The sequence below is a fragment of the Onychomys torridus genome, chromosome 21 (genome assembly GCF_903995425.1).
Source record: "Onychomys torridus chromosome 21, mOncTor1.1, whole genome shotgun sequence".
NCBI lineage: Eukaryota > Metazoa > Chordata > Mammalia > Rodentia > Cricetidae > Onychomys > Onychomys torridus.
In genome coordinates, this window is record NC_050463.1 from 34,774,429 (window position 1) to 35,059,515 (window position 285,087).

Sequence of the window (285,087 nt, forward strand, 5' to 3'; positions counted from 1 at the left end):
TCCTATGTAGCTCTGGCTGGCCTGGAACACACTGTGTAGACCGAGCTTGCCTCAGTCTTGCTCAAAGTAATCCTCCTGCCTCAGCTTCCTGAGTGCTGGGATTACAGACATGTGCTACTGTGGCACCCTGCCTTAACAGTTTTGGGTACCTCCTATGTGCCAGGAATCATCTAGGCCCTAGGAAGCAACAAGACTAAGCATCTGTCTTCTGTGTAGGGTATGGACAGTAAAGTAAGCGACTGCAGGTTGTGAAGAGGCAAAAGGTGTTTGGGAAGCATGTGGTCTCTACGCTAGTGTACAGTAACCAGCTGCTTTTTCAGACGAACAAAGAAAACACACTTGCCAGACGGTGGTGGCGCACACTTTTAGTCCCAGCACTCGGGAGGCAGAGGCAGGTGGATCTCTGTGAGTTCAAGGCCAGCCTGGGCTACAGAGCAAGTCTCAGAACTGTCAGGGTTACACAGAGAAACCCTGTCTTGAAAAACAAAAGAAAACAAAAAAACGGAAAAAAAGAAAACACACACTCTTCCTTGGCAGGATTGTCTGATCCACCTCTAAGTTCAGGACACTGTGTGACCATCCCATCATTCCCCTCCCTGGTGGCCCACAGGGAGAGCCCTCCGGGCCCCATGTCCTTCCTTCATCTTGTTTCTGTCCCTTCCCTGGATCTGGCCACCGACTTTTGCTGACTGGAGCTTTGGTGGTTGGAAGTTTGGGCTTTCCCATCCTACACAGACACATTCTCCAGTGACAAAGGTTTTCAGTCCCCATCACCTCTAACTCCCAGCTGGCTTTCTATCTGGAACAAGAAAAAGATACCCTGGGAAGTTATACCTTCCAGACTTACCTCCTCTGCAACCCGACACAGGCAAGTATTGCCCCCAGCTGTCCAGAGCACCCCAAGATGGGCCTCTTCTCCATCTGTGCCTCTGAGCCCACTGTCCCCAATGCAGACCCCCGGATCATCTACACCCGGCCTGTGCCCCAGAGCAGGGGCTGTGTCTATGCAGTGGAACCCGACATCTCCCAGGCATCAGCCACACCCATTCTCCCACAGTTATGCGTCTCAGACATGCCTCTGAGAGCCCTACCTCCTCTGGGCCAGGCAGGGCCAGATGTGCATCAATCAGGAGACTCCAGTCAATGTCCATCACATCACCAGCGAGTGGACGCTTAACCATCTGCTGTGAAAAAGCACCCGTGAGTACACCTGCCCTGGCTCAGTCCGCACGGTCAGGGGCTGAGAGAAGGATGGGAAGGGGAAGGTGTGGGACCCCCCCCCAACCCCCCAAACCTGAGCTGCCTTATAAATAAACCAACAAGCCAGGCATGATGGCTCCTCCCTGTCATCTCAGCACCGAGGAGCCTGAGGCAGGAGGATTGCCTGTCTCCAAAATAAATAAAAATAAATATTACAGGAAAATAAACCAACAATACATCTCTTTTAAGTAGGTCCCGCCGGGGATTTTCCTCATATGTCAGTCTGTGGGGTGTTTATAAATGTATGACAAATGGGAGACTTGGTTAATTATAGTCTTTACCAATTGCCTTTACTAAAAATAAAAAAAATCATAAAATTGGCATTGTCCCCGAGGAGCGAACACACCACAAACGTTCTCTTCACAGCAAGGAAGCCAGCTCCTCCCTCTGACCGTGTCCCCACCACCACCACCACAGACAGGCCCTCTGGGACTGTCACCTCACTAGCCTGAGCCCAGCCAATCAGAAGTCAGCCTTTCCGATGTCCCGCCTCCTCGGTGACTGGCAGATGCATGCTCCGCCCCGCCCACCAGCGCCACCTGGAGGCCGAGGAGCGCAGGTGCGGCGTCTGCGCAGAAGGTGCTGGGCCAGGTCCTAGGTGGATCCCTGCTGGTCCGCTATGTGGGGTGCTGCGGGGTTCTTCTGGCGGGGCCTCCAGGAACTGCCACCAGCGCCTTTAGCCTCAGTGCTCAGGTAATTGTGTTGTAAAATATATCCCCTCTCGGTTTTTCCCCCTTTTAAAAAACGGTTTGCTAAGGGAAAATTGGCTCAGAAAAGCCAATTGACCAGAGAGCATTGTCTATTTTTTTTTTTTTCTTGGCCAATTACTCACTGTGCAAAACAGGTTGGTCTCTAACTTGCAGTAATCCTCCTGCCTCTGCTTCCCAAATGCTGGGACTGCAAGCATGTGCCACCACACCTGGCCTCAGGAGCTATTTTAAATGCTCCATCACTCCCATCCATGCCGGGGATGGCTGGGGGGTGGGGTGGCGCCCTTTTCCTGGTCTTCACTCAGCTCCTCCCATCCCACCTACCTAGAGGGATGCAGTAGTGTGCCCAGGCCTCCAGGTGGGACAGCCAAGACATCTTCAGCTCCTTCCCTGAGGTAACAACTGGAGGCCCTCGTGCTAGACCAGGCACAGAACTGAAGCAACCATGGTTCACTGGGCTACCCGTTCTTAGTCTAAACACAGGTCCCAGGGATGTGAATGCTTGCTTGCTTCCTTTGAGTAACTCGGTGATCCTTAGGAGGGCAAGCTGTCACTCAGACCACGCCACCCCGGCTTTGGGCAGCCCAGATGTGAGGGGGTGCACCTCAGTATGATGGGAGAGTGTGGGAAGAGGTGTTCTTTATTGAGCATCTACAAGGAGCGACAAGCCCTAGGATTCTGATTGGGCTAGCAGCCTCCCCACAACCCGGAGAGGTCTGTTTTAGCTGTGGAATAGTGTGCATCAGTTTTACACAAAGGAAAATACCCAAGCGACAGAGGGAGAGAGGGAGAGAGAGAGACAGAGAGACAGAGACAGAGACAGAGACAGAGACAGAGAGACAGAGACAGAGAGACAGACAGAGACAGAGAGAGAGGAGAGGAGAGGAGAGGAAGAAGGAGGGAGTCCATGGAACAGGAGAGAAAGGCAGAGGCCTGCCACCTGAGCAGTGGGAGGAGGTCTGCCATGGTTAGCCAAGGTTTGGGGAAGAACTCCTAAGACAGGCCGCTCCCTGTGGGTGAGGAACCTGCTTTGGGAACTTCAAGGTCACCTGCCCGGCCAAGGGAGAAAGCCACAGTCCCTGCTTAGGGCTGCCTTCAGAGAGGGAGCATGTCAGCCATGGCTCCAAGAGATCCACTGAATAGGGGAACAGGAGACTGAGGCCAGCCACACCCCAAGGCTACGGGGAGTAGTCCTGGGGTCCACAGAGGCCTCACCCCTGGAGTACTCAAGTTAGCCCTGATAGAACCAGCAGAAACCCCAGGATCCAAGACGTCCCAACCCCATCCCATCCAGACTCCGAACCCCCAAGGCCTGTGCTGTGGGGTCCACTGAAGCAGGCACTGGGAAGTGCTGGAGGCTATGAATTCCTGGTCTGGTGTTGCCTAGCAACCAGCCTTGGTTTCCCTCCAGTTTTCCCTCCAGAGTGTGTCACCTCTCCTCTCTTCCTGGTTACTCTGTCCCCAGGGCTCCAGGGCCTTAGATCTTGGTTCCTGGTCAGGTGAGGCCCCAGGGCCTGCAGCAGGCAGCGTTTCCAGGTGCTGCTTGGATTCAAAGTCTCTGGAACACCAAGGAGGAGGACACAGCAAGGAGAGGCTGGCTTAGACCTGCCCAGGGAGGAACAGAGCTGTGAGCGCCAGGCCATCTGGAGGACTTTGGGAATCCCCTGTAGGCATGGGATGCGGCTGCATGCTCAGGTCTGGTTCTGGCTCTGTCACTGACTAATAGTAGCCACATTCCTAAAAGGGACATCACAGTTGCTAGCCCGCCCACCCACCCTGCCTGCCCTCATGACAAGGATGTAGCCAGAGCTCCTCATCCCTCTGGCCTCCTATGAGATGGGGCAGGAAGAACAAGGGTTGCTATGAATCATGGTAGTGTTGGTAGCATATGCTGAGGGCTGGTTACATGTCAGGCACTCTCACTAACACTAACAGCCCTAAGGAGGCAAGGCCATCACTCCCGATGGCAATATTAGCAAGATCACTGAAGCCAGTGAAGCCCTCAGGAAAACACACAGCCGCCTAAAGCAGTGGTTCTCAACCTGTGGGTTGTGACCCTCCGTAGGTCGCATCTCAGATATGTATTATGGTTCATAACAGTAGCAAAATTACAGTTCTGAGCTGGGCGGTGATGGCACAGATTTTTAATGCCAGCACTCAGCAGGCAGAGATGGGCAGATCTCGGTGAGTTTGAGGCCAGCCTGGTCTACAGAGTGAGTTCTAGGACAGCCAGGGCTACACAGAGAAACCCTGTCTCAGAAAACAAAACAAAATGAATGAACAAAAATTACAGTTATGAAGTAGCAATGAAGTAATTTTATAGTTGGGGGTCACCACACCATGAATAATTGTATTATAGGGTCACAGCATTAGGAAGGTTGAAAACCACTGGCCTAAGGCAAAGGCACCACCCTGGGACAAAATTCCCCTGAAGGAGAACTCTGAAGGGGGGGGGGGGCGACTTTCTAGAAGTCCAGTCTGAGTTTATTACTCCGTCCAGCTTCTGTGGGTCGGGGAAATTTGGTTAACATCTCTGGGCCTTCGTGCCCACCGTACTTAACGACAGTGGTTCCGGTTCCTTCCTTCAAAGCCAACTGCTGAGGGTCTCGCAGCCCCACTCTCTCCTCTTCTGTGCCGAGGACCCCGTGACGGCAGACATCCGAGGCTCCCCTCCCCGCCCCAAGGTATGTGGATCCGCAGTCTCTGTCCTCAACCCCAAGGCAAGCACAGTGGTTTATGCCAGCAGTCCAGGGGCTGGGTGGTATTATTGCCACAAATTCAAGGTTAACCTGAGAAATCTAGAGAGTTCTAAGACCAAGCTGGGCTATAGAATGAGACTCTGTCTCAAAACAAAACAATGACCTCAGCGTCAACCCCCGGCAGGTGACCCAACAGCTTCACAATTTTCAGCAATTAGGAACACCATTCTGCCTCCTCTGTGCCTTTGTGTTATGGATTATTGCATGGGGAACCCCCCATGTTATCCTGTGCGTGCAGGGACACATGCTGGGCAGATGCATGCCATGCAGGCTAGGCAGATGCATGCCGTGCAGGCATGGCGGCAGTAGCAACGGCCAGTAATTCACAACCCAGATACTGCATCCACATGGAGAGTTTATTATAATAGAGTGATAAAGGAAAGAGAGAGGAGAGAAAGGAGAGAGAGAGAGAGAGGGAGAGAGGGAGAGAGAGAGAGAGAGGGAGAGAGAGAGAGAGGGAGCACCTCGTGGGAGGAAAAGCAGAAGAGAACAGGGAAAGAGGAAGGGAGGAGTCTTTCCTTAGAATGAGCCTTTTACTAATGGGGACTTCGGGGCTCCAGCCCCTCCATAGTCCCCTCCCAGGGTCTGGGAAGAATCCACAACCAGCTGATAATTAATCTTTGATGAAAAGAAATGAATCTATGTACACGAAACTCCTTAGTCCACACACTTCATTCTTCTGAGTCTGTTCTCTCTCTGTTCTGCTCTCATGCCTAGCTCCTTTCTTGCCTGATTTCTCTCTACATTTACCTGCTGTCCCCTCCAGGTTCTGTCTTAATTCCTTCATCTTGGTTCTGCCCCTTCTAGGTTCTCATCCATCTAGTTCTTTCCCATCTCAGCTCCTCTCCCATCTCCTTCTCTCTCATCTTGTTCTTCCCCATCTGGCTCTTCCTCATCTTCCATCTCGTTCCTCTAGTACTCTCTTCCAGCCCTTCAATCTAGTTCTTCCCCATCTCAGTTTGTTCCTCTCCAGTTCTTACCCATCTAGTTCTTCCATTCTCTTTTCTCTTCTCCGTCCTCCTGTGCCCTGGGAGTCCTGCTGTATATACACTTACAAGCAGTATTCCCTTCACAGTGTAAAGCCAGGCTTCCAGGGTCAAATGGAGGGGTGATAAGAATCACATAGAGAAGTAGTAATTGTTAATTATCGTTTGCAACCCCAAAGGGAAGTGACCAATGGGGAAATGAATTAACTAAAGGTTAAATTCGGGTAATATCTTAAGAAGAGGGATCTTATGTGCTCCACTATAGTCTTAAACGTGATTGGTAGAAAATGTTAAGAATCACCCCCTCCCCAATGGAACACTCCTGTTTGTACCTCAACAGATGCAAATTTCCCCTCGTTTTCCCTACGCCCCTTTGGTACACTTGGAAGTTTTTCTTTCTCATCAATGGTATTGTTCTTAGTGTTTTCAGTTGGAACATATCTCGTCTCGCAGAGCTTTAAATTAAGTCTCTCCCAGATGAAGCGCCCTCGTCTAATCTTCGTGGACTTGTGCTACTGCTGTGTCTACACCAGATGTACCGTCCTCTTTCCCTTCAGCCTTGTCTTGGAATCTGCTTATCTTCTCACCTGAAAGTGTCTGAATGCTTACACAAATAAATTTTATAACTAAAAGAAAAAAAATGTTAAGAATCTATAAGTTGCTAGGTCAATGGGAGAAAATAACCCCACCACCCCACCCCACCCCCGCTCCTATCTGTCCAGATAGTCGCTAGGCAACCTGTATACAGCTAGATGCCTCTGGTAATAATTAAAGGGAGATCTGGATTAGAGGTAAGATTTGGGAAAGGAGGAAGTTAAGCTTAATTGGCACATCCGGCAGGTCTTCTCAAACAGGTAGTGTGGACGCTTGAGTCTGTTCTTAGGGTACAGAGGTGTCTCTGATAAGGTACTTTCCTCCATCTGGGGATGGACCTGGCCGGATGCTGCCAATGACGATAATTACAGGGAGGCTTGAACTGGGGTTCTGGCTGAGCATAGCTGTCAGTGCAGAAGGTTATCTAAATATTCCTAGAAGTGGTTAGGTAAGGAGTTCAAGGTCTATAAAGTTAGTAGGGCTGTAAGAAAGGAGGGTCCAAGCTAAATTGTGTAAAGCTATTACTTAACGTCCACCTGACGTAGGTAGTGTCTCCTTGTGAAATTTACCTTAATTCAGAAGACTTGTTATTACTGTTAGTCCTTGAGAGTGGCTAAGAGAGATATCTGATTCCAGAGGAAGCCTTTCCTGAGGCTGTTCTCCAAATACCTTGAATGTGTATGTCCAGAGAGTGATCAGTCCACACTGTTAGCCCTTTTTAGGGAAAAGTCAATTGGGAAAACTATGAAGGCACACATGATTTTCATAACAGAAGACAGCTGATATATAACAAGCCAAATAACATCAAAAGCTCCTTGGGATTTGGCTTCCTCTGAAGGAATTCCCTGATCCCTCCAGGTAGTGACTTTGCTATAACCAGCTGAGTTCTTATGATATATTCCTGCGGCCCGCAGCAGCATTTTACATCAGGACTCAGGGTGGCACCAAAGGGTTTTAAGGGGCAGATCAGAATATTAACATTCCTCCGTTTTGATTATTATAGAAAGAGATGAGTTATGGGAGCAAGTGAGGGAACAAGGGCACTGAATTCTCAAGGCTACTTCAAGCTGACCAGGGGTGAAGTGGGGAGGGGGGACCCGGGAGTGATACCAGGCAGAAGATCTCAGGAACATTCCTTGAGGGAGCTGAGGAGGCAGGTTGCAGCAGTGGTGTTCCAGGAGCTTGGGGGGTGGGGCGGATGGCACGCTAAATCAGGAGTGTAGAAGCCATGGCATCTGCTGTTTCTCTGGAGGTCAGGCAAGAACAATGAATCTGCAAAATATGCTCGAAAAGTGGGTGGGGTCAGAAATGGGCTCTGGAGGCTGTTAGTTTTCAGCAGACCAGATTTCTTGATGCAGTAGCAAAACTTTCCCCAGGAGCCTGCAGGTATCTGTAAGACAGCTGGAATGGATTCACATCATGGCAAAAGGGTTAAAAATCCATTTAGGGACTCTTAGAAACTCTTTGTAGTCAGTGTTCTATCAGTTTATCAAGGCTGCATTTATCAGTATTAAAACTTTGAACCTCTGGAGTTATATCTGAAACTGGTCTATCCTGTACCATGAAGTCTGTGAATGAGGCATAGCTGTCTGTAATTGGAGAGCACAAATCATGGTATATATAATCTTGGGATTGAGGCTGTTAAGCTGATATCCTAGTCATCAAACATCGTCAGATCTGAAAAGGATACATTTAAGAAGTGAGACACCTTTCCAGTTACCTAGGTAGCAATCCCAAATTTCAACATGGTCTTTGGGGGGTGGGGGCAGAAGCCCCAAGGGGCAGCACTTGTTCAGCTGATAGGCCCAGAAGATCTGACAGATTTTGTGTTTGTGTGTGAAATAGAAATTTGGGGAGACTGACCCACCTTGAATTTGCAGTATGGGGCAATCAGTCCTCCATTGTTCCACTTATTCACGGTCTGGACAGGATCTCAGCATTTGGCTGCATGGCCAGCCTTCCCATGAGCTTCTGGGTAGAAGTTCTTCTATGGCCATCTTCTTCTTGGAGGAGATACAGGATGCTGCCAGGAGCCGACATGTCTCTTTATCATAAAAAGGCTTTTATATTATATTAAATGCCATATCCTCAGATCTCTACAGGTGTTTGAGGACTGGGGGAACAAAATCTGTTAGATGTATTTATAACTTTGAGAGCGTATGTATGACTTAAATCTGAATACACAGGTTTCCCAGTTAGTTACAGCTTAATGAAGTTAGTAAGGACATGAAGACTCATATTCCTAAGCCTGAATAGACCTTGAGTAAGGAGAGACGTTCTTTAAGCTGTTGGCAGTGATATCTGAATCTATTACACTTTAAGGCCCTGTATCTGTAGTTCTGATCTTTGAGTACTGCCAGAGTATTACAATGAATGACTTATATAGAAATAATTATTTCTTAAGCTGTCTCCTGAGAAGGCACAGAAGATCGACAGAGGAAAGATCCCAAGGCTGATGAGCACAGGAGAAAAGGGGCTTGTGAGTCAGGGTCCAGCCCAACTCTGAGAAAAGGAAAAGGACCCTCTTGGTGGACTCTGTGCCAGGGTTTCCATCCCTAACCTAGCTCTCCAGCCTGTCCTGGGAACAGGGAGCCTAGGATGACGTATTCTCCATAGCTGCTTCAAGCTGAGACAGGGTGCAGGTGGTCAGGTCTCTGGCTAGTTAAAGGTAAGGAGGGAATCCAGGCATGTGGTCATCTGACCCGGCTGTAGAGGCAGGGAACAATTACGTTCGGCTGGGCTGGTCCTCATCACACAGACAAGAATCTCTGCTGACATTTATAGGCAGGAAAGCACTGCAGGTTGTGGTCCACACTACTGCTTTGATGTTTCTGCCAGCCTGCTGAAATATAGACTAGAGACGGGAGTTAAAAATGTATGAATTTATCTGGAGCCTTTTGGCCCATGGTCTTAGTAATTGGGAAGAGCAGGAGTCCCAAGAGAGAGAAAAAAATACCATCCTTAGGAATAGACAAATGAGGGGAAAAAAAGTTTAAGATAAATTAGTATTATCAATCAGTACTAAGATCCAAATCATAGAAAAGCAGGTGATGAGTAACCAAGGGATATTTAAAATTCTTTTAAAAATTCTGAGCTTGTGACCCCAAGTGTATCAGAATTGTATTAATGTTAAAATCTGAATTTAAAATCTTAATATAATGATACCATCCGCATGTGGTTTCACTGATGCCCCAGAGAGGAGTGCATACCTCTCCAGGGCCTGCCCACATGAGTGGCTGCCCAGAAAGGAACCCCAGCCCATGACTGTACCTCGGCCCCACCCAGATGGCTGGAGCCTAAGAGATACAGCAGGGGAATGCCAGGCCAGGACGGGAGGATTTTTTGTCAGCCTGTAAAACAATGGTGAAACAATGCTTGGTGGGAGGAGGTGATTCCCTATCCTCCCTCCATACAGATGGTCTGAGCACCAGGTGCCCCGCCCATACTACCCTTTGTAAAGATGGTGGTGAGGTCATATGACCTGCCTGTTTTGACATTAGCCAAGATGGCAGCTAGACCATGTGATTACCCTTATTCAAGATGGCGCCTTGATCATGTGATTGTCCTTATTTAAGATGGTGCCACCTGATCACATGATCGCCCCTGTCAAATATGGAGCTTGACCACGTATTCATGTGAGTTGTTTTCATTTTCCCAAAATAAACTGAGCAGATAAGGAACAGATAAGATGAAGCATTTAAAAGTCAGCCAGGCCTCAGTCAGAGCTGGGAGGTGGTGGCGCATGCCTGTAATCCCAGCACTTGGGAGGCAGAGGCAGGTGGAACTCTGTGAGTTCGAGGCCAGCCTGGGCTACCAAGTGAGTTCCAGGAAAGGTGCAAAGCTACAAGAGAAACCCTGTCTCAAAAAACAAACAAACAAACAAACAAACAAAAAGTCAGTCAGAAAGAAATATAGATGGCCAAACCAATCATGCATTTTTATTAGTGTGTAGGAGATAGACTTTGTGAAGGAGAGACGGAGAAGTAGCTGTGCAGCCAGGTGGAAGAGAGAGACCTAAAGAGGAAGCTTGAAAGTAAGATCATTTCACCTGTGGGATCATTGGCAGAAGCTGCAAAGGTCCTGCAAAATACCAGGATGTGGAGTGGCGGTAAGCAGCCATTTTGATTGTTACATGGGACCAGGTCTGACTGTAAAGGCAGATAAATTAAGCCCTTATGGAGGTAGGCACAATTTTCCACGAGTAAGGTAGAGAAGGCCCAAGGGCTAGAATCTCTAGCATCCCAGAAATTCAGCGAGGACCGACGAGAAGACACAAGGTCTTCAGTGGACCATCGTCGAAAAAGTAGGGGCCAATGGGCTAGGAGCCCAAGTGAGACACAAGCAGCCTCCATATGCCGTCACATAGGTATGGGGCTGAAAGGGCTTAGAGCCCAAAAGACACATGGTACCAGTGAGCAAAAACGAGATGAAGCTGACCTCCAGTGTCCCAGCGGGTCAGTGAGGCAAGAACAGCACAAGATAGCCAATGGGGGCTGGAGAGATGGCTCAGTGGTTAAGAGCACTGACTGCTCTTCCAGAGGTCCTCAGTTCAATTCCCAGCACCCACATGGTGGCTCACAGCCATCTGTAATGAGATCTGGTGCCATCTTCTGGCCTGCAGGGACACATGCAGGCAGAACACTGTATACATAATAAATAAATAAACATTTAAAAAAAAAAAAAAAAAGATAGTACCAGAACCAGAAGTGAGATGAATCCTCACTTGTGGGAAAATGGCCAGAAGGGAAGGGAGGAATCTTACCAATCCCATAGAGCAAAGAGTCCCTGGCAGTGCCGCAGTCAGAAAAATGGTGGGTGGTACAGGGTCCCAGAGCTCCTCAGACTGCCAAGAAAGCAGTGGGGTTGCCTGGCGACATTGGGCACCGATGTTATGAATTATTGCATGGGGGACCCCTGAGGATATCCTGCGCATGCAGGGAAACATGCTGGGCACAGGCAGATGCACACCATGCAGGCATGTCGGCAGTGGTAATCCACATGGAGAGTTTATTATAAAAGAGAGATGAAGGAAAGAGACCATAGGAAAGAGAGAGAGAAGAAGAGAGAGAGAGGTTGAGGGTGCATGCCTCCTGGGAGGAAAAGTAGAAGAGAGAGAGAGGGGAAGGGGAGTTTTTCCTTAGAATGAGGCTTTTATGTCAGGACTCAGGGCGGAGCCAGGGGGGGGGTGTGGGATTTCAAGGGGCCAGTCAGAATATTAACACCTTTCCCAAACTGCTACATTTCTTACTGTGTGTGAATTAAGCTTTGTCCTTACAATCACCTGGGTGTCTCCCCCAAAGTCCATGTCCAGCCCCTCAGTCCGGCCTCTGAACACTCAGCGGGGGTACCAACTCTTGATGGGAAGCCCTTGGTGCCATCTTCTTAGCCCCTCCCTATCTCTCTCTGTCGCACCCATGACCTCTATGCTGGACAGGCCTGTGGCTTGGCAAGCACTCTGTCCTGAGCCACACCCTCAGCCCTGCAGTGTTTATTATTGCTTTTATTCCTGGCTCTACAGGTTGGGGGGTGGGAAGGGGTGGGAGAAGGACTTGGGCGATGAAATCGGGGTCCTCTGGAGACCCTGAGTGTGCTTGTGACTCTCTGAGGTGCTGGGACAGCTGAGCATTACTGCTCGGCCCCTCCACTCTGTCTTCCGCCACTGATTCTCTCCAGAGACGTCGCGTCCCCCCCCAGTTGCTCTGGGTAGTCGGAGATCAAATGCAGACACAGGTCTCTTCTCCCGGCAGCGGGCAGCTCACAAGATGGCTCTCTCACAGATTTCCCAAACACTGAAACTGTAAAAAGAGAAATGCGCAAGCCTCTGTGATCAGGCCAGCTTGCTAGGCAGCACTAGATGACAGACAGACAGACAGACAGACACACAGACAGACAGACACACACACACACACACACACACACACACACACACACACACACACACACACACGGCCTTCTCCACCTCCTGCCTTGCTGATGGGGAGGTCTCCAGTCCTTGCCCTTCATTCACTCATTTGTTCCTCCTCTTGCCAACTGAGCCTCTGTTTTCTGCTGCCAGCCATCTCTCCCTTCCCCCAAACTGTGATCTCTCCAGCGTCCCCGTTCTCCACATTCTCCTGAGCGTTGCCCACTCATGGCCGTGGATGTTCCCCACGAAGATTCCCCGTCTCTCACCACTGCACTCTGGCTCCTGAATGCATATTTTATCTGGATATTACTCTAGCAACCCAAAGCAGACTCGTTGTTGCCTTCCATCATCTGGCTATCTGCTTTCCATCCGTGACAGAGGTTTTCCTAGGAATGAGGTTGAGTCCTGAGGGTTGTAGGTCCTTCCTTCAGCCCTTAGAGGAGCTGTGGGAAGGAGCAGGGAACTCAAAAAGAGGAAGAGAAGAATGGGGTAGGGAAGGTCTCCAAGACAGGGTGTCCAAGCTTAGGGACTGAGTGACCACAGAGAGGAAATCAAAGAGAGTGACCTCTGTCCTGTGGCCATGTCCTGCTCTGCCTTCTCCTTGATGTTCTCTGCACCCAGGCCTTTGGTGTGTGTTGTGAGTGCAGGTGTTGTGTGTGCGCCTGTGTGGTATGTGTATTTTGTGGTGTGTGTGTGTGTGTGTGTGTGTGTGTATTTTGTGGTGTGTGTGTGTGTGTGTGTGTATTTTGTGGTGTGTGTGTGTGTCTGTGTCTGTGTGTGTGTGTGTATGTGTCTGTCTGTGGAAACCCAACACATCTTCAGTCCCAACCAGAGACGCTTTCACCTAGCCAGGGTCACATCTTGCTTCAACACCACAATTCAGCCCTAGAAAGAAATGACTCAGCTTCTGGGTGGCGTCTACATTTGCAGACTAACGACCATCTTTCCAGGTCCTCTGGCAGGATGTTAGGCCCAGACACAAAGGTGCAGGGGTCCCTGTCAGAGACTGGGGTGTGCTTCAGGGGTAGAGGCTTGCTCAGCCTACTTGAGAACTTGAGGTCATCCCTAACACCAAAGATGTTTTGTTGTTTTATATGAAAATCAAGGGACAGCAGCCAGGCAGGGTGACGCACGACAGTATCCCAGTACTCAGGAGATAAAGCAGAAGTGTCTAGGGTTCAAGGTTCTCAGCTACATAGAGAGCTTGAGGCCAGCCTGTGCTGTATGAGACCCTGTCCCCAAACCTCATCAGCTGTGTGTGGTGGCACATGCCTTTAAGCCCAGGAGGGAGAGACAGGTGGGTCTCTACAAGTTTGAGGCCAGCCTGCTCTGTATAGTGAATTCTGGGCCAGCCAAGGCTACAGAGTGAGAGTTAACTCCCACCTGCTGTGAAGTTACTCTCGCCTCCGCCTCCCCAGTGCTGGGATGACAGATGTAAGTCACTGCTACAAAGCACGAAGACCCAAACGAAGCCTTTCGTTTTCATGCGTCTCGTCCCCTTCAATATGGTAGAGTCAATTTTCCCCCTTTTTTGTATTGCTGGTGAGCAAACCAAAGGCCTCCTACATGCTAGGCAAGCACTCTACCACCAAACTCTATTCTCAGCCCCTCAGTCTTTCCTGAACATCCATGGTCTATCACGGTCTTGAAAAATGCAAGGCAGTTAGTTAATGTGTGGGGCAGACCTCATTTAGGGTTTGTCTGGTGTCAGATCTGATTTGGGGCCCGGAATAGTGGCACACACCCACCTGTAACCCCCAAGTACTTGTGAAATAGAAGCAGAAGGATCAGGAATTCAAGGCTAGCCTCAGCAATATAGTAAGTTCAAGGACAGCGTGGGCTACAGGAAACGATGCTCTGTCCTCTCCACAGCTTATTAGGTATAGAGCCACGGGGTTGGAATGGTTCTGCTCAGGTGGCCTCACGGAAGAGGGTGACGGTAGAAAAAAAAAAGAGGCTCAGGGTGGGGGACGCTTACTAAAAGAGGTGGGGTGTTGTGTCCTGGAGACAGTGGGAGAGTCCAGGAAGCTCTATTGGGAAAATTCAAAGCCAAGACGGGTATGCCTTTCAAAGCTGGGTGGAGTTTGCTGAAAGGAGGTCTGCCGGTGCATGCCTGTAATCCCAGTACTGAGGAGACAGAGGCAGGAGGATCAGCCTCAGCCACAGAGTGGCCCTGTTTCAAATCCCCCCGCCCCCCAAAAGAAGTGTAGGAGGGAAAGATGGACGACCACGTAGTGGAAAGAAGCCGACATGATGGCGGAAAGAGGGGGCATTCCCACCCTGAGCTGCATTTGAAGCCTGGAGTTACCTGTCCCCGGGTCCCCACCCTCGGGCCTCCCAGGTCCCTGTGTTTCACTGGGCTGGGATGTCATCTCTGGCAATGGAGAGCTGGGGCCAGCACAGCCACCCTCCCTGTAAGGCAGGTGGAAGCGTGACCATTTGGTGCAGATTGAGGAGCCGGCATCCACTGTGGTCCAAGATGGCCTTCTCCTGGCTGGTGTGACTTGAGGACAACTGGAATGGTGAGTCCTTGGGGGCTTGGAGTGGGGCTGACATCACCAAGTAGGGAGGCTGGTGAACAGAGTCTGGAGGCCAGGGAGGCGAGTGGGGCGGCATGGGATATTGGAGGAGATGATGGAGAGGACAGACACGGAGCTAGCTGACAGTGTGGGCATGATGGGGTTGCCCTACTGCTGTATCTCTCTCACAGTCAATAGATGAGGGCTGAGTTTTCAGTTATGGTCCCTGTGTAGAGAATGTGAGGGGATCTTGTTGCCAGTGAGAGGGTCCAAAAAGCCCCCACAAGGATCTCTGTGGCTAATTATGCAAAACAAACAAACAAGGTTTCATACAGCTCAGGCTGGTCTCAAACTTCTGATGACTTTGAACTAATAACCCTGCTGTTTCTACTAGAATTACAGGTGTGTGTCACCACACCAGTTTCTGTGGTGCTGGGGATGGAGGTCAGGGTCTTGTGCTTGCTACAAGAGCACTCTGCTGACTGAGTGACATCCTCAGCCTAATGCGTCTGGTCTTTGGGGCCTTCTATAGCTTGATACCCAGATCTCCACTTGAACGGAACTGAATGTCTAGTTTTACCCATCAAGTGACATGCCCATCGACTGGGTGACATCCCCCAGTGCTTCCTCTTAGATGGTGGCTCTTTCTGTCCATCAGAGGCCCTGGATATTGCATGGTCACAGCCCCCAATCCCACCCTGCATACCCACAAAGGACACATGACACCTGTAATAACTTTAGACTCTACTTGCTTTATTGCAGTCACATACATATAACACAAACATCACTGTTTTTAAGTGTATCGGTGCATCCCACACCACCTGTCTCAGGAAGGCTTTCGTATTTCAGGATGAAGCCCCAGCAATGAAACTCTCGCTTGCCATTCTCCCCACCCAGGCCCAGGTAGCCTGGACCCTGCTTTGCCTGCACAGAGTAGGCTATTCTAGGTACCTCATGTAAGCAGGACCATGCAGCATGTGTGTCTGTGACTGGCTTATTTCACTCATCGTGATGTCCTCAAGGTTCGCCCATGTTGAAGCACAGTCAGAATTTCCTCTTCAGGTATATACAACATGATTATCCATTCATCTTATTTGCGGGCAGACAGGTTTGGGGATTCAGGTTGCTCCCATTTGGTGGCTACCACAAATAGTCATGAACACTGGTACACAAACACCACACGCCTCTGCTTTCAATCCTGTTTGTTTGAGACAGGTCTGCCTATGTAGCTCTGGCTACCCTGGAACTCACTATGTAGATCAGGTTAACTTCAAATTGTCAGCCACCTTCCTGCCTCTGCTTCTAGAGTATTGGGATTAGGGACATGTGCCACCACACCTGGCTTGCTTTCAATTCTTTTGGATATACACCCAACAGTGGGATTTTGGAGTCGCATGGTTACACTGCATTTAACTTTTTGAGGAGTCACCAAACTGTCATGGAACTTGGTGGTTTTAAGTCACAGAGATTTGGGGCTGTCTGGTATTATAGGGATAACCTTTTCTATTGGAAGCAGTGCTGTATCTCAGCTCAGAATGTCCAGGACCAAAGTGATGGGGTGTAGGGGCCTGTGTTCACTGCTTTTCTGTTGTGCCGAATACCTCACAGAAACATCCTCAAGGAGGAAAGCTGGACTTTGGCTCACAGTTTCTGAGGGTTCAGTCTGTGCATGTGGGCCAACTGTGGGCTGAACACTATGGTGTCAGGTGCAGGTGGTAGAGGAGGCTGCCTGCCTCAAAACAGCCGGGTCACAAGGCCAGAGCCAGATTGCAGCCAGGGCAAGATGTAATTTCCAAGGACATGCCCTCAGTGACCTACTTCCTGCAGCCAGGCCTCATGTCCTGCAGGTTCCAGAACCTCTCAAAACAGCGCCACCAAGCTGGGTGTGGTGGAGCACGCCTTTGGTTCCAGCACTCAGGAGGCAGAAGCAGGTGGATCTCTGTGAGTTTGAGGCCAGCCTGGTCTACATAGGGAGCTCCAGGTTAGTCAGAGTTGCATAATATGTCTCAAACATAACCAAACAAACAAACGAGAAAAAAAAAAACCAACACCACCTGCAGAGAACTAACCCTTTAATGTACAAGCCTTTATGGAGGGATACTTCATATTCAAACTATAACAGAACCTAAAGGCTACACCTATTTGAGCTGAACCTAGTTATAGCGTGAAGAGGGTCATCCAGCATTGATGTGCTACCTCTCTGAACCAAAGATATCAGCGCTGGCATCTAGAATCAACAGCGGAGTTCCATGACTGCTTCTCACTGGTCACAACTCCCCTACCATGGTTCCTGTGGGCCTCAGGACACTAGCAACACAAGCATCCAAGGCCACATGCTTTTAAGGCTCCCAGTGACATCACCATCAGTACTGAACGCAGACTTCCCATTTGGCCCTCTTGGTCAATTTTGGCTTCTTGGGGGCAACTGTGCTGGGCCAACCTGAGTCAAATGAACCCGACCTTAACTCTTACTCTGCTGATTCCCCAATCTGACAGGCTTAAAAAAATTATGTGTATGGATGCCTTACCTGTACCTACGTCTGTGAACCATGTGGCATGCAGCGCCATCAGAAGCAAGGTGTTGAATATCCCCTGGAATCGGAGTTAATAAACAGTTGTGGACGGCCATGTGGGTGCTGGGAATTGAACCCAGATCCTCTGGAAGAGCAACCAGTGCTCTTAACTGTTGAACTGTCTCTCTAGCCTCAGGATGGGTTTTTTGCTTGTAGTACTGAAGACTGAACCTAAGACCTGGCGACTACCAGGCAAATTCTCTACCACCAAGTTCCACCCCGAGTCCAGGCATGGGCTTCTTTCTTCACTGGGAAGTAGGGACAATACAAACCACTTGACAGGGTGGCATGGACAAGGGAGAGGTGTCGTGTCTGCTGGCTGCTCTTTGGAGGTAGTGACATATAACTCTTGAGGAAGTTGAGGCCTTTCTCTAAAACAGCCTTGTCCTTAGTGAAGCCATAAGCACCATTTGGAGGGGCTGTGGATTTGGATTTGGATGCAGGGGGCCTGCAGTTCATACTGCCATTCAACCAACATTTATGAGGACATAGCATGTGCAGGTGCTAGGCCAATGACAAATGGTGTCCTTGTCGTCACAGGACATGGTGAGTCTTAGAACCCGCCAGGTGAAAGACCATGTGTAGCAGAAAGGAGCACCAGTAGCTGGGGGGGGGGGGGGGGAGCTGGCAAGAGGTAGGGTGACATTAGGAAAGGTTAGGACAGTTGCCTGGGTGTGGAGAAGACTGAAGAGAAGGTGCCTTGCAATAGGAAAGGTGGTTCTGCGTTCCAAGGAATTAGGCAACTATCCCCGTGACCCTGAGTGGGGCGTGTGGTATGGGGACCTGCTTCAGCATTGAGGGTCTGCAAATAAGTGTGATGCTAAGTGTGGGAGACGCAGCCCAGGACACTGGGGCACAGCTGAAGGTCTGGATGGATGGGGCTGTCCAGTGGCAGGAGGGAGGAGCCAGACGAGGAGGCTGGGAGTCAGGGGATCCAGCGCCAAGCTCCAGTGATGGTAGCTGGAGGAGATGTAAGCACTACAGACCCGGAGCCCCGAGAGCACCCCCACCTTGAGGGATCCAGGTCTCGGGCAGGTCTGCGGAGAATCTGGCCGCTGGAAGAGGTCTTCAATGTCATTTAGTTCAACCTCCCACCTCTTCAGATCTTTCCAGAGCCCACCTGAGGGCATCCAACTCTTCTTGGGCACATCAAGGTACGGGAAGCTCACTCCCTTCTAGGCAGCCCACCCCACAGCGGTGCTCGAGCCCCTAGGGTGGCCTCGAGGCGCCAGGCGCACCGACCTTGGCCGTGCGCAGCCGTCTGGCCACCGCGGCACCTGGCTGGGGGTGGCGACGCGGCTGGGCAGGCGCTGCTGTCCCCAGCCCCAGTGCTGAGGCGCGCAGAGCGCAGTGGGCTCTGGTGGAGGTCGGGAGAACTGCAGGGCGAAGGCCGCCGGGGGCTCCGCGGGCGGCAGGGGGGGAGGCACTTGACACCGGCCCGGGAGAGGAGGGGCCGCTGTCCCTGCGGCCAGTGCTGGATGCGGGGACCCAGCGCAGAGGCTGCGCCAGGTAGAGGGGCGTCGCGCGGTGGGGAGGCTGAGGCCAGGCGGCGACTCGAGGGGCCTCGGGCAACCCGGAGCTCAGCCCCGGCGGGGTGCCTGGCCCGGAGCGCTGCGGCCGGGGCGCGGCGGGGTCCCGAACCCGTTCCACCCGCCGGGGGCGCTAGGACCGCCCGCCGCCCAGGCCGCTCCCGCCGCGGCGCCCCGGGGCCCCCGGTGCTGCCTCCCGGGCGGCTCTGCAGCGCCGGGGCCGGAGCCAGCGCGGCCACGGGGGGCGAGCGGCGGGCGGAGGCCTGGGCGGCGGGCGGCCGGAGGGAGGGAAGGAGGAAGGCGGAGAGAAGGGGCGGGCGGGGGGGACCCGGCGGAGGAGGCGGAGAGAGGGAGCGCGACAGCGACGGAGGGAGGGAGCGCGGCAGGCAGCGGGCGGGCCGGGAGGCGGCGCGGGCGGCGGCGCGAGCAGAGGACGAGCCGGGACGCGGCGCCGCGGCAGCAGGGCGAGCCGGGCCGCCCGACCCGCCGGGCCACACGGTAACCAGCGCAGCCCGCCGCCCCGGAGCTGGGAGGGCGAGCGGGCGGGTGGGCGCAGCGGGGCGGTGGGGAGCGCGGCTCGGACCCTGCAACTCGGTGCGCGGCGCGCGGGGCCGGCGCTGCGGGCGCGGACGCGGACGGCCCGGGCCGAGGGTTTGTTTATGTCCCCCTCGGCTCGCCCGCCGCCCCTCTCCTGCGCGCCGCCTCCACCGCGGACGCCCCTCGGCGCCCCCGCCCGGCCCGGGCTCAAGTTCAAGTCCGTACAATGCCACGGGGGGCCTCCGCCGGCCTGCGCGCTGCCGCAGGGCCCCGCCGCCTCCGCCTTCCGGGCTCTGCCCCCGCCCCGGGGCCCTGGCAGGGCCTGGGGGGGGCCGTGCGCTGCGGGGCGCGGACCCGATCCGGAATCGGGGGGCGGGCGGCGGGGGGAGGAGGCGCGGGCGGGCGGCCGGGCGGGCGGCCGGGGAGCGCCGTGGCCACGGCAGAAAATGGCAGCCTGGCACGACCCGGGCCCCGCGCCCCGCCCCGCCCCTCCCCCGGGCCTGGAGGCCCCGCGCGGCGGGGGGGACCCTGGAGGCCCCCGGCAGGGCCGAGGGGACGGTCGGGGCCCGCGCCGGGGAGCGCGGCGTCGCGATCTTCCCGCGGCCACCTGTGGCTTGGGGGTGCGGGGCGCCGGCGGGCCTGGGAGGGGCGCGCGCGCGTGGGGGAGCGTGCCCGTGCGGGGGGCGCACGCTCCCGCGGAGGCCAGGCGGAACGGCGTGGGGGGGCGTCGAGCCCGGCTCCTCCCTGCCCCCGCTGCGGGCCGTGGGAGCGGGGCGGCGGTGGCGGCGGCGGCGGCGGCGGCGCCGCAGTGTGGGGGCGGGGCGGGAGTGGGCGAGGATCCCCGGGCCCGGGGCCGCGGAGGACTGGAAGGTGCGGGGGCGGGAGCGGCAAGGCTGGAATTGACTCCGGTGGGGATGCCGGGGTCGCCCCCCTGCAGCAGACTCCCCCTGCACACACTCACACGCACCCCCGCCGGGCCGGTGTAGACGTGTCCTTGAAAGCTTCGCGTCTGCACAGTGAAGGACGAGGCCTCGCCGAGGCTGCGGATCGGGGGTCTCGGTCCCCACGTTGCCCACACCTCGGGAGACCCCCGAGCCTCAGAGCGGCGCCGGCCGCGGTCCGTGTCCCGCCCTCACCCGGGCTCCCCACTCCAGGCCGTCATGCCCTCCCTCCTCGTTGGCGCGGACCGAGCTGGCGTGCGTCCAGGGCCCGCCCCCGGCCTCCCCCCAGCCCCTCTTCGCGGGGCCCGCGGCCCTATGGCTGCCAAACTTCATTTTGCTTTCCTGGAGCCTGTCTTCTTGGGGGCACCCTCTCCCTTCGCTCCCCCTCCTCGGTTGCTTCCCCCAATCTCTGCAACCCCTCCTCTCCTATCCTGCAAAGCCAGCTGAGTAGGTGTGGGCGCCCTGGGTGGGAGTAGGTTCCCACTGGGTCTTAGGGCTCCCTTCCCGGGGCTCCCCAAGGGGAGCCCTCTGTGGCTGCACCTTGACCCAAGATGGCGTCTTGCACCCAGCTGGGCAGTTCTGGCCTTGGTAGGGCTGGGGAGGAAGGGCGGGCTGGGGACCTCACAACGGCACCCTCTCCAACTAGAGGGGACAGGAGCCTTCGGGGAGGAGTATCCTCAGCCGGGTGACCCAGCTTGCCCCGCGATGCCGTGCCCAGAGACTGCCATCAGCATCCCCTGGGGACAGTTCGGTCTTCATGTTTCACCCGGGGCTGCCAGCGGCTGAACCTCCTCCTGGGCAGGCAGGCGGGCAAGCTGCGCAGGGATTCTGGGATCAGGTGCTGCCCCGCTGTGCCTCCTCCCTCCCAGGCAGATGTGACAGCTGCAGCCTGAGGAGTGTTCTTGCGTGGCTGGGGTGTTAGGACTGGCCTGTGGGATTGGGGAAGCCCAGCTGCCAGGCAGACCCTCTTTGCACTGTCCCCTAGGTTGGTGGGGGCCATTTGCAGGTCGGTAGGGCAGTTGCTTGCCTTTGGATGGTTGGGTTGTGGAAGTTCCTGTGGGCTTTTGGGGGTGGGGGGGCAAGCTGACTAGTCTCCTCTGCCTCTGGGGTCCATTAAAGGCCCTGGTGGAGCTGTTGACAGGTAATCCTGTCGAAGTGTGCGTTTGGGGGGGGGGCAGGGGTAGGTAGAGGCCCCAGGCCAGATCTTGTCATAGGTCTGGCACCTGCCTGCTTACCTTCTTGCAGCCCCCTTCTCCTCCAGGCCCTGGTGCCTTCATCTTCTGCTCCCCTCCCCCATCAGATCTGCAGCTCCAGATTCCAGGGCTCAGGATGGCCCAAGCTTCTCCTAGTTACCTGGCCCAGGCTCTCTCGTTCTTGCCTGGAGCCTAACCTGAGGGAAGGTGACTCCCCTTCAGGAATGAACACCCCAAACACAAGGGCTGCCTTCCGCACTAGAGGAGACTAGAGAGGCGCCAGTGGCCATCTGTCAGTGTGTCTGCAGGCGGGATTCCTCTGTGGCTGGGGTTTGATGAAGCCTGAAGGCCCAATCCAACTTTGAAATTCTACGGCTCCGGTTTTCCTGGTGGAATTTCAGACCTAGACTAGGGATAGGGTGTTCTGTTTGTTCCTCCACACTGGTGGAGATGGAGAAGGTGGGAGAGAGTAAAGGCCTGCCAGGGGGTGGGCCTTGGCAGAGAGGGGAGGGATGGTGTGCTGGGTGTAAAACACAGCTTCCATGCAGCCCTCGCACTTGCGGCTCTCCTGAAGGTGTGTGTGTGTAAATCTGTGTGTGGATAATTTGCTAGGGTCTTTCTTTCCCGGGCCTATCTGTTACAAGTCCCCCAGGCCTTAAGGATGTCACTATCGTTTTTTTTTAAACCATCAAGGGACAAGATGAGCCCAAGGCTCCTTGCCCAGCATCTCTGGGTGGGAGGAATTGAGGGTGATCTGCCCTCTGGGGAATTCTGGGTGTTCTGTTGGACATTTAGTGGGGCTCCCATGAGGGTAGCTTGATCAGGTTCCCCACTCTCTCCCAGGATGTTACTCTCTGTCTTAGCCCACGGCCATTACCTGATTAAACCTGGAGAGGTTACATCTCACAAGTTCTTTCCCAGATCCCCCCAGGACTCCTGTTTTGGGGAGCCAGCTAGAAAGGGGAGTCTCAGCACAGCCTTGCCTGTCAGATGTGTGGACCCCCTTCTAAGATGTTGCCATTAAGGCTCCAGCCCTCCGGATTGTGGCTGGGAAGAGAGAGCTGAGGGTACCTAAGAGCTGGGGTGTGGGGGCTATGTGGGAGAGGCCAAGCCCAGGTCCTCACATGCTTGGCTCTGCTACCCCCAGGCCTGAGGCAGAAGGGCCCCTGAGACTGGCCTGGGGTCTCCTTCACCACCTCCTTCCCACTGATGGCGGCTGAGTGTGTCTGGCTTGTATAAGTGTGAGCTAGAGTGTGGTCCTTGGGAGAGTTCTTTCTACCTCCATTTTAGTATCTGGTGGGTACCAGAAACCATCAGCTTTCTCAGCAAGGCTGGGTTCCCACAAGGGCTTTGAGGCTCTGGACCAGGGATCTAAATAGTAAATTAAAGGTGCCACGATCCTTTCCATCCTCTCCCCCACCATGAGATCAGATCTTGTCTAGGTGGTCAAGGCTGGCCTGGAATTGATCTTCCAGCCTTTGCCTCCCAAGTGTTGGTATTCTAAGGAGGTTACTTTGTAAACTTTAAGGGCTTGTTTTGGGTCATTTGTCTTGTTTGTTTTATTTTTGAAATCACTCTTAACCCATACTGGTCCTAAGTCCTGCCCTCAGCCCCCCCCCCCCCCCTTGTATCTGGGTTGACGTGTATCTGGCTTCATTTGTCTTGTTGTTTATAGTATTTTTCCCTAAGGCATGAAGTTGAGTTCCAAAAAATGCAGCTCTTTTCCTGAGTTCTGTGTTGTGTCCGAGCTGCCTCCATTTGGCTAATTGTGTGGGTAAGATGGGGTCCGCCGTGCCGGTGTGTCTGCATATTTGTGCAGTTGTGTATGGACTGACGGCTCGCTTTAAGTGAGCCAGTTTCTGCACAGTGTTAGCAAGGGTCTTGGAGTTAGGAGGAGGGATCTGTTGACTCAGCCTAGCTGCAGGACTCCCGGGAGGTGTGGAAGAGTCACCACCTTAGTGCGGGTTGCCTTGCCGTCTCTGCCCTCTGCACGTGGGTCTTGGGGGGGGGGGGCATGCATTTTGAGAAGCCCCACCCACTTTCCTGCCTCTTTTACAAAACCTCGGTTGGGTGAGGACAGTGCTTGAAAATCTTGGCAGGCGGGTCCCCAAGTCTCACAAATGACTTTGCCAGCAGGTTGTACAACCACCTCCAGTCCCTCGAGTTAGTACCAGCATCTTATTTATTTATTTATTTATTTATTTATTTATTTATTTATTTAAAAGGGCCAGTAGTGTTTTTTATTTTCCCTCTGTGTTGGCTTCCTCTTGTCGGAGACTTTATTTGCAGGGCATTTCCTGTGAGCAGGGCCCTGTGCCCACTTTGAGGGGAAGCTGTATTGTGGAGTACCCAACTAATTAAAGCTGCAGGGTGCTGGAGAGGGAGGCCACTGCCAACTGAGGGGTCAGGCTTCCAGGAGGAAGGGGCAGTACCGAGTGGCCCCAGAGCCCAGGAGTGGTGCTCGAGGGGCTGGGGAGGGGAGCGGGGGGGGGGGCGGTGCTGATCATCTGGAGCAGCTGCAATGTGGTGGACCCGGCCTGGGAGGTGCTGGAATCTTGGCTAAGGCTTCCCAGTAGTTTGGAGACAGGGTCCCTGCACTTGGTAACTTGGTGAAATGCCCTAAACCTCCTGCAGGGGGGTTAGAGGGGGAAGCAGGCCGGGCCAGCTGAGCCCAGGTGGTGCAGGATCCTGATTCTACTGTCTGTAGACTGGGGGCTTAAGAGCTCAGACTTGGGACCAGAAAACAAGAGTTCAGGTTGCATAGCCCCAGGGGGTCTTGGCAACAAAGGGAAGGCCAAGCCAAGGTCCCCCAATGCTGCCACTGATGGCCGCAGCCTTGTGGATTGCAGCTAGAAGTCCTTGTTCTGGTACCCCAGAGGTCTCCACATCCCCTGTTGCCCATGCTCCAGGCAGAGACGACCCTCCAGCAGGTTTTAACTCTACAATTCTGCCTTGTGTTTTTCTCCCTTCCCTATACCAGGGGATGTCTAGACAGCTAACCCAGCGCCCACAGGTGCTGCTCCTCAGTCAGTGGGGTCACGGCCCCTCCCAGCCCGGAAGCAGCCTGACTGGAAGACAGGGGAGGAAGTGTGGATACTGGGGCTTTCCTAGCTGAATTGACTATTGTGTGATCATTTTTCAATAGTGGCTGTTGCTCTGTACTGCCCTCTGTCCTTCTGTGGTCCTCTCTGACCCCCTAAGGCTTCCCAACCTTATTCAGATACTGGACCAGTTTCCCATTTTCTCTTGCCTGTGATCATCCCTATTGATCCCGCCTCTATGTTTCAAGCGTCAAGGTCATTTTTAATTCTGAGCCTGTTAACTGGCCTGTCTGGGTACCCAGATGGGATGAACAGGTGGCCCTCTTACAGCCAGTGATGGGACTGCGGTTGGGGGCTCCTGAATCTTAACCCGGTGTTCCCTTTTGGCTTGGTTTGGGTGTTTGAGGCAATGTCTCACTGTATCCAAGGCTAGCACCATACTCATGACAATCTTCCCACTGTAGCCCGTAGAGTGTTGGGATTGCAGATGTGAACCTCTGGACACAGCCCCAGTGCTCTCCTTACCCTGGATGGGGAGGCTGGTGCCAAAGACAGTTCAGACCTGACAGGTCAGTGAGTTCCACTAACCATTCTGAAAAATGACATGAGGTACTTAGGAGGCTGACAGAGGGATCGAGGGGTCAGGCTTGTGGGCTGAGCTGTTGGCTGGATGTGGACTGCATCATTGAGACTGTCTGTGGGTGGCCATGACCTTGAAGCATGCCTTCTCTGTTTCCCAAAGGACTCTGGGAGGTGCTAGTGTGCCCTGCCCATGCCAGGCGGAGGCATCCTCTAACATTCCAGCAGGCAGAGCTTGGAGAGCAGGCTTGCTGATGGCATGGGCCTGTGTGGTTAATAGAGCGTCTGAAAGGATAAACTTACAAATACAGAGATCCTCGGAGCCCTGTGAGCACGTGAAGGTGTCTGTTCTGATTGGTTGAGTGTCCATGAGGCGCTGTTGGGTTACCCAAAACCGCAGTGTGCTTAGTGTCATCTCTTGCCTTTTGTAGGCCAAGCTAACCTGGAACTCTCCATCCTTCTCGGCTTTCCAAGGGCTAGACGTATAACTCACTTTTTAAAACTCTAACATTTTATTTTATTAGGTTTGGTGTGTGTGTGGTAGACACACGCCTGACAAGCATGTGGGGGTCAAAGGTCAACTCTGGGAGTCTTCCTTCTACCATGTGGGTCCAGTTTAGTAAAGAAAAGAGAGGTCGGTTGGGGATTTAGCTCAGTGGTAGATCGCTTGCCTTGCAAGTGCAAGGCCCTGGGTTCGATCCTCAGCTCAAAAGAAAAAAGAAAAGAGAAGTCGTAGTTGTGCACACCTTTAATCCCAGCATTCAAGGGTCAGAGGCAGGCAGATCTCTTGTGAGTTCCAGGCCAGCCAGGACTATAGTGACACCATGTCTCAAAGCAAAAAAAAAAAAAAATTAATTATTCACATTTATAGGTTAGTGGATGCATAGAGAAGATTGCCCTCTAAGGATACACACCAGCCTGTGGAGAATATGTTTTTTTCATATTTCATATTCATGTTTTTATTGTTTGAAAACATGTCAATGAATTGGTTTGTAATGACAACAAGAAGAAAATAAACTCAGACCTTAAAGGGGGTGGGGTAGGAAAGAGTCTGCAATATAGAGGACTTTGTCTTCCGTAAGCTGGGACCGACGGGAATCCAGGCTGGGGGCGAGGGGTAAAAAAATAACTAACAGAAGCCAAGCATCGTGGCTCAAGCCAGTGACCTCGGCGCTCATGAGGCTAAGCAGGAAAGCGGCCGAGAGCCTAAGGCCAGCCTGGGCTCCAGAGTGAGACCCCATCTCCAAACAAAACCAAAAGCTGGACTTTGGAGTGCACACATTTGGGGGGGTAGAGGCAGGAGGATCGGGAGTTCAAGGGCATCCTCTTCTACATAATGAATTTGAGGGCAGCCTGGGCTATGTGATACTGTTGAAAGGCAGGTCCCTGAAAGGAACCCTCAGGCACAGGGCTTTTGCAGAGCAGGTTTAATAGGAGTCCCATTGAAGGCAGGCCAGGAGCATTGGATGAGATTTTGAGAGGTCTGCTAACAAAGGGAAATTATACTTGAAAACCTGTGGATAGAATATGGAGCGTGGTGGTTGGTGGTACACACCTTTAATCCCAGCACTCGGGAGGCAGAGGCAGATGGATCTCTGAGTTTGAGGACAGTCTGGTCTACAGAGTGAGTTCCAGGATAGCCAGGGCTACATAGAGAAACTGTCTCAAAAAACAAACAAATAATATGGAAACAACAATAACAAAATAAAAGCCAGAGAGAAAGCCAGGTGGTGGCGCACACTTTTGATCTCAGCACTTGGGAGGCAGAGTTAGGTGGATCTCTGTGAGTTCCAGGCCAGCCTGGGCTACAGAGTAAGTTCCAGGAAAGACTCCAAAGCTACGCAGAGAAACTCTGTCTTGGGCCGGGGTGGGGTGGGGTGGGGAGCCAGAGAGAGAGAGAGAGAGAGCTCAGTGGGTAAACGTGTGTAAGACAAGCCTGACAATCAGGGTTTAATCCCCAGGAACCCACATGGTGTGTGTGTGCGCCTTTAATCCCAGCCCTTGGGAAACAGAGACAGGAAGATCTGTATGAGTTCGAGTCCAGCCAAGTCTACATAAACGGTTTCAAATAAACAAAACAAAATTACAAATTAAGAAATGGCTTAAAGACTGGGAGCCAGGTGACTCAGTGTGCAGGAAGAAGCCCAGATCAGGAAGGGTTGGGTGCAGGGGAGCTGCTGATACTCCGATTCCAGGGACAGTGGACAGGCTAGCTTTATAGGATTATGACTGGACCAGGTTGTGGTGGGGAGGGGGTCGTTGAAAATGCCCTGAAAGGCATCACTACAATGGACTACTGTCACCCAAATTGCCCCCTGGGAGTTGAAGACATAACAGAGCACCTGGGGAGGCCACACTCAAGCCAGAGACAGTGGGCTTTCAGAAGGTCTTGCCATAGAATTCGCCTGGTATGTGGGCTTAAGCTGTGCCCAGCTCTGGTCCAGGAACTCCTGAGAAGCTAGGTGACAGTCAGCTGGGTGACCACAGAGAAAGAAAGGGGTAAGGAAAGGAAAATAAAAATCCCTCTTCCAGGGGTTGGAGATTTAGCTCAGTGGTAGAGCGCTTGCCTAGCAAGTGCAAGGCCCTGGGTTCGGTCCTCAGCTCTGAGAAAGAAAAAAAAAAATTCCTCTTCCTGGTCACCTTGCTGCCCTGGGAGGCTCAGGGCCAGCTGTTCAGCAATGGTACTGTACCCCCCTTGCCTTCCTCAGCCCCTTCCCCAGCACTGGCCATGGGTGCCTCTTGGATCCATGTCCCTTTTGGAGACACGGTTGGAATAGATGAGACAGGGGGAAAAAAAAAGAACCCAGCATGGAGATAAGCCCAGGGCCTGTCCACCTGCTGGTCAGACCCTTAGTTCCAGGCTCTTGGTGACAGATGTGCAGGATAGAAAGGGAGCTGGGGAGGGGGAGTCAGGCAGCCCCACTACAGGAGGGGGTGTTAGCATCTCAGCTGCTAAGACTCATTGGCTGCCTGGCCGCCAGCAGCTTTGAATTGCAGGCTTTCTCTGTAAACTGTATAAGGACAGAGTCCTTATCTTACAACTGCACATAGTGGGTACCCAGAAAGGATGTGCCCCTTTTTTGAAAGCAGGGGTTATTATACAATGGTCCATGGATAAGGAGGGCACTCCATGAATATGAAGGCCTTGTGGTGTGAGAGCCTACAAAATGCCTGTCTCATCACCCTGAGGATGAAGGGGAAAGGGTCACTTTGGTCATTATATATCTGGATGGATGGATGGATGGATGGATGGATGGATGGATGGATGGTGGGTGGATGGGTGGGTGGATGGATGGATGGGTGGGTGGGTGGATGGATGGATGGATAGGTGGGTGGATAGGTGGGTGGATGGATGGATGGATGGATGGTGGGTGGGTGGATGGATGGATGGATAGGTGGGTGGATAGGTGGGTGGATGGATGGATGGGTGGATGGATGGATAGGTGGATGGATGGATGGGTGGGTGGATGGATAGGTGAATGGATGGATGGGTGGGTGGATGGGTGGATGGGTGGGTGGGTGGATGGGTGGATGGATGGATGGATGGATGGGTGGATGGATGGATGGATGGGTGGATGGGTGGGTGGATGGGTGGGTGGATGGGTGGATGGATGGATGGATGGGTGGATGGGTGGATGGGTGGATGGATGGAGGCAGACACGTGTGGAGGTCAGGAGAACCTGTGAGGTATCTATTCTCTCCTTCCCCCATGTGGGTCCTGGACATCAAACTCCAGTTACTGGGTTTGGCAGCAGACACCTCCATTTCCTGAGCTACCCCAATGGCCTCTGTTACTCCCACAGCAAAGCCAGGAATTGGCTGTAGAGACTCCCGCCCAAGTGGTATGGCCTGAGGCCTGTCCCTGAGCTCCCTCCCTGCCCCCTGGTCTCCTGTGCGTTCTGGTCTTGCTGGCACTCCTGGCTCTGCCCATAGCCTAGAGCATGGGAGGGTCCAGACCATAAGCAGCTTGGCAACCAGGCATGGCAATGGCTTGTAATGGTTTTATTGCCAGCAACCGTGTGGCTGGCGCCTGTTGCCATCCAGAGGCCTGTGGTTCCCAGCCTGGCTGGTGGTAGTGGCCTGAGGGCCCTGCCTGCTCCTGGAAACTCATCTAAAAGCCCAGTGGGGCTGGGCAATGCCTCTGCGTTTTCTCCGTCAACAGCCTTCCAGTAGCCTGGCATCTGAAACTCGGGCCCCAAGGTGGCAGGTCTAGCAGCCTTTTGGCTTCTCTGGAGGTCCCTTGCTCCAGATGCATAGTGTCCCTATTCATCTCTGAAAAGCCTCCAGGGTGTCACGTGTTGGTTACACAGATGAGACCCAAGGACCCTGCAGCTTCAGGTGGAGCTGGGTAACGAATTGCCCGATGTGGGCAGCTGCAAAAACAAGAACAACAAAAACCAAGAAGGGGCTCGTGTCTTTGCTGGGGTTAGATAAGGGAAGCCTGGTCACAGAGGGAATGTCCTGAAGGGATTTCTGCCGGATGTGATGTGATGCCTAAGCTGAGTGGAAGGGTTAGCTAGGTCGTCAAGGGCATTTTCAACTCAATGGAGCCAGAGGGCTGGGCCTGGCCAGGCAGTGGAGAGCTGTGATGTTATCCCCAGATGAGGATGAGTGTTAGTTAGACTCGGAGTCCGAGGCCCCCAGTGACATCCAAGAAAGGTCATTCTGGGGCACCAAAGAAGATAGAAAGCTACTGTAGAAATGTAGGGGACAGCCGTGCAGCAGAGGACAGTCTGTACCAAGGGCTGTGTGCTGAAGGGAGCGAGAGGCGGCAGTGGTGACCCTCTCCTTTCTACATGCGCAGGAGAGCCCCGAGGGTTATGGAGTGTTGCTTCCTGGGAGGCACTGGAGCTGTGGTTCACGTTGATTTCCTTGGGAGAGCCTGGGCCTGGGCCAGGCTCGCAGAAGGCGGCCTGCGTCAGAAGGCCTGAAGGGGGCGTCCGTGGGATGGGTGAAAAAGCATGGCCCGTCGCTTTCATCAGTGCTAGGCGGCCCTGCAGATGTGTGAGGGAGTTAGTGACTTCACCAGGCTTGCGCCACAGGCATCCGGGGTGCTGGGGTTTGGGATTTGAACTGGGATGTCTGCTTCTGGGTAACCCTCCCCTACCCGCCCCAGAGATGAGCTGCCAGGCCTAGCCCTCCACTCCCAGGCTGCTCCGTTTGGGTAAGTATCATTGAGAATGTCCTTGGACTTGAGTGAAGCCTCTCCTGTCCGCTGCCCAAGCAGGAGGGAGCAAGCCGGGGCCCGGCCTTTTTGGTAAGAGAACAGAAAAGGGACAAGACCCAAACCATCAGACAGAAAGGAGTCTTCAGTGTTTCACGAGGTAGGCTCAGAAGGCTGTCCCCAAAGACTTCTGGGATAAGGACATGAACCCTGTTGGTCTTGCTGAACTCAGGCAGAGGCGGTGTGGCAGCACGCCAAGGCCACCAGACTTGGCACCGGGCAGATGGGGGTTTGACCTTGGCTCTGCTGCTTCCTTGGCGTGTGCCCTTGAGCCGATCACCCGGGCCGCTGTGCACCTTGGTGTTACCGTCTGCAGAGTGGATATATACTGTCAGGCTCTCTCTCACACTCTGTTTGTTTGTTTGTCTGCCATGTGTGTGCCTCTTGCTCCAAACCCTGGCTAATTCTCTTTCACTCATCTTTTCAAAGACTCCTTAGGCAGTTGGCTTCACAGGTGTTGGAGGATTTAAATCCAGCCATGTGTGTTCTTGGTTTGGCAGAGGGAAAGCGCGTCCGCACATGCCTGCTTCCCCTTCCGTCTTGCGAGCTGAGCAGCCGGCTCGGCACCTCCTGCTCTTTGTAGCTGTGAAGGTCTCTATCAGGTGCCGGAGACTTCCTTCTGTTTACGTCTTTGCCACCAGCCTGGGTCACCCCGGTACACTAGAGAGGCTACTGAGTGTGGGAACTGAGGGGATCAGAGAGGGAGAGCAGAGATGAGACAGTCATGGGGTTACCGTGAGCTTGGGGGTGATGAGGTCTGGACCTGGGTGGGCTGTCCTTCTGGCAGAGCCAGAGCTCTGGAGACAAGTGGGTCCAGGTTCCCATGGGGGCATTTGACTGTGTTGGGAGCCTGTGACCCTCGCCTATGGCTGCTGGTAGACATTTGAAGCTCCTTTTGTATCCCTTTGGCTTTGGCCACAGATGGCTTCTTCTCATCAGGGAGGTATGCTGATGGTGTTGGCCAGAAGGGCCAGGCAAGCCTTAGGCTGTCCCTGGCCAGCAGCAGTAAGACTGGGTGTGGCTTGCTATGGATCTGCTCCGGAACCTTGCAAGGAAGGGCCTTGACCCTGGCCTGGCCCTGGGGAGGCTGGGCCTCTGTGAACTCAGGGTGTGGAGGTGTAATCACATGAAACATACAGCATAATTAATCCTGTATGCTCTTAATGATATGCATAATTGTGCTGCATGTAATTAGGTGTAAATGGTAAGCAGTTCACATAAATGTTTTTGTAATTGGTATTAATTTTGCCGAGGCAAACCAAGTTTATGTGGGTTTCTCTTCCCCCTTCTTGCTCGTCAGTTTTCTGGTACAGACAATTCCCAGCTTTTGGAGGGTTCTATTGCAAATGTTTGTTTCTAGGGCAATGGTTTATATTTTCTTGCAGAACAATGTTGTGAATGGTTATGAGATTCCCAAGCTGGTTTCCAAATGCCTCTTTGGCCCACACAGTAGGTGAAATGTGCAAACTCCCATCTGTGTGGGGGTGGCTTCGGGTCCCCTGTTCCAGGTGTCCCCGGGGTCTACAGCTCCTGGAGGGCCCATGCCTGTGGATCACCATTAGAGCTTTCCTGTAAGTGTTCCTGTGTCTGGTCCTGCGTGCTCATCTGTGATTGTTTATGTGACTCTGGGCATACATATGGGTGTCTCTGTGTGCGTGTGTCTGTATCTTTCATGTTTGTGTCATTATCTCTGTGTGTGCCTCTGTGTTAGCAGGTATGTGTTTGTGAGTCTGTGTGTGAATCTGCGTGTATACATCCATGTCTGTATGTGGCTCTGTGCATGCTTGTGATGGTGTCTGTGTATTTGTGTTTTGTGTTTCTCTCTCTGTGTGTGTGTGTGTGTGTGTGTGTGTGTGTGTGTGTGTGTGTTTGGTCTTTGTGTGTGCATTTGTTGGTGTGTATACCTCTGGGCCTTGTGACTAACAGATATTTCTAAGGCCACCCTGGAAGGAAGAAAGTTGTGACCCTGAATCAGGCTGCAGCAGACACCTAGGAGTGTGGGCTAGTGCTTCTGAGTGGCACTCGGCACACAGTCGAGGTGACCTGGCCCTTTATCCCGAGTCACAGAATAGTTTTTAAAATGACCATCTGCTGAGCTCTCCCATATACGCCAGGCACTGCGCTAAACATCTGACTCAGATGTTCTCGTAGCTCGAGATACAAGCTGGGGGGGGGGGTGTCTCATTCATCCCTCTTGACAGATTAGGGAGCTGTGCCCCACACCTCTATGGGGTCTGAGATATGGTCTGGTGAGCCACTATAGCTGGGCTTCTGTGGAGGGGCTGGGGCTTCTGGGATGTGGGCTTCCTCCTGCTCTCCTCAGCCCTTTCCACCAATGCAGAGGGTGCAGAGACAGAGCAGATGCACCAGGTGCTAGAACTGCCCCTTCCTGCCTTGTGGTCTGAGGAGAAGTTGACTCCACCCATACCTCCCAGGTCCTGGAGACCCTAGGAGACGTCCCAGTTCTGACCTAGGAGTGGTCAGCTCCGTAGTTATTGGCATGCTTGGTGCAGAAAGAGGCAGGTAGAGTAGGCCTGGGGGAAGCTTGGCTGTGGACACTGTAGTCAAGTGTAGTTGAAGGTAGCCAGTTTCCAAGGGTCCCAAGGGGTGGGAGGCCTGCCCCTTTCTGGGTTCCTTGTGATCCCCTCACCTGGGCATCAGGGACAGGAAGACCTGCAGAAGCCATGGAAGGTGTCTATCACTTTTGGCCTATGGATGGTGGGCTAGAGCCTCAGCCCATGTGACTTTTCTTTCTTTCTTTCTTTCTTTCTTCCTTCCTTCCTTCCTTCCTTCCTTCCTTCCTTCCTTCCTTCCTTCCTTCCTTTCTTTCTTTCTTTCTTTCTTTTTTAAGATTTATTTATTTATTATGTATACAGAAGAGGGTGCCAGATCTCAGATGGTTGTGAGCCACCATGTGGTTGCTGGGAATTGAACTCAGGACCTCTGGAAGAGCAGTCAGTGCTCTTAACCTCTGAGCCATCTCTCCAGCCCTCCATGTGACCTTTCCATGTCTTCCAAGTGACCCCTAGATTGTGGGGGGTCACTAGGCACTGTTGCACTGTGCTGGGGATGCTGCAGCTGCCTGGGAGCGACTTCCCACAGTCCTCTCTACTCAAGGGTCACCTAGAACAGGGCAGAGGCCAGCCCCAACTGTGGGCTGTGGGGCCCAGATGGGAAAGAACAAGACGTGAACCTTGACCTCATCTGTTTGGGGAAACTAGACACATCTATATACATGTGCAGTGTTCCGTGACCACCCACAGACACTGTTAAAGCCCCTGGGTAGGAGGTCAGGGGAGGATGAAAGAAGGAGATATGTCAGCCTGAAGGATGGGGTGTGGGGATGTCAGGGGGCTTGGGAGGGGCTCCCCTTTCAGAGGAGATTGGTGTGGACAGACTGTGGAGACAGAGTATTAGCTGAGGACATGACCGGGCATGGAGTGATGGGGGTCAGCTGGGAGAGGGGAGGGGAGGAGGTCAGAGTAGGCACCGCAGTGGTGTGTAGCCAGCTGTCAGGGGGACATCAGATCAGTGAGGTTTTATCATGTGTGAAAGCCATGGGCACCTCACAGCTGGGGGCGTCCGCTTTAGCAAGACAGAATTGGCATTCTGTACAATCCACCCTTGGAAAGTGTACATTGGGATCGTCTCAAATAACCCCCAGGACTGCGTCCATCGCCACGGTCGTAAACTTCTCATAGGCATCAGGTTTGGCTCGAGGGAAGCCTGTGCGGACATTCTGCCGAGAAGCTAGGAAGTCGGGCCCGCTCTAGGGGCCCGGTTCTCGGGAGCAGAATTTCCCCCCTGTGCATCCAGGTGGGCAGGCAGAGCAAGCAAGGACAGCCAGCCTTGCAGGGGTGGTGTTCCATATGCGACGGTGGAGGAAGGGTGCTGGGGCCAAGGAGTGGCTAGCTGGCAGGGTTGCTAATAAGCTCAAAGACCTGAGGAAGGACGAAGCCCTTGAGGACGAGGGGCCCTGTCAGACCGGGTCCATCAGGAGGCAGAAGCCACATGGTGTTTTGAACAAGGAACATTGACTGTAAAGAACTATGAACTGTAACGGGGGATTGGGATAATAGGGCTGGTCAGCCAGGAAAAAAAGAACTCCAGCGAACATAAGAAGTAGCTGCTGTGAGAACAGCTAATGCCCCTGTAGTTGCCAGAGTACCAGGGAAGAAGGTCGTCCCAAGGCTGAGAGCCAGCCTTGATGGAGAGGGTGTGGCCATGGCTCCCTTGATGGCAGAGGAGTCACCAGTGCCGTGTGGATGACTCTTAGCAGAAATCTGCATCCTGGACTATCTGGGTCTAAAGGAGGCAGAGGTTCCTCGAGGTTCGCTGCTCAGCTCCCCAGGGGAATGCTGGGAAGCTGCTGACTGCTGCCCTCTTGCCCTGCTGGAGCCCGAGAAGCTGTAACAGGAGAACTGAGTGCTGGGAAGTCCGGGCTCCTGTGAGAGCTTGATGCTAGCTAGAAAGCATCCAGTCTGAGAGCCGGATGCTGAAGAAGTTCTGTGTGATAAAGGAACCTTCGAGACAGCACCGTGGTCCAGGAAGGTCAGCTTCCCCCTTGAGTGTCTCTCCAGCCGCTTCCTCCTCCCCTATGGTCTTTTGAGACAGGGTTTCTCGGTGTAGCGCTGGCTGTCCTAGAACTCGCTCTGTAGACCAGGCTGGCCTCGAACTCAGAGATCCACCCTGCTTCCTGAGTGCTGGGATTAAGGGCTGCCTGGCTCGCCAGTGCCTTCTCCTAAGTTTTACATTGTGCCAGCCAGCAAAGGAGAAATAAAGTACTTTCTGTACTTTCACAGAAGGCAGCAATGAAGGGCGCTAGCTAGCACCTGGTACAGCTTAGTCCTTTGGTTACATGGCTTCCGTGTGAGCCTATCCTACCCATCTGACCTCCCACGCAGCAGCAGAATAACTGGGCACCTGCCTACCTGTCCAGACTTATCCTTGCAAAGTTCTAATCCTGGCTAATCATGGTGGCACAGATCTGTAACCTCAGCATTTGAGAGGTAGAGAGGCTAGAGATCAAGAATTCAAGGTCAGGGGCCAGAGAGATGGCTCAGCAGTGGAGAGCACTTGCTGTTCTTCCAGAAGACCTGAGTTTGGTTCTTAGCACCCACATCAGCTGGCTCACAATTGCCTGTAACCCAAGTTATGGAAAACCCACAAAAGTCCTGGTTTCTGCGTTTGTTCACAGGCCACAGTTTTGATCTGGTTTCCTCTTGTTAACCAGTTCTGTTTTAACCCTGCTCACAGCCCGGAGAGCCTCTGCAGGTCCTGCTTCACTAGTGACCCAAGCCTTCATTGTTCCTCAAGGAGCCAAATCCTCCACTGCCCTCACTTGGGAGCATGGAAATTCTAGGGTTCCCCTGGAGGGATATCCCTCCCTTCTAGTCTGGTCTTCCTGGGGTCCTGCACACCAGCAGTGCTTACTAATAGGACCAGTCATTCCGACATTGTAGTAACTGTTTGCAGACAGTTGAGTCAAAGGCCCCGGGGGCCCAGAAAAGCCAGGCAGATGTCTCACCTTCTTACAGACCCATTGGAGGTCTGCTGGTGAAAGCTTTCTCTGGGGGATTAAGTGTGTCTCCAGTGAGTTGAAAGGTATGTGTGGGGAGGGGAGCAGGAGCCAGATGAAGAGAAAGGACTAAAGAGGCTTTGCAGTTGGCAAGTGTGGCCCGTTCTTGAGAGAAATACCCAGCTCTGGTTCAGGGGCCACCTCCTGAAGAGGGTAGGAGCTGCCACAGAACTCGTCAGGGACCTTGGTCACCCCATAGTCCTTACGCAGACCATGGCAAGCCCATTTTGGCTGCCACAACACACAGCCTGAGGAGATGGTCTTTTGTGCCCCCACACTCCGCCACAGGAGCTCCTTTATGGGAGTCTGTGGTGGCTCCTGTTGACTCCTGAGAACAATCCCAGCTCTTTTCACGGCATCTATTTTGGGCATAGACCTTTTATTCTCTCTGCTTTAGGGGCTGTGTCATGGTAACCATTAGCGCAAGCAAAGGAGTCTATGATTCAGACTCATCCCCTCCCCTGTGGCTGCCATGGTGGCGGGCGGTGTAGCATGCTCGTGGATGCTTCTGATGGTGGAGCTATGGTTTCTGGGAGTCTGAGATCCTTTCATGGTGACTCCTGAGTCAGCTGGGCCCGGAAGTGAGGACGGGATGGTAGGACTGTTGGTCTTCTGTGGGCAGCTGGTGGGCTGGGTGATAGTGATGCTTCAGAAGGTGGGAGCAAACGGGATGATGATGATGTCACCTTACCCAAAAGTGGAACCAAGACCTCCTCCGCCAGTCCCTTCCACCCAGCCTCAGCCTTTTGACCCAGAGAGGCTTTGGTAGGAGGTGGGGGAACCCCTGATGTCCCACTCAGCTTTCTGCTTGGACCACTTCTATGGATGATGGGGTGATGTGGGTGGGGGGACAGGCCCACCATCCACAGGAGTCACCCCTACCTCTTTCCCACCTCAGATAGGAAACTCAGCCATGTGGCCATTGTGCAGGAGCTAGGGTCCCCCGGGTCACTGGGGTCTAGGCTTAGCATGCCCTGCTGGGTGCCTCCCTGTTTCCAGGGCTGTGGAGTGGGCTGGACCTGGATCCATGATCCTGCATCAGACTGTCACAGCTCCTTAGGATCCTCCGTTCTTCCAAAACATGGAGAGCAACCGAACCTGCTTAGGTTTGTTAGAAGGACTGAGTGCAGCAGTTTACACACCCTCAAGCCCAGTGCTTGTCATGTGACAGGCGCTCAGCAAAGAGCTGAATGAATAAGTGAACTCCTCCATTGGGCAAAGCACTACAGTAGAAGATTTGTGGTGTGTCCCACCTCCACCAGCTCCCAAACTGAACCAGGCGTTAAGAGGGGCTGGAAACTGTTTCCTGACCTATCTGTGCCCTACGTGAATATAGTTGCACAAGTCCTGAGCTAATTGCAAGAGATGGTGATGGACAGGATGACCTTTGAGCCTTGGTCCTCTGACTATGACCTTGGGGCAGTTTGGGAACCTTCCCAGACTTCATTTTCCTCATCTGGGAAATGGGGATAAAAATAGTACTCACTCCAGATGGTGGGGTGCTGTGTGAGAGTTAATGAGATGTTGACATCGTAAAGCTCTATTCACAAGCGTGGCATGGCATGGCGTAGCAGCTTACTACACATGGCTTCTGGTTGAGTGACGTCCACTTGTGGGCACTTCAGGGATTTTGAGAAAGGAGAGAATCTGTGGGTGGATGAGTCAGACTAATAATTGTGAAGATTTATCGATGTTTTTCTCAGTGCCAGGCACTCTAGGAAACATTTTTAATTCATTACTTTTTCAGTCCCTCCATGGGTTGTGTGAGGCAAGTTCTGTTACTCCCTCTATTTACAGCTGAGGGACCCGGGGCCAACCTGATTCAAAGGAAAAAGGTCAAGGTTTGGACCAGCCTGGCTTCCTGGAGGGCTTCCCAGAGCTGGAGACCAACTCCTGAGTCAGGCTGCCTCCTATCAGGCTCCTCAGACTCACTCACACAGTACAGGAAGTTCCCTCACCTCAGGTGGGCCAGTGCCCTGGCCAGACGACTGTTATCGTTGATTCCTTCTCTACATCCATTGGCTCTTTGTTCTGGGCCTTACTCATCCCAATGTGGCCCCAAGACAGTGGCTGGCAACCCCTCCTGACTTACTTTCGGCTTTTCTCATCTTTCTGTGGTATCAGTTAAAAAGAAAGAAAAAAAAAAAGGTCCAGGTAATGCCTCTGATTGGCTCTGTCTGGTCACATGGTCACGCTGCACCAGGGAGGGTCTTGGGGGGGGCGGTGCAGAACGCAAGCACAATCCAAACCTCAGAAGTCTGGAGGTGAGGTGGGAGGGACTTTGGGGCTCTGACATTGGGACTGTCTGGGTAGAACAAGGATTCAGGTCTGTGGGTGCTGATGGGATTATTTTGGAAAGTGGGAGCACAGGAGGAGCTGAGACCTAAGGCATCCTTCTGAGCTGTTGAGGAGGTTGAGCCTGGACAGGAAGGTGGAGATGGGGTTGGGGACAGTGGGTGGGACCCACCTTGAGGCCCCAGAAGGAGGCTGGATTGTGGCGCTTTGATCTGACTGTGTGGCTGTGATTGGGATGTATTCAGCATTGACACACACACCCCTCCCCAGTTTGGGAGTGACGGACATGAGGTGATATCATGGGCTGGAGGGCTGGATACTTCTTGAAGGACAGGGTGCATGCTGGGAGGGAGGGAGGTAGCTGGAACTGTGTAGGTGTGACAAGCTGAGGTTGGTTGCTCTGTGGGATGTGATGATTTCACCGAACAGCAGAAGGGGCATGGCTATAGCTCCTCTCCTGTTTCTGGAGGGGAGACCGAGGCCACATACCATCAGTAGCCAGTGGTGGAGTTGAAGGCCTTTTCCCCAGGCCAGGTCCCTCCTGGTAAATCATCTCTCCTAACAGTAGCACATACAGAGGGTCTAGGAAGCAGAATACCAACGATGAGGCAGATGGCCTTTGCCTGTTCCTCAGAGGCAGTAACTATCGATCCTTTGAGATGTGTCCGCCAGCAATCTTTATTTACTTCTGCACATAATAATCCCTCTATATAGATATTTTCCATTGATTTTCTGTTCAATAGATTCTCTTGAAACATTATTCCTTCTTATTTGTGTGTGTGTTGAGGGGGTGCACACACCCTGGCTGGTGTGTAGAAGTCATCTTGCAGTTGTCACTCCCCCCCCTCAATGGTATTAAACTCAGGTCATCAGGCTTGATGGCAAGCACCTTTATACCCTGAATAGTTTTTTTTTTTTTTTTTTTTTAGATTTATTTATTAATTTTATGTATAGTATTCTGCCTGCATGTGTCCCTGCAGGCCAGAAGAGGGTGCCAGATCTCATTGCAGATGGTTGTGAGCCACCATGTGGTTGCTGGGAATTGAATTCAGGACCGTTGGAAGAGCAGCCAGTGCTCTTAACCTCTGAGCCATCTCTCCAGCCCCTAAATAGTTTTTGTAGTAGGCTTACTATTAACAGTACCCTTCCAATATTCATTCAGATATGTCTATGCTTATTATGTTCATTTATGTAGATGTCTACTTCTAACAGGAATAATAAAAATGGCCATGTTCTAATTCCCTGAACCTATGGATATGTTACCTCACATGATCAAAGGGACTTGGCAGATGTGATTAAAGATCTTGAAATGGAGAGATTTGGATTATCTGAATCCATCATTGTAACCACAGGGGCCCTTAGAAATGAATCATGAAGGCAGGGGCAGAGTGTCATAACATGATGAGAGGGACCGATGACCATAGGTAGCTTTGGGGATGGAAGGGGCTGTGAGCCCAGGAAAGGAGGAAAGGAGTCAACCTCTAGAAGCTGGACAAGTAGGGAAGCAGATTCTCCCTAGAATCTGTGGGAAAGAATGTAGCTCTGCCAGCACCTTGACCTTAGCTTTAGGGGGGAACCTCTGTGACTTCTAATGTGCGGGGTTGCCAGGTAAGAAATCTGTTCTTGTAGGCCACTAATTTTGTGTAACATAAAATGTTTGTGCCATGTGTGTAGGTGTGTGTCGATGTGTGTGTGTGTGTGTGAGCACCTTTGTTAAACCAACATAATATTTGCATTATTGTGTCAATGTAACTTATTCACAGCTGAGCCTAGTAAGTTCCCTTTTTATTTTCCGTGTAGTTAGTGGTTACCTTGTGTTTCACTTGTCTTGTCTTCTTTCTTTCCTCTCTCTCTCTCTCTCTCTCTCTCTCTCTCTCTCTCTCTCTCTCTCTCCCCCTCCCTCCCTCCCTCCCTCCCTCTCTCTCTCTCTGGTTTTAAGAGACAGGGTTTCTCTGTGTAGCTTTGGAGGCGGTCCTGAAACTCACTTGGTAGACCAGGCTGGCCTTGAACTCACAGAGATCCGCCTGCCTCTGCCTCCCGGTGCTGGGATTAAAGGAGTGCACCACCACCACCCAGCTTGCCTTGTTTTCTTCGTGCCTGTTGCTAATTCCTTCTACTCTCCTGATAACCTTCAGAATGGCTTTGCATCAGGCCAGTAACAGTGGGTTGAAAATATCTCTGGGGGCTGGAGAGATGGCTCAGAGGTTCAGAGCACCGACCGCTCTTCCAGAGGTCCTGAGTTCAGTTCCCAGCACCCACATGGTGGCTCACAACCATCTGTAGTGAGATTTGGTGCCCCCTTCTGTGTACATAATAAATAAATAAATCTTATAAAAAAAAAAAAAAAAAAAAGGTAAATGGGTTAAAAAAAAAATCTCTGTCCACTTTTTGGGGTCTGTACTCACTCACTCTGGGTCCACTAGGCGTGTGGCTGTGGTGATTGACATTCCAGATGTTCCTTTGTAGTAAACCTTGGAACTCTGTCTCTCTACCTGTGGGTTGTGACTGCTTTTGTACCCTCCTCTTGCTTGGTTCACCCTCCTGGTTGGAGCATGTTCCCTAGGACAGGTGACCAAGTATCCAAATCCAGGCAGCCCCTGGGTTCTGGTTGTACACTAGGACTAGAAGATGTCCCCACCACTTGTCAAGTCCAGCAGCAGATGGCAGGGCCTGGCAGGCCTGTACCATGAGTCAGGGTGTCACTGCACAGTCGCTTTTCAGCTTCACAACAAAGATCCCTTTCCCTCATCTCATGTGCTGTATTATAGATATTAGAATAGATTAGAGATGTGCTGTACCATAGGTATTTTCCCCAGCTTCCTTCCAGTAGAGTGTGAGACCTTGTGTGGCCGAAAGTGTCTTTATTCTAGTCTCACATTTAAATGACGACGTGACAGGGTAAAAGTGAAGTCTGTTTCCTTCTGTCCCCAGGCAGTATCTTACCACATAGTCTTGACTGACCCGAAATTTGCTGTATAGACCAGGCTGCTCTTAAATTCATAGCAAGCCTCCTGTCTCAGCCTCCCAAGTGGCTAGGATGACAGTCTTATGCACAATCATGTCCATCTGTTTTTTTCTTTTTAATGAACCACTTCTATTAAATGACACATATTAATTTTTCTACTGGATGCAGGTTTTGGTGCACATTGTCAGATATTTTCGCAAGTGGATGCATGGGTGTGTGTGTGTGTGTGTGTGTGTGTGTGTGTGTGTGTGTATGTTTGAGTGTGGAACACTATTTTGGCTAGCAGGCTTCTCGTGGTTCTCTGGTCCCTGTTTGCATCTTCTGGGATGTGAGTGTGCTGAGATTACAGACTTTTGTACTCCTGCACCTGCCCAGCTTTTTTGTGGATTCTTGGGATCCTGTTGTGCCTGTTCAACATGTTGTCCCCCCTCCCCACACATACACAGAGCCCCTCTCCTGCCTGCACTTTGGGGAACCCTAACTCAAATGTCAATCACTTCTTTGTGTTAGGAACAAACTCTTCCTAGTTGTTCTCCTGGGCTGCAGAGCATGAAAATTACTCCTTCAGGAAGTTGGGAAGATGTCTCAGCAGTTGCAGAGGGCCTAAGTTCTGTTCCCGGCACCCATAGGTGCCCTGGGATCCATTTCCTGGGGATGCAGCGCCCCCCTCTGGCCTCTGAGGGACCACACACATCTGACATACACAGTCATGCATATACAATACACATTAAAAAAAGAACTTTTGGTTGGGGATTTAGCTCAGTGGTAGAGCGCTTGTGGGTTCGGTTCTGAGCTCAAAAGAAAAAGAATAACTTTTTAAGAAAGTTATTACTTGTACCTAGCTGTACCCCTGTACCCATTAACCATCTTTTCTCACTCTCTCACATATCTTCCCTTCCTCTGGTAACTGCCAGTCTGTACTTTTTTTGTGAGACCAACATGTAAAACAGCTTTCTTGGGGCTGGAAAGATGGCTCAGAGGTTAAGAGCACCGACTGCTCTTCCAGAGGTCCTGAGTTCAATTCCCAGCACCCACATGGTGGCTCACAACCATCTGTAATGAGATCTGGCGCCCTCTTCTGTGTCCATAATAAATAAATAAATCTTAAAAACAAAAAACAAAAACAAAACAAAACAAAACAGCTTTCTCCTCCTCCTCTTCCCTGAGGCAGGGTCTCACTCTGTAGCTCTGGCAGGCTTGGAACTTGCTCCATAGACCAGACTGTCCTTAAACTCACAGATCTGTCTGTCTCTGCCTCCCAAATGCTGGGATAAAAGACGTGCACCACCATACCTGGCCAAACTTTTACATGTAAATAAACTCATGTGATATTTTGTCTTCCCATGCATGCCTGCTTTCTTTCTTTGGTTTTTGTTTGCTTTTGATGGTCCTGAGTTCAATTCCCAGCAACCACATGGTGGTTCACAACCATCTGTAATGAGATCTGGCGCCCTCTTCTGGTGTGCAGGGACACATGCAGATAGGACACTGTCTATATAATAAATAGATTTAAGAAGAAGAAAAGAAACCAATGAGAGCAACAAATATTCACAGTGTACAAAAAGGTTGTTCCGCAGCATGCTGGGAGCTGGAGTCTGTCCTTAAGAGCGGTGTGCACTCTTAACAGCTGTGCGTCTCCCCAGCCCCTGGAGGTTCTTTCCTGTTCTCTAACTTTTCTTTTTCAGTAGCATCTTCTCTGTATCTAACGTTTGTTTCACCAAGTTCCTGTTACCATCTTTGTGTTTTGTTCCAGTTGGTTTCATGTTATTTATTCTGGTCCCTATCTTCCAAGTCAGACACTTTCCTATAAAACATCTATTGTCCCTTGGTTGACCTTTCTAGATTAAGAACGGGATTGCAGGAGTCAGAAGCAGGCAGAGCTCTGTGAATTATAAGCCAGCCTAGTCTATGTAGCAAGTTCCAGGCCAGCCAGGGCTACGTAGTGAGATCCTTTCTCTAAATACATAAATAAGCAATGAATGGGGGACTGGCCAGGTGTGATGGTTCATGCCTGAAATCACCGCTCACGTGGTAGAAGCAGGAAAATCTTTAGTTTGAGGCCATCCTAGGCTACCCAGAAAGTTCCAGGCCATCCTGGGCGCTATAATAAGATCCAGTCTCAGAAAATAAAACCAACAAAAAACCAAAACAAACAACTGAAACCAACCAGCCCAGAGAAGTTGTTTGGAAACTCTGGACCTGAAGGCTCGTCAACTCTCAGATCCACACTGGTGGACCATACAGGCAGTCCTGGCCCATTGTGGTGCAGATGTGAGCACTGCATCCTTAGGCCTTTGCTTTAGAGGAGCTCTGGGCCTGCTACCTCTGTTTCCCAACCCCATCGGGGAAGAGCCTAAGAACTGACATCAGCACTTACAGGGACTGCCTGGCTGGGCTGTGGCACCTCTCCCTCAGCCATCTTGCCCTCCAGAGAACCCGAAGTTGTGACGTGAGGAGAAGCAGGTGTAGGGAGGGTTCTCGAGCCAGCCTCTTTATCCTCACACGTGTGTCCTCTTCAGTCTAGTCCCACAGGTGCCTGGCGCCATGGAGACAAGTATCTGTTAAGGGTGGTGCGTTGAAATCAGCTTTTCTATGCCGTCTCTGATTTGGCTGTTAAGTTGCTTTCCCAATCTTGAAATGTTGTTGGTAATGTTTTTTCCCTTGTTCAGCCCATCCTTGTCACTTCGCATCTTCTTTAAAAAAAAAAAAAAAAAAAAAATCTGGGGGCTGGAGAGATGGCTCAAAAGTTAAGAGCACCAGCTGCTCTTCCAGAGGTCCTGAGTTCAATTCCAGCAACCACATGGTGGCTCATAACCATCTATAATGAGATCTGCCGCCCTCTTCTGTGTACATAATAAGTAAATAAATTTTTTAAAAAGTCTGTCTGGAGGGTGAAGGTGGTATACAATGTGGAGACTAGTTGGTATTGCAGCTCTCACGAGGCATGGTGGTGGCACAGGCCTGTAAGCTCAGCTCGTGGAAGGTGGAGGCAGGAGGGTCAGGAGTTCAAGTTCTCAGCTGTATAGCAAGTGTGTGGGCAGCCTGGTCTGTGAGACCCTCTCAGGAAACAAAAGTCAACAAAAGTGGCTGTCGGGATAGTTCAGTTAGTGGGGTTCTTGGCATGCACAAGGCCCTGGGCTTCATCCCTAGCACCACAGAGGTCAGGCATGGTGGACATGCTGATAAATCCCAGCCGGTGGAAGGCAGAGGCAGAAGGATCAGGAGTTCAAGGATGAGCATTACCCCCCTAAAGACTGACTTTTATTTGTGTGTGTGTGTGTGTGTGTGTGTGTGTGTGTGTGAGAGTGTGTGTGAGTGTATGTGTGTGAGCATGTACCATGTGTGTACCAGTGCAGGCCAGAAGAGGATGTCAAATCTGGAGCTAGAGTTGAAGGCTGTTTTGAGGTGCCTCGTGTGGTGGGTAGGAGCCAGGGTCCTCTGGAAGAGCAGCAAGCACTCTTAACCACTGAGCCATCTCTCCAGCCCTAAGGATGAACTCTGTTTTTGTTTGTTTGTTTTCGAGACAGGGTTTCTCTGTGTAGCTTTGGGCCTTTTCCTGTAACTCGCTCTGTAGACCAGGCTGGCCTCGAACTCACAGAGATCCGCCTGCCTCTGCTTCCTGAGTGCTGGGATTAAAGACTTGCGCCACCACGGCCCAGCTCAAGGATGAACATTTTTATGCTGTTCTTATGCACATTATTCGGGGTCACTGTGGACATGAAGAATTATTGAGAAGATAAAAAAAACATGGCTGGGCTCATGGTGAAGATTCCTGTTAGGCAACCTTGGCCTGGGTGAGGAGGATGCTGTAGGTGCTAGGGTCTGCTGGACCCTGAGGTGGGCTCTGTGCCTGCTGCTAGCTTGGGACAGCGCTCCGGGAGCTCACTGCCCCCTGTAGCCAGGGTAGCTTGAGAGAAGAATGTGGCTCTCGGGAGCAGGTGGGCAGTGCTACGTCCAGGCGTGGGACCTTGGCCACTGAGTGGAACCTTGTTTGGTCACATACTGATGATTCCAGGTAATGCTGAGCAGTTTTGAGGTCTCTGGACAAACACAAAGGGACCTAGGTTTGACCCAGGACCGCTGTTTTCTGTGACGACCTTTCATGAATCAGCTCACGTGTCAGAGACGTGGGTGGCCCGAGACACATTCCTTCATTTCCATTTCCTGGGTGCCCTCTGCCGTCCTGATTTTCCTGCCCACTCAGGTCAGAGGCTCCTCTCCCAGAACCCCAATACAGGTTCCCCTGGGTCCCTCTCAGATGAATTCCCATTGCTTGCTCTGTGCCTGGTCTGTGTCTGTCCGATGACACTTGAAGGTACCTCTCTAGCCTGCTGGCCGCCCCTCCTGTTGCCTGTGAGACCCCAACTGTGGGGCAGGTGGAGCCGGGTGACATCCTGGGAATCAGCTGACCCAGTCAGGACCTTATCTGTTGGCTCTGGGTCCAACATTTTTTTTTTCCTACCAGCTGCACCTCTGTGCTATGGCCCACTTTTCAATTTTTGATGTGGGGTGATTGGAAACGCCTGTGGTCACAAAGGGAGAGCTGGGATGTGGGAGGAATCATCAGCCATGGCAGCCGGGAAGCCTCTTGGAGGACTGGGTTGTATCAGTTTTCCTCTTGTGCTGTGGAGAGCAGTTTCTGTGGGCTTGGGGATACGGAGGACTTAGCTTCCAAGAGCACTCGGCCCCTCAGAGTTCAGTCATGAGATCTGGCTCACACCTCAGACATGTCCCAACTGTGTGAGCCCTAGCCTTAACAGTAAGCTAAGAACGTGTTTGAGCTTTCCAGACGAGGTGTGGTGTCCCTGTGTGGAGCCACTCTCTCAGGTATTTGGGCGGCCAGCCTTCACAGAACCCAGTACCTAGCCAAGCTTGGTGCTGTAGGGAGTAAGGTGCCTCCTATCTGGAGTGTAGGGAGAAAGGGTGCCATGTCGGGCAGAGCCTCTTCAGCAGGCCCTGTCTCTCCTGACTCAGCTATAGCCCCTTCCAGCTCCAGCTTCCTACCCCCCAACTGCCAGTGCAGACCCCAAACTGGGGCACCCACCTCCCTGGGGAAGGAACGGGGCCCATGGGCAACCCAAGCTAGGCAGTCTCCCGCTCCTGGTTTTGCAGGGAGCCCTGGCAGAGGGGGCTGGGAGGAAAAGCCCAACCGGGGAGGGGAGCTGGGAAGCCGAACAGGGAACTGGAAGGGGAAGGGTGTGGGTGGGCTCCGATCCAGCCTACCTCCTACTCGCCCTCTGCTGCCAATCCCCTCCTCGGCAGGCACACACTCCAGGCAGGGGCTTGGCGCTGTCTCTGGGTGGGGGGAGCAGGGACCGCTGTGTGTCTCTCTCTTTCTCGGGGAGCGAAGGGGGTTGATCGGTAGAAGTAACACACCCACCCTGAGCTGTGGCCTGAGGCTCAGGCTTTTGTTATTTCACTGGCTTGCGGCCCACACCTGGAGGAGGAAGAAAAGCCCCTAGACTACAGCTGTGTGTGTGTGTGCGCGCGTTCGGAAGAAGGGCTCAAGCCCACCGGTTCTGACGGCAAATAGGGCCAGGAGAGGGGCTTGCAGAGAGCGCCTTGCATGCCTTGGCCCTCACCCCTGGTACCCAGAGAGTCCGGCACCCCCGCATCCCAGCACAGCCTGGGTTAGGGCCTCAGCGTTGTTAGTGAGGTGCTGGTCCTGGGCAGGCGGAGCAAAGTGACATTCATTTCACTACATCCTGCGGCTGCTGCTCACTTCCTCCTCCACTGGAGGAGCGGTGTGGGGGTGGGGGGTCGGGCGAGGACAGATTAGAAGGAAAATGTAGCTGTGCTGGGGGCCTCTGGTGGTGGCTGGGGTTTCCCAGGGACTGGCTGGGGTGGGAGGGAGGGAAAGCAGAGGAGGGAGGAGCAGGGGGCCCTTGGAAGTCCCAAAAGTGGTGCACACTACACTACACCTTTGAGTTCCTGAAAGGGATTGTGGCAGCCTCCCGGCTCTCAGAGGAGGCTGCCTCAGTTTCTCCCACTCTGGTGTGCTGGCGAGACCAGGAGGAGAGAGGTCAGAGGCCAGGCTGGCCCTGGGCTGGAGACTAGTCCTGGGAGAGAGTGGATTGTGCCCTGCTGACCAACTTCTCTTCCCCACAGGCAGAGCCACCCCAGGGCCAGCGCCGAGGCTGCACTCTTCCGAGGGCTTGACATCAAGACCTATGTTTAAGTTTTAACTCTTGCTCACAAAGACCACAGTAACTCAGTCTCTGAAGGCCAGCAGCCCCACAGAGCCCTCGAAGCCCCAGCCTGCCTCCTACTGCCCAGCTGCCAGCTATGCCCTCCAGCGGCCCCGGGGACACCAGCAGCTCCGCTCTGGAGCGGGAGGATGATCGGAAGGTAAGCAGCCCGCTTGGCTCTTTAGGAGACCCTATGGCTGGTGTGCAGGGAGTGAGAGGGGCCTGTCGCCACCAGAGGTTCGATTCTGAAGTGACACGGGACTCTGAACCCAGGTAGTCTGGTTCCAGGACCTTAGTTCTAACCTCTGGTCTTCGAGCATAGGCTCACAGTCTAGGCCCTGTAGCTTTGAAGGGTCCTCCTTGCAGGGGAGTCCCCAAAACCTGGGTTTCTTCTGGGCTCTGTCCTGTACTGTCAGTGAGACGTTGGGTGAGCCGCTGTACCATCTGTTGGAACTACCTCTGCTTCTCCCTTGAGTTCAGTAGCTTTCTGGAGCACTCTAGACATTCACACACGTGGCTGTGGTCAGATGTTGAGGAGCAAGTGACATCGCCTTTGGAGATAATGATGTCACCACCCACCCAGGCTCTAAAGTGAGTGTCACTGGGTAACTTTTGATGTGGCTCTAGGCCATGGAACCAGTGAGTGCTGTGTTTTCAGAGTCCCGTGAAAGGTGACACCCCCCCTTTTACTGAACTCCAAGTCCGGATTAAGTTAGTAAAAGGGGATTTCATCAGATGGTTGGGAGTCCCAAAAGTCACCTTGGAGTTGTGGCCACACACGCCAATGCTGGCCACTGTGTCCACACTGTTGGTATGTGAACGTCACTGTCCTGCCTTTCTCAACCACTGGGAGAGGTGTGAAGTCTGTTCTTCTGACAAGGGATGGCCACGTGGCTCAGGTGTGGGGCCCTTGAGCCCGCTGGGCAAGGGCAGCAGCTGGGAGCCCTCTTCACCCACACTTCATGCCTCATCCATCCTTAATGTGCGTTTCTGTGTACTCAGTGTGTTCCGACCATTGTGCCTTTTGTCCCGGTGACAACCCTTGAAACACGAAAGGCAGGTGGCCCCGGTTTACAGAAGGGGATCCTGAGCTCGGTGGTAAGCCCAGATCAGGGGTCTGGTCTCTTGCCTCCTGGATCTTACCTTCCCATAACCACCCACAGTCTTGATGTAGACAAGGGTCCCACCCCCAGTATATACACATACACATAGGTGTGCATACAGAAAGTCCAGGGGGTCCAGCCTGCCACCCTGCACAGTGGTGTGTGTGTGTGTGTGTGTGTGTGTGTGTGTGTGTGTGTGTGTGGTCATATGTACTGACAAGGTGGGAGTCATGTGTACCCCTGGGCTGGGTTCTTAAGCTCTCAGTTCATCCCCTTCCCCTTTTGGATATGGTCTCATGTAGCCCAGGCTGGCCTTAAATGCCCTATGTAGCAAAGGATAACCTTGCACTTCTGATCCTTCCACCTCCACCTCCTGAGTGCTGGCCCCGACTGGCTTATGCAGTGTTCAAACCCAGCCTAGTGTGTGCTAGGCAAACACTGCTCACTGGACTACATCCCGGCCCTCCACCCTCTCTCTCCCTTCTGATCCCATGGGAAATGACTGGACAGTTCCCTGTAGGCCTTCTGAATTCTCTTGCTCTGAACTCCAGCAGCGCACAGACCCTGGCCGTAGTGCTGAGGTTGCGTACAGTCTCCTGAATTCTGCCCAGACAGCTGTGCTACAGCTAATGCCCCCCTTTCCCTGGGCCTGGCTCTGTTTCTCTGCTAGATCGGGTGACCCTGAGCTTCCTCTGCCCTGGCTCCATGCTCTGACGGAAGCTGACACTCCTTCACATACACGTCACCCCCCCACCCCCCCACAGGCGGGGCAGGCTCCTGTTGTCGGCCTGTGTACCCCATCCTGCACGGCAGGTGATCTGTGTATCGTGCTAGTTCCGTAGGGAGCAGAGGAAGAAATGCTGTACAAGGAGTCAGAAGTCCCAGGCCCCAGACCTGGGGCTGCCACTTATGGGAGATGTGACTTCAGGCCATCGGGGCTTGGGTTTGCTCAGCTGGAAAATGGGGATAGTGACTCTAGCCATGCCTGCCTATTACAGGGCGCCGGTGGAAGTCAGATGAGGTCACGGGCAGGGAAGTGCCCTGCAGACAGCAAAGTCTGGTCCAATTATGAGGGATTACGATTGCTATTATTATCTACCCATAGTAACTACGCTGGCTCCGGTGGCAACAGACACACCCAGCCCTAGATCCCGGGACTGATAGAGTGAGCATACTCACATGCTGGCAGGGGCCATTATACCAAAAGATGACAGCAATCTGGATAGACAAAGGCTGGGGCCTGGCCGGGCCTCCTTTCTAACCACCTACCCCCACAGCACACAGGCTGGCTCACCTGGCACCCCTCCCTAGCGCCCATGGACTGGCTCCAGCAGCACCCCAGAGCCACCTGGTAAAGGCAGGTAGAGACACTGACAGTTGCCATAATGGTCCTTAAAAGCCAGCCTGGGGCACAGACATTGTGGACCTGCCTAGGAGGGACGTGGATTTTGCTCTCTAGTCGAAGAGCCTGCAGAGGTGCCCCAGACACCTGGCACAATGGAGCCATCTGCTGAGCCTGAGGGAAGGGGTGGGTGAGGCTCCTGCTGGCCCCTTTCATCCACCAGCCCCACCTGCCTGTCTAGCCTTATCCTTGCCGCCTCCAGATTGAGCCCTGCCTGGGTTTAGTTAGGCCTTGTTTTGGCCTCCCCTGTCCTGCTGGCTACGTTCTTGATCACCCTCCACTCTGGGAAAGCCCTCGGCTGCACGCTCGTGGGTTCCAGTGTGCAGGAGACCAGTGTGACTCGGCTGTCACTCCCCAGCCAACAATATCAGCATTCCCCTGCCAACGTGTGGGAACTGCAAGGTGCAAGCCCCTGCCTGACCCGCAGAGTTAAGAGCTCTGGGGAAGGGACCCTGGGGGTCCGTCACCCACAGCCCAGGAGGGTGGAGTCTATAACCCCTCTCTTGCACATACTTCCCCGGGGTCTGCAGTGGCATGAAGTAAGAAGAATGCCATGGAGAGGTGCCAAAAGGCATCAAACTCCACCAGGGAGCCCGGGGGCCAGGCAGGTGTGGCGTGCAGAGTTAGAACTCTCAAAAGGGGCTGTGCTCACCTCTGAGAGTACACAGAGGCGTCTATGGAACCCCTGAGCCCCATTCTTGCGTCCCCATCCACGAGCTGGGTTGCTGCTTGGGGAGGCTGAACGCAGATGGCTGGTGGGGGGGATTAGGGACGGTGCTTTGTGTAAGTGTAAGTGAGGCTACAGCCCCAGGTTGAGGCTCAGAGAGACAAGGAACTCAGGGGACATGTAAGTGCGTGCCATCCCTATGGAGGGGAAGGAACCAGGAACATTCAGGGGCTTCCTCAGACCCCCACATACAATTTGGAGCCAGCCAGAGTCTGGGCCCCAGGCTATGTCCATGACCTCCATGCCGTCCATTTCTCTGGCTCCAGATGCTTTGTGGCCAAGATGCGTGGATTGACTGCTTGCTAGACACTCTACAATGCATTATTTTATTTCTTATAGTTGTCCCAAAGGCACTGATATTCTTATGATGCTCTCTTATTGGGGACTAAATTGAAGCTTGGAGATGCTAAGTCACTGGTCTGAAGTCTCCCAGGGTGTTGTTCGGGTCCTCCCAGGTGAAGGGGGTGGGGTGAACAGTGGCTTCCAGCCGCCCAGGGTTTCTCCTGCTGCAGATTCAAGGGTTGTTTATTTAGAATGGAAGTGGAGGTTTGTGGCGCTCTTCCCTTGTGGATATCGAAGGCACTTGTGTGTGTGTGTGTGTGTGTGTGTGTGTGTGTGTGTGTGTGTGTGTGTGTGTGTATGTATGTATGTATGTATGTATGTGTATGCATGCACACACAGAGTCAAATCTTCCTCATTGAAGACACTACTGTGGGCATCTCACTTCTCTCCACCCCTCACTCTTTGGATGCATTGTTCTTTGTTTTGTTTTGTTTTGTTTTTACGTGTAGACACTAGTATTACTATTACTTTTTTTTTTTTTTTCAGAGCTGAGGATCGAACCCAGGGCCTTGCACTTGCTAGGCAAGCGCTCTACCACTGAGCTAAATCCCCAAGCCTAACACTGTTCTTTTTCTAACCCTGTCTTTCTCCAGACTTCCCCACCTTTCTGGGGGGGAGGGGCTCTCACACAGCTCAGTCCCACAGTCTGCAGGATGAGCCAAATGGTCCTGAAGGGCTCAGGTAGAAGGACATGAAGATGCTAAGGCCGTGCCATGTCGGTCGGGCTGGTCCTCGGGCAGCTAACCCCTCCTGCCCTTCCCGTTGTCGGGTGGAGGAGACTGCAGTAGTGGAGATTTGTGCAGGAGAGCTCAAAAGTATGTGTGCACGCGCGCGCGCGCGCGCGCGCGCGCGCGTGTGTGTGTGTGTGTGTGTGTGTGTGTGTGTGCATGTATGTATGTGCGCGCGTGTGTGTGTGCGTGTGTGTGTGTGTGTGTGTGTGTGTGTGCACGCGCGCGCTCGCGAGTATTTGTAGACTAAGATTGGGGCTCTTTCCTTTCCTCCCTCCTTCAGGTCCTGCCCAGAAGCCTGGCAAATAAAGGTCTCCCTTGGCACTGAGCTCTTCCCCAGTGTGGCACACAGTTCAAGGGCATCCTTGGGTGAAGCCCTGCCAGCCTCAAGTCCTGGAGCTTTGTTAAGAACCACAGGTCTGCAGGGGCACAGAGACTTCTGGGGTCTCTGCTTTTATCGTATTCAGATTACTCTCCATACTCACTTAGGGCTGGCAGGTCATTAGGGGCTCCTCTGAAGAACATCCCCAGAGGACTTTATTTATTTATTTTGGTGTTTTGCTTGCATGGATGCCTGTGTGAGAGCATTGGATCCCTTGGAACTGGAGTTACAGACAGTTGTGAGCTGCCATGTGGGTGCTGGGAATTGAACCCAAATCCTCTGGGAGAGCAGCCAGTGTTCTTAACTGCTGAGCTATCTCTCCAGCCCCATTTATTTAAATTTTTTTTAAATCACTTATTTTAAACCTGTGTGTGTGTGTGTGTGTGTGTGTGTGTGTGTGTGTGTGTGTGTAGAGGTGTCTGTGGAGGCTAGAGGTGCCAGGTCCTCTGGAGCTGTAGTTATAGCTGGGCGAGAGTTACCCGATGTGGGTGCTGGGAATAAAACTCAGGCCCTCTGACAAAGCAATGTACACTTAACCACTGGGCCATCTCTCTCCAGCCCCTCACCCCCATCTCTACAGGATTTTTAAATAGAGAAAAGCTGGGGTTTTTTTCCTTTCCACATGGTAATGACGTACATTTCTACTTAGCGGAGTAATTGAATACTTGGTGGGCGCTTGCGGCTGGCTTCTGATGTACATGGCCCACTAGAGCTGACCAGGACCCAGGCTTTGGCTTATGTTGTCTAAAATTCTTTAAAGTTAGATGCTGTGAACCGTCAAGTTTAGCCATGCTGTCAGAATGGCTTTGGGTGGGGTCAACCAGGCCCTAGAGACAGACCTGGATTTGCCTCAGGGCTTCTCTGCACGGCTCAGAGGCAGAGCCAGCACCCTGTCTGTCTGGGATGCTTCGGTGGAATGGTGCCTGTGAGTGATTGATTAACTTGGGGACCTGCTACATAATAAGCTAGCCTAATTATTCTAGATTTTGTTTTGTTTTCTGAGACAGGGTTTCTTTGTGTAACAATCCTAACTGTCCTGGAACTCACTCTGTAGACCAGGCTGGCCTCGAACTCACAGAGATCCACTTGCTTCTGCCTCCCAAGTGCTGGGAGTCAAAGGCGTGCACCACCGCCGCTCAGCTTAATCTAGATTTTGGGTAACTATCACTTATCCCTCTGCTTATTTGCCTGCTTGCCTCCCATACCTACCAGTCTGCCTGCCCCTCTCTGGGGATGGGCCACTAGGGGCTATGAGGGAAGGGAGCCAGGATGGGGTGTGTTGAGCCCTCTCTGAGCCAGGCCTGTGAAGAGAAGCTCTTCTCCAAGTCTGCAGGCCCAAAAGGCCGGAGGTCCCTGTATCCAGGGGACAGAAGGGAAACCAAGTCAGGTGGCAGTGAGATCTACTGCCTGCTGTGGCTAGCTCCAGGAGCCTGTGCAGGGCCTAAAGCCAAGACTATGGGCTGCTTGGGTCCTTCCTGCTGTAAATGATAAGGTGAGGATTAGAGCTCCGCCCTGTTAGGAAAGCAGGTTCCCTAGTTAGGCTAAGTGTAGGGAAGACTGGACTCAACAATGTAGGGGGGACATGGAGCTAAGCTTAGCAAGCGTCCCAGGACAGGAAATGACCCCTCTCTGGCCTGGGCCCAGGAGACCTGGTTGTGCCTGTGACTGACTGACTACCTTTGCAGAACCACAGGACAGTTAAGGTGTCAGCCATAGGCTGTATTGTGTGGCAAGTTATTTGGGCATCTCTCTATGCACAGTTGTTCCTAGTAACCTGGGAGATGCCTGCTCCCTTCATCCCCATTCCACAGGTGGAGACCAGAGGAGGCTAGGGATCTTGGCAAAGGTCAGGTGGCTGCAAAGTAGTTTCATCTAGCCTCACTCCTTCTGTAAATCAGGGGAAGTCCAGAGCCATGGTGGGCTGCTGAAGGAGCAGCGTGAGCAGGTGGGCTTGGTGCCCACGGGGTTGGCTGCCAGCAGAGCACTGGGAACATTCCACTCTGGCCCTGAGTAGCATCAGCCACGGGCTTGTTTCTATGTCGTCTGTCACTCAAGACTGAGTTCTATTAGTGTCCTGTACACAGTAGGTACCCAGTGGATATTTTCATCATGTCCCTGTTGCCTGGCCTGCTGGTGGGGGGTGAGGTCCAGACCAGTATACAGTAGGGACCCAGTGGATATTTTCATCATGTCCCTGTTGCCTGGCCTGTTGGTGGGGGGTGAGATCCCTTGTTCCAGAAGTAGGTGAGGCAGGCAACTTGTGGAGGTATCATGGAAGTCCTGGCAGGCAAAACTGTTTCTAAGCCTTCAACATGTGTGAAGCACCTACTGTGTACAAATACCATGATCTGCAGGGGACCCCAAAGGGACACAAAGACATGGCCCCTGTCTCCAGGGATGTGGCCTTTGGCTAAGAGGGATGATTTCCATCAGTAATTACCCAATGAAGCCACCAAATGTTTGCCCCCTACTGTTGAATTACTGAAATGAAGGGCTGATGAGCTTTCAGAGGTGACTGTGGAAGTATCCCCAGCAATTCTTGGTCCTCAGCCTTTGTCCCTTGCTGTGTGGCAAGAACTACCTCTGTAGGGGATGAGGCATGTTTTGTACAGGTCTGTGATGCCCTGTGATAGGGTGCTCTGACAGCCTAGGGCAAGGCTGCTTCTTCTGCAGAGGACAATTCTTTCATCAAATTCCCCGGCTACAGACAGCCCCTGGGAGACCAGCCAGCTGGCAAAGGCTGTACATGCATATTGTCCTAGGAGGCCCGGGCAGGTAGTTGGCTAGATCTGGCAAGTTCATCCCCTTGACTCAAACACCAACTTGAGGCATCTGATCAGCAGATTCCGGGTCAGTGGCTTCTGGTCTAAGCACTGACAGGAACATGGATGTCTTTCTGTTTTGAGAAAGGGCTTCAGGCAAAGTATCTCTTTATGGGGGCAAGGATGCCTACATCTAGGAATGGAGAGGCAAGTGTGAATAAGTGTGTATGTGTGCCAGTGAATGTCAGGTGTGCTCTCAGTGTGCATTGCTTGTGTTCTTACTGTGTGTGCTTGCATACATGTGTGTAGAACATGGCATGGGGGGGCTATAGAGGCAGCTGCATTGGAAAGACCCACAGGCTGGGAATGAGAAGGTGGAGCTGTTTTTGAAGACCTCCTCCCCTGCCTCTGCCTTCCAAGAATTTCATAGTCTCTTTGAACATCAGTTTGCTCCCTGTGTCATGGGAAAACATGACGCTCACTGTGGCTTCTGTAAATCAGAAGACGAAAATGAAATAGAGCCTGACATGGTAGTGCAGACCTATAATCCCAGCGCTCAGGAAGTAGAGGATAGAGGATCAGAAGTTCAAGGCCAGCCTCGGTACTTGAGAGTCTGTTTCAAAACCCAACCACCTGGGTTGGGGATTTAGTTCATTGATAGAGCGCTTGCCTAGCAAGCCCAAGGCCCTGGGTTAGGTCCTCAGCTCAGGAGGGGTGGGGGATGTGAGGGTGGGGGTGGGACACTCAACCATCAAAAAGAGTATATGGAAATGCTTTGTTGATTCTGCTGTGCTGTACAAATGCGAGCGGTTATTGTTGGCATAGCCAAGCTTGTCAGAAGGCAACGTTGTGTGTGGCTTAAAATAATCCATCCAGTGAGCTGTGCTAAAATGTAGGTCAACTCATAGCCTCCGAAGTTTAGGCTAAAACCATCATACTCCTGTTTGTGGCTATGGAGACATAATGATCTGTGTGACTCTGGATCCTGTGCATTGTGTATTTGCACAGGTTTGTAGGTGTGTCTCATTTGTGTGTGTGGCCTCTGTTCTTTACTGAGTGTCCACTGTGTGATAGACACTCATCTAAGGATTTTCTGGTGTCTGTCTTGTGCTGGTACATCAGTCCAGGCTTTTATTCTTTTTTGTTTTCGGGCTTTGAAGGCCCTTAAGTATTCTAAGCTACCCTAGAACTTCTTATCCCCCTGCCTCCACCTCCCCAAGATGTCCCAAGTACATGTCTGTAATCCTAGCATTGGGAGGCTGAGGCAGGAGGATTGCCAGTTTGAGACCATCCTAAAATTCATAGAGAGGCTCTGCCTCCAAAACCAAAAATAAACAACAGCCCTGGTCACTTCCTTCAGGGAGGTTATAGCCTAGTCAGCATGGTGCCCAAGGTTGGACTCCTGGGTAGCAGGCATCACAGGGGAGGGTGTCTATCAGGATCTACCCATTCAGTCTAGGTAGAAGACAAGAAAACGAGGAGCTGGGAAGCAAGCCTAGGACTCCAGGCTGGGAAGCCTTCAGGAGAGGTGGGTTAGGCAGAGGAATGGCTGTGTCTAGATGCCTGGGAAACAGCTGCTCCTGCACCTGCTGCCTATGTCGGGGCCCTGGGATGCCAAGGAGACACAGGCATTCCAGCAAGAGCCCAGGGAACCTTTGCATGGACCAGGAGCTGGGTTGGATCCTGCAGGCCCCTGGGGTTCCCCTCAGATTAGGTTAAAGCTCTGTAGAATGACATAATCCACCTGGCTATTTGGAAAAGTCGGGGAGCCCCAGCATCCGCATAGCTCACCATAGCAACGGCAGTGGCAGCAGCCAGATGTTGGGATCTGTCTGCTTGTGAGTGATGGCTGCACATGGAAGGGAGAGAGCAGGAGGGGTGGGGGTGGGGTGCTGGGGACGCTGGCCTGTGTAAAACATTCTAGTCAAGCTGTGTGGAGGCAGGAGGAAGTGAGCAGTTCCCCAGTGACTGTCACATGCCAGTGTTCATCTGTCCCCTTACTCATTTCTCATGCTGTCACTGTGAAGTAAGCATGATCCCCATGTTATGGATGAGGGAAGCAAGCTGCAGAGAAGATGCAGTAAGTTGGAAGTGACTAGTAAGTACAGAGCACAGCGGAAGTCCGTGTTCACCCCAGCCCTGCTCTTTCCAAACTCCCCATCTATAATGTCTGCCCCCCACAGATTTTTTTTTTTTCCAAACATAAAAACAGGTTATAATTCCAAAGTCCAGAGTTATTTGAAACTGGAAAATATTTTCTCTGTAGAAAATAGTAAAAATGAAGAAAGGAAGGAAGGAAGGAAGGAAGGAAGGAAGGAAGGAAGGAAGGAAGAAAATTGTAAAAATGATAACATTTCCCAGTAAGCCCTTTTAAGCCAAATAATAGCTGAATTATACATAAAATAATGATAATGATTAGATTCTGGGATACAGAAGAAACCTGTCTTCATCTGTTCAGAGAGCTATGTTTCACTTAAGTTGTGTAAGTGAGATTCCTATTCACCTTCCCCTTCACTGTTTGATTTACAGCAGACATTTTTCTATAAACCAATCTATAATCTAAAAAGATTTTAGCCTCCCCTCCTGTAAGTACAGCCAGTACATCCTTTCCTCAGCTTGATACGGTACACATTCTTATCCTAACAGTGAAATGTTTTACTAAAGCTTGCCCAGTGATTGGGCAAAACCAAAACTTACTATAAGCCACAGTCATCCTAGGGTCCCCCCTGCTAGGCAGCCTCCCTGGATCCACCCCACAGCTCTTGAAGGGACTGACTGAGTCTCCTAACTTGACAGATGAAGAGGCCAGCCTGACTCTAATCTGTTCCCATTAAATGTGTTGCTGTTTCCACATGCTCAGGTCACTGCAGCTCAGGTCCTTGCATTTCAGTATTCGAGATGACCTGTCATTCAGTGCTGCTTACAGATTTGAGAAGCATAGCCCACATTCCTTTGCATAACCCATCAGCACAGACCCAGTAAAACAGGCCCCTGACAGATGCAAGAATAAGCCACTTGATACACTTCCCTGGAGTCACTGAGGGCATGGCCCAGGCCATCTGTTCACTCGACTCAGTGTATCAGCCCCCTGCCTGGCAGCATGAACCACGGGCAGGTTCAGAGCGGAATGCCTGCCCTCCATTTTAGAATGGTATGTTGATAACTTGCTTTTCACAAAGCTGTCCTTCTGAGCCACATGGGAAGGACCTTGCTTCATGCTGGGCATAGGGTTTGGGTCTGGCACTTAACTGCCTGCCTGGTACTCTCCAGGTTCTGGAGAGGTGGTCCCTTCTTCCTGGGCTGGGTCACCTTGATTTGAATCCAGCAGGGACAGAAGTGTGTTGGGGGTATGTGCATGCCTGGACAGCTTGTATGGGGGTAAAGCAAGGGACCACAACCATATGGCATAGTGTTTATGGTCAGAGATTCTTTCCCATGGGATTTATGAGAACGGGGGACGGGGGAGGGGGGGGGGGGAGCCAGGGCTTGTCTGTACCGAAAGGCCAAGTGTCTTTCCTTTTCTGTTTTGGTCGAGGCCTCGGGTGGTTTTGAACCCTCCATTTAGTCATGAATAACCTTAAACTTAAGATCTTCCATTTCTGCCCCCCGAGTGCCGGGATTATGGGCCACCATGCCTGGTTTGTGCTGTGCTGGGGGTCTAGTGCAGTTTCAAGCACACTAGGCGAGCCTTCTAATCTAGCACAAGAGGCTTTGTTTTTCTGTCGTTGATATGTGGTGACCGTCTTTTCTTCTTCCTGATTAAAGACCAGATTGGCTTTCACCCTTTGATTTTTCCAAATAAAATCTAGAAGGTCAAACCCCAAACAAGTAACTAGTAAATATAGTTTGCTAAAGAAATAGTTCAAATCCCAGGTAGTGTAGTTCTTACAAGATCCACCCTAGGCTCTGAGGTAGAAACAGCAAACAAAACAGACCACAGACCTGCCATTTGTTTACTTTAGAAACCAGAAAGGCTCCAGGTGGTAGTGGCACACACCTTTAATCCCGGCACTCACGGAGGCAGGTAGGTCTCTGGGAGTTCAAGGCCAGCCTGGTCTACATAGTGAGTTCCAGGATAGCCAGGGCTGTTACACAGAGAAACTCTGTCTCAACTACCCCCTCCCACAAAGAAACCCGAGAGGCAGGCGGAATGGCCACGTTCTTACCTCATCTTGTGAATGAAGGAACCTGAGGCTCAGAGGAGGCTCCCATGATGAGAAACAGGAGCTCTGGGTGTGCTTTTGTTGACTACGGGTCCTGTGCCGTCTCTACGACCTCTTCATAGTTTTGTGACTGTGGTAGAATCAAGTCAGCAGCAATACCTCACTCCCAGAGTTGCTATCCTATAACAACCTTCACACTCTGAGCTGCGTGTGTCAGATTTGGTCTGTGTGTGCCCAGTAGTCCTTTCTTGTGGGGGCATCCTTAGAGCCTTGGGAGACGGCTCTGAGCCAACAGCCTGGCTCCCTTGGGCATGTGTCCTTGGGCTACCCATGGCAGGCCCTTTGAGGTCCCCCCCATCCCCCTTCTGATGCCTGTCTCCCCAGAGTCTTCTATCACCCCTTCTTCGTCAGCCTCCCCTAAAAGGAGCCCCCAGAGAACAGTGGTCAGAGCCATTCTCTCCCTCCACACCGGAGCCTCATCTGCTCGGTGGCTCCCCCAGAGAACCTTTACTAAGGCTGGGCTCCTTACATGGTCCTCTCCAGCCCTTCTCCAGCCCCTTGTCCTCAGGCCATTGTGCATTGCCCTTGGCTCTGATGACCCCAAGCCAAGTCTCCTTGACCTCACTGCATCTGCTCTCTTGCCTAGCAACAGTCCTTCCTTCATCCTGCAATGCACTGGAGACCTCGTCCGTACCTCTGTCTATTCTGTCTCCTTTGCAAGCTGGACTGTCCCCACCTGTGGGTGTCACCTACACTCATGTCTCTCCAGAGGCCTGTTAGAACTGGAGCTGTGATTGTCTGCTTCCCAGACATGCCAGAGTAGATGGATGGATGGGCAGACCGACAAAAAGGTCAAGGATGCTCTTACTGTCTGTCAGATGTCTGTGATTGGCCACAGAAGGTCTTCATTGCATGCCCTACCAGTACCTGAAAATTAATGTGGTGAACCACAAACTATTTTGAAATCACAGAAAATGAAAGCTGAGTGGGATGTGGGGGACCATCTCAAATCTCCAGGAAACCTGAGCACCCTCGCCTTCTCTGTCCATGGTACCGGGTGTCTCTGCAGCTTGGCTCCTCCAGTGAGATCTGCAAAGCCAATTTCAGCTACCAAGATCATGTGGGGCTTGGGGAGCAGCGTGCCACCCTTCAGCTGGGTCCAGGGCACTTTCCCCTTCTCCAACATTGTTTCTGCCACTGGTTAGTCATGATGAAGTCTGCTGAGTCAAAAGAGACTTGTGGGTGGTTTGTGGCCAGGCTGGAGCAGTGAGGCAGGACTTTCTAGGCATGCGACTCTGTCCCAGGAGTAAAGCCCAGAGGTCTCAGCCCTGAGCGGGTTTTGATGAACAGGAACAAAGCAAACAGAACTTTGGGAGTGAGAAGGATCTAGGGGTGCCATGGTCCCCAAGACACTTCCAGGGCCACATGGTAGAGGTGTTTACAGCCTGAATGAAATCCCTGCTTTCTGCACAGAGGCCTGCATTTCAAATATGACATGCATTTTAAGCAACGTCACTAACTGACCATTTCTTTTCATGTTATTTTGTTGTCAATAAAGATTCATAAAATAGCCGGGCGGTGGTGGCGCACACCTTTAATCCCAGCACTCGGGAGGCAGAGCCAGGCGGATCTCTGTGAGTTCGAGGCCAGCCTGGGCTACCAAGAGAGTTTCAGGAAAAGGCGCAAAGCTACACAGAGAAACCCTGTCTCGAAAAACCAAAAAAAAAAAAGAAAAAAAGAAAAAAAGAAAGAAAGAAAAAAGAAAAAAAAAGATTCATTAAATAGCTTATTTCTTGAATGCTTGTTTCTGTATAGATTTTTTTTTTCTTCATATAAATAAAACTTACTGTGGTCTGGGATTACGGCTTGGTGGTGGAGCATGTCCACAGCAGGTGGGAAACCCTGGGTTCAGGACCTAACACCCAAACCGAAGAGACTCAGAAAGAAATCCGTTCCCAGAGCCTTGTGTTGCGGTCTTGTAGTTAGGAAAATATGGGGCTGGAGAGACGGCGGTGGGTAAGGTTTTTGCTATACAAGCATGAGCACCCAAGGTCAGATTCACCAGCACCCACGTAACTGCTGGGTGAGGGGGTGCATCTCTGGAACCCCAGTGCTGGGTGACATAGGAAGACCCTGGGACTTGCCAGCCACTTTAGCTAAGTCATCGAGTTCAGTGAGAAGACCCTGTCTCAGAAGGTAAGGTTCAGGGTTGGCGATACGTAGGGTTCAGTGGATAAAGTCACTTGGCCCAAAGCCTGACCACCTGAGTTCAACTCCCAAGACCCACATGGTAGAGAGAATTGACGGAAAGGTCTCTGACCTTTTTGTGCATACTGTGGTACATGTGTGTGCACGAACACACACACAAATAATATATGTAATAACTTTTGGGTTTTTTTTTTTGTTGTTGTTGTTATTGTTGTTTGTTTTTCGAGACAGGGTTTCTCTGTGTAGCTTTGCCCCTTTCCTGGATCTCGCTCTATAGACCAGGCTGGCCTCGAACTCACAGAGATCCTCCTGCCTTTGCCTCCTGAGTGCTGGGATTAAAGGCGAGCGCCACCACTGCCCAGCTATGTCATAACTTTTTGTTTTTGGTTTTTCAAGACAGGGTTTCTCTGTGTAGTCCTGGCTGTCCTGGAACTCATTCTGTAGACCAGACTGGCCTTGAACTCAAAGAGATCCACCTACTTCTGCCTCCCAAACTCTGGGATTAAAAGCATGTACCACCACCGCCTGGCCCTATATGTAATAACTCTTTAATTATTTTTTAAAAGGTGGAGAGCAATTGAAGAAAACACTCAAGGTCTCCACACGTGTGCACATACATGTACACATGCACCCATACACACAGAAAGAAAAAGAGTGTAGTTAAAGCCAAGTATGGTGGCTCATGCCCAGCACCCAGAGTTGGAGGTAGTAGTTCAAGATCATCCTTGGCTACATTGGGAGTTTGAGCCTACTCTGAGCTAAATGAGATCTTATCTTAAAAATCAAAAGAGAAGCCAGGTGGTAATGGCACACGCTTTTAATCCTAGCTCTTGGGAAGCACAGGGATGATGGTCTCTGCATTTTGAGGGGCCAGCCTGGTCTACAGAGTAAGTTCAGGCCAGCCAGGGCTATACAGAGAAACCCTGTTGAAGGAAAAAAAAAAATCAAAAAGAAGCTGAGCGTGGGGCAAGCACCTTTAATCCTGGCACTCAGGAGGCAGAAGTAGATGGTTCCTTTTGAGGCTCGGTCTACATAGCAAGTTCAAGGTCATCTAGGGTTATATAGTGAGACCTATCTAAAAATAAATAATTAAAACGCACACTCAATGCAGTCATCAGAGGGAGTGATAGCTGCTGGAGAAGTGGGGTTCCTGCTGGAGAAGTGGGGTTCCTGCTGGAGAAGTGGGGTCCCTGCTGGAGAAGTGGGGTCCCTCCTGGAGAAGTGGGGTCCCTGCTGTGGGAGTGGGGTCCCTGCTGGAGGAGTGGGGTCCCTGCTGGGGGAGTGGGGTCCCTGCTGGAGAAGTGGGGTCCCTCCTGGAGAAGTGGGGTCCCTCCTGGAGAAATGGGGTCCCTGCTAGGGGAGTGGGGTCCCTGAAGGCCCTCTAGGACTTAGGTAACCAACTTTTTTATTTGGTCAATGCTGGGGGTTGAACCTAGGGTCTTGTGCCTGCCAGGCAAATGCTGTCACTGAAGCTGTACCCCAGCCCTCCGGATGTATTTAGATGGGGCTCAGTTTTGCCATACTGGAAGGGCGGGGACAGCATGGCAAGGCCCTGGCCGAGTGACTTGTGGAAGTAGGGCAGGAGGAGGCCAATGCCAGTCCAGCTAGCCTGGAACACAGTGAGTGCCTCTTGGGTCAGCTCTGGCTTACAGGGTGTGTCTGTGCCCACAGGAAGGAGAGGAACAGGAGGAGAATCGTGGCAAGGAGGAGCGCCAGGAGCCCAGCACCACGGCCAGGAAGGTGGGGAGGCCTGGCCGGAAGCGCAAGCACCCACCGGTGAGTGTCCTCTCTCACATGACCCGTGCCTGTGCCCGGGGACAGCAGCCATGTGTGTCTAAGGCCTTGGGGGTATTAAGGCCAGCTGCGAGACATTGCTAGATTCTCCATTCTTTGAGCTCCCGAGTCCCTGCCCTTTCCCTGTTCGATCCAGTTTTGAACTAGAGGCCAGGGAACTTGGCTGGTGGGTGTGGGAGCTGAGATTTCAACCAGGCTCTGACCCCTGGCTTCCCTCCGGAAGGGCCTGCCAGACTCTCCAGCTGGACTGAGAACCTCTGGGTCTGGCCATGCAGGGCCCTGCCACTGAGTCCTACACTAGCCATGGTCCTCTGCTCCCAGGAGGAGAACTTTCAGGAAAGTACCTGAGGCCAGAGCCTGATTCCAGAGAAAGGAAGACATGCCGAGCTTCTGCAAAGAGAGGTGCAGGTCCTGCTGATGGCCTGCGAGGTGGAGGCGGGGCAGCTGGCCCACAGGCTCCTTCCTTCTCCTGGGAGCCATGCTGCTGAGGTCTTGGGGAGCTCTGGGTCTACTCAAGATGGAGAGAGCTGGGGGTGTGGCGAAGCTGTGGGCTGGAAGAGCCTGCCTGCCTCCCTCCTGCCTAACCTCAGGGCGGCGGATAATTATTTCCCAGCAGAGGGCCAGCTGGTTCCTTTCTCTTAGCCCTTCCAGAAGAGAAGGGTAAACTTGGAGCAGGAGCTCTGGATTGGTAACTCAGACGTGCCTGGCAGCTGGGCAGCTTTTGCACAGCCGGGGTAGGGAGGTGGGTCCAGAGAGGCCTGGGAACCTGGTGGGAGCTAACCCGTGTCCAATTTGCTTGCTGTAGAGGGAGGAGCGGAAGTTAGCTAACTAACTGGTAAGTCGTAGAGTACATTTTCTTTCTTTCTTTTTCCTTTTTTTTTTTTTCCTGGAGCTGAGGACCGAACCCAGGGCCTTGCACTTGCTAGGCAAGCACTCTACCACTGAGCTAAATCCCCTACCCCGTACATTTTAATAATAAAGCACACATGGATATTTCATGGCCTGTAATGAAAAATTCACTTGACAATGGAGGGATGTGAAATAAGGGTCCAGAAGCATTTCCGCTTTGGAGCGGCCTGCACTGGCAGATTCCCTTGGAGGCTTCTGCTCCACGTTCACCTAAGAGCACCTTGAGGGGTGAAGGTGTGTGAAGGGGCAGCTGGCCCCATTTACCTGCAGCATATCCCTGCCCCCTGAGGCGCCTCAGCCTGTAATCTGCAGAGCAAATTTCTCCACTCCAGTTGCTAAGGACTCAGAGTCACCACCTGTAACAAATAAAGAGTCAGTGACCCTTTGACTCCAATTTGTCGGTCTGAAATCAAAAGGAAGGCAGAGCTCTGTGAAAGGGTGAAAGTCTGGGGTCAGAGGGTATAAGGAAACAACCTGCGGAATGGGGACTGGGAGGGAGTCGGTCAGCCCTTGCCTGGATCCCACTTGGGTGCAGAAAGAAAAATACTGTCTTTGGAGTCCAGCAGACCTGGGTTCAAATACCAGCTTCACAATTCACCACCTTTCTGAGCTTGAACAAGTCACTGACAGCCACAGCTTCCTTCCAGAGTGCTGTGACAGGGTGGATCCGGTCTCTACCGGCTGGTGCTGAGCAAGCATGCCACGGCAGTCATAGTTTGGCAGGAGAAAATTCCTGTGTTTGATGCTCCTGAGCTGTGTGACTGCGTGCAGTTATTTAGCCCCGTGAATACCTGTCCTGTATGACTCCTGGGGTGCTTGCAAACAGCAGAGGGGAGCCCAGATGGGCAGTGCTGGCCAGATTATAAACTTGCATAATTTCAGTGGCCAGTGGCCGCAGACCGGAGTGCAGGCCTTTGGGGTGGGGTCCAACCCTGACCTCTGAGCAGCCCCCCTGGGAGGCAGTGGACGGCATGCAAAGAGCATCATGTGGATATGGTCCAGCTGTGTCCTGGGTGACATTACAGCCGCCTGGACGCAGAGGAGGGACCTTTGGAGAGCTGGCGCTGACTGAGGAGTCTGGGGGGTGAGGTGTTAGAAGGAAGCCTTGTGGTCCGGGAATGTGGTTTGGTTGGTAGAGTACTTGGCTAGCATGCATGACTCCCTGGGTTTGATCCCAGTACCATATAATACTGAGCATGGCAGCACAATTCTGTATTCTTAGCACTTGAGTGTGGAAGCAGGGGGATTAGAAGCTCAAGGTCATCCTCAGCTAAATAGTGAGTTCGAAGCCAGCCAGTGAGACCCTGTCTAAAACATTAAGTTAAAAACATTTTATTTTCATTTATTTATATGTTTGTTTGTTTATTGGGGGGAGGGGCTACAGAGTTGGCTTAGCAGTTTGGAGAACTTGTTGCTCCTGCAGAGGGCCTGGGGTTTGACTCCCAGTACCCACCTGATGGCTCACAACCATACATAACTCCAGTTCCAGTTCCAGGAAATCTGATGCTCTCTTTTTGACCTCCAAGGGCACCAGGCATAAATGTGGAACACAGACACACAAGCAGGTGAAACACTCATACATTTAAAAAAAAAAAAAAAGTTGTTTTTTTTTTTTAAAGGGACACCTTATGCATTGGAGGAAATAGAGAAAAATCAGCTCAGAAAATGCAGTTTTTACTGGGAGACCACCTGGGGATGCTTCCGGTTGTTACTGCCGGGCAGCCGGCAGCCTCAGGCTAGGTTCCATGCTCTTGTGGGGCAGGTGTGGGCCTGGCTTCCTCTTCTCTCCTGGGGTCTCTATCTCCTTCTCAGCAGGAGCTCAGCAGGCTTCTCTGGGATCTGCCTTGGGCCTGGGGCTAGATTCCCTAGGAGCATTAGAGACCCAGTTTGTCTCCAGGTAAGCTTGGAGAGAGCGGGGAGGGAGAGGAGAGGAGGCCGGGGACTTCCTTCAGGATGGCCTTCCTCTGCACAGAGGTTCAGATACCCCAAGTGTTTCTCCTCAGCCCCGTGGCTTCCTCCTCAGTCTGTCCCCAAGCCTGTCCTGCTTTGTCAGCCTCAGATATCTGTCCTTGGGTGCTGCTGTGTTAGCCCGCCAGCCAGGGATGCCCAGGCTAGCTCACTTTGCAGACAACCCCCCTCCCCCCCATTCCCTCTGGCCCTTCACGTGGGAAGAAGCCTTTTATCTTCCAATCTCGTATACTGTAGAGGAGAGGCATAAGTCACAGTGATACACTGCTTGGCAGGTCTCTGTTCTTGAGACTGTTAGGGCAGAGGTTCCCCACCTTCCTCCTGCTTCGCTTCGACCTTTTCATACAGTTCCCCATGCTGTGGTGACACCCCCACCCCCCACCCCACACACACACCATAAAATTGTTTTTATTGCCACTTCATAATTGTAATTTTGCTACTGTTGTGGATCTTCATGTAAATATCTGTGTTTTCCAGTGGTCGTAGGAAGTCCCTGTGAAGCGGTCAGTCAACCCCCAAAGGGGCCGCAACCCCCAGGGTGAGAACCACTGCTCCAGGGACTCACTTTCTCCCTCCCACCCTTTCTTCCACAGGGCCTCACTCTGTAGCCCTGGCTGACCTGGAACTCTCTATATAAAGCAGGCTGGCCTTCTGGAGTCCTGGGATTAAAGGTGTGTGGGGTGTGCCACCGAGCCCAGCAGGGTGTGAGCTGCTGTATGGATTCTGGGAATCTGGGACCTGGGTCCTCTGGAAGAGCAGCAAATGCTCTTAATGGTTGAAGCATCTCTGCAGCCCTAGGACTCCATTTTTTTCTTTCTTTTCTTCTTCTTTTCTTTTTTTTTTTTTTGTGGAGCTGAGGATCGAACCCAGGGCCTTGTGATTGCTAGGCAAGCGCTCTACCACTGAGCTAAATCCCCAACTCCAGGACTCCAGTTCTTATAAGACAAGATCCAGAACATTGTATCTGACATTCCAGCATATGTCCCCCACCCCCACCTCCCACTTACCCCTGTCGGACAGAACAACCGCCTATCCCTGCTGCTCCACAGATCACCCTGGGCTCACTCTCCACTTGTGCTCTCTCAAAGCCCTACTGGCCTGCTCCCTTGGAGCCACACCCCATCAAGCCTTGCTTGAAAATGAAGCCTAGGGCCAGGGAGGCGGTTCAGCAATCGAAGAGAGGTACTTGAACTCACTGCACATAGCTAGCAGCCTACGCTCAGTCCCCAGACCCCGTGACAAAGGATGATAAAGAGAACCGGCCCTATGACATTGTCCTGGGACCTCTACACCCACGCTGTGGCGTGTGCACTCCCCCATGTAAAACACACACACACACACACACACACACACACACACACACACACACGCGCGCGCGCAACAGAGTTACATTTTAACTAAAAGTTAAAATAAGTAAAAGAAAATTAAAAAGCCCAGTTTGACCCCTCTAGATAGTAAGTCCCTTCTTGACCTGGTTGTAAAACCAATCCTGGTGAAGAGTTAAGAAACCAGACGAAGCCGGGCGGCGGCGGTGGTGGTGGTGGTGGTGCACGCCTGTAATCCCAGCACTCAGGAGGCAGAGGCAGGCGGATCTCTGTGAGTTCGAGGCCAGCCTGGTCTCCAGAGCTAGTCCAGGACAGGCTCCAAAGCTACAGAGAGAAACCCTGTTTCGAAAAACAAACAACAACAACAACAACAACAAAAAAGAAACCAGACAGGGTGGCGGTGGGGACACACGCCTTTAATCTCAGGAGGCAGAGCCAGGTGGCTCTGTGAGTTTGTGGCCAGTCTGGTCTACAGAGCGAGATCCAGGACAGGCACCAAAAGCTACACAGAGAAACCCTGTCTCGAAAAGAGAAAAAAAAAAAAATAGAGAGAGAAACCAGATGAACTGCTGGCCTCACTTCCAGAAACATGGTTGCTGCTTGTCCTCAGAGAGCTCCAGAATCAGTATCTAGGAGCTTGAGGTTTTTGAAACTTCAATTTAATTTATTTACTTATTTACATACTCACTCAGGGATACTTAAACCTAGTTTATACATCTTCTGCAAGAGCTCAGCCCTGGCCTGAGCCACGCCCCCAGCCCTGGCCTGAGCCACGCCCCCAGCCCTGGCCTGAGCCACGCCCCCAGCCCTGGCCTGAGCCACGCCCCCAGCCCTGGGAACATCCATCCATCCTCCTCCTCCTCCCTCCCCCCTCCTCCACCTCTTCTTTAATTCAGTTATATTATCGCGCCCAGGTGCCTGTTTTTGTTTTTATAATGATACGGTTTCTTAGCAAATAGAGAACTTAAAATCCAGCCCCATCTCAGCGCCCCTCAATCCACACCCCAAATCTTGGATGGGCCTGTCCCTCCAGTGGTTTAGTTTTGGTTTAGGGGGCTGGGGGGTTTTGTGTGGTTGTGGTGGTAGGGAACTTGCTAAGCATCTGAGGCAGACCTCAGTCCACTGATTCTCCCGCCTCCACCATGTCTCAGGTACTGGGATGACAGGTGTGGACTCCCACCACACCTCGCTGGTTTTGGGGTGTGCATTGACTGGTTGTTTTTGGAAACAGTCTCACTTTGTAGCCCTGGCTGTCCTTGAACTTGCCACAATCCCCCTGCCTCTTGACTCTGTTAGTTTGGCCCTTGGTACCATCTCCTTTGCATGACTTCCAAGTGGAGCTCATTTCATTTCCCACCACCAAGGACTGAGACCAAGGGTAACAACCAGTAGCACAGGCTTGGTTGCCTACAAAGGCCCCTTTAAAGGCTTACCTCAGGCTAGGGAGATGGCGTAGGTAAAAGCCTGAAGAATCCATGGGGAATGGAAACAACCAGCTCCCCAGAGTTGTCCTCTGACCTTGACAAGAGTGCCATGAACACACACACACACACACACACACACACACACACACACACACCACATTGCGCGTGCGCGCACCCCAATAACCGCAATTAACTAGAAGCTTTGCCACTTGGATTCCCCCACCCCCTCCTGTGAAGCCCTGTGTTTCCCTTTTCACTAATGTATACTAGGCCTGGGAGCCTGGGTCCCCAAAGGCTCTTGTTTAAGTTAATATATGAATGCAGGGCTATTGGAAAACATGCACAAACTGTTTCAGAAAACATAGGAAGGAAACTGAGGTCTGGGGGTGTGGTTCAGTGGGCAGAGTGCCTGCCGTGCATGCGCCAGCACTGGGTTTGATGCTCAGCACTGCATAAACATGCCTGTTATGGCAGCGCTTGGGATATGGAGGATCGGAAGTTCAAGGTCATCCTTAGCTAGCCTGGGCCGTATGAGACCCTGTCTCAAAAAAAATAATAAAAACTAAAAAGAAAGAAAGGAACTATATATAGTTGAGGGAGGGGTTTGACGCAGGACTCGGAATTGTAGGTATCACTGCGGGCGCTGGAGTGGTCCACCGACTGGGAAGCGAGCCCGCTTCCGAGTAAGCATTGGCCTGCTTCGCTGGCAGCCAAGAGCGTGCCAGCAACAGGAAACAGGAAGCCAGCTGCGGGGCTGGGAGGGGCTTAGGAAGGGAGCTGGCACCTGGGCCAGGGCCTGTGGGCTGGCCAGTGCCCATGCAGGGGAGGAGACCAGCATGGGGAATCAGGCCTGTGTGTGTATCCCGGGAGGGATAGAAGAGGCCATTTCCCTGTCCACCAGCCCCTGAAGACATTGCAGTGTGACCAGTGGGGCTGTGGAAGAAGGCTGGTTCCTGCCTGGTCACAAGCCCAGACCGTTCTGCAAAGGTCTTTGTTCTTTGTGGGTGGTTCCAGCTGGGGCATCAGAGGGACAGTTTCTGCCGCGGCCCACCAGACCCTGGGGTTGGGGTGAGGGGATGGCGACCTGTCCTGCTAGGTTCTACACCCGTGTGCTAGTAGCTGCATCTCAGTGGGGATTTATACCCACCGACTTCCTCCGGGGTTATTTTTGCTTGGAGGGAGCATTCTGAGGTCACTCTTGCTAAGAATAACCCAGCAAAGGCGGGAGGAATGGGTGGGTGGGAGTTGGCGCTGAACTCAGCCGAGCCGGGCTGGGCTCCTTACTCCAGAGCGGCCTCCGGCACAGCCAGGAGGGAGTGGGTTCCAGAGGGCACCACTACAGGACAGAAGGGCAGAGGCTAGGGGAAGCCAGGGAGCTTCGGGGCTGAGCCTCAGCAGGCTGGGCAGTTTTGCTCAGCTCCGAGGGCTTTGTAGTGTTGATTCTCCTCCAACAGAATGCCCTCCTTGTCTCCGGACCAGAACCGCCCTCTGCTAGCTCTTTAACCCCCAGCCAGCAGTGGGCTTCCAGCAAGCATGAGGAAGATAGAGCTGTGACAGGGGATGCTCAGCTCCAGGCATTTAACTCTTCCCTGAAGATTCGCCCTCCTGAGCACTCATGTAAACTCTGAGGGAGTCCACTGTGGAGGGGCCTGGTCAGTAGCAGGGACCTCGAGGGTCATGGAAGCCAGGGCAAACTTGCTGGGACATGTGGGTCTTGCCTGGCCCTTAAAGGGGGGAGGGGAACAGCCGAGGGAAAGTGGCAGGCCCTGCTGAGGCCTTGTGAGCAGGTGTGTTGTGTAGAGACTAAGAGGCAGGTCCTGAACCTGCCAGCCTGTCTGTGGACTAAGGTTCCATTAAAAACGGGTCTTGCCTTAGCTGGAAAGATAGTGTGCAGGTGGCCTGAGAATTTTTATTCTTTATTTTAGTTTTGAGACAGGATATCCTGAAATTCACTCTGTAGACCAGGCTAGCCCCAAACTCACAAAGATCTGCCTGCCTCTGCCTCCCAAGTATAGGGATTAAAAGCATGCGCCACCACACCCAGCTGCTGCTTCTTCTTCTTCTTCTTCTTCTTCTTTTTTTTTTTTTTTTTTTTTTTGAGACAGGGTCATATTGTACATCCCAGCCTTGTCTCCAACTGGCAGTCCTCCTGCCTCAGCCTCCAAAGTGCTGGGTTTCTAGGCATGCACAATCAAAGCTGGTGTTTTCGCTCTGTATCCTTCGAGACATGGGGAGAGAGGCAACATGGGGCAAGAAGCAAGTCCAGAGCCTGGTGAGAACGGGCAAAAAGAGTGCTGGCCCTGAACAGATGAAGGGGCCGAAGGAGATGCCACAGGCCCCGCAATGGTACAGCAGGCACAGTGTCAGGAGATGCCACAGGCCCTCACAATGGTACAGCAGGACAGTGTCAGGAGATGCCACAGGCCCCACAATGGTACAGCGGGCACAGTGTCAGGAGATGCCACAGGCCCCACAGTGGTACAGCGGGACAGTGTCAGGAGATGCCACAGGTCCCCACAGTGGTACAGTGGGCACAGTGTCAGGAGATGCCACAGGCCCCACAATGGTACAGCAGGCACAGTGTCAGGAGATGCCACAGGCCTCACAATGGTACAGCGGGACAGTGTCAGGAGATGCCACAGGTCCCCACAATGGTACAGCGGGACAGTGTCAGGAGATGCCACATGCCCCGCAATGGTACAGCTGGACAGTGTCAGGAGATGCCACAGGTCCCCACAGTGGTACAGTGGGCACAGTGTCAGGAGATGCCACAGGCCCCACAATGGTACAGCAGGCACAGTGTCAGGAGATGCCACAGGCCTCACAATGGTACAGCAGGGACAATGTCTGTTGTCGGAGACCAGGGCTTCTGAAATAGAGTCAGTAGAGATTGCAATCATAGCTGGTCATAGCTTTGGGGGTGTAGTTCAGTGGTAAGCACCTGTCAAGCATCCTGGGTTCCACACCAACATTGGGGGACATTTTAAAAAATGGTGGGAGGCTAACCAGTATTATTGGGGGACTTTCCAATGAATTTAAAAGAATAACAAAAACCCACCTCCCTTTGTGCCCCGTCTTGACTCCTCCCCAGAATCACACATTTTTAGGGGCCACTTCCAGTAAGCATCTCATTCACATGCATTGGTCATGCCAGCCTCTCTCCCACCATGCTGCAATGGCCAGCGCATGGACCCTGGGGGAGCTGTAGACCTGTTTCCTTTCCTCCACCTCACCGGGAGTGCTGTGTGCATGTGATGCCTCACATTGGCTGCCAACTTGACGAGATTGAGACTCACCCAAGAGACACGCCTCTGGGTACGTCTGTAGGGAGAGGCGCTGGTTTGGTTCCAGTGACTGGGAAGCCCCATCCAGAATGTGGAAGGAGGTGCAATTCCATGGGCTGAGATCCTGACCTGGATGAAAAGGAGAAAGCCAGCTGAGCAGCAGGGTTCATCTGCTTCTGGACTGTGACGCAGTGTGAGCGGCTGCCTGCCCCCCCCCCCCCATGATGGATGGCATCCTGGAACGAAACTTTTCTTCCTTAAGTTGGCTCTGTCGGGTATTTTTTTTTTAGTAATAAAAGCAACAGATGGCAGGTCTTTCCACCCCAGGAAAGACATCAGCAAGCTGGGACGCCTGGGAAGGGCAGTGAATGATCAGGGGAGGTGATGGCATGATTTCTCAGTGTTATTTATTTTAGGTGTATGGGTGTTTTGCCTGCATGTGTGTTGGCATCACGTGTGTTCCTGGTGCCTTTGGATGCCAGGAGAGAGTGTCAGATCCCCTTGGACTGGAGTTAAGATGGTTGTGAACCACCATGTGAGTCTGGGAATTGAACTGGGTCCTTTGGAAGAACAATAATGTTCTTAACTGCTGAGCCATCTTTCCATCCCTCAGAAGTGGCTTTAAGGGGACTTCCTTTCTTATGCGGCTGTCCTATATACAATGCTTCTTTCAAAGGAACTTTCAGTTCCCCTGGAACCTTTTTATAAATTTGCCTATAGTCAAGCGGCAGTGGCGCACGCCTTTAATCGCAGCAGTTGGGAGGCAGAGGCAGGAGGATCTCTGTGAGTTCAAGGTCTGGTCTACAGAGTGAGTTCCAAGATAGCCATGACTGTTACACAGAGAAACCCTGTCTTGGGGGTGGGGGGAGGTTTGATGTGTGTGTGTGTGTGTGTGTGTGTGTGTGTGTGTGTGTGTGTGTGTGTGTTTTGCCTGCATATATGTCTGTGCACCACATGTGTGCCTACTGCTCAGAAGTACCAGAAAAGGGCATTGGATACCCTGGGTCTGGAGTTATGGTTGTGAGCCCCACCATATGGGAACTGAACCTGGGTCCTTTGCAAGAGCAACAAGTGCTCTTAACCACTTCGCCACGTCTCCAGCCCTATCCAAAACCCTTTGCAGCTGTCTTTGAAGAGCCCAGCTAGGCCCTCATGCAGGTGGACAGGTATCCCTGCTGGACTTGTATGTCGCTGGATTGGCCAATCACTGGACATGCCTGTCCTCAGACCCCGTTGGCATGGAGCCTACTAGTTACTTCTTGGCTGAGTCCACCACGAGGAAAGGTCTCTGGGGAATCGGCAGAGTTGGGCAGAAGTCATGAGGAGAACCTGGAAGGCCTTGAGGCGGGCAGTAGCCAGGCCTGGGCCAGGGATTCTAGAATAACCCTCCTTGTTCACTGTCCTGCCAGCCCTGTCCACACCACTGACTCTTTTAGCTATTCTACTGGGTAGGAGACAGTCGGAGAAGTCACCTAGGTTCTAAAGCCATGGCATGTGACTGTTCCAGGAAGGCTGAGCAAGGGAGCCTCTTATGGAAGAGGCTGACCTTCGGGTGTCTCTCTTGTGCTAGAGCCAACCTGGGAGCTTTGCTGAGGAATAGGAGAGGTGTGTGCGAGCCGGGGCCAGCCTTGGAACCGGCTTCCTCAGACAAGCTTGAACTCCACATATTGCCCCAGGATCCCCGGGATAAATAAGTTTATTGGTTTTATAAGTGAATGGATGCCAGGTCCTTTTGCTGGGTGCTCGGGAGCTGGGGTAGAGAGAAGGGAAAAGATCACTAAAGCACAGTCCAGTAGGGAGGCATACAATAAACAAGCCAGCCATTAAGCCCAGCATGGGGAATACTGTAATGAGAGAGTGAGATCTCTGTAAACAGTGTGGCCTGCCATGAGATGGAGGAGGGAAGGGCACAGTGGACTCCACTGCTCCTCGGGGTGAGGCTGGGCCCAGCAGCTGTCCACATCTGCCATCTATGTGGGGAGGACTGTGGGGGCTGTGCATAGGCTGAGGGTTCTGAAGAGCACAGATCACGGCCTATCCCAAGACCTCCCGGGGTATCTGCATTGTTCCTTACATGATGGGAAGTTGAACAATGATTATTGGGCAGAGTGAGTTTCTGTTTCAGGGGTACAGAGCTTCTGTGGGGATGATGGTGATGGTCACAGAATATGAACGTAGCTGATGTATACTTGAAAATGGTTAAAATGGCAGATTTTGTATATACTTTATCATTGGGTCGGTATAGCCCAGACCAGCCTTGAATGTGTATCAATCCTCTTGTGTCCATTTTTTAAGTGTTGGGATTACAGGGTATATGGATCACCATAGCCCCAGCTACCACGGAATTGTTGTTGTTGTTGTTGTTGTTTTTTAATGTATTCCTTAAGGCCATACGTGGTTGATGGTGGGGTGTGCAGCAGCATGCTTGACCTGTATCCACTAGCTGCCAGCATGTGACGACATGTGACACCAAAATGATCTCCAGCCACATTGCCAGATGTCCTGAGGGGGAGCAGTAGTGTTTCCCCAGCCAGAAACCACTGGTGAACTCTGCTCAGAATGTGTTGCCCCAAGCAGAGGCTGAGGCGGGTGCTGGGTGTCGAGGAAGCAGGGGAAAGTTGAGACAGGGATAGATCAGGTCTTGTCTGGCAGGGGGACAAAGGCCAGCAAACTCTAAGAACTTCTAGAGGTGAATGTCGTCCTCAGCAGGTTGGGCCCAGCAGCTGCCCACATCTGCCATCTCTGTGACAAGGGTTTTGGGAGTTGCACCTAGGCTGTGGGCGGGGCTTACAGACCCAGAATGGGGCATGCTGGGTAGAAGAGACAGGCAACGGCAAAGGGACCCAGTTTGACTGAAATCTGGGATCTCAGTGTCACAATTTCCAGAGTGCCCCCCGACCCCCAGTTCTGCAGGGAAAGAGAAGGGGTACTCAATGCTGCTGTTGACTCTCTGATGCTGGGATGGCCGGCAGTGACCAGTGGAATGTCTGTTTCAGGGCTGTGCTGTCTTCCTCAAAACAAGCCAACAGGAACAGCTGGTGTGACATTTGCATCTGACATGGCAGCCTGGGGGCCAGAGCTCCCTCTGGGCTCTCCAGGAGCTGCATGTTTGCCCTTTTAACCTAGTCTTTTGCCATTCATGGAGTGATTGGGAATATTTATGGAGCGCTGGTGGGGTCCTGCTCTGTGTCCAACTGGCTCTGGCTCAAACCAAGTCCCTGGGTCCCAGGAGTCCCAAGAGTCCAGGAGCTGATTGGGGCAGAGGAAGAGAGGAAACAAAGGCTAGATGAGCAGGTCTGCCTCTTTTTTTTTTTTTTTTTTAAGATTTATTTATTTATTTATTTATTTATTTATTTGTTTGTTTGTTTATTATGCAGTGTTCTGCCTACATGCATGCTTGCAGGCCAGAAGAGGGCACCAGATCTCATTACAGATGGTTGTGAGCCACCATGTGGTTGCTGGGAATTGAACTCAGGACCTCTGGAAGAACAGCCAGTGCTCTTAACCGCTGAGCCATCTCTCCAGCCCAAGTCTGGCTCTTAAAATGCCCCTTTTAGTGAGCCCCTAGCTCCTCCCAGAAACTGGAACCCTACTCAGTTCACTGACTGTAGGCCTGATTCCTTCCTCTGGGTAGTTCCTGTAGGTGGATTTCCCTGCCCAGTTACCCAGGCCCCAAGAGCCCTTGGGAGCGGCCATGCTTGGCCCAGGGTTCTATTGAGTAAGGAGAAGCAGGGGTTTACTACGGTGTGTGGGAGTCATGAGTTCACTTGAATCCAGGTCAGTGGCTGAGTGATCACTTATCAGAACCAGAAAAGGAAAAGAAGTGTTCTGGGGACATCATAGCTCAGTGGGTAGAGCGCTTGCCTAGCATGCCCGGAGCCCGGGTCCCACCTCAGCGTTGTATAAACTAAGCACACTTGTAATCTCACACTAAATAGGGTTGGTGGCGGGGAGGTAAGGATCAGGAGTTCAAAACTAGTCTGGACTAGATGAAACCAATCTAAAATAACAAGGTAGGAACCAAAGATAGAGCAGAGTGGTTAGGAAGAGAGCATAGGGGCGGGAATGGTGCTGGAGATAGGGCTCATTGGAAGCATTTGCCTAATACATGCAAGGAAGGCTCTGGGTTTAATCCCCGGCGCCAAAAGGGGGTGGAGGGGTGTGGACCAATAGGAAGGAGTAGACCCTTCAGCCACTGAGCTGATCCTAGGCTTGCAGCTGCGTGGTCGGTTCCCGCTTCTGAGTATATCTGATACTACTGCTGAAGAGGATCCTTAGGGCAGGGCTGGTGGAGAAGTACCTACGTGGTGTGATTGAAAGATTGTGTGTCCAGGCAGAGAACCCTTGGGCTAGGTTGGGTCCCAGAGCTAGCCCTCCTGCCTTCCTGGGCTGTGGAGCTGGCAGCAACAGGAAGTGAGTCCTTGGCGGAGGAGGCCACGTGGTCCCCAGGCAGGAAGTAAGCCTCTGTGGGATGATCTCACACAGCTCTGTAGGGCAGGCAGCAAGGAGCTAAAAGAGAGAGCAACCGTGAGAGACTGGCTCTATTCAAGTGTGCCCTGTGCCTACCTCCCTACAGCGCGTGTTGGCCTTGTGGTACCCAGCACCGCTGGTTCCTAGAAAGTGTCTATGGGGGCAGTGAGGCATGGCCTTCTCTCATGCATGACTCAGACTTGCAGGGGCCAGACTGACACAAGAAGGTGCAAGGTGCAGTCTCAGCCCCGGGGAGGGTTGGACACATGACATGGGCGCTTAAGTAAGTGGGTGGTCATCTGTTTGCTCGCTCCCCTTTCCTTCACATAGCTGCCCAGCAGCTGCAGCAGCCTGGCAAGGCCAGTGGAGGCCTTCTCCTTCTGACCAGGCACTTCCTCTTCCATGCAGCAGCCTTCCGGAACCCCCAGCTGCTGAGGCAGGCAATAATGAAGCTCCTCGACACTTTCTCTTTCCCAGATGAAGAGCCAGCTGTGTAGCCTGGGAGGCCAGGGGGAAAGCCAGGAGGCCAGCGGCTGGGCTCCTCAGGGGGTGGCATAGTCGAGGGACACTGGGTTTGCTATTCTCTCCCAGGGCTTTGGTCCCTGTTGTCACCTCGGGGTCCCTCACCAGGTAGCAATGGAGTCACAGTTCCCATCCTCAACCCAAAATGGAGGCCGCGAGGTAAGGGGCTAGCAGTCTGTGCCTCTCGGGCTATATGCTGGCCCTGTAGGCTTTTTGAAGGGAGTTTGGCATTTCTCTCTACACTTAGCCCAGCCTGTCCTCCAGGGACTGCCCTGCAGATAGGCTTGGCTATGGAGAACTGGAGCTCACTACAGCAGGAAACGGATCAGCCCGGGTACCGACGGCTGGCGTGAGTCACAGAGCATCCGCCAGGCAGGAGGCAGAGCCATGTGCACGGCTGTGGAGAGATGCCACTGTACTTATCAGGGGAGAAGTGAGCTGTGGAACATTGTATGGGTAGCATGATAAAACACGGTCTTGGATCTCGTTAGGCGTAGGACTGTGTGGATAAATGCGTAACTTACGTGTGACTGCGAAAAGTCTAAAAGGGAAGTCCAGCCCTTTGGCACATGCCTGTAATCCCAGCATTTGGCATGTGAAAGCAAGAAGATCGGGAGTTGACGGGCAGTGATGCACGCCTTTAATCCCAGCACTCGGGAGGCAGAGCCAGGCGGATCTCTGTGAGTTCAAGGCCAGCCTGGTCTACCAAGTGAGTTCCAGGAAAGGCGCAAAGCTACACAGGGAAACCCTGTCTTGAAAAACCAAAAAAAAAAAAAAAAAAAAGATCAGGAGTTCAAGACCAGCCTCAGATACATAGTTTGTTTGAAGCCAGCCTAGGCTATATGAAACTTTGTTATATTTAATTCTTGAAATCATTTTATATATATGAGTGCTTTGCTGGTCTGTGTGTATGATCACTATGTACATGCCTGGTGCTTGTGGATACCAGAAGAGAGACTAGACCCCCTGGGACTGGAGTTACAGTTGTAAGCCACCATGTGGTTGTTAGCAATAGAACCTAAGTCCTCTGCAAGAACCATTAGCCACTGAGCCATCTCTCCAGTCTGTGAATGAAACAGAAAACCTAAAAAGGCCGAGCAGGCTCCCATACACGACACCTAGCACTCAGGAGGTGAAGGCACATGGATCTCTGAATTCCAGGTCATCCAGAGCTCCATGGTGAGACCCTGTTTTTCTGGAGGGTGGGGATGAGGACTGAAAGGGATATCTGTCAAGCTGCTAATAATGATTCTCAGGGAGGAAGTAACTTGGGGTGTTAATATAGAAGATTCTCACTATGTTGTCCTGGCCTAGCACTCAAGAAATCTGCCTGCAGCTGGGTGGTGGTGGCGCACGCCTTTAATCCCAGCACTTGGGAGGCAGAGGCAGGCGGATCTCTGTGAGTTTGAGGCCAGCCTGGTCTACAGAGTGAGTTCTAGGAAAGGCTCCAAAGCTACACAGAGAAACCCTGTCTCAAAAAACAAACAAACAAGTCTGCTTGCCTCTACCTCTGTGCCAACATGCCTGACCCATTACTTTTATAATAGAAAAAAAAAATCCAGGCAAGGTGATGCATACCACACAGGAGGCAAAGACAGCAGGGTCAGGAGTGCAGGGCCATTTTTACCTATATAAGGAGTTCAAGGCCGGCCTGGACCACGTGAAGCCAAGAACAGCAAAGCCTCGGGTGAAGCATTCATTGATCATGTGTAGTCACCTTACCTGACAGGAGGGGAGGGAGCCTACTTTGGGTGTGATTGCTTTGGATTTTTGAGACTGAGTCTCCAGCACTGACGCTGGCCTTAGCTAAGGGTGACCTCGAACTCCTGATCCTTTTGTCTCTACCTTCCAGATGCTGGGTTTCCTGGCATGGCCACCATGCTTGGCTCAGGTCTCACCTGGGGCTTACTGTGCCAGTTCTGTTCCTGCTCTGCACGTCCTGGCCCTGAGCATTTTCTAACTGCGGGGCTGCTGAGCACACGTTAGTGCCTATGAAGGTAGCAGTGTCTGCCTGAGGCAGGGACCCTGAGCCAAGCACCTCCAGTCTGCCAAGATCTCCTGACCACTTGCCTCCTGATGAGCAAGAACAGAGAGCACGTGAACACACACACACACACACACACACACACACACACACACACACACACCCCTTGTACAGGGACATGTGAGGACAGCCTGAGTGAGTGAATCCTGATTTGATTTCCACCAATTGGCGCCTTAGCAGGTTCTGACCTCAAGCCCCAGGGGATGAAGCAGTCTGTTGTCTTTCCAGGCAGACTTATGCCCAGGGCAGTTGCAGCTCAGCCTGGAGACTGCTTAGGGCCTTGGTGAGCCTGGGTCTGAGACCCTATGGAGGCCTGATTTGGGCACAGAGTGCTGTGAGGCTAGCTCAGGTCCAGAGAATGCTTCTTAGTGGGGACTTCTTTGACACCCCTGCCCCTCCCCCACCACGAGCGCATGGGAGGAAGTCTGTGAGAGCTGAAGCCAGGCCAGCCTCCAGGCCTCTGAAGTTGATCTGGTGGAATTCATTGGAATTTTCCGAGGAAGGGTCCAGTTTCAATGATGGAGCATGAGGAAAATTTTTGTCTTGTTTTTGTTTCTTCTATATTTTTAAATTTTATTTTATGTACATTGGTGTTTTGGCTGCATATATGTGTGTATGAGGATGTCAGATCCCCTGGAACTGGAGTTACAGACAGTAGTGAGCTGCCATATGGGTGCTGGGAATTGAACCCTGGTCCTCTAGAAGAGCAGCCAGTGCTTTTAATGACTGAGCCATCTCTCCAGCCCTCTTGTTATATTTTTGATTATTATGTTCATCTGTGTAGGGCACGCGCGCGCACACACACACACACACACACACACACACACACACACAGTGTGTGTGGAGGTCAGAGGACAACTTTGCAAAGTAGGTTCTCTCTACTATGGGAATTGAACTCAGGTAACCAGGCTTGCATAACGGAGCCATCTTGCCAGCTTTTAGTCTTAAGGCAAAGTCTCATGTAGCCCTGGCTGCTCTCAAACCTAGTAATGTAGCTGAGGATGGTCTCCCTGCCATCACCTGCTGAGAGCTGGGATTACAGGTGTGCACCGCTCTGTCTGGTTTACACAGTGCTGGGTATCGAACCCAGGGCTTCATGCATCCTAGACAAGCACTTTATCAGCTGGGTTACATCCCGAGCTGCAGGATCGTTGGTTTAGAAGTGGGAAGCCAGAGGAGTCTTAGTGAGTTGGGCTGCAGTGTGGTATCTCTGGGGTGGTGGGACCAGACCCACCTGCTTAATTTCCACAGTTCCCTGAAGCCTCTGATGGTGCCAGCAAACCTGTGACTCCATCTGCTGGCGTGGAGACATGTAACCTCACGGCACACTTGCCTGTCATTAGAAACTCAGGATCTAACCCTTACATTTGTCTGTTTTCACCTGTCCAGGTGGAAAGCAGTGACACCCCCAAGGACCCCGCAGTGACCAGCAAGTCTCAGCCCATGGCCCAGGACTCTGGCTCCTCAGATCTGTTACCCAATGGAGACTTGGAAAAACGGAGTGAACCCCAACCTGAGGAGGGGAGCCCAGCTGCAGGGCAGAAGGGTGGGGCCCCAGCAGAAGGAGAGGGAACTGAGACCCCACCGGAATCCTCCCGAGCTGTGGAGAATGGCTGTTGTACCACCAAGGAAGGCCGTGGAGCCTCTGCGGAGGAGGGTGAGTCCCAGCCTGAGGGAAACCTCTTCTGGGCCCTCTGAGCCCCTGAGAGTCACAGACTCGGGTCCGTGGCAGGTTTCAGGAAGATGGGCAAAGGTGGGAGCTGACCTTGCCCATCTGCTTGCCAAGGCAATGGTCTAGAAGCTAATACAGCCCATGTCCATGTTCACTTGGCCCACCCAGTGTGCTAAACAGTTAAACATTAGTTGCCAGTCTTAAAAAAAAAAAAAAATCAAGAAATTCCACATGAAAATCTGGAGTTTTGGCTCTTTGTGGGGAGGAAGAAAGCTGGCTCTTGCCCCGGGCAACAGTGGGTTTGCATAATGCCAAGGGATGCTAAGCTGGGGTAATAAGTGCCCCCCTACTTTCTATGCTGGTTGTGTGCCTCAGTTTCCCTCCACTGCCAGCTGGCCTGCTGGCTTACTCTTAGACATGACCTGCCTAGGCTCATGAGGACCACACAGACCATGTTTCCCTGTCCCCAGTGCAGAGAGCCTGCCTGGCACACTGTAGTTTGGTTGACTCCATGGTAAACTGCCACCATGTCAGTTGTGGCAGCGGATACGGAGGGAAGAGCGGCAGGAGGCTGCCTGCGCACTGCCCTGCTCAGACCTCTCCATCTGGGGACTTGGTGGCCTGGGCCCTGGAATTTTGGAAAGTTGCCCACTTTTCTCTTTCAGGTTAAGCCAGAGATTTCAGGGCCAAGCAAGCTGTAAACAAGTGAGTAATGAGGACAGCTAGCATTTGTACAGGGCTTCACAGTTTACACAGCGCCTCCTCCTCCATTATCACATTGATACTCAGGGGCCCTGCCAGGGTGTTTTGCATATGTGCATTTTAATTTCAAAAAGCCTTCCTTCCAAGTGTGTATGATGGAATGAGTAAATTGATTAATTGGCATAACTTATTTTGCATGACTCCAAACCTAATATTTATGCAGAAGAGGGAATATTTCCAGAAAAAGAGGTTTCCAAACTTATTTTGAAATTTCTTTCATTCATTATTCAGCAAATATTTGTGATGCTCCACCATGTGCAAAGCACGCTCTACATTTGTTCTGTTTGCTCTTCCAAATGGTCTTGTTCAAGAGGTGTTACAACCCCGTCCTAAGTCCAGGGAGAAAGTACAGCTTAGAAAGTGACCCTTGTTCATGCCTCCAAACCTGGCCTCTGGCCTCTGGTACTTATTATTATTATTATTATTTTCTTTCAAAGAGTCTCACTATATATCGCTGGCTGGCCTAGAACTCACTATGTAGACCGGACTGGTCTCCAACTCAGATATTCCCTCCCTCTGCTTCCCGAGTGCTGGGGTTAAAGGCGTGGGCCATCACTGTCTGGCCCCAACCTTGAACTTGATCCTGCTTCCTATACCTCCTGAGTTCTGGGATCATATAACCATATACCCCATGCCTATTTTAATTAATTACGCGTGTGTGTGTGTGTGTGTGTGTGTGTGTGTGTGTGTGTGTGTGTGAGAGAGAGAGAGAGAGAGAGAGAGAGAGAGAGAGAGAGAGAGAAGACAGAGACTTGAGCGTGCCATAGCATACATATGGAGGTCAGAGGACACCTTGATTCTGTTCTCTCCTTCCAGCATGTAAATCCCTGGGATGGAGCTCAAACTGAGATTGTTAGATTTAACCACAGGCACCTTTATCTGATGAGCCATCTTGGCTGCCCATGCCTGTTTTTATGTAGTTCTGGGGATTAGGCCCAGGGCACTGGATGTCACACATGCTGGCCAAGCATTGTACCAACTGAACTAACCCTCCAACTCAGGCCTGGTAAATGTTTGCTCCTGAGCTTCTGCTCTGCTCTGGTGCCCTGAACTGTGTGGCTCTGGAGCTATCCCGGCTCTCAGAGGAGTGTTGGGAGAGCTGGAAAGGAGAAAGGAGGAGAGCCCCACCCCCTGCAGTTCACAATGGCAGGTATGCATGAGCGCTCAGCCAGACAGTGTGCTCCTGTGACTCACCTCCACAGTGCTGGATCACACCAAGGCAGGTGCCTGGAGCCAGGGCCAGGGCAGTCCCTCCTGCTAGGCAGGATGGAGCCAGAGTTCCAAGGCTGCTTGCTCTTTGACCCTGAGGGTTTGTTTAAGGCTTTCCCTGTCTATATTCTGGTTCTTAGGCACACACTCAGCCAACAAGTGTTCACTAAGCATGTCTGGCGTGTGCCAGGTCCTGTGCCGGCCTGTGGAGACCATCCTGAACTTGACCTGGCTCTTGTCCTCAAGGACCTTGCAGTTGGTAGAGACTCTGCCCTTTCAGATGTGTTATTAGAACTAGACATGTAGCCCTGGGCTTAATTCCCAGCACTACACTAACTGGTACAGTGTCCAAATCTCAGGATTTGGGAAAAGGATGGGAAGTCAGGAGTTTAAGGTCATTCTCTGCCCATCAATTTTTAGGCCGGCCTCACCTCTCAAAAACAAAGCAAATTAATAACAAAATCAAATGTGCAGTTGTGTACAGAGGACAGTGCTCCTAGGGTAAGGGAATACAGGGCCGTGAGGAGCTAGGACATCAGGACCTAAGCTGGCCCCAGTTTTTCTGTCTTAATGGACGGATGTACTGGAGCCTGTCACGTGAGGGCTGTGGGGAGGAAATAGTGAGAACAGACTGATTCCAAGGTGAGAGAATGGGGCATGGGGACCTGGCAGAAGCCACCAGGAGGAAGGATGTGGGCAGGGAGTGGGTGGCAGGTGGCCAAACCAGTCTTTCCTAGCTGCCTTCTCGGGACCGACCTGACAGACTGTGATTGGAAAAGATGACTTTCCATGTAGATTCCCCAACGGTTCAAAGGGGCTGGGAAGTGGAGTGAGAAGTCAGGGGGCTGCTGCAGGTGTGGGGAGGGAGCAGTCTGCCCTGAGAAGCAAAATGGATCCACAGAGATGGAGGGAGGTGGCCACAGAGATGGAGGGAGGTGAGCAAGAAATGGCGGAGTTGATAAGCTGGGTTGGGAACTTTCAGACAAGTCCAAGCATGATAGGCACAAACACCCCGAGTCTCAACTTCCATTTGACCTTGGGGGCACTCCTGAGTGACCCTAGATATCCAAGAGAGGTGTGCAGCAGCCTCCTCCTGGCCGCTCTGGCCTGGGTGCTGGTGTGTGGAGGCTGATCCCTGCTCCAGCAGTGGGCTGACAGTGCATGCCCAGCCAAGGATTTCAAATGAGAAAGGAAGAAAGTCAGCCACAGCCTCCCGCCTTCCAAGACTCTTTTCAGAGAGTGGTAGATGGATTTGTCTTTGGACCTCTAGCTCACAAAAAATAAATGACACAGAGACTTATTATTAATTATGAATACTCGGCCTGCAGCTTAGGCTTGTTTCTAACTAGCTCTTATAACTTAAATTAACCCTTTCTATTCCTCTACATGCTGCCACATGGCTTGTGGCTTTTACCTCCCGTCCTGCGTGTCTTGCTCCCTCTGAGTCCGGCTGGCGACTCTGCCTTTCTTCTTCCCAGAGCTCTCTCTGTCCAGAAGTCTTGCCTATACCTCCTGCCTAGCTGTTGGCCATTTCGTCTTCTATTAAACCAATCACAGTGACATATCTTTATAGCGTGTAATCAGATATCTCACAACAGAGTTCCATCTATCCTTCCTGGAAACCCATCTTGCCTGCCTAAACCGCACGACGTGCTGTACCCTCACTGCCCAGTGGTCCATGGGCTAGCTGTGTCAGTAGTACCTGGGGAGCCAAGTGCAGGCTCTGTAGGTCCTCATGCTGTCTGAGAATCCACCCACTTCAGTCTTGTGCCATGTGAGGAAGACCTTATTGTCTCTGCTTTTCTTACAGGGAAGAGAGTAGGGAAGCCAGGTAGGTGTAGTCTCAGAACTTGGTAGGTGGACGCAAACAGATCAGAAGTTCAAGGTTCTCCTCAGCTACTTAAAGCACTGGCGGCCAGGCTGGGATACAGGAATCCTGGTAGCAGACAGAGGAATGGCTGAGGGTCAGCGTAAGGCTGCTCTGCTCAGGCTGAGCATGGGGACGAATATGGTCTTGTAGCAGTGCGTATATTAAGTCTAACATCTGTCCTACCACTGTGATATTGTCTCATTGTGAAGAGAACTTGGGGATGGGCCTTGCTGGATATACTTGAGGCCCCTGACCTCTCCTGTCCCCGGGACCTGAGGTGTCTTGGGGCCATGTCCCTATCCTCCAGGGCCACTTTGGAAGGCACACCTGGCCATGGGACCCTGGGTCTGCAGAGGGAGCCCTCAGAGCAGAGAGCCAGTGACCGCCCAGCGTTCTGTGACAGCCAGTCCGATGTGCTGGCCAGGCTGGAGAGAGGAAGAGAGTGCATGTGTGCGTGTGTGCGTCTGAGAATGATCAATCGCTCACATGGGCATGCGCGGTCTGTTGGGGAGAAAATTCCAGAAAGGAGCCAGTTGGAAACTGTTGCAGGAAATTTCCATTTGGGAGACCGTGCAGGCTGGAGACCTGGCAAAGAAAACATGGAGTAGTGTTGGTAGCGCACTTGGGAGTCAGGAGTCCCAAAATCGGATTACAGCTCTGCTCACCCGGCCTCAGTTTCCTCGTGTGAAACATTCAGCAAACAACCACATCTTCTCTTCGGCTCAGCTTTTCTTGTATTCTAATAAACAAATCACTCCTGGTAAACGTAATCCAAAGCCACTGGGTCGGGTTTGGGGCGCGCGCGGGGGGGGGGCGTGTTATTCAGGAAACTCCAAGGTCCAGGAGACACTCCAAAATCGCGTGAGCGGGCCTGCTTGGGGGCCTCACTCGCCACCCTCACCTTGCTGCTTGGCTGCTGCAAGTATTGCAGCAGGAGCATGGAATGCGAGCCTGGGCGGGCGCCCCCTCCTGGCAGCCTGGGTCCTGTGCCCAGCACGGAGGGGTGAGGGAGGGGCCCGTCCCAGAGGTGGGAGGCCCCGGGCAGGCGTGAGGGGGAACCCCGTGGAAAGTGGGGAGCTGACTGCGGTGGAGGAGGGGGGGGGCAGAGAGGCCGTGGAGGAAGAGATGGAGATGTGTGTGACGGCTGAGACATGCCTTCAAAGGCCAACCACAGACCCTGTGCTGGCAGGGGCGCACGCCACCACGCTCCTCCCACGCACCGCCCCCACGGGGCCCAGCAGCGACACGCCTCCCACCCACAGGGTCCACAGCCCACGGGGTGTCCCGCAGGGGCTCTGCTCGCCCTGCCTCCTCCCCACCCGTGTGGATGGGGAGCAAGGCGCACGTGGCTGTGCGCGCTGTGGGGCGCTCTGGGCAGGTGCAGAGAGGAACCCCAGGTCGTGTCTGGTAACAAGAGGGAAACGTCCAGGCTAAAAATTCAGAGCCGTAAATGCTGCGGGTGGTTTCCGCTCCTGAGCTAGGCGATGCAGCAGGGGCTGTTTTTTCCGTTTGGGGCTCTTTGTCTCCCTCCCGTACCTCACCTCCCCTTACACACCAAAGCGACCTGAGTGAGCCACCCTTAGTGACCTTCCTGCTCGGGGGGGGGGGGGGGGGGCAAGCCCTGTATTTTCTCAGCCTCAGAAAAAGGCATTCAGGCACCCAGATGAAAGGTGGCCGAAGCCGCCCCACTTGCTAGGAGAAGCCATCCACAGCTGGCTGCAGCCGGGCTGGCTGGGAGAGGAGCTGGGCAGTCAGGCCGAAGCGGAAAGGAAGATTGTAGCTGCCCGCATGTCGGGCCTAGAGAAGCCCAGATGAGTCCTTCCTAAAGATGGCGCTGTGGGGACTGCTGCTCCCAGCCCAGATGTCCCTCCCTGGAACTGGAAACAGCGCCCAGTCCAGGAACTTTGAGAAAAGCCAGAAAACAAGGAAGGAGTTCCTTTGGGGCGGAGGCATGCTGACACATATCGAGCGCCTACTGTATGCCAGGCCCTGCTCCATGCACCCGTTGCTCACACCAATCTTTAGACCATGTTTCACTGTATTGGTGAGGAAACAGCAGAGGTTAGGGAGGTCATACCAGGGCAGTTAGAATCCAGACTGATCTTGATGACCTGAGAGTGGGCCAGGAATGGAGGACAGTTTACATGTTAGTAATAGGGCCGTACTATTTAGAACTGTTTATAGTGAAGAGATACTCTGAAAGATGAAGATGCTTCACTTGGGTCTGGGCCAACTGGCCCATTGCCCATTGTCGGGCACCTTTTTCTGCCTCACACAAAGAAGTGAACAGTCTGGCTTCTTCAGTCCAACCCCTGCTCTTCCCCTCCACCCTCCCGCTCCTTGCTTTGAAGGAGGGCCTGCGGCCAGCAGGGGATGGTTGCTGCTCGCCGAAGTCCCTTTTTATGTACTTGGGACCAGGGTCCGTGGGCCAGAAACCAGGCCCCCGACTTTTTTCTTATTACTGTGTTCTTGGGCCTGGAACCTGGGCCAGGACCTCTCTGCTCCAGACATCATTCTGGGTCCTTGGAGCCAGCCTGGCACCTGGTAGGCCAGCATGGACCACACATGCTAGGGTCGACAGCCTCCCTGTGCTTCCCTTTCCACAGGCAAAGAACAGAAGCAGACCAACATCGAATCCATGAAAATGGAGGCAAGTGTTTTCCTCACCCCCAGGGGCTCTGGATCCTGATTCTAGAAGAAAGCCACCTCTCTGACGGACTGTGGCGAGTGTGTGTGAGGGGGGCCCGAGGGTGGGTCCCTGCCCCTTCTTTGGTGTCCCTTTGTGAGAAGGAGAGGAAGTGGGGGTGGAGGTTGGAAGTTCCCTAGCCAGGCAGCCAGCTCATCCCCCTCCGGAGATCAAGCACTTCCCCTCTCTGCCTGGTTCATGTGGTGTCGCTACCAACTTCGAATCCCTCCTCAGTATCCTGGGGTCAACCCCCTCTGGCCAGGAGCCAGAATTTCTGTATTCTGTTTGGGATGAGTGACCCTCTCCGACCCCCCTCTAGGAGGGGCAAACCCTGCAGGGGTACCTGCGCCCACCTTAACGTCTGTCTGTCTGTCTTCTGTCCTAGGGATCCCGGGGACGGCTGCGGGGTGGTCTAGGCTGGGAATCCAGCCTCCGTCAGCGGCCCATGCCAAGACTCACCTTCCAGGCGGGGGACCCCTACTACATCAGCAAACGGAAACGGGACGAGTGGCTGGCACGTTGGAAAAGGGAGGTGAGAGGCCTTCTATCCCCGGTGCCGGGTGCGAGAGCGGCAAACCAGAATTCGGTTCTAGCCGCTCCAGTCAGGCTGGAGCTGAGGCTGTCAACCCCTAGAATTCCCCAGAAACCTGTGTGTGCGGGGGCTTCATTTGACCTCTTGTGTTTTGGGGTTGCTAGCTGTGGATGAGGTAGTGTGTGCCTATGGCAGCGCTCCTGCCCATCAATGCTCTGATGGGCGAGGAGGACAGAACTGGAGGGGGTTGAAGGCCCGGTGAGACCCAGGTGGCTTCTCCATTCTCAGTGTCCAGATGTGGACAGTGTCCACAGAGAGAAATGACCCCGGTGTAGGGGGCAGCGGTGGAGACAGGGCAGCTTTGGCTGCGTTTTGGTGACAGGGTCGAGGGCGTGTTGACGGGAAGGCCGGAGAACTTGCAGTGGCAAGGACACGGTCAGGTGTGGCCTGGACACAAGGTGATGACTGTGTTTGCTCTGGTGGGAGGACTAGTTGTTGGGACCAAGAGCTCAATGCCAAGGAGCTGGGAGCTGGACGTCATCGGGCTGCAGGTGCCAAGGTGCAAACAAAACAAAGTCTGCAGAGCCTGTTCAGTAGAGGGCAGAGAAGCAGAGTCTCAGAATTTCCTGTGCAGAAATGGCGAGTAAAGAGCTGCAGTTGGGGGCCTGAAGGGAGCCACCAGAGACCTGGAGAGCTGGTTTCTCTAGACAGTCGCTGCACTGGGTGGGGGCGTGCCCCACACTGGGCAAGCCTGAGGGAGCTGGTACTTTTCCTGAGGAACCTCTGTGGGATCTAGGAGAGAGCTGAAAGCAGCCCAGGGCTGCCAAGGGAAAGGAGGTGGGAAGTCAGATAAAGACCTAGGCAGCCATCAGTCCTCTAAGATCAGCTGTGGGAAGGAGGGTTGTGGGTACCACTTCCACAGGGAGGGAGGAGGAAGCAGGGTCTTGACCTCAGGCTATATGACAGTGTGTGCCGGAGGCCCCAGAGAAAGTTCCACACAAGTGGGAGAGGACATGGTTCTGGCTGCTTTGTTGTTTTCTAGTTCCTTTGGGATCCAGGAAGGCAGAAATCCTCCCCCTGAAAGAGTGGAGAAAGGGCTGCCTGGCCAGGGTCTGAAAGGGGCGCCTTTAGCCCTGAGTGCTGAGACCAGGGTGCGCCTTCAGGAAGTGAGCTGTTTTCTCTTCTCCTGGGGCCCTGGGACTCAGGCTCTGTGTGCCATGCTCCTGAGCCGTGAGTCAGAGGTGCTGAGATGGTGACCTGGGTCTGGTCACATGGAGGTCACAGGAAGAAGGGTTTTCCCCACTCCTAGAAAATGAAGGTTGTTTTGTTTTTGTTTTTGTTTTGTTTTTTTTAATCAATTTTAAGTTTCAGCTAAAATTTTTACAAGATCTGAGTGGTCAAGTTGGGCCCAACCAGTAAGGGAACTTGTCACTTGAGTTTATTCTCCAGGACTCACACAGAAAAGAACCAGCTCCTCCATCCTCCACACAGGTGCTGTGTACACACACACACACACACACACACACACACACATAAATGTAGGTAAGAGTTTTAAATTTTAACCTCAGAGCATGGAAGATAGGTGTGACGGCATACACCTATAATGCCTATAATTTCAGTAATTGAGAGACTGAGCCAGATGGTGGTGGCGCACGCCTTTAATCCCAGCACTCGGGAGGCAGAGCCAGGCGGATCTCTGTGAGTTCGAGGCCAGCCTGGGCTACCACGTGAGTTCCAGGAAAAGGCCCAAAGCTATACAGAGAAACCCTGTCTCGAAAAACCAAAGAGAGAGAGAGAGAGAGAGAGAGAGAGAGAGAGAGAGAGAGAGAGATTGAGATTGAAGAAGGAAGATACAAGTTTGAAGCCAGCTTGGTCTGTATGTCACCATATAGTTCAAGCACCACCACCCCCCAACACACACACACACACACACACACACACACACACACACACACACACAGGAAGCCCCATCCCCACCAAAAAACAAAAATAGTAGTAAGTTAGAAGCCAGGCGGTGGTGACTCACGCTTTTAATCCCAGCACTTGGGAGGCAGAGGCACAGGCAGAGCTCTGTGAGTTGGAGGCCAGCCTGGTCTATAGAGCGAGATCCAGGACAGCCAGGGCTTTTACACAGTGAAACCCTTGTAGTTGTTGGTATTTTATCCTTTGGCTCTTTGCTCTCTGCTCTTTTGGGGGTCCCACCACTCAACTCCCAAATAAATCACACATGGAGGCTTATTCTTAATTATAAATGCCCAGCCTTACCTTGGCTTGTTTCTTGCCAGTTTTTCTTTATTTATCCCTTCTACCTTTTGCCTCTGGGCTTGTATCTTTCTCCTGTGTACCTTTCTTTACTTCTTACTCCGGGGTTGCTGTGTAGCTGGATGGCTGGCCCCTGGAGTCCTCCACCTTCTCTTGCTCCTCAATCCTCTTTCCCCAGATCTCTCCTTCGGTTTATTCTCTCTGCCTGCCAGCCCCGCCTCTCCTTTCTCCGCCTCGCTATTGGTCATTCAGCTCTTTATTAGATGTCTCCGCCTCGCTATTGGTCATTCAGCTCTTTATTAGATGAATCAGGTGTTTTAGACAGGCACAGTAACACAGCTTCACAGAGTTAAACAAATGCAACATAAAAGAAGGCGACACGTTGTTGCATCATTAAACAGATATTCCACAGCCTAAACAAATGTAACACATCCCAAACTAATATTCCGCAACAAACCCTGTCTTGAAAAAAGAACAAAACAAAACATAACAAAAGTTAGGAACTTTGGCCAAGTGTGGCGTCTCATGCTTTTAATCCAGTAATCAAGAGGCAGAGTACAGTGGGTTTCTCTGAGTTCAAGGCCAGCCTTATCTACCTAGGGTGTTCCAGGCCAGCCAGAGCTACGCAGTGAGACTCTGTCTCAGAAAAAAAAAAAAGAAAGAAAGAAAGAAAGAAAGAAATTAGGAACATTTGAGAATATACACAAAAGTAGAATGAGAAATTATTATATGATATATGCATATATCTATACATACATGTATATATTTACACCTATCTATATCAGTATCTCTCTATATACATGTATCTCTCACCTGCTTCAGCAATTATCAAAACTTTCCCAGTGAGTCTGCTGCATCTGGGGGCATTTGCTTTCCAATCCCAACCAACACAGGCACCATTAGTCTCTAAGTGTTAACAGAAAAATGGAAAACATGGATTCAGTTTGAACTGTTGGAGGTGCCCATGACCTCAGAACAAAATAGCAATAAAATGAACCCTGTGACTTCTAGTGCTGCTAGGTACACAGGTATTTTTGTTTTTTCGAGACAAGGTTTTCCTATGCACCTTTCCTGGAACTCACTTGGTAGCCCAGGCTGGCCTTGAACTCACAGAGATCTGCCTGGCTCTGCCTCCCGAGTGCTGGGATTAAAGGCGTACGCTACCACCACCCGGCCTCACGGATCTTTTTAAGTTGTAACTACATATCCCTCAATCCTTGACTGGCCACAAACCCCAGGACAGGTGGGGAATGGGGCCAGAATGCAATTAGAGTTTGGGTTTCTTAAAGAGTTTACCTTTAAATGCCACACCCCGACATGGGACAGGGTAGGATTAACTGCTGGGAAAACACAGTTGCTTTCCAGATTGTGGAGCAGAATCTGATGCAATTGGGCCCGATTTCCTTTTCCTTCTTTCCTTTTCTTTTCTTGTATATTTATGTGTATGACTGTTTTGCCTACATACATGTCTATGTATCATATGTGTACCTGGTGCCCACAGAGGTCAGAGGAGGGTGTGGGATCCCCTAGAACTAGAGTTATGGACAGTTGTAAGAGTTATAAACCACCGGGTGGTGGTGGTGGTGGTGGTGATGCACGCCTTTAATCCCAGCACTCCAGAGGCAGAGCCAGGCGGATCTCTGTGAGTTCGAGGCCAGCCTGGTCTACAGAGCGAGATCCAGGAAAGGCGCAAAGCTACACAGAGAAACCCTGTCTGGGGGTGGGGGGAGTTATAAACCACCATGTGGTGCTGGGAACCGAACCTGGGCCTTCAGAACAAGTTCTCATGACTGCTAAGCTAGCTCTCCAGCAGCACCACCACCCCAAAACACACACACCTTCTAAGGCTCACCTTAGCTCCTTAGCCTTTGACCTTTGCTTCTGATATTGTTTCCCTAGGCCTTCCTGGTGCCCCTGAATTTTATACTTCCTCCATTTCTCAGCAGCATATTTTGTCCCCCTTGACTCGGGTATCCTCGGGTTCCCTCTTCTTGATCTACTTACCTGCATTTCTTGGTGTGGGGTGTTGGTTGGGGGGGTGTTACTTGTTTGTTTTTGTTCTTTGCTATGTAAGTAAAGCTGACATTGAACTCCCGATCTTCCCGAATCCACCTCCAGAGTACAGGGATCACATTTGTGCCTCTGAACCCACCTTCATTTCCTTAATATAGCAGATTGACTAGAAAAGCTTTAATAGATCTAACTCTCCACTCCTAACCGCACCTCCTCACCCCCACCCTCCATGCCTCTCCTGCCACAAGGGCACCTGCAGCCCAGGCAATGCCATCAGCTGGCATTTTCTACATGGATGGGATGTAACAGTCACCCATGCTTTGAAACTTCCTGCAGGCACGTTTTGAGCCCTCTGCCAGGAGCCCTGTGAGCTCAGTGACCCACAGAAAGTACACACGGCTCTGAACAGGCCTCAGACTAAATTCATCAGCAAGAGGCCGCGTTGGACTTTTAGAGGATGAACTGGAATTTTGGGAGGGGAGAGGGAAGCATTTCGAAAGAGATGACTTTATCTGTGAAGTTCCCAGGATTTTTCAGGAATGGAAGTGTGTGGCTCAAGCCTGAAGGGTTTGTGTGGCCTGCTGGAAGCTTCCATTGGCTCCCCACCCTGCATCTGCCCCACCTAGGAGGCTCCCCACCCTAAAAGTCCCTTTCCTGGGGCTAGGGGTGTAGCCCAGTGGGAGAGCGCTTGCCTTGGCTTAAGTCCCAGTGCCACACACAAATAAGAAGCTCCCTTCCCCGCCTAGATGCCCCTCTCCACCTTCATCAATCACATCTCAGCTCCTGCGTAAGACCCATACGTTTCACCTGCCCAACATTAACTCCGGAAGGTGGCCTGTGCCTTTAATCCCAGCATTCAGGAGGTCAAGGCTTGTGGGTCTCTGAATTCAAAGGCCAGCCCTGGTCTACATAGCAAGTGAGACCTGTCTTTTAAAAAGATAAATAACTTAAATTGTACAAATGAAATAAACTTCAAATAGGTGATGAGGAAAACCGGCCATTTCCTTCATCTCTGAATGGGACTTCCTGCTGGAAAGGGGAAGGCTGTTGTCTCCTGTGAGCCAGCCCTGCTGTATATAATAAATGACCGAGTTCTGCTACAGAACCCATGGCGGCTCCCTAGTGCCCCCAACCCAACACATAGACAGATTCTGGCTGTTTCCCAAGGTTTCGACCCTGTGACCTCCAAAATGGGCCCAGTGTCAGGACTTTGTGGTGGATGTCGGGACTCACCCTGGCTATCCTAAATCACTTCCAGGCTCTAGGGTATCTACTATCTTCTCTGACTCCCACCTTGAGGGTTGGGCCCTGGCTCCTGCATCCTTATGCTTATCAGATAATATTGCATTGTGAGAGTAGTGGTCTGGCCAGAGAATCCCAGGCTCCCCTCCCCCCTGTCCTGTCCCTAGGCCGTCCAGCTATGAATAAAACCACTACATTCCTGAAGGGGGTGGGGGGCTAGGGGGGCTTTGTCCTTAGGCCTCAGGAGGCACTGTGTAAATGCTGGCCTCAGTGAGTCCCACCTCTGGGGTTTTAGACTTCCCTCCCCTTGGACAGACTTGCCTGAAGTGGGCTGCATGAGGAAAGACTCCTAAACACAGAGGTATATGGATTAATAAAGAACATACAGCCTTTAAGGCTCCCTTTAGAGCTGGCATGGACAGGAACTTGTTTGCTGTTTGTTATTTTGAGACATGGTCTCTGTGTGTAGACCAGGCTAGCCTTGAACTCACAGAGATCCACCTGCTTCTGCCTCCCAGGTGCTCGGATTAAAGGCAGGCACCACCTCACCAGGCAAATGAGTATATGTGTACATGTGGGTGCTATGGAGTGCATGTAGAGCTTGAACAACCTTGTGGATCTGATCGCCCACCCTCCCACGGGCCCCAGGTTCAGCTCATCAGGCTTAGCTGGCAGATGCTACAGATGAGCCATCTTGCCGGTTCCTGTTTTTATTAGTTTCGGAGACAGAACTCTAAAACAGTCCAGGCTGGCCTTGAACATTTCCAGTCTCCTGCCTACTTCCCCAGGGCTAGGGTTCCAGCTGTGAGCCCCCATGTTCAGATGACTCGATACGACTTTAAATTATGTAAGTACCACACAAGCACATTCTTATTTTCAAACAGTATCCCCACCACCACAATCTTAATTCTTTGAATATGCTTTAGAGCTGGACATAACAGTGCAGCTGAGAGCAGAGCAGTACTCAGAAGGCAGAGGCAGGAGGATGACCACAAGTTCAAAGCCAGCATGGTTTGCCTCGTGAGCTCCAGGCTAGCTTGGGCTACAGTGTAAGGTACTGTATCAAAAATCACACACACACACACACACACACACACACACACACACACACACACACACCAAAATACTTTGAGAGGTTTTTGATGCTGTCTGGTGCATACGCACCAATTTTTTTCTGTTTGTATGTCTAAGCATGTAACACTGACTCACAGTTTTGTGTTGTTATGAGTGGAAGCATTCCGTAGTTTCATTTTACAGTTTGGTTTTTCACTTACAATAAGGTGGCCGGTTTAGCCACGTCATTACTGTTGTATCTCCACTGTGTGAATTGCCATGGCTTTGTTTAACCAGACTCTTACTGCTGGCCATTGATGTCACCGTATTTTGCTATCCAGGCATGCTGTGGCAGTAAAACATCCTTGGTATGTGCGAGGGGATGGTCTCGGGTAGCCCAGGCTGGCCTCGGGTAGCCCAGGCTGGCCTCAGCCCTGGTATGTAGTTGAAGATGAGTTTAGCAAGCATCAGCCCTTTCTGCCTTCCCTTCCTAGGTGCCTGGGTTATAGCTGTGCGTGTCTCCAGACCAGTTTATGCGGTGCTGGGGGTTGAAGCAGGATCTGCATGCATGCTAGGCTTAGCCTGCTTCTTTGTGCTTCTGCGTTTCCACAAGACAAACCAGTAGAAAGAGAGATCCTAGTGGAAGGAGTGTGCATTCTGCATTTTAGTGAAAGGAGTGTGCATTTTGCATTTTACAAAATCTGGCAAATTGCTAGAAAAGGGCCACACCAATTCCAACTTACACCACAGCTAGCTAGCTGCTGCACACCTGGGTAGGAAAGCGGTGTCTTGTTATGATTCTAATTGTCATCTCCCAAATAACAAGTGAGGCTAAGTTATCTTTTCATATGCTTATTGACCATTTGTGCTGCTGCGGATGCTGTTTCTGGGAGTTTTAACAAGTGTGGACAACTTGAGGTTGTAAAGACTGCTGTCTGTGTGTCCCAGAAGAACAGCCTGTAAGTGTCTAGAGGGTCACCTCTTGCTGGGCCATATGCCATTTAATAAGCAATCACTCTGCACCCCCTGAGTGTGTGTGTGTGGGGGGCTTGTGTGAGAGGCTGCGGAAGATGAGGAGGTGAGCAGGCTGTGATCTCCTGAGCAGTTTCTAATGGAGACCAATAAAGTTAAGTGCAGCGGAGCAGCCCCATGGCGTGGGTGCTACTTGACCAGATGTTGCTCACGTTTGCCACACCCAACTTTTGCTTGTGAGCAGTGCCTGACTTGGAGAGGATAGGAACATTTGCAGCTGCGACAGCTTTACCAAAACGTTACCAAAAGGCTGAGGGCATTTTAAAGGGGCTCCCGTGAAGGCCATAATCAGAAATAGCCTCCTAGGTTGGCCCTCCCACCCGGGCTGTGGAAAATGTCAAAAAGGGCCTGTCACTGTGATAAGTGGATGGGCTGGGGTGGTGTTTGGTATTTGTCTTGAGACAGGGTTTCAGTTAACCTTGAAACTTGACTCTTGGAGCTGTGAACTCTTGATCCTTCCCTTGCCATCTCTGAAATGCTGGGATTACGGGCGCAAAAGACCTAGTTTTGGTCTGAGCTGGTTTGTTTGTTTGTTTTGAGACAGGGTCTCCTACTGTAGCCCAGACTGTCCTGGAACTCACTGGGTAGTCCAAGCTGGACTCCAGCTCCAGGTATGAGATTGCACACTGGAGAATTCATTCGCATCTGGGCACAGAAGGAGTAGCTTTCTAGTACTTTTTAGTAATGAGAAAATAGGTGAGGTAGTGAATGTATCCAGGGTACATTCTCCAGCCAAGAATGACCTCAGGGAAGGGGCGAGCTTCACTGGCCTTCAGCCTGTGCCCAGAGCATTAACTTCATCACAGACCTGAAGCAAATCCCGACATGGGTTATGTTTGCCTTGATACTTGGGGCGGAGCCCCTACGCATGCACTCTAAGCACATGCTCTACCACTCAACTGAACCCCCAGTTCTATAAGAAATGTCTTTATCAGGACAGCAAGATGGTTCTGGGTGAAGGGCTTGCCACCAAGCCTGATGACCTGAGTTTGGTCCCAGAGCTCCAGGTGGAAGGAGAGATTCCTTGAGTTGTCCTCTGACTTCCACATGCCTGCAGAGAGAGAGCCAAAAGATGTCCTGAGTCAGTTAGAACAGAGCCACAAATGGCCTTGGGAGGGTCCCCTGGCCCAAGCCAACCCCCTTTCTCAGGCTACTTCTGGCCTGGTTCTCCTCGTTTTCTCTGGTGCACCGTCTTCAAGTCCAGGCCTGAATCCAGAAGGGAGGCCTCTGGCTTGCTGCTCTCCTGGGTCCTGTTATCTGGGCTGACCCTCGGGGCCATCTTTGTGGCCTCCGACTGTCCTTCTCAGCACCGCTCCCAGTGCCCTTGCCCTGCCCTTGGCCTGCTGTTTCCTCAAGACTATGTCTGAGGTTGTTAAACCGGATTAAGATAATGTTGGAATGAAATTCTGGAAGCCTGGTTTCCAGGCTTTTCTGCTCCAGATTAGTCGATCAATTTGGTTTCCTGATTTATAATGTGATAGAAGTAGATTGCCCAACTCCAGGAATGCTAGACATTTATTATTCAGGGGTGGGATCCACAGCTCCCTCTGTCACTTATACTACCGCAAAACATCAGTTCTAAATTAAATATCCTAAGCAAAGCCTCAGAGGTCACAATCACCTAGCGATGCACACAGGAAGCATCCTTAGGTGAATGCTTATAAAATAATTCGTAGATCATTTTGGCTTGGAGCTAGAGTCCTACTCTCTCTTCTTCATCACTGTGCCTCTCCCTTCTCTATTGTTTTAGACGCAGGTTCTAAAGGCCCAGAGCTAGATGGGGGCTCATGAGTATAATCCCAGTACTTGGGAGGCAGAAGCAGATGGCTCTCTATGTTCAAAGCCAACCTGCTCTATATAGTGAGTTCCAGGCCCATCAGGACTACATAGTCATAGAGAGACCCTGTCTCAAAAAATGGAAAGGGATAGGATAGATAGATGCCTAGCATGCTTAAGACCCCAAGTTCTCCCTAACTCCCAGCACTGTTCCTAAGAAGTGTGGGTTAGGCTGGGGTGTGGTCCAGCAAGATGGCACAGCAGGTAAAGGCACTTGTTGCCAAGCCTGAAGACCTGAATTCAATTCCTGGGACCCACACAGTCCAAGGAGAGAACCAGTTTCCCCAATCTATCTTCTGACCACAACATACCATGGCGTGTAGGCACATCTACAAATGTAATTTATGGGCTGGATAGACGGTTCAGAGGTTAAGAGTGTTGACTGCTCTTGCAGAGGGCCCTTATGTCCAGATTCCCCCATCTGTGGGCTCACAGTGCCTATAACTCCAGCTCCACGGGGTCTATCTGATGGCCGCATCAGGACATTGTGGATTCCTGCATCCACCTGTACGTTCACACACAATTGAAAAATAGAAATAACTAAAATCCTAAAAGAAGGCCAAGGGGCTGGAGAGATGGTCAGCGGCTAAGAGCACCTGGCTTCTCTTCCAAGAGGACCCAAGTCCAATTCTCAGCACCCACCTGACAGCTCACAACAGTCTGTAACTCCAGTCCCAAGGGATCTTGACACCCTCTCCGGCTTCCATGGGCATTGCATGCATGTGGTGCACAGATATATGCACAGTAAAACACCCAGAAAAGAAAGTGGGTGGGGGAGAGGTGGTGGTGTGGTTCAGTGGGTAGAATGCTTGCTTATTATACAGGAAGCCCCAGGTTTATCCCCAGGGATGCACAAACCAAGAATGATGGTGCTCACCTTACATTCCATGACTTGGGAGGTAAAGTCAGCCTCAGCTACAGGAGACTGTCTCAAACACTTGGGCATGGTGATGCACACTGCCCTGCAATCCCAGCAGAGGCAAGAGGAGCGTTCTAGGCCAGCCTGGTCTACCTTGAGTTCTAGGCCAAGTGAGACTTTCAAAAAAAAAAAAAAAAAAAAAAAATGAGCATCCAGGGAAAACAAACAAAACCACAAGTTTTTGCCCACTGACCAGGGAGGTCCCAGTGATGTCTGCTCCTGGGGAGAGAGGGCGCTCAGACTCTGTAAGCTCCCCAAGGGACTCAGGTTCTATCTAGTAGAGGGGGTTAAGGGACCTTAACTCAGTATTGACTAATGATACAGCTTATAGTGCTGGTGGCCAGAGAGACAAATTGACTCAGCCTCTGTCTCAGACACACACTGTTATGGTCGTGGAGGCCGCAAGGCTCTGAGCAGGGAGGGCGGTGTTAGGTAGACCAGATCTGACCGGTGCTCAGTATGCAGAGCTCAGAGGAGGAGGACCACAGCTTCCTGGGGGCCGTGAGGAAAACTTCCTGGAGCATATCACCAAGTCTAATTAAGGCGATTCAGAAAAGGAGCCACCATGGGCAAAGAGGGGAAGACAATAAGAAATCACAGTACGAGTTAGGGAGGGTGTGTTAGGGAAGCTGCTGGTTAGATCCCAGGGACCTTCCTGCGGGGTGGTGAGAAATTAGGCTCAGTCTGCAGCTGGGGGCAGAGAGAATCTGGCATGCATTTTAACATGCCAGCCCTTGGTGTGGTGTAAGGGGGCTCAAAGAAACAGTGTTCAGGAGGAGCAGGGCCGGTAGGAGGGCACTATGTTTGATCTTTACCGAGGGTCAGGTAGGAAAGGCAGAGTTGAGAGAACTACCAGCCTGGGCTGCAGAGTGAGTTCCAGGCCAGCCTGGGCTACAGAATGATGCCCAGGTACAGCAAAGTAACACACATACAAAGGTGGGAAGGAAAGGGGAACTATGATATTTAGGGAGGTGAGATCAGAGTTCCGGAGGAAGGGCAGGTTCAGGGCCTGAAGCGGGGAGGGAGGCTTCATTTAAGGAAAGTCCAACTCATTTTTCCCCTTTGGTTCCTGTGATAGGTGGGGGGTTGCCTCTAGGCTTTCTATGGAAGGGGTACATTTTGCTTGGTCTAGGGCAAGCTGTTTTTTGTTTGTTTGTTTGTTTGTTTTTGAGACAGGGTTTCTCCGTGTAGTTTTGTTGGTGCCTTTCCTGGAACTCACTCTGTAGCCCAGGTGGCCCTTGAACTCAGAGATCCGCCTGCCTCTGTCTCCCGAGTGCTGGGATTAAAGGTGTGCGCCACTACCGCCTGACATGGGCAAGCTGTTCTTGAGCAGCTCACATACGCTGTGAGTGACCATGGGGGAACAAGAGAAATAGACAGACAGACCCAAAGCAAGACCAAGACAGGGAGAAACAGCAATGTTCAGCTTCTGGAAGCAGATCGCCAACATGTCCGCTTCCCTGAGAACTCCCTGGGCCAGCCAGAGAGCATCCCTTCATTTGTTTTTGTTTGTTCTGAGGCGGGGTCTTTTGTCAGTTCAGGCTGGCCTTGAACTCATTATACAGATGCGGGTGACATCGAACTCTTGATCTTCCCGCCTCCACCTCTAAAGTGCCAGGCTTACCAGTGTGAACCACCACCCACCCTGCCTGCTAGGAGTAGAGTTTTGTGGTTTACACTGCTCCAGCACGCCACATCGCCACGTGACCGCCACCTTCCCCGCCTCTATTAGCTAACAGGCAGTACCTGTCTACCTGTCTGCCAGCTCAGACGGGCTGGACCAAAAAGAACAATTCGGTCCTCTGTATATTTAAATCTCACTGCTGTCTGCAAAGACATTTGGGGTGTGTGTGTGAGTGAGGATTTCAGACGGCAAACGTGCAGTGAATAAACTTACTTTATACATCCTGAGGGCGCTGGCCAAAGCCAGAGCCCAGCTAGGTGTGCTGTCCATCCCACAGGCCCGAGGGAGGTGCCAGCCTGAGGTGGGAGGATTACCTGAGCCCAGAAGGCGAGGTCAGCTCGGGTGGGAGTACTGTTCTCGAAACCGCCACCCGTGCCAGGCGTCTGGACCTTTTCTGAGTCCATGAAACTCTAGTCTCTGGGGGCAGGCTGGGTATCAGCCCCCAACCCCGGGGAACGGGCTTACTAATGTTTGAGAAGCACTCAGCCTCTGGTACGAACAGGACTAAATGTAGCCCAGAGCCGCGCCCCCCCCCCCCCCCCCCCCCCCCCCCCGTGCTGTATCAGTGCCACGAGCCGGCCTCACTGAACACTAGGGTCACCTGGAGCTGTTTAAACATCACTGCCTGGGGCGGATTAATCACGTTGGGGAATTGAGTGACAGCTCGGGTCTTCCGGGTGATTGGAAGGTTCACGGCGGTTGCGGCTCTCACTTTCCAACCCTGGGGGTAGGAAGACCGGAAAGGACTGAAGGCTTTGATTTAAAATTTTCTCTTTCGGATGGAGATGGAGGCCAGCCTATTGTTTTCAGCAATAGCCGGGGCTAGTCTGCTCAGGCTCCTCCCCTCTTCTTTGGACCCTGAAACTCTGCATGCCTGAATCAGAATGGTGGTCCCTGTGCCTCTTTCGATGAACTTCCTGGAGGAAGGGTGGGGGGAGGGCAGCGGGCGGGGTTCCTCTTGACCCACTCTCCCTGCTGAGTCTGATTAACACCTCCCTGCGGCCTCAGGTTTCTCCAAGGTGACAGCATCCACCACTTGAGCAAACTTGCCCTGAGTCTTTCAGCCCCTCGGGCTTCCTTTGATCCCATCTACATTGAGCGGAGGATGTCCTGTAGTCCCCTAAGTCGGGTTAGAAAAGCTAGGCGGCCACTTAGGAGCCTGTCATCACTGTCTGGTCTCACACCCCACACGCCTCCTGTTGACTTTCTCTGGTAGGGGGAAGGGACGCCGGGGCCTGTGTAGCCCAGCCTCCCCTCGCCCCTGCCGTCTCTTGCCCAGGTCCTCGGACGTAGACAGAGGTGGAACCGCAGACCTAGCTGCCTTGTGACGTCAGGTGACCCTGCCAGGAAAGGAGGCTGGTTTGGGGACTGGCCCCAGAGCTGCAGGGGAAGTAGGCAGATGTCTGGCCAGGGAGGCGTGAGGAAGACGTAGCAGGAGCCCACAGGGGAGTGTAGGAATGTCTGAGAAGATCGGGAGGGTTCAGGGATGGATGCTTGGGCTAAACCAGGATGTGCGAGATAGGGATGAGGGAGAAGAAAGGACTGGCTGGCTTCCTGGCTTTCTAGCCTTGGTGTTAAACGCTGCTAATGAGAATTCCCTCAAGTACAGCAGCCCCAGCCCACTGTTCCTCTCCCAGAAGAAATGTATATGGCTAACCCCATGCTTCCCACATCTTCCCCCCATCCACTACCAGGAAGATAATACCATTGCAGGTGACCTCCAGACCTGCCTGTCCTGCCCTAAAAGCTTAGAGGTTATGATGTCTATTCCCGGTATACATCCCTGGAATCTTCCTGCCTGTGCTGATTCTGGCAGCCTCTGATTTCCCTCAGCACATGTAGGAAGCATCACTACCACATAATTTACCATCTAATTGCATGCTGTCTTGAATGAGGGCTGTGGTTTATGTGTGGTGGGTCCTGGGCACACAATTAGGCTGTGAGTAACAGACGCATGCATGGCAGCTCATCTCTTCCACCTTCTTGCTCCTCCTCAGGGCCCCTCCCCCTGCCTGGCTATTCCAGGTGCTCCAGACTCAACTCCTGGTGGAGGTGTGTTTAGGCAGGCTCACAGTTGGCTCCAGGAAATGGATCTGGCATCGGGACCAAGTGCTGTTTTTCTGAGCTGGGGACAAGTATCTGTTGCAGGGCCCAGGTTTGGGCTGGCTATGTTAGAATCAATTGGGCTGGCACCCAGGATTGCCATGGTGACCCTTTTGTTTTACTTTGGAGGATAGATTTCTCTTTTAGCCTGAATCAGCTGCCTGGGCTGCCCAACCTTTCTGGAAGCAGGCTTCCCAGCTCCCCACCCTCTGCTGTATGCCACAGGGAACAGCTTGGCCATTGCTTTGATTTCAACTCAAGACCTAGTCAGACAGTGACCGGAGGAAAAGGCCCAGGAGGAGTGGTGGCCCTCCTGGGACACCTCATTGAGGTGAGGGGAACTCACAGAGATCCACCTGGCTCTGCCTCCTGAGTGCTGGGATTAAAGGTGTGTGCCACTGCCGCCCGGCGATCACTTCCTTCTTACTTGGTGGCTCTGGCCCTTCTGGTGGGCTCAGTCCTCTTAGGACTCAGTTACTCACTTGTAACCCACAGACTGAGCTTTCTGAGATCCGCACACTTGGCCGATAATTCTAATTACATACAGTGGTTTTAAGAGTCCTGGCTCCCACCCATGCCTGCTGATCCACATCAGCAGGGCCTCTTCTGGCTGGGTCACCTGTGAAGGACCCACTGGCCTTCCTGGGCTCCCAGGAGCCTCTGGGGCTGCTGGCTGCTTAGTCTTGTCAGGAAGCCAGTGTTTCTTGGTCCGGTGGTTAATTTAAGTCTTGACCCCCACCTCATCCTCAGGAGAAGCCGGGAGGGAGAGAATGACAGGAAAGGGGGATGTTGCTATAACAACCAGCTCCAGGCAGAGGCCTCCCTTCCAGGGGCTGGTACTTTACCCCAGTCCTGGTGGTTGCCATGGAGATGAGGTACTGAGGGGCAGGGGGGGGGATATTTACCCCCACTTGAACGGTAGTCAGGAGCTGCCAGAAGGCAGACCATCTCTGGGTGGGAGCATTGGACCCCTGTCAACTTCCAGTCCCCCAGCCCAGCCTTTTGCTCTCCCGGTGGATGTCTGACACCTTCTCCTGCTTGGTTGCTCTCTCTGTGGTTGTCTCCTTAGCAACAAGTCCTGCTAACTCCATGCTGTTGGCTCGGAGGCTATTTTTAGCTCCATTGCCAGCAGCCAGGTCCTGGTCATTTGCTTGCAGCCTCCATATGGGTTGCAGGGGAATAGGAAGCGGACATTTCCTGGCAGCTTTGGAGAGCCCTAAACCAGGACCCTCCTGGCAGTCATTAGAATGTCTGCTATGGACAGGATCTGCCTGTAGCCTGGAATTGGGGATGGCTGTAGATGACCCTCCTGAGGCAGTGTTGCATTCTGTTTGGCCAACAGTGCATTATTCCGCCATCGTTAGCAAGGTGTTCTGTCCATAGTTTCCACAGGAAGCTGAGGAAGATCCATCCCATGCCTGCCCTCTAGGGAGCTGTAATCTCATGGAGATGAGTCCAGTCCTCTCCTAAGAGGCATAGCTGATGGTCTGTGAGATTTTACAGTGGAGTGGCAGGGTGCAGGAGAGGACTGGGAGATAAAAGAACAGTAGGGGGAGATAAGGGGGAGGGGGTCAGAGCAGCCCTATCTAGAACTTTCTGTGATAATGGGATTTTCTGCACCATGCACCCACAATAGTAGTTCTTGGACATGTAGAAGGTGGCTAAGGTAACGGAGGAATTGCAGTTGAATTTTTACTTCATTTTGATTTTAACTAGCTACATACAGCTGGCAGCCCAGGGTTAGAGGAAGCGTGTCGGTAGAGGGAGGAACTGGTAAACTGGTTAGAAGTTAGGGTTCTGGTGGAAGCTGAACGGGAAGGACACTGGAAAGAAAGAACAGACTGTGGAGCTGTGTGTCGTTCTTAGGGAGACTTCCGGAGTGGTGGGGGCCTTGACTGTCATTTGGAGTGCTTCCCACTGAGGCTTCTGTGGACTGAAGGGCAAGTTCAGAGCTGACATCCATCCTGACCTCATAGCCTTTGCCCTAGGTAAGGTCTCCCTGTCTGGGATCAGTGCAGACAGGCGTATGGAAGAAAAGATGGAGTGACTTCCTTCGGGTGCCTTTCCAGGAGCCGTAGGTGGCTCCTGTCCTGTGTGTGAAGGCGGCAACAATCCCTTCGTCCCTGGGGCATCGTATGCTGCAGGTGCTGAACCCAGGACCCTGGCCTGTCAAGCAGGTGTGGCTCTTACCCTTGACCCCCACACTGCACTTCTCTCTCTCTCTCTCTCTCTCTCTCTCTCTCTCTCTCTCTCTCTGCTTGGTGATCTGGCCTGGAGGCTCATGTTATTTCAGTTCCACTGGGAAACCAAGCTCACATACTTCTCATATTATGTATGTTCCAGTGACCCGGGAAAGTGATGCACAGCGGAACATGGGCTTGCCATTCAGGGCAACACCTGTCCCGGTGTTTTCTGGCAGATTACTGGTGTGGGTATCACTGGAAAATGTAATTAAACCAAAGTTGACTGATGGCTGCAGGATGAGGGCTGAGAGGCAGGATGTCCTTTAAGAGGTGTTTTATCAGCTCCGGTGGCTTCTTGAGTCCCAACTGTCTGTGTTCCAGACAGAACATGCACTGTCCAATTCAGGGTTTCTCTGTGGGGTGGCAGATCCACCCCACCCCCATAGCCTCTTCCATTGTTTTTTTGTTTTTTGTTTTTTTTTAGCTAAGGATCGAACCCAGGGCCTTGTGCTTACCAGGCAAGCGCTCTACTACTGAGCTAAATCTCCAACCCTCTTCTGTGTTCTTGACATCCACCACACCCTCTATCCAAGAGCATACTCTGAAAGCAGTTTCAGGGACAAGGCTTGTCTTGCCTGGTGCTCTTGTAGGTTGACTAGCCCTCCTCTGGGTCGAAAGACCTCCTCACAGGCACCACCTAACTTTGGGAAGTCAAAGAGAATCTGCCTTGTATGGTGGCCAAGAAGAATGAATGGTTCAGTTCCGTTCTGAGGCCTGGCCAGCTGCAGGAAAAGGGTGTCTGTCTGAAGAAGCGGAAGATGTCCACAGGGTAGACCTCAGGTAGTCGGCCACATTATGAGGAGGGAAGGCTCTCTGAAAGCCAGGTGTGTGTAGGGGTGCACACCTGCAGGAGATGAGTTCAAGGCTAGCCTTGGCTACACACTGAGTTAGAAGCCAGCAAGGTTTGCATCTGAAAAGAGCAGCCAAGCCAGAAAGCAAGAACTTCTTTTGGAGAGGTCTGGGGTGTTGCTCTGAGCAAGTCTTTCACAGTCCTTAATGTCTTCAAGGTCAGGGGCCAGCAAGAGGAGTCAGTTCAGGGCTTCCTTCCTTCCTTGGGGAGCGGGTGTGTGCTAGGGACCAAACCAGGGCTTGGACATGTGGTCTTCCATGGAGCTACCCCCCAGCCCCCCACTCATGGCTGCTCCTCACAGCTTGGCTGGCCTGAATACTGTGATGGTGTTGAAAGGTGTGCTAGGCAGCAGAGGAACCCTGGAGTTTCCTGAGGCAGGAGGGAATGGCTCCTTTTTTTGCTTGTAGCGGAAGTTTGTAGTCCTAAGGTTTTAGGGTTTTTTTGACGCAGAGTCTCACTCTGTGGCCCAGGCTGGCCTCCAACTTGAAGTGATCTTCCAATCTCCCTGCTGGGGTTACAAGTGTGCATTACAGGCCCGACCCTGTCCCCATGAGGTTTTATGTGGAGAAAGCTCTTTCAGATGCCCACTTGCTCTGATGGTGAGCTGGAGGGGTGAACTCGAGGGGTCTCCTTCCTAGTTCTTCCCTCCACCTCATTATACCCTTACCTGTTCCAGCTGGCATGTGCTAGCTCACTAACTAGGAGCCAGGCACCTGGGGAGTTACCTCATTGTCTTTAGGGTGCTGGTTTTCCAGGGCTACAGAGGGCTGATGTCATCACGCCTGCTTTGCAGATGAGAAAAATAGACGTCTTGGGGTTCGGTGGTTTGTGTCAAGGTTATGGTAGTGGGATCAGAACTCAAGTCCGGATCTTTGCGAAAGTGTATCAGCCACACAGCAGCCTCCTGCTAAGAACATTCCCCTTCAGTTCTTTGTTCTGATTTATCATCCTGCAGACCGAATCCCGGCTAATCTTTGTAAAAGACGCATCCACCTTGTTTTTGCAGAACATCTGCCGTGCGACAGTGTCTATCTCCATTCCCACGCTCGACCCCATTCCCACTGTCCAACCTCACTGTTTCCTGTGCTGTTTAGCTTCAGTCAAAAGTGAGAGGGTGGGAGAATTTCTCTTTCCCAGCCATCTAATTAATCTCACTTACTTATGGCAGCCTACCTGCCCTCCTCCAATTCCTGTTCATCTTCTGATCTCCTCTGCCTCATCTATCCCCCACACCCTTCATTTCACGCTGAATTCTGCCGGTGGCGACACAGGGGTTTGCTTTCAGTGATTCCCCGCCCCCAGCTGCCCAAGTCTAGTGGAATCTCTTAACTTGGGAGCAGGAACAAGTGTCCATTCCTATACCTGATGCTTAAGTCCCCCTAAAGGGGCTGGGAGTGTCTGCCATGGGGTATAGTGCTTTTGCTTAGGAGTGACTTGAAATGGCCTAGACTGCACCTGGTGGTCCCAGGAGACATCACATGTGCGTGTGTGCCTCTGTGTGCGTCTCCATCCCATCCTTGTTGAGACAGGGCTTCATAATATTCAAGCCGGTCTTGAACTTGTGTTAGTCAAGGATGACCTTGAACTCCCGATCCTCCTGTCTCCCAAGTGCTAGGATTACAGGCATACTTCACCGCTGAGCTGCGGAATGAAGGCACTGCTTCTTACGACCCGTAGACCTGGGGGACCCCGGGAACTGGGCGGGGAAGAAGTTTTCAAAGTCTGACTGGTCAGCCATGCTTGTAAAGCACCCACAACTCCACTCACCTGTAGCGTGGACCGGAGGGGAAGGGGGCTTGTGCCCCACAGCTGTTCTGTGCTGGGGCGCCCCAACCTGCGTGCGATCCCTTCCGCCCCCTGGTGTCTCTAGAGCCTCACTTTCCCTAAACTGCAGTTTCCTGAAACTCCAGGCCCCGTCTCTAATCCGCAAACTTGCTCGCGTGCGCTCGCGCTCTCTCTCTCTCTTTTTTTTCCCTTATGCTTGTGCTTCTGTGAAACTCACTTTCTACAACTTTCTCCCGGCACTCTCAGGCTGCGTGAAGCCAGTGCTCCTGTCCCACCGCGGCTGCTCGGGGGTCCCCCACCCCACCACCCCACCACCCCACCACCCCACCCCCGCGGCCGCCTCCCCCAGGGTCCCCATCCCTCCCCATAGCCCCCATCCCCAGAGTTGGGGGGTGGGGAGGGGGCAGGGCAAGCCGCCCGCAGGAGCTGGCCGGCGGGGCGGGGCCCTGGGAACGGACCGGCCGGCCGGCCTCGCCCCCAGGCCCCCTGCGCCCCTCGGGCCGGGGTGAGGGGCTGGCCCAGCGCCAGCGTAGGAGGCCGGCCCCCTCCCCCGGCCCGCGCGCAGCCAACCAGGAACTCCAGCGGGGCCCACGTGACCTGGAGTTCTAGACAAAGAGAATGTTCCCTCCCTCCCCCCCAGCGCCCCCTCCCCCTCCCTCTGGCCCCCTCCGCCCCCAGCCCCAGCGCCCCCTGCCCCTCCCCCCAGACGGGCAGCTATTTACAGAGCTTCGGGCCGCGGCTCACACCTGAGCCGGACCGCAGAGGGGCTGCACCTGGCCTTATGGGTAGGTTCCTGGACGGAGCCCTGGGGAGGCCGGGGGCGGGGAGGTGGCAGGGCCGGTGGGAGGGTCCCCCCCGCCGCCCTCCGTGTTGCACAGAGTCAAGTCAGCCCGCCCTGGCCCACCTGAGCTCCGGGGTTGCTCACTTAGGTCGTCCCACTCACTTCTCGTGTTGAGGAGCTTCAAGGCCCCTACTCTGCTTGACTGGTCTCATGTGTCACCGGGCACGCTCAGGACACTGGAAGATCGGGGGGCCCCCCCCGGCAGTGGTAACTGCGAGCTGGGAGCAGACGGCCGTGCTGAAGGCTGGAAAGAGTTGGGTTGGAAGCAGTCTGGGCTGTAGCTGTTGGCAGATGGGTGCCTGGCAGTTCTGGATGACCTGTGTGCCTTCTCGGGGTACCATGTTGGCCTCCAGGCCCCACTAACTCTAGGACTCTGGAGAGGGACGGTTTCCTCCCAGAATACACCCCCTTAGTCCTGTATCACTAGGCCAGCATCCTGAAAGAGGTGGTGGCTGATGGCAGAGACTTGAGCCACCGAGTCGAGAAGGGTAGCCTGGTGTCTTGTGACACTGGGATAGCCCAAAGCCGCATGGGCTTGGGGGAAGAGGCAGTTAGACCTCTGACCTTTGGAATGGGAGTCGCCGAGGGAGGTGGAGCGGGACAGGGAAGCTGTAGTACGGCTTTGCTGGGCCGGAGGAACTCTAGGCCAAGTGGCTTTTTCTTGAGCCGTGGGTATTAGGGGTTGGTGTTGCGTCCCCTCTTGGACCCTGCCCAGACTCGGGGCTTGGAGACCAAATGCTAGAGCCCCTACTTAACCCTTCCCTGCCCTATTGTCTGCCTGGGGAGTAGGGGTAGTGAACGTGGGAAGGGAGGGTGGTTCTACCACCCGGCTCACTATTCTAATGAGCCCCTCCCCCACGGGCCACGCTGCCCCCCTCTTCCCCTTCCCTTCCCTCTGGCCTCCTGCTGCTAACCCCCTCTGCTGTGCTGGTCCTGGGGGAGGCCCCCTTCCTCCTATGCCAGCCCAAGCTGTGCTGGGCACATGTTCTGTGCTGGTGGATTGGGGGTGCTCAGCAGCTATCAGCGGCGGCATCTGACTAACCCCCGGGGAAGTTGTGGGAGACGGGTTTTTCACGAACTGTGGTGAAGGGGGTGAGGAGAAAGACAAAGGCGCCGTGGGGGAATAATAAGGGTGGTGGCAGGCACGACTCCCTCAGAGACCTGGCAACCTGGGGAGGAGCCTTCGCCTACCAGCCTTTCCTTGCTGTGGAACCGGTGGCCGACCTTTCTCCTCCGCAAGCTGCTTGCATGCCTCATGCGGGCTGACGAGCCTCACCGGGCCTGCCCACCTGGTCTTTGGATCATTGGAGGCAGCCGCCACCCAAGCTGGGTCTGTCGTGGCTGTCAGAAGTTCTAGAAGGCATGGTGGGAAGAGAGAGCCAACGTCCGGGCCCGGGGTGTGTGTATCTCGTATGTGTGTGTAACTTTTGCAGACAGTGATTCCAGAAGAGGAGGTGGCTTCCAAGAGAAGGGAAGACTCACCCCAGAGGCAGCCTTGGTGCACCTCTTTGGGGGAGATGATAGCTAACTGGTGGAAGGAGGAGAAAGCAGCCCTGGCCAGGTGAAGGTGAGGCTGAAGAATGTAAACAGTTGCCCAGCAGTCTTCCCTCCTGAGCCTGGAGCTGGTTCTCACAATTGTATCATAGCACTTGGGGTTTGTTGAACCAAGGGCGAGCACTCAAAATTACCCTCCACTCTGTTTTAGGGTCCGCCGAAAGAAAGGGGGTTGGGTTGTTGCCCTGAGGCAAAAACATGGAGGTTGGAATAAAACACTGCTCCATGGCTCCCCTTAAAGGTGACCCTGGGGGCAGCTCGTGGTGTATTGACAGCCTTTGGGAACATCCTTGGAGTCTTTGATGTATACCCGTTTCAGGGTAATCGGGTCAAGAAAAGTGACCAGAAACCTTGGAAGTCTGAAGGTTTAGGTTGGAACAACCCACAGGGAAAGACTGGGCCAGTCAGCTGCTAATGAGTTTCCGTGCCAACAGAGGGTACCCAGGCACTTAAGCTCCCAGCTGGTGGTTTGTTTTGTTTTGTTTTAATTTAAGAGAGATTTCAAGGTAGCCCAGGCTGGCCTCCCCATGAGCCGCTGTCCTGCTTGTGCTCAGATTATAGGTGTGCACGCTACACCCGGCTCCCAAGTTTTCTGATCGTTTAAAAAATAACATTGACTTGGTTGTGCTTCCTCCCACCCTCATGGCGTGGAGATGAGAGGGACAGCTTGCTGGAGTTGGTTCTCCTACCAAAGTGAGTCCTGAGGTCCAAGTTCAGTTCAAGTCAGTAAGCACCTTCATCTGCTTAGCCATCCCCCCCCCCCCTTTTTTTTTAATCTTAAGAGTGGCTTAGCTGTCATAGCTCCAGGTTCTTGGGAAAAGCTATGTGTAGAAAATGATGGGGGCCGGGCGGTGGTGGCACACGCCTGTAATCCCAGCACTCGGGAGGCAGAGGCAGGCGGATCTCTGTGAGTTCGAGGCTAGCCTGGGCTACAGAGTGAGTTCCAGGAAAGGCGCAAAGCTACACGGAGGAACCCTGTCTGGGGGGGGTGTGAATTTTGGTAGAGCGAGTACGGAGGTGTGCACAAGGCTCCAGGCTCAGTTCTCAGCAGCAATGTAAAAAAGGTTGGGCCGGGCATGCTAGGGCAAGGCTAGCCTTTGATCCCAGCATTGGGAAGCAGAGGCAGGCAGATCTCTTGAGTTCCGGGCGAGGCTAGCCTGGTCTACAAAGTGAGTTCCAGAACAGCCGGGGCTACATCGAGAAACCCTGTCTCAAAAATAACAACAAACAAATAAACAAACAAGCAGAAGGAAGGTCATGGTCCCTCTCCCTGCTCTCTTCTGTCCCCGGCTGATAAGGTGAAAATAGGTGCAGAGTCTTGAATTTTGGGGACACGTGCTCCAGGTTTACTGATGGAGGTGAGCTGAAAGGTCCCCAGAACTTGGTATCAAGCCTGCATGTCATAGGAATCTTTGGGCAGTGGTTTGCTTTGTTTTTGTTGTGAGACAAGGTCTGTCTGTTATGTGTGACTGGCCACCCTGGAGCTCACTGTGTAGCCCAGGCTGGCTTCAAACTCACAGGGATTCACCTGCCTCTGCCTCCCGAGTGCTGGGATTGAAGGTGCATACCATCGTGCCTGGCTCTGAGCAGGTTTTGAGAAGGAATTGGGCTCAAGGTGTCCTTAGTGTCGAAAGTGTGATAGAGAGAGAGGAGGCGGACTGTTCAGTGGGAGGTTCAGTGAGGGTGGCTGGTTTGTTGGCCACGTGGCAGAGACGGGTCCTGCTCGGCGTGCTCAGCAAATAACCAAATGAGCACACCTATTGATGTCAGAAGGTGCACCTGTAACAGCACACAGTATGCTTGCTGGCTGTGTGATGAGTGTACTTAAGAGTCATCTGCACGGGGACAGGCATTTATAGAGCTTTCTGTTACAATGTCGGAGGAGATAAAGGGGTTGTACTTTTTTTTTTTTTTTTTTTTCTGGAGCTGAGGACCGAACCCAGGGCCTTGTGCTTGCTAGGCAAGCGCTCTACCACTGAGCTAAATCCCCAACCTCGGGGTTGTGCTCTTTAATCCAGCTGTCACACAGCTGTGGTCTGGAAACTAGGTGGGAAGGATTTGATTGCCAAAAAGAGGAAAATGGAAAGCTGACTTCTGAGTTGGGAAGTAAGACAGGATGAGCTGGAGCCAAGATCCTTGCCTGAACAGTGATGCACAATTAGTATTTGAGACGCTAGCTCTTGTGGTGTAAGCCTGTGACCCTAGCACTTAAGAGGTCGAGGTAGGACGGTCAAGAGTTCAGGATCATCCTAAGCTACAAGCATGTTTGAAGCTAGCCTGGGCTACGTGAGATCCTGTGTTAAAAAAGGCAAAGAGGGTAGACGCGTGGCAAAGAGGGAGGTCTCCTGGAGGCAGAGTTCAGTAGGTTTTCTAACTTCAGCTGTTCCGTCTTCACACGGGGAGCTGCTGGGCTGAGGAGGGAAGAGCTGCTCTCTCCAGACCACCCGAGGGTTGAAGAGGCTCTGTGTGTCACGTGGCCTTGCTCATTCCTGGAGGGGTCAAGGTGACTTCCTGTCCCCATTTCCCCAGGCTGAGAAAAAAGCCAAGGTCATCGCAGTGATGAACGCTGTGGAAGAAAACCAGGCCTCTGGAGAGCCTCAGAAGGTAGAGGAGGCCAGCCCTCCTGCTGTGCAGCAGCCCACCGACCCTGCGTCCCCTACTGTGGCCACCACCCCTGAGCCAGTGGGGGCTGATGCTGGGGACAAGAATGCCGCCAAAGCCGCCGATGATGAGCCTGAGTATGAGGTGAGCAGGTTGCTTCTCCGGTAGCCTTGGCTAGCTCTTTCCTGGGGTCTGTCACTACCAGCTTCTTCCTCCCTCTCTCCTCAGGCCATCTCCTGCTGCTTCCAAACCTTCGTCTTTGTCCCCTGCTTTTTCATGGGGGCTTTCTCTTTCCCTTGTGCCCAGGGCTGGGGTTGTGCTCTGGGAGGTTTTGGGGTGACTATAGTTTGGGTGCCTGTCCTGGATCTCGCTCTGTAGACCAGGCTGGCCTCGAACTCAAAGAGATGCACCTGCCTCTGCCTCCCGAGTGCTGGGATTAAAGGCGTGCGCCACCACCGCCCGGCATGACTGCTGTTTATATGACTTTTGCTCTTTGGGGCTCCAGGATGGCCGTGGCTTTGGTATCGGAGAGCTGGTGTGGGGGAAACTCCGGGGCTTCTCCTGGTGGCCAGGCCGGATCGTGTCTTGGTGGATGACAGGCCGGAGCCGAGCAGCTGAAGGCACTCGCTGGGTCATGTGGTTCGGGGATGGCAAGTTCTCAGTGGTGAGTTGGGCTTGGTGGTCAGGAGGTAGGGGAAGAGAATAAGGGGTCTTGGTCCAGTGGCCTAGATTCTGCTGAGTGCAGTCTGGAATAAGGGCATTAAAGATATACTCTGTTTGCCCTCCTATGTGGGGTCAGTGGAAGAAGCCATGGTGATCATTGAGCTGAGTAGAAAGGCTGCTGGTCTGTCAGCTGCCAGAGGCCCTTCAGGTATTTTCCCACACATGATACTGGGCTCCTCTCTTATTGTTTGTCATTTTTGTCAATGCCTCTGGTCCCCCAAGGGCCCCAGACTTCTTGTTTATTTTTTTGAGACAGGGTTTCTCTGTGTAGTTTTAGTGCCTGTCCTGGAACTCACGCTGTAGCCCAGGCTGGCCTCAAACTCACAGAGATCCACCTGGCTCTGCCTCCGAGTGCTGGGATTCAAGGCGTGCGCCACCGCCGCCCGGCAAACCCCCAGACTCTTAATGTTCCTTATGCGTAACAGTTAACAAGGCACATGGCATAACTAACTGTATGGGGAACAACTGGGTGTGGTTCACCTACTGAAACTGGAGAATCACAAGTTCAAGACCAACCCGACTTACGTAGTGAGGGCCGGGCCACGCAGGCTGTAGCGTTAAGACCACGCCTCGCGGGCGGAACAAACTGAGGGTGGCTTGGTCCCTAGGTGTGCGTCGAGAAGCTCATGCCCTTGAGCTCCTTCTGCAGCGCATTCCACCAGGCCACCTACAACAAGCAGCCCATGTACCGCAAAGCCATCTACGAAGTCCTCCAGGTGAGCGCGACCCCAGCAGCTCCGCAGAGTGTCACTCACTGGTGGGGCTGCCAGGAAGTTGGGGCCTGGTCAGCCAGGACTGAGGCCCTGGGGTGGTGACCTTCTTCCTGGCCCATTCTCCTGCCCACTGCCTGCCCGTCTTGGCTGCTCGGAGTTGGGCGTCATCTGTCACCTCAACTGTTCCCACCTTTGTCCCCTTCCTTCTAGGTGGCCAGCAGCCGTGCCGGGAAGCTGTTCCCCGCTTGTCACGACAGTGATGAGGGTGATACCAGCAAGGCTGTGGAGGTGCAGAACAAGCAGATGATCGAATGGGCCCTCGGTGGCTTCCAGCCCTCTGGTCCCAAGGGCCTAGAGCCACCAGAAGGTAAGTGTGGGCAATGGGGCTGGTCCATCCAGTGCAGCTCGGACTGGAAAGCCGCACTTGGGGTGCTGCAGAGGCCCCCACAGTGGGGCAGATAGAAATGGCTTCCAAGGCTTCGGTCACCCCACGGGCGTGCTTGCTGCTCTGCGATTCCAAAGCAGCCTGTCATCCCTTGGCACCCCAGCACTGGGTGGTGGGAAGCAGCTGGGGCGATGGGGTCCCCCACTGTGTGTGGGCACTGTGCTAGGATCAGCCTGTAACTGGTGTGGTCCACCTGCTGCCTTCTTGGTGCAGAGGAGAAGAATCCATACAAGGAAGTCTACACGGACATGTGGGTTGAGCCCGAGGCGGCCGCGTATGCCCCACCCCCACCAGCCAAGAAACCCAGAAAGAGCACAGCCGAAAAGCCCAAGGTCAAGGAGATCATTGACGAACGCACAAGAGGTAGGAGCCGGGCCCTGGAGAGGAGAGGAGAATTGGGAGCCCTGAGGGGCAGAAGGCATCTGTCTGGGTGCCCGTCCTGAGCCATCTGGACAGCCTCCTAAAGTGGTCTTTTCATCCTCTGCAGAGCGGCTGGTGTATGAGGTACGGCAGAAGTGTCGGAACATCGAGGGTGAGTGTTGCCTGGGAGGTGGCTGGGCTTGCTCCTCACTCACACAGCTAGAGTGCGGCCATAGTTGTGGCGCGGCATGTGTTCTTAGGAAGGCTGGGGTAATGTGGGCCCAGGGGCCTAGCTGCACACCCCACCACCATCCATCAGATGCTCCTGTTCCTTTAGGGTATGGGAACACTCCAGTGATTTCAGAGAAGATAGTCCTTGTGGCCGCAATAGGCTTGACTGAAGTTGATCTTGCCATTTTTCCCCCCTTTGGTTTTTCAAGACAGGGTTTCTCTGTGTAGTTTTGGTGGCTGTCCTGGATCTCGCTCTGTAGACCAGGCTGGCCTTGAACTCACAGAGATCCGCCTGCCTCTGCCTCCCAGAGTGCTGGGATTAAAGGCGTGCACCACCACTGCCTGGCCGACCTTGCCATTTTCAATCTTCACCTTCTGAAAGCTAGTATCCACCTTCCCTGGTCCCGGGGTAATGATCTGACCACAGGATCTTAGGTCTAGAAACCTTAGAAATTGGACTGGGGGGCTACCCGAGAAATGCCTCCAGGGCAACTGGACCGGGACCCTGTTCTCGTGAATGTTTCTGTCCCTCTGTCACCCTATGTCACCTGGGTGGTGGTATACCCAAAAGAGATGAGTGAGCATCTGAGATTAACACCTGCCTTTACATAGAACTGTGTGGGATGTCTGTGGACGAGCACACACGCGTGTGTGTATTCGTGTGTTTGTGGAGAGCATAGACCAATGTCAGGTGTCATCCTCAATTGCTCTCCACTTTATTTCACGGGACGGGGTATCTTAGTAAACCTGGAGCTCGTAAATTTCACCTAAGCTGGATGGGGCCAGTGAACTCTCAAGAATCTTCTGTTCTCCCTAGCACTGGGATGGCATGGCCGAGCCTGGCTTTTTCTTTAACTTGGAAAATTTTGTGTGTGCATACAATATATCTTGATCATATTTTCCCCCAACTTCCCCCACCTCTTGCCGCAACATGGTCCATTCTTTGTCTGCTCCCCTGCCCCAACACCCCCCCCCCCCCCCCCCCCCCCCCCGCCATTACTCAGGTCCAGTTGGTGCAGCATGCCTGGTTTTTTCACGTGGGTACTGGGAATCTGAACTCAGACCCTCCTGCTTCCGACTCCGCAGACCTTTGCTGGTTTTTGCTTTGTCTTGGGACACAATCTCCTGTCGCTCAGGCTTGCCTTGAACTCACTTTGTCGTCCAGGCTGGTCTTTGATTTTTCTTGGCCTCTCAAGTGCTGAGGTTACGGATGTGAGCTACCAGTGTTGACTGCCGTTCTGACAGACGCTTTGGTGGTTGTTGTCTTAGTTGGGCTCCAGCCCCAGGTGGATAGGGACTCCAGGGGATGGATGTTCATGGCATCCTGTTATCTTACAGACATTTGTATCTCATGTGGAAGCCTCAATGTCACCCTGGAGCACCCACTCTTCATTGGTGGAATGTGCCAGAACTGTAAGGTAGGGACACAACCCACCTCAAGAGGTGACCTCTTCACTATTCCTTGGCACTGGGAACCAACAACCGACTGGATGTGGTGTGGACCCCTCGTGTGCACTCAGGCTCCAAAGATCGAGGCTTGTTCTGGTTACGTCATGAGAGATCCTTGCATGCTGGCATCTTGGCCCCGCTGGGCAGGAATGAGACTTAGCAACGGGTGAAGGGTGGGTGGCAGAGAGAGAGGCAAGGGCAGGAGCCCTGACTGATAGGTGGGTTGCCATTCCCTTGGGAGCCCCTGTAGAAGGCTATAGGACAGAACTGTTGGTGGGGTAGATCCCTTCCCAGCCTCGCTGTCCGGTTCAGGGCCTGTCTACACATGGCTGCCCTCCCTGGTGCTTCTGACCCTCTGCATTCTCCCTAGAACTGCTTCTTGGAGTGTGCCTACCAGTATGACGATGATGGGTACCAGTCCTACTGCACCATCTGCTGTGGGGGGCGTGAAGTGCTCATGTGTGGGAACAATAACTGCTGCAGGTGAGGCTCCTGCCCCCCCACCTTCCCCACAGAGCTCCATCCTGGGTCCTCATTGCCTGCTCCGCCTGCCTGCCTACCAGTCCCAACTGTCCCCGCTAGCACTTACGCCTACTGCTTTAGACTGGGTCCGAGACTCCGCCCTCTTCACTGGGCTGTCTTCCAGGTGCTTTTGTGTCGAGTGTGTGGATCTCTTGGTGGGGCCAGGAGCTGCCCAAGCGGCCATTAAGGAAGACCCCTGGAACTGCTATATGTGTGGGCACAAGGGCACCTATGGACTGCTGCGGAGACGGGAAGACTGGCCTTCCAGGCTCCAGATGTTCTTTGCCAATAACCATGACCAGGAATTTGTGAGTGTCGGGCTCTGGCTGTGGTCTCACACTGGAGCATGGAGTGCTTCGGTGGGCTGTGGGGTCTGGGCGGGCTGCAGAAGGGGGAGTGAGATGTGTGGGAGTTGTGCAGATCTATCTAGAAGGCCTATAGTTCTCAGCTGGGGGGTCAACACAGGATGGGGAGCTGGGACAGTCCCAGGCATGGACCTGACCAATGGTGTTCACTCCTTAGGACCCCCCAAAGGTTTACCCACCTGTTCCGGCTGAGAAGAGGCGGCCTATCCGGGTGCTCTCTCTCTTTGATGGAATTGCTACAGGTGAGGGCATGGGTTCTGAGGAACTAGCCTGCTTTTTTTTTTTTTTTTTTTTTTTTTTAGAGTAGAGTAGTATGTTTGTATAGCTGATAAAGCTAAGTGACTTAAGAGCTAGGTACGATAGTGCACACATCATTCCAGGACTTGGACAGAGGCAAGGGGATCAGGATTTAATTCACCCTAGGTTGCACAGCTAGTTCAAGGCCGCCTTGGGTTATGTCTCAACAATAAAACAGTAGCAGAATGATTATTGCTTGTTAGAGCTGGACATGGTGCGCACACCTTTAATCTCAGCACTCAGGAGGCAGAGGCAACTAGATCCGAGTTCGAGACCAGCCTGGTCTACATAGCAAGTTCTATCTAGCCAGCTGAGGCCACATAGTGAGGCCTTGTCTAAAAAATTTAAACCATCACTCAGGCTGGAGAGGTGGCTCAGAGGTTCAGAGGTTAGAAGCACCAGCTGCTCTTCCAGAGGTCCTGAGTTCAATTCCCAGCAACCACATGGTAGCTCACAACCCTCTGTGATGAGATCTGGCGCCCTCTTCTGGTGTTCTGCATGTATGCAGGCAGAACACTGTATACATAATAAATAAATAAATCTTAAAAACACCAAAAAAAAAAAGACCCAGGTATCAGGTTGAGGACTCTGGGTGACATGACAGTCCTTGCTCTCTGCTGGCTGGCACAGGGCTCCTGGTGCTAAAGGACCTGGGCATCCAAGTGGACCGCTACATTGCCTCAGAGGTGTGTGAGGACTCCATCACGGTGGGCATGGTGCGGCACCAAGGAAAGATCATGTACGTCGGGGACGTCCGCAGCGTCACACAGAAGCATGTATGTCCGTTCTCGGGGATGTCCGTGTTTCCCCAGTGCCTCAGCAGGGTGGGGTGGGGGTGCCGCCACCCTCTCCTTTCATTATGTCCTGTTTCCTCCTCACCCTCTCCTCCAGCTTTCCTCCTTGTTTTCCATTTCACTTCCGTGGCTTGTGAAGGGGGTGATGAGCAGATTGGAAATGGGAAGTTGGGAGCCAGAGGTAGAACTGTAGGACTCTTGCCCAGAGGAGGGCCTGCAGCCCTGGTTCAGTCCCCAGCCTGTGTAAAGTGGGGTGCTTGCTGTCTGGGGCTGCAGCTGTCGTCAGGTGGTTTGGGGGCTCTTTGTGGTAACGTGTTCTGGATTGGAAGAAAAGGTTTCTGTCATCTAGGTGTTTCTAGCAAATTCTTCCACTCGTCTTCATTTCGGGGGGTTAAGGGAAGGCTGGCAGTCTTCCCCTTAGGGCCTGGTGCCTTTGTATAGACTCTCAGGAGGCCATTCACATGACACCAGCAGTTCTCCCCACTTGGGGAAGGGGGAGGCTGCCTTTTTTTTTTTTTCCCCTTGGCATCTCCTGGGCTCCGTGGTGGGTCTGTTTGCTCACCAAGAAGACAAGCCTCAATGACTGTTGTTAGAATCACAGAACTTTCCGAGAGCAGACCCGTCACGGTACCTTTGTCCCCCCAGATCCAGGAGTGGGGCCCATTCGATCTGGTGATTGGGGGCAGTCCCTGCAATGACCTCTCCATCGTCAACCCTGCCCGAAAGGGACTGTATGGTAGGTGCCCATTTTGCTCCCTCTGCTTTCTGAGCTGGGCCTTCTTCACTTAGGTCCTCTTTGGACATTCCTGCCCTGGCACCTCCTCCAGTGACCCTTTTCCCTCCCCGGGCGGGCCCAGGCCTCACCAGTGTCTGATGCAGACAGCCCCCGCTGACGGCTTCCTCTCTCTCCCGACCTCTCAGAGGGCACCGGCCGGCTCTTCTTCGAGTTCTACCGCCTCCTCCATGACGCGCGGCCCAAGGAGGGAGATGAGCGCCCCTTCTTCTGGCTCTTTGAGAACGTGGTGGCCATGGGAGTGAGCGACAAGAGGGACATCTCACGGTTCCTTGAGGTATAGCCAGCAACTGTGGTTTGGTCAGCTCACTCCTGGCTTCCACCATGGAACGCCGCTTCACCCCTCTCTTGTCTGCATCACGGAGCTGGGGGCTAGGGGCCTCGGTGTGCAAGGGGCAGCTTGAGAAAGACTCCCCTGCCCCCCTGCCCCCCCCCCCCAGAAAGAAAGAGTGCTCACTTAACACCAAGAGGTGGCATGATAGTAGGTCAAAAGAGTAGGCTGAGGCCAGACTCCTCCTGAGACTTGGAGACTGGAGAGAACTCAGATTTGGTTCCTTCCTTCCTTCCTTCCTTCCTTCCTTCCTTCCTTCCTTCCTTTTTTTTTTTTTTTTTGTCTCTGACCAGCGTGGTCTGTGCTCACTCCCTGGCACCCCCCATGGGTGACACCTGGCTTATCTCTGCTTTTATTTCCTGCGATGTGAGCCCCAGTTTAGCACCGAGCCAAGTATAAGCCTTACACAGGCCCAAGGCATTCTTGGGGTGGGCTATGCTCCCATTGTCTCTAACTAGCTCAGTAATACCTCGGGCATAGTCAGCACACACACAGGCATGTCAGAGTGTGCTCTCCTGAGCCCCTGAGTGGTCTGATAGAGCCTTGTGGCTGTTCTAAGAAGAATGAGCCTTACGTTAAACACAGGGAGACACCCATAGTACACAGTGACTACTGGAATAATAATCGTTCCTGTCATCACAGAAAGTCCAGTTGGATTGCACTGGTCTGTCTGGGATGTTCTAGCAAACACATGTGGGGTGTATGTAGGTTTACTTCTGACTTTTTTGTTGGTCCTTTGGGTTTTCCCAGAAAGAAGTGCCTCAGAGGCATTGAGGCTTCCAGCCGGCCCAATCACCCAACAGTATTTAATTACTGTTTCTTCTTTGCTCATCTTGAAACCATCTCCTGTTTTACAGTCCAACCCCGTGATGATTGACGCCAAAGAAGTGTCTGCTGCACACAGGGCCCGTTACTTCTGGGGTAACCTTCCTGGCATGAACAGGTTGGTGAGCGCTCTCGGCATGGGGGAGAGGAGAGGAGTGGCCACAGGCAGGAAGGCCAAGGAGAGGGGGGACACCGAGGGTCAGCCTAGACTGCCTTTATTGAGTGGCTGCTGCTCTGTGTGTGTGTGTGTGTGTGTGTGTGTGTGTGTGTGTGTGTGTGTGCGTGTTTAAGTGTTTAAATACTTTCTTGAGAAAGTGGATATTGCAGATGCAACCTGGTCTTTTTTGCACACAGTAGGCAAATGTTTTAACACTGAGCTACAACTCAGCCCTGGTGTCTGGGACTGGGTGTCCCTGTGTAGTCTGGTTGGGCCTCAAACTCAGAAATCCTTGCTGCTTTCCCCCTTGAGTATTGGATGATAGGCTGTGTTACAGCACTCAGCTAACTCTTAACCTAGGAAAGGCCTTCACTTCCCTGGGCTGTCCCTGAGATACAACACAGCGGCCCAGAATTTTAAAGTGTGCCTTTAAGGTTTATATATCCCAATTGGCTCCAGCCACCATACCCACCCATGAAATCATTGACCACAAATCAGTACAGGTTGATTTGTGGCAGGGTACTCAAAGCTCCGTGTAATGGATTTTAAAAATGTATTTGTCCCCCTAAGTAAGTGTTAGCTGCCTGGTATGTGTTTTGAAACTCCTTTTAAATTTCCTCCTTAGGATTAAGGCTTGTTTGGTTGCTTGTGGGTAGGCATGTGTACGGAGGGTTATGCTGTGTGTGTCTATATGGGGTAGAGGGTTTTAGATCTTCCCTTGAGTCCTGTGGCTGCTGGGGGTTGGCACCTGGGTAGGGCTTTTCTTGCTCTTGCTGCCATGGTGCCTCTTGCTTCCTAGGCCATTGGCATCCACTGTGAATGATAAGCTGGAGCTGCAAGAGTGTCTGGAACACGGCAGAATAGCCAAGGTCAGCCTCAGCACCCAGGACAAGGGTAGGGTGGTAGTTGACGTCAGGATAAGGGAATGCATGGCAGAACTCGGCGCCATTTGCCCGCTTGGGATGTTGTGGGATCACATAACCAGTTGGCCGGGGAATGGGCCAAGCCTGCTGACCCTTAACCAATCCTCCTGCCACTGGAGGGTCTTTAACAGGGTTCTCAGAAGTGCACTTGTTAATATAGGTACATGGACATTCTCTGCATATTCTCTGCGCTACCACATGTATGCTCGCAGAGGCCAGGGAAGGGTGTCAAATGCCCTGGGACCAGAGTTAAAAACCAATTGTGAGCCTCCCTGTAGGTGCTGGGACCTAGGCCCTCTGGCAAAGGAGCCCGTGCTCTTAAGCTCTGAGCCGTCTTCAATCTCCTAGCTTCTTAAGTTGGGTGTCTCCCTACTACCTAGATCAGTACCTGTGTGGTTTGGCTGGGTCTACCCGCTTCTGACTCAGAAGGTGCAACTTTTACATGCCCCCCACCCCTTCTCTTTTTGAATGCCAATGAAGACTTAGGTACGCTTTTTCTGATCCTTTGGGTTTCCTTACTCTGTCTCTAAAGCCTCCCTCCTCCACACGGGGCTGCTTGTCCACCACGTGTCTGATCTACATGTCGGCTTAAGCAGCATGGCATTTCTCCTTCTCTCCTCCAGGCAGCTGCTGAAAATTTCCAGCTTGCCTTTCTTTTCTGGAGTTTTTCTTCATTCAAAAGGACAGAACAGTTTTTTTGTTTTGCCCGTGTTTTGCTGGGACCTAAAAAAAAAAAAAAGCCTGCCACATGGAGAGCAGCCTCTTGTAATTTCTCTCTGGAGAACTCACACGCGAGTGCCTCTGATGTTAGGCTCTGCCCAGGCTCTGCCCATACAGTCCAGCATTCTGGGCTGCAGATCCCCACAGCGCGCCTTTGAGCTGCCGAGTCGTTGACGTCCTTCTTCTGCCTTCAAGTTGCCCACCCCTGAGAGAGCCAGGGCTTTGGAAGACTTGAGGAGTGAGGTCGCCATAGCGGCTGCCTCTCAAGCCTGATTAGAGCAGGAAGGCCCAAGTGACCTCAGAATGAGAAGGGAAACAAGCAGGGACCAGAAAGGAGGCATATTATTCTCAGTGACCTGAGTGGGCTGGACCAGGCAGCCAGTTCTATCAGCAAGTGATGTCTGCTCATTCTCTCTTCCTCTTCGTCTTCCAGTTCAGCAAAGTGAGGACCATTACTACCAGGTCAAACTCTATAAAGCAGGGCAAAGACCAGCATTTCCCCGTCTTCATGAATGAGAAGGAAGACATCCTCTGGTGCACTGAAATGGAAAGGTAGCTGGGTTGGGGTAGCTATGTTGGGGTAGCTTGTGTCTGGCTAGGGCTGGGTTTGAAGGGAGTTTCTGCCTTGGCTGCCACATTCTCGTTTCCTCCAGATTCCTTGTAAGTGAATTTTAACAAACATTGCCCAGCATGCCAGGCTCTTGGGGGAGGACCTGCACATTCCATGACTGGTCCCTATTCAGAGGGGTCTTGGAATCACCCAAAGAGCCCACTGGAACCCGGAAACACAGTCCATGGGCCTCCTGGACTTGCATCATAGGTATTTTGTATGTGTTTTGAAAGTCAGTGTAGATGCCTGTGGACTACACCAGATTGCTCCCAGCTGGGTGGGCTCCTTCTCGGGTCTGAGATTTAGCCAGACAAAAAGGCTGTTCACACAGACACTCTAAGCAACAGGCGTCCCTGTCCCTGAAATTTGCCAAGTCAGAGTCCCACTCTGAGGGACCCTGTCTTCCCAGAAGAGGCATTTAGGGATGAATCTGAGTGTGTATTCAGACACAAGCTCTCTGCAGCCCTCCAGATCTCATGTGCAGGGGGTCTATAGAACATGTCCAAGAGACATTTCAGAGGTGTAGGGTTTTTTGTTTGTTTTTGATGGATGTGATCCTTAAGGCTGGGATTTCATTACCCATCTTTAAATCCACAGAGTTCCTGGCACGTGGCTGAATTGGCCATAAAGGAGAGGGCAGCCTGCCTCGGGCATGCAGAGTGAGCTAACTGCCCTGGCGGCACCTGCCTGCACTCAGCACTTTCTGTCTTCCTCCCACAGGGTGTTCGGCTTCCCTGTCCACTACACAGACGTCTCCAACATGAGCCGCTTGGCGAGGCAGAGACTGCTGGGCCGATCGTGGAGCGTTCCAGTCATCCGCCATCTCTTCGCTCCGCTGAAGGAATATTTTGCTTGTGTGTAAGGGACGTGGGGGCAAACTGAAGTAGTGATGATGATGGTGATGATGATAACAAAGTTAAAACAAACAAACAAAACACAAAACACAAAACACCAAGAACGAGAGGACGGAGAGAGGACGGAGAGCACCCAGAAGAGAAAAAGGAATTTCAAACAAACACAGAGGAGGAAATGCCGGAGGGCTTGGCCTTGCAAAAGGGTTGGACATCATCTCCTGAGTTTTCAATGTTAATCTTCAGTCCTATTTAAAAAAGCAAAATAGGCCCCTCCCCTTCTTCCCCTCCTTTTCCAAGGAGGCCAACCTTTTATTTTCTACTCTTTTCAGAGGGGTTTTCTGTTCGTTTGGGTTTTTGTTTCTTGCTGTGACTAAAACAAGAGGGTTATTATTACAGCAAAATCAGTAACAACAGAAAGTAGTGATACCTTGGACAGGAAAGGGAGAGGGAAAATTCTATAAAAATTTATATATTGTTTTTTTTTTTTTTTTTTTTTTTTTTTCTATATATCTCTTTGGTTGTCTCTAGCCTGATCAGATAGGAGCACAAACAGGAACAGAATAGAGACCCTCGGGAGGCAGAGTCCCCTCCAGCCCCTGAGCAGTCTCAAGAGCACCATTCCTGGTCATGCAGAACAGAACCTAACTAGCAGCAGGGCGCTGAGAACACACCAGATACTTTCCTACAGTATTTCAGGTGCCTACCACACAGGAAACCTTGAAGAAAACCAGTTTCTAGAAAAGCCGCTGTTACCTCTTGTTTACAGTTTATATATATATGATAGATATGAGATATATATATAAAAGGTACTGTTAACTACTGTACAACCTGACTTCATAATGGTGCTTTCACAACAGCGAGATGAGCGAGAACATCAGCTTCCACCTGGCCTTCTGTGCAGGGGGTTGCAGCCCAGGATGGGGGGGGGGAGAGGGCAGCTGGAGGGCTCCCCTCTGAGGGAAGAGGGTGTCATTTTTCCCTCTTGGCTTTTAACAAGCCAGAGAAGGAACCCTATCTCCCCCCCCCCCACCCATGCCCAGCTTCTCCCTGCCCGAAAGGGGGTCAAGCGGAGGTGGTCGGGACCTGGGGAAGCTGAGTGTGGGATTTCTCCAGACTCGTGCAATAACCTTTGAATATCATCTAAAATGACTGCCTTGGTAAGCTGGCATGAGAAAACTCCCCCCCCCCCCCCGATTTCGAATTTGTCAGCCACATTGAAGGCTCCTCATGGGATCAGAAATAATCCAGAGTGAGGGAAAGCGATCTGCCATGAACCCCACCTGGAGCAAATAAAAAAACATACAAAATGTACTGGTGCTTTTTGTCTAAGTTGCCTTTTGTGTGTTCTTTTATGAGCCCCCCCCCCCCCAACATCCCCTCTGCACAAGGCAGCTCTGGTCCTGGAATGGGATGTTTTTGCTCATCTCTACAGACTGCAGTTTCATACTTGGAAGGCTGATGACACCTTTATTATAATTATTCTTATGGTTCTGGTTATAATTGTTTGTTTTGAGATTTTCTTTGAGAAAACAGAAACCCAACACCCTTCCCTTTAGGTTTCAAACCAAGGTGCAGGGGGGTGGGGGTGGCAGGTGCTTCTAAGGACCGGTGGCTCTGGTGCCCTGGCTCCCACCCCTCGGGCCAGGTGGGCCACTGGGCAGTACAGCAACAAGCTAGATGGCCAGGGAGTTCTGAGGCCCACCCTCCGGGCCAGTCACTCTCCTCCTCCTCTTCTTCCCCTCCTCCTTAGTCCGGTGTGTCAGGGCCCGAGGGAGGCCGGGGCAGCCTCTCTCCTCGTGTGTGTGGTTGGAATGGCGTGTGTTTCTTTTCTAGTGTTTGGTCTGATAGCTGTGCTCTCACCTTGGGGCAGCGTCACCTGGGGACCACGAGCTCGCACTTTTCCCCCCACCCCCCACTTCTACCCAGGGCAGGCAGCCTGGTGTTGGCAGTGGGAAGAGAAGGTGATGCTGGCCCCAGTGTGAGGGCCCAATGGGCAGAGCTTGCCTGGATGGATGGAGTGTAGATATGTGGCATATAGAGATATATATTTTATAATGGGAGGGGGGACGGCACCTCCTGGGACCAGCAGGGGCTGGGAGGTGTGCTGTCAAGCACATGGTCCCAAGACCGCATCCCTAGAAAGATGAGGCCTATGATAGGCCCCATATAAATAGATAGGGTCATGTATAAGAAGTATACACCGTGGGGGTTGGAGGGAATGGGCTCTTGTGTTGAGCCTGGGTCCCTCCCACAGACAGCCCCACGCCAGTCAGTCAGTCTAACACATGCACAGGAACCTACTTCTGTCTAGATGCACACCAGGGAGCTCCTGGCATGCTTCTCCCCAGGATCAGGATGCTGGAGTCGGCCCATGCGGCTCTTACACCTCTGTGGCCCCGATGACGGGTAGACTCGATCCCGAAGTTGCTAGGTGCTGAAGTCAGGAAAAGGAGGAGGTTTGATCCAAGCAGGTGCTTCCTCTAGCAGGTCTCTTGTATACCTTTTGCCCCTGGTGATGTCAAAGATTCTTCTGTTAGCAGCCTGTGGTTACTGACCTGCAACTCTAGGCACCAGTCAAGTGAACCTCAACTCCCCTACCTATTCTCCCCAACCAAAATCAAACTGAAATCCGTCTTGGCCACTGGGCTTCCATTGGGAAAAGGAAAAAAATTAAAAAATTAAAATGGGACAGGGAACCTCACCTTTGGAGTAAAGCAAATTAGTGATTACTGAAAAAACCAAACAAAGGCTTTGGCTCCCTTGCTCACTCACTCCTCAGGGGTGAACCCAGCTGGTAGCTTGTTAGACCTCTTGGGCTGTGTGGTCCTGCCCGCCTCTGCTCATTTTCTCTGGATAGATTTTAAGATTGCAACTTGTTCTTGCTGTGGCAGGTAGTGACTGTGGGGCCGGAGCATCCGAGAGAGGGGGATGCTTGCCCCCTTGGAGTCCCTGTGCTAAATGTGATGTCCTCCTTTGCTCCAGCAGGGCTCCGTTCTCACCTGGAGTCCACCAGCACCGTGCAGGAGGACTGCGGGGGAGGAGGGCTGCCTTAGGCAGTCCAAGGTGCTCCCTCCCCCCTCTAGCCAATGCCAAGGTTTTCCCAGCTCTTCCTGTCAGGATGGTCTTCAAGGGCCTTCATCTTCCGCTTCTGCCCACTTCTCACATGAAGAAGCTAGCCTTTCCCAGTAGCCCAGCACCAACTCAGCTGGGCCTGGTGCTCCCCAGCCCCTGGGCTTAGTGTGAGAGTTCAAGAGGAGCCTCAGTGGTGAAGGATGTGGCATTCTCAAAGAACTGAGTGCAGGCCTCCAATACTGACCTGACAAGTCCCCTGGAGTAGATTCCTCATGGGACATCTGGTGTTGTTCCTTCCAGCCCACTCTGTGGGCTTGGTCTTGCTGTAGCATGTAGGCACCAGTTCACTATTGACCATCCCCCCATCTCTCTCTCTGGGGGTCTTTGGGAATGTGCCAGCTTGGCAAAGCTGTGATGCCTTTCATCTCTATCGCAAATGGAGAGCTAGGGTGCTACGGTAGTTGAGGTGGCATTGTGGGAAGTTTATGCAGTGCACCTAGGAGCTCACTGTAGATGGAGCTGAGGCTAGGGTCAGGTCCTGGGAAGATCCCCAGAGGGGTTCCCTGTGGGGTTTCCTTTCCAAAGAAAAGGCTTGTTTTCCCTGGAAACTAAGGTGCTCGGACCGAGTAACAGCCTGCCTTCTTCAGGTGCCCTGTGAAGCCTTGTGCCAAAGATCTGTGGCCCTTGCCCAGGGGAGGCAGCCGGTGCTAGCGCCAGGGTCACGGAACCAAGGCCTCCTGCGGAGGCACACATGCCAGCGGGGTCCCAAGCTGGTGCTAATCCCTCCCCCATAGGACCCAGTAAGCCTGGGAGCCTGTAATACGCTGTTTTTCTGCTGTTGAATACCCTATTTGAAAGCAAAAGTCCCCTAAAGAACCTCCTGGACCTTTTCACTTTGGCAGCAGGGCTGTGTGTGGTGGCAGGTAGAGAGATTGTAGGTAAAGATTGCTTTAACTTTTGGCAAAGTGTGGATTTGGGAGCAACTGGTAATAAGGCAGGCCAACATTGAAAGGGCCTACCAGCCCGATAGCGTCTCTGTTATGGAGATGCTCTGGTTATCCATCATGTGCTGCGCCCAGGGAAAAGCATCTGGTTTAGGAGTTGGGGAGAGTTAAGCTGAGCCACTTTGAAAGAATATGCTTACAGGAAAACTATAGATTGTTGGTTTCTATATTTTTTTTACTATGCAGTGTGTCCAGAGAGTAGAAGTGAGCTCCCAGCCCTGTTGAGGTGCTGAGCTTTTAAGGCACTACAAGGTCTTCAGGAATTGTCACTGTAGGGGCCTGGGCCGTGTGGCCAGCCTAGTTGAGTTTCCAAGCAGGCCCATGTTCAGATCTGAGTTTGGCCCTTAACTACTCACATTGCTTGTGATGAGGTGGTGGCACTGAGATGCCCCGCGTGGCAAGGGACATCTGCAGCCTCTCACCAGCTATGATGGCAAAGGTAGTGTTGCTGAGTGATGAGGTTGAGTTAGAATGGCCCTTTTGACCCTTTCCCATCCAGTGAGTGTCAACACAAAAGAACAGCAGTGCTGGGTTGGGGGACTCCTAAGGAAAGGGTTGAGGGGGGTCCTTGTGAGCTCGTGCATGTGTCTGGTAAGAAAGCTGGGATCTTTGGGGCATGAGGATCTTGTTCACAGGCTTCCTAGGCCTAGCTAAGGTGGGAGCCTTTGCTTGGAGGCAAGTCTCTAGCCCCAGGCACTGGAGTTTTGCCAGTGAGACCAAGAAGCAGGCCCAAAGGGAGAAATATGGAAGGCCCTTAGCTGATAGGGACTTGGCAGCTTCTCTAGGGGACCCCAGAAACTCCAGTAACTGGCTCCCCTATTGGGGTGCACTCTATCTGTGGGCTCATAGAGTGGTCCCCCTAAACCCTGCCCAGCACCTAGACCTGAGGACGTGAGCAGTGGTCTAAAGTCTTGCCTAGTCCCATTTTACAGACTAATTTGATTGCCCAGCCCTAGAATTCTCTAGAAACAACAAAAAGCTGAAATTCTTCAGAATATGCAGAGGGGAGGGAGAGGTGACTCCACAAGGTGCTAAACACATTTTATTAAAAATATATATTGTTAAATTAAGTCTGCTGTCTGGACAATGATGTTTTGTTTTGTTTTCTTGTAGTGGAGTTTAAAAGAGACTATTATTTTACTCTGATATATTATTATTAAAAAAAAGGCATTTTAACTTTGTACTTGAAAACTTAAGTGAGCGATTTCACGTGTTTTAGCTGAGGCATCGAAGTAGCGGGTGCTTACTTGTGGGAAATCATGTATTCATACTGCAAAATAAACTCCGTAGCTGATTTGGTAATGACGTTTACTGTTACAGGCGACTTTGCTTTGACCCCGGTGGCAGAGCACTTTTATTCCACATTCCACGCAGCTAAATGCAGGACCTTCCAGAACCTTTCCGCCCTCTTTTCCGTTCCTCTTCCTCTCTCTTTTCCTTTCCTTTTTTTTTTTTTAATTGTTGTTTGTTTTTTGTTTTGTTTTTTCTGGTCCCAGCATCCCTTCTACCACTGTATTTTTTTTTTTTTTTTTTTTTTTTTAGGGTTGCTTCTCTATTTATTGACAATAATAATGTACATTTCACAGTCTGGTTCTGGGACAGCCAGGAGGGGCGTGGGGGGCCGCACACAGCCTGCTGCACCGCCCGGCGTCCCGTTGTATCTCTGTGTACGTGATGCTTGTGACATAGCTGTTGATGAAATAATTAAAGAGGTCAATGCGTACAGCAGATGTAGAAAGTCTGTCAGGTCCGCTTCATCACTTTTTTTTTTTTTTTTTTTTTTTTTTTGGTGCCCAGAAGAATATAATAAAGCTCCTTTCTAATGTACTTGTGCTGGAGAACACTTGAATAAATGGACTGTTTTTGTGCAAAAAGAAAAACGGAAAAAAAAAAAAAAGCACCGTCATAATGTCCTTTTGTCCTGCGTCTCCTTTTCCCCTGATGTGACGGCTCACAGTCTTCCAGAGGGCTGAAGTACCCAAGCGGGTGCAGAATAACGCAGGGGGTTGCGGGTGGGGAGTGGATTTCTAAAGTATTGCCCGCCCGTGTGGGTGGTCACTAGGGGCTGGGGACCCAAGGACGGAGGGTTGGAAAGTTAGACCGAGATGAGGCTGTCTAGAAAGGCAGCTTGACTTCCGGAAACCACAGATGTCTTGAGACCAGAACAGGAAATAGACCAGCATCCTGGTTTAGTGGTGGTGGGAGGACCCAGTGGAGATGTACCTTACCTACTCCAGGGTCCAAAGGGAAGCAGCCTGGGAGGTGGACGGCTGGGGCTGGGGGAATCCTGGAAGAACCTGGGGTTTAAAGGAGATATTTGCAAACACTTGACAGGTGGCCCAAGGGCCGGGACAAGTGACCAATAAACAGGGCTGTTGCTTACAGGCTCCCTGGCCAGGCCTTTTCGGTCTGCAGAGTTGCCCAGCATCCCTGCCCGTACCCATCAAGAGGGGCAGTGTGAATGCAAGGTCTGTGTCCTACATGTATTTCCAGGAGTCCCCAGCAGGCTTGACCCAGGCGTCGCTCCTAAGGGTTGTTCAGGCCGGTTCTTCCGCCAGGAGGCTTTGAGGAGGTTAGAATGACAAAAACATTGTGTGGGGGCACTTGAGCAATGGGAAAAGCCCTGCCGAACAGGGTTTCTCATGGGCACTTTTTCTTGCTTGGTTTTTTTTTTTTTTCCTTTGACAAGGTTGTAAATGTATATTTGACTTTTACTATACTTTTTTCTTGATGTTTTTCAATGTTGATGTGGAATCTTACTTTCAAATGGCTGCATGGCATTTTCTTGTTGAATGTTTGTTTATATATATTTTATTTTCGCTATAAATAGAGCTTCAATAAACATCTTTATGTTTTGGCTTCCCCCTTTTTGTATTATTATTTTTCCCCCTTGAAATAGATTCCCAGAAGTGAGACCAATTGGAGAAAGCGACAGTGGACATTTTGGTTGGTGTCTGACTCCTTCCAAGAGGTCAGCAGACAAGCTGTGGGTTTCAGCTCTGAGATTCTGTCTGGCAAGAAACAGACTGGGCCCTTAGTGAGCAAGGAAAATGCTAATTTAGCTCGCTGTTCTGAAGGCTGGGCCCAGGATCGGGGACCTCGTGCTGTCCTGACAGACAGGGCAGAACAGAGTTCAGACTCCCTTCATATGGAACTCACTTCTCATAGGTTCTTCAATGCTGCTCCAGAGCTATAGAGAGATGAGCCACAGGAAACCTGCAGCATACACCGTGAATCCCAGTAGGGAAGAGTGTGTGAGAGTGTGTGTGTGTGTGTGTGTGTGTGTGTGTGCGCGTGCGCGCGCGCGCACACGTGCAAACACATGACTAGAAGTTACCAGCACCCCAGTGCCAACTGGACATTGCCCTCACTGCTCTGCAGATTGGCTCAGGCCGGGTGTGGGGACCCAGGTGTGGGCGGGAATTCAGTGAATCTACACAGAAGACATCAGACCAGCTCAAAACCTGGCTAGGTTTCCATGTCTGTGAAATGGGCACAATGAATAACCACCATCTCCCCATGCCCCAACCCAGGGTTGGGTTGAGTTCTGAAAAATGAGCACCACCTTCTAGTATTAGTGTTGAGCTGTTGATTCTCCCAGCGTGAGAACTCAGCCCTGGGCAGCCAGGAAGGAGCCCCAGCCATAGAAGAAGGCAGGCAGGCAGGCAGGCCTCCTCCATCATTTTGAGGCTTAACTTCCCACCTTCCCTGATGACTTCCCTGTGTGGCTAGCCTAGCTGCCGACATTATAGGGATTTAGACTATCCATAAAATGGCCTGGAGCTCAGCTGCAGGAACCAGGGCAGGCAGCCAGGAAGAAGGTTCCAGAACGCAGCTCTCTGCCCTTCTGGGCTGTGTGCCTCTCTCCCCCATGCTTCCTTCACTAGCTCGTTTTTTTTCTCCTCTGGCTTCCCAGCCTCAGGTCCGACTTGTTGTACCTGTCAGATCCACACTGGCTCGCTCAGTCTCTGGCTCCTCACCAGGTTCCTGTGACCTCTGGCCTCTGGCTGCTCAGAGCCGACCACAGGGTCACCCTGGTCCAGTGAGCCGTATCAGAGGCGTGAGTGTCTCTTGAAGTCCAGACACCTTTGTTTTCCTGTGGTAGCTGAGGTTTTCTTCTACAAGGGGCTGGTTTGGTCCCCTAGGAAGTGCCACACTGGGGGCCATCCAACCTCGGCTCTCTGGTGAGCTGTAGCCTGGGCTACATTATGCTATTTCAAAAACCCACCCCCCTCACACACACACACACACACACACACACAAACAACAACAATAAACAAAACTCCACCCTAACCTCCACAGAAAGAAACCATTGAGACACAAAAGAAGGGGCTTCTAACGTCAAATCTCTCAGGCCCACCATCTCCCTCTACATACAACTGTGTTCCTTAAAAGACAATTCGGAGTGGGGGGTGGGGGGCTGGAGAGATGGCTCAGAGGTTAAGAGCACTGACTGCTCTTCCAGAGGTCCTGAGTTCAATTCCCAGCAACCACATGGTGACTTACAACCACCTATGAGATCTGGTGCCCTCTTCTGGCCTTCAGTCATACATGCTGTATACATAATAAATAAGTAAATACATTAATCTAAAAAAAAAAAAAAAAAAAAAAAAAGACAATTCCAGGGGGCTGGAGAGATGGCTCAGCAGTTAAGAGCACTGGCTGCTCTTCCAGAGGACCCAGGTTCAATTCCCAGCTCCCACATGGCAGCTAACAACTGTCTGTAACTCCAGTTTCCTGGAACCTGACATCTTCACACCAATGCACATTAAATAAAGTTATTATTATTATTTTTTTTAAAGATGATTCCTGGAGTTGGGGATTTGGCTCAGTGGTAGAGCGCTTGCCTAGCAAGTCCAGGGCCTTGGGTTCGATCCTCAGCTCTGGAGGGGGAAAAAAAAAAGAAAAAAAAAAGACGATTCCTTAGGGCCTGTGCAATGGCTCCGTGGGTAAAGGCATTTGCTGCCAATCCTGGTGACCGGAGTTCAGTTGCCAGAAGCCACATGTGGAAAGGGAGACCTGAGTTCTGCTAGCTGTCCTCTGACCTCCACATGTTGTGCATTCATGTGCCTGTGTGCACACAAACACATAAGTAAATTAAAAAGAAAAATGGTGACGAGACCTTGCCACAAAAACTCCAAGAGACAAAACAACAAAAACACTCAAGCCCTAATCCATAAATACCTTTTTTCCATTAAGAGAAAAAGCAAGACTTAGGGAGATGGCTCAGTATGTCAAGTGTGAGTGCCTACATGGACACTCCAAATCTTTTTTCCGCAGGAGCCCTGGTCGACTCCACTACCACTTAGAGCATTCACCACGTTAGATCAGCCATGGCTGGTCCTTCTACAGCTGTGTAACCGCTCACAATTAACTCCTGCCTCCTGCGTCTAGGTTTCCAGCCAAGCCTCTGAGTGCGCATGCTCACACTACATGTGTTCCTGAGAGCGCTTGCGTCAGGGTAAAATGCCCGAAGTGGGGTTGCTGGGCATCTGCTTAGGGCCTTTTCGTGGTTTGGATTCTGCATTTTTCACCTGATGTCAGAGTGCCCTCACCTTTCCTGCACGCACGCACGCACGCACGGGCTGGCTTCCTCCCAGCCACCCTGCCCGCCTCTTAGCATTCACTTCTGCAGGGAAGAACATGGAAGCCCCCACCTGCTCCTACCCACACAGTGTCACGCCTGGGATCTGAGTGGCAGAATGACAGGCAGCCAGGAGCCCCGAAGCAGCTGGAGGAGCTGTCACGGCCGTCACCTGCCTCCTCGGGGCCTCTGGGACACACCAGGTGAAGATCCCGCCTCTGGCTCCTCTGCAAAGCCACGTGGCAGGGACAGGAAGGGACCTGCAGAACAGGGCGGTGCTGTGTGTCCCTGCAGGCCCAGGGCACAGGCCGGGCTTCCTGCTGGTGATGCCTGGCACTGGAGTGTCTGCAGTCTCCGGGGCATAGAGGCCTCTGAGGCTGGTCCAGGGGGAGCGCCGCAAGCCTGGGGGGCGGGGATGGGGATGGAGCGAAGACTGGAGGACCCTGACCCAGGACCAGCTGAGAGAACCCGCCTTGCATTTCACTCGGGCTTCAGTTAGTCACTAAATTTTAGTCACTAAATTTGCAATTTTTATTTTAAAAATTAAGACCTCCAGTACAGCCAAGGCTAGCCAGAGAAACCCTGTCTTGAAAAGGAAAAAAAAAATATTTTAGCTACTATTAATTTTTAATGCTTACTTTTTTATAGTTTACTTTAGTTTTTGCTTTAGTGAGACAGTATCTCCAAATTGTTATATAATCAAATAACCTGAGAACGACCTTGAACTCCTGATTCCCCAGCCTCTGCCTCCTGAGAATGGGTTTATATTATAGCCCTGAACCACCACTCTGTTCATGTGCCCAAAGAAATCAGGCCTTTGTGAAGGTTAGGTCTACCCAGCAACCACATTCCAGCCCATATGTTCTGTTTTTAGTTTTTATTACTTTGTTGCATTTGTGTACTTATTTGTGTGTGTATGCACACACTTGTGTGTGTGTGTGTGTGTGTGTATACACACACGTGCTCCAGAATGAACTCAAGTGACATGATACGTGGGTGCAGCTTAGAGGAAACTTGTAGGAGTCAGGTTCTCTTTCCGTTAGGTGGGTCCTGGGGATCAGACTCAGGTCCTCAGATTTGGGAACAAGCACAATTTCCTGTTCAGCCGTCACCTCTCCAGCCTGATTCTTGTTTTGTTCCCCCCCTCCCCCCAGACAGGGTTTGTTTCTCTATGTAGCCCCTGGCTGTCCTGGAACTAACTCACTTTGTAGACCAGGCTGGCCTCGAACTCAGATCTGTGTGCCTCTGCCTCCTGAGTGCTGGATTAAAGAAACCAAGCCCCAATTGAATTTGCTTTTTGTTTCTTTTGTTTTTTGAGACAGGGTTTTTTCTCTGTGTAGCTCTGACTGACCTGGAACTTGTTCTGTAGACCAGGCTGGCCTCCAACTCACAGACCTGCCTGACTCTGCCTCCTGGGGTGCTGGGATTAAAGGCGTGATCACCACTGCCCAACTGAATTTGCTTTTTTAAAAAAGGTTTATCTGTTAATTAATTTGTTTATTTGTGTGTGTGTGTGTGTGTGTGTGTTTGTGAGAACTCAAAGGTCAGAAGAAAGTATCAGGTGTTCTCCTCTATCATTTTCACCTATTTCTTTGAGGCGGGGCTCTCTTTTTCCCCAGCAATCCTGTTGGCTCCCCTCAAAGCCAGGGCTTGTTAGGTGGCTGTGGGGATCCAAACTCTGGCCCTTGGGATTATGCAGAACACCCTCTTAACTGCCAAGGAAACATCTCTCTAGCTCCCCTGGGCTGGAGTCTCGACTCACCTACCTCCATCTCCCAAGGGTCGAGATGATGTATGCCACTCTGCCTGGCTTCTGAGAGATCTTTAAACACCCATAAGCAGCAGCCACAACACTCTGCTAATACAGAGTGGGCTGGCAAGATGGCTCGGCTGGTAAAGGTGCTTGCCACCAAGGCTGACAGCCCAAGTTCAACCCTGGAACCCACAGAGTAGGAGAAAACGGACTCCTATAATTGTCCTCTGACTTCCACGTACCTGCCATGGCACAGGTGTACCCTCCATAGATACATACTAATTTTTTTTTTTTTAAAGACAGGGTCTCACTGGAGCTGTGTAGAACAGTCTGGCCATTAAAGGCACACACAATCCCATCTGGATCAATAAAGAAATGTGTTTTGTTTTATTTCTAGAAGGTGAGAGACATGGCAGCTCCCAAACATCTGTAACTTCACTCCCAGGGGACCTGACTCCCTCTTTGGGCCTCTTTGGGGGTGCCAGGCATGTATGCAGTGAGCTTACATATGAAAGAAATATTAAATATGAGTCTCTACTATCAAATATGATAAAACTGGTGTTTAGAACAGGAAATCAAAACTTTTTATCTCCCCCACCTTTGGAGACTTTTATGCAAATGTTTTACCCCTCCCCCTCCAGCCAAACCTTTGTTTGCACAAAGGGCCACAGCATTCCAGGAATCTGATGGCCTGAGCAGTGGCCCGTCCCCTTTCCTCTTTGTTTCCTGGGCCTCCATTCAGCCCGTTGATAGGACTGTGAGGGCAGCCATTGGAAAAAAGAGTCACCTGGGTCAGAATAAAAGCCAGCTGCCCTTCCTGGCTCTGTACTCACTTTTTGGAGAACACCATCCTTTTTTTTAAAGACACAGTCTTACCATATAGTTAATCCTGGCTGTCCTGGAGTTCATTATGTAGGCCTGGCGGGCCTCCAACTCACAGAGATCTACCTGCCTCTGCTTCCCAACGTTGGAATTTAAGGTGTGCGCACACACCCTCTTGATTAGGAGTAAACTTTGCCTTGTTGAAGTGGTGGTCTCTTTTTTATCTTAAACTTATTTCTAACACATACATGCAGGCAAAATACTCATATGCATAAAATTAAAAAAATCTTTATTTTTAAAAAGGTTCAAGGGAGCTAGCTGGAGAGAGCTCCATGGTTAAGAGCACCCATGTGTGTGCTCTTTCAGGGGACCCGAGTTCAGATCCCAATACCCGAGTTGAGCATCTTATAACCAAATGTAACTCCAGTTCTCGGGGACACAATGCCTTCTTCTAGCCTTTCGGGGACAGATACCCACAAACACAAACACCACACACCCAAATTAAAGTTAAAAAAACCCAACTATATATGTGTATATATATATATATATATATATATATGTGTGTGTGTGTATATATACATATATATGTATATATATATGTGTATATATACATATATATGTGTATATATATATATACACACACATACGTGTGTGTGTGTGTGTGTGTGTGTGTGTGTGTGTGTATGTGTGTGTGTGTGTGTGTGTGTGTGTGTGTATAAGAAAAAAGAAATCCCCAGAGCATATTAGGTGAAGGTGAAAGCACAGTAGCAGTATTTTCTCGTTCACCTCCAGGCTCTAGCCTACTGCGTGGAGCCAGCTCACTTTATTACCCCCATCCAATATTTTTCAAGCCCATAGATACACAGATGCTTACCTCTGTGTGACCATTGCCTGTACACGGACAGTTACACTAATGTATCTGTATGTAGCTTTAGCAAGACCAACCCAGCTCTCAGGGCCTTGTTCTCTTGCAAGCAAGTGCCAGAGTTTTTCCAAATCACCCAGTGCAGGCTGCCACCCTCTGCCCTGGCCGCCCTCCTTCCTAGCTTTTTTTTCCCTCGTAGAGAAAATGCTGCAGAAAAATCAATCCTTAGAAGTAGACTGGCCGGCTTGACGGGCGTGTGCAGTTAAAACGTTGACGGCTTTTGTGAAATCACCGCCCTTAAAGGCTCCGGCAATTTCCATTCCCACAAATGCTGAGCACCTGGGGGTGGGGTGGGGTAGGGTGGGGGGGTGGGGGGGTCTTTGCTAATCATTTGACACTTCCCTCTCGTCCTAATTTGTATTTTAACAGTCAAGAGCTGAGATGGGCTTTCCACGTGTCTATCCTGCATCAATCTCTTCACTCAGCCTCTCTACTGGGGTCACTCTGGGTGCTTTATGGATTTCTAATCCTTCATCTTCGTTAAGGATTAGTATATCGTCTCAGTGCAAATATTTTCCCCAATCTATTGTCTAACTGTATTTTTACATTTTAAAAACTCAGATTAATACATGTATATCTCAACCCCCCCCCCCCCTTAAGCTCTAGGGTTCCGTTTTTGAACCCACCCGCAATGAATTCTGATGTAAAGGAAAAGGTTTGGGTCCGTATTTAATTGCTCTCTGAATGGCTACCTTTCTCCCTCGCTGTTTACTGACTAGACCATTTCCCCACTGGTGTAGCGCCATTTTGAGAGTATTTGAAACGTTCACATACAGTGGGTCCCTTTCTGGTCTGGTGTGTCTTACGGAGTTTTCTGCCTACTTATGAGCTTGGGCCAAGAGGCCTCATTTACACCCCCCTCACACACCCACTCTCTCCCCCCACCCCTTTAAGCTATACTTTTACGGCCTAGTAAGAGGACCTGTTAGGAGGTGTATTGCCTCCTGTTATTTATTTTCCAGATGACTCTTAGTGGTGTTTTCGTAGCCTCATGGGAGAGCAACATAAAACACACAAATGATCACATTGGCATGTGCTCTGCAGAGAGAGAGAGTGAGTGAGTCCTGGGGTGGGAAACGGGAGGATACAACTGAAGATTTTGTCATCTATGAAAATACCAGGCTTTTTCTTTTGGGCCACCAACCAGCTCCCAAATCACAACACAGAAACTTATTACTAGTTATGAATGGTTGGCCTAGCTTGGGTTCATTTCTGGCTAGTTTTTTTTTTTTTTTTTAAACTTAAATTAACCTGTTTTGGGCTGGAGAGATGGCTCAGAGGTTAAGAGCACTGACTATTCTTCCAGAGGTCCTGAGTTCAATTCCCAGCAACCACATGGTGGCTCACAACCATCTACAATGAGATCTAGTGCCCTCTTCTGGCCTGCAGGCTGAACACTCACTGTATACATAATAAATAAATCAACCTGTTTCTTTTTTCTTTCTTTCTTCTTTTTTTTTGTTTCCCCCCAAGACAGAGTTTCTCCATGTAGTTTTGGTGCCTGTCCTGGATCTAGTGCTGTAGACCAGGCTGGCTTTGAACTCACAGAGATCCACCTGGCTCTGCCTGGGATTAAAGGCGTGCGCCACCACCGCCCAACTTAACCCGTTTCTCTTTATTTACCTTTTGTCTCAGCCTTTTCTCTTCTTTCCTCCTGTACCTCTTAACTTTCACGGCTTTTCCGGTCTGTCTGGCAGCTGCCTGGCTTCTTGCCCCAGACGTCTCTCTCTCTGTTTTCTCTCCTAATTTATTCTCTCTGCCCATCAGCCCCGCCTGTCCTTTCTCTGCCTAGCTATTGGCTGTTCAGCTTTTTATTAGAGTGATCTGGTGCCTTAGGCAGGCAAGGGGAAACAGATGCAACACACCTTTACACAATTCAACACACATCCTTACATCGTTAAACAAATGCAGCATAAACAACTGTAACACACCTTTACACAGTTAAAGTAGTATCCACAACAATATATATCTGGCAAAAATATAGGTTAATGGAGGGAAATTACATTTTCTCATGCATACCATTCTCCTTTAGCAGTGCCCTCACTGTGTACACCATGCTGACCTCCAGCTAGCCCAAAGAGATCCACCTGCCTCTGTTTCCCAAATTCTGGGATTAAATACATACACCACCATGCCCTCTATTTAAGATAGAATCTCGTGTAGCCCGGCTGGCCTCCAGTACTCTACAGAGCCAAAGATGACCATGAACTCCCAATCCTCCACCTTCCTCCAAAATACTAGGATCACACACTTGCGCTACCGAATTGGGCACAGCACAGTTTGGTCCAACACAAAGTGTATCTTTCCGTTCATTCAAGCGCATCATGTTCCTCAAGCTCCCATCTTTCATTTAGAGAGGTTTTATAGGATTCTTGTTAATACATTTCTCAACAGCTCTTCTTTGTGTTGGCGTTACAAATGGACTGTCTTCATCCAGTGTGCTTCTTAACTGGTTATTACAGGTTCTTTCTTTAAAAAGAAAGAAAGGAAGGAAGGAAGGAAAGGAAGGAAAGAAAGAAAGAAAGAAAGAAAGAAAGAAAGAAAGAAAGAAAGAAAGAAAGAAAGAAAAAGAAAAATATTGTTCGGGTGTCAGGTACTCCAAGCTATGTACTGAGGCTAGCCTTGAACTCTTGATCTTCCCGCCTCTGCCTCCTGAGTTACTGAGATTGCCCCAGCAGCTTCTGCCAGGGACGTGGATCCTTGGTTAAGTCAGGCTCCAAATACCTTTATGCCGGTTACTGCTCTGTTCCTAGCCCTGGCAGGGGTCTGTGTTGAGAGGTCTCTGGTGCTGTGACTTGGTCGTTGGAACTCTCGGGCATGGGGCAGAGGCTATGGAGGCAGTAATGACCGTCTTGAGCTCTCTCCTGCAGAGACTAAACACTCATCATTCAGCCTCATTCTGATCTGAAGAAACAGCCACGGTATGGAGGCTGTTTACTAGACAAATGGCCGAGGGCATTCGCTTAGTGGCTGCCTGTGGCCATTAAGCGATGATATTTCTGACAAGTATGTGACAATATAGTTTATGACATGGAATAAAGATTTCAGGGCAGAAAAGCCCAGGATGGTTACAACCAAGACAGAAAGAACCTGCAGACTAAATGCTCCTAGCCGGTGCCTGCAAGGTGGTAGGTGCTCTGTATACACTTCATGGAACAGAGGACCTGGTAACAAAATTCCGTGCAAACTCTAGGAGCATGAGGATTATAAAAATGATCTAAACAGGGCCAAGTGTAGTGGTGCATACCTTTAATCCCAACACTTGGGAGGCAGACATAGGTAGGATCTCTGGGAGTTCGAGGCCAGCCTGGTCTACAGAGTGAGTTCAGGATACCCAGGGCTGTTGCATGGAGAAACCCTGTCTCATAAAACAACAAAAACTACCAAAACAAACAAACAAAAAACCCACTAAATAAATAGAACCTCCAACCCCCACCAAAGGACAATGAAGATGGCTCAGAGGATCAACATGTCTGCACGAGCCTGATACTTCCTAGTTCCCTCTCTGACCCTGAAACCCATGTGAAAAAAGTGTCGATGTGGTGCCTGGAGCCTGTTTTCCCAGCTCCTACAGTGAGATGGTAGTGGGAGACCCGAGACTGTGGAAGTTCATGTTTTCTGACCACACAAGCGTGGGGGGCACATTCATGGTCGGGAGTGCTTTGCCCTCAAGTAAACAAACAAATCTTCAAAAGAGGATTTGATTTGTGTGTGTGTGGGGGGGGAGGGGTTGTCCTCAAATTCACAGAGACTCACCCGCCTCTGCCTCCCAAGTGTTGGGATTAAAGGCATGCTCCATAATGGCCCTATCATATTTTGAGGCAGGGTCTTGCTATATATGGCCTTGTATGACCTGGAACTCGTATATAAAACAGGCTGGCATTAATAGCCTGCTGCAGACCCGCTTCTGCCTCCTGAGTTCTGGGCTGTGTGCACATCACACCTAGATAATGAGAGCACTGTAACTATTGTTCTCTCTCTTGAGACAGGGTCTCACGTACCCCAATCTGGCCTTGAACTCACTGTGTAGCCTGGGCAAGCTGGTCTTGAACTCCTGATCATCCTGCCTCAGCCTCCCTAGTGTTGGAGTTACAGGTGTTCATTCCAACACCTAGTTAATGTAATTTTTTTTCCAAGTCCCATATGTTATGTCTTCTAAAATGTCCATATGGAAGCTAGGTTAAGCAGAAGAGAATCCCTGCCTCCTTCCTTTTGGCTGGAGTCACGAGGAGGCGCTGCCCTATATGACCACCAGGGGGCAGGGTTGTTTTACTGTGGTGGGGATTGCAATCACCTGATCAAGTTCTAAACAGAGCTTTGAAGTCCTGTGGAACCACCTGCCTGAGACCTTCAAGGAGATAAGAATCAACCTGTTTCTCCTCACTCAAACCACAGCTCTTGGCCTGGGGACCCGAGGCGCAAGCGTGTCTTTCTGCTTCTTGTGTGATGATCACAGCCCGACGCTGGGCTACTACCTTCTCTGAACTCACGGTCCCCTGAGCACTAAGCCCTGTTTAAAGGCTTTACAGGAGACCTTCAGTGGGAAAGCCATGTCTTCTCTCTAGGGCACGCATTAGGCTCTGCTAACCTCCAGACTGATGCAGAGGAGTATGTCCCCAGCAGGTCTTGAATGCCGGATTTGAACAGTTCTTGCTGCCGTAAAGCTCACAGTTTGGTGTGTGTGTGTGTGTGTGTGTGTGTGTGTGTGTGTGTGTGTGTATGGATGGATGAAAAATAAATAAACATATAATGAGAGCTGTGGTAAGTACCGTGAAGAAAATAAGTTACGACAAGGGACCTGAGAGACAAAGGCTGGCAGTTTTATTCTTAGTGCCTGTGTGTGTGGGTGTGTATGTGTGTTTGTGTGCTTGCCCCCAGACATGTATGAACATACATGGGGAGGCCAGAGTCGAGAAGCCAGGAGTCTTTCTCCATCATTCTCCACTTGATTGATTGAGATAGGGTCTCTCGTTGAAACTGGGACCCAGCAATTTGGCTAGGTTGGCTGACCAGTGACTTCCAGGGATCAACTCGCCTCTGTCTCACCAGAGTGAGGGGACACAGGCACCCACTGCCTGCCACATACAGCTTTTACATGGGCACTGGTGGTCTACACTCACACTTGCATGGCAAGCCCTGCTCTGAACTGTCTTCCCAGCCCCTTATACAAAGGTCAGGGGAATCTCTGATGAGGTTAACTTTGAACAGAGACTTCAAGGAAGTTACCCAAGCAAGACTAAGGGGAAGGCTACAGTTATGACCACACAGCAGAGTGCTTGGCTAGCATGCACAAAGCCTGGGCTAGATCCCCAGAACTCTGAAATAAAAGGCAGAACTCATTAACACAAAACAACGAGGGGGCCAGAGAGATGGCTCAGCAGTTAAGAGCATTGACTGTTCTTCCAAAGGATGAGGGTTCAATTCCCAGCACCCACCTGTCAGCTCACAATGGTCTGTAACTTCGGTTCCAGGGGACCAGACACCCATGGCAAAACACTAATGCACATAAAATTAAAAGCAAAACAAAACAAAACAAAACCCCCACAAATCAACAGTGATAACATTGGGGGAGAAGTTAGGCCAGACTGTGCTAAGGCCATGTGTTCCTGTGGATTGTGTATTCAGGGGTGAGGGTAAAGAATCTGCAGGGGTGTAAGACTCCAGGGGTCCCTGTGGGCCATTGGGGACGGTGCCTCTGGGTCCTTTTGCTCAGTGAATTACTTCATGGAGAACCTGCTCACAGAGGTTGGAAGCCTGACCAGAAATCTCCTGCAATTATCCATGTGAAAGAGGAAGGTGGTTTTGTACCCAGGATACTCAGGAGGTGCTTGCTCAATTGAATTGAGCTGTTTTGTTTCAAACCTGTTGAAATCCGGACCTCCCAGCCCCTTCCGGAGCATGAAGGAGACCCCCCTCCATTAGAAACAAAAACCTCCACAGGAAAAGCCATCTGGATTAGGGAGGTTGGGATTCACAGAGAATCCTGTTTTCTGCCAGGAACCTTGGAGTTCGAAGCCAGAAATGCCCACAGGATGTTGAATTCCAGATCTGAAGGTAGGCAGTGATGTGTGACTCATCCCAGGCCACATGGCGGCAACCCCGCAGATTCTAGAATAAGGGCAGTGGATTCTAGAATGAGGGCTTGCTCTGTTCATGCTCCTGACTCTGGCTGCTGTGTCTGTCTCTAGCCTCCTGCACCCACTCTGTTCCCACCATCCCGATGGTGTCCCTGGGTTGCAGCAAAGGTATGCTAGTGTGTCTGGCCACAGGCCATGCCAGCCAGCAGGCCAGCTTGGCAATGCCATACTCTGCCTTGCTTGCCCAGACCTCTGAGGCAGCTCTGGCTTCTCGGCGCTTGGCAGCTCCTCGATCCTCTCACTCACCACCCAGATCAGAAATAGATGCTGGCTGAGACCCATGCTTGTGTGCAATGCTGATGCAAGGGAAAGTCAGAATGCCTGTCAAGATCCTAAGCGTCCATGGACTGTGTGGCCCAGTGCTTCTTGCTCCAGGATGCAGCCCACAGTATTGCATGCAGATTTCAGGATGCAGCCCACAGCATTGCACGTTGACTCATATACCGGGATTACAACAAAAAAACAGAAGGCTTGTTTATGTGTATGTGTGTGCCTGTATGAGTTTATATGCACCATGTACGTGCAGGTGACTGGGGAGGCCAGATGGTGTTGGATTCTCTGGAACTGATATTATATAGATGGTTGTGTGAGCCATCTGATACAGGTGCTGGAAACCAAACCCAGGTCCTGTACAAGAGCAGTAAGTGCTCTTAACCAGAGTCATCTCTCCAACACTGAGCAATAGGCTTTAAGGGAATTTTTTTTTTTTTTTCCATGACAGGGTTTCTCTGTGTAACAGTCCTGGCTGTCCTAGAACTCTGTGCTGGGATTGAAGGTTTGCAACACCACTGCCCAGCTTTAAGGGAAATTTGTGCCTGTACGTTTGTGTGTGTGTGTGTATGTGTGTGTGTGTGTGTGTGTGTGTGTGTGTGTGTGTGTGTGTACACACATGCAAGTATTAGCTACTAAAATTTTTGTTTTATTTTTTAAGACAGAGTTTCTCTGTGTAGCCCTGACTGTCCTGGAACTCACTCTGTAGACCAGGCTGGTCTTGAACTCAGAGATCTGCGTGCCTCTGCCTCCTGAGTGCTGGGATTAAAGGGGTGCGCCACCTATAGGTGCCTGGCTACCTATAATAAAATCTAGAGAAGGAGGAGAACACCATCACAAACCAGCATCAGGCACAGTTGCATACACCTCTAGTCCTAACTTCTGGGAGGCAGAAGCAGGTTGATCTCTGTGAGTTCGAGGTCAGCCAGTGCTACATAATAAGAATGTGTCTCCAAAAAAGAGGAGAAGGAGGGGAGGAAGTTGAAGAGAGGGCTCCGAAGTTAAGGTGGGGAGCAACACCACTTGCTGAGGACCCAAGTTCGGTTCTCAGGTCAGGAGGCTCCCAACTGCCTCTAATTCCTGCTCCTGGGCATCTGATGACTCCTTCTGGTTTCTAAGGGCCTTGACGCTCAGGCACATTCATGCACACAATAATTAAGAATAAAATTTAAAATGTTTAAAAATCTCCAGAGGGGAAAAAAGTAAAGCTCAGAGTCATCACATGAGCTTTTGCACTTCTGGGCATAAACCCAAGAGAAGCAATTAACATTTACACAAAAAACTCAGCCGGAATGCTCAGAGCGGCGCTCCTCACAACAGCTAAATGAAGAACAGCTCGGATATATGAATAAAATATGCCATGCAACCAAGTTTCATTCCAATATGAAAAAAGATTAAAGGGCTGGGGCGTAGCTTAGGTGCTAGGGTGTTTAGCATGCCCCAAATCCTGTGTTCATACCCAGCACAATATAAATCCATCATGGTGGACCCTGGGTTCATACCCAGCACAGTGTAGACCCAACATGGTGGACCCTGGGTTCATACCCAGCACAGTGTAGACCCATCATGGTGGACCCTGGGTTCATACCCAGCACAGTGTAGACCCAACATGGTGGACCCTGGGTTCATACCCAGCACAGTGTAGACCCATCATGGTGGACCCTGGGTTCATACCCAGCACAGTGTAGACCCAACATGGTAGACCCTGGGTTCACACCCAGCACAGTGTAGACCCAACATGGTGGACTCTGGGTTCATACCCAGCACAGTGTAGACCCATCATGGTGGACCCTGGGTTCATACCCAGCTCAGTGTAGACCCATCATGGTGGACCCTGGGTTCATACCCAGCACAGTGTAGACCCAACATGGTGGACCCTGGGTTCATACCCAGCACAGTGTAGACCCAACATGGTGGACCCTGGGTTCACACCCAGCACAGTGTAGACCCATTATGGTGGGGCAGCCATGTAATCCTAGCACTTGGGAGATGAAGACAGGGAAATCAGAGGTTCAAGGCCATGTTTGGTTACTTACGGTGTTCAAGGTTAGCCTGGACTGCAGTGGTAAAGTACTTGTTGCTCTCACGAGTGGACAGGTCCAGTCCCCAGCACTCACATGGTAGCTGACAACCATCTGTAACTCCAGTTCCAGGGGATCCAACACCCTCTTCTGATCTCAGAGGGCACCAGGCATGCACGTGGTGCATAGATACACAAGCAGACAAAACATCCATACATGTAAAATAAATAAATCTAAAAAAAAAACAACAAACAAACAAAAAAAAAAACAAAACTTGTAACAAAACAATTTCCCCATTCTATCTTTCTCTTTCTTTTTCAGACAATTACATTTATGGATGTTTGTCTATGTCTGTGTGCATGCATGCATGCAGTGAGGGAGAATGTGCCATGGCATGAGCGTTGAAACAGAGGAAAACTTGCAGTTGTCAGCTCTCTCCTGCCACAAGGTGGGTTCCGGGGTTGAACTCAAGTTGTGGGGTTTAGTGGCACACACACCTTCCTCCTCCAATCTGGTCTCTGGACTCTGTGCCGATGGGTCATATTTACCACTCTAAACACTGTGTGGATTTCAGAGTTGGTTGTTTGGGGTGTTACATTTACTTCTGAGTTTCTAGTGCCTGGGATAGGGCCTGGCAACGAAGTGGCGGTACATAGGCAGAAACAATGAGTGAAAAGCAAGTTTCACTATTCCCTGCCTTGCCCCCCCCCCCCCCCCCCCCCTGCCCCCACCTCAGTGTTCTTTATTGGAGGAAATCATTTCTCATGGTATCTCCTAGTCTCTAGCTCAATTTCTCTAAATAAAGTGCTACTGCTGCAAACTTTTGTTTTCTGTTGTTATTTTATTTTGAGATAGGGGCTCACTAATTGCTAAGTAGTACAGACTGCCTCCCCATTGCCCTGCCTCTGCCTCCCCAGTGCTGGGACTATAGGCATGTATCACAACACTTAGTTTGCAATTTTTTTTTTTTTCCTGAGACAGGGTTTCTTTGTAGCTTTGGAGCCTGGTCTGGACTAGCTCTGTAGACCAGACTGGCCTCGAACTCACAGAGATCCGCCTGGCTCTGCCTCCTGAGTGCTGGGATTACAGGCGTGCACCACCGCCACCTGGCTTAGTTTGCAATTTTTTAAAAAAAAATTATTTATTATATACACAGTGTTCTGCCTGCATGTATCTCCTGAAGGCCAGAAGAGGGCACCAGATCTCATTACAGATGGTTGTGAGTCACCATGTGGTTGCTGGGAATTGAACTCAGGACCTCTGAAAGAGCAACCAGTGCTCTTAACCTCTGAGCCATCTCTGCAGCCCTAGTTTGCAGTTTTTAAAAATTTATTTTATGCGTTTTACGCCTCTACTGACTTTTCTAGAACTCTTCCATTAGGTAATGGGTAATCTGTTACCTCCAAGCTGACATTTTACATTTAGTTAAATCATTACGACTATGTAAATACTGTTCACAGCAAAGACAAATTCCCACACTGATTATATTTCTTTCCACACAGCTTTCGCTCTTCCCAGAGCACCTAATTGCCTGTTTCATTCCCTGAAATGCTTATTATTATTATCATAATCCTGACAATTTTCCAGTATTACACCATGTTAGAGTTTCTTGGGAGTTTTCCTTTTTTTCTCCCGTGGTACTTATCATACATTGCAACTGTGCATTTATTTCGTTATTTATTTTCTTGTCTGTCTTATTCGCTCATTGAAGCATCAGTTTCGAGAGGCAAAGCCTGTTGTTTCCAGAACATTCCCAGCACCTGACACCTGCTCCTTGTCTGACACATGGGACCTGGAGCTTGACAATTAGGCTATACTGCTGGGCAGTGGTCCAAGGGATTGTGATGGATATTTTTGGTTGTCAACTTGACTACATCTGGAATTAAATAAACCCCAAACTGGAATACACCTGTGAGGGATTTTTGCTAAATTTGAGGTGGGAAGATCCACTTCTAATTTGGATCTTTGAGGTGGGAAGACACACCTTCCCAGATCTTCCCAGGTGAGAAGACCTGCCTCTAATCTGGGCTATGCCTTCTGCTGGAAAGCCTATGTAAGGACGTGGAAGAAGGAAGTTTTGCTCTTTGCCTGCTTGTTCTCGACTTGCTAGCAAGTCCATTTCTTCACTGGCATTGGAGCCTACTTCTTGTGCATTCCGGTGCATGCTGAAGACCAGCCGAGACTTCCAGCCTCATGGACTGAACAATTACTAGATTCCTGGACCTTCCATTCATAGGCAGCCATTGGTGGATTAGCTGGACCACAGCCTGTAAATCATTCTAATAAACCCCTTTCTATAGAGAGAGATTCATTCTATAACTTCTGTTACAGTAGAGAACCCTGACTAATACAGATTTCCTCCTGTTTCTGCCTCCCCAGTGTTGGGATGTGGCATGTACCACTGTACCCAGCTTTTTACCTGGGTGCTAGGGACTGAACGTAGAGTAGGTCCTGTGTGACAAGCACTTTACTGACTGAGCCATTGTCCCAGCCCCTGACCCTTTGTGTTTGAGACTTCACTATGTAGCTAAGGTTGGTCTTGAACCCCTGATCTTCCCATCTCCACTTTGAGTGTCAAGATCAAAGGCATGTATCTCCACACCCAGCTTTCTGTGGATTTTGTTTATCTTGTTTAACTCTAGCTGGCTTGGAATTTACTATGTGGACCAGTGTTTTTCAACCTTTGGGTCAAGATCCCATTGGGGATCACATATCAGATATCCTCCATATCAGATATTTACATTAGAAGTCATAACAGTAGCAAAATTACAGTTATGAAGTAGCAACAAAATAATCTTATGGTTGGGGGTCACCACAACATGAGGAACTATATTAAAGGGTCACCACATTAGGAAAGTTGAGAACCAGTGATATAGACCAATTTGACCTCAAATTTGTGGTGATTTTAACAGGGCCCCAGACCTTAGTAGGACCCCCAGACCTTAGCACAACTGGCTCCATGATGGGAGTGCTATTCAGGCCATAAAACTCAGCACATAGATGGTACCATTAGCCAAAATGAAAACAAAGACCTAATCCATCAAAGTCCATACGTAGTTCTGGGAAAGTCTCTGAATGTACTAACCCTGCTTTTTGGCTTCTGTAGTTCTGCTTCTGGCTAACTGCTCTTGTTAACTGAAGTGTGTCAACACAGAATATGTTTTTTTGTGCTTAAAAGCTCACCCTGGGAGGGGCTCGGGGCTACCCTGGGATCCTAAATGCCCAGTGTAGTGGCCGGCCGGCTAATAAAGACTCCCTATTGGCTTAAACCCGTGTCTTCTCTGGTGGATATCCCAGACACCATGAGGATTTGTTACTGTGAAAAGACACCATGACCACAGCAACTTTTGTTGTTGTTGTAGGGTTTCTCTGTGTAACAGTCCTGGTTGTCCTGAAACTCTCTTTGTAGACCAGGCTGGTCTCGAACTCACTGAGATCCGCCTGCCTCTGCCTCCCAAGTGCTAGGATTAAAGATGTGCACCACCACTACCTGGCTTTATTTATTTTTTTAAGATTATTTTAATTTTATGGGTATGAGTGCTTTGACTGCATGTATGCATATGTTGTGTGTGTGTGTGTGTGTGTGTGTGTGTGTGTGTGTGTGTCTGTCTGTCTGTCTGTGTTTGTCTGAGTGTGCACGCATTTGCTACCTACAGAGGCCAAAAGAGGGAATCAAATTCCTTAGAACTAGAGTTAAGAATGATTGTAAGCTGTTATGTGGTTGCTGGGACCCGAACTCGGGTCCTGTGCAAGAACAGCAAATGCTCTTAACCACTGAGCATCTCTCCAGCCTCTTTTTTTTAATGATCCACTAAGTCCAAACCACCATAACCTGGCAAGCCTATTAGTAGCCACACCATCAAAAACAAACAACCTCCCTCCCCCAATAGCCATCAAGTGTAAATAAGTCCTTAGCTAAGGGTGGGGCCTTGGGAGCTCCTCCCCACCCACGCTAGAATGTTGGCAGGCTTGATGTAGTGCAGGTAACGACAGTGGCTGGGAATTCATGAGTGCAATGGGCATGTCATGTCCAAAGATAGGGTTCACAACATTCCTCCCCACTCTCCAGCTCCTGTATACTTTCTGCCCCTTCTGTGATGTCCCCTGAGCTTTACTTAGAGCAGTTAATACAGATGTCCCGTGTAGAGCTGAGCACTTAGGATCCCTTATTCTCAGCTAAACAAGAGTCTCAGATTCTCCCCAAGGGCCTCCCCAGCCATGGCTTTAGAACAGCTGCGGCACCAGGCATGAATTACCTCCTGTGGAGCCGGCCTCAGATTCAATCAGAAATTGATTGGTTGCCTCCAAAACAGTCATGTTGCTGGTTCACCAGTGGCCACACGTCGCCTAGCAGTTCAGCAGCGTTCAGGGTCCACTGTCAGAGCACCGTCCAAAAATGGAGTTGTGTGAGGTGTTGGTTTTAATGCGGCGGCGCTGTGTTCTTCGTTAGGTGGCGTTGTTACCGTGTGAGAAAGGTAACCACGAGGCGTGACAAAAGCCACTCTCAGAGCTTTGTTAGGAAAAGAGGAGGAGAGAAGAGAGTGTGACCAGGCCTGTGGAAGACACAGGCAGAGAGAGAATCGGGGAGGAGTCTGTGTCCTGCTTCTTATGGATTCCCCTGCACATGCGCATATGGGCTTACAGAGCTACGCCACACGTGCACATAGATTGCTCGATCATGCTGTGCCCAAATTATGTGATCAGGAAGCACATGGATTACCTAAGACATGAGGCCCCTTACTTGGCTACTGAACTGCACATGTGCGGTCATGAAGCTAGGGGAGTGGCCAGGAACTCCAACATAAGGGAGATTCTAAATGCTTGTGAGAAAACTCTAAGAAACAAGAGTCTTGTGACCTCAGTTTCTTCGAAACACAAAATTGTCCTTGGATGATGCTTTTGGGCCCTCCCAAGTATAGCAGATAAGAGTGAGTTTACTTCAGCTTAGTCATTACAACTGGCCATTGTTATTTGTTTATACGCCTCTATGGGAAAGCATGTTTTTAGTATGTGAGGCTCATCCTTGTCGTTGGACACTTTACTCATGTGACTCTGCTCAACCCACAGCGTATAAACTGTCTGATGCTCTGAATAAAGTTGGCTACTGCATGGGACTTTGGTCTGACTCATTTATCAGCTCCGTTCTCCCAGGTCCCACCGAGTCTAGAGCGGTAAGCAGTCCACCATACTGACGGCTTTTCTCCCCCAGCAGCCTGCATAGATAGCGCTATGAAAGCCAGTCCCCGAGAAGAAAATTTCCAGGTCAATTCTAACACGCTTTCTCTAAGTCCTGCCTCTGATGTCTTCAGCAATAAGGTCTTACCAGTAGTTGGGAAGACAACTAAGAGACGTGGCATATTTAACACTGCACATCTTAGTGGTGGGAAATGATTTCCTCGATGCTGACTTGGTTTCCCTCACGTCTTTGGTTGTTGTTGTTGTTTTGTTTTGTGTTTTCAGACAGGATTTCTCTGTGCAGCTCTGGCTGTCCTGGAACTCGCTCTGTAGACCAGGCTGGTCTTGAACTCACAGAGATCTTCCTGGCTCTGCCTCCCGAGTGCTGGGATTAAAGGTGTGGGCCAACACCACCTGGCTTGTTGTTTTGAAACAGTCTCAGATAATTCAGATTGCCTAGGTATCTGAGGATGACCTTGAACTCCTGATTCTCCCATCACCACATAAGCTGTATATACACGTACACACATGCACTCTCAACTTCCAGGGATCAGGTCCACTCATCACCTTGTTAAAGCAATGTCTCTCTTGTTTCTGCTAGGTATCTCACCAGCTTCCCGGCCATCCTCCCATCTCTGCCTCCCATATCCCTGGAGGAGGGCTGGGATTCTAAAGGTGTGCCGCCATATTGGATAGCTGCTTCCTCTGAACCAGAGCTTCTCCTTCAGGAGGGAGTTGGAGGCCCACAAGACGGAGGAGGTATAAGAAAGGTCACGTGTCTGAGAAAGTAGACTTGGAAGACTCATGAAGGCCCCTCTCCGGCTTTAAAGCAGGAGCAAACAGCTGCTGGGGGGGAGTCTGAGCAGCTGGGTTGCAGAGAAGAGACTCTCCCACTGCTGAGCTGCCCGTAAGCTGTGCAGAGAGCGTCACGTTTCAAGAGCTGTCACCCAAGCCAAGTGTGGTGGCGTACACCTTTAATCCCAGCACTCAGGTGGATCTCTGAGTTCAAGGCCAGGCTGATCTACAGAGAGAATTCCAGGACAGCCAGGGCTACACCAAGAAACCCTGTCTTAAAAAAATAAAAAATAAAACAAAACAAAATTGTCACCCAAGGAGGGCTTTTTGGTGATGTGGCTGCTCTTTGGAGTTATCCCTGACCCATTCACTCCTGTTAGTATCCACCTTGTCACTGGGTTGGACTTGGATGCAGTCATTACTTAGGTCCGCTGTGGGCTCCCTTTCTAGGATGAATAGATGTGTGTGTTGAATCTCCCCAGAAGTCTGTCATACACACCACACCTAGCTTAAGAATATGTTTTATATGGGCAGTGGTGGTGCACTCCTGTAATCCCAGCACTCGGGAGGCAGAGGCAGGTGGATCTCTGTGAGTTCGAGGCCAGCCTGGTCTACAGAGCGAGTTCCAGGACAGACTCCAAAGCTACAGAGAAACCCTGTCTTGAAAAAACAAACAAACAAACAAACAAAGAATATGTTTTAAAGATTTATTTTATATGTTTGGGGGTTTTGCCTGCATGTGTGGATGTGCATGACCTGGATGTAGAGCCTGTGGTGGCCAGAAAAGGGCATTGGATCCTCTGGAACTGGAGTCACAGATGATTGGTAGCCATTGTGTGGGTGCTGGGAAGTAACCCCAGGGCCTCTGCAAGAGCAGTAAGTGCTCTTAACTGCTGAGCCCTCTTTCTCTCTCTCTCTCTCACCCTCCCACATTTGGCTTTTTGTGTGGGTTGCAGGAATCAAACTCAGATCATCAGGCTTGCACGAAAAGAGCTTTACCCACCGAGCCATCTAGCAGGCTCTCTTTGTTCGGTGAGTCAATGCTCCGACACAGCCTGTGCTGGCCATGAACTCTTCACACAGCTACTTTCCAGGTGCTGGGATCATGGGTATGCCCCCCCCCCCTACTCTGTTTAAATGGTCCTGGGAAGAAGTCCAAGGATGTGTGCTGGCTAGGTATCATAGCTGATATTTACCATCAACTTGAGAAATCTAGAGTTACCTGGGAGTTCCACCTCTATGTAGCATGAATCTTAAAAGTTCTTATTAATAAAATCAAACCTGGAGCCAGGTACTGGGGTCAATGCTGGAAGATCAGAGAAGCAGAACAAACCACAGTCACCTCACCTCGACAGTTCCTCAGCTGATCCTGTTTCCTTAGACTGAATGGCTCTGAGTCCTCATCTGAATGGATCTCAGCTGAACTGCTTCTCGAAAGTCTGAAAGCTTAACCAGGCTAGTTCCTGGTCCTCACACCTTATATACCTTTCTGCTTTCTGCCATCATTTCCTGGGATTAAAGGCGTGAGTCACCATGCCTGGCTGTTTCCAGTGTGGCTTTGAACTCACAGAGATCTGGATGGATCTCTGCCTTCCAAGTGATAGGATTAAAGGTGTGAGTGCCACCATTTTCTGGCCTCTATATCTAGTGGCTGTTCTGTTCTCTGACCCCAGATAAGTTTATTAGGGTACACAATATTTTGGGGAACACAATATCACCACACCTCTAGGCACATGCCCTTTTCCTTTTCTATTGCTGTACAAAACACCACAGACAAGGGAACTTATAAAGGAAAGCATTTGACTGGGCTCATGGTTCCAGAGAATGACAGTGTCCATGACCATCATGGTGGGGATCATTCCAACAGGCAGGCATGGCGCTGCGGCAGTAGATAAGAGTTTGCATCTCATCCACAAATATGAGTCAAGAGAGACTCAACTGGAATACTGTGGGCTTTGGAAACCTCAAAACCCCGTGAGACGCCTCCTCCAACAAGGCCACACCTTCTAATCCTTCCCAAACAGTTCCACCAACACAGGACCAAGTGTTCAAATATATGAGCTTATGGGGACCATATGTATGCAAGCCACCACAGCGTACCTGTAGGATTATCTTTGTGCCATTAACTGAGGTGGAAAGACCTGTAGGTGGTGGACTGTAAGTTGCACCATTCACTGGTCAGGATCCTGTACTGTATTATGTGGAGGAAGGAAGCTTGCATGCATTCATTGCTCTCAGCTTCCTGACTACAGATGCAGGTGTCCGGCTAGTTCAAGGTCTTGCTGTCTTCGCTTGAGCTTGGAGCCACAACAGACCTTTCTTCCTTAAGCTGCTTTAAATTTTTTTTACATTTATGTATATGTATGTATGTATATATATATTGTGTGTGTGTGTGTGTGTGTGTGTGTGTGTGTAGGAGTGTATATGAAAGTTAGGTCATCAGGCTTAGTGGCAAGTGCCTTCGCCTACCAAGCCATCTTGTCAGCTCCTTAAGTTGATTTTGTTAGCATGTTTTATCACAGCATTGGGGAAGTAACTAAGACGCGAGGCAGGCACTATATTAATTGTTTTTTGAGACAGGGTCTTGCGATGTAGCGTGGGATGGCTTTGAACTTGGGATCCCCTTGCCTCCTGCCCCAGCCTCCCAAATGCAGGGATTATGGCTGTGAACCATCCTTGTCTGACATGTATTTCTAAGTTAATTTCATCTTATGGGTTGGGAATCAAACCCGGGGCTGCACAAGCTGGACAAGCATTCTTCCATTGTGGGAGAATGAGCTGTGGCTTCAGCCCCCACATTTTTATTGTTAATAAAGGCATTTTTAAAAAAGCGCCATATGTTTATTTTAGAATAAATTTGGAAAATAGAGACAAAGGAAGAGCGTCAAGCAGTCCCCGGATGGGCATTATTCACACGAGAAGCATGTTTTCCGAAGGTCCTGATACTCTTGTGCATGTCCTTTTAAAGGGTAAGTGTGGGGTCATAGCGTATGTGTCTGTTTTCCACCTGTTTTGGATAACGACATACGTAGTGTGAACATCACCTGACATCACAGGATTTCCTAGGACCGGAAGGTGCCTAATTCCATCAGTTGGAGGAAGAGCCTTTGGGGGGCTCACATGGGCAGCCCCTTCTCCTTGATGTATCCTTGAGGTACGTGTGCTGTATAAGGATGCGCCTGGCTCACCCCTGTGGACACACCACTCGGGGTAGGCTCAGGAGTAGGGGCTCCTCTGTGCCCTTGTTTGTTCTCTGACTATGGAGGGCACATGTGTGTCTTGGTGGCTGAAGTTAGTCCTTTCAGATGGCCCAGCTGGGTCCTGAGTGGGCCTCATGGGAGGCTGGTTGTAAACAAGGCTCCCAGACCCTCTGAGAACTTGTGGAAGGCCCCCGACCTTGGCCTCCCCGATTTCCCTTCCAGCCCCCCATTCCCTTTGCATCCATTACCCTGTTCTGGCTGTCATTAGTGTCTAAATCATCCACGAGGCCTTGAGTCACTGGGCTCTGGGGCCTTTGTTCCCATCCACTTATCCAGGAGCACAGTGAGCTGAAGGTCACGGACACAATGGTAAATGGCTCTCCTGCCTGATGCTCGGGGCAGGCACTTCCCTGAGAACAGAGGCCCTCTCCAATCCTGCTCTCCTCCAGCTCCATCAGAGAAATCTGCCTTTTAGCAAACCACTTCCCCTTTGGCAGCCCCAAGCTTTCTGAAAGAAGGGTAGAAGCTGGAGATGTGATCCCCCCCCGCACCTCCCCGCCACGCCCCAGCAACCAGCTTCCCACTGCCTCTTCCTCCTGGGATCTAGCTGAAGGTTGCTTTCTCTCTTTGACTGTCAAAGGGCCAGAGTACCCCCAAGGCCAAAGGGTCAAGCTCTTAAGCTGCCTTGGGGACCAGTCACCCCAGAAGCAGTTATGGAGGGCTGATGGCAGAACATGGCATCGTTTATTTGGTTGCTGCTTTTGCAGACATGCAGAACTCAAGAGTAGCGGGAAGGCTTGTGTAAGGTTGTAGAGACGAGTGTATGAGGTCAAGCAATGCACAACAGGGTGGAAGTGTCTATAGTGAGGCCAATCCATGAAGGTGAGACCTAAGGTTCATGAGAAACCCCAAGATGTTGAAGATGCTAGGTATGTGGGTCATTCTGCTGAGGAAAGCTACAGGCTCCCACCAGAGAGGCCATATGGCCTACAGGCTGCAGCAGGAGGAGGGAGACAGTCTACTCAGCCTGTGGGGGAGCCTAGATGATGCCACCATGGACATCTGGACATGGTGTTAGAAGACTTGAGAGTCTCACTGCTGACTGTCAGTCTATATCCCAATTCCTCTTGGAGTAGGAAGGTTTATGCCACTATATACCAGAAATAGGAACTTCATTTTTTTTTTTTTAAATTTTACGGGGCTCCACAGTGAAGAGACTGCCTTGAGTCTCAGAGAAGACTTTAAGGCTTCAGAAAAGCATTTGGACTGTGAGGACTATGGGGACATTTGAAGTTGGACTGAATGCATTTCCCATGATAAGATACCCATGAGCTAATGGGGGGCTGGGAGTAGAGAGCATTGTGGTTGGAATGTAGAGTGTTTCCCATAGGCTGTTTGAAATACGTGGTTCTCAGCTGGTGAGTGGAGATTCTAGAACTTGTGGGAAGTGGGGTGTCATCCTCAGAAATGGGTCACTGGAGGTGGCTCTTGTAGATTATATCTGATGTTAGTTTCAGCTTGAGCTCTCTGTTTCCTGGTTGGCTGCCATGATGTGACCAGCATCCCCACACTCCTACTAAAAAAAGATATTTTTTTCTGTTGCCATGGCAACCCTGCCAGGGTGAAATCCTCAGAAACTGTGAGCCAAAGTCAATCTTTCTTTCCTTAAGTTGCTTCTATCAAATATTTTTGTTCCCATGATGAAAAAGTAACAAATACAGAAATCTGGCGACTGTTTTATGACAGAGGAGATGCTGGGTGACCTCAGCGGTCAGGCAAATTTCCCATACAAATGTCTACAACCTCTCTCAAGCATTGTTCTTGGAACACTGGAGCCTCTATACCAGGAGTTCTCAACCTGTGGGGTCTCGACCCCTCAGGGATTCGAATGACCCTTTCACAGAGGTCACCCAAAATCATAGAAAAACACAGATATTCACATTATGATTCATAACAGTAGCAAAATTACAGTTACAAAGTTGCAATGAAAACAATTTTATGGTTGGGGGTCACCACAACATGAAGAACTGTATTAAAAGGTTGTGGCGTTGGGAAGATTGAGAACCACTGTTTTATACCATAAGCACAGTGACCTGAGGCCATCATGCCATGAAGATACCTCAGACATCCAGAGTAATAAAAGTATAAACAACAGACCCAGATAAATCAGGCCTTCCAATCACCCAGCCTAGACATTAACAAAAGTGCAAGTTTATTCCAGTCTTCACACATTCAAATTATTCCCTATCCTTCAAACACAGTATTCATGGCAGAGCTCCGTGATTCTGGAAACTAAGACACACAGCCTCTGCTGTGTTCTGACCAAACCCCCAATCTTCAGAAACAATTGGTTATTGGCTTATACCAACTTTGAGTGGTTTGGGAGGCAGTGACAGACAGCTAGAACACACGGCATGGACACATCTGTGCCCACGCGTGCACAGCTCTGTGTTTGTTTGCTTTGTTTTGCCTTTTTTACTTACTTACTTACTTACTTACTTACTTATTTATTTATTTATTTATTTATTTATTTATTTATTTATTGAGACAGGATCTCATACATCCCAGGCTGGACGCAAACTTGCTATGTAGCCAGGGATGACCTTGAACTCCTGGATCCTCCTGCCTCTACCTCCCAGGTGCTGGGACTCCATGCTTTTCTTTGAGATGAGGGTTGTCTCTATGTCAGCCTAGGTTAAACCCTCTGTCCTCCCGTATCTGCGTCTCAAGTCGCTGGCATTAGAGGCGAGTGACACTCTGCCCAGCTTGACACAGTCAGTGTCTACATCAGGAATGTCTGTGTTAGAGATGTTCCACCACTCCCAAAAGAAACTCAATACCCATTAGTGGTCATTCTTTCCCAGCAACCCTCGCAAGCCCTCCAAACACTCATCTATTGACTTTCCGAATGGTTCAGCCTGCTCTGCTTTGATACTTCGAATAAAAAAACACATGGCTGAGGGCTGGAGAGATGGCTCAGAGGTTAAGAGCACTGACTTGCTCTTCCAAAGGTCCTGAGTTCAAGTCCCAGCAACCACATGGTAGCTCACAACCATCTGTAATGAGATCTGGTGCCTTCTTCTGGCCTGCAGTCATACACGCAGTATACATAATAAATAAATAAATCTTTAAAAAAATATGGTTAGGTATGGTGATGCATATCTGTCATCTCAGCACCTGGAGGTGAACACAGGATGATTGGGAATCCAAAGTCACCCTTGCCTGTATATAGAACTCAAGACCAGATGGGGCTACATGAGACCCTGTATCAAGAAACTGCTAAAATGCATACAGGCCTTTCTGTATGGCTGCTTCCAGTTAGCATCATGTTTTACACACTCACATGTGCTGTGTCTATGCAGTTCATGTCCTTTTATTGCCTTTGATTGTCTATTGCATGGATATAGCATATGGTACTTATCCACTCAGCAGTAGATGACAATTCAGGTTGTTTCTACCTTTTAGCTACTATATACATGTTACAAAGACATACTATACATACATACATACACACACATACACACACATATATATATAATCATACATATTTAATGAAATTTTCTATACAAATTTTTGAGTATATGCTCAAGAATGGAATTATTGGGTCCTATGATAACTTTAATTTGTGTGTGTCCCCATGTGTGTATACATGCATGTGTGTGTGTGTGTGTGTGTGTGTGTGTGTGTGTGTGTGTATAGAAGGGTGTCTGTGTATGTGTGTTTGTCCAGTTTGACACTCAGTAGCTTTCCTCAATTGCTCACCACCTTTATCTTATTTTATTTTTCAATTTTTTGAGACGAAGTCTCTCATTGCACCTGCAGCCCATTGATTTAGCAGGCTGGCTGGCCCATAAGCTTCAGGGATCTTCCTGTCTGGCTCCCAGGGTTTACAGATGTACAGTGCCATGCCAGTTCATTTATATTTTTTTTGTAGAAATTATAAAACCGTTTGTATCATTTTATATCACAAGAAAATGTCTGCTTTATCAAATGCTTAATAATTATTGGTTGTTGTGTATGCAAAGGAGTGTGCATCACAGTGCATGTGTGGAGGTCAAAAGCAAGTCTGTTATCTTGAGTTATCTTGCTGGTCCTTTAAAAATATTTATTACCGGGGTTGGTAGAGTGCTTGCCTAGCAAGCACAAGGCCCTGGGTTCAATCCTCAGCTCAAAAAAAAAAAAAAATATTACTGCTGGGTGGCGGTGTCACACGCCTTTAATCCCAGCACTCAGGAGACAGAGCCAGGCAGATCTCTGAGTTCGAGGCCAGCCTGGTCTACAGAGTGAGTTCCAGGACTGGCACCAAAACTACATGGACAAACCCTGTCTTGAAAAAGCATTTTGTGTGTGTGTGTGTGTGTGTGTGTGTGTGTGTGTGTGTGTGTGTGTAGTATATAATTAAAATGTCCTTTATTGAGCCAGACATTGTGGCCCATGCCTTTAATCCCAGCATTCGGGAAGCAGAAGCAGGCTAATTTCTGTGAGTTTGAGGCCACCCTGGTCTACAGAATGAGTTCCAGGACAGCCACAGCTTCACAGAGAAACCCTGTCTCAAAAGAAAAAAATAAAATAAAATGCTGCAAGTCACAGGGAAACATAATGGAATTCAGTTATTATCACAAAAGCTGCTACTTGGAAAAGTCGAGGACTTCTCCAAAGGTCAAGCCACGGCTTAAGAAGTCTTGGTGATATTCTAGCTTTTGTTATATATAGTAGCTGGTTCCTACAGTGATTTTCTTGTAATGCTATGTGTGCTTTCAAGAACTCGTAACAGTGTATTTATCCAAAATACCCACCAAGCATCCAAGGCCAAATGAAACAACACCTGTCTCCTAGGTCAGGCAGAGAGCTTTATTTCTTGTGCAATTTAGGGTGAGACCCTCCTTTCTTACAGCCTTACTAATAGACTCCTAATTTCTTACCTAACCACTTCCAGGAATGTAGATGAAGCGCATAAATTCCCTTCTTGATATACTAACTGATCATTAGCTCTCAGTTGACCTCCTCCTTTACCACTCCGGTCACTACCTGAGGAAAATTCTTACCTGCCCTTATGAACCCGTAAGAATTCAAGCCTGGTGACCTTGCTTGGTGGAGAGGATAGATATTGCTTGGGTTTGTAACTGGATTCATGAGAGACTTAGAGAGAACTGAGAGAAGAAGGAGATTGAGAGGAGGAGAGAGAGAGGAAAAAAGAGAACGGAAGAAGTAGATGGGTAAGAACTGGAGAGGAACAGACTAGATGGGAAGAACTGGATTGAAGGGCTAGAAGAGAGTACTAGAGGAACGAGATGGAAGATGAGGAAGAGCCAGATGAGAGAGAAGGAGATGGGAGAGGAGCTGAGATGGGAAAGAACTGGATGGATGAGAACCTAGAAGGGGCAGAACTGAGATGAAGGAATTAAGATGGAACCTAGAGGGGTCAGCAGATAAATGTAGAGAGAATTAAACAGAAAGGAACTAGGTTTGAGACCAGAACTGAAGCTGTGTAGATAGGATTTTATCCCAGAGGGATAAAGTAGATGGACAACGAGCTTGGTGTGCTTAGATTCATTTCCCCAAAAATAGTTCTCACCGTACGTTGTTTTCTCTTCTGAACCTCTGGGAAGTATAATATTAAGGCTGATCCTTTTAATATTATACAAGAATAAAATGTTCCTTACTTGTATTTAGTTGTTTGAGTGTGTGTCTGTGTGAATGTATGCTATGTGTAACAGGTGCTTGGGGAGGCCAGAGGAGAACATCAGGTCCTGTGGAGCTGGGGCTTCAGGTGGATATGAACTACTTGACGATGGGACCAAACTCAGGTCCTCCGAAAGATCAACAAGTGCTCTCAACTTCTTATTGTGTTGTTGTTTTGAGACAGGGTTTCTTCTGTGTTGCCCTGGCTGTCCTGAAACTCCATCTGTAGACCGGGCTGGCCTCGGATTCAGAGATCAGCTTGCCTCTCTCTCCAGAGTGCTGGGATCAAAGGTGTGCGCCACCATGACCTAGCTCTTAACTTCTAAACCCTCTCTCCAGCCCTGAAAATTTTTCCTTTTAAGAGCAAATAAGTTTAAAGATCTTATTTACTATATCCTGTTTGTTTTTTGGAGTTCTGGCTGGTGTAGAACTTGCTCTATAGACCAGGCTGGCCCCTAACTCAATGATCCACCCACCTCTGCTTCCTGAGTGCTGGGATTAAAGGTGTGGGCCACCATGCCTGTCTGATGTAGTTTTTGAGATAGGATCACATTACACAGTCCAGGCTGGTCTGGAACTGGCTGTGTAGCAAAGGCTGGCTTCCACGTAGTGATAATCTTCCTACCTCAGCTGTCCAGGTCCTGGGACTATAGTCATTTGCCCCCGTATCTAGCCTGATTGACTATCTTGGAAAGAAAAGCATTGTACCTATATTGAAAAGAGCAATTCAGCAGGGCTGATTTATAACATGAAGGAATATAACTGATACCCCCCCCCCAAAAAAAAAAAGTGACTTTGGAGTCAACTGGCCTTTTCAAGTAACAAACAGGTCCTTTCAAGGATCAAGGACAGCTGCCCAGGGAGCTAGTGTAGAGACAGACTTGCTTTCCATGCTCAACAAGGTTTTCACACACACACACACACACACACACACACACACACACACACACACACTAACGGCCTCTTGGTTGTGTCGTGGAGCAGGTAGGTCACCTTGAGCTGCCTCTGCTAGGGCCTGGTGTTCCTCATCCGGGACAGCAGGACTGAGGCTCAGTTGGGCTGCTTGATTAGAAGTCCAGGCTGCTCTGTCCCCTTGAGCAGTAGGCATGAAAAGCAGAGGACGCCCGCCCGCCGGCAGAAGCAGGGACAGGGGCCGAGCTGAGTGCCTGTAAAAAGGCCACTTCAAGCCCCATTGTGGGGACAGCAGCAGGTGGGCATGTCTGCGCTTTGAATGCCTCTTCCCGTGATGCGCTGCGCTAATGGATGTGCATTAACAGCGTCCCTTCCTCAGTCCCCGCTGGAGAACTCTGAATTCCTGAGGAAGGGCAGCAGTCAATGCCCGGGGCCCCCACAAAGGGGCCATTGTGGTCATCGCTGAGTCAGACTGGTGACTGTTGGCACCTGAGCTCAGTCAGTCTGGAGTAAGTGGTTTTGCAGGGACGTCATCCGGGAGAGCGGGTTTGAGTGTAACGTCCAGGACATCTTCAGCAAAGACCTCGCCTCCAGGAAGTCCATTCTGACTGCCCAGAAACAGACCCTCGTTTTGAAAAGAGGGTTTGGGCTAAGGCAAGCTTGGGAAAGGGCACAAGGAGCCCTGCAGCGGAAAACGCCCACGCTCTGCACAATGGAACGAGAGCGGGACGTTCTAACGCAAACTCCTGAGTCACTGCGATGCCCGCATCACACCATCAGGATGAAATGAATGATACAGAGGCCGTGATCCAGGTGGGCTGGTCATCCACAAGATGGGTTTGCCAGCAGGCCTGGTACTTAGCAAGAGATCCACCTTGCCTCCTGGCCCTAGCTTTCTCTGGGACTGAGAATGGGCAGAAAGAGCGGTTGGCTATCCCATAGAGGAGTAGGTACAAAGGAGACCAGAGAGACAGATGGACATGTGTCTAGCTCCTTGGCTCAAAGTTCAGAGGGCTTTGCTGTGTCCATTGGCACATTCTGTTTTCCTTTCTTTCCTTCATTCCTTCGAGAGAGGGTCTCATGTAGGCCAAGGTGACCTTGAATTCACTATATAGTTGAAGAAGATGACCTTGAACTCTTCAGTCCTCCAGTTCCCATCTCAAGAGTGCTAGAGTTTCAGGTGTTCACCACCCCTCACCTGGTTCTATGCAGTGCCGAAGACTGAACCCGGGACCCAGGGAGTGCTAGGCAAGAAGTGCCAGCTGGACCATATGCCAAGTAGTTTCTCTTTTTTCTCCCTATCCCTCTTCTTCTCTTTCTGTAAGGCCTTGCTATGTAGCCCAGGATGGCCTTGAACTCACATCAACCCTCCTACCCCGAGCCTCTCAAGCGCTGGGGTTAGAGGCATGAGCCACCACGTTCATCTCCAATCATTTCTTCACAGAGTTCTATTCTAGACCTGATTTTAATCCATGGAACATCTTTCCTGGAAGGGACTAAGGGCCATGGAATCCTGTCACTGTTTAGATAACAGGGGGTACAAGGCAGGGCAAGAGCCCAGGTTACCTCGCCCCTCACTGCTTCTCCTCCAACACTCTGACTCCACTTGGGCCCCAGGATGCTGAAAGCCAATCCGGGGGGAGAGGCCTTGCCTTGGCTGTGAGCCTCTGGCCTGGACCCTTCTGCTCTGTGGGACATGCAATCCTTGCAGGCTGTGGTGGGCTCCTGCGCTAACACATGCATTAGTGGATGAAAGCCGTCTCCAGGGGCTCTTCACCAGGGCCCTTTGGCTGTAATAAAGCAAATTAAAACCCCATTCAAAGGTCAATTGAAATCTCTTTCATGCCACGTTTCCACACAAATTGATTCCTCTTTGCCCTTGGGGTCGCAGTGAATGCCCTAAAGGGGCCCAGCTGTAGCTAGATGGGAACAACTTGAAAAATTGCCTCCCCTGGGGCTTTGGCAGGGATGAGGGGGCAGTGGACCCTCCCCTTTCCCAGGACCATCTGGGGCACCAAGGTCCGTCTTCTCCAGTTTGCTTCTGGCTTTGGAACCCATCTCTGGAGCTCAAATCCACACTTCCTCCTCCATTCCAGCAGGTTGCCTTCAGAGGAGTCAGGATTCCCTTTAACTAAGTTGCCCAGCCTGACCTCAACCTTGAGGGGCCCTTGCCTCAGCATCCTGAGTGCCTGGATGACAGACGTGAATTGTGTGTCCAGCAGATGGACCCAGTGTTTGCACTGACAATCTTTGTTTTGTTTCTCTGTGTAGCCCTGGCTGTCTCGGAACGTTCTCTGCAGAACTCAAGAGATCTACCTGCCTCTGCTTCCCAAGTGCTGCCATTAAAGGCATGCACTGACAATCTTAATAGCAATTGGAATTTTTCCAATCTGCTTGCACCCTGGCCAGCCCTATGAGGTGGGCCTTTGAGAAGATCAGAGAGGTTAAGTAACTATTCAGGGTCACAGAGCTCACCATTTTCTTCCTCACATTATTCCTGTGCTGTCTTCCCACATCCCAGAATGATGCAGCCTGCCACCCAGCATTCTTACAGCAAATTCAGTATGGTCTTGAGTCCCCGCCTCTGTGTCACTTTCAAATCTGACCTCCACCCTGGGTTCTGTGCTCTTGACCCCCTGACAACCGTGGCTTATCTGTCTGCCTAGTGACCCTGCAGAAATGGCCAGAGGCACCATTCAAGGAGGCTTTCAGGATCTTGTCTCTGCCTTGGAACCAGTGTGGCTCTTTTCTGCACTTGGCATTGTAAGGGAGGAGGAATCTTCGCGATCAACTTCGACAGGTTCATTTGAGACAGATCCTTGTAAAAAACTAGGAGAGAAAAGTAGGTCCTGGGGTGTGGCTCGGTGGCAGAGTACTTGGTTAGTATGTGTGAGGGCCTGGGTTAGACCCCTAATGAAAGAGAGAGATAGAGAGATAGACCAAAGAGAGGGAGGGGAGAGAGAGAGGGAGGGGAGAGAAAGAGAGACAGAGAGGGAGAGAGAAAGAGAGAGAGAGAGTAAGAGAGTTTATTAACATGTGTCAGACTTCTGAGTGTTTGGGAGAAAACTCCAAGAAAACAAGAGTTTTGTGACCTCCGTTTCTTCAAAACACAAAATTGTTCTTGGAATGTCATTTCGGGTCCTTCTCAGGTGTTTCGGATAGGAGTGAGTTTACTTCAGATTATTCATTACACCTGGCTGTTATTTGTTGATTTGGTTGTATGCCTCTGTGAGAAAGCATGCTTTGACACGAGCGGATCACCTGTCCCCTGGGGCTCGCCCACCCCTGTGCAGTTTGCCCACCACGCATGCGGCTTGTCCTTGTGATTGGACTCTTCGCTCATGTGACTACTCTTAACCCTCAGATCATAAACTGTCTGATGCTCTGAATAAAGTTGGCTACTGCATGAGAGTTTTGTCGGCCTCATTTATTGGCTCCCTTCTCCCAGGTCCCACCGCTCCTAGGTGACAACATGTATATTCCGTGTTCAGGGAATAAGAAGTCCTCATAATGGTGGCTTTGGTTCCAGTTTATCTATAAAGTCTTCACCTTTTTTTCCAATATAAAAACGGTCTCATTCAACTCAGTCTGGCCTGGAACTTGATATACAGACCAGGCTAGACTCCAACTCACAGCTCTGTCTCAGCCTCTCAAGTGCTGGGATTGAGCACATCTGGTACCCTAGCTCCACTCTAAAATGCTGGCCAGCTCCCCCCCCCCCCCACCCCCCACCCAGAATCCAGGCTGTTTTCTAACCTTTCCTATCCAGGGCCCCAGGATGTATCTTTGGTCCTAGGCTGGGTAGCACACATTCTGCTTCCCAAGACCTACATTCTACATCTCACATCCTATGCCCAGTCCATGGGCTTCTTCCTTCCTTCCTAAGCATCAAGACACTCAGCACATGGGTTAATTCCCAGATGGACCCAAAGTAGGTAGAAAAGCCACCCTCTGCTCCAGGCGCTTTGGTCCCCAAGGGAAGCATAGAAAGGATATTTCAGAGCTAAGGCAAAAGGGGGCACCTTGCCTCTCATTCTCTTCTCTATACTCTCCCAGATAGCCAGGAATTTGTCATTTGCTATGTCCCTGCTAACAGTGACACCAGTCCAGTATTTAGCACTCCCCCCCCCAAAAAAAAAATAGAAAAACCAGCAACAGCAATGTGAGGTCTCTCTGTCAGGGGCCCCAGAGAGGGGCATAAGTGCTTCTACCCCAGGGCAGCTACCATGGCTTTCCATGGGGACCATGGGTCAGGGCTGAGCTGGGACTTCCTTGCTTCCCCGCTAAGACTCGAGTTGGAGCTGACTACAGATCAGTCTCCCAGACACAGACTTTTCTCCCAGTGAGATGACCCTAGTGCTTGGCGCCACTGGGGAGGCTGAGAGATCGTCTGATGTTCCTTCTAGCCCCCCCCCCCCTTCCAGCCCTTTCTTCCCATGAGGAGGTCGCCTCTGCACCTGCCTTTGTAACGTTCTCACACCCTGGTGCCATCTCTTTTCCAATTAAACCCTTGGAGGTGAAAAGCTGGGTGACGAAAGTCACTGTGCCCACAGCCACCTGGTATGACTGTACCAGGTGTAAGACTCCCAGGAGCCTTCACCACGCAGGAGTCACATGGCTCAGCCGAAGCCCCTCTGCGACTTGCGACTTCTCCTTCCAGCCAGCATTCTTATGGCATTTGGGGCAGAGATTTCACTTGCTGCAGACCCTGCTCTAAGAACTCTCCAAACACGTGACGGGCAGCGGATGAGCCGCACAAACTGAAGTGCCGTAGGTGGCAAGCAAGGAAAGTGGTCTGCTTTCCAGCTGTTTAGAGAAACAAAAACTAATACAGAGAAGGACCAGGATCCCCAGGGATGGGGGTTAGGGGACCATGCCAGGCAGAGCTGCACCCTGAAGGTTCTGGAACACAAGCTGGGCTGTGTCCCAACATTTCCTCTGACTGGGAACCCCTGCGTAGTGTCCGATCCCCTTTCCGAGCAGGATGGTCTCATTTATCCCTCACCTGTGCAGTGAATGTGTGTGGGGTGTTGGGTGAAGGGAAACTGTCTCTTCGATGTTATTAGTTCTTTAGTGTTAGGAACACGTACAAGGCCCTGGCTCTGAGCTCCCTCACACCCCCACAAACACCCCTAAGTCAGTAAAACTTTCCATGAGTTCTGGGGACTTGAAGTTGAGCCCATAAGGAGTGTGAAGTGAAGGTCTGGAGGGAGGAGGCGAGCTCCCTTTGCATTTAAAGTGGAGAGATTGGATTTTCGAAAGAGCTGCAGCCTATCTACCTGCTTCCTTGCCTCCTTGCCTCCCTTCCTCCTCCTCCTCCTCCTCCTCCTCCTCCTCCTCCTCCTCCTCCTTGTCTCTGCCCCCCCCTCCTCCTTGTCTCTGCCCCCCCCTCCTCCTCCTCCTCGTCTCTGCCCCTCCCTTCTTCCACAAGGTCCCACTATGGAATTCACACTGCAGATCAGGCTGGCTTCAAACTCGGAGATCCCCCTGCCTCTGCCTCTCTAATGCTGGGATCAAAGGCGTGCGCCCCCACACTCGTCAACTACTTACCCTTTTGATGTGCTCTCCTAGAAAGCGGCAGTCAATTTCCTTTTTCCTTATAACTGTGTGGGATTTGTGATAACCTCAACCAATAAAGGGAAAAAAAGTACTACTGTGAAACTCCCAAGGCTAGACCACAAGGCTAGGCAACCATGACCTCTACCTGGCTCCCAAACTCACGGGCAGAAGGCCTGGGCCTACATGTGAGAAGCCCGTGCCCAAGTTCCATAGAGACGGAAGCGGCGGTGTCGGTGGGGGGATCCCAGAAGCCCGAACACTCCCCCCATGCCTGTTCCCCCTGATTTGAGCATTCTCAAGCCAGGAGCCAGTGCTGTGAGCAAGCAGCTTCTGGAGCTGTGGACCTCAGGCTCCAAGCTGCCCCATGGTGGAGCAGGGCCCAGATGGTCCTGCTGAACCCTACTTGTAGTGCGGGTACCTGAGCAAATTAAACACTGTTGCTGCAAACATTTACCATCGGGTGGGCTGCGACTCAGCTAGACAACCAGAGCAAGCCTCATTAACACTTGGTCCATTTTCATCCCTGTCTCTGCTTCTATCCACACCCTCACCTATATCGATATATCTTTTATTTCCTCCGCTTAGTGTCCAATGATGGTGATGATGATGATGATTAATGGGTTTTTTCGAGACAGGGTTTCTCTATGTAGCTTTGGAGCCTGTCCTGGAACTCACTCCGTAGCCCAGGCTGGCCTCGAACTCACAGAGATCCGCCTGCTTCTGCCTCCAAGTGCTGGGATTAAAGGTGTGCGCCACCATCGCCCGGCCCAATAATTATTTTTCTGTTGAGGAATAGCCACATTAAAAAATTTATTATTATAACTTTTAATGTGTGTGTATCTCTGTCTGAGTATGTGCACATGAGTGCAGGTATCTATGGAGGCCAGGAGTATTGGATTCCTTGGAGCTGGAGTTACAGGCAGTTATGAACTGCCTGACACCGGTGCTGTCTAACTTGGGTCCCTACAAGAACAGTAAATGATTTTATCTGCCAAGCCATCTTTCCAGCCCCCCACTGTTATTTTAAATAGTCACAGAATATTCTACTGTATGACATCACTATAATTCTTTTTTTTTTTTAAGATTTATTTATTATGTAAACAGTGTTCTGTCTGCACATATCCTTGCAGGCCAGAAGAGGGCGCCAGATCTCATTACAGATGGTTGTGAACCACCATGTGGTTGCTGGGAATTGAACTCAGGACCTTTGGAAGAGCAAGCAGTGCTCTTAACCTGAGCCATCTCTCCAGCCCATATAATTCTTTTTTTTTTTTTTCTTTTTTTTTTTTTCGAGACAGGGTTTCTCTGTAGCTTTGGAGCTTGTCCTGGAACTGGCTTTGTAGACCAGGCTGGCCTCGAACTCACGGAGATTCACCTGCCTCTGCCTCCCAAGTGCTGGGACTACAGGCATGCGCTACCACCGCTCGGCCCATATAATTCTTATAATTGCATCTTTACCACTGGTTTTTATTTTATTGTTGCAATAACTGATATAGGAAGAGTTTCGAAGAAAATTTGGTAGAACTGTTAGATAATTTTCTTGGGATAAAGACTCGATATCTAGAAAAGTCGATCATCTTCCTCTGGTTTAGCCTACCAGCCCACTTGCATCTTGTATCTCCTCCTCTTCCTCCCCCTTCTCCTTCATCCATTATAGCAGAGGAAGCCCCCTACTCCCCACCTCAACCGTGTTCAAGGATTAGCTTCATTTTCTGGATTCCATCTCTGCTCTGCTTAAGACTTATAGTACTTGATTTTCTCATTAGCAACAATAACGTCCCCCTTCTCCTGGTTTCTCCCCTCAGCAAACGTTCTAACACAGGGATATATATATATATATACATATTTTCCTCCAGGCTGGCCTGGAACTCTTGATCCCCCTGCCTCAGCTTCCTTAGGTGCTTGGGATTACAGGCTTGTACCACTGTGCCTGTCAATGAATGTCATTATCCTTGATCCTGTATTCCCCTCTATTTCTTACCTCACGTCCATTCGCCACTAGATTTCCAGAAGTAATTGTTTTGTTTTTAATGCTAGGACCAAAGGGAGATATTGACAAATCGATAAAAGGAGACACTTAAGGAGCACACTTCTCTCATTAATAGGATGTCAAATAACCATGACAGATCCAGTTTTAGAAAGAGTGTAGAATATATAATCAGGGGGTGTATTCTTTAGGAACACACCTGAAACACAGTTCAAATGGGCCACATGTTCACCCATCAAGTCATGAACATTTCCTTAGGACTGAAATCAATCATCACATGCTATCTGATTACAAGGGAATTAAGCTAAAAACCAGTTTCAAAATACAACTAGAAAAATCCCCAAGGTTTGGAAGCTAATCAGAGCATTTCTCAACAATCCATAAGACTTTGAAAACTGAAAATAAGACTTTGGAGCCGGATTGTGGTAGTGTGCATGCCTTTAATCCCAGCATTTGGGAGGCAGAGGCAGGTGGATCTCTGAGTTTGAGGCCAGCCTAGTCTATGAAAAGAGTACCAGGACAGCCAGGGCTGTAATACAGAGAAACCCTGTCTTGAAAAAACAAAACAAATGAAAAACCAAACAACAACAACAAGAACCCCCCCCAAAAACAACAACAAAAAATATTTTGAACTAAATGGTAATTTAAAAATATGACATACCAAGAATTGCAAGATGCAATTAAAAACATACTTATGTTCATATCTATACATGTAAAAAAAAAAAAACCCAACAGAGGTTGAATGTCAATGATATAATAAAATCAATTGCTTAGTAGTATCCAACTTGAGTTGAAAAAGGAGAGCCAACTAAACATGTAGAAAGTAGAAGGCAATAACCAGATCAGAAATTTCAAAAATACTCTGAGCAACACACAATGGAATTAATAATACCAAAGATGGGGGCTGGAGAGATGGCTCAGTGGTTAAGAGCACTGCTTGCTCTTCCAAAGGTCCTAAGTTCAATTCCCAGCAACCACATGGTGGCTCACAACCATCTGTAATGAAATCTGGTGTCCTCTTCTGGCCTGCAGGCACACATGCAGACGGAACACTTTATACATAATAAATAAATAAATCTTAAAAAAATACTAATAATACCAAAGATGACTATTGTAAAAAAAAAAAAAAAAAACTTGTAAAAATGATAAACTCCAAAGAAAAAATATGTAAATTACCAATACCAGATAAGGAAACAATGCATAACTGTCGAGTCTATAGATGATGCTAAGAACATGATAAAAAGGTATAATTAGGGGCTGGATTTTTTTTTTAATTTTTATTTTTTGAGAGCTAGATCTTAATGTGAATCTGAGTTACCTCATTGGAGGGAGGAAGGGTGTTTAGCTTTCGGGGAACACTTGGGGAAGTAGAGGCAGAAAGTAGTGCTTATGGAGTATGAATGTTTGGGAGTGGGTGAAGTCCAGAATACAAGATGGACAGCAGGTAATAACCCTGCAAATAGGCCAAAGCCTGGTGCCACACATCTTGTTCACCATTAGGGAGCTCAATGCTCTACTGTGGGACAAAAGAAAAGATTGGTACCAACCAGAAAGGCTGAACTCTCAAGGAAGTCCTGGAGTCTTCCCACCACCCCCTCAAAGGGTATTTAATTGGGGGGGGGGGAACAAAGTTCCTTCAATTGGCAGATTAAGCAGGCACCCTGATTCTGCCAGCTACACCTCTCCTCACAAGTTTGTTTTGCCTCTTTGTGCAGGTGCAGGCAGATGCTACTGCAGGTCTCTCTGTCCTGTCCTGTCCTGGCCTATCCTGTCCTATCCTGGCCTGGCCTGTGAGAGCTTACAGCCAAGCCAGAATGCCTGGGCCTGGCCAATGGTGAAGGCAGTCCCACAGCCATCCTGCCAGCTCTCAGGCCACAGAGGAGCCTGGTTCGGTTGCCCTTCTCAGAAGACTGCACCTCCTGGTCTGAGGCTGGGGAGTTTTCCTTGGGGTTTGGGCAACGAAGTGCACCTGTCCTGGCCTAGGCCTTGGGGACCGGAGGCAGGCTGTCCAACTCACTTGCACCCTCCCCAACCCCAAGAGGTAGGCTGCTTCGGGTGGCTGTGGGTGACCCCTGACAGCCTGCCATCTCCCTTACCAAAACGGAACAGGTAGATTTTGATCCCACACGACCATCACACTTTCCCACCATGGGGGAAATCTGAGGCATAACAGACTCACTCCTCGTTAGTGATATTTACTTCCAAATGCTAGGAAGGCAGATGGACGCACACAGGTAATTTCACTCCGATCTGCGTCACCTCAGAGCTAGGCCTGCCTCGCACCACGATGCTAAGCCTCTGCCCTGTCCTAAGTGGGCATCCAACACCATCCTTAATTAAGTTCTTCCTGACCGCCGGCCGCAGGTGTGCGCTTCTGCGGGTCTGTGCTAATGCCAGCCTCCGCGCTTTCCAGGCACATCTGCCCTGAGCTCAGCCTCCACCGGGAAGCCCCCCCTCCCGCGGCCCGCCGCCCCCCTTCACGTGGCCGGGGATTCGCCTGTTGCGCTGCAGAAGCGCTGCCAGGAAGGTCACGTCCAACGCTCACCCACCCAGCCCGGCAAGTATAAAAGCAGGGAGGAGAGCAATGGGATCCAAACCGGCGGCGAAGGAGGAGAAGGAGGTTAAAGAGCAGTGACCAAGAGAGGCCACCAAACCATCTCTGTCCCCGGAGAGCTGCCTTTCCGCGACAGGTAAGGGTGCCGCAGCCCGGGACAGCTGGTCTCCACTGAGCTCTGCCCCTGGGCCTTGGGATGCTCCGCAGGCGGCAATGCAGACTGGCGCTCTAGCTTGTCGGGGACCTGAGCTCTTCGCAAACTTTTTGAGAGAGAGAAGTGAGCCTGGACGCTGGGGTGACAGGCTGTAACGCTCCAGAGAGCAGGTGGTTTGGCGATTCCGGGGATCGCTGCCGTCGGGGAAGGGGGTAGTCTTGGGGTCTGCATGGAGAAATGGGAGATCTTGGGAGAATTCCCCTGTTTCTCTTCCCGATTGTTCCGACTTGCGTATATATTAATTTTGAATGTAAATACACGTTGGAAAGGCAGTGGGAGAGAAGGGCAAGTCACAAAAAGCTCCTAATAGTGGGGCTCTTTGTTGTTGCTGCTGCAGACCCCAAATCCCGGTTTTCCCCGCGCATCTTAAAGGATCAGAGGCGGCTGCATTGCGGTAATTATGTGGGTTACCGGGTAGGACAGTAGGCATTCCTTCCAAGATCCAGCCCGGGTTAAAATACCAAGAAGGGAGGGAACTGTCCAAGGTTCTGAGCCACCTGTCTAGTTTCGGAAGCCCTCAAAAGTACTGTAGGGCATTGCGGCTCGGGCAAAGGACATTTCAAATGAAGGAGGGACAGATCCCCCAAATTCTCCATGTATAAGTAAAGCGGGGAGGTTTTCACAGAATGTCTGGGAGGAGTCAAGTAAAATGAAAGCAAGTAGTATGTTTGTGTTACTCAACTTGTGAAGTATGTGCAGATTATGGCTATTTCGATGGCTTGTTTCCTTTGAGTATTATAGAAGTTGAGGCACATGTACGATGTATGGATGAAGCTGCATCTCCATGCCTCTCAGAGAGGGCTTTACAGAGGACTATGTTGGTGTCACTTGGAGAGGAGTAAATATAAGGCTCTCCTGAGTTCAGAGAATCCCCCTGTACATGGGGTCCTAATAGGTGCAGTTGTGTCAAAATGAATAAATTGCAACTTTCTATCTTCCAGGGCTTTTAATGACTGGAATCCTACACTCTCCCACCTATGAGAAGCACAGCGTTTGACATTTCCCACACTGCTTTTAGTTTCTTAAAAAAAAGATACAAATAAGATATCTGTTTCACCGTGAGAAAAGGGGGAAATACATATGAGAAAACACATAGCAAGTTGCTCACAGGAGCCATCTAACCTGGAGCTCCTGAAGGAGGAGGAGGAGGAGGGGGAGGAGGGGGAGGAGGGGGGAGGAAGAGGAGGGGGAGGAGAGGGAGGAGGAAGAGGAGGGGGAGGAGGAGGAGGGGGGGGAGGAGGGGGGAGGGAGAAGAGGGGGAGGAGGGGGAGGAGGGGGAGGAGGGGGAGGAGGGGGAAGAGGGGGAGGAGGGGGAGGAGGGGGAGGAGGGGGAGGAGGGGGAGGAGGGGGAGGAGGGGAGGAGGGGGAGGAGGAGGAGGAGGGGGAGGAGGGGGAGGAGGAGGAGAAGGGGGAGGAGGAGTTGGATTTTAGTCAACAGCGGTGGCTAGGAGGAGAGGGCAGGGTATTGAAGGCCTGAAATCTCGACTGTGGCTTCTTCAAATATAAACCTCATTCCACAGCCATCCAGCTTTGAGGACAGTTGAAACTTAGTTGAGACGATTACAGATTTGTATGATCTTACTTTTCTTTACTGACATGTTTTCATGCTAGTTATCATTTTTCTGGGGGGAATTTGTGATCTCAGCATTTTGGGCTAATTGTGTGCCTGTCTGAGCCTGAGCACGGAGAAGGTTAATAAGGTTGCTTCTGGGCTGAGGTGTGGTCCCCACAGCTCAATGGCTGCCACCGCCCACTAATGGTGAAAAAAACCAAAAAAACTCAAAGCTACAACCAGCTCTTGCAGAATGGCACAGGGGTGGAGCAGAGAGGGGAAGCGATTCTTGAAGGAAGGCTTTCACTTCCAAATCATCTCTCTCAAAAATAAAGGTTGGGCTCACGTCTCTCCAAATGAGATTTTCTGCCACATTCATTTTAAAATGCAAATGTTTGTTAGGAGTGACAGACACTTTAGTTATTTAAATATTTTTTAATTAAAATTTTTTTCTTTGTTTTTCAAGATGGGATGTTTCTCTTTGTTGCTCAGGCTGGCCTGGAACTCACTCTGTAGACCAGGTTGGCCTCCAACTCAGAGATCCACCAGCCTCTGCCTTCTGAGTGCTGGGACTAAAGGCGTGCACCACCACCGCCTGGCTGTCCTTCACATCTTACTATGAACTCATTTTTCTAATCTAGCGTCACCATAACAGCTGGTAATCTGGAGTACAGAATGGTATAGAGTTGGTGAGGAACATTAGACTAGGGTGACGTCAGGGATCCTTGGTGAGGGGGAACAGGTGTAACATTCTAAGAGTAGTGGTGGAGCTTGGGAAGAGCTGGACACCAGGGGGTCAAGGCAGCATGAGTGTTCTCTTCTGCCTGTTGGGCTCTTGACCTTGGCATGTGCCCAAAGGTGCTTTCTGCATTCTCCAACAGTGTCCCCCAGTGGCTCTTCACTGCAGAGAAAACTTCCTTTCAGCCTCCTGCCTTCCCTGTCCTCAGTACCAATATCCTCTAAGTTCATATATTTCAGGCTATGAGAGGTATCGTGCGTGGTATGTCAGTTTAGAAAACAGGACAGTCTAAGAGAACTGGGATCTGCTTTAAAAAGACATCTTCCCAGCCTGGGCGTGGTGGTGCACACCTTTACTCCCAGCACTTGGGGAAGCAGAGGCAGGCTCTGTAAGTTCAAGGCCTTTGTCTTTTTTTAGTGACTCCCCATCCATTGGATATAGAGTGTTGAACTGTAGCTTCACCCAGGGAGTAACCTTAGAAAGCCCTCTGGGAATGCTGGAGAACCTACCTTTACTTCATCATAAACACAAATGATTTTTCTTTGGCTTCAGCTTTCCCACCTCTCTGATGAGGGATTGGACCACGTGATCACCAAAAAGCCTCATCTCTAATTCCTCATTTCTTTAAGGGTCTGCTTTCAACAGGAAATTGGGGCGCACATGAGGGGGGGGGGACAGGACTGTCCACAGCTGTGTTGAGCTCTTCTCCTCTTATCCCGCCCATGATAGCTCCGCGCACACCTTCCAGCTTCTGAGCACTGCTCCTGTCCTCAAAAAGCCTTGGACTGCACAAGTGAGAGCTGTTAGTGTTGGCCCAAAGTCCTTCCTGGTGACTAGCCAACATTGTTCTGCTCCTTGCAGGGGGTCCTACCAATCTTGTTTGCCTCTGCAGAGCCGCAGCCTGTCACCTGGAAGATGCCGAGGTCCTGCGGCAGTCGTTCAGGGGTCCTGCTGTTGGCCTTGCTGCTTCAGACCTCCATGGAAGTGTGGGGCTGGTGCCTGGAGAGCAGGCAGTGTCAGGACCTCACCACGGAAAGCAACCTACTGGTATGTGGACCGCGAGATACCTCCTTGGTTTGGGTAGAAGACGGCCCTGGGCTTAGGACAGCTCCAAAGGAAGAATTGTATGGGCAATGGGGAAACTCATCTCCGTTGATTGGAGTGATCCAGAGCAGTAACAGAACTTTCCCCATAAGGTTGGAATTAGGCAAAGGTGAGGGAAGAGGGGGCTTCGGAGAAAAAGGGGTCTGGTCCATGATTTCTGCTCTATTATCCTCACTCCCCACTCTGTGTTCTGTGAAAACCCCTTACCATATACTCAATTTAGACAGTACCATGTTAACCATTGTTGCTCCCTTAATTGATCCTGTATCTCCAACCATTTACTTTCCAAATTAGCCCCTCTTTAGGAAGTGAAAACTTACAATTTCACTTCAAATGTCTTTATTTTCTTCCAGTTACAAGGCCATTACCATACAACATCTCCAGAGGGAGAAGGAAAGTGTGTGTGTGTGTGTGTGTGTGTGTGTGTGTGTGTGTGTGTGTGTCTGGTGCTAATTATCTCATGCTACTTCTAAAAGGCAGGCTTCCTGCCAAGTTCCTTTCTGGTCTTTCCAGAAGCATGTACAAGCCCTCTGGGACAGGCTGGAGCTCCTTCCAGGTCACCACATGTATGCACACAAATGCTGGGTACCTGCAGGTGTCTGTTCTACTATCGATAGACAGCTGAGGCTACATGATGGGAGAGACCTCCTCAAGACCTAAGAGCAAGGTTCATATACAGTGTGTTTTAGACTCAGAGACCCAAGGAACCCTTGGGAGAATCTGGTTCAGAACAACCTAAGACTGTTGATTTTGAGACACACTGCATAGCCTCTCCTGAGGAGATCTCACCAGAAAGGTGTGTGTGTGTGTGTGTGTGTGTGTGTGTGTGTGTGTGTGTGTGTGCTAAATAAGGTCAGAGTCACACCAATGAGCAGGGGACCTTGATCAGATCTTTTTCTCTTTCTGAGCACCCCCCCACTCCACTTCATTTTATGTCCTGGGGGAAAAGTACTTACATTACATTGCTTTTATCATCCACTGTTAACATTCTGCAGTATTATAATTCTGAATCTCTGATGTAGAAAACCCTCAACTGAAAAGAGTGGGTGAGAACCTTCTCCTCCGCAACTCCCAAGGATCTAAAAAAAAACTTGAGGATGCAGGCTATGGGCAAATAAAGCCCCATAGTTGAATCCTCTAGGGCCAGAGTGCAGAGGCACAAGCACAGCATTCGCGATGGAAATACTCCCACCCCCCACTCCCCTCCCACCCGGCCCTCCACCCGCCTTCCAACCTTCCTTCCAGTTTGAATGAGGAGGCAGGGAAATGGACCAACTTGTCTCAAAATTCTGATGGAGACGATACGAGATCAACACACAGAGTAAAGGAATAAGTGGACGCCGGGAAGTTTTGAGGCAAGGGGGCAAGGGTACAGGGCCAGAGCAGGCATGGAACTGTAGATTACTGGGGTAAGATTGAGGCATTGTTGAACATTTAGGCCCCAGAAGTCAGACATCTATAACCAGGAAAGATTCTCTCTTCAACTCCAGTCCCATGCCCCTCCTGTACTTAAGTGGAGCCACACTTTGCCATCACTAAATGACAACACCTCCTTTCGTGCATATAACAGCAAGGTCCTGATAGCAAGAGCTAAAGAAGACAAGCCAAGCAAGGAACGGTATGGGGTATGGGGTGCTTGCTGCCATCTGGGCAGAATCATGCAAAGGGCAAGTACAGCTCTGTGCACGATGTCGGCGGGACCTGGGAGACCCGGTGCCCACGTGCAGGTGTCCACGTGCTGGGTGCGATGGCCTCCAGGCTCCAAGTGGCTCTGCGTGCGACCAGGGCAGGGGACGCTGGGTGGCCGCAGGCCCTGGCCTGCAGGGCTCACGTGTGGATGTGGCCCTCTCTCTCTCCCCTCTCTCCAACAGGCTTGCATCCGAGCCTGCAAACCTGACCTCTCGGCGGAGACGCCCGTGTTCCCAGGCAACGGGGACGAGCAGCCGCTGACCGAGAACCCCCGGAAGTACGTCATGGGCCACTTCCGCTGGGATCGCTTCGGCCCCAGGAACGGCAGCGGCGCGGCGCAGAGGCGCGCGGAGGAGGAGGCAGAGGAGGAAGATGCTGCTGCGCCTGCGGCTGCTGCGTCGGGGGAAGACGGTCGCGCTGAGCCCGGCCTGCGCGAGGGCAAGCGCTCCTACTCCATGGAGCACTTCCACTGGGGCAAGCCGGTGGGCAAGAAGCGACTGGAGCACTTCCGCTGGGATCGCTTCGGCCCCAGGAACGGCAGCGGCGCGGTGCAGAGGCGCGCGGAGGAGGAGGAAGAGGAGGAAGATGCTGCTGCAGCTGCTGCTGCGGCTGCGGCGGCGGCGGGGGAAGACGGTCGCGCTGAGCCCGGCCTGAGCCAGGGCAAGCGCTCCTACTCCATGGAGCACTTCCGCTGGGGCAAGCCGGTGGGCAAGAAGCGACTGGAGCACTTCCGCTGGGGCAAGCCGGTGGGCAAGAAGCGCCGGCCAGTGAAGGTGTACCCCAACGCCGCCGAGAACGAGTCGGCGGAGGCCTTTCCCCTGGAGTTCCGGAGGGAGCTGGCGGGCGAGCGGCCCGACGGCTTGGAGCACGTCCTGGAGCCCGACGCGGACGCGGACGACGGGCCCTATCGGATGGAGCGCTTCCGCTGGGGCAGCCCGCCCAAGGACAAGCGCTACGGCGGCTTCATGACCTCCGAGAAGAGCCAGACGCCCCTGGTGACACTCTTTAAGAACGCCATCGTCAAGAACGCTCACAAGAAGGGCCAGTGAGGGCGCAGGGGTCTTCTCACCCCAAGCCCCGATCCCTGCGTGGGCGAGCTGCTGGCCGCGGCAGACCTCGAGCCTCCTTCCTACAGCAGCCTGTAGTTAGGAAATAAAACCTTTCAGATTTCCCAGATGGCTCTGGCCTTCAATACGGACCGCGTGAATAAAGTCAGAACACCCACAGCCATCCACTTACACCACCACCACCACCACCACCACCACGTGACCAGGTGGAAGCGTAAAGAAAACACATCGCTACCCATTTTGCCCCAGCAAACGACTCCCGGGAAAGGGTGGGGGTGCAAATAGTTTGGATGGCTCAGGGTTGGTTCTCTGTCCAACCTTTCTAAGATGGATGCTTAGCTGGGAGCCTGTTCCCATAGCAGGATTCCTACAAGAGTGATCACCTTAGGGGCTGGAAGCCAGGTGGCACCACCAAGGCCCACTCCCCGTTGGAAAGGGCTTTGGGCTGTTACTCATGCTCCGGATATCCCTTGCTATGTGGAGTCCTTATCTGTGACCTCAGGCAGGTCCCTGAACGCACCCCCCCCCCCCACACACACACACGAGGATTTAGTTATCTCACCTGCCCCTTCCTTCTTGACCTAAGGGCAAGGATAAGAGAAAAGAAATGCCATATTTTATCAGGAAAATGTGAGGGTTGATAGCGGTTTCAGTTTGGTTATTCACATATACTCAAGGCACATGATCTTACTCTCTTATACCCCCTGGAGATAGATGCATCGTCTCTCCAGGCTCAAGTCTTGAGGGCTCTGGTTTTTCCTACCTTGCTGTGTCTCCCCAGCTCTTCCTGTTGTCCCAACTTCAGACCTTCATTCTCAAGTTCTCCCTGAAGACCTCCACTATCCTAGTGCGTTAACCAATTGGCGTCCAGTAGCTCCCTATGCCGATGATCCGCATTAATATATACATACATATATTATATATATATATATATGAGCTTGTTGATCTCATAGTCCCTGACCCATCAAGCAAAGCAGCGCCCCCTACATCCCAATTTCCTTCCCATCAGGTGCAAACTCTTGGGGCAAATTATGTAGAGCCCATGTCAGCTGTGTTCACTCTTCTACGAAGCTTTTCAGCTCGTGTTTCCTGGGATGAAGGTCCTGTTTCATTGTCTGTTGGTCTCATTGCCGTCCTTCGGTTCTTCACGGCCTGGACCCCATCCCCAACGCCACCTTTGCCCGCCTTACATCATCTTGCCTCTTTCAATGCAAGCCTAGGCTCAGGACCACCTCTTTTAGGCCAGTCATACTTTCATCCAGTGGCTCTGCTCATTTTCAGGGCTCTAGTAGTCAGCCCCCTCTGTGCTGGAGGGCATGTTGTCTGTCCAGGATGGCAAGCTACTTGCTATGTGTCTGTTTTGTCCCCTCCTCTTAGAGAAACTCCAAGTTCTGCAGGCTGGCATTATATTTTCTGTCTCCTTGTGGTGTCTTCACAATGCTGGGGTCAGAGTTTTGCAGCCCCGTGTCTTCAATCTCAGGGGCTGAACACAAACCTGTCATTTAGATTAGATGTCCATGGGCACACATCAAAGCCTGGTGTATTTGTTCATAACCCCTTATATGTGACAGATGTTCACAAAAACATGAGCCCTGGGAGTCCTGGTGTGAGGTGAGTCAGAAACCCCGATGAAGCTCTCCCTAATGTAGGTCATGGGAAATGAGTTACAATGAAGAACAGCCTGGGCCCTCCTGAGGATGCTCCCTCACTGGGGATCCTCACTTTAGATTTCCATCTCTAACATCTCCCCCCACCCCCTCGATTTCATTAGAACCAGGTAAAGCAAGGGTTGGTGGGGGTGGTTAAATGCCACTGGCACACTGTTGATATTTTCAGATTCCGATTTTATCTAAGACAAAAACAAAAAGCCCAGCCATTTCCTTTTAAGAATTCAAAGAGACAGCCATATGGTGACAACATTAACATTTATTTGAAAAGGGCATTGTGAAGGCTCATTGGGAAGCCACAACTAATAGTCCTAAGGAACGACTTCGGAATAGTCCTTCCAACACCCCCTGCATCCCCGGAAGGAAACTAATTTGATTCAACAAGTTTAAAATACAGAGAACTGCCACAGATGCCAATTCTGTACTCACATATAAATAAGTCGGCTAGTATATACACAACATTGGCAACTACTAACTACATTAAACACATGCATGGACGTAGGCACATACACTCTCAGCCAGGTCATGAAGGTCTAAAGGAACTCAGACACATTGAGATGATGGGCTGCAGCATCTACGGGTGTTCCATTTGATATTCCACATACCAGAATCCACAGTCATGAGTTCAAAAAGTGGTGGCAGCGCACGCCTTTAATCCTAGCACTCAGGAGGCAGATCTCAGACATCTCAAGGCCAACCTGGCCAATAGAGTGAGTTTCAGGACAGCCTATTACACAGAGAAACCCTGTCTCAACCCCATCACCACCACCACCACCACCACCAAAAAAAAAAAAAAAAAAAAAAAAAAAAAAAGTCAAGTGCTTGACTCAGGAAACCCTGTGCTCCCTGAAGAAGCCAGGCTGGTGCCAGAGGGCAGCCAGCGGGGCCATGAAGTTTTTTCCTCTAGCCTGTGGCTTCTTCTTATCACTCCCCTAGGTAGCCAGGATCAAGACCTCCCATGATTCCCCTTCTACAGTCTTTAGCGCTAGATCCAGTTTGGGCTATGGAGCCATAGAAACCAGACTTTTATATTAAAGAGATAGAGACAGCGGTTTTCCTTGAAACTTTTCCCCAGATTCCAGGACCCCTGTTGCCAGAGAAGGTCAAGGGAAGCAGACGCAGCCTGCCTAATACAACCCTCTCCCACCTTCCAGTCTGCTTTTAAAGAACATTCAGACCCACAGCTCAAGCCTTCCCTTTTCTCCAGACCCCCAAACACAGCTAGCCACTCACTTCTCAGCAGCATCTCTGCAGCAGGTTGGGAGGTCTATGACCATCGTAAGAACAACTGGAAGGCACCATGACCCAGGGACACCCCCCCAACCCAAAGAAATCCGGAGGAACCTTAGGGCTTTTCCAAATGCCTCTCCAGCTGAACTGTGTCCTGTGGGACCAGGAACAGCCCTTGCGTGCACAGGCAGTATACTGCTCTGACCAGAGTCCTTGGCCTATGTTCCCCTGTTCTGTGTAGGTGGGGGTCTGGACACAGAACATTTTTAGGTTTTCTTATGAGGTCATTAAGGAGTCATGAAACCATTTATTTCTAGTCTTCCAAGTAAAAAGGAAACAGGTTCGGTGCAGGGCAAACAGCCGCTGCTTCTGGATCACAGGTATTTTCTGTTAATCCACTTCTTACACTTGCTTATGATTAACCAAATTAACTTCTGAACCTCAAACACAGTCATGTCTAGCAGTCTGTCATGAGAGGCCACCCTCTGGCCCTGGCCTATGAAGCCAGAGCCCTAGGTGTTTTGGTGGTGGGCTGGGGACCAGGTGGCCTTAAAGAGTTTGCTGGCTCCTTTTGGCTCTGGCTTACAACACAGAAGGCACACAGAACAGGGCATGAGACAGGACTATCAGACACCAGAGGCTGGGAAGGCGAGTCACACTGGGTTCCTCCCCAGCTCCCACCCACTCTGCTTTTGCCTCTCTTCCCCAGCCTTGTGATGGAGTAACAGACCCCTGTGATCACCATCTAGACTTCCTGACCCCGAGGCATTCTCGGCTAGGATCGGATTCGGTTCCCTGTCAACAGACAACCCAACATCTTACTGAATATAAACTTAAATCTACCCAGAAGAGGGCACACAAATGGCCAGCTCTCTAGAAGCAGCATGTCCCTGCTAAGCAGCTTGGGTGTGGAGAAAAAGAGGACGTACAGAGAGAGGGACTGAGGAGGAGCAGATGAGTCCGCAGAATTGGAACTCGGTCCCTTCTTCTGTTGCCGGGCAGGGCTGAGGGGCAGAAGTATCTGAGTGGGGCCTGTGTAGGCCTCTCGTGCTCTAGGGAGTCTCCAAGGAAGTGGCTCTCACAACCCACAGTCAGGGGCAAGATACCTCAGGAGTGGACACTGATGTCACTCAGGGAAAAAGAAAGAAACTGACTAACTCTTATCCAAGCCAGGCCTGGTATAAAGGATGTGGCAGGCAGGTGAAGGAAGGTGTTTTTAGCTCAAACCTTAGATTTTCTTAGTTTCTAAAGGGTTACTTGCCTTCATGCTTATTTAAAACCTGACTTCTTACTAAAGAGATATTAAGGAAAAACCTAAGTCCATGCTTGTAAAGCTGGATTGAGCAACAGCCACATAGCTCCAAAGTCACGGGCGGCCTCGTCCTCAGGGACCTGAGATCATGCAGGCCATGCAGGAGCCATGAGCCCATAGCTCAGTGTGGGGACCACGGGAAAGAGTTGCATTAGAAGTGAAGAAACTATGGGGACAGGGTCAGACGGGCCCCATCTGTGACATTTAGCACGTGTGCAATGGGGATGTACAAGTGTTCCAGTTCTCCGAATTCTGGAACATGTTCCCACCTGTCCTTGTGGGCAGGCTGTCCTCATGCGGGGTCATATGCAGGGCTGTGATCTAGAGTGTCCCGAGAAGCCCACACCCTTCTTAGCAGAAATGGCTCCTTTATGACCCCACGTCACACTGCCTAAAATTACACCCTAGAAAGGACTCCTGCAGGTCGACAGATCTACTCCCTTTTCCTAAGAAGCAAAATCTCTAGAGGCAGTTTGAGAGGAAAACAGCTCAGGAAACTTATGGGAAGTTTAAAAGGGGAAGGATGGACTATCTTGGACCACAGGGTGCTCCCACTGGAAGAGGTCTGGGGTGCTGCCAGAGGCATCCTGGGAGGCACGAAGGCACCCGGAGGGGCATCGGGAAAGGGTCCAGTGGTCCTTTTTGCAGTCCTGGGTTAGCTGTTCCCAGCACACATGAGTCACACAGGCACAGGTAGGTGGCACAGAGGGAAAACTGAAGGAATTTCCACCACCTCTACCCAGGCCACAGCAAGGCCAATTGTCCCCAGAGTCTCAGACTTTGCCCAGAGAGGGGAAAATATCATTCCAGTCCTAGCTGTTAAATCTCTTTCCTTGAACCCCAAAGTGATACTTGCTCAATTACTCCCTGCTCTGCCCCAACCCTCCCAACCTCCCAACAAACAAACACACACAGAGTTCTGCTGGGAGCATCTTCCAGGAAGCCATGTGGACCGGCCTCAGGGCCCCGCATCTTTTCCCCCGATTTGCAGTCCTCTAGAACCAGCTAGCTTGCTCAGCTTTCTCTCAACCCGGAGGGTGTGGGAACACTGTTGGGATATTGGGAAGAATGACGTCAGGGACCAAACTTAACCCGGGAAACATCCAGAAGACAGAGAACCGGAGAGGATCCGCCACAGGCTTCCTCTGGACAGAGGAGCTGAGAAGACACAAGACAGCAGAGACACAGACTGGTCACACTGTGCCTGGCCGATGCTGCCACCCAGCCTAGGAGAGGCAGTCCCCCTCCGTCCCCAGCCTGTTACTCTTCTGCCAGCATGTCTACCCAGCTCCTGCTCTAAGTGCTCAGTGTTCATTAATAGTAGAAAAGAGACACAGATAACTGGAGATTAAAGAGGCTGGTGGACAAGACACCCGAGACTAAGAGGTGAGAGCAGACATCTCTCACACTGCCACTTCTTCATGAGGGGGCAGGGGGGGCTTCCCTCAGCTTCCCCCAGTACCATCTATGGGTAGCACATCTTCATCAGGCTCCTTCCCTTGGGGGTGGCTGACACTCCCTCATAGACACATTCCCAATGGAAGCTTTCCCAGGTCCCTCTGCTTCTCAGTGGAGACACCCTCATGGTTCTCTGTCCCTGGCTGATACAAAAGGGAAGACAGGTGAGATGCCCACTAGCCCCAGGGGGCAGGTGGCTGGATAGTCCTCATGGAAGACCAGGAGGAGGCAGGAGGGCCACAGAGGACCGGAGGCTCCATCTTTGCTCAACTTGGGAAGAGCCACTGTCCAAGGTGACTGTTTCTCGGCTCTCCCAGCTAGATTTCCAGATGGTGAGAGTGGGCAGGAGGGAGGTCCTCCCACAGTGTCCTCTATGGAGTTCTGTCTCTCGGAGTTCAGTACACACACAGATCGGGAAACTTCATCTCATAGACGGGGATGGAATGGTTCTGTGGCTGGCCATAGGCTGCAGTGATGGTCCCCGAAGGGCTTGGAGGGGGCCTAGGGACACACGAAAGAGAAAGGTGTGAGGTGGGAATTGGGGTCTACCCTTGTGCAACTGAACCCAGCAGTCGGTTTCAGTCCCCCCCAGCCCCTTTCTTCGAGACAGGGTTTCTCTGTGTAGCTTTGGCGCCTGTCCTGGAACTCCCGCTGTAGACCAGGCTGGCCTTGAACTCACAGAGATCCACCTGGCTCTGCCTCCTGAGTGCTGGGATTAAAGGTGTGTGCCGCCAGCTTTAAGTTTCTCTTTAAAACTCATGCCATCCCATGAGTTCCAGATTTTCAAGATGTTCTAGAATCTCCAGTCCAGTCAAGACTAGGGCAGTGGTTCTCAATCCTCCCATAGCTGCAGCCCTTTAATACAGCTCCTCATGTTGTGGTGACTCCACCCCCCCCCCCACATACACAAAATTATTTGGTTACTACTTCATAACTGGAATTTTGCTACTGTTATGAACCATGATATAAACACCTGATATGCAGGATATCTGATATGTGACCCCCCCCAAAGGGGGTAGTGACCCACAGATTGAGAACCACTGCTCTATAGTGACACAGGTACTTTAGAAATCAAGTACTTGCCCGGGACACTAAGACTCCTGGCCTTCTCTAGGCCTTACTGAGCCAATCTCTTGCCCTCTTCATGGTGGCTGAGAATAGGGGTTGGGGGTGGAGGGAGGGCTGTAAGCAGGCGTGAGAAGGGGGCTCAGGGTACCGACCCTTACCCCTGAGGCCAGACACAGAGGTAGGGTCTCCTGCCCGTGCTGCCACTTACCGGATGGTGATTTCAAAGATCTGGTTGAGCTTGCTCTGCAGCAGCGATGCCTAGACACAGACAGAAGGGAAGTGAACTTCAGGCTCCAAGAGGGTCCGCTGCCACCTTCCTGCCACCTCTAAGGACACCTGGAAGCTTTGGCAGTAGCAACCGGGGGAGGATAACCACGTAGGTGTGCTCTTATCCCTGGCACCTGTCTGTTGTGCTTGGACATTCAGATCAGGGACAACCACCCATCAAAGGCTGGCTGGGGACCTGAAAGAGGGCCAGGAATACCAGGGAGCTTTTGGGCAGGCTTCTGTTCCTTAGTATGGGTAGCAGGGTCTGTTAGGCATGGGGTCGGGAGACCAGAGCTGACGTTTTTCTTTCTTTCTTTCTTCCTTCCTTTCTTCCTTCCTTCCTTCCTTTCTTTCTCATCATAATTATTTTATTTGTATTGATTTGTTTTTGCATTTATTTGTCGATTGTGTATATGGGAGGGTGCACTGTGTTGTGGCATATGTAAGGTCAGAGGACAACCTGTGATAGCTGGCCTTCTCTACCATGTGGGTTCTGAGGATGGAACTCAGGTCAGCAGACTTAGTAGCGAGCACCCTGACCTGCTGAGCCATCTTGCCAGCCCTGTCTTTTGTGGGTTTTTTTTTTTTTTTTGAATGCTGAATGTTACTCTTTCTTGACGTGTGCCCAGCCCTTGGGCCTTCTCCAAGATCATAAAGTGGGCAGTCTACCTCTCAAAGTATTTGGTAGGAATAATTTATGACAGGGAGCACAGGCTTGGAAGATATGTGTTCTTATACAGCTACAAAATATATAGATCTTATATAGATAAATTTAAAGTATAAGCCACATGCCTGTAATCTCAGTACTCAGAAGGCTGAGGCAGGATGACTGAATGCTGTAATGTGAGCCTAGGCTGCATATCGAGTTCAAGGCCAGCCCAAGACGGTACAGCAAGACCCTCATTTAAAGGAACCTGGCTGGTGAGAGGGCTCCATGGGTATAGTGCATGCTGCAAAAGCCTAATGGCCTGCGTTCAATCCCTGGAACCCCTTTAAGGTGAAGAGACCAAAAGTCCTGTGACCTACATATACATACACACATACACACAGGATAACGATAATATTAAAAAAACTTTTGTTTTGTTGATAGGGTACCACCCTGTCTGGCCTGGGATTATCTATGAAGACCTGTCTGGCCTTGAACTCAGATCTACTATCTCTACCTGCTGAGTGATGGTTTAAAGGTGTGAGCCTCCACACCCAGCCAGCACCCACCTCCCTTACATCCCCTCTCCTCGCTCCCTGCCTGCCTTTTTTTTTTTTTTTTTTTTTGAGGTCTCATTATGTAGCTCTGGCTCTGGCCTGGGATTATCTATGTAGACCAAACTGGCCTCGATTTGTTTTGTTTTGTTTTTTCAAGACAGGGTTTCTCTGTGTAGCTTTGCGCCTTTCCTGGAACTCACTCTGTAGACCAGGCTGGCCTCGAACTCACAGAGATCCCCCTGCCTCTGCCATCTCCGGAGTGCTGGGATTAAAGGCGTGCGCCACCACCGCCCGGCGCTAGCCTCGACTTTACAGAGATTTGCCTGCTTCTGCCTCCTAGGTGCTGGAATTAAAGGTCCAAGATTGTGAGTGCCACAGAGCAGTCACTGGGCTCAGGGGAAGCAATGTAGCGGAGGGCATTGGGATAAACAGTAGTGTACTGTATGCTGGAACTAAAACCCTAATTTCTGCAGGACAAAGAGCCAAGGTCTGAAGCCAGTCCTGCCCGGCACCCTATGGTATGCTACTCACCCGGGCCCCACAGTGGGCTGCAATCTCCTCGAAGGGCGCCTTCTGGAATTTCTCTACCACTTGTCGCCGCCGCTCACGCTCCTGTTCTTCAACCGCCACACTGTCCACTATGACAGAGAGAACTGAGTTAGTGTTCAGGGATGAGGTAGGGGAAGGAGCTTGAGGGAAATGGACAGGGTGGACTCTTCAGATGAAAAGAGGGCGGAGCATGGCAAGGGGGCGGAGACATGGAAAAGGGGCGGAGACCTCATGGGTCCTCATAGACCCAGATTCTGCTCGAGGCCCCGCCCTCTTGAGAATCAGTTCAAGGGACCTGCATCTGGGCTTTAAAGACCCTCGTGGCCGGCTCCTGCTGGAGCTCTTAAGACCTCAGATAGTTGGTCCCTTTTGGTACTGCCGGGGTAGTTTGAAAAAGGAGCTGAATGAACATTATTGTAAAGGCAGATAGACGGCGGGAGTCAACACAGCCCCACAGCACAACCTTCTGAGGAAATTTCACTTAAGGCTTTCCACACACCACTTGCTATCCAAAGTGAGTTGGCACCAAATAAAGAAAAATAGAGAGTGGGTTTGGAGGTCAAATAATGATCACTCTGAGGGGGTTAGGGAGGCAGGCGGTGCGTACATTTATTTATTGATTGGTTTTTATTTTTATTTTTTTATCTTTTCGAGACAAGATTTCACTAGACAGTCCTGGCTGTTCTGGAGTGAACAATGTAGTCAGGCTGGCTTCGAACTCACAGAGATCTGACTGCCTCTGCCTCCCAAGTGCTGGGATTAAAGGCATGTGCTACCACACCTACCTGAGTGCATCTACAATAACAAATTACTGAAGAGTCTTCACGGAACGCCCATTTAGCAGCTTAATGTGTCATTAGAAACAACCTCTTACTAGGAAGACTTCACCGGCCAATCGTGCAGATAAAGAGGTGACTCGTGTTTAAAGTCTATCGCCCTTATTAAATGAACGCTAATATGATTTCTTCTCAATGCCTTTCCCTGGACACCTTGCCTTTTTATGTCATCTTCCACACACAAGAAGTTTTATGTACACAAACCAGTCACCTGGCTATACCCCTCGAGTGGTAGCTTGCAGAGGTGGTTGTCATTAGTAAGTAGGAAAGGAACTGCTTGGCACGCAGTGACAGGCAGTACGGACCCTCTCCTCAGGGAGTGGGGACTTGCAGCTGCAGCTTTGGTGGCCGATGAGTTTACAAGAAACCACCAGTCTCTGCCATCTGGTCCACATCAGCCCCTGCCTCCCCTTTCATCAGAGTTTCCCGGGGCCGCTGTCTTACCAATGGCCTTCTTTAGTGTCTCATAGGTGATCTCCTCTGCAGGCACTCGCTGAGGGAGAAGAGACAGACATGTTCAGAAAGGCGAGGGAGAGAAGGCAACCCCTTTGCTTCTTAGGGGAATGTCCCTAGGACACCCCCATTCCCAGAGGTGTCTCTGAGCATGTATGGAGAAAAGCAAATGAGGCCAATTCCTCATGAGGGTCCCTCAGAATAGAATTCTATTCTTTTCCCTACCTAAGCCTGTCCTGTCAAGCTCCGTGGGAGGAAATCGTCACGCGATTTTAAAAGAAATTCTCAGAGAAACAACTGGATGTAAGAGGTAGTTGAGAAATACAATCTCCAATATAAACTCCAAGAACTTCATAACATTTTGAGGGCTCAGGATATTAAATTATACCCCGAAGTGATGAATCTTAATACAGTAAGTCATAGGAGGTTAGAAATAATGGGACCTCTGCTAATGAAATTGGTCCTAAGACCGGAGGCAAAGGATCTCAACCTCTGCAGAACCTATGAAAGGAGACAGGAAATAATAAAACCCAAAGAAGGGAATTCCGTGGATGCATGGCCTCAGGGAAGATGCTGAAGATAATGAAGTTTGGACCAGATTCCATGAACTTCGAACCAGGCTATAAGCTTCTTGGTGTTAACACCCATGCTGAATCATGTGCCATTACAAGAAGTAAGGGAAAGATGTAGACAGGAGAGAAAGATTTAACGATATAAAGTTTCAAAAGGGACACAGCTATGCTAAGTGGTTCCTTTGAGGGAGAGGAGCTCATACAGCCCCCCCCCCCCCATGACTGTGTTTGATGTCCTGATCTGAGGGTGAGGACATGGGTGCATTCACCTTGTGAATTCACAGACAGGACAGTGCCGGGCTTGTTTGCCGTTTAGTAAATGTCTGTTTGACTGGAAAGGACAGATATGGGATAAAGACATTCAGCAAATATTGCACGGACATCAATAGCATACAGAACTCTCAGTGGGTCAACGGAAGCTGCCAATTTGTCAATAGAAGAATTACATGCAAGAGAGCCTGAGGATTCATCCTGTGTACACCATTGATCATCCATCGATCATCCATCATCCATCCATCCACCATCCATCCATCCATCATCCATCCATCCATCATCCATCCATCTGTCATCCATCCATCCATCATCCATCCATCCATCATCCATCCATCCATCCATCCATCATCCATCCATTCATCATCCATCCATCCGTCATCCATCCATCTGTCATCCATCCATCCGTCATCCATCCATCCGTCATCCATCCATCCATCATCCACCCATCCATCATCCATCCATTCATCATCCATCCATTCATCATCCATCCATCCATCATCCATCCATTCATCATCCATCCACCCAATACCCATCTGTCCATCCATCCATCCATCCATCCATCATCCATCCATGTCAGTGAAGACCAATGCAGATGAACTACAGGCATTAAGGAACCTCAGGGTAAAGGAAAGTAAAAGCAAGTTCTCCAAATGAGAGCAGGTATAGAGATGTGCATGGAGGAAATGGGACCTAGCTGGGCTTCAAGGAACAAGCACTCCATAGGTCCAAAGGTCTAAGCACCTATACGTAGAAGAAGGCAGATTCTGGGAGGGTTTCTGCACCAGTATACTTGTGCAGATAGATGACTGAGTGTGGCCCAGAGAAATGGAGCAGTGCCACCGTGCCATGCCAGGTGGTAAGGGAAATAAAATGAACCTGGCAGGGCACAGGGGCACAGGGATTAAGGTTTGACCACATCAGCATTGACTCATCACTCAGAGCACAGTTAGCCGGCACAGGATCCTGAACCAGGACACCATGGGCTGAAATGGTGGTAGCAGTGTAGCAGTGTAGCATGGGGAGGGCATGCATCAGTTACCAGGACACCCCTGGGCTAAGCTGACTCAAGGAAAGAACCAATGTGAGTGTCCCAGGAGGCCACCAGTGAGTAGGGGGCACTAGCTAGGTGAACATTTCTCCTCCGTAACTTCACTTAACTACTGAAGGCCTCGGAACTTAGGATAGGAGACGTCCCCTCTGCAGTGTGGGGAAGCAGTCAGCTAACTCCAAGGCTCTGACACTAGAGGTTCTGTCTTTCATGACTGGAAACGTCTGAGGGCCCCCACTTCCACTTCCTCACTTTGCTTGTCTAATTAGCCAGGGTCAGGGCTTCCGGCCTTCTACAGGAATGTTCCAGACCAGCTCTGAAGGTCCAGGTTTAGAGCTTGGCCCTAGTTACAGAGATGCTTAGTCCTAGCCTGTAAGGGCTTGTTTATACTCTGATCACACCTGGGGAAAGATCCAGCATCCTCCAGAGCTGCCCTCGGATTCCCCATGAGTCTTCTTGTCCCAGTCCCCCTCAGATGTGGCTCCTCCTTACTTTGTGTGATGCTTGTCCCATGCCTGTTATTTCCCTAATTTGTATGAGTAGGAAGCGGAGCAAGCCTTTCTAGAGTGATTTTTTTGTTTTTTAATGATAGTCTCATGGTAGAAGCAGCACATTAGTCTCTTAGCTGGAAATACCAATAATGTACATGTGAGCAGAGTCAGTAAGAAAATGGATGTACTGGAGAAACTAATCCCCATGGACACTTAGATGCACTGTAAAGAGCTTCGGAGCATTTAACATCCGGAGTAGTGACAGAACACTCACTTCCTCTTTCTCTGGGCTGTTCCTCGATTCCACCTCTACCTGAAGGGAAATGGTCTCTCCAATGCTCTTCCTCTTGGACAAGCGATCTTCATCTGGAAAAGAAGAGCCCAGAAGCTGAGATTCCCAGTCCTTGCTAAGCCACTGGTCCCACCCTCTGTGCCTTGGTCCACAGTCCTCAATGGCTCAGTACATACATAGGCTACACTTGGAGCTTCCAGAAGCTTCTATCTGCTGTGGGCTTTCTCCACCCTTAGGGTGGTCAGGTTGCTGCCTCTTTGCATTAAGATTTTTGCAACCATGTGTGGAAACAAAGAAGCTGCTTAGGACCAGAAAGCATATCTCAACTAATGTAAGCTGGTTGCATGCACTATCAGTACAAGCAATAATCAGGTGTGTAGTGTTCCCTAAGAGCATTTGACTTTATTACTCCACACATCTCCACATAAACCTCTAATCCGGGAATTTTGTAGTCAAGTAACTCGGGGATTTTCAGAGACTTGCCCAAGGTGTTTTCAGAGAAGTAAGTAGGACAGACATGTTGAAATGAGTCCCTGGTTCTGTAGCCCATGCATGCTCTTTCCAATACTATGGACAAGCCCTCCACAAGCCGGGTTATCTCACGGCCCAGTTGCTTTCTGAGGTTCCAAACGGAGGAAGAAGAGCATTGAAATAAGGATCGCACCATAAATCCTGCTTTCAGCTCATATTTATATAACTTCTCAGATGCCGCCACAAGTGATTCAAGTGTCCACACCCCCTTACTCTAGGGCTCTTACCTGGCAGGGAAGGCAGAGGTAGCCCAGAGCTCATACCTGTCAACTGAGGGATGTAGGGCAGGCAGAGCCTGTCGGAATTGTAACCGCTTCCTCCCAGGACTTCACTGATTTTACTCTGACGGAAGAGAAACTCGATCACCACACCGTCTAGATTTTGAGACAGCCTGAAGGACAAAGAGGCAGAGCAGAACTGTGGGCAGCTAGAACAATCCCTAGATGACTTTATCACAATAGCAACATTGTGCCGGGCGGTGGTGGCGCACGCCTTTAATATCAGCACTCAGGAGGCAGAGCCAGGCAGATCTCTGTGAGTTCCAGGAAAAAGGCGCAAAGCTACACAGAGAAACCCTGTCTCGAAAAACAAAACAAAACAAACAAACAAACAAAAAAACAATAGCAATATCGTCACTGTGCAAAATGACAGAGAAATAGAAGAAAATCCCCCTAGTCCCTTTTCCAAGGGCACCCACTAGTCTACATTTTATTCAGAACCCTTCAGTTGCATAGATTTGTGCCCACAGATGAATGTTCCCTTCCCTAACACACTGTTCTGTGACTAATTGTGTGTGTGTGTGTGTGTGTGTGTGTGTGTGTACATGCACACAGGTGTACATGCATACGTGTGCATGCAGATATCTGGGGACCAGAGGTCAATGGAGAGGCCACGGTTTAGAAGGTTAAGTCCTGTTGCTGGACACCTGGTATTTCAGAATATCTTTCCCTTGAGTTCCTCATGTGGAAGCCATACTGGTCCATAGCACTGTCAGAAGGCAGCTGAAGGCAGGATCCTGTCAGGGGTGACTCCCCTAGGCTGCACTCCCCCTGGGTTTGACCAAAGCTGCTGGAGACTGCATCACCTATGCGGGGACAACACTCCCAGCTCATCACAGCCCGTGGAAGGAGTATGGTAATGTGATGGGGGTCAAACTCTGCTCAGGGCTTGGAGATCTCAGGCAGGGTCTAAGTCCCCTGATGTGTGTCCTTGCCTGGCCTCATACTCCCATTCTGACCGTATCCCCCCGGTACTGTCCTTACCTAGGCCTTTCCACAAACACGTCTTCGGGAAGCATGTATGGCGCTTCTTTCTTCCTAGTCTCGATGACCTGGAGTTTGGAAGGAAACAAACGATGAGGTCTGTTTCCAGCAGGAGCGAGGAAGCTCTGCAGCCTCACTTGCAGGGTCCTCCTCCACCCAGCATCCTTGGAGATGCAACACACAGAGCATCTCCAGGGAGTCTCCAGATTCCCCAGTCGCCGTCAGAGCTGCCTGGGGAGACAGGCTGCTGCTCAAGCTGTCGCCATTGATGACGCACACTGTGTTGAGTGTCCTCAGAGGGCAGGACACTTCATTCCTAGGGGACTGGGCTTCTTAGTCCTGTGCTTTCGACTCTCGCAAGGGGAAGGGGAACGTGGGTGGTACCACATGCGGAGTCTGGCTGAGGTAAAAGCTGGCTGATGGACAGTGACAGCTTGAGATCTCCTCCATAGCCTTCGTCAGTGTTTTTGGAAGAGCTGTGGAAGTCACTGAAATGGTGAGAAGCTGGAGATGGACGGTATGCAGGTGTGTGAGTGTGTCGTGGCAACAGCCCCACTTTTTCCAGCAAAGGGGACTTCTTGTGCTTCCTTATCGGCCTGGAGCCCGTGAAAGTCCAACACTCTCGGGAAGTCTTTGGTACAGTGACACAGCACCTGCCCTCATGTCCCCAAGCCAGCTTAAGCCAGCAGAGACCTGGAATTTGAAAGTTAATCCTCGGCATCATACGAGCCCACCTAAAATACTTAACATTTTAAGTCAGAAAAAATCCTTATGTATATGGATGTTTTGCCTGTATGCAAGTATATGTACTAGGCTCATATGTCCAGTATCTGTGAAGGACAAAAGACGGTGTGAGATCCCCTGGAAATGGAGCTATAGACAGTTGTAAGCTACCAGGTAAGTACTGGGAATGGAACCCAGGGTCCTGCAAGAGTAGTCAGTGTTCTTAACTGTTGAGGCATTATCTCTCCAGCCGCCTTCAGAAGGTTTTAAAAGGCCTTTACGCAACCGCTGAGATTGATGGACTAGACTGGTTACTAGACAAGAGCAAGGCAGGGAGAGATTCAAAATTAATTAGCTAAATGACAACATGGTGGCTTTGGAGGGAGATGCCACTGTTCCTTCTTTCTCTCTCTCTTTCTCCCGATTCATACTGACAGGTAGGTTAAATTCATGCAGAGGGAGCTGGAATTTGCTTTAGAATATTCCAGCAAAGGAAAAGAAGAAGATGATGATAAGCAAATGTGAGAAATTCTGACAAGTATTTAATTTACATAAGTGTGGCTCACAGCTGCACTTGCGGTACTGGAGGGTGTTCATGACAAAAACCTTGTCTTGTTTTGAGACAGGCTTCTTCTCTGTTTAAATTATTTGGCGTGTGTGCTCATGTGTCCTTGTGTCTGTGTATCTGTGTGTGTGTGTCCATGTGTGTGTGTCTATGTCTGTCCATGTGTGTGTCCATGTCCATCCATGTGTGCATCTGTGTGTGTGTCTGTGTGTGTATGTGTGTCTGTGTCCGTGGGCATCCATGTGTGTGTCTGTGTGTGTGCGCGTGCGCGTGTCCATCCGTCCATCCGTGTGTGTGTGTGTGTGTGTGTGTGTGTGTGTGTGTGTGTGTGTGTGAATGCACACACCATAGTTATGTGTGGAGGTTTTGGGAGTTGGCTCTTGCCTTCCACCTTGTTAGGGCCAGTCTCCCTTGCTTTTGCTACTGCACTGTATATTCCAGGCTAGCTGGCCCACGAGCTCATGTCTCATTTTTGTCTCCGACTCCCATTTTGCCATAGGAGTGTTGGGATTTAGGTGTGTACCACTGCATTTGGATTTCTTATGAGTTCCAGGGTGGAACTCAAGACTACCAGGCTTGCTTGCCAACGGCTTTTACCCTAAGACAGTTCTAGTGTTGTCCAGACTGGCCTGGCTTGGATAGCCTCTATCAATAGATTCCTGAATGGCTGAAATTACAAGTCTATATCACCATGTTCAACTTTTTTTTTTTTAAAGAATTATTTACTTAGTATACTGAAGAGGGCGCCAGATCTCATTATAGATGGTTGTGAGCCACCATGTGGTTGCTGGGAATTGAACTCAGGACCTCTGGAAGAGCAGTCAGTGCTCTTAACCTCTGAGCCATCTCTCTAGGCCATGTTCAACTTCTTAAAACTTGTTTTAGGAGGGATGGGGTCTCATGTAGCCTAGGTTTGGCTTTAGCTTGTTATGCCAAGGTCTCCTTACCTCTGAGACTTATTGATTATAGGCTTATGTCACCATACTCAGATCCATGTGGTCTGGGAATTGAACCCAGGGATTTACGTATGCTATGCAAGCAAGCACTCTACAGTCTGAGTCACATCCCCAGCCCTCCCTCAAACTCCTATTAAGTTGCTTCCATCCACACTGTTGGAGGGATGTGTGCCATGTGCTTGCTTCCTTAGGACAGCGGGAAGGGGGCAGGTATAAGAGACCGCTTTACTCAGGAGGCTGAGGACTGAGGATCTTTAGGCCTATGTCTAATGCTCAAGGGCTCACTGAGTTCTCAGGATCACAAGGACACCAACCTCGTGGATGTGCTGGCAGAAGGCAGGCACCGTTGTAAGCTGGCTGATGAGGTTCAGGTAGGCTGCACCCAGAGCATAGAGCGCACAGCGGTTATAGGTAGGCAGATTCTCTTCATTGACCTGGGCCACGTCCTGCAGTAACATAGACAGGCTTCTGGAGTTTTTCCCTGACAAACCACACCAAAGTCTACACCCTCCCACCTGACCTCTCCCCAGTCTTCCTAGAGATGACTCATCTTTCTAGAATACATCTTTGACCCAGAACCTCCCGGGAGGCAGGAGTCATTCTTATAAAGCTGGAGAGCATGGTCTCTGGAATAATCCATGAGCTGGAGGCTTGTGAATCCCTACTACGCACAGAGGCAATAACCTCTGGTCGCCACTTTGTGGTTTTAGCTGTAGTGACCGCCACTGCCCAAAACCCTCCTCATTAGCACTAACGCTGCCATTAGCTGACAACTTCTTCAGCAAAGCTAAAGCGTAGACGACTGGATTGCCTTGTTAAAACTGGGTCCATATACTAAAAGCTGTGGGACTCAAAGGAGTCCCAATTCTACCTCTTAGGTAAACAAAGAAAATTATAACATCTAGGTTGGCCTGCAGGATCTAGCATGGTCACAAAGATGACCTAAGACACATGTCACTAAGTTCAAGAATATGATGCCAACTTGGCTTCAGGACCCTGGAGACCGAAGCCTTTGAGGTCTGAAGGACCCATGACTTCTGTGGCAATGCACGACTACTCGGGCAGACCTTGAAGGTCTCAGGTCCTACCTAGTACCACACTGGCTGCCTATGAATCACAAGAGAGGCTTGTTAAAGACACAGATCCTGGGCGTGGGACACTGTGGCTTTTCAGTTTGGGTAATGTGCATTTCTTTTTTTTTTTTAACAAGCAATTCTGAACAAGTAAGTCTGAGAATGAGAGAATTTTTAGATGAACACATTTGTTTCAGGATTACTTGGGGGCTTTTGGATGCCCCCTTGGGAATTTTTGGTGTAGCACTCAGACCCCGTGAAGTGGTGATTCTGGGTGACCTTGTGTCCTCTTTACCTTAATGATGAACAAGAGCTATGAATTAATTTGTTTCTTGGGGCTTCCCAGACAAGGACATGGTTTGGGGTCTTCATGGAGGAATGACCAACCAAAGTACAATGTCCTTAGACAAACAACTGCCAGGCAAGTGCAGCAGAGTATCTCTATCTGTACCTGCTAGACAGGCCCCTCCCTGTGATGCTCTTCCGGTATTCCCCACATCTGGCACTCCCCACATCCGGCACTCCCCACACCAGGCCCCTCCCTGTGATGCTCTTCCGGATCTCCCCACATCCAGCACTCCCCACATCTGGCACTCCCCACATCCGGCCCCACCTGAACGGCCAGCACGAGGCGGATGAGGTCCACCATCACCTCCTCATTGGCCAGCTCAATGCTGATGAGTGCCAGCAGGCCGTAGAGTGCCTCGTAGTGTTTCTGGATGTTGGTCTCCTCCTTACAGCTCAGGTAGATGTGCCTGTATAGCTGCTGGGAGTGCTGGGGACAGGGGCAGAGGACAGCCGTGGTCAGTGGGACGGACCCAGGGTTGGGGGCAAAGAGAACTGGGGAGGAAGGCCTTCTGAAGCGGGGGGGGGGGGGGGGGGAGGCGATAGCTGTGTGTAGTACCCATCTCCATCCTCAGCAACTGGTTCATCTGGTCAATTGAAGAGGGGAGGAGGCAGGCTCTAGGACCAGCGGCCCAACAGGGCTGGAAGACCGGGACGAATAAGCCTGACCTCTGCTGGGGCTCACTGTGTCTTCTGGTCATATTCACCTTCTTCATGAAGACAGTGTCCTGACGGGAACATTTGTCTACTTTCAACTTCAGGACCGAGATGTCACCGAGGGTGCTGTGAAGGGGCAGAGGAGCCTCTTAGCCCCTGTGTGAGGCCAGCCTGAGTTCACAGGGTGTCGCCAAGCCTTGTCCCCAGTGGTGTGGGTTGGCCTTGGCTCTTAACCCAGTCTGCATTTTCCCCAGTGCTCTCCCATTCCTGTTTCTTTCTCTTTGGTGCACCCTCTCCAGGCCCCAGCCCAGGCACAAGCACACTCTGGCTCACACTCTCCTTGACCCACGCCAGGGATGGACCCTAGTGGGGTCTCACTGCATCTAAATTGTCCTCCCACCTAAGTGTGAGGTTACTGGCCAAGAAGTCAGGTCTCGCTGGGGGGCTCCCCCATCACACATCTACTGGAGGAGAGAGACGTTGAGCTCACCTGATGGTAGAGAATTTGTGGCGGTTGCCATGGCGATCAATGAAACTGATGAGAATCTCTAGGACAAAGAGGCGGATTTCTGCATCTTCCATGAGGGCAGTGGAGAGAAGGCGGTCAAGGAAGTTGCTGGGCAGGGCTGACATCATGTTGTTGCACTGGAATCCCGTGGATACCTGGGAGGAAGCCCGGGACAGGCGTACTCAGGAACACTGTCACTCTCGGTGTAGAGATGAGATGAGAAAGCAGCCAGAATTCTGGTGTAAAGTGTCCCGTCCTCTGCACAGAGTCCCCTGAATAGCTGTCTGCAAAATCTACTCAATGCAGCTCAGTTGACATGTATGGGGACAGTATGCAGGGGGCAGTAAGTGTTGGAAGTATGTAAAGGATGAGCACCAGAGAAAGGCAAGAGTCGAGGACTCCCTGAAAGTTCTAGCAGGCCAGGGAACAACTGGTGAACGCCCAGCTGTTTCGTTACAGCGCTTTAAGACTAGGGGTCACAAGAACTTAGAGGGCAGAGGAACTCCCATCTGGGGGGCAGAGTCTGTCCACGTACCTGACAGTCAGCACAGCACTGTGATAATGGCGCCTTCTGACTCAAGTCAGTCGGCACAGGTAGATACCCATCATGCATGACGCCAGATGCTCAACAGTAGCAAAGGGCACTTTCTGTTAAGTCCACACTGCAGAATGGTACCTCTGAGGATTTGGAAGGTTTCCATGGAGCCAGCCCAGCCCCAGAGCATCAAACATTCTCTGAAGGGGCACGTGAGCATTCCCCAGACCGTCACATAAGACAGCGGGTGCAAATGAACAAGGGTCAACTGGGCAATACTGCGGGATTACAAAGACCAAGGAGAGACTAGACAACTAGATATGGGAGGTATAAGAGCAAAAGGGGGGGTTGGGGATTTAGCTCAGTGGTAGAGCGCTTGCCTAGCAAGCACAAGGCCCTGGGTTCGATCCTCAGCTCAAAAACAAACAAACAAACAAAAAAAAAAAAAAAAAAGAAAAAGGGCTCTGGGAAAGGATTCTGAGTGGGGCGGGAAGTATACTCAGTGGAGGGGTGTTTGCCTAACATGTGTGAGGTCCCGGGTTCAATACCCAGTGCTACCAAAGTGAAGCAGCCAAACAAATGCAGTAGAGGATGAGGGTAGGAGACGAGGCTTGCATGCAGTGTGTGTGTGGGGGTCTGTACAGACTGGCGTGCTGGGAACAGAGACAGGAGCTGGTTGGTGCAATGAACAGTCTCGACCAGTGGTTCTCGATCTTCCTAACGCTGCGACCCTTTAATACAGTTCTTCCTGTTGTGCTGACCCCCAACCATACAATTATTTTCATTGCTACTTCATGGCTGTAATTTTGCTACTGTTATGAATTGTAATGTAAATCTCTGTATTTTCCAATGGTATTAGGCAACCCCAGTGAAAGGGACGTTCAACCCCTAAAGGGATCATGTCCTACAGGTTGAGAACTGCTGGTCTAGAGAAAGCAAGGACCCTGGGAACTTGGCTCGGAAAAGTCTGATAGTTAGACGTTCATATCAGAAACTGAGATCTCCTCTGAAATAAGGAGAAAACTGGAAATGGTATTTCCAGAAGATTCTCTCGGTGTTCATGATGGTTGAAGGTAGACATAGAAACACTGAGGAGACTAACTTAGTCGTGAGATGTCCAAAGTTTAGGCTAGGGCAGGGAGCTTCTTGCAAAAACAAATTTCAAAGCTGGGTATGGCAGTGCATGTAAGTCTGTAATCCCAGCACTTCATGGGTCGAGGCAGGAGGATCTTGAGTGTGATGCCAGCATAGGCTATGTAGAGTTCAAGGCCAGCCAGGGCCACACACACACACACACACACACACACACACACACACACACAAAGATTTTTAGAATCTCATTGTGGCTGACCTTCCACACTCCCTAGGGACCCTACATATTTAACCAGCTGGCTGAGGGAATGGTGTTTGTGAACCACAGAACTAGACTCCAGCAATGAAGGCTGAGATACAAAGAGGTGCATAGAAAACACAGAGGAAGAAGGTGGTGTCTGGAAGGTGACAGAGACATGAACGTCAATGGTGGAGTCGGGGGGACCAGAGGGACAGGACCTAGGGAAGGGCACCAGGTGGGCAGTGGGGGAGGAGTCACCTCAAGACCCACAAGGTTATAGTGACAAGGCTATCAGTCGGCACATGGAATCACCATTAAAAAATATATATATTAAGCCAGGCATGGTGGCACATGCCTTTAACCCCAGCACTCAGGAGGCAGAAGCAAGCAGATCTCTATGAGTTCGAGGCCAGCCTGGTCTACAGAGTGAGATCCAGGACAGCCAGGGCTGTGACACAGAGAAACCCTGACTCAAAAACCAAACCAAAACAAAAAGCGTTCCGTTTCCACCCGGCTCCAAACAACTCAGTGGAGCTCAGGCTGGGTTTCAGCCCCTCCATTACCCTCTTTAATAGCGGGGCATCTGTGCAGTATGTAACACCCCTTACTGCCTTGGTTCCCTGAAAGGAGCTGTGTCCCACAGAGGCAGAGCTGGGATGGGTGTAGGGATGGGCGTGGGAGACGCTCACCTGAAGGAGAGATTTCAGCAGCATGATCTGGGTCAGCCGGTTCCTATTCTCCCTGTAGGCCAGAGATGCGCACTTTCAGCAGGATGGCAATAGGGGTGTTTCCCCACCCCCATACCACCTTCCTTATTAGTTATCTCACAGACCAGTTTTCTCACCAGAAGGCTCATCTTGTTGGGTTACCCAGGAAGCCAGACCAGGGAACCCATGATTTCCTTAAAGTGAGGAGGGAGCCTGAGAAATTACTGTGGGACCTACAACCCCCACTGCTGAGGGGTTTTGGAGTCAAGAGAAGACCCACAGAAGTTAGGGTGGGTAACCAGGAACCAGAGAGTCTAGGCTGGGAGAAAGGCAGCCGACTAACCCTGTCCTTCCAGTCTCCACCGGGTGGTGCAGGGACGGTATTGGGACTTTGCTCATGATAAAGAGGATCACCTCCGAGCGCTGATAGGTGGGCAGCGTGCTGGCAAAAGAGCCTGTGAGGGAGAGAACAGAGCATTAGACATCCCCCGGGCTCAGTATATTAGTTGAATGGGTAGAGGGTGAGGCTCACTGATGCCCAGCAGCAGTGCAGGCCCAGAGAGATTGGGCCCAGGCAGACTGCTGGGAAATGGCCTCCTGGGAAAGGGAGCTCCTTTCCTGGAGGACGGGGCCTGGGGCACAGCGCAGCTCTCTGGTTTCACTACTCCCGCCCTGACTCTCCGGCGGTGAGTCCGTGGCATAGGTATAGAGACCTCTGAGAGGGAGGAGTCCATGGTAATTGTGGTTTTATATGTCTCCACATCCAGGGCACAGATAGTCTCCATAGCTCTCTTCCTTTTCTCCTTTCTTCTTTAATCCTTCCCTCCCCTCCAATGGCCCCACTGTGGAAGCGCTAGGCATGCCTCATGAGGACCGGGTCCTTTGCAGGAAGGCCTGGTGGAGAAACCCAGACTGATTCGCTCGGGGCCAGCCAGGCATGTGTATCATCGGCAGCCTCCATTTCCCCAGTGTCCCTAAATAACATAATAGCGCCAGGCAGTCGCACAGCAGATGCTACAGTAGAGGTATGGTCCTCTTCCTCTTACAAGGAGCATCTCTGTCTAGTCTAGGTTCCCCTCCACTCTCCCAAGACACCTTCCTTTCCTAAGTCCCTTTCCGAGGCCCCAGACTAACTCCTTGCGCTAGAATGTTACCCTCTCCAAGCTTGGCCAGGGCCTCTCCTTCCAGCACTGCCATATCTTGTACCACTGGCCATGCTCGACTCAGGCCAGAACCCTGGCAACCTCATCCCAGAGGCTCATTCCGCTCCAAGCCTCACGAGGCCCCGCCCCTCTTAGGTCCCTCCCCCAGAGCCCCGCCCTCCTCCCCAGAGCCCCGCCCTCCTCCCCAGAGCCCCGCCCTCCTCCCCAGAGCCCCGCCCTCCTCCCCAGCCTCACAGGGTCCCTCCCCCAGAGCCCCGCCCCTTTCCAAGCCTCACCCACCATCACCTCGGCCCGGGGCTGCCTTGGTTCCTAAGCTCTGGCTCCCTTAGCTCCGCCTCCCGATCTTAGCCCGTTCCTCTCCGGAACCCGCCCCCCCCCCCCACCGGGGGCCTCAGTGGCCCCTCCCAGCCCCGCCCCACCCCCTCCCTACCGATGGTCTTGATGACCGCCTCCTGGAACATGCGCTCCTCATGCTCCTTGATGATCTTGGTACCCAGGCTCACAGCGCCGTCGTAGCTCCCGGTTAGCGCGTAGTCGATGCTGAGCCGCAGCTGCCGCAGCAAAGTGTTGAACATCTCCAGCACCGTGGGCCCTGGGCGCCAGGACGGAGGGACCCCCAAGTCAGGACGGGCATCCCTCCTGCCCTCCCTTAAACCCAGCCCGGCTCAGCCAGTCGGTCCTAAACCCAACGCCCGCTCCTGCCCTCCTGCCCCTCGCCTTCTGCTCCGGACCCCCTTACCGACAGAGCCGGTGGCGGCGATAACCGCAGCTTCCGATAGGACCTCCACGATGCCTGCGCGCACAGTCGCCGCGCTGCGGCTGTTGGCGTCCAGGTGGTTCAGGAGCTGCTGGATAACCAGGTGGGAGTGCTGCGGCTGTGGGGGCGAAGGAAGACGTGATGGTCCCCAAACAACCACCCCAAAGGCCCGGCAACCCTCTGCGGGGACCCAGAGGCCGAGGGTGAACCAAAATGACATCCCACGGCCCGTGGACACTGCAGGTGGCACCCAGACCGCGCACTCTTATCTGTCTTGCCCCAACCCCCATCCGGACCCACAAACACCGAGCCAATTCCCGGGAAATGTGTGCTTGCACATTTTCTTTTTTCCTGATTCCTTTTACTTCAAAGGGGGCCAGAAATCCATTTCAAAATACTGTCTTTCATTTCTCCTTGTCCCTAGGTCTCACTGGCAAGGACCCTGAGAAGCCCCACGGCTCAGCTCCGTGCTGCACAAAGTGTGGCCGCGGGCCCAGCGCCAATTCACGACCTGACTGATAACACTGCTTGCTGCTGAGATGAGCGCGGGCCAGAAGGAAAGGAAGCCTTGGTAGTAGCCGGGAATGCTCAGCAAACCAGGGCGTGCAGGCTGCTTGTCTTTTTGCGAGATTTATTTTCTCTCTAGGAACTCGTTTTCATTTTATTTCATAAAAATGCCGGCCTCGGATGTACTGAACATTAAACTGGCCTCCCTTCACAGCCAGGTGATTACAGCAAGGTCTGTGGCAGCTAGGGTCTCTGGGGGAAGTCAGAGGACACGTGGCTTTCTACTTCGGGTACTGTCCCGCACCCGGAAGTGCCCTGGGAGCGGGGTACGGGAGGGGGGATGATGATATGGGGATGGGGATAGGGGTGCAAGCTGCATCAGGGAAGCTATCATACCTGAATCGAGTACATGACGATTTTGAAGCAACGGGTGGCGAACACCTTGGGTTCCCAAAGAGAATGGTTGTCTAGGTGGCTATGAGGGAGAAAACAGGAGGGTGAAGGTGACCAGATGATCTTGGAGGGCCAGTGACACCTCCTGAGAGCCCCTGGCAGTTCTCAACCACGGAATAGGGTTCATAGCTTGACGCAAGGAAGGAAGGAATGAAGCTGGCACCTTCGTTCAGTTTTGGGTACCCTCCTGTTAATCACCACAAATCACCACTTGGGGTAGCCTCGTTATGTGATACAGGGTATGCAGACACCAAAAAAGGGGTTGACCTCATCACAGCATGACAGCTGTGCCATCTCCTTTTCCTCTCACATTGGCAGAGGGGACCGGGGCAGTTGGCAGAGAACAATGCAGGGGACCTGGAGCAGTCATCTGGCAGTGGAACATTTCCTGGGTGGGGCGGGATGCTCAACTCACATGAGAACAGGCTTGATGGCGTTTTTGATATTGCCGAAGGCTGCCCGGCCCAGCAGCTCCCGCAGGCACCTCTCAGCCAGCTCTGCAGGGTTCTCCTTTTCCTTCTCTGGTGCTTGGAGGGGCGAGGGAGACCGGCTGTGGAGACAGAGCCATGTGGATAAAGGACGAGGTACAAAGTTGGGAGTCAGGAGTGTGTATACCTTTGGGTTTCTGTCCAGGACAAGCAGGGATTTGAGATAAGCTACACCAGGTCATAGAATAATCATGGCTGTCAGCAATCAGACGGGGTAAGGGAGCTGGGGGTAGAAGATTGGGGGAGACAATACAATTATTTTCATGGAAACACTTCAGGGTGGGCTGGATTGCCTCTGACCTCGAGGGTCTATATAGACCTAATGGTTGGGGAGAGGACTGAAAAGAGGAAAGACAGACAGGATGAAAGAGGGAAAGGAAAGGAACAGTGATTGGCTAGGGCGTGACCCAATGATACGCAAATCAGAGTGTACCTTCTCTGAACAGAACTCCCCTTCTAAGAGACCACAGCCCCAGATTGGTGAGCTGTTATATCAGAAACAGCCACCAGGGGGCACACTTCCCTCTGCTGGTTTAACAGCCCAGACCCAAAGAAGTGCATTTTTTACTAAGGATCTAAGCACAAAGCCAAGGTGGGAGACAGACGGCAAAAAGAACCCTTCCGTCCATCCCATTCTACAGGGGAAGGTAATGGTCAGGGAGAGGAATGATTCTGATGCGTTTGGAGGCTCTGAGATTAAAATCCAGTATCTGCAACTCGAGTGGCCGTGGCTGGTCAAACAGTCATTGTGTTAAGGCCTAAAGTAGCATCACGAATGGAGAAAGGAAGGTCTGGGGGAAAGTCTAGCATTTGGAACCATGGGAGGCATTTAAGCCTCCTTAGCTCGCCGCTTCCGCTTCCGGAGGGGCACAAGGGTCACCTGTCGCTTGTGTCCTGACCAGCACAGACTCATTGCTGCTCCTGCTTCCGTCCTTATTTGAGAACTGAAGGGGCTCAGAGGCTGGCAGAAGCCAGTTCCCAAAGCGTCCAAGGAGCCAGCCTTGCACGCGTCGCAGAACAAGCCACAAAGCCAGGATTCCGGGGCCTCGTAGCTGGGTTTGCCCGTTTCCGAAGCCCAAGCTTAGGCCTGTTCCAGTAGCCTGGATGGGCGTGGTGCTCAGAGAGGGGAGCCCCACCCCCCGCTCACCTCTCTGCCTCTTCCACGTGCTGCAGATTGAAGAGCAGCGACGGGACGATCTTGTCCATGTGCTGTGGGTCCCAGATGTTGGCCTGCAGCTCATCATTCACTGTCTTCCTCACGACCCCTTGCAGGCCTTTGATGCCCGACATTCGTATTCTGTAAGGAAAGAGACGGAGGGGTCTCCACACCCTGAGCGTCTCGACAGCCAGGAGAGGAGCAGAGTTCAAGATCTAGGGATGTAACTGCTCACAGAGGCTCCTCCGGCTGCTCCTCCTCATAAGCTTTGACCTGACTGGGATACATTAATGAGCAACACCACCCTTGTCCTCCTGTAGCTTAGGAGCTCGTGGGGAGCCACAGGCAAGGGAGCGACAGGTAAGGGGAGCGATGAAACTTGTTAGAGGGGGGATGCAAACCACGGGGGCGGGCAGAGCAGGATACAGAAGGGATGGGGTGAGTGTGGGGACAGCCAGGCAGATGTCACTGATGTGAGCAAAGCCACGGCAGAGGGGAAGCAGCGAGCTATGAGACCCACGGAGGAAGGCTTCCGACATGGCAGACTGTGCAAAGGTTCCGGGGCAAGAGTGTCCTACAGGTCCCAAGTGGCATGGCAGGAGGAGAAGGAGTGGGTGGGAGGACCCAGAAGATGGAGTGAGGAAGAGCCAGTGTGAGGACTTGGACTCTATGGATGGGTGTAGACACTGGCAAGTAGGTTGTTTCTGCAAATGCACATTTTTAACAGAGTGCGTGGAAAGTTTGTGTGTATGCACACACGTGTGTTTTGTTCCCTCAAGTTCAGCTCAGGGGACCACCATTATCTCATATTTTACCCTATTTTCTGGTCCCAAAGATTTTTTCCTTCAGAACCACCTGCTGGGAGCCCCATTCTGATTCACACCCACCCATCCCTGGCAACAGCAGGCCGGAAGGAGAGTCAAGGAAGACAGACTGGTCAGCCAGCGCTGAAGCCCTTCAAGGCCCCTGGACTATTCTGCTGGGAGCCCCACCTTTGCCTCCCTCTACTCACTTAGTCTTGATTTCCAAGTCATCATGGCTTGAGTGGCACATTTCACTGAATCGGGACACAAAGAAGTCATAGCTCCGGTGATACGATGGGGTATCCTCTTCAATGTTGGCAAACTTCACAAACTAACAGGGCAGAGGAAGAGAATTTGCATGTGAGGCCGTAACTCCGCCCCTGGATCTGAGTGTCCCAAGCACTGGGGGGAAAAAAAGCCACAGACCCAGGCACCTGGGACCAGCTCCTGCCTATAACGGCACACTTGGGAGATCTGAGTTCGAATGCTGCTCAGCTTTCGTATACATAAAATGCTGGGAACCATGACCTTTCCTGTTGAGGCGGGGCAGAGGAGGAAGGAGAAAGCAAACGATGGTTCCCCCTGCACTCTGCTGCACACACCCCTGGAGGATGAACGCACAGTGAACGAGGCATAAGGCCAAGACTGAAGAAGAGCTGGGTCAACGCGTGGAATGCCTCCTTGACTGAATTCTGAGACAGGAGAGCAAATCCCAACATTTGACTTCAAAACTGTTGAGATTTTGAGTGTTTAGGGTTTGCCATTTTGGAAGTGCCTGCCCCACCCCACCCCCTCTGTAGGACAAGATTGTAGCTAGAGTTTTCTCTTTGTAGTTAGAGTTTTCCTGCCTGGCCCACAGTCAGGACACATCTCTCTCACCCGCCAGTCCCACAGTCGCTCAGACCCAACCAGGTAAACACACAGAGACTTATATTGCTTACAAACTGTATGGCTGTGGCAGGCTTCTTGTTATCTAGTTCTTCTATCTTAAATCAACCCATTTCTATTAGTCTATAAGTTGCCACGTGGCTTGTGGCTTACCTGTACCTTACATCTCGCTTGTCATGGCGGCGGCAGCTGGCAGCGTCTCTCTGCCTCAGCCTTCCACTTCCTCCTCTCTGTTTGTCCCGCCTACACTTCCTGCCTGGCTACTGGCCAATCAGTGTTTTATTTGTCAACCAATCAGAGCAACACATTTGACATCCAGAACATCCCACAGCACAAGATCTCAAGTGGCAGATGTTGGCCTTGAACTTGAGCCCCCTACCTTTACCTCCCAATGGTTGGGATTACAGCTGCTTGCCCCCATGCCTAGCTTTGGCTCTCAGCTTCAGCAGCGTTCTCAACTGCTGGACTGTATCGCGCTGTGCGTTTCCAGCTCTGAAGAGGAAATTCATTTCAATCACATCCCCCAGAGCAGCAAGCATTGCGTACAGAATAAACCGCTTGAAACGAATATAATTCATTTTGCTTGATGTTACATTAGTAGCCCCAAACAGCTCTAAAAGAAGATTAGATTAATGGGTTAGAGAGACAGCTTGATTGAGAGAGTGCTTACTTAGTGTGCGTAAGCTCCGAGCTCCACCCCCAGAGTGGGATAAACTGAGTGGGGCAGCACAGGTCTGTACTCTTGGCACTCAGGGGGTGGAGGCAGGAGGGTCAGAAGTTCACAGACATCCTCGGCTACATAGCAGTTTGAGGCTAGCTGGGGCTACGTAAGACCCTGTCTCAAAAAGAGAACTTAGTTGACTCACATTATCTAATTTCTCAAATATTGCTTGGTTTAACACACACACACACACACACACACACACACACACACACACACACAATCCTTTCTCAAGGTATCTAGTTGGTTTACTTTCATAGTATTTGATACTGATTGTTAATCTGTGTCTAGTTAACTACTTAAAAGTTAAATGGGTGGCACATGCTTTAACCCCAGCACTCGGGAGGCAGAGCCAGGTGGATCTCTGTGAGTTCAAGGCCAGCCTGGTCTACAAAGCGAGATCCAGGAAAGGCGCAAAGCTACACAGAGAAACCCTGTCTCAAAAACACAAACAAAACAAAACAAAACAAAACAAAACAAAACAAAACAAAAGTTGCTAACTTTACCCTAGATGCAAATTAGCAGCTTTCATTAGTTATTATAGTTTTACATCTTTTATTCTTTGATAACTTCATGTATACATACAACATTTTATCCTATTAACCCCGACTCCTTCCCCCAATTCTTCCCAGATCCACCCACACCTCCCCTCCGAACTTCATGACTGAATTATGCTAATGAACTATGGTTAGGTGGTTGCTTCTGAGGGAGGGATAGTCAAGTTTTTGGTTTTGTTTTTTAAGAGTGTGGGCCCTGGCAGGTTGACCACCTAATCCTCTAGTGGATGGCCCATATCCAGGAGTATATATAGCTAGGGTTGGGCTGGTAGCTTCCTGCCTCCATGCTGGAGTATGGACTGGCTTGATCATGTACAGGTCTTGAATAGACAGCCACAGTTGCTGTGATTTGATGAGCCCCTTGGTCCTGTCATGCCCAGAATATGCTATTTTGCTCTGGTCCTCCCTAGCTATGGCTCTTACAGTCTTCCTGCCCTCTCTTTTGAGATGCTTCTTGAGCCTTGGGGGAAGAGGGAATGATACACACTTCACTTGTGATGGTGCACACCAAAGATCCTTATTCTCTATCGGGATCCGATGTGAGTTCTCGCCTTAACCACTGCCCACTACACAGAGATTCTCCTCTGATGAGGACTGAGAGCTGTACTAATCTATGGGTGGAGATGTGAACTTAGAGGGAGGTTTGCATATGCTATGTCCATTTAGCAAAACAGTCAGAGTACGTTTGCCCCTGGGGGTGGTGAGCTCCCCGGCCACAGGTTTTGAGCAGATCTACAGTATCGGACATTGGTTTCTTCCCAATCAGAAGGCAGTGGGTTACTCCCACAGCGTGTGTACCACTGTTGCACTTATGGGTATATCTTGTAGCTCAGTCCCAGAGAGAATGAGCTGCTTACCACATCATCCCCAATGGGATAAACAAAACCTGAAAACACACACAAAACAACCCCCTCTCCTTTAAACACGTCATGACATTTTGTCACAGTGACACAGAAGTGACTAACGCAAACCATAAATATGCAGCTGTTTCTCTGCTGACTTATAGTAGTTCAACACCCAAAGTGGGTGAGGAGATCTATCTTCCCAAGCCACAGCTGAAATACATGCACATGTACATCTGAGAGAGAATGTTCTAGAATTAGCAATAAATAAAACTGGCACTGCTTGCATTATTGATGTGGTATGATGTGGTGAGGTATGGTAAGATTGCATGTCATTCCAAGACAATTGATTCCACCCCAGTTCAGGAGTTCCGGAAACAAGGGTGAAGCAGGCCCTTGCTCTGTGCCTGTGGCCTTGGCTGAAGCATGGTTCCAGGGAAGTTCAATTTGGAGAAGGCTGCAAAGGATGCTCAGGTTCTTCAGCACTGACAGGATGTTCCCAAGTTACCTCCTCCACAACTCAAGGCCACACCACCACCTCCTCCTCTTCTCCAAGACAGGGTCTCATATGTAGCCCTGGCTGACCTGGAACGTATTATGTAGATCAAGCTGGCCTGCCTCTGCCTTCCAATGCTGGAGTTAAGGAGTGTACCACCATGCCCAGCCTTTGAGTCTTTTTTTTTTTTCTTTAAAAGCTGGCTTGCCCTAAAGTCCAGAAGAACAGACAGTGCTCTGCCTAGCATTGGTCCCATCTCAATCTTGCTTTTTTTCATGGAGCACAGGACAGGCTGTGTAACTTCTGAGTCTTTACTCCCTCGTGGCAGTTATAAGGAATATCTTAGCTACTTGGGACTCCCCTTGGCTTGGGCTATAGACAAACTCTCTTCAAGCTTCAAATAGTGGAAATAAATGACTCCCTCTAACATCCCCATGATAATGCCCCGTTTTTATGGAGCTAGGGCCAGTGGTCCCATTTCACCTAGACTGGTTTTGAGGGACTGTGCAATAAAGCGGCCAATCCCTCCAGTCAACGTCTAGGGTGAATCCCCTTTTTACCATCTTGTGCCCGTGAATTATTGAGCATGCATAGGATTAAACTCAGATGTATTATGGTAAGGAACATGTACAAATGAGCAATGGCCTACCCAAATCCAATCCTGTCAACCAAAATAGAGAAACACCCATACCGCACCTCCAAACGCCTCCACTTAAACTTAGTAAATGGACGCCTTAACATCCCTGGGCCCCAGCTCTCTTGCAGTGGATTCTAACCTAGTCTAATGCTCTCCTTTAAATAGAATTTCTGGGCTACTCTGCAGTCTGTGTGGGCTTGTACTTTACTTCATTCTCAAATAAGACACCAAGAACCTGGAAATACCCAGCCCAGACCCTAACCACTGGCAACACCCTTCTCTGGGAAGAGGATTCAAGGCCCTACTTCAGAAGGCAATCATGAAGATGACCGAAGATACACGCAGAACAACCAGACCCGACCAGGAAATGACTCCATGGCCGCCGTGGTGGTGTTTATCCCCAGCTCCGTCATCTGTGGTGTAGGTTTGGATGCACTGTCGCCTTTGTTATCTCCAAACCCTCGAGCCCAGAGCCTGGATGGGCAGCATGGACTGGAGTAGGCAACGCCAAAATTCTGAGCCAGAAGCTGGGTGCAGTCACCCCGACCTGTCATCCCAACACTTGAGAAGTGCAAGTGTGAAGGAGCAGGTCAAGTCCCAGGACAGTCCCCACCGCAAAGTGAGTTGAGGCCATCCTTGGCTACATGGGACTCCGTCACACACATACACACACACACACACACACACACACACACACACACACACACACCCCAAAACACAGCAAACATGGATACCCAGAAGGCACAGAGAAATGGAAAGGAGAGGCAGCTGCTTCTCCAGTGACCTCATACCTGAGGGTGAGTGTGAGCATGGAGCAAAGGGGTTCCATGGTGACAGCCAAGCCGCCGGGGTAGAGGTCACCTGATGGGGTAGAGGTCACCTGATGCGGCAGGGCGGGGCAGAACCCAAGGGGATTCCAGGAGCCACAGCTGCACACCCCCCAGGAACTGGCTAAACCCTTGTTTTCCTCTCCTTCCATGGGTCACTTCCTGGGAGAGTGAAGGAAGTGGAGAAGGGCGGGGAAAGAATCCAAGACTGTTGGAATGCAATGCAGTTATCACTTTACTCCCAGGAACTTAAACTTCCCCCGCCTCCACAAGATTCAGCTCTGCGGCCACAGAGTGTGACATTTATGGGGTGATATGAACATAGACACATTCCACGCACTACTAGGGAAACACTCCACTCGGCGCTCAGAAAACAGTACTCCACTCAGAAGGCACCCAGGCCTCTGTGCGTTGCCCTACCCCACTTGATCAGTAAACCAAACTTTGGGTAGACACGTCCTAATTAACGTTTGTTTGCTTTGGCTTAACTTACACCTTGCTCAACTGCAAGCTTTCAAGTACTCAAAAGACACCAAGGAAGAGAGTCCCTGCCTGAGGCAGCCAGGCGGAGGGGGGGTGGAGTGGCGGCGGCAGGCGGATCTCTGGGAGTTGGAGGCCAGCCTGGTTGACAGAGTGAGATCCAGGACAGCCAGGGCTACACAACTCTACACAACATACCCCCTATGCGGGAATCAAACTCTTAACCCCATCTCTCTAGTTCCCTGAATTTGCATGGAAAGTACCTGGACAGCTTGTCAACTTCTGCTGTCTCCCCTTCCCAGGCCTACTAGATAATACCCAGGGATAGGGCTTAGGTACCTGCATTTCCAGCAGCCCTTCCCCTTCACCTCCTACCCTGAGGAGTCTGGGCCAGGGACTGTACAGGCCCTGCATCCCAGAGTGAGCTTGCCCAAGGTATGGCATTGTTCAAGACTGACCTCATGGATAGTTGGCCCACCTCTTCTAAAGGACGGAACTGGTGTGGCTTTGAGTTGGACAAACGGTTGGATGGGTGATCTCTGGAAGTCAGTCCTCAACCCTAAAGTCCAGGACTGCCCGGGAGGCTCCAGCCACAAGGCTCAGCTGTGCACCATCCTGTTCTCACCCCGGCAGGGCTCCAGCTGTTACAGGGACTGAGGTGGTGTCCTTCACGCCAGTCCTGACCTCCCACACAGAGAGCTCTCTCTCTAACATGAAGGCTGGCAAAAGGGCTAGCTAAGACAGAGGCATCCTCTCCACACCGGGCTCTGAGAGCCGCATCCCTAAGACGCTGTTTTGATAGCGTGGTAGAAGGCACTTCTTCTCAACCTGGAAGCATGGCGGCTATAGGCATGGTAATCCAGTTACTCACATGACCCAGTCAGGAATGCCGATCTGTGGTGTCCCTGTGGAGGGCAGCTCTTAGCCTACTCCATGCTACTCCTGAGTCCTCTAGGGGTTGATGTGAGGAGCCAGAGAGGACATGCTAGGGGTCTAGATTCAGGTCTCCTATGGGGTGCCTCATGGGGGCTATGGCCAAGAGGCCATACTCATGTCTAAGAGGATCCAAACCAGGCAGGGATATAACTGGAACTTGTCTTTGCTAGAGTTTCTATTGCTGTGAAGGGACACCATGACAACTCTCTTTGTTTGTTTGTTGTTTGTTTGTTTGTTTGTTTTTCAAGAAAGGGTCTCTCTGTGTAGCCCTGGCTGTCCTGGAACTTGCCCTGTAGACCGCGCTGGACTCAAACTTGGAGATCTGCCTGCCCCTGCCTCTGGCTCCCAACTGCTAGATTAAAGATGTTTGCCACCACTGCCTGGAGGACCATGGCAACTCTTAATAAAGGAAAACGTTTAATTGGGGCTGGCTTATAGGTTCAGGAGTCTAGTCCATATCGTCATGGCGGGAAGCGTGGTGGCGTGCTGGCAGACATGGTGCTGGAGCAGCAGGCAGCAGGAAGAGAGAGTGACACTGGGTCTGGCTGAAGCTTCTGAAACCTCAAAGCCCTCCCCCAGGGACACACTTCCTCCAACATGGCTCCACCCCCTAATAGTGCCACTCCCTAGGAGCCTATGGGGGACCATTTTCATTCAGACCGCCACAGAGCTTTATAGGGGGACTGACTTTACCTCTTCCTCCTTTTCTCCTTCCTTCTTTGCTTTTTTGCAGTGCTGGGGGACAAACGCTGTTCCTTCTGCACACAAACAATCTCTCTATCAGTGACCTGTAGCCCAGCCCTTTGTGGTTTTTTTTTTGTTTGTTTGTTTATTTGTTTGGCTTTAAAAAACAAAAACAAGGTCTTGCTTTGTAGCTCAAGATGGCTTGGAATGAATGATTTTCTTGCCTCTAGCTCCTAAGTGCAAAGAATATAAGCATGGTACCCCCATTAGTATTTTGAGGATGGGTTTGGAGCCCATTCAAATTCCAACTCCTCCAATTATCAGTAGGGTGACCTGCGGCAAGTTACTTAAGATTCCTTGGCCTCAACTGTCCCACCTATAAAATGGAGTTAATGAGTACTTGTCTTATAGGCACACTATGACCAGAATGACCATTCACCCTGACTGTCACTTTTTAGAAAAAGATTTGTTTTTATTCTTTATGTGTTTGCATGTGTCTGTGTGTGGGGATATGCACATGGATGCAGGTGCCTGAGGAGGCCAGCAGAGGGCATCAGATCTTCTGGTGCTGAAGTTATAAGGGGTTGTGAGCAATCTAAAGTGGGTCCTCCCGAAGAGCAATCAGTGCTCTTGACCACTGAGCCATCTTTCCTGCCTCAGATGTGGTTTTTATTAAAACGCTAGTTACTTGATGTATGAAATCACCAGAGAATAAAGTCGAAATTTCGTTTCTTTTTCTTTTTAAGACATAGCCATGATGAAGAAGGTCTCCATGACAACAAACTGACAATTCCAAACACACGACATTTCAAAGGCCAGGAGCACACTGCCGGGGCCACCCTTTCAAGATCAAAGTTCCGGCTCTTTCTATATAACAAAGGGCGCCAAGCTCGCTGGAGCAGATCACCAGTCCTCACAATGCCTCTCACAAATGTGTGGAAAACTGAGGGTGATGGAGGGCTTGGGTGACAAAGAGCACGTCTACTCCAAATAGTGACCCTGCACAAACAGCTCTCCCCTGGCCTGAAAAGGGAATCTGAGCCTTGCTGGGCTCACTTGGTACCAACAAGGTGTCTCCAAGCAGAGTTAGCTCTTCCCCCTTCTATAGAAGGACTGAGCAAACTCTCTGTCGTCAAGAACAGGACAATAGAGAATTTGCGGGCAGAGGCAAGACCTCACCTCTCTTGCAGCCTGGCAGCTGCTGGTCTTTTTCTGCCTTCCCTTCCTCTTTGCCTCAGCAAGACCATTCTAGCGAGACAGCAGCTCTTAGAACCCTTGCTGTTTTGACTTTCGCCTTACCTTTATTTGGGGGGGGGGGGCGGGGTTGTTGAGATAAGCTCTTCCCATGACGCCCTGAGTGCTGAGACTACAGGTACATCCTACCACATCTGATTTCTCTTTTCTTCTCCTGGCAGCGAAATCTTCTTACAAGTTAAAAAGTGCTTCAATGACTGTACAATACACAGTTAAAAGGAGTCGGGTGCTGGGTAAAGACAAAAGGAACCGGAGCCTCTCCTTCCTCTCCCTCCACCCTCCTTAGCTCCCACAAAGCTTCAGATCCTCGTGAAGACCCTGTTGACTGACACTCCTGGGCTAAACGTCCCAAGGCAGAGCAAGGCAGGCCCTGGGGTCCCTGCAAATCTAAAATGATGCGAAGCAGGGCTCTTCTGGGGGTTCTTGGCATAGACAGCTAGCTGACCAGAGCTTCCAAATGAAGGATACTCTTAGGAAGGCCTACCTCTAAGTAGGAATCCCAGCCCACTGCAGCTTCAGCGGAACTCTTTAGGGTTGCCACTCCTGCTAATCTCCATGGCCATAGCCCAGCCGTCATGTTACTCAGCAGCCTGCTCCCCGGCTAAGACGCTGCATCACCGGGATGTTGAATTCAGTGGAGATGGCATTTTCAAAGATGTAGATAATAAATACCTGCCCTGGGCTAGGATTCCCTTTGAGAAAAACAAGAGCTGCCCGCCACCTGCTTCTGTGGCCCCCGTGGATGCAGGGTGACTGGTTTATTTTCCATGCAGATGCTCTTTCCCAGACTGTTGTTACCTTAAACACGACAACTAAAACAGTACATGAAGCTGTTGCCCCGGCAACATGACAAAGGGCCTCGCCCTTAGCTGCTGTATGTGTAATTTGTCAAAGGCAGCTGGTGTGAAGGGAAGGGAAGGGCTGGTACATCGGGTCCTGCAAAGGACATTTAGGGGACTTTCTTCTAGTTAAAGCAACTCTGTCACAGAGCAGGAGAAAAGTCATGACCTATGTGATTAAAAACTCAGAAACAGGGCTCGCAAGATGGTTCAGGGGGGTACGGAGGCTTGCTGCCAAGCCTGATGATCTGAGTTCAACCCCCAGGACCCAGAAGGTGTTAAGAAGAGAGCTAACGTTCATGAGTTCTCCTCTGACTTTGAGCTGCTCACTATGGTTAGTTCATGCCCACACACATACTCCAAGGAAATCAGCAAACAAACAAACAAACAAAAAAAAAAAAAAAAAAAAAAGAGAGAAAGAAATATTCAGAAACACCTAGCTGGGAACACCAAGGGGAAAAAAAAAACTCCTACTTTTCTGTTCTTTCTGCAGACAGATAAAGGACACACTGGGTGGTGGTGGCGCACGCCTTTAGTCCCAGCATTCGGGAGCAGAAGCAGGTGGATCTCTGTGAGTTTGAGGCCAGCCTGGTCCACAAAGCGAGTTCCAGGAAAGGTGCAAAGCTACACAGAGAAACCCCATCTCAAAAACAAAACAAAACAAACAAACAAACAACACCCCCCCCCAAAAAAAAGAAAAAGAAAAAAGAAAGATAAAGGACTCACTAAATAGTTGCATCTAAGATGTTTAAAGACCTGGAGCCTAAAGTATGCTCTAAAGGGGGTGGGGGTAGGGCTGGGACTAAGGCAAACGGCAGGAGATAAGAAAGCAACTAGAACATTCGAGAACATTTAGGCACACACACACATTATAGTGGGACTTGTGAGCATGCCTGTTACCGCTTCTCTCATAAATCATAACGTGTCATGGGAGCATCTGCTTGTACTGTCACCAGCAACAGACCCAGGGGACCCACAGAGACCAAGTTCAACTCGCTGGAGATTTTGGTAGAAATGTGGAAGCCCACATAAATCAGCCAGCAGGGAAGGGTCAGACCTAAACTCACAGCCCATTTCTTGCTTCCCCAAAGTCTCCTCTCTTCTCTGGGGCCTTCATCTCTGTGCTCTTATCTCTAAAGGACATATAACTGAGACAGCTTTCAAATGGTGACCCATGGAACACTGAGTCATAAGGGTCTTGGTCACCTCCACTCTCCACAGAATGACCCAGGTTCAGTCCTGCCTTTCTATTTCCTGTGCCCTCACTGAAAATTATTTATGAGGACAATTTACTAGGGAAAAAAATCAGAAGTCATCAGTCTAAGGAGCAGGACCTTATTTATTTATTATAAGATGTGGGTTTTGTTATGTAGCCTTCGTTGGCCTCAAACTCACAGAGATTCATGTGCCTTTGCCTCCACAGTGGTAGGATGTAAAGATGTGTGCCATCCTACCCAGCCCACAAATTTTATTTTATTTTTGAGATTCATTATATCATGTTTAAATATGTGCACATATGTGTGGATCTGTGCACATGCGTGCAGATGCCTGAGGAATCCAGAGACGTCTGGAGTTAAAGGTGGTTGTGAGCAACCCAAGATGGGCGTTGAGAATTAAACTCAGGTTCTCTGTAGGAGCACTGTGTGCTCTTAACTACTCAGCCATTTCTCCAGCTCCAGTAAATTTTATTTTTAAGTACTATTTCATCATATGCTTATGCAAGTAGTATATTCACTGAAATTAAAACACAATGCCTCTTTGCTCACTCAAAGAGAAACACTAAGACAAGATGTATACTGTGTGTCGGGCAGCAGTTCTCAAACTGTGGGTGAGACCCCTTTGGAGGTCGCATATCAGATATCCTGAGTATCAGATGTTTACATTACATTTCATAACAGTAGCAAAATTCTAGCTATGAAGTAGCAATGAAATAATTTTAGGGTTTGGGGTCACCACAACATGAGGAGCTGTGTTACAGGGTTGCAGCATTAGGAAGGTTGAGAACCACTGGTTTAGAATCAGAAATCGAGGGATGATGGAACAGAGTGACCCAGAGGTCTTCTAACCTGTCCCACCCACCACGTCCCCAGCCCCACCCCTTACCGAGTTGGTGCCCAGGATTTGCAGGTTGGGTTTCTCCGACTCCAGCAGCTTGGCCACCATTTTAAGGAAGCTTTCCACGAAGAGGTTGATGCTCTGGCAGTGGCAGGCCATGAGCAGCTGGTCCAGCGCCTCCATGGCGATACACACGTACCTGAGGACAGAGGCATAGTGGCTTCACTCCGTCTTCCTCTCTCCCACTATTGCACCTGGCTAGGGCAGTATCTGGGGAAGGAGATGCCTCTGTCGGCTGCCAGTGTCTGTGCCGTGTTTCTAACAAGTGTTCACTCCAGCCCGGAACTGAGAATCAGGGTGACACTGAGCTGCAACGGGTGCTTAAAAATTAAGAGCACCAACTGCTCTTCCAGAGGTCCTGAGTTCAATTCCCAGCAACCACATGGTGGCTCACAACCATCTGTAATGAGATCCGGCGCCCTCTTCTGTATACATAATAAATAAATAAATCTTAAAAAAAAAATGTTAAGGCTCGCTGGGTGGTGGTGGTGCGCGCCTTTGATCCCAGCACTCAGGAAGCAGAGGCAGGCGGATCTCTGTGAGTTCGAGGCCAGCCTGGTCTACAGAGTTCCAGGAAAGGCGCAAAGCTACACAGAGAAACCCTGTCTCGAAAAACCAACCAACTAACCAACCAACCAACCAACCAACCAACAAACAAACAAATAAATTAATAAATAAAATGTTAAGGACAAACAAACAAATAAATAAAAATGTTAAGGCTCCCTGGTAAGTTCATGTGCTACATGTAAAACTAAGAATGGGCCCAAGGATTAGTTCTTTCTCATCAATCCAGATCAAATGCATCTTTGAACTGGAGGTAGATATTTATAAACTCTTGATTTTTTTTTGGTCTTAAAAAAAAAAGTTCGAGTCAATAAAACAAATGCCTAGGAGGAATCACCTGGCCTCCTCCAGGCCTTAACCGTACTTCTTGTGGTAGCCATCCAACCAGAGAAAATGTGCAGTAAACCGCCTGAGCCCAAAACCAACTTGGCACATCCACACAAAGTCACAGAACCCATGGTGTCTTCCAAACCTGTTTTTTGTTTGTTTGTTTGTTTTGTTTTGTTTTTTTGTTTTTGTTTTTGCAAGACAGAGTTTCTCTGTGTAGCTTTGAGCCTTTCCTGGAACTCATTCTGTAGCTCAGGCTGGCCTTGAACTCACAGAGATCCACCTGGCTCTGCCTCCCAAGTGCTGGGATTAAAAGCGTGTGCCACCATGGCCCGGCCCTAAACCTGTTTTTAAAATTTTTTTATTTTTAAAGATTTATTTATTTTATGCATATGAATGTTCTGCCTGCACGCATGTCTGTGCACTATGTGTGTGCCTGGTGCCTTTGGAGGCTGGAAGAGGGCATTGGGTCCCCTGGAACTGCAATTACAAATGGTTGTGAGCGGCCCTGTGGGTGCTGGAGTTCAAACCTGGGTCCTCTGGAAGAGCATCCAGTATTCTTACCTACTGAGCCATGTCTCCAGACCCTAAATCTGTTTTTAAAAACAGTCATCATGCCAGGCGGTGGTGGTGCACACCTGTAATCCCAGCACTTGGGAGGCAGAGCCAGGTGGATCTCTGTGAGTTTGAGATGTAGCCTGGTCTACAGAGCTAGTCCAGGACAGGCTCCAAAGCTACAGAGAAACCCTGTCTCGAAAAACAAAACAAAACAAAACAAAACAAAACAAAAACAAAAAAGAAAAAGAAAAAGAAAAAGAAAAACCAGTCATCAGACATCAATTACTAAACAGTAACTTCTGTACAAAATAGTCATTTTTTTTTAAAAAAAGCCTCTATACTTTGAAATCTTTTCCACTTTTGTAAAATTTATTTCTTTAATCTCTATGAGCTTTAGCCAGATATTAAGTCCTTGAATATTACTAAATTCAATTATTAAGGATTATGAAATAGTCATCTCTGGGTATTTAAAAAAATGGATCATGTCATCCGTTTATCTATAAAGTCCTTTTGCTTGAGGGGCTAGGGTGGAACCCAGGGCTTTGCACACGCTTGTTAAGCACACTAGCACTCAGCTACTGCCCCAGCTCTCCGTGGTGGCTTTGGCACACAAAGGCAGCATTGGCTCTTAGAATTCATTTGCTGAGTGGGAGTGCTGGCCTGGCATTCCTCCTACCCAGGATAGACAAGCCTCACCCTCCATAACCTTGACCTCCACAGATGGGCATAGTCACAGTTAAGACACCTCCTGCAGGCCTGGCATTTCAGAGAGTTCAAGTCACCCAAGCTGGAAAAGAAAACTGTCGGGACCCCTGCCAGAAGAGACGTGCCAGAAAGGACAGGCATGGGGCGGGGGTTGGGGGAGGAGGCTTCCTTTTAGGGTCACCGGACATGGGCAAGTCACTAAGCAAGTTAGAAAATAATGGTAGGTAAAGAGAAAGATCAATTCCTCCTTTTTTTTAATGGGTCATGCCAGCATTTTTCTACTGACATCTTACTTTTAATAGAGTTTAAATGAGATAAATAAAGGAAGGGGGTGGGGTGGGTGGCAAGAGAAGACTCTAGAAGGCCTCTCAAGTTCTCTCAAGCATTATTGCTTTTTTGGGGTGGGGGTGGGGCATCTAGACTGTCCTGATAAGAAAAAGAAAGAAAACCAAAACACAAACAAACAAACAAACAAAAAAAACTTGGCTATTGACCAAGACTAGAGATTTTGGTATAAAGCAAAAATCACAGTAGAATTGATATAGAAATGTAAAGACATAAAGAAGCACAGGGCTTAGTTCCCTAAATATACCAACCCTCGGTGCTCCATTTCTGATCCCGATGCCAAGAATGGCACAGCTTTAATTATGAACTTGAATTTGGACATATATCCCCCCCACCACTGATGATCTCAGTGTTTGTTCCATTTTATCACACTACCTTCCCACATGAGCTCTGGCTGTCAGACCTATTCTCTTAGAACAGAGCATGGGACTTTCTGGGATACCGTTCATCAACAGGATTCCCACGACGAGGTTACCATCACAGAGATCTGAGTTCTTCAAGGGGTCCGAAGTAATAACAGGTCTGAGAGTCCAAATTGGCCTCTGTGGGCACTTGGGGCAGAGCGGACTGGGATGGAGCTGGGCCATGGGGGAAGGTATAGGCTGCTGCTGCAGCAAACATCAGCCCCAGATATGCCGTGCGGGCTTCCCACACGGAAGATGAAGATAAAGAGGACCCAAGTATCCTGGAACAGACTGGGAATCTCGGGCAGCAGAGGAGGATGCTGGGTAGGTTAGAGACAGAAGTCAAGCTCAGGGACCAACATAGATAGTGAATGACAGCCACAGAGGAAAATACCCAGAGTGCCTGGTGCCTACGAGTCAGACGAGAAGTCCCTCTGTGGAGTTCCTGGGGAGGCTGGTTCTGACTGGACATCTTGTTCCAGGTCAGGAGTACCCAGAGAAACCAGAGAAAGGTCTGCAGTGCAAGAAGTGTGGGGTGAGTAGGCTGGGAGCCCCACCTAGATGGAGAGGAAAGATGGACCTGGAGTCTTTGGATAAAGGGCCTCTTATTCTGGGCATTCTGTGTGTATTTACTCAGCCCATTCCCGAATTCAACTTTCTGAGATTTTTAGAAGCCCAGGAACAGGGAAGACAGTTTTGGTCCCAGCTAAGGAAGAGCGAGCGGGCTGACCCTCCCCATCAATCAGAGTCTGCAACACACTCTTCTGAAGGGTCAAACCACTCTTCCACCAGCTTCAGAACCCTCTAGAAAACAAGGTTGGGTCATCTTGGGCCAGGCTCCTCAACCTCCTTGCCTCCATCCTCGGTGCTGAGCCCTGGGCTGGGGCAGATCTGCAAACACTGGAGACCCCAGATACTGTCTAATAAGATATCCTGCGGGGTTGGGGATTTAGCTCAGTGGTAGAGCGCTTGCCTAGCAAGTGCAAGGCCCTGGGTTCGGTCCTCAGCTCTGAAAAAAACTGGTATCCTGCACACCGTGGTCTACGCTTGGTGCCCCTTGTGGACCTGTCTCACTCAGCATAGTCATTCCTTCCCCTGTGCTCCTGTTTCTAGGGACGCTGGGCTGATCTGGGAAGAGAATGAAAGGAAGGAGAGAAGCGTAACAAATGCTGGGGTTTGGCTCCTTTGCCTATCACCACCCTTTATATTAACACCTGAAGTTCACCCATCATCTCCCTGTTCACAGCTGACATCCTTCTGAGGCCAGACACTCAGGAATCAGGACCCCGTACAGCAGTGCAGAAAGGCAGTGGTCATGAGGAGATGGTTCTGGGGTTCACAGGTCATGAGAAGGTGGTTCAAGGTTCCTCTCCATAGAACCAAACTATAAATTGCCACCCCTAGCCGGGTGGTGGTGACACACATCTTTGTTTGTTTGTTTTGTTTTTTAGATTTTGTTTATGTTATGTATATGAGTGCTGCATCTGCAGGCCAGAAGAGGGCGCCAGAGCTCCTTATAGATGGTTGTGAGCCACCATGTGGGTGCTGGGAATTGAACTCAGGTCCTCTGGAAGAGCAGCCAGTGCTCTTAACCACTGAGCCATCTCTCCAGCCCCTGACACACACCTTTAATCCCAGCACTCAGGAGGTGGGAGCCGGGTGGGTCCCTGTGAGTTCGAGGCCAGCCTGGTCTACAGAGCGAGATCCAGGACAGGCTCCAAAACTACACAGAGAAACCCTGTCTCGAAAAAGCCACCCCATCATGCCAGAAAGACATAGCTCCTGTCACTGTCCGATATGAAAATGCTGCTCTTCCAAGGCCCCCACCCAGGACAAGGAAGAGGCCAGGGTGTTGGGCAGGGAGCCGCAGAAGGGCAAACAGAAAAAGTGGATCTTAACAGACATTTCTCCAAATGTTTATGATCAAAGTCCTCCTTCAGGCTTTAAATACCTAGATGCTGCGAGGGCTATTTTTAACAGGATGATGCCAATTTTGAATTGTCATTCCAGGAGCAGGGACAGGATTTGAAGAGGCTCTGTCAGCTATGGCCATTTTTAATCACCAGAAACATCACTGCAGAGAGCTTGGGCAGAATTGGTATTAAATGTTTAATGCTATCGCTGGCACGGTAGTGTCTGGTTCAGTCTAGGCTAAAGCCATTTTTACTGGCTTGAAAGGTGCTCTACGGTACGTCAATGCAATCAGTTATGTAAGCGGTATGCACAAGGCATTCACGCTCCTCCTCCCATTGAGTGGCAACCTAATTTTATTATATAGAGCATGGTCGTGGAAACATATTAGTTTGAGTTTTTGTGTTCACATCAGAGATAGCCTGGTTTAAGATTTGTCAGAGCTGCGGGGAGAGAGCGCATCCTTGGCGTACACCAAGCCTCGGTTGGATGCCCAGCCTTCTCCTCCCCAACCCCAGGATTTACCCTTGGTTTCTCAACCTGAGGACCGTTCAGCCAGTCTGTCTGGTATTGGTTATATAATAGGTGTGGTGGGCATGGCTGGGCGGTGGAAGAGATGCTAGAAGTTGAGGAGCCTGGAGGTGATTTGTTTTTGTTTTTTTTTTCAAGACAGGGTCTCACTATGCAGTCGTGGCTGTCCTGGAACTCACTCTGTAGATGAGGCTGGCCTCAAATTCACTCTGTGTATAAGGCAGAGGTATTGAGATAGTTTCCTTGGGAAGCCATGGGCGGAAAAGGGCTATAGTTTTGAAGGTCTAGACACATACTTCATGACCTAGAAAATTTCAACCGATTTGTTCTCTTTCCAGAAAACTGTGAAAATGCCTCTTTTTTTTTTTTTTTTTTTTTGGTCATTTCCTGATTAGTACTGGAATAGTTAATGTGATAGGATGGTCCAGGAGTTTTGGGCATGGACTGTAAGTCTGACTATTATCTAGGCCATGCTGGACCCTCTGTAATCTTTTCCCTGTGATGTTACTAGTGTGCATCCCTGAATCCTTCATCTTATTTGTTGTTAATATTTATCTTTGATGTTCAGTTTTAAAAATCTGATGGTTTTGGCTGAGTGGTCGTAGTATACACCTTTCATCCCAGCAGAGGCAGGCGGATCTCTAAGTTTGAGGCCAGCCTAGTTTACAAAGCAAGTTCCAGAACAGCCAGGGCTACACAGAGAAACTCTGTCTCAAAACACCAAAAAACCAAATAAATAAATAAATAAAATCGACATCAAGATTTAAATAGCTAAATGTATTGATCGTTTTAAGATTTCTTCTCTCTTGTAGACACATGTAGTCCTTTCCTCTCAGAAGACGAAGATGATAAATATCTCACTGAAGTGTATTTTTGTCTTGTTTTGAGATGGCAGCTCACATTTCCTAGGCGAGCCTTGCTCTGACGCTGGGGATGACCTAGAACTTTGGCTCCTCCTGCCTCCACCTCCCCGCTGCTAGGATCACAGAGGTTCTCCACTAGGGACTGAAACCCAGGCTCCTGGGACATGCCAGACACTAAGCCACATCCCAGCCCTTTCTCTAAAGTGTGGTTTTTAGTGGACAAACCACCCCAACCTTGCCTTCTCAGAACATGGCTGGCTCCACCCCACTGCCTCAGACAGTAAGGGGAGCCACATTGGTGAGAAGAAAGTACACCGAGAGCCAGGCTGGCCATATAAGTTATGTGGACACACGAGGACTCAATGATGCCAAACGGCTACTCCTACGGAGCCAGCATGCCCCCTTCCCAAATGTCCACAGAATCATGCACGTTCACCTGCCTCAGGAGGAGCATGGAAACCCACCCTCCTTGGTCCTAGTCTTGTCTTCCTCATACTTCCAATACTGTTTTTTTTTTCCTTGAAATGTTGTTATACGATCTTACCCTAAAAATGTAACGCAATTTCTGAAAACCCCTTCCTTGACTTACCCATAGCGATGGCGCCCCACGTCTCGGATGAGCCTCTCTGAGAGGTAGGCACCAATGCGATCCAGCTTTTCTGGAGCCGAGAGGGCATAGAAGGTCAGCTTCTCCATGTTGGTTTTCACCAAACCATCCTGCAGAAGACAGGCAGCTTAAGATCACCATGGCCCCGGATGGTGGGAAGGCTCAAGTCTGGAGCGAATACCGTTTCAGCTGAGCTGACGTTTACAGGGTGTCTATTATACAGGTGCCGGGCATCAGGAACGTTAAAAGGATGAAAACAGCATTTCTGTCCTCCAAGCATGGGGCTGGGAAGATACCGTAATAGCATAACGCTTGCTGTATGAGGATGAGGGTCTGAGTTCAAGTTCCCCAGAACCTGCAAAAGCTGCACACAGCAGCTCCTGTGCCTGTAACCTAAACACTTCCTAAGAGCTGGTTGGGTGTGGAAACAGGGAGCTCCTTGAGGCTCGCTGTCCCCAGTTTAACCACAACAGCAAGCAAGTTCAGTGAGAGACTTGTCTCAAGAAACATGGTGGAGCGTGATAAAGGAACTTGATGTCAATCTCTGGCCTCCATACATGCATGCACAGACAAGCGTACCTGCACACATTTGCACACAGGCATACACCACACACATACAAATATGGACAGAGGTAGGTCTGTGTGCCTGTGTGTATATGCATTAATGTATATACATGTGGGTGTAGAGACACACACTGGTGTGGATGAAGGACAAGGCATCATAAAAGGTAACTCAGAATTAAGGTGTGTGGACAGTCACTACAAAGACATAAAGCAGGCAATTCCTCAGCTCCTAGGGAATTCTCCAGAGGGTAATAGAAACAGGATCCTCCAGCTGCTCCATCCAGAAGAGGCCAGTAATTCTCAAATATCACGGCCCATGCATCAAATCCTGACATCCTCAGACCACAACACATAACACAGAGTGACACCCAGAGTGACAGCTTGGAAGCCAAGCAGCCAGGCCTCCTGTGGGATGCACAGCCAGACACATGACAGATGCCAGAGGGAGCTGGGGAGAGACACGGGTTCCTGAGCCAAACGCTAGACAGGGGCACGTCTTCACTAAGTGACGGGAAAACATTTCCGTCAGGAGAGTGAGCCACTGAGACAGGGTGAGAAAGATGTGTCAACCGTACAGCAACAGCCCAACACATTCCTAACAGCCCTCCTGCACACCCAGCCTTCCAAAGAGCCAAACGTCCGCATCCTCCATGGGACAGAGCCGCTCGCTATTCTCAGGCTGTGGGCCGGGAAGAGCCCCAGTCAGCAGCCCACGTAGCCCTTAATGTGACCCACCTCAGGATCTTCAGGGAAGATATTGTCCACCAGCCTCTTGTACCTGGGACGGAGGGCACCGCAGCAGCCGCACACACCTGGGGTGGGGGTGGGGGACACAAAACAAAACAAAACAGAAAACTGGGAATGAAGCTTTCTCAGGAGGCTGCAGAGACCGGGGATCCAGGACCTCCGAGGAAAGAAACCAGGGCTGATGGGCCAAGGGCCTTGTTTTCCCCGGGGTGGAGGTCTCCCATTGATTGCCACACATCAAGACATTGGTCTTTTGCTGTGTCTTTGGTTTTGGGACTGGAGAGAGTGGGGTGTTCAGAGGAGGAAGCCAGACCTCAGAAGAACACCTACAGGATAAGACATCATGGGTGGGAGCTCATGTGAAGGCCAGGTGCTGCCATGCCATCACCCTACCATTGACACACACACACACACACACACACACACACACACACACACACACACACACACACACACCATGAATTTCTGGGATCAGACTATAAAACCTACCCCTGCAGCCCATAAGTCTAGAATGTCCTGAGAGGATGAAGACCACATGGGGACAGGGGGGTGACTGCTTCTCCTGCCCTCACTGGCTCCCAGCTCCCTATTTCCTGAGCCTCGGTCTCCTCCAGTGTCCTTTCCTGTCCACTCCCTCTGCTGAACGGCCATGACACGGTGATGAATGGACGGGATCATTAACTATTAACAGACAGTGGATTTCTAAGGCTCTTGTCTGTGGCATTTGAAACTGCATAGAAGAGCTGGGCTAGTTCTCCATGCCAGCCCTTCCCTGGTCCCCGGCCAAACGGAAAAACCAAGAACAATGCGACAGGGTTTTACAAAGTTAAAATGTATTCCACAGAGGAGTCCCAAATGACCCTGTTCAGGATCTCTGAGGCTGGGAAACCAATGGTGTCTGGAAATCACCAATGAAACAAACTAGTAAAATGGATCAAATGGAAGCATCTAGAAACTTCTCCTTAGCCTTCTCCCAGGCAAGACTGTCCTCTGCTGCATCCCAGAGCCTTTGTGCCAAGAGACTTGGGGGTGGGCAGAAAGTAGAGGGGTATCTGTATCATAGAGGAGCGTATCAGGGCTTGGGAAAGTCCATCCTGCAAAAATGCCCCCTCCACCCATCCATTCTAAATGAGTTGTGTTTGCTCACGCCTTCTACTTGAAATGCAAATGTTCACTGGGAAGATGAGGGGTGACCGAGAAAAGAATGAATTGCTTTGGTGGGGGATTCCTTCACCACACAAAGAGCTCTGCATGGGCCAGTGGGAGACGCAGGCTGCTGCGAGGGAGCTCAGGCTGGGAAGTCTGGGTGGCATCCAGCCAGGAGGAGGAGACATGGTATGGGCTTCAGACTTCATGATTTGGGGATGTGGGGATGGATGTGAACTTGAAGAAGAGCAAGGCAGCCCGGGGGGGGGGGGTAGCAGGGAACTACCACTACCCTCTGTGAGCCTCACCCCTGCCTCACAAGGCAGCCCTCAGTCACCGCTACCCCAGGCTCTTCTGGTCACCAGACATCTTCTGGGTTTGTCTTGGTTTCTCCTCCTTGCTCCTTCCTGGGCAAAAGCATTTAGGGCCTTGTCTCATTGGCACCCAGGATTATTTATAATGGGACATCTCCCAAGGGGACACATTCCCATGGTTTAAGGCTATATATACACTGTCATCTGTCTGACCCAGCTTTTTGGACACTTTCTCCAGGTACCCAGGTAGGACATATGGCAACTTATTAAATCTTTAGAAAAACTCCATGGGGTGTTTATATCTATATTTATTCCTGCTTTACAAATAAGGAAACTGAGACATGAAGAGGTTAAATGACCTGCCTAGACCTGTACAGTGGCCAACCGGGCAGGATTTAGTCCTCCCAAATCTAGCTTCAGAGACCAAGCAGGTAACCACTGTACCAGGGCTGGGTGGGTTACATAGTTACCAAGCTAAGAAAACTCAAAACACATGTGCAAAAGGGAAATACAAATGGGGTTGGGAGCAGGAGAGTGCACATGAGCTTGGGCTGGGGCCCAAGAAGCTGCATTTCCTCCGATGGCTAGGCAATACTGAGGCTCCAGTCATTGGCATTTCTTGGAGCCTGCAAAGCGGCAGAGCATGGTGGCTAAGTAATTTAGGTTCAAGAGTCAGACGCGGATGCCTGGGCTCAAACCCCAGTTCTTCTGGTTACTTATTGCATGACCTTGAATAATTTAACCCAAATCCACAATTCCTTCCAGATCTATGGTAAAAGTTCCCAGTTAGGGGGGCATGAGAGACACTGCATCTTTCTTAACATCCTAGAAGAGGAGACACAAAGACCAGGCAGGGCCAGACTGAGGACCGCTGTGCCCAGGCTAACAGGGATCTTTGAGCGTCATCTGAGTAACAGGCGACAATAAAGACCTACCCTGATGTCATAGGCAGGGTGGCACGGGGATGTCTAATCAGGGAGCTGTGTGGGTGGGCCACCCAAGACTGGTGACGTATCAAGGCAGGACAAGGGAAGGCAGAGTCCAGCAAGACATGAGTACCTTCTAGAAGCGAGAGGATAAGGTAAGAAGGTGGGGTTCAGACGCACAAGCAAGAAACCCAGAGTACAGTAGCGCCTCACAGAACTGGAGGAAACAGGTGTCTGTGAGTGGCACCTAGCATGGACCACAGCCAGAAAGGCTAGGGCTGAAGTCCTGGGGGTCATCTGCCTGTGCGGGACTACCAAAGCTGCACTGTAATGCCCTGAAGCGCCATCGTGCTGTTGGAGATGGGGGTGTGTGTGGTTTAGAAGAAACAGCTGCTGGGGGTGGGTGAGGAGGGAGAAACCACAGACAGAGCCTGTCATCTCTACCAGTTTTCCATAAAGCAGGTCACCTTCATCCTCTCTGCCTATTTCCGAGGGTCTTCCAAACCCAGACACTGGAGCCTTCGGGTGGCTTGACACTGGTCTCCGATGGATCTCATGAATGGCCCCCCAAAACTAAATTCCCATTCCCGGAGATCAGCTAATTAACCAATTCACAAGCTGCTGGTGTCTGAGAAGCAGTCTTCTAGGAGGCACATGTTTTTGGTTCGGTTTTGTTTGTTTTGTTTTAAAGCCTGGAAGGCGAAGGAAATAATCCCTAACTGTAGAACCTTCTAGACATTTGGGTGTCGGGGTGTTTATACGAGAAAACCGGCTCACAGGTGTCTGAGAGCCATCCTGTTCCGTTGGGTGCTGGAGTTTTGTTTGTTCTTAAACCTTTACAGGGTTTAAAATAAGGTAGGGATGTGAAATGAAGAACCTGGTTTAGGAGGGAAGGAAAACTCGGAAGCAAAACAGTGGTTTTGTCAGCTGTACGCAGTTCACGGCGTGGTAAATAGGAAGCTGTGTAGCTCAGCGCATCCCAACAGAAGAGTCGACAGGACACTCAGCTCAGGGCTGGGATTGCATCGGCATCCTATCTGCTTCCTTTTAGAAACTGAACAGTCACGGTCATACAGCTAGAGAGAGTTTTTCTGGAATCTCAGTCATAGAGCAGTAGGTGCTATATAGCATCTGTACTTCCTGGGCAACCTGGAGGTAAGGGGAAGAATGGGGATGAGAGGTTGGGGTGGGGAGTGGGGGCAGGTCCCGGGCTCAGGCCTGGCCTCTGGGACCCAAAGCAGGTAAGGGGGGTGCTGGGAAACCCACAAGCCTTTCCCTGAGTTTTCTGCCTGCCTCAGAGCCTCGGGTCAGTTTAAAGGAGACACAATTCTGCCAAGAAAGCATTAAGATGCAACTGAGAACAGTTCATTGGAACGAGAATTCAATAGGCTTGTCTATTGTTTCCTTAATCTCGCTCCTGAGAGCACTGATTCTTAATGTTCGCACACTGAGGCGGGTGGAGATCAGCTCGCGGCCACGTGCCTATATTGTCCCTTTTAATCCTCACCCATTTTACTTCCAGGAGGGAACTGTTCCCCACCAGGGTCATCGCTCACTCTCTGGAGATCATGCTTGGCAGATGCAATCTCCACGCACCGAAGGCGACTCTCTAAAGGATGTCCTTGTCACCAAGACCTCACTCGCCTAATCTTTTACACCTATTTTAAGGAAAGTGAAGGAAAAGTGGCCTGGCCAACTGCCTGTTTTATATACATAGTATCTCTGGATACTTGAAAATCAAGCGATGAACAGAATTTAAGAGACTGTCCAGTTACAAGGCTTCAGTGGCACCCAGTAACTTGAAAATCAAGCATGGTCAGACTGTCCTGGTCCCCCCTCTTCCTTCTCCTCTAGAGCTCCTCAGCCCAGATGCAAGGACTCTTCACAAGGACATTTGCATCGAAGATTCTCCCTTACAGAATGTTCTTCCCACTTTTTTTTTTTTTTTTTTGGCCAGGGGTATATGGAGGGAGAGGGACTTCGCTCATTTCTCAAGGGGGTTTCACACAACCTAACTGGGGGAGCTTCCCTTGACTCCGTTCCCTTTGAATTTCCTGCATCAATTCATCCATTTTCATAGCATGTTCCCCCAATGACTCCCTCCATCCGTGTCCACATCATGTCCCCTGCAGGTAAGCTGGTCAAGGGTGGGGACGGTGTCTGCTCTAGCCCAGGACCAGCACAGGTGAAGGTTGGTAGGAGGTGCAGGTATATACTTCATGAATGAAACCCATGGCTGTGACTGAGGAAAAGCCAATGGGGTTAAACTTGTAAGCCATCAAAGATGCATTAAGGCACTCGGCAGCAGTTCCATAAACGCCTGCCTTGGCCTTGGAGGCTCTGGGAAGGATCTTCGCCTTGAATCCCACACGGCTGCCACTACCTCCAACACTCCAGTTCTAGCTCACAGTTCATGGCTCTGGGGTCTCATATTTCTGTGAAACAGGGTCTTTGAAACAGGCATGCTGGAGACAAGGAACCGGAGGTCAGAGGGGTCTCCTACCTGTCCCTGCCACATACTCTGGCCTTCCCCCTACCTTCTTGCCTCTGTGTGGCCCCAGTGACTCCATCAGATGACCCTTTCTTGCTGAGAATGGCAACGGGGCCATTTAAATGCTCCTCAGGGACTGGTGTGCAGCCATGGTGAAGGCTCTGGCCCCACTCTGGGTGTTCTGGCTCTAATGGCAAACAGCCCCAGCTGCTGGCAACATTATCTGGCCAGCATTCTCAGCTTTGCCAACTCCTATCCATGGCCCTTTTCTCCTGGGCTCCGCCTGCCCCCACCCTGGGTTCTGGACCAATCTGTTCTTTTGGCCAGAACTGCCTGGGACAAGCAGGAGATGGGAACAAAATCCCCAATACTAAACATTGTGAACTTTTCAAAATCTAGGCCTCCTCTGATGACGTCTTCTCAGCCCATATGACCTGTAGGTCCAGGACACAGGACAGCCCATGCCTCTGTATTCCTCACCCCCTCACCTCACTGCCTCGGGCTCCCTCAGGCTCATCTGTAATATTTCAAACCCCAGGGTTTACCACTTGCTTTGGGCCAAGTACTTTGTAAGTATTTCACATAGAACCTGGCATGATCCTGTAAGACAGAGGGAGGATCTGAGAGATTATCCTCCCCAAGATCTCACGGCACATGTCTCTTTGCCAGGAGGCTTTCTAATTCCCTCATTACTATAACTAAGATGCATCTTCAGCCACCCTCAGGCTCATTCTAGATTGCTCTTTGTCACTTGATTAGAAACCCCCTGGGTGCCTGACGCTGTCCTGTCAATCCGGCCATCAGTCAGTCTTCTTGTTTTCATCCATTTCTGACGTAGCCTTAAGGTAACTCTGGTTTAGTTTGCTTCCCAGTGGAAGAGTTAGCGGGGCTCCATGTCTGCATCAACATTGCAACCCTCCCACGTAGCATTCACCCAGGGAAGCCCACTCAAGGTGGAGGTCACCCTGTCCTTCAGCCGTCCTCCATGATAGGTGCTTTGTTAATTCTCTGCCTCACAAGGCTCAGAGGCCAGACTGTATAACAGGGATGCTGGGTACAAGCTAGGGTGGGGGGTGACCCTGACTCAGGACCTGGACCTTCCTGGACGCCTCCATTCCTCACACTTCTGCCAGCAGCCATCCCTTCTTCCCTCCAACCCCCCCCCCCCCCCCCCCCCCACTGCGCATGTGCATACTTTGCGCTGAGCCACACAGGCAGAGCCAGGCTTTTTAGACTGTTATTTCAGTGATTCACCTTTTCTTCCTCTAGAAAAACTGTAAATTGCCCAGGCCTTGGAGCCTGCAACCTTGACCTCTGTACAGTATCCTGAGTACAGCAGGCCCGGAGGAAGGCTGACATGAGGGTGACTTCACCTGCCTTTGATCAGCGTGAGACTCAGGGAAGTCCTTCCTTTCCTCTTGGCTCTCATTTTCTGTCTTAAAAACATGAGCTCCATTATCCCCATTCACACACACACACACACACACACACACACACACACACACACAAAAAAAAAAAAAACCTTTTTTGCTCAAAATAGTCCATATTTATTTTCTTCTATAATCTCCCTGTAAAAACAAGGGCTAGACTTGGTCATCCCTACCAAAACAAATGGAATTAAAAAAAAAAAAAAAACACCAAAACAATTCACAATAAAGTCTAAATCCAGGGCTAACGGCACAGACAGCCCTTTCAGATGAATTGGAGGAAATGGGACAAAGTTCAGAGAGAAAGGCGCGTCACCCCCATGTGGTCCGTCCCATGAGGACCCAGCTTGTGTGAATACTGATTAAACCCCTGGCAGCTGTAGGGCCCTGGCTGGGCCATGTGGCCAGGAGAAGTTCAATGTAGACACATGCAGCCACCAAGGGTCCCATCCTTCAGATGGGGACATGAGGCCCCCACAGAGTTGGTGAGTCGAAGGGTCCATCAAACTGAAGTTATCTCTGACTTGGATGAATCCAGAAAACCACCTAACGAGGCCAGACTTGGATCCTTAGAGGTAGAGCATGCAATGAAAACTCAAGCCAGCGATGGGGGAGAAACCAACAAACTTCCCTTAGCTATGGTCCCCTTTTCCCTTGCTTGAAAAAGACATCACGCTCTCGGGAACACATTTATAAAGAAGCAAAAGTAAACGAAATCCCTGTAATCACATCACTCGGAGATAATGATCGACAATGTGGGGCTTTGGCTCTAGATTTCTGTGTTTTCACATATTTTTAAAATACATGCATGAAATTCAGGCCCCATGGGCTGCTGCTGTCAAAGTGTACTTTCTTCTTGTACCAGGAATACTGTGACCTTCTCACTAGATATTTTTGTTGTTATTGTTGTTGTTGTTCCAAACTTTAATGGCTGCTTATTATTCCGTCTTTTGACCAGATGCCGATTTATTTATTTAATCATTCCCCGTTGTTCCCGATTTCTCATTACTCAGAGAGAGGCAGCCATTTGCCCCGGGGTAATTAAAGCCAGGGAGCCACACGGGCAGAGAGCCTGGGTCTGCTCGGTTGGTGACAAGGACATGGACGGCGCCGAGCGGCTGCAGGACAGGTATACGGTTGGGAGGCACAACAGCCAGGTGCTGTCACGGTTCTTCCACTCAGGGAAGATTATGGAGAAGAGCAAGAGAAGGGTCAGGTGAAGATGAATTCGGGGAAGGAGTCAGGAACTGGTTTCTAGACAGACCTCACCGAAAGAAGAATTCTGCAGCAGCTGAATTCTCCCCAGGGAGGCAGCCGAGCCAGGAGCTGGCAGTAGCGGGCTGACCTTTCACGCTCCACAGCCTCCAAGATGTTCCTCGCTTTCCCAGCCAATCTCGGTTAATCTGATTGCCACCTTAATTGAGAATGGGAATTTTAAAAGAAACGTGTCTGATTGATTTAATGTCAGGACTTCAATTCGTTACTACCTGTGGGCTTCCCCCTGGGGGTTTTAGCACCACTTTCCAAACAGATAACAAATAAAACCAAACGGAATCTCTTCCAATTGTCTGACTCTCGGGACCACAAGACAGTAGGAAACGTTTATCTCAGCCGTGTCCAGGGGGGCCTGATGGCCTGGTTTTCGAACTCCAGTCCCAGCTCTGATAGCTGTACAAACTGAAGCAAGGTATCTAAGCCTCTGTGTACCTTGACTTATACATCTGTGAAATGGGACTGAGGAAGTCTGTTTCTCAGGTCTGTGAAACCAGAGAAGCCACAAGCATAGTTTCTGCTACAAGTTTCTGTTGCTATCAGCCTTCATCATCTTCACCACCATCACCATCACCACGTGGTTCTGCGACAACTGATTATTATCATTTAGATTTTTGTTCTTGTTGTTTTTTTTTGTTTGTTTTTCAAGATAGGGTTTCTCTGTGTGTATCCCTGGCTGTCCTAGAACTCGATCTGTAGGGTAGGCTGGCCTTGAACTCACAGAGATCCGCTTCTGTCTGTCTCCTGAGTGCTGGGATTAAAGGCTCCTGTGTTCCACCTCCCAGCTTAGCTTTATTATTTTAGGTGTATGAGTGTATTGCCTGTATGTACGTATGCATATCACCTTTGTACCTGGTGCTTACAGAGGCCAGAAGGGGGCATTGAATGCCCAGGAACTGGAATTATGGAAGGTTATGAACCAGTGTGGATTCTGAGGACCAAACCTGGGTCCTCTGGGGGAATAAATGCCCTTAACACTGAGTTATTCCTCGATCATTGTCGTTATCACTATCACCATTGGCAGAGTCTCTAGCCCAGGCTGTCCTTGAACTCCCCATGTAGTAGAGGAAGGCTTTGAATTTCTGATTCTTCTACCTCCACTCCCCAAGAGCTTGGATTATAGGCATGCACAACTCTGCAAGGTCTATGCAGTACTGGATGAGTGGGCTATGGATATATGATATGGGCTCTATGCATGCCAGGCCAACACTCTACTAACTTAGTTATATTCCCAGTTATTATTAACATTTCTATGGTTGGGGAGAAGTCACAGTCACTAGAGTCCTCACTAGATTTTGGATCCCCTGCAACAGCTTAAAAACTGAACGTGGTACCCTACGCCTGCAACCCCAGAGTAGAAGGGGCAGACATAGGCATATCCCTGAGGCTTGCTGCCCAGTGTAGCCAACTGGTGTGCTCCAGGTTCAGGGAGAGACCCTGTCTCAGAACATAAACCCAGCAGCAACCTTTGGCCTCCACTTACACACACACAGACACACACAGACACACACAGACACACACACACAGACACAGACACACACAGACACACACAGACACACACAGACACACACACACAGACACACACACAGACACACACAGACACACACACACACAGACACACACAGACACACACAGACACAGACACACACAGACACACACACAGACACACACAGACACAGACACAGACACAGACACACACAGACACACACACACACAGACACACAGACACAGACACACACAGACACACAGACACACACACACACACACACACACACACACACACACACACACACGCACAAACAATTTCTTTCCCAATTTAGAAAGGTGTCAGGATAGAAGGAAATGAAATAGCAGAAAATGGCTGGCCACCACAGCTTCTTATCTGCATTTTTTAAAAATTGTAAAGCTGTATTTATTCTATATGGATGAGTGTTTTGCTTGCATGTATGTATGTGTACCACAAGTGTGCCTGGTGCTTATCGAGGTCAGGAGGGAGCATGGAATCCCTTGAAAATGGAGTTAGGATAGTGGTGAGCTGCCCATGTGGGTGCTGGGAACCAAACCCAGGGCCTCTGAAAGAGCAACAAGTGCTCTCCACCTCTCCAGCCCCTCTATATTTTATGCTTGGCCTGTGTCTTAGGGTTCTGTTGCTGTGATGAGACACCAGGACCCAAAAACAAGTTGAGGAGGAAAGCATTTATTCGGCTTACACTTCCCTATCACTGTTCATCACTGAGGGAAGTCAGGGCAGGAACCTGGAGGCAGGAGCTGATTGATAATACAGAGGCCATGGAGGGATGCTGCTTACTGGCTTGCTCCCCATGACTTGCTCAGTCTGCTTTCTTATAGAACCCAGGACCACTAGTTCAGGGATGGCCCCGCCCACCATGGGCTGGGCCTTCCTCTATCAATCAGTAATTAAGAAAATGTCTTATAGGCTTGCCTACTGCCCGATCTTATGGAGGTATTTCTTAAATGTCATATCCTTCTCTCAGATGATTTCAACCTGTATCAAGTGGGCATGAAACTAGCCAGCACTGAGTGAAGCACGGACAGCCATTAAGAGAGCCCGCCCTAACCCAGATGACACTCACACTCGCAGATGCCCAAGGTCAATGCCCTGTGGGGAAACAACAGAAGCAGCCAGCGTGTTCCGAGCTCATCTACGCTGGACACTCTGCTCTCCTTCCTTCCTTCCTTCCTTCCTTCCTTCCTTCCTTCCTTCCTCTCTCTCTCCCTCCCTCCGTCTCTCTCTTTCTTTCTTTCTTTTCTTGGTTTTTCAAGACAGGGTTTCTCTGTGTAGTTTTGGTGCCTGTCTGTCCTGGAACTCACTCTGTAGCCCAGGCTGGCCTCAAACTCACAGAGATCCGCCTGACTCTGCCTCCCGAGTGCTGGGATTAAAGGTGTGCGCCACCACCGCCCCACTCTGCTTTCTTTTATTTCATCTTTACACAGTCTCTGAGGCTGGTAAAATTATCCTTGTGTTCCAGATGGTGGCAAACCCAGGCTCTTCTCCAATATGTTGACTTGTAGAAATGAAAGATTTGAGGTCTCTACTGCAAATACCTCATAGCGTTGCTAGGTAAAAAGCAGAAATGTGAATATATTCAAAAGGAGTATGATACACATTGAAGTCAGGTTCATACACATTCAGTGTTATGCACACATAGACTGGGTTGCTGAGGAGACTGGAGCTGGGATGGGAAAAGTGTCAGGGGAGAGTAATTTTGAACACTACTTAAAAGAAGAATTCCACTGTAGTGTGAGAAAAAGGCAGCGGTTAATGTAGGAGAGGGTAGAGAAAAACACACTTCCTGAGTGCACTCACTTTTCATTCTGTGTATGCATTTGTGTCTGTGTCCTCACACAAACACAGACGTGCATGATTACAGGTGTTCATAGAGGCCAGAAGAGGGCATCAGGCCTTTCAGAACTGGAGTTACAGGCCTTGGGGAGCCACCCGACGGAGGTGCTGGGAACTGAACTCGGGTCCTCTGCAGGAGCAGTATGCAAATGCACTCTTCACTGCTGAGCCATATCCGAGTGTGTATTGTTTTATGTGCCTACCTAGAACATTTTGCATTAAAACCCAAAATTCCCATGAGGTTGTTATGGCTGCTCTTCAAATGAGAAAACCAAAGGGATTAATTCATTGGCTCAAGATCCCACAAGCAAGAAAAGGGATTAGATTGCTCTCAAACTTCAGAGCAATTGTGCACAGAAAGATCTGAAGTGAGGGAGGGAATGTCACAAAGATATGGAGGGAGCGTGTTCAAGCAGAAAAAAGACAAATTCTGGAATGGAATGTTTTTGAAAAAGTTGTCCACAGCCAGGTGGTGGTGGCACACGCTTTTAATCCCAGCACTGGGGAGGCAGAGGCAGGTGGGTTTCTGTGAGTTCCAGGACAGCCAAGACTGTTACACAGAGAAACCCTGTCACCAAAAAAAAAAAAACAAAACAAAAAAAAAACCACAAACAAAAACAACAACAACAAAAAGTCCACAAGTCTGGGGAAATGGCCCAGTGGGTAAAGGCACTTGCCACCAAGCTTGATAACTTGAGTTTGATCCCCAGAACACACACGGTGGAAGGAGAGAACCAGCTCCCACATGTTGTCCTCAGATTTCCACTACCATCTGTAGCATGCTTGCACATCCCCCCAGACTCCCCCCCACACAATAAATCAATGTTAAAAGTAACATAAGATATAAAGTTATTTATGACTGACGAAACTGAAATCAGCTTTGTGTACGAGACCAATGACAAGTTTCTTGTATTGATACTGAACCACAGTAACACATCACATCAATGCTGGAGGATGCTGGGTGAAAGGGTGTACATAGGACTTCTCTGTGTGTTTCTTTGCAATTACCTAGTAATCTATATTCCCAAATAAATTTTTTAGGTTTAATATAAAAAAAGGTAGAGATGGTTCTGCTGGTAGAGATGGGAGCTGCCAAGAAGACTAGATATAGAAACCTCATCTACACATTAGGAGCGGATAGCCATCCCAGCATTGGCCTGGAAGTTCCAACCCCCATTGAGGCTTCAGTAATGATCACTCCCACAAGGGGGGCAGAGGAGGGAGCGGAAGACCGAGGATCAAGAGGAGGTCGCTCGCTTGGTTCCGGGACGCCGGACGCTGGAGGTGGACCGAGCAGAGTTCTCCAGAGAACACCGCCGGACTACCCTATACCTTTGCCAGACCCTGCAACCTACCCCTTCATTTGTAAGTTACCCCACAAAATAAACCTCCCTTTTAACTCATGGAGTGGCCTTAATAATTTCACCAATATCCCCACATCACATCACATCTTCCCCTGCCTTCCCCTTTGTGTGATAATCAGCTCTGCACTAGGTTGGCCTAGTGGGTGGGGTGGAAAGAAGAGGATTTGCCAATACACTGACGGTACCACGGTTCCCCACAGTGACAAGGGTCACTTGGGGATATCAAGTAGTAACAAAACACAAGATGGTCATTGTGTCTCCCCTCTGCCCCCCAGTGACTATTAGATCCAATCAGAAACAAAACAGTGGTGAGTACGTGCTGATGCATCTTTGGGAAAGTCCCCTGTATTAGAGGCTCCTCGGAGGGCTTGTGCTTCTCTGGCTGGGTGACTTTCAGGGGAGGCAGAAGCCAGGTTCTGCCTTGAAGGATGTAGGCCCAGCTGTGCAGAGGAGGGGTCATCCAGGCAAGAGAGGCTGCTGAGCTAAGAGTCACATGGGCAAGTGGCCTAGGAACCCAAGCTGGCTTGGGAGTCCTTGCAGACTTAAAGTCCTGAGGTCTCACTGTGTAGCAAGCACTCAATAAAATATCTGAAAATCTTAAATTATATTCACAGAGACCATTTCTAAAGAATTATCTTCAAGCCGGGTGGTGGTGGCACACGCCTTTAATTCCAGCACTCGGGAGGCAGAGGCAGGTGGATCTCTGTGAGTTCGAGGCCAGCCTGGTCTACAGAGCGAGTTCCAGGACAGGCGCCAAAGCTACACAGAGAAACCCTGTCAGGAAAAACAAAAACAAAAACAAAGAATTATCTTCAAACCAGGCATGGTGGTACCATCTAATCCCAGTACACTGGAGACAGAAGCAAGAGATCACAACTTCAATTATGCCGGGACCACATATGAGAGGTTGACAGGATATATTGCAAGATTCTGTCTTTCGGAGAGGAAGCGGGGAGGGAGGGAGGAATTAAGGAAAGAACACACACACACACACACACACACACACACACACACACACACATATATGGTTTTATATATATGGTGTAAATATGTATGGTTTATGTGTGGGTGTGGGTGTATATACGTGTATATATATATATATATGGTTTTTGCTATTTATAAGAATGGTTGGGTTGGGGATTTAGCTCAGTGGTAGAGCGTTTGCCTAGCAAGCGCAAGGCTCTGGGTTCGATCCTCGGCTCCAAAAAAACAAGAATGGTCTACAGGCTGGAGAGATGGCTCAGAGGTTAAGAGTACTAATTGCTCTTGCAGAAGACCCTGGTTCAATTCCCAGCATCCACGTGTGGTTTACAACCATCTCTAACTCCAGCTCCAGGGGATCAGACACTCTTTTCTGGCCTTTGAAGGCACCGGGTACATACATTGTACACATATACACATGCAGACAAACATTCGTATGCATTAAATAAATAAAGGCACACTCCATTAATCCCAGCACTTGGGAAGTAGAGGCAAGCAGATCTGAGTTCCAGGCCAGTCAAGGCTACATTGCAAGACCTTTCCTAAAACAAAAACAAAACAACAATCTAAGAACGGCATACTACATAGCAAAGCATGCCTTGGAATTCACCAAACCAGGACAGAGCTACGTGACATCCGCTGCATCATTCAAGCCCTCGGTTGGCTTCTGTCTCCAGGAGATGCTCCAAGTAAAGCCCACAATTAAGTTCCAAACACGCGGGCTTCTTCCCATTTCATGTGCATTTTCCCCCATTGTCAAGGTAGCATTCTGAATGGGTGTTTCAAACTCCAGTGAGACCCACAAGAATTCCTGCATCTTTTTCAAATTCTTCGACATTTATCTTGTTTACATCTTTACACAACTGCATGACAGAGTAACACTGGAAAGAATGTATGCCTGTTACAGTTGTTCTTGTTTTTCTAGAGTATTCCCCGAGGATGGATTTCCAGAGGCCCAAGATAGAAGCAGGAGTTAAGACTCGAGCATCTGAATTGTGTCTTCAGGGGCAGGACAGGTCCCAGCTGTAGCAGGAGAGAATTTGAGGACTGGGGGCACTTTGCTTGTTGGCTAAGGAGGGAGAGGAAGGCAGCCTTGGGCCCGATGTCTGGTGACAGGTGTGTGTGTGTGTGTGTGTGTGTGTGTGTGTGTGTGCGCGCGTGCGTGCGTGTGTGTGTGTGTGTGTGTGCGCGCGTGTGACTTCGGGCTCTCAGAAGAGAAACCCAGCTGGCTGGATTTGAGTTTAGAGTAACTAGAAGGAGCCAGAGCCGGGATGGAGGGCTAGAGGAACGTGACGGAGAGCCCAGAAGTCCAAACCCTGGCTGACGGCATAGAGAGGGAGAAGCCAAAGGCTTGGGGCTACCAGCAAAAATGGTGACTCTCCATTTCCAACGGTGCTTTGGAAGCCACGCTGGTCCTGAGAGAGCTGGATTAGAACCCATCCCACCCACGAAGGAATGACAATATACATCTGGAAAACTCCGATGGGTTTCAATGTTTTCAGTGTATTCTGTTTCTGTCTATTGTGCGTGGGAGCAGGGGCACACACGTGGAGGCCAGAACAACCATGGGAGTCAGTTCTTTCATTCTGCCATGCGAATCCCAGGGATCGAGCTAACGTCAGCAAGTGCCTTTACTCACTGAACAGTCTTGACACCCCAGAATGACAACATTAATACTCCCATCAGTTTGGGAAACAGGCATGAGACACAAGGCGAGCTGGGTCCAGCGTCTGAAAACTACCACGTAATCTTCAGGGAAAACCATGGAGAAAGGCTTCCCACATCGGTAATCTATTTTGCTGGTTCCCACTAAACATAGGCACAGGACATGCTTTCACCGCGATGTCTGCCAACAAAGGCATTCCCAGTGAAACTTGGCCAGATGGCTGAAATGTGTTTGAATAAATAATTTAAGTGCAAACTTCACTGGCATCATTTTGAAGATAAGGGGGACACCCTGGGAAAATTCCTAGGGGTGGGGATGTTTGATTAAAAAACATACACCATGGTCCCTGGGTGTCTGCAGTTTCTCTTTCTGAGGTTTGTTACCCAGGGTCCATCTTAGTGCACAGATATTGATGGAAAAGCACAGAAACAAGCAAAACTCCTAAGTTCTAGATTGCAGGCTATCCTGAGTAGCATAATGAAATCTCATGGGAGGTCTCACCCCACCCAGGCCAGAATGTGAATGACCTCTTTGCCGGGCATTTCCACACTGTATATGCTACCCTCTAGATAATCACACAGCAGACATCCTGGTTATCAGACTGACTGCTGCAATACTGCAACGCATGTGCTCTACTAACCCATTTTGATAATGGACCCCGGGTGCGAAGGTAGTGATGCCGGCAGCTTACATGGGATGGGATTCTAACGGTTCTATATTATTGTTGCCATTCATTTCTCACTGTGCCTAGTTTGTAAACTAAACTTATCCAAGGCAATGCATTACAGGAAGAAGGCACAGGCTACTTAAGATTCAGTGCCACCATCTATGGTTTCAGTTAGCCAGTGGGGTGGTGTTTGGGCTAAGGGGAGGGCACTAGACTTTCTCATTGCCATGGTAAAATACAACAAAAACTGTCTAGGGATGATTTATTTGGAGTCATGGCTTCAGAGGGGCCAGTCCACAGTCCTGGGCGCTGTGGAGTCCGGACATTAATGAAGCAGATGTTATGGCGGCAGAGGCTCCTCACTTCATGGCACCCAGAAGCAAGAGAGAAACAGGCATAACGGGGCCTGAGACAATGGGGAACTTCCTCCAACTAGACCCAGAGCCTCTCAAAAGAGCAATAGCAGCTGGGGATGGAGCCTTTGAATTTTCTGAAAGGGTCATATCTAAATGATTAACTGTATCTAATTATTAAATCAGGACAAAGGATATCTGAAAGGGAAGTAGGTTGATTGCTGGAGTATCAGACTATGATGAATTTTAAGACATTGGGCATGCATTTGTGTGTATAGGTATGATACATGTGTGTTTATGTGTATATGTATGGTATGTGTGCATTTGTGTGTATAGGTATGGGACATGTGTGAGGGCTGACACAGGCATGCCACAGCATATGGGTGGAGGTCAAAAGACGTTCAGGGGTTGGTTCTTGTCATCCACTTCATTTTGAGTCAGGGTCTCTCTCGTTTTTTTGCCCTGCACAGCTTACTTCAGGTTATGTGACCTCAGCGCTTCCAGGCGATTTGCCCATCTCTGCTTCCCATCTCACTATGGAGGCTCCGGGATTAGAGATGCACCCAACAGCCACTGGCTTTTCTAGATGGCCTCTGGGGATCCAAAATCAGCTAATCAGGCCTGCGTGACAAGTGCTTTTACCCACTAAGCCATCTTCCCAGCCTACACCTCAGCGTTGTGTGTGCACCTTCAGAGCCTACCCATGAGACAGACTGGCGGTGTCTGTCCCTCTGGGCCCCTCTCCTGCTCACCTTTTCGTTCCTCTCTTTTCTCAGGTTTTTGTTGGGTGGAAAGTTCACAGGTGTCTCTCACTCCTGGCTGCAGGAGCCACATTTCGAATTGAAAGGTTACCCACTGCTCACTATTTTCTTCTTCCAGTCTTATCCAGCTCAGCCATCAGCAACTCCTCCAGTGCTAAATTATGACCATTATTTGAGATGAACAGTTTTCTGTGTAGCCCAGTCTGGTCTTGAACTAGTGGTGAAGTCTGAGCTGGCCCTGAACTTTCAACTCTCCTGACTCAGCATCCCGAGAGCTAGGATTACAGGTGTGCGCCACCACACCTAGGCCTCAGGGTCAATTTTTAAGATCATCAAAAGCCCTCAGTAACCGGGTGCCGGTGGTAGACGCCTTTAATCCCAGCAACTTGGGAGGCAGCGGTGGGCAGATCTCTGAGTTCGAGGCCAGCCTGGTCTACAGAGTGAGATCCAAGATAGTCAGGGCTACACAGAGAAACCCCGTCTCAAAATACCAGAAAGAGAAACAAAAGAAAATAAAACAAAACAAAAAACTCAACATGAATCTCTAGTAATTCTATTTCGGTGTGCTTTGAAATTAGGATTGGGGATACTGGAGGTGTGGCTCAGTGGTAGAACACTGGGCTAACACACAAGGCCTTGAATTCAGTCTCCAGCACTGAAAACAAACAGGAAAAGAAGGCCAGTAGGCCTGGGTGGTGGTGGTGCACACCTTTAATTCCAGCACTTGGGAGGCAGAGCAAGGCGGATCTCTGTGAGTTCAAGGCCAGCCTGGTCTACAGAGTGAGATCCAGGCACCAAAACTACACAGAGAAACCCTGTCTCGAAAAAACAAAAAAACAAAAAAAAAAGAAGACGGCCAGTAGGGTTAACAGCACTGGAGAAAGTGCCCCGTGTCCCTCAGAAGCAGGCAGTGATATCTCATCTCAGTATAATTTATACTGGCTTCCTCATCATGCCACAAGCCTCTTTAGACCCATTTGGACAGTGATCCTGTACACAGCAGATGATGGATCTTTGTTTTCTTCACAGCTCCACACTCATTACCCCAATGTTTGCAATATGTGAGCTTTTGACCCCTTTTTTTAATGCTTGCACCCCAAAATGAGTGTCGCGAGTGAACTTGAGAAATCTAACTTAAAAACAAGACCCTCCTCGCCAGCCAGGCGAGGTGGTGCACATCTGCAATCCCAGCATGCAGGTAGCTGAGGCAGAAGGATTACCAGGAGTTTGAGTCATCCTGGGCTACATGAGAAGACACTGTCTCAAAAATAAAACAAGGTGCTAAGAAGCATTCTGGATCTCCCTGGAGTCTGAGCTTGGCTCCGCCGTCAGAGGAGTATTGTCAGAGTCTGTCATCTTGATTTGTGAGTAATGTCTCAATATTTTCAGACCTCATCACCATCCCTTTGACAGCATCTAGGTTTCAGCTTCTCAGCACGGCGAGTGGTAAATGACCAGAGTGGGACACGGCGGCCAGCTTCCGACCATAAAATAAACCCTGGCTCTTTGGTGGCGTCTCAGACTCTCAGGGCTGACCTCACATGGACCCCGACCCTGCCTAGGCCAGCAATCGGGATGGGAGGACCCAAGGCACAATATGGACACCCAGACATCCCGTGTCTCCACAGCTGTCCCTGCTCACTTGCCAAAGAAGCCAGTCAGGAGTGGCTTTGAGGCTTTCTTTGGAAACAAGGCAACGCTCCTCAGGAGAGGACTAGGTTACCTACCAGGGAACATCCATTAGGCAGATGAAACAAATGAGATTGAGCTATGTTGCCTCTGACAGCTCTGGTGATTCAAAGGAAAGCTGCAGGATATGCATGACATGATACCACTGGTGTGCGACAAACCTGGCAGGTGTGTAAATGTGTGTGTAAAATGTGCTATAAATGCAGAAAGACCCATAAGGACCCAAGCACAGTGGCAATGTTGGCTACTGGCTGCAGCTAGGTGGCCAGCTGATGAAGGGGAGGGAGAGGATCTTAGAGTGCATCATACGGTTTGATAGTCACTTAGGTTTTTAAGTTTTATTTTACTACTATCCTGTTTATTTTTTCAGATGGGGTCTCGCTAAAGGCTGGTCTCAAATTTTCAGCCTTCAATTCAGTCCCCTGAGTAGCTGGCTGTACAGGGAGATAGCATCTTGCCAAGCTTTTCGGCTTCTTAAACTGAAGTAAAAACTCTGAAGCTGGGCAGTGGTGGCACACGCCTTTAATCCCAGCACTCGGGAGGCAGAGCCAGGCGGATCTCTGTGAGTTCGAGGCCACCCTGGGCTACAGAGCAAGATTCAGGACAGGCACCAAAACTACACAGAGAAACCCTGTCACAAACAAACAAACAAACAAACAAATAAAACCAGCCATGTAAAACTAGTGGCTACTGAATTGAACAGCAAAAACATGTAACATTTATGTCTTTTTAGTAAGTTCCCTCAGATGCTCTGATGGGGCTTCAGTTTTAGCTGTATTTCTTTCCTCAATAGAAAATGTTCTATAGAGCATCCATCCAAATTAAAACAAGTTTAATATCTTGTTTAAGAAATAAAGTTTAATATCTCTTGTTTTCTCTTAAAGTTAAATTGAAAATCTGATAATTTTTTTTGTTGTTGTTGTTCAAAGATTTGAACTCCTAGAGTTACACACACACACACACACACTCACACACACTCACACATACTTACACTCTTACATACACACACAGATTCTTTTCTGTACTTACTCAGCTCTTTTCTTACTGGAACTCTGGGTTGAAGGAACTGATTTGTGACCGGGCAGTTACTTTATCTAGTCCTGCACCCCTGCATGCAACCTAAAGGCATTAAGTACGTTAGATACTGGTGAGGGTGGAGAGAAACAGGAAACAGTTGTGTAGTCTCTGCGTGACAGCGTGTGCAGAAGCAGGCAGAGCAAAGGGCAGTGCAAGAGCCAGGTGTGTCAGGCAGCAGAGTGCCAGGACTTCAGAGGGCAGACGTGCTTTAGTTCAGACATTCCCCACAGACATGGGCTTCGGCAGTGTGCCAGCAGAAGGGAAAGGAAGCCTTTTCTCAGTGAAGGTTCCCTCTTCCCAAATGACCCTGCTGTGTCAGGCTGACAAGGAAACCGACCAGCACAGACGGAGAGGAGTGGACAAGGCTTCCAGGGGAGGCATTTGAAGGCAGAACAGGGCCGGAGATTGCAGGCAGACCCTCAAAGCATTGTTCTGGTCTCTTAGTGTGTGACGTGGATGAGCTGAGCCACACAGGAAGCAGAGGCCTTTTACGCAGTGAGGGCATGAGGGGCCACCGTGTCCTGGCAGATGGAGGGAAAGTGAATTTCTTTTTTTTTCTTTTGTCCCCCCCCCACACACACACATGGCTTCTCTGTGTAGCCCTGGCTGTCCTAGAACTCACTCTGTAGACCAGGCTGGCCTCAAACTCACTGAGATCCTCCTGCCTCTGCTTCCCAAGTGCTGGGATTAGAGGCGTGCACCACCACCGCCCGGCTAAATATTTATTTTTATTATTTTAAATTATGTGTCTATGTCTGTGAATGGGTATGTGCACCTGAAGCTAGTACCAGCAGAGACCAGAGGTGTTGGACCCCTGGAGCCAGAGTTCATTGGTTATTGTGAGCTACTCAAGTGGGATCCTGGAATTGAACTTGAGTCTTCTGGAAAAGCAGTCCAAGCTCTTAAGCCCTGAGCCACCTCAGGAAAGTGAATTTCAAGAAGGAACAATGGCCAGAGAGAAAGAGACAATGAGAACAGGGAAGGAGAAGAAGGCTCTATAGAGCCCGGCTATCGAGCATTCGCTGATCATCTTCTAGAGAGGCTCTTAGGAGGGAGTGACATTGGAATTTCCAAGAGAGAAAGTAAAGGGCCAGGAAAGAAGGGGAGAGTGTCATCTCAGCGGCAGTGATGGCCAACTCAAGGGGCTCACTCAAATGTCACATAAATTCCAGATGTAACAACAGCTCTGCAGACCAGGCAGAGGCATGCTTCTCCAAGCTCACGCCTGGCCAGCTGTGAGTCCCTGGGACTGTAGGTTGCTTCCAAAAGCAGCTGTGCAGACGCTCGGGAGCCTATCTGCCCTGGGCCAGGATGGACTTGAGATGTGGCCCAATACCTTCTAGCTTCAACTTATAGCCTTTCGACCCCTAGCTCCTCTTGTACTGGTGTATACCAAATTACCACAGGAGAGTTGGTGTTTTACTCAGTAACTGATTGCTAATAAGCACTCACTTCATAAACAGTGTTTACCACGACAGGCAGTCTATCAGTTACATCTATGGAAGTGTTTTGTGAGCTTCTTAAGCCCTAGGATTGTCAATAAATGAGAGCTCAGATGTGAGGAATTCCATACTTGTGTGCCTAGCTCTTTGTGAGGTGATCAGAGCCTTTCATGGGGATTCATTCATCTGAATATCTTGATACATTGCAGTCATTTGTTCCTTCCAGTTCATACAAACTGTGAGGTAAAAAGCATCCCAACAAATAACTCCTAAAGAGATCACGACACCAAAAATCTACCACAAACACTAGAGCATTAGTAATGTCACCGGTGATTTAATTTAAAGTAGGAAGCCAGAAATCGGGATTTGGAATGGACAACGCATTTCTGCTTTCCTCTTTCCTAAAATACACCCAGTTTCCTATTGTGGTCAACAGGCAGCCTATAAAAAGCAGGGTTACTCACCTCCAGTTTCCAAATGAACACACACTTACAAATATAGAAGCCCGAGGAAGCCTCATTGTCATGGTGCCAAGCTGATTGAGGGCAAGTATAAGCATTTTAACTGTGCAGACGGGTAACAGATTTGAGATAGGGACTCTCACAGGCAGGCTACGAATCTGAGATCAATTATTCAGACATCCAAATATATAATCAGAGAGTCTGTTGCATCATGTGTGCGTCGCCAGAATACAAAACAGGCACTGTGCCCGAGGCAGATAAAATGTAGAAAGTCGGGGCCCAGGGTGGTCTTGGTGCCAAAGGAGATTTCAAAAGCAATGCATTTGAAATGCAAAACTGAATGAGAAGCATCAGAATTCTAGGGGAGAAAAAAAAATAGGTTGAGCCCTACTAAAAATGCCAAGTAAGCAGAGGCCCAGGCGGAGCCAAGACCCATTTTCAAGGAAGCCCTGGTGCGCATGGGCGTTCCCTTACACCTGACTGAAGAACTAAGTCTCCACAGATGCTGCCTACCGTAAGTAGCAGCCAAAAGCAGAGACAGCGCAAAAACAGCTCTTTCGAAAGCTCTCCATGAGGAGAGGTGCATTCTCCCGCCCAAGCAGATCATCCAGTCCCTGGGGAGGGGGCCTCATTCCTGGGACATTGTCATCATAAAGGGCTGGCGGATGGGAAAACGTGTAGTGGCTTCTCTTATTAACATCGACACCATCTACCACTCCTCAACATGACACTGTGTATCAGGGACTGTGATGCAGTTTGAATGCCTTTTTCTTTAACCCTCCCAACGCCATTGAGTTGGGTCTGTTGTCCCATTTGACAGATGGGGAAAATGAGACACAAAGCAGGTAACACTTCCAAAGACACCCAGACACTAAGTAAAGCAGCTGAGTTCAAACCCAAAGCGATGTGTCTCCTGGAGGTCTTTATACTTATGCTGTTGGCTGAAAGGGAGCCATGGGGATTTATTCATTCCAATGTGTCATTAGAGAAAAATTCATCTTCTAGGTATGGAGACGCAGCTGTCTATGCAGAGATGTCACCAATCAGCACATTATTAAGACATTAGGTGAATGGCAAGCCCATTAACGGCCGTGCATCCTTAGAGGAATGATATCACCCTGGGCTGATCCGGTCACAAAAGCCCCAAGGAGGAAATGGAAAAGCCAGTCCTTCACACAAGCTGGCCCTGCTCAGCCACGCCTGTATTGGGCTGAGACCCTGCTAAGGGCCTGTTAGAGGCAGTCCTGGTCACTTCTGGTCCCCTGAAAGTCAGCAATGGCACGCTCACTGCTCCCAGGGCAGACCCTCCACCCAGATGGCCCTGTGTGTGGGCCCTCTGCCCACTTACCCTGCCTTCACCAGTAGCCTCCCAGCTGCCAATGGACCGAACTTCCAGGGTCAGCTTCCTCTGCTTGCTGCTCAGTATGTTATTTGCCTTGTATCATGGGCTCTGCCCGACAGTTCTCAATGAGTCCTTTGACCAGGGTGCCAGGGATCATCTTGGGCTATGGGTAAAAGTCATGGTGCAGGCTGGCACAGACCCTATTTCCTAGCATACCCACTGCCTGGGCTACAGAACAGCCTTGTGATTGTCTGCCTGGTTTCTGCTTTTCCTGGATCTTCCTACTCATTTATTATGATATTATTAACATGCAAAAGATGCACAGATTCTTAACAGTTCAATACCATACATTTTGGTAAGTATTTTTTAAGAACTGTATAACCAACCACCCAACAGATAAGACATCTCCCAGTCCCTAAAAAATTCACCTTCCCAACCAATGCCTACATCTAGCTGAGGTTTAAAGCCTATCAACATAGATTTGTTCTTGCATGAATCTTTGCATAATTACTTCTTAAACATAATTAGAAGACTCTAGATAACTACCCACAAGACTGTTGGTGATGACAAATACTTTTAATTATATTTATGCCCTGACATTAAAATGCTCAGAATGCAAACTATGAAAAAGAAATTTAACGTAAATTAAAATCATCCATGGTCCTCTAAACCATGGCTGGAGCTCCAGTGTGTTTCAGTCAAGGCTAGGACCAATCACAGTTCCTGGGTATGGCATGAGTTTTGTCTTCTCTTCTCTCCCGACTCCCTCCTCCTCTCCTTCCTCCTGCTTTCTCCAGCTTTCTCCAAATCTGCCGCTCACTCCAGAGCAGACATCTAGAGTTGCCCTTGCAAAGTAGCTCAGTCAAAAATCAACCCATAATTCAAGCACCAACCCTTCCGGCTGAGTTGAAGCCGAGATCCGAATTTTCATGGATCTTCTCTGGAGAATGCCTGACTCACCTCTTTCCCGGACAGCAGCCATGTGGGCCTCTCCTAGCATCTCAGCTCCACTGCTCAGGATAATGGCCAACTTCCCAGAGACACCCCCCAGGTGAAGAGCGCATTTGCTGTGAAGGCAGTCCACCCCAACATATGCCTCAAATCCGATAATCTTCCCTCTATCCACTTGCAGAAAAATGTAGCAGCGGACATGCCCTTAATCTGATTTAGGTAAAAATTTCATTTCTTTAAAAATGGCACCTTAATGGCATTCTTGATGAGAGATGGAGTTTTCCAGAAATCCGGAGAATATGAGGACATCTGTTTCTGAGCCCCAATATATAGACACCCCTAAACAAGAGGTGATTGTTGCTAAGTCATCAGCATGGCCAGCGGTGAGGGTGCCAGCAGATCTGAAAACGTGCACACACACACACACACACACACACACACACACACACACACACACACACACCGTGCCCACACACGCTCACAAAACTTTTGTAAAATGGCGGTAAAATTTATGTAAGCTGGGTACAATAGCTTATACCTGTAGCACCCGATGCTACTTGGGGGAGGGGCTGGGGGGCCAGTAGCCTGAGCCAAGGAGCTGGAGGTCATCGTGAGCAACTGGCATGACCCTGTTTCAAAGCAGGGAGAGGCTGGAGAGGTGGCCCAGCGGTTGAGAGCACTGACTGCCCTTCCCAAGGACCCAAGTTCAATTCTAACACCCACATAGTGGCTCACAAGCATATGTGACTCCAGTTCAGGGAGATTCAGTGTCTCCTTCTTGACTCTGCAGCCACTGCACACACATGGTGAATAGACATGGTGCACACACATGGTGCACAGACATACATGTTGCAGGCAAAGCACCCAAACACATGGAGAAAAATTTTAAATTTAAATTAGGTAATAACAAACTTTCTCATTTTGATTCTTTTAAAGTGTCCTTCTGTGGCATTAAATCTATTCCCACTGATGGACAACCATGACTACATCCATCTTTGCTTTTCACTAAAAAAAAAAAAAAAAAAAAAAAAAACCCGGACTCTCTATCCACTAAACACTCCCCATTCTCTCCGCCTATGAAACAATTCTCCCTTCTCCCACATCAGGTTTGTTTGTTTGAAACAGGTTTTCTCACTTTGGAACCCCAGGGATCTACCAGTCTCCAGGTCTCAGCCTTGGGGTGACCAGGGGAGCCACACTAGCTTTTTGTAAGTGGTTCTGAGATTCAAACCCAGGTCTTCGTGTTTCCATGGCAAGAACTTAGCGACTGGGCTTGCCCCAGCCCCTGGATCCATTCTGTTTTCTGTCCCTGTGAATTGAACAACACTAGTAGTCTGATGGGGACTTTCCAGTGAAAACATTTGTCCCTTTGTGAATGTCTATTTCCCTTTGTAGACTGTCCCTAGGGTCAATCCATGTTGGAGAATGTGTCGGGGTTCTCTTTTTACTTGTTCATTTTTGCCATACTGGGACTGAACCCAGGGCCTGATGACTGCCAGGCATATACTCTACCACTGAGCCATATCCCCAGTCCTCTTTTTTTCCAGAACCGAGTAACCTTCTATCATCTGCAAACACCACATTTTCATCAGTCATTCATCTGTCTGTAGAGGCAAAAGTTCAAAACTAAATGCAATATTCCTATACTTTATCAATGAGATCGTGACCATTAGGAGCCTGACCCTAGCAACCTGAGAGGTCTTATACAAATGCCTAAAGCCCCTGGTAACCCATGGCACCTTCCAGAAATAGCCAGTCTCACAAAAAACAGCTTATACTATAAATGTTACTCCTCTTGTTTCTCAGCAAGAGTGATGAGCCCACCCATCCACCCAGGCATGGGCTCCACACAAGTGGTCAGCAGGAAAGGACCCTCAGCGGCTGTGAAAGAACAGCTCCCCTCTTCCAGGGGTGAGATCCACATCTGGGAGTTCAGGAGCCTCCCATCTTGTTTCTTAAGCTGTGGTCCCTCACTGGGGCTTGGGGCTTGCTGACTGGCCTAGAGATCCCCAGAGATCTTCCCGTCCTGGGCCTGGCTTTTTACATGAGGACCAGGCAAGAACTTTACCAACTGAGCTACACCCCCACCCCCCCCCCCCCCCAGTCCTTCCCTGGATTTTTGGAAGCAGCTGCCCTAAGGAGTCTGAAGTAGCATATGACAATAGTTTTTTTTTTTTTTTTTCAAAAGCAACTTTTTAAAAGATTGATTAATTGATTGATTGATTATGTATACAGTATTCTGTCTGCATGTGTCCCTGCAGGCCAGAAGAGGGCACCAGATCTCATTACAGATGGTTGTGAGCCACCATGTGGGTGCTGGGAATTGAACTCAGGACCTCTGGAAGGGCAGTCGCTGCTCTTGACCACTGAGCCATCTCTCCAGCCCATGACAATGGTTGTCAGTTTCGTGTGTTCGTTGGCCTCTCGCATATGGGGTGAAATGCTGCTGCACCCCTTCCCCTAGCTTCTAGAGCAGTTTTCTGGGACGTCCTACCAGGATCTCTATTGGGGTTCCAGTCCATCAGTGTAGCTGATGAAGCTGTGTTTTCTCCCATTGTTATTTGAGCAGCAGGAGGGATCGAACGCAGGCCCTCATCCACTCTAGGCAAGCGCTGTACCCGCCCTCCCTAGTCAAGCCTCTTGTGCATTTTAAAATCAAGGTTTTCCGTGACGGATGAGCTTCCGACATTCCTTGTAAATTCTCTAACTTGTCCTTTATCTAGTGTATTAACTGCTGGGATCTTCTCCCGTTGTTATTTCCTCCTGTTTCACTGTTAGGAGTGGCCTTAGGGGCACAGAGTCTTGAATTCTGACGTAGCCCAATTGGAAATGGTGTTTTCAAGCATCCACGTGGAAGACGGGTCACCGTGAGACAAAAGGCACCTGTTTTCTCCCTTATCTATGTCACCAAGTTAAGCTGGATGGCTTTGCACAAGACATCTAACTTCTGAGACCTTACTACCCTTGAAAGTGGGAAGAAACCAAGAAAGGATCACTCATCGAGCATGGGTGAGACTTGAATGTCCATAAAACAAGAAAAGTGGGCCCAGACAACTGGGCCCAGCATGCGGGTCAGCATGATCACCCCATTGGTCAGGGCCAAGGGCAGACACTGTGTACAAAGGTCATTATTCCTAACTTGCCGGTGAGGAAGCTGATGCCTCACCAGGCTGCAAAAAGTGGCTGGTTCCCACTAAGATCATTTGTTTACACCCCTCCATCCCCCTCAACTACCCATCCAGCTTTGTGTGCACACCGGCGTCAGAAGCCCGGGTCTGGGGATAAACCAGCTTTGCCAATCACTTCACAATCCACGAGAGCTTGGAAACCCTTCGAGGCCATCCAGTCCAGCTCTTCCTGTTTACAGATGGTAAAAACTGAAGCTGAGGGAGGTAGAGAATCCTGCCCAGATCCACACAGCAACAGAGCCCGAATCGGCTCCGATGGCCAACTCCCAGCCCCCACGCACTCCAGAAATGTCCTTGATGAAGCAGAAGGACGGTGTGGCCGATGCCCGGTACCACCCACACTTTTCCAGAACACTCAGCTCCGTTCTCCAAGAGTGCTGGTTAGAGGAGACATTTCTAGCAGTTCTAACGCGAGCAGCTTCCGGATGGTCAGATGGGTTTCCTGTCTTTACCAGCTGCCGGGGCTCAGGCCTGCTAGCCGGGGTGGCACACTCTCAGGGGTTCAATGTCAACAGAAGATCCAGTTACCACACACAGCTCACTCTCCCCAGCTCCCAGACTGAAGGTGCAGCCTGTCATTTATCAGGAACACTCTGGCCAGTCCCCCCCCCCCCCCCCCCCCCCCGCTTTGTTTTGTGATCGAATACACAAGTGACCGGAACAGAAATCACAATAAAGACTTGCCCGTCCTTAGACCACTAGATGACCCTCCTTTTTGAATAGAAAGATTGTGCCATTAACGTTGATCTTCACAAACTACCAGGAGGAAATACTCGAAAACGTCTGGCCTCCTTGACCACATCTCACAGGTAACCAAGGGCTGTTTCCTAAGACCTCAAAGTGGAGGAGGAAGCCAGGTGATTAGACACCGGTCTGCTCTTATATGGACTTATCAGCAGTGTGGGCAAACACAATTAGGATGATAACACATTGTTGCTCTCATCTTCAGGATTGTCTCTGATCTCAGCGGGACTCCCAGCCCACCATTACTCATTTCCCGGAAGTATGGGCTCACGGGCTGCTTGGCATATTTGTGTGGATGAATGATACACGGGATAGTTTTCAAGTTCAGTGCCAACCTGTGAGTTTTCCCTACGTGCCCTAGTTCTTCACCTGGGCAAACAGAACTGAAACACGCTGGAGACCGTGTGCTCAGTAGAGGCTGTATGTTCAAGAGGCTCCCAGATCTGTTGTGCAAGGAAATAACGACATTCATGGTAACAATAAATGACAGACATAACAATAAAGTATCCCCAGGGGGGCGTGAAGAAGGCTTGGGGGTAGAGCTCTGGATTTTCCCAGCATCTTCTCTGCTTCCGTTCTAGAAGTTTCTTTCATGCATGGGTTGTGAGAAGGTAGGAGATGCTGGCATCGTGTCATTTTAAGAGATCTTAAGGCGAGGTCTGTGACAAGTGTTCTTGTAATTCAGGGATAAGCCTTCACACAAGTTATAAATGAGGAAAGCTGGGCCGGGCAGGCATGGTGGTGCCTGCCTAAAATGTCAGTCTCAGCACCCAGGATGCTAAGGCAGTGTGGGTCAGCTGAGGCTACCTCCCAAGACTGTCTCAGAAGCATGAATTAAGTGTCCAGAGTTCTGTGGCTTGACAACGCTACTCCACTTGTCTCTCTTCCCTGGTCCCAGCCAGGCCCATATAGGGCATAGGTAACCTGGTCTATGCATGAGCTCCACATAGGATACAGGCCTGCTCCACACAGCCTGCTCCACGCCGGCCTCTGAGGAAGCACGAGCTAAATCAAGTCTGCTCAGACCTGAGGTTGGAGGGTAAGTTCCAGTTCACAGGCAAACTCTCAGGGAAACAGAAGCACCTCTTGTTCCAGAAGGTTCTTTGTCCAGGACAAACACTAGCCACAAGACTCTTTTTTTTTTTTTTTTTTTTTTTTTAAAGCAGGATATCATATAGACCAGGCTGGCTTCAAACTTATTCTATAGACAAGGATGATCTTGAACTCCCGACCCTTCTGCCTCAGGTACTAGATGATTGGCACGCATCCCCCAGGATACGAGTCCCTTTTAAGAGCACTGCCATCCTAACACTAATCTTGAAGGCACCAGCCCCACTCTGCTCTGTCTACCCGGGAAACACACCTGCCGCTTCTTGCCTGAGCTTCCCATCACCATTGCACATCTGTTTGTGTGTCTTTCTTACTTATTCTTTAGTCTCTGAGGTTCTTTCTTGAGCCCTTTCTCTCTGACAAAGCAAAACAATGATAAGAACGGATTCCATCCAGAAGTGAGCATCCTCTGTAGATGGCCTGGAACCACAGAATGGTGATGTGTCATTTTCTGAAACACTGTCGCCTTCCATATTGGCCGGGTCTGGGGGAGTATGGTATAGTGAGCCCCACCAAGGAAGGCGTCTATCCTCTGGAAGGTTCAAATCATCTGGGGTCAGTGTGATGGCATTTGGAGTTGGAAAGCCCAAGTTCAAATCTTACCCTCATCCCCCAAATAGGTGGCCCTGGCGAGTTTATTCGACTTTCTACACTTCAGTTTTCTCACCTTGAAAATAGAAAAGCTAATCCCAATTTGTAGAATTTAGGCAAGATAAGAGTGTCAGCACATAGAGTCTTCTCTTACAAGTCACTTCTACTTCAAGATATTGCTGGCAGACCATGGATGACCCACCTTGCTAGATAAACTCCGTGCCGTTTACTAAGCATATATCCACGTAAAACATGCAAAAGAAAAAAAAAAAGAAAAAGAAAAAAAGAATAAAAACATCTACGTCTATTTAGTGTGTTCGTGAAGTCAGGGACAGACAGTGGAAGTTGGTCCTCTCCTTCCACCATGTGGGTCTTGGCCGTTGAACTCAGGTTTCCAGACATGGCGGCATGCACATTTACCTACAGAGTCATCTCACTAGCTCCTGAAGTCACGATCTTGAAGCAAAAGACTTGGACCTTTGTGCCCCCTTTGATGCCTGTGTTATATCATACATAGCCGGTATACCACAAGTAATTGGCATTTTTTGTCTATTTTCACTCAATGCGGTGCCAAGAAGCAGCGAATAAGTGGTAATATCCTTAATAAACATGACACTCATAGTCTTACAATTCACTGAAACAGAAATGCTTAAAAACACAGCAAGTGTTAGTAATAAAGCACAAGTTAGGGGGTGAGGGAGATGGTTCAGTTGGTGAGGGGCTTGCCACTTAAGCACGGGGATCTGAATTAGGGTTCCCAGCACCCACATAAAAGCTGGGTATGGGGGTTGGGGACTTAGCTCAGTGGTAGAGCGCTTGCCTAGCAAGCGCAAGGCCCTGGGTTCGATCCTCAGCTCCAAAAAAAAAAAAAAGGTGGAAGGAGAGAGCCAACTCCACAAGTATGGTATGTGTCCCCTCCTTGTGTACAAACACTCAACAGTAATAACACACAAAAAAAATATAAAATGGCAGCTATCTGGTATAGGGTGACTACAGATACTAATATTGGACCATCCATTTCTTTAAGGTTTATTTTTATTATTTTTTACTTACATGTATGAGTGTGCATGCCTGTGGAGGCCAGAAGAGGGTGCTGGCCCCCTGAAATGGGGGTTATCGGCCAGTGGTTCTCAACCTTCCTAATGGTGCAACCCTTTAATACAGTTTCTCATGTTGTGGTGATCCCCAACCATAAAATGATTTTTGTTGCTACTTCATAACTGTAATTTTGCTACTGCTATGAATCATAATGTAAATATTGCATATGCAGGATAACTGATGAGCGACCCCTGTGAAGGGGTCACTTGACCCCCAGGTTGAGAACAACTGTTATAGGCAGTTCTGTGCCACCTGATGTGGTTGCTGGGACTCAAACTCAGGACCTCTGGAAGAACAGCAAGTGCTCTGAACCACTGAGCCATCTCTCCAGCCCCCAGTGTATATAAATGATATTTAGCTACAAGACAGGATTTTGAATGTTTTCATCACAGGAGAATGATAAATGTTTGAGGAGCTAGACATGCTTAGCCTGACTTGAACATTATAATACACATATACAGATGTATATATGTATGTGTGTGTAAATATCACATGGTACCCCGTAAATATGTTCTGTGTGTACACAAGTGCTGGGGTCTGCGATACTTTAGATCTGGAATGTTCTACGAAGGCCCATAAGTTGAAGGCTCGGTCCTCTTGGGAAGTGTAAGCTCTGAGGCTGCCTGACAGAAGGATCAGGCCAAGGGGGCATGACTTCCTCCTGAGAAGACACCCGGGCGCTGGCCCCTCCCATCTCTCACTTGACTTCCTGGCCACTGTGAAGTTTGCAGATTCCTTTGTAACTTTGTAAGTTGTCTCAAGACAGACCCAGAAACAATGGGGCCAACTGACCACAAACTGTAACCTCTAAAATTGGGTCAATAAACCTTTTCTTTTAAGTTGATTTATTACAGATTCCCCCCACCCCACCCGGGCCACCCTAAGACAGGGTTTCTCTGTGTAGACCAGGCTGGCCTCGAACTCAGAGATCCACCTGCTTCTGCCTCCCCAGTGCTGGGATTAGAGGTGTTCACCACAGCCCAGCTATCACAGATTTTTAATGTAGCAACAGGGAGCTAAGTAATAACTGAATGCAGGGCATCAGGACTTGACCACTGAGCTATAACAACCGGCCTCAAATATCTATTTTAAGTGGCAACTGGTAAATTTTCATTAATTTGGGGTTGGGGTAGGATGCAAATATGCCATTTGGGAAAAAAAAAAAACCGAACATGAAATTGTATAAAGTGAGTAATTCCAACCATGTAAACAAATGCATAGAACAAGTATCAAGACATTTGTTATAGCTAGCCATCTTTTCAGCTTCTCTAGAAAGATCTTTGCTAACAGCAGTAGTAAAGGAAAATGAAGGTCCTTTTAAGAAATTAAGTTTCCATTGTTTGAATTGTGGAATAGCATAACATTGTTCTTAAGCTAAGAGGCATACATTTTTGTTTGATTTGGGTCTATCTATCTATCTATCTATCTCTATCTCTATCTCTATCTCTATCTCTTTCCTTTGATATTTTAAGACAGGGTTTCTCTTGAAATCCCAGCCCTGTCTGCCCTGGAACTCACTCTGTAGCCCAGGCTGGCCTCGAACTCAGAGATCGGCCTGCCTCTGCCTCCTGAATGCTGGGCCTTCCAGGCCTCTTTTCTTAAATTAAGAAGCAAAGGAGTATAGGTAGGCAAATGGCTCAGAGGGTAAAATGCTTCTTGCCATGCAAAGGGGAAGACCTGAGTTCAAATCTCCAGAACCTACATAAAGCTGGGCACGGCAGCAGACATCTGTAATCCCAGCATTCTCAGGGTAAGGGAGCAGGCAGAGTCACGAGAGACTCTGGAAGCTCACAGGCCAGCTAGCCTGGCCTACTAAGAGGTAGACAAGACAAGATGGGAGTCAAGGACCAATACCTGAGGCTACCTCTGGCCTCCACATGTGTGCCATGGATGCCCCCCACCATATGCACATATGTGATACATACACACGAACAATAAAATTAAGAAGCAGAGAAGATTCGAGGAAAGGAGAAAAATGCAGGCGGTTCTCATTCAAATTAATTTCCATGGTGAGGTGGGCGTTCTTTTTAGAGCATGAGTGTGTGTGTGAGTGTGTGTGTGTGTGTGTGTGTGTGTGTGTGTGTGCCTGTGTCCTCCAGTGCACTAAGAGAAGCCCCAGTTCAAGGTCACCTGAGGGGAAGAGCTGGGGTCAGAGCTGGGGTAGGGGGCCCTCAGTGCTCAGTGCTCATGCTCTGTTGCAGGCCCAGAGTAACAAACACAGCAGATCCAGAAAGAACGGAAAAGGCAAAGGATTTGGAGGAGTGTGGTAAAAATCATAGCATTTGTGTGCAGCAACCGGAGGGTTGCAGGGTGTGTGTGTGTGTGTGTGTGTGTGTGTGTGTGTGTGTGTGTGGTGGTGGTGGTGGTGGTGGTGGTGGTGGTGGTGGGTTGGGTTGGGTTGTTCAGTAGTTCGTTCTTTTTGTTGTTTTGTTTTTTGAGACAGGGTTTCTCTGTGTAACCCAAGCTGTTTCTGGAACTCACTCTGTAGACCAGGCTGGCCTCGAACTCAGAGATCTGCCTGCTTCTGCCTCCCGAGTGCTCGGCTAAAGGCGTGCGCCACCACTGCCCAGCTCAAGAGTTTGTTCTTTAGGGTTGGTTTGTTTATTCTGTTTTGTTGTGCTGGGAATCAAGCCTCAGACTCTACCACTGAGCTAGTCCCAAGCCCAAAAGATACGTCTGAATGAGCAGCAGTGAAGGGATGATTTTTTCCCCCTTTCTCTCTTTTTCCAGATCTTCTGGAAGGTGATATCAACTTCTTGTTTTTAATTGACATGAAAGAACAACACTGCAACAAGCTGAATGACTGAACCGTGAGCGGCGAGGGCCAGAAAACAGGCTGTACCCACGGGCTTCTTCCGAAGGAGAGTAAAGACGGGGGCATAGGTGCGGGCTGGGCACACAGCTGAAGCCATGTGTGGTAGCATGAGCTGCAGGAGGCTCAAGGTTTGCAGGGGAGGTCAGTGTCGCCGTGTGTGTGTGTGTGTGTGTGTGTGTGTGTGTGTGTGTGTAAGAGAGAGAGAAACAGAAACAGAGACAGACAGGCAGGCAGACTTCCGCAAGCGGTTTCTCTGCTCTATTTACGACAGCGATACAGAGTACGTTGGATGCGCTGAGCACTATTCCAAAACCTGGACACCCCTGCTCTCCCTTCAGTGAGCATTCTCCCTCACAAGGAAGGGAGGCCTAAGCTGAGCACACAGAGGAACTGTTCAAAGCAGCCTTGGCTCCCGTGGGATCAGCCTGCCCAGACCACAGTGCGGTGGGGAAAGCCTCTCTCTTCTCTTTACTCCTAGTGGCCAGCTGCCCTCAGTCTCTTGAGGCATCCTTCTCAGGAAGCTCAATCTGGCCTCAGTGGGGGAATGGGATGCTCTCGTGTCTCTGGCGCAGGTAAGAGGAATAGGTTAAATCCTAGTTACATAATCCCAATCAAAAGAAAATGGGATCCATTTTTGCACAGAATTTGTCTGGTGACCCTCCCTCCCCAGGACAAAATGCTTTGCTCCTCCATGGCTCTTGTTAATCCGCATTCATAGATATAATCACAGGGCCAGGCAGCGGTGGTGGGGGCACACTCCTTTGATCCTAGCACTTAGGAGGCAGAGGCACACAGATCTTTGAGTTCGAGGCCAAGCCTGGTCTACAGAGTGAGTTCCAGGACAGCCTGGGCTACACAGAGAAACCCTGTCTCAAAAAAAAAAAAAAAAAACGAAAAGGAGAAGACTGTAGGAAGTAATTTGTGTCCCTTTGGAGAGCCATTTCAGAAAGTGACTCTGGGTTAGGGTTGAGTGAATGGTAGTGCAGCCTGGGTGGGTCAGGAAATGGGGAAAAAATAGTTCAGGCTGAGTGTAGTTCCACATGAGTAATCCCACCACTTGGGAGGCCAAGGCAGGAATATGAGGAAGAATTCAAGGCTAACTTGGTATACATGGTGTGACCCTTGTCTCACAACAGAAGAAAAGAAAGAAGGGATATGGGGAGCTGTTTAGTGGCCCATAGTTAGCAAAGTCAGGGTGATATGTGTTGAGGTTTCTTGCTTCTCCTCCCGGCCAGTTCCTGCACATACAAGAAGCCCCAAGAGGACCTGAAAGGCTCTTCTTTGCCCTGTCATGCAAATGTAGAACGTCTTGTGATGCTCTGGATACTGTTGCTTGGCTTTTGAGGTACACAACAGACCTGGGAGGGAGGGAGGCATTTCACCATTTTATAGAGAAATAGAATTCAGAGACGAGACTGCACTTGCCCAAGGCCAGAGAGCAGGAATGGCTCTTGGGTTGAGATCTGCAGATCGCAGACCTCAGGTCTAGGATCCCACTGTGCCCTCCAGGAAAGACTTTTGGCCTCCTATAGGGCAAAGGAAGGAGACAGACTGAGCCTCTCCCCTCCCCCGCTTCCCAAAAGATGACTGAGCTGTGGAGGGTGAAGGTACAAGGTAGACACTGACAAGAGAGAATTGAAGATCTGTCTGAAGTTGGCCTGAGGCAAGGATGGAGCCTGAGGACAGGACAGGGCACAGTTCATGGATCTGAATTTATAATGGATTGAGTCACCACCTTTACCTAAAGCTCTTAAGTAGCTTCTGGTTCTGAATGTCCTTACTATCTATCAGTTCATAAGATGCCTGGTGGCATCTCAAAGACGTATTCACCCGAGACATTAGGGGAAGGGGAACATGAGGCCAGCACTGACACTGAGGTGTCACCTTGCCTTACTGGACCATGTCACCCTGGACAAGTCACTTAGAAAATTAGGGGAGAGGATAACCCATAGGAAGTCCACAGTGCCATGTGCCTCTCACCACCCAACTCACATCTTTTGCCTTTTTTTTTTTTCTTTTTTAGCTAGCCTCTCCCTACGCAGCCCTGCTAAGCTGGAACTCACTCTGTAGCCCAGGCTGTTCTCAAACCTGCAGCGACCCTTCTGTCACACACACACACACACACACACACACACACACACACACACACACCTGTCCTACTCACATCCCTTTTCATCACTGACTTCTAGCGAGAGAATGTAACAGTTCTTCAGCCCCTTTCTTTTCACCAAGGCGAGACCACGCTAGAATGCAGGCAGACAAGAGAGGTTCCTCTGGAAAGCAGGTTCCCAGACAACTCCAGAGTCCAGGCTTGGCGGGGGGGGGGGTGGGGGGGCATCTCCCTCCCATCGCTGAAGTGACTTTCCTGTGCTGTAGGCAACTACCCCGAGGAGTCCTTCATCACTGTCTTTCTATGAATCACTCAGGGTCAAGTCCCTGCTCTGTTTGCATCTGGGGAAATAAAAACATTATTAAAGAGAATTGAAATTTGGTGGTGCCTCTGAAAATGGCACGCAAGTAAACCTTGGCTCCTCAGTTCCTCCTTCTGTTCTAGCCAGCTCTTCCAACACGAGCGGAACTGGAACCCCCACAGCACCAGTTCTTAGACACCCTAAGTAAGTTACCACATTATCTACTAGCTGTAACGTGGTGACCCAGGGCTGCTGCAGGTGTTCTTGGAGTCACATGTTTCTATCAAGTGATCTGCAGCTTCAGGCTGCTCCCTCTGCAGAAAAGAACCGGGCGGGGGGGGGGGGGGGGGGTAGACAGAATAAAAGAGGTATATGGCTCTTTTATCCGCCCAACAGACAAATGTACAAGTCCAGTCACTTTCCTTCAGAGTCCCCACTGGTGATGGGTCCAGCCTCTGAGGTCAGACCGCCCCTCCCCCACTTGGTCCACCCAAGAGAATTAATGCACTGCTGTGAGGACCTGCTGATATCTTTATAGGGATCATAATGTGGCTGTGTAATCGGCTGGGCAGGGAAGGAGATGCAAAAGTTGAGCCTTTGTCTTCTAAATAGGGGGCCCACCAACTGCCGAGCCCTTTCAGCATGCTCTCAGCTTCCTCTGTGCCAACAAACTTTGTGACTCATGGTCTGTTTGCAGAGGCAGCCAGCAGCCTTAGAGATGGATTAAATTGGGAACACGCTCTTCTAGATCACTCACCCCTCAGGTGCAGCCCGAGTTCCTACCCTGCAGTAGGAGATGGAGTGAGCACGGCTCCAATTCTTTTGCTGGCCCCAGAATAACTACCAGAGACCTGGGTTCTAATAGTCTATCTATAGGAATACAGGCGCGCGCGCGCGCGCGCACACACACACACACACACACACACACACACACACACACACACCCCTGGTAGGCTCTGCAAGGCAGCCCATTCCTAGACAGGTCCAGATCGCCAGTACTCTTTTGAGCTGCCAAGTGGGACGGACCCTCATCCACATTGCCTGCAGAACCCGAGGAATTCCTGATAAATGAGCAAGCAGAGCCGTGCACAATGAGGGTCTTGGAACTGTCCCACATCCGTGAGGACGGTGCCTGTGGAATTGAGGGAGACCCTCGAAGCTACATCTCTTCCCTTCAGCCCTCCGCAGGGCCATTCTAGAAGTTGGGAAGCCTGCATCCCACCGGTAGCCGGATTAGGTAGAGGCCAAGTCCACCCAGCTCGGAGAGAAGAGGCTTCAGCGCCGGTTTGCTCTCCAGCTCCTGCACCGCCGGCGCCACCTCCCACATCAGGCAGGCGGCGAGCCCGGCATCAGGCTTGCAGCGAGCAGCTCCCCTCTACCTTGGACCAGTTTCGCGCATCAAACTCCCAAGCACAAGCCTCTTTGTTAATTCTGCAAATACTGTCACACGATCGCCTCCACCAACAACACTCCTTGTCGGCTCGGCTCCGGAGACACTCGCTTTTCCCAAAGCCAGGTGCCTCTCCACCGCCAGAGTCCCTACCCGGCGACAGACCACCGCCCCTTAGCGCCTGCACACGCCGGCCCGAAAGACCTCAGGGGACCAGACAGTCCCCCGGCCCGAGGCATCTTTGTCCTCTCTGGCACAGATGCGAGCTCACAGGGCGACTGAAACAGCCAGCCTGGCACCAAGTCGGCGCTCTCGCTTTTGGCCAGGGGCCACTCCGGGGGACAAAGGTCCGCGTCCTGGAAGTTTGCGGGCCCGAGCCCGGGCGCGCAGCCCTCCTTACCGTACATCTCCGCGGGGAGCGCGCCTCCCGGGAGGCCGGCGTCGCCGCGTCGCTGGCAGCTAGTCCTCGGCCGCGCCTGCCTTTCATTCACAGCCCGGCGGGCTCAGGCGGCTGCGGGCGGAGACCCGGGCGCGACGGGAGCAGCCGATGGGGGGCCGGCGGCGGGCGGGACGGAGCGGGATGCCACCCGCCCATTCAGCGCCGAGGTTGGCCGCCGCCTCCCGGTCTGGTCCGCAGGCTGGGCGGCGCGCAGGGGGCGGAGCTGTGTCCTGCCACGCCCCTCCCTCTTGGCCACTGGTGGGCTGCCTCGAGAACCCCGCCTCCATCCCTGCCCCCTCCCTCCCGTCCCCAGCCTGGGGCGCGCCTTTTTTGCCAACCCGACGCCCCCAGGAGCCAGGATTCTGGTTGCTGAGGTCACCCAGTGAATCACCCACCTGAATTCCAGCTCCTGACTCAAGCCTTAACACTGGTCTCTGACGTGTTCCCCAACCTGAGGACCCTTCCGAGGTCAGCAGGGAGCTTGAAGCGGCAGGTGCACCCCTCCTCCAGCTCTATCCAGGATGCTCAGACTAAGCCACGGGTTCCAGGGAGCAGGAACTGAGTCATAACCCTCCTTTTTTTCCGTGGGTCCCCACATTCTAGCCCAATCCTTCGTCTCTCTGGCCAGGTGCTTGCTACCTGGGCCAAGTATGCAGGAAATTGAGCGCACCTCCAACCCCCAAGGGCTGCAGGAAGTCCGCTTGATTTTTCCCCCCTCTAGATTTATTCCTGTAATTTGCAAGCTTTGCAGCCAGCATCCTCTCCAGCGGTGCCCCAGAGCCAATTTGAATTCGGTATCTTCCACCTGACCTGACAGAGTTAAGAAGCAGACACAAAGGGGCAGAAACCTCAGGCCAACGCCCCAAGCCCTGGAGATCTCTGCCTTCTGTTTCCCTGGCCTTTCTTTTAATTTCTTCACTTGCCCTGGGTGGAGGCTTTTCATTTTCTTCCCGACCATAGAAATTAGAAAAGGGCCTGAAAGATACTGTAATGGCCTTCATTTTATTAATACTTCATTTAACCTTGAGAAGTTAATTTGTGTTCTGTTTCTTATATATCCTATGCTGTGAGTCTAATAGGATAGGTCAATGCATTACCCTCTTCAAGTCTTGCTTCCTACAGGACTGTTGACAAATTCCCTGAAACCTACAGTACGTAGCACCCACACATTTACTTCCCATCCTTCTTTGGAAATACAAGGATAAAACCAGAGAGATGACAGAGAGACAGAGTGAAAGCCAGTACACATATCTGGAAACATTGCTCACTGTACCCCAAACCTGCATTTTCTATTTTTCTCTGACTTCCTTCTCCCAGACACACCCACCCACCCACCCACACCTCCCCCATCCTCTTTCGGTTTCTGTGGTGGTTTGAACAGGAATGGCCCCCACACACTCATGTGTTTGAATGCTCGGCCCATAGGGAGCAGCACTACTAGGAGGCGTGGCCTTGTTGAAGTAGGCATGGCCTTGTTGGAGTGGGTGTGGCCTTGTTGAAGTAGGCGTGGCCTTGTTGGAGAAAGTGTGTCATTGTAGAGGTGGGCTTTGAGGTCTCATATACTCAAGCTAGGCCTAGCGTGGCACACAGTCTCTCCCGCTGCCTGCAGATCAAGATGTAGAACCCCCAGCTCCTTCTCCAGCACCGTGTCTGCCTGCAGGCTGCCCTGCTTCTCGCCATGATGATGATGGATTAAACCTCTGAAACTGTAAGCCAGCCCCAATTAAAACTTTTCCTTTATGAGAGTTGCCGTGAGGCCCTGTGATAGTGGCGCACACCTTTAATCCCAGCACTTGGGAGGCAGAGGCAGAAGGACCTCTGAATTTGAGGCCAGCCTGGTCTACAGAGTGAGCTCCAAGACAGCCAGAGCTACACAGAGAGAGTTGCCATGGTCATGGTGTCTCTCTTTACAGCAATAGAAACCTTAACTAAGACCGTTTCTGTTGTTGGGATAAACTGGATGACCAAAAACCACTTGGAGGGGGTTTGTGTCATATTAAACTTCACAGTACCTCATTGAGGGAAGCTGTGACAGTTTGAATGAGAATGCCCCCCCCATAGGCTCATATATTTGAATACTTGGTCCATAGTTAGTGGAACTGTTTGGGAAGGATCAGGAGGTGCAGCCTCTTTGGGGAGGTGTCGCGCTGGGGGGGTGGGCTTTGAGGTTTAAAAAGCCCACACTAAAGCTTAGTGGTGATGGCGCACTCCTTTAATCCCAGCACTCGAGAGACAGAGTCAGGTGGATCTCTGTGAGTTCAACGCCAGCCTGATCTACAGAGCAAGATATAGGACAGGCACCAAAACTACACAGAGAAACCCTGTCTCAAAAAACAAACAAGCAAACAACCAAACAAAAATAAACCCCACACTATTCCAGCTGGCTTTCTCTCTGCCTCATGCTCATGGGTCAGATGTAAACACTGATCCAGAGCCACACCTGCCTCCTGCCATGCTCCCCACCATGATGGCTGTAGATTCTGCTACCCTCTGGAAATGGAAGCCCCAAATTGAATGCTTTCTAAGTTGCCTTGGTTATGCTGTCTTATCACAGCAATAAAAAAACATAACTGAGACAGGGTTCATCCCTAAAGTTACCTGGCCAGTAAGCAATTGCTGGAGGGAGAGGAGAGTTCTCAGGTGGTGTAGCTGCCTGTATGTTGTCCAAGAGGTACTAGTGAGGCAGATTTTTTGTTTGTTTTTCGAGCCAGGGTTTCTCTGTGTAGCTTTGGTGCCTGTCCTGGATCTCACTCTGTAGCCCAGGCTGGCCTCAAACTCCCAGAGATCCACCTGGCTCTGCCTTCCAAGTGCTGGGATTAAAGGCGTGCGCCACCACCTCCCAGCTTTAGTGAGACAGACTTAGAGTCATCCATCCCCCATGTCGGTTGGGCTTTCCAGGGATGCAACTGCCTAGTTACCTGCTCTCCTGTAAGTGACCCCAACAAACTCCTCGACTCACCAAGAGGCTTGGATGGGATTGTTTCTTTGGTCCGGTGATAGCCACATTATCTGGGTTGAATAGAAATGAACTCTTGGGGAAAAATAACACAACAGATAACAGTGTAAAACCAAAGGGCCAAATTCAAGAGTGCCAGCCTCCAAAGCAGTGTGACTGTCTGGGAGGAGGCGGAACAGAAATCAGCTACTTGGGGGAACTGTGGAATGCAGGGAAGTCAGAATTGGGTTTTCTATCTTAAATAGTTCCTCTTTCCTTACAGAAACCTCAAATAAGGTTATGGGTTGGACAGAAAGAAAAGTCAAAGAAATTGCATTTATGAATTATGGTCCAATTGCAATCGTCTATGTCAGGCCGGCTCTTACATAGACTGTCTGTCCCTTGACTTATGACGGCCAGACTTTACATTCTGTGCAGGCCATACACCTTCTGTAGAAACTGTTCTTGGAATTTTGATCTTTTCTCAGCCTAGCAATGTATAGCACTGTGGTCTTTCTTGTTCCTGGGCAGTGACAATGAGCCACCAGCCCTGGTTCATGAAGAGAGATAAGCAGTAGCCTCCAGTGCACTGTGTCCCAAGTTATGACACAGGGAGGCAGAAGTAAGTGAATTTTCTACTCACAATGTTTTTTTTTTTCTTGGTGTGTATATGTATACTGTGCGTGCATGTTGTGTATGTGGGGGGACATACACATGTGTGCACATGATGTCAGGTTTCTTTTTCTGTTGCTCTCCATCTTAATCTTTGAGGCAGGGTCCCTCATTTGAACTCAGCACTTGCTCATTAGACAACCATCTTGCTCCAGGGACCCCCAGCTCCTCTTCCCAAGAGCTGGAATTACAGGCAGGCTGCCGTCAAAGCTAGCATTTACACCACTGCTATGGATCCAAACTTTGCTCCTGACATTAGCTCAGGAAGTGCTTGGCCAGCTGACCTACATCCCCAGCAGCTCCTGCAGTGATTTTTTCAGGGTGTAACACCATTGTCAGCCAAGGAGCATCTAGACTGCTCTTTCTGCCTTATGGATGGAAGACTGAGGTGTAGAGAGACTAGACAGCTTTCCAGCAAGAGGCTGAGTAGGGGGTTCAATCTCAGAACACTGCCTAAGACGATTCCTTACCAGAATGAAGCCTTGCGGTGCACACTGATACACAGGACTGCACTCTAAGGGGGGTGGTTCTTCCTGGCAGTTGGGATAGCCTGCCTCCTTCTCTCCCTTTACCTGCATTAATTCCCCTGCTCTATGCGCTCTGGCTGTCTATACCAGAACGGGTCCTTTCATTTGCACCCTTCCACAATCTGCCAGTTCTGGCTGGCTCCTGTGGTGCTGGCTGGGGCTGGGTGCCTCTTAAGACTGCTTTGCAGGGCTGGAGAGATGGCTCAGCAGTTCAGAGCACTGGCTGCTCTTCCAGATGGACCTGGGGTCAATTCCCAACATCCACACGGCAGCTCACAACTGTCTGTAACTCCAGTTGCAGAGGATTCAACACCCTCACACGGATATACATGCAGGCAAAGCACCAATGCACATAAAATAAAAAATTAAATAAAAATAAAATGACTGGTTTGCTCAGGCCTAAGACAAGATGCTTAGTCTCTAGCCAGGCTGCACCCTGCTTGCTCCATGTGGTTTCCCTTTAACAGTGCCCTTTGTGGTGATAGCTCCAATGGTCCCTCTGCTGGAGTTTCCATATGAACCAGAGTTTCTCTGTGTTCCACAGAAGGAAGGCTTAGAAGCAGAAGGCAAGCTACAGCCATCACACATAGTCCAGGAACCTTCCCTTTCGCCCAGGACATCAATATCCATGCAATATCCCCTAGGCCTATCTTCTAGCATTTTGACAGCTAGCTTCGCCAAGCCCCATTACTCAGCTGTGTCCACTCAAAGCCTCTAATCTCTCCATCAGCTGCCGTTCTCATCCTCATCCTTGCTCCAGGCACCAGCAGTGAGCAGGGAACAGCTTTAAAGCACTACCTCCCAGATGAAGGGGAAAGAGAGGGGGAAAAATGACAGTCCCAGGGGAACGCAGCTTGTGGAGGGGAGAAAAGAAATCCTGAGACCTAAAGCCAGCTCAGCAAGACCCAGAGGGGAGAATGCACTGGGAGGATTGCCATGCAGCTGTTAGCTCTGAACCTGAAAATAGAATTCAAGAGTCCTGACACCGGGCTGGATTTCTTGGACCCTGGCACTTCTCCCTAAAGCAGGTTAGCTACCTTGACCTACTTTTTGAAGGCCATAAGGAAAGAACAGCCTATGAGAGAGAGAGAGAGAGAGAGAGAGAGAGAGAGAGAGAGAGAGAGAGACAGCGAGAGAGAGAGCACATACAGGAATAGAGGTCTCTAAGGGCTAAAGAATGGTCTCCACAACACACACTCAAACAGCTCAGCATCCAGGTAGGAGGCAGGGTGTGCTCCGGTCACCAAGGTGCTATTGGCAGCCTTGGGCTGCAGCAGGGACGAAGAAGGCAGAGCTGCAGGGAAGTAAGTAGACCTAGATAAACATGGGCCACAGACCAGATTTTAGAATCAGATTTGACCAGGGTGTTAGGGGCATCTGGGATGTTAATGACTGGCATATGGAGGTATAAAAACACTGCCTTAGGCTTCCCTGTGTTTCCCCTCCAAGGCGGGGCTAGTCCCACTTCTCTTTTTGTTTTTGTTTTGAGGTTTTGAGACAGAGTATCTTTATGTAGCCCTAGCTGTCCTTAAATGATCTGTAGACTAGGCTGTTCTTGAACTCACAGATCTACAGCCGCCTTTGCCTCCCCAGTGCTGGGATTAAAGATGTGTGCTACCAAACCCTGCTCAGTCCCTCTTCTCTGGCCACTACTCCCTCTGGTCCCCGGAGACCCTTTTCTCACATGAAGTTCAAATTTATAACCATTTATTTCTGGCAACCATTTATTTCATTGCAAACCCATTGCCCAGCTCAGATGAAGACCAGGGAGATCCGATTCCCTGGCCTCCAGCTGTAGGAAGTACCTTCTCTCCACGGACACCGTAATTTCTGATCCCTCTGGGAGACCCAAGTCTACCCACGCTCAGAAGAACGACCAGCCTACAGTGTCATTTCCATCTTACTGTTCATAGACATGGTTTGCAATTGAAAAGAAGAATTGGAAGGGACCAGCTGTTCAGAGGGTTGGCTACAGCTCTCTAGGCCACAGAAGAGGAAAGCTGCATCTTACCATAGCTGGGGGGCTGGGGTGGGCTGAAGGGTGGCAATCCTGACCGAAAGATGACTCAAACACATGCAAGGGATCCAACAGCTATAAACTTGGTTCCAAGAATATAGAGGAGTTGCCCTGAATCACTTGAGCCAAGCCATGCTTCCCAGACCTTGTGTGTATGCTGCCTTATGTTAGTCTTGGACTCAAAAATCACACTTCTTCCTCACTACAGGATGCTGATGTTTGCACTCACCTGCTCGGTTGTTGATAGCTCTGCAGTTAGACAGCTCTGGCCGTGTGCACTGTCTCTCACCCTGGCTCCATTTGGCCACAGGACTAAACTCATCTTTGATATTCAACTCCAAGTATCAGCTTCTAAATTTTTAGTCTAAAGCTCACTTTCCCGACTCATGAGTCTCAGTTCACTTCAGCCATACAACCTAGTCCAAAGAAAAGGATGCTTGAAAACAATTCAAGCGGTGCTGGGGAGGTGGCTCGGCAGGTAAGAGGCAGATAAGGCTCTTCCAGGGGTTCAATTCCCAGATAAACCACATGGCAGCTCACAAATATCTGTAACCCCAGTTCCAGGAGATCCAATGTCCTATTCTGGCCTCCACGGATACTGCATGCTTGTGTGCACAAACATACATGCAAGAAAATGACTACACATTAAAAATAATTAAATCTTTTTAAAGTCCAATATAAAAAAAGGGGGGCGGGGCAGGCGGCGGTGCCACATGCCTTTAATCCCTTGCAGAAGCAGGTGAATTTCTATTAGTTCGAGGCCCTCCTGGTCTGCAGAACAAGTTCCAGGACAGACTCCAAAGCTACACAGAGAAACCCTGTCTCAACAAACAAAACAAAAGAAAACAAAAAGAAAAGAAAAAGAAAAAATACTAAGAATAAGATAATAAGAAAGATGATATAAAAATAGTAAGAATCTCTGTAGCAGTGTGCAGGTAGCAAAGTCAATTTGAAGTTTGAAGCCTGATAAGGTAGGTAGGACTTTTATTATGGAATATACCCGTGCTGAGGCTACTCTGTATTCCTGGTAGACACAGTACACACAGAGAGAAACAAGAGTATCCTTGATGACCTGAAAGATCACAGTCTATCAGAGAAGGTAAGTCAACACAGAGCAACGATGTGTCAGAAGAGAGATCAAAATGGAGTCCCAAGGGAGGTTGGGGATGTGGCTCAGTTGGTAGAGCACTTGCCTGGTATAGTGGTTAGTTTTCATAGTCACCTTGACATAGTCTAGACCCACATGTGGAAAGACTCTCAATGAGGGATTGTCTAGATCAAGTTGATGTTTTAACTTCCACAGTGACTGCAATTAATCTACTGCTATGTCAGCCGGCAATTGTGACTCTGAAGTTACCAGCCTACTTCTCTGGCAGCAACCGGGGCCCCTCAGACTGCATCCTGGCAGGAATTCTGCTCCTGCAGGCACTGGCCCTGTCGCTACCACTAAAGGTCGCTCTAACTAAATTTCTGTTGTTCTATTTATCAATAAGACTTGAGATTCAGAGGCTGGGGTGAAAACCTGCCAGCTCAGAGAGGTTGAGGAGCACCTAGCTCACCCTCTCTCCTGGCTGGCAGCTCCCAAAGACTGTCCTTCCTCTCCACCAAACAAAAAAAGCTGTGCCTCTCAAAATCTCTCCCTGCTGCTTCTGGTGTGTTCCTCTGTCTCCTCCAGATGCCCTCTGATGCTTCATGATTACTTTCTGTCAACTAGTTGCTAACTAAGCCTCCTGATCCAAGGATAATTTTTATTAAATTCACACAAATGCAAACTCGGGGTATACAGTGTGATCGAATATCCCCCAACAAGTTGGCCTGTGGGCATGTCTGTGGAAGACCATCTTGATAAATGAAAGAAGGTACGTAATGCCTACAAAGCCCTGAGTTTGCTCTCTAGCACTACATAAACTAGGAGTGCTGGTGCACACCTTTAATCTCAGAAGATGGAGCCTGGAGGGTCAGGAGTTTGGGGTCATCCTTAGCTATGAGATTTTGAGGTCAGCCTAGAGTAATTGAGATCCTGTCTCAAAAAAAAAAAAAAAAAAAAAAAAAAAAAAAAAAAAAAAAAAAAAGGAGGGTCCTGGGAGAAGCTGAGAAAAGGAAGTGGAGTGGTAAGGAATGAAGGAGACTTTCAAAAGACATGCACTGTAGAGAGGGAGGAATATAATGAACAAAAGCAGATGCTGGGAATTTACCTTATGAGGGAAGACATATGATTCATTTGGTTAGAACATATGCCAACCAAAGGGAGATGGTGAGAGAACCAGTAAGAAAGGTGGGTGCTGACCCAGTCCTGAGGGCCTGGGGTACCGGAAGAGGGGTGGGACCTTCATTCCACGAGGAGAGTTTTCCCAGTGGCTATAAACGGAACTGGGGCACCAACAGTGTGAACTGCTGAACCCAGATAGAGAAGAGAGGGCAGTGTTTATGCAACGGTGAGGTCATGGGAGACACACACACACACACACACACACACACACACACACACACACAGAGAGAGAGAGAGAGAGAGAGAGAGAGAGAGAGAGAGAGAGAGAGAGATCGATCCTAGGATCAAAAGCACCAAAGAAGCTCAGCACATTGGCACACACCTGTAACTCCAGCACTCGGGAGACGGAGACAGGTAGATCCTGAGTTTAAGACCAGCCCAAGCTAAAGAGCAAAACCTGTGTATATATATATATATAAAGATGCATAACAAGGTTGCATAGAACATTTTCTCCCTTCCTGATCTTTTCAGAAAAGAGTGGGAAGGGATTATAAAGCTTATCTTCCTTCCCGTACATTCCCCTTCTCCCCCACTAAGGAAGTGGCGCTTAGCATGGCAAGAAATGAGTCATACTGTCTACCTGGGGGAGCTCTTTGGGTTTTAGAGGTCTCGGTCAGGTTCAAGAGACAGGAAATGACATGACGCACTCTTCGGAGCCACCTCTGGCTCCCAGCTTCCTGGGTAAGAGATTTTCTGGCTTCTATACTACCTCACTTGGCAGAGAGGTTTCTTACTGGAGGTCTCTACCAGTATCCACTGGTCTATATAGGCCCACTTGGAAAGATCTCTGGCATAGAGTAATGTAGATAGTCAGACTCAAATCTGACTTTCACAGAAGACCCCAAACAACTCTCCAAGAGTTGTATATCCTAACCAGCAGGCCTAGGGATTTTAGTCCAACTAGTAAGTGAACACTAGGATGCACCAGACCATCCTAGCTGAATACCACTGGATAAATTCACCCATGTCCCTCGTTACTTCTGTCTTACCGCAATCTTCTGGATAAGCTTTATCACCCTCCTAATGTCCAAAAGACATCGACTGCTTTACCCCAGTCCTTCCCCAGCTTCTGGCTCTTACAGTCTTTCTGCCCCTCATTGATCATGTTCTCTGAAGCTTAGAGCAAAGTTGTAAGATATACATGTCTTGATGAGGACTGAGCATGCCAAACTCACTCTCTGCACTTTGACCAGTTGTAAGTTTCGGCGTTAACCACTCTCCACTGCACAGAGATGCTTTTCTGATGAGGGCTGAGAGCCACACAGATATTGGTACAGAGATAGGAACTTAAAAGGCAGTTTGATATGATGCCCATTTAGCAAAATAATAATAGTAGATTTGCCCCTGGGGACCTCTGAGCTCCATGGGTTCTTGGTCAGATTTACAGTATCAGGCATGTGTTTCCTCTTATGGAATAGGCCTTAAAAGCAATTGGCTACCCCACTAACATCTGTGCCACTATGGGCATACTTGCCAGGCTGGTTATTACTGTAGCTTGCAAAGTTCATACATCTGCCTGTGTTGGTCCCTGTATGTGTCTGAATATGTGTTTGCATCTATGTGTAAATATGTTTGCCAGTTAATTTTTTGTTAACTTGAGTTATTTGGGGAGAGTGAATCTTAAACGAGAAGTTGCCTCTATCTGATTGCCTGTAAGCAAGTCTGTGGGGGCATTGTTTGGATCAATGATTAATGTAGGAGGCAGTATCACCCTTGGGCAGGTGGTTCTAAAGTCACACAAGAAAGCAAGCTGAGCAAGCCATGGAGGAAAAGCCTGTATGAAGCATTTCTCCACAGTCTCTGCTTCAGTCCTTGTCTCCTGGCCCCTGTCCTGACTGAGTTCCTGCCTTGGCTTCCCTCAGTGGATCATGGGCATCTATAAGATAAATAAACCTTTTCTTTCCTAAGTTGTTTTTGGTCAGTGTTTTATCACATTGACAGGAAGCAAGCTAAAATCATGTCTGTGTAGGCTTGTTTTGGTCTCTCTCTCTCTCTCTCTCTCTCTCTCTCTCTCTGTGTGTGTGTGTGTGTGTGTGTGTGTGTGTGTGTTGGTTTGAATGAGAACGGACCCCCATAGGCTCATATTTGAATGTTGTCTTTAGTTGGTGGAACTATTTGGGAAGGGTTAGGAGGTGTGGCCTTGGAGGAGGTCTGTCACTGGGGGGTGGAATTTGAGGTTTCCGTGTTCTCTCTCTCTCTCTCTCTCTCTCTCTCTCTCTCTCTCTCTCTCTCTCCTGCCATGCTCTCTGCCATGATGGCCATGAACTCATCCTCTGAAACTGTAAGCAAGACCTCCAATTAAATGCTTTCTTTGATAATGTTGCCTACTGTTGTAACTGCAATAGAAAAGTAACTAAGAAGAGGTGTGTGTGTGTGTGTGTGTGTGTGTGTGTGCATGTATGCATGCTCATGCATGCACGCAACTCTGTGTGTCTGTGTCTCTCTGTGTATGCTTTATCCACAGTGTGTGCTAACCATTACCTCTTGGGTTATGCTTGATAATTGGCCTCCTGGGCATGCTGGCCCCTCATAGGAGTTACACACTTGGAGGTAATGAGGATTGGAGGATACCGATAATTGGCTTCCTTCTGCAAGGGAGCAAGCTGAGGTCGCTTAGGTTCATCATCATGGACAGCAACAGCAGCCTCATTAGACATTGGACAAGGCTCTGTTTTGCTTGGCAATGGAGACTGTGTGGCTGGTCCAGAGTGTCCCAGGTCCTTCTAATATGTGTGTCTTATTCCAGCTCTTGAGAGTTGATGCTTTCCTGACCAGTGTCCTGATCTTCACAGAGACCTGGTAAGCTATGGATTTGGCTGACTTTGCAACTCACAGAACTGGTTTCCATTCATCTCCATTGCATGTCTCTAAGAAATTAGATTCATTTTTATTTTATTTTATATATTCTTTTGAGACAGGGCCTCTCTTTGTCGCCCTGGCTGTCCTGGAACTCACTACATAGACTAGGTTGGCCTCGGACTCAGAGATCCACCTGTGTCAGCCTCCCAAGTGCTGAGGTTAAAGGCGTGTGCCACCACACCCAGGTGAAATTAGATTCCTTTTGGAACTGTCTTTGAAAGTGCCTTAAAGCAGTGGTTCTCAACCTTCCTAATGCTGTGACCCTTTAACACAGTTCCTCATGTTGTGCTGACCCCAACCATAAAAATATTTTCATTGTTACTTCATAACTGTAATTTTGTTGCTGTTATGAATCATAATGTAAATATCTGTGTTTTCCAATGGTCTTAGGTGACCCCTGTGAAAGGCTGAGAACTACTGCCTTAGAGGTTGGGGGTGTGACTCAGTGAGAGAGCACCTGTGTAGTATGCACAAGGTCCTGGGTTCCTTTCCCAGTGCAGCAAAAAGTAAAAGCAGAGACCACTGTCTAGTGCCTATGGTAGCATATGCCTATAATGCCAGTACTCAGAGGTGGAGGACGGAGGATCAGAGTCGGGTCAGCGTCTACATAGTGAGTTCAGGTCACCTCGGTCTACATAGCAAGTGCCAGGCCAGCCAGGGCTACACAGTGAAACTTTGTCTCATTAAAGAGAGGGGAGAGGAGATACTAAAAATGAAAAAGAGAGAGAGAGAGATTAAAAAGAAAGTGGGCCTGTGTCAGCCTGGATTAGGAGCTAAGACTCTAAGCACCTGAATTTGTTCATTTGTGTGTGTGTGTGTGTCAGTAGATGGAGCTAATAAAAGAACTCTTTGGCGTTCTTTGATTTTCCTATAGTTCAAGGAAGAAATAGTTAATGAGCAGGAATCACAGGTAATTTCTGCCTGTTCATTTTTTACCATCATATAGCATGGAGGGTATCATCCTATATGCTAACATTTAGGGTTTTTTTTTTTATTTTAAATTTAAGAAATTTATTTCTTAGGGCTCTTAAGTGACCAGACAATCTTAGATCCCCTCTCTTATCATCTCTAAGTTTCTCCTTGTTAGGTATTTAGGCATCTGTACTGGCCTGGCCTTAGGGTCCTGACAGGATATACCTCAGCTGCAGCCACTAAGGAACCCCCCCCCCCCCCAGTGCACATTTGCTACTTTCCTTATAAAAGGCAGGCCTTGTACACCTTCTCCCTCTCTCTCTCTCTCTCTCTCTCTCTCTCTCTCTCTCTCTCTCTCTCTCTCTCTCCCTTTGCTCTCATCCCCAGGGACCAGTCTCTGCCCCTTCTCTCCATAATTCGCAAGCCCTGAATTGTTTTTGGATCTGATCTGATGAGTTAAAGCTCATCCATCAGACACACAAGGAAGGCCTAACATGGCAGACAGACAAAACAAAAGACAGACAGACAGACTCGCCGGAGGTCAAGAATGAGATTGCCTGAGGAACTTCCCAGATAAATAGGGAGATGAACCCAGATTTTGAGCTTTGGTTAATTTCCTGTTTATATTAATGTGCGCTACAAAAACATATAGTTAGCAAGTTAGACTCTCCATTTCCCAGACACTTGAGTTTTTAAAAGAAAGTCAAATAAAAATAGTAAGCCGCTGGTATTCTGGTGGCGTCTGGAGACGGGCTAAGTGGGAAGTTGAATATGAGTTCCGCTCAGCCCAGCAGACAACGTCTCCCTGCTCTCCAGCCACTTCCAACATTTCTTTGCAGGGTTTGCCTCCAGTCTTGTCCTCTCTTGTCTTGTTCATGGAATTTCTCCTCTGCCTATCTGTGAACAGCTTTCTTTCCTCACCTCAGGCCCGCTTTTGTGGTTTTCTGCCTCGCGTGAGTCTCAGAGGTCCCAGCGGCAGCGAATGAGTATTCATTTTTATTTTTTAAAAAGTATACAGGCATGGTGGCTCATGCCTGGAATCCAAGCACTCTGGAAGAAGCTGAAGAAGGATTAAGCCTGGCGGTGATGGTGCAGGCCTTTAATCCCAGCTCTCAGGAGACACAAACAGGCAGAGCTCTGAGCTTGAGACCAGCCTGGTCTCCAGAGTGAGTTCCTGGACAGCCAGGGCTACACAGAGAAACTGTCTAGGAAAAAAAAAATAACAACAACAACAACAAAACAAAACAAAACAAAACAAAACAACAACAAAACAAAAGATAAAAGGAGAAGGAGGGTTGCTTTAGTTTGTGGGCAGCCTGAGCTAAAAAGGGAGACCCTGCGGAAACAAAAACAAAAACAAAATACCATAACCCCATCCGCATATACCAAACCTTTACCAAGTCCCTTCAGTGAAGCCCAGCAGCAGATGACATTTAGCTACCTGACAATTGCCTCCTTTCCTCGCCTCCCCTCAGGCACTCCCTTCACTCAGCCTACAGGATCTCACAGCCTCTCCATTGTTACTTCTCACCCCAGGTCACATTCCATAGCCTCAGTGGGAACTGGAGCAAAGAACTCAGGTCCAGGAGCAGTCACCCGGTTCAGCAGAGCGGCCACAGCCTGTGGCTTGTCTCAGTGGCCACAGAGCATCTGTCCCCCGACCACAGCTGCTAGGACCAGGTGTCAGATTCCAAGAAGCACTGAGGACATGGGGACCCTTCCCAAATGTAGTAAGTGCATTCCTGAAGGTTCTACCGACAGGCAGGCAGGCAGACACACAGACAAGCATCGCCACACTTGCACACACAGAGTCACACACACAGGGTCACACACAGAGTTACATTCTGTCACCAGCCATAAAGATAACCTGTCTGGAGCAAGATCTGTATTTTGCCTCTAGCTTCAAGCTAGGGGAGTGTGTGATGCTGGAGTCTGGCCCAAAACTGTGGGTGAAAGAGCAAGTGTCTGAGATGATTGCTAAAAATGCTTGCCTCCTTCTCCCTGTGACCCACAGGAAGCTCTACTCTCCGACCACGAAGTTTAAGGAACAACCAGAGACTTGATCCTGAGATACTACAGCGATCACGTGATCATTTAAAAGCAAACAGTGAAGGAAAAAACCAGGGTGCTTGAAATGGGATATCCCAGGTGCCACCTTGACCACAAGCCCCAGGCTTTCTTCTCGCCCTGACGATAAACTCGGGCAGTAGGAACTGAAGAACTAAGATGGAAGTTTCGAGAGGCAGTGGAACTCACTAGGAAAATTTACAAGTGAGTTTTTATCATCCTTCTGAACATTTAATAAATCCGATAAAAAAAAAAAACATAATTGAATGGTTCTAAAAATGAAGACCACACAAAGTGAAGATGATTTATTCATGACAAATACATCTCATGAAAGCTTACATTCCTTCAAAATAGAGTTCATCACAGTTTGTGAGGTCAAGCCTTAGCTACTTGTCAAATGACCAGGGTATAAAAGGATAAGAATAGATAGTTTCGTATGTTAGAAAATATGGGATGTGACTAAATACAAATCAGTGGAAATTAGATGAAGGCATATCCAAACGTCTCAGAGGTTGTCCGCCATCTCCCTGGAAGACAAACAAAAGATGAAATACTGCAGCCGAAAGCCAGCATCAGTGGGTTGAAAATAGAGACTTCAAGAGGAAAAAGAAAAAGCTTATTTGCCCAATAATGAATCCATGGTATTACTTACAATATTTGCAATAACTTAGATGCAATGCCCGAGGCTCTCACAATAAAGATATGATTAAGTAGAAAAAATGTCATACTGATAGAATGATTACTTATATAGCCACTAGAAAAGAATGAGTGTGACTATCATTGAAGTGTGTACATTTGGAAAAAAATGCCGATAGGCAAGGAATATGTAAGCATAAATTTCAAGTGAAGATAGACCTGGTAATGAGGGCTGAAATTGAGTTCATAGGGGCTAGTTGGTCAGCAGATTCACTGTCTGTCAAGCGAGTTCATAAGGAAGAGTATGTAGTCCTACATAATGAGGTGGTGTGTGTGTGTGTGGGGGGGGGGGGTTCTTTCTCTTTGCTTCCCAGAGATCTATGAGGGTGAATTAAGTGTTTTGAACTTCTTGAATCAAATTATTAGAAGCTAGAATAAGCAGGCAGTTAGATTCGTCTTGGAAGTATTTAAAAATACCCATCTGTCAAGTGTTAACTGTGCCTTTGCATTAATTTAGTGACACTGGAAAATGATTATAATTAGTGCTGGAATTTTGTTTTGTTTTGTTTTTAAAAGGTTCTAGAATACTCCCTCCTGAATGATTCTTTGTTGTAGGCCCCCTCCTTTGCCCCCTCTCACTCCCTTTTTCCTTCCCCAAAATAAAACATTAAAATCAGACTTATTTATTTAGCATTAATTAAAAAAAAAAAAAAAAAAAAAAAAAACGAAGAGAAGGCGCCTCCGAAGGAACTGCCATGTGTGCCCAGGCACCTGTTATTTTTAGTTCATTTCCCCACTTGACTGTCTTTCATGTTCTCTCACGTGCACACACACACTGCTGTCCCACCACGGCCACAGTCAACAGTAGAGGACCACAGACTAAGACTCTAAACTCATGACTTCCCCTTTTCTCCACCTTGGTGTTTCCTCAGCAGTGCTGATGATGTCCCTGGCCACTCTTACATCAGAACAAGAAGGCATGGGCAAAGTATCGCCCATGTTATTTGGAAAAAAAAATTTTTTTTTTCAAAATATTAAACTGGGCAGTGGTGGAGAATGCCTTTAATCCCAGCACTCTGGAGGCAGAGGCAGGCTGATCTCTGTGAGTTCAAGGACAGCCTGGGCTACATAGTGAGTTCCAGGATAGACAGGGCCACACAGAGAAACCCTGTCTAAGAAAACCAAATAAACAAAACAAAACAAAACAAAAGTTGGGTTTTTTTTTCAATTATATGGAGCTACAAATAGTGATAAACTTATTTCCCTATATCAATTTTGGCAAGCAGGGGGGTGGGGTGGAAGCAGGGGTGGTGGTTGGGGGGTGGGGGGTGCCACCTCTGGATTGGGCAGAGGCGTGCAGCAGCAGATGGGTTTTTATATTTATCTATCTATCTATTTATTTATTTGTTTGTTTATCTATTATCTATCTATCTATCTATCTATCTATTTATTTCATTTTTGGAGCTGAGGATCGAACCCAGGGCCTTGCGCTTGCTAGGCAAGTGCTCTACCACTGAGCTAAATCCCCAACCCCATCAGTAGGTTTTTAAGAAGAAAAAAAGGAAGTCTGTTTTAGGGTGAGTTGGTAAATCCTGATTGGACAAGTTAGGCAAATAATGAATTTTGGCTGTTGGGCCATGGTGTTTAGCTTCAGAAATGAGTCAGTGGCAGGGCTGGAGAGATGGCTCAGTGGTTAAGAGCCCTGCCTGCTCTTCCAGAAGTCATGAGTTCAACTCCTAGCACCTACATGGTGGCTCACAACCATCTCTGGTGGGATCTGACGCCCTCTTCTGGCATGCAGATAATGCTTTCATATATACATAAATAAATAATTAAAAAAAAAAAAAAAGAAAGAAATGAGTCAGTGGCCAAATAAGGGAACAGTCCTTGTGAGCTAGCTTCAGGAATATAATCTAATGGTTTTCAGCAAGGGCAGGGGAAAAGGGGAAAACCTGACAAAGCCATGCTTCCATGCTGGGGCCTGTGTTTGCCATGCTCGGGCCTGGCTAGGGAGCCTTACAGTGTGGGTGCTGGGAACTCAACTCCAGTTCTCTAGAAGAACAGCCAGTGCTCTCAAATGTTGGGCCATCTCTCCAGTCTCCCCAAATTTCATTTTAATGTTAGGTTTATCCAGTGTTTAATGTGTTTTAAATATTGAGGGCTATTAAGTGTGAGTTCCATGATGATATCCAAATCATGTAAAATTCTGTGAAAGAATGAGGAGCTGAAGTCATGTCAAGGGTAAGGGACTTAGTATAGGTCAGGCCCCAGGTGTCATTTATGAAGCGGCACAATGTTTACCGTACGAGAGAAGCCTCGGGGCACACCAAAACCCACTCTAAGAGTTTGTTAAGGGAAGGGAATAGAAAGGGTGTGCACAGGCCTATGGAATGACCATGCAGGAAGAGAGAGAAGGAATAGATGGAATCTGCTTTTATAGGTCCCTGCTCACATGCGCAGATGGGCTTACATACCTATGCCACACATGTGCATAGATTACGTGATCACGCTGCACACAGGTTACATGATCACGCTGCACACAGGTTATGTAGGACGTAAAGCCCTAGGATGACTAAGCATCTTGCCTGGCCGCTGGACAGCATGCACATGTGGTCACGTAGCTGGGGGAGTGGCTAGGAATTCTAACACCAGATTCAACCCCAGTACCACCAAAACAAATGCATACCTAAAGCAAGAATGACAGAAAGGCAATCTGTCCCATTACTCCCAAACGAATGCTCGACTTATATTATTAAATAAAAAAAATCGTAATATAAAAATATGTGTCTGATGAGAGTCCACGGTGAAGAACACGGGTATCTCCATATCCATTCAAAGACATTTTAATGGTGGCTGCTAGTAAAAGGATGGAGTTGTAAGTTAAAGATTTTCCTTCCACATAGTTTCCAAAGTTTCCGACCATAAAAATGTGCCAGCTCTATAACAAAGAGAAAACTCAGAGTTATTAATAGAAAGCAATATCCAAGAGTCTGAGAAGAAGCTCTCATGATGACGACGTCAAGGGCAGACGGGTCAGGAAGGGGCAGACGGCAGCTGCAGTGTCTGGAGTAATGTTCAGTGAAGGCCTTTTTGAGCCCAGAAGGGCAGCCTCTTGAGAGAGAGTGTCCAAAGAGAAGGGAAAGGAAATTGAGCCCAAGAGAATGGAAAGGCAGACTTGACAAATCTCATTATCGCTTAGCTCGGGTGACTCCTGATGACATTAGAAAAGAGAGGTGGCCAGGACCATGCACCTGGAAAAAAGGCTCTGCAAGCCTGTCTGCCCTAGTCTTTTTTTTAAGATTTATTTATTTATTATGTATACAGTGTTCTTCCCCCATGTATGCCTGCACACCAGAAGAGGGCACCAGATTTCATTACAGATGGTTGTGAGCCACCATGTCATTGCTGGGAATTGCACTCAGAATCTCTAGAAAAGTAGCCAGTGCTCTTAACCTCTGAGCCATCTCTCCAGCCCTGCCCCAGTCTTTGTGTTTCCAAAGAAGAGCCTCTTAGGCACTAACCCCCTTCCCTCCCAGCTGCCCCATGTGGAGCCTGCATCTAAGTTCCCAGCCTCTTATAGGGGTCAGTTAAACCACGTTAAGATTTTTGCTACTTTGAGTATTATGAAAGTGTGTCATATAATCTTCATTCCGGACTGGGAACTGACCTCACTCCAAGTGGGTCCTGGTGATGGTTGATTTTGATGGTCAACTTGATTTAGAATCGCCACAGGGGCTAACGGGATTACTGCTCTTCCAGAGGATCTGAACTCGGTTCCCAGCACCAACATTAGATGCCTCACAGCTGCCTGTAACTCCAGATTCAGGGGGACCTGGTACCTCTTCTGCCCTCTGTGAGCAGCACCCCCACCTCAAACACATAAATAAAAACAAATAGAATCACCATGGAAGCAAATATCGGGCCGTGTCTGTGAGACATTATCTACATGAAGTTGATTAAGGAAGGAAGGCCCACCCTGACTGCAGGGCAGCATCATCCCATGAGCTGGGTCTCAGACTAAATACAAAGGAGAGCTCGGCACCAGCATGTATCTCTCTGCTTCCTGACAGTGGACACAATGTTACCACGGCCTCATGCTCATGCCGTTTTGCCTTGCCCACCATGGTCGATTATACCAACAAACTATGAGCCAGGATACTCCCTTTTCCTTCAGGCGCCTCTGCCAGGCATTTTGGCTCAGCCATTAGACTAGTAACTAGGACAGTATCCGAACACTATCCCAAAGTGGGACAGATTCCATATATCTCTCTATTTCTCTTGACTCTAACCCCTCTTCCAAACAGTGAACTACGTCCCTCCAAAACTCCTCGGTTGAAATCCTGCCCCGCTCTGTGGCATGGAATTAGGTGGAAATTAGATAAGGATGGTGGGGCCCTGATAAAAAGGAGCCCCAGAGAATCTTCTCGTCATTTCTCTGCAATGTGAAGGCTGCAACAATATCGACCACCCACAGGAGACTCCTGACAGACCCCAGATGTGCTGGCACCCTGACCTTGGAGCCTCCAGGCCACACTGTTCTGCAGTGGCAGCTGGGAATGACTAAGCCGGTTGACTAAGCTGCTGTCCTGGGGCTGGCTTCTGTTTAATTCTCCTCCTTTTCGTTCTTTTTTAATAGTATCTAAACATTCAAAAGCTCTGAAGAGCAGTTCAGGAACTCCATGTGTCTTTATCCAAATCAATAGCATTCTGGATCACCCTTACCTGTCCAATGTGATATACGGACAAGTCACATGCCTGTAAAAACATCCGTATCATATATGTATGTAGCCATACACTGCACTTTTTCTTGAAGTTCTGAAAGCAGATTGGCAATATCCCAACACTTTATTCCTTAAGTTCCTAGTACCATACAAGAATAAAAGCAGCCGGGCAGTGATGGTGCACGCCTGTAATCCCAGCACTTGGGAGGCAGAGGCAGAAGGATCTCTGTGAGTTTGAGACCAGCCTGGGCTATAGTGTGAGTTCCAGGAAAGGTGCAAAGCTACACAGAGAAACCCTGTCTCTAAAAACCAAATAAATAAAGAAATAAAGAAATAACATCCTTGGGCTGTGGGGACTGTTCAATAGGTAATATGCTTGCATCACAAGAATGAAGTTTTGACTTTCAACCCCAGAACATACATAAACATGCCAGGAGTGGGGCTCGGTGGCTCAGTGGTTAAGAACACTTGTTTTTGGCTGTCCTAGAACTCGCTCTGTAGACCAGGCTGGCCTCTAACTCACAGAGATTCACTTGCCTCTGCTTCCCAAGCGCTGGGATTTAAAAGGTACTCCATCACCCCCAGCCATGAATGCCCAGCCTCACTTGTTCTTCCAGAGGACCCGTTTGATTCCCAGAAGCAACAATGGCCGTTCACAAACGTTGGCAACTCCAGTTTCAGAAATCCAATCCCCTCTTCCAACTTCTGTGGACATCAGGCATGCACGTTGCTCACAGATATTCATGAACACAAAAACCCTCAAACACATTGTTCAGTCGGAACAGCTCGTCCCAGCTGAGAAAACCCCATTCCTGCCTCCCCAAACCTCACCCAGTTCCCCAGCGCAGCACTGGGAGATCCTACCCAAAAGCTTACCATAGCACAGCCCACCTTGGCGAAGTCATCACTCGATGCCGCTACAGGGTATTTAAATCAGCCATTTTAGACCGGCCATGTGATTTCTCTCCCACTTCCTTTCCCGAAAGTCACCTGGGAGTGCTTTGCTCAGATCAAACCTGGTTTGTTTGTTTGTTTTTCGAGACAGGGTTTCTCTGTGTAGTTTTGGTGCCTGTCCTAGATCTCGCTCTGTAGACCAGGCTGACCGCGAACTCACAGAGATCCACCTGCCTCTGCCTCCCAGTGCTGGGATTACAGGCGCGCGCCGCTGCCGCCACCGCCACCACCACCACCACCACTGCCCTGCAAAAATTCCAGAAGTAAACAATTATGAAGTTTTAATATTTTTTTTCCCCTGAGACAGGGTTTTCTGTAGTTTTGGTTCCTGTCTTAGATCTCGCTCTGTAGACCAGGCTGGCCTTGAACTCACAGACATCCACCTGGCTCTGCCTCCTGAGTGCTGGGATTAAAGGCCACCACAGCCCTCTTAATTTCTTTCTTTCTTTCTTTCTTTCTTTCTTTCTTTCTTTCTTTCTTTCTTTCTCTCTCTCTCTCTCTCTCTCTCTCTTTCTTTCTTTCTTTCTTTCTTTCTAATTTTAAAAAAAAATTCAGCTCAGTTTGGCTCACTGTTTCGGTGGAGAAACCTACTACTGGGAATAAAAAACAAACAAATAAACAAACAAAACAACAAAACAAACAAATAAAAAAACAAGAAAGACTGTCACATATAAAAATAAATAAATAAATAAAAACTAAAGTGGAGAGGATTGGATGAAGACATAGGCTTCAACCTGTAGCCTTCTCAAACATCTGCATGCACATCTGCATGTACCAGCATGCACATATGCATGTACCAGCATGCACATATGCATGTAAACACACATGTGCACTATACACACACAAGTAGATAAGTAGGGACGAATTACTAAAAAGAAAACACAAGAGAAAACAATGTAACATTTAGCTCACATCCAAGTTCTCCAGTTGTCCCCAACACATCTTTGAGAGGGGTTTGAGTTCTTGGTCAAGGGTCTCCTCAAGGATTACATATTTTGTAATGGGCTGGTCTCCTTTTACCTAGAGCCACCCCCTCCCATTTTATTTTCATTTTTGTTCATTATGAGACTGAAGTTTTGAAGGATTTCAACCAGTTTTCTTACATACCACCCTACACTCAAGTTGTTTCCTCAGGTTTAGACTGAGATCAACAACCATCAACTATCCATGAGAGCGCATGCATCTTTCTTTGGAATCACAAGGCGGATGGTATGGTCTTGTACCACATGCTGAGTCTGGCTTCCACCGTAGGGCAGTGGCCCCTGGATCTTTCCTTTGCAAAAGTGTGGTCTCTCCCTTTGTGTTTATCCTTAGAGTGATTCTGAGATTATGTGACGAGCGTCTTTTTTTATTGATCATTTTAACCCTTGCCTGAACTGGGGTTGCAAAATGACTCTTTCTGATTGACGTCAGGTAGCACTTCCTTCCAGGAATTCCCATCTCACTTCCTGTGCTCTCCCGCAGTGGACTTCTGACTTCTTCCAGCCTCCACTTCAGTTCCCTGCACCTGGTCTGCTGCTGGAGCGAGCGTGTGCAATTGCAGATCTGGACATGCTCATGTTCAATCCTTCAGGGACACACTGGCTGTCATGGGACTCTGTAGTCTGCTTCCTTCCTGTCTGTTTAGGCTCACCTTTCTGTGTACCTCTTTGAGTCTCTATCCAAACGACTTTGCGTTCTCCAAATGCACCACCATCCTGCACCCCCAGCATGAACTATTCTCTGTGCTTGAAAGTGCCCACCCCCGACAGACACACACCTTCCAACCTCATCTGACTTCCTCCTGGCCTTAAGCTTTGCCTCAAAAATCACATCCTCTGAGGTGAGGCCCAGCAAGAACCTGCCTGAGAATTAAGCCCACTTATGGGCAGAGAAACCCAAGGAACTAAAGACTTACTTAAACCTCCAAACACCCAGCAAATATCTTAAGTCAACAAATCCTTTCCTTTTTGCCTTCAAAGCAGACAGAATCTTAATAAAGGCAAGCATTCTAGAACTTTCTGCCCTTGGCTAAGCAAGCAAACAGAATTGAGTAAGGAGAATTTTATTTTCATTTGATCCTTTGTTTAAAATAATAATAATAATAATAATAATAATAATAATAATAATAGGGATAGGCCAGCAGAATGGCTCAGTGGGTAAAGGCACTTGCTGCCAAGCCTGACTACCTGAGTTCAATACCTGGGACCCACACTGTGCAAAGAGAGAACTGAATCGGCTCTTCCAAGTTGTCTACATGTCCACTATAGCATGCCTGTGTGCTCACACCCATCCATATAAATAAATTAAAAAGTTTAAGCTTTTGAGAGAGAGGCTTACCACATAGCTCAGGTTGACCTCTAGTCTTACCATAGAGTCCAAGCTGACCCCATCGCACGATCCCCCTGCCTTATCTTCCCAAGTGCTAGGACTAAAGGTGTGTACCATCACACCTGGCTTCTTTCTTGCTCCTTGAGAACCATGCAGAGCCTTGCACCAACCATCTCTGGAGCCCTGCATCATCTCTCCAGCCCTTCCCACCTCTATCCAGAACTCTGGTGCCAGGCAGAAAGACAGTGTTTATCTAGCTGTCTCTTACCTCAGAAAGAAAACGTGTATTTGGCGGCCCCATGCTTATCTTCATGTTGCCCCCTGTTGTGGAATATTTGTACACTGTGTGAAGATGTGTCGCTGTGATTGGTGTAATAAAAAGCTGAATGGCCAATAGCTAGGCAGGAGGGATAGGCGGGGCTTCGGGGCGGAGAGAAAGGAAGAGGAGGAGGAATCTAGGTGTGTGGGAGATGCCAGGAGACACAGAGAAGAAATAGGAGGTATAAGATGGAAGAGAGGTAACACCATGAAATAGAATGTAGATTAATACAAATGGATTAATTTAAGTTATAAGAGCTAGTTAGAAACAAGCCTAAGCTAAGGCCAAGCTTTCATAATTAATTAGAAGTCTCTGTGTCATTATTTGAGATCTGGCTGACGGAACTGAGAAAGATTTGCTTCATTCCCTGTGTCTCTTCCAAAGGAGGGAAGCAGTCTCAGGTGGCATGCCAGGAATGTTGAATAGCCAGGATTGTTACTGATTCTGTTCCAGCAGTCCGTTGAACCCTCCTCACCACACATAGCCATCACATCTTTCTCCCAAGGTGCACAGTGATCTACTTCTGGCCCTGGATGTCCAGAATCAAGAGGATGGGGAAGAGAAACGGGAAGGTGCAGGGTTATCTATGGACATCTGCCCAACACCCCCTGAGTTTACAATGTCAAGAACCCTTCTGAGCACCCTTAACTGAGGTGTTTTCCAGACTTCTCCTAAAGCTCTATATCATTTTCTTACTAATGAATGGTTTAAAACATATTTTTTTGGTGGGATGGTGCATACCTTTAGTGCTACCCAGTACTCTGGAGGCAGAGGTAGGATACTTTAAGTGAAGGGAAAGCCTGGGCTACGTGCCTACATAGTTCAGAGTAAATCGGACTATATAGTAAGACCCTGTCAGAGAGAGAAAAGGGGAGGGTATGCTTCTCCCCTGTTAGACTAGCTGAGTATCCTGCATGGGTATTTCTAGGAGGGAGGAGAAATAGCCAAGTTCTTTAAGGAGAGTGGTTTTCATGGCTGTAATTTGAATTAGCTTAATTAGATGCTTTTCTCATAAATACTATCTAAAAGAAATCGCCCCCATGGGAACCTGTTATGAAGTATAGAAAGACAAAGAAGGCATTTGACATGTGAGCTCCTGCTCTCCGGGTCTGGTGCTAGTGTTTCTAGAGAGTGTGTGTGGAGCACAAACTTCCC

General features: G+C 50.2%; 3 protein-coding genes and 1 long non-coding RNA gene across 6 annotated transcripts; 3 read left to right on the plus strand and 1 right to left on the minus strand.

The window, feature by feature from the left end:
• The first annotated feature begins 1,817 nt into the window (after nt 1-1,817).
• On the plus strand, nt 1,818-6,316 carry LOC118571360. The gene is made up of 3 exons (XR_004943353.1): nt 1,818-1,953; nt 4,561-4,654; nt 6,137-6,316. It is a non-coding gene; the product is annotated as an uncharacterized LOC118571360 (long non-coding RNA).
• A 12,897-nt stretch (nt 6,317-19,213) lies between these two features.
• Nucleotides 19,214-127,884, plus strand: Dnmt3a (DNA methyltransferase 3 alpha). Its single transcript, XM_036170452.1, has 23 exons — nt 19,214-19,333; nt 47,297-47,536; nt 62,865-62,969; nt 80,323-80,590; nt 87,053-87,096; nt 87,518-87,664; nt 111,611-111,826; nt 112,188-112,346; nt 113,014-113,121; nt 113,329-113,485; nt 113,777-113,926; nt 114,051-114,095; nt 115,493-115,572; nt 115,974-116,086; nt 116,250-116,433; nt 116,648-116,732; nt 117,418-117,563; nt 118,227-118,317; nt 118,503-118,651; nt 119,563-119,648; nt 120,487-120,556; nt 121,764-121,882; nt 122,661-127,884. The coding sequence occupies exons 2-23, from the start codon at nt 47,474-47,476 to the stop codon at nt 122,800-122,802; spliced, it is 2,727 nt and encodes a 908-aa protein (XP_036026345.1). The 5' UTR covers nt 19,214-19,333; nt 47,297-47,473; the 3' UTR covers nt 122,803-127,884.
• A 45,763-nt stretch (nt 127,885-173,647) lies between these two features.
• Nucleotides 173,648-176,720, plus strand: Pomc (proopiomelanocortin). The gene is made up of 2 exons (XM_036170813.1): nt 173,648-173,798; nt 175,727-176,720. Exons 1-2 carry the CDS (start codon nt 173,667-173,669, stop codon nt 176,591-176,593), a joined length of 999 nt encoding a protein of 332 aa, XP_036026706.1. The 5' UTR covers nt 173,648-173,666; the 3' UTR covers nt 176,594-176,720.
• A 3,075-nt stretch (nt 176,721-179,795) lies between these two features.
• Nucleotides 179,796-260,951, minus strand: Efr3b (EFR3 homolog B). Of its 3 annotated transcripts, none has more exons than XM_036170557.1 (23): nt 260,696-260,744; nt 223,243-223,319; nt 221,926-222,053; nt 215,117-215,267; nt 204,062-204,183; nt 203,041-203,190; nt 201,821-201,955; nt 201,349-201,427; nt 200,428-200,563; nt 200,119-200,280; nt 198,869-198,980; nt 198,508-198,559; nt 195,933-196,105; nt 195,493-195,568; nt 195,054-195,215; nt 193,682-193,813; nt 191,124-191,191; nt 190,125-190,252; nt 189,313-189,404; nt 186,646-186,694; nt 185,348-185,454; nt 183,555-183,604; nt 179,796-182,779 (listed from the first exon to the last, which is right to left on the minus strand). In XM_036170557.1, exons 1-23 carry the CDS (start codon nt 260,700-260,702, stop codon nt 182,674-182,676), a joined length of 2,454 nt encoding a protein of 817 aa, XP_036026450.1. In that variant the 5' UTR covers nt 260,703-260,744; the 3' UTR covers nt 179,796-182,673. The 3 variants fall into 3 exon arrangements, with proteins under 3 accessions (XP_036026450.1, XP_036026449.1, XP_036026451.1); XM_036170556.1 differs by lacking the exon at nt 260,696-260,744 and adding an exon at nt 223,744-223,836; XM_036170558.1 differs by lacking the exons at nt 215,117-215,267; nt 221,926-222,053; nt 223,243-223,319 and having other exon boundaries at nt 260,696-260,951.
• Nucleotides 260,952-285,087: the final 24,136 nt, after the last annotated feature.

Coding starts and splice junctions, on each gene's coding strand:
- Dnmt3a (XM_036170452.1), top strand. CDS start 47,474: ATGCCCTCCAGCGGCCCCGGGGACACCAGCAGCTCCGCTCTGGAGCGG. Junction 118,318..118,502: donor TGCCCGAAAGGGACTGTATG/GTAGGTGCCCAT, acceptor CCGACCTCTCAG/AGGGCACCGGCCGGCTCTTC. Junction 119,649..120,486: donor AACCTTCCTGGCATGAACAG/GTTGGTGAGCGC, acceptor CTTGCTTCCTAG/GCCATTGGCATCCACTGTGA.
- Pomc (XM_036170813.1), top strand. CDS start 173,667: ATGCCGAGGTCCTGCGGCAGTCGTTCAGGGGTCCTGCTGTTGGCCTTG. Junction 173,799..175,726: donor CCACGGAAAGCAACCTACTG/GTATGTGGACCG, acceptor TCTCTCCAACAG/GCTTGCATCCGAGCCTGCAA.
- Efr3b (XM_036170556.1), bottom strand. Junction 215,268..221,925: donor GTGGGGCGCCATCGCTATGG/GTAAGTCAAGGA, acceptor CTCTGTCCTCAG/GTACGTGTGTATCGCCATGG. Junction 186,695..189,312: donor ACAGCCCAGAGAAAGAGGAA/GTGAGTGTTCTG, acceptor CTTCTCCCTCAG/CGAGTGCCTGCAGAGGAGAT.